At 40.1% G+C, this 283,353-nt stretch overlaps 10 protein-coding genes, 2 long non-coding RNA genes and 1 pseudogene across 26 annotated transcripts in view; 8 read left to right on the top strand and 5 right to left on the bottom strand.

Moving 5' to 3' along the window:
- Positions 1-10,332: 10,332 nt before the first annotated feature.
- sox21b (SRY-box transcription factor 21b) lies at positions 10,333-14,050 on the bottom strand. Its single transcript, XM_020634464.3, has 2 exons — positions 12,249-14,050; positions 10,333-12,112 (listed from the first exon to the last, which is right to left on the bottom strand). Exon 2 carries the CDS (start codon positions 12,095-12,097, stop codon positions 11,354-11,356), a length of 744 nt encoding a protein of 247 aa, XP_020490120.1. The 5' UTR covers positions 12,098-12,112; positions 12,249-14,050; the 3' UTR covers positions 10,333-11,353.
- On the bottom strand, positions 12,282-79,787 carry LOC109984357 (ATP-binding cassette sub-family C member 4-like). 5 transcript variants are annotated; one of them, XM_065962215.1, is made up of 32 exons: positions 79,513-79,787; positions 79,155-79,265; positions 76,871-76,991; positions 75,977-76,201; positions 75,796-75,885; positions 75,527-75,690; positions 75,318-75,443; positions 74,116-74,365; positions 73,922-74,026; positions 73,696-73,785; positions 71,309-71,500; positions 71,067-71,161; positions 70,900-70,986; positions 70,705-70,801; positions 69,676-69,870; positions 69,333-69,464; positions 69,081-69,118; positions 68,706-68,800; positions 68,130-68,276; positions 62,497-62,576; positions 55,078-55,228; positions 54,203-54,322; positions 53,994-54,104; positions 53,798-53,898; positions 52,604-52,795; positions 44,679-44,834; positions 41,870-41,959; positions 41,238-41,410; positions 40,464-40,569; positions 39,079-39,213; positions 14,613-14,685; positions 12,282-12,367 (listed from the first exon to the last, which is right to left on the bottom strand). In XM_065962215.1, exons 1-32 carry the CDS (start codon positions 79,584-79,586, stop codon positions 12,327-12,329), a joined length of 3,963 nt encoding a protein of 1,320 aa, XP_065818287.1. In that variant the 5' UTR covers positions 79,587-79,787; the 3' UTR covers positions 12,282-12,326. The 5 variants fall into 5 exon arrangements, with proteins under 5 accessions (XP_065818287.1, XP_065818289.1, XP_065818288.1 ...); XM_065962217.1 differs by lacking the exon at positions 14,613-14,685; XM_065962216.1 differs by lacking the exon at positions 73,696-73,785.
- A 1,218-nt stretch (positions 79,788-81,005) lies between these two features.
- Positions 81,006-87,921, top strand: LOC109984336 (claudin-10-like). The gene is made up of 3 exons (XM_065962601.1): positions 81,006-81,558; positions 87,480-87,641; positions 87,722-87,921. The coding sequence occupies exons 1-3, from the start codon at positions 81,345-81,347 to the stop codon at positions 87,805-87,807; spliced, it is 462 nt and encodes a 153-aa protein (XP_065818673.1). The 5' UTR covers positions 81,006-81,344; the 3' UTR covers positions 87,808-87,921.
- Positions 87,922-90,086: 2,165 nt separating this feature from the next.
- LOC136181331 (uncharacterized) lies at positions 90,087-97,316 on the bottom strand. The gene is made up of 5 exons (XR_010667681.1): positions 97,224-97,316; positions 95,894-95,968; positions 94,578-95,719; positions 91,771-92,053; positions 90,087-91,564 (listed from the first exon to the last, which is right to left on the bottom strand). It is a non-coding gene; the product is annotated as an uncharacterized lncRNA (long non-coding RNA).
- A 23,665-nt stretch (positions 97,317-120,981) lies between these two features.
- LOC109984386 (claudin-10-like) lies at positions 120,982-124,992 on the top strand. Of its 2 annotated transcripts, none has more exons than XM_065961965.1 (5): positions 120,982-121,315; positions 123,473-123,634; positions 123,715-123,796; positions 123,878-123,982; positions 124,077-124,988. In XM_065961965.1, exons 1-5 carry the CDS (start codon positions 121,102-121,104, stop codon positions 124,231-124,233), a joined length of 720 nt encoding a protein of 239 aa, XP_065818037.1. In that variant the 5' UTR covers positions 120,982-121,101; the 3' UTR covers positions 124,234-124,988. The 2 variants fall into 2 exon arrangements, with proteins under 2 accessions (XP_065818037.1, XP_020490171.1); XM_020634515.2 differs by lacking the exon at positions 120,982-121,315 and adding an exon at positions 121,604-122,797 and having other exon boundaries at positions 124,077-124,992.
- A 1,408-nt stretch (positions 124,993-126,400) lies between these two features.
- cldn10l2 (claudin 10-like 2) lies at positions 126,401-128,761 on the top strand. The gene is made up of 5 exons (XM_020634538.3): positions 126,401-126,740; positions 127,574-127,735; positions 127,823-127,910; positions 128,046-128,153; positions 128,246-128,761. Exons 1-5 carry the CDS (start codon positions 126,509-126,511, stop codon positions 128,439-128,441), a joined length of 786 nt encoding a protein of 261 aa, XP_020490194.1. The 5' UTR covers positions 126,401-126,508; the 3' UTR covers positions 128,442-128,761.
- A 1,919-nt stretch (positions 128,762-130,680) lies between these two features.
- LOC109984335 (claudin-10-like) lies at positions 130,681-131,890 on the top strand (annotated as a pseudogene).
- A 5,957-nt stretch (positions 131,891-137,847) lies between these two features.
- On the top strand, positions 137,848-139,295 carry LOC109984334 (claudin-10-like). 2 transcript variants are annotated; one of them, XM_065961964.1, is made up of 5 exons: positions 137,848-138,189; positions 138,292-138,393; positions 138,522-138,603; positions 138,712-138,819; positions 138,920-139,295. In XM_065961964.1, the coding sequence occupies exons 1-5, from the start codon at positions 137,958-137,960 to the stop codon at positions 139,104-139,106; spliced, it is 711 nt and encodes a 236-aa protein (XP_065818036.1). In that variant the 5' UTR covers positions 137,848-137,957; the 3' UTR covers positions 139,107-139,295. The 2 variants fall into 2 exon arrangements, with proteins under 2 accessions (XP_065818036.1, XP_065818035.1); XM_065961963.1 differs by having other exon boundaries at positions 138,292-138,453.
- Positions 139,296-143,262: 3,967 nt separating this feature from the next.
- Positions 143,263-155,881, top strand: dnajc3a (DnaJ (Hsp40) homolog, subfamily C, member 3a). 2 transcript variants are annotated; one of them, XM_065961962.1, is made up of 12 exons: positions 143,263-143,488; positions 143,971-144,081; positions 144,237-144,327; positions 144,583-144,657; positions 146,386-146,538; positions 146,674-146,855; positions 147,310-147,429; positions 147,835-147,940; positions 148,029-148,149; positions 154,186-154,318; positions 154,532-154,680; positions 155,370-155,881. In XM_065961962.1, exons 3-12 carry the CDS (start codon positions 144,259-144,261, stop codon positions 155,516-155,518), a joined length of 1,257 nt encoding a protein of 418 aa, XP_065818034.1. In that variant the 5' UTR covers positions 143,263-143,488; positions 143,971-144,081; positions 144,237-144,258; the 3' UTR covers positions 155,519-155,881. The 2 variants fall into 2 exon arrangements, with proteins under 2 accessions (XP_065818034.1, XP_020490082.1); XM_020634426.3 differs by having other exon boundaries at positions 144,203-144,327.
- A 136-nt stretch (positions 155,882-156,017) lies between these two features.
- uggt2 (UDP-glucose glycoprotein glucosyltransferase 2) lies at positions 156,018-198,004 on the bottom strand. 4 transcript variants are annotated; one of them, XM_065961959.1, is made up of 41 exons: positions 197,916-198,004; positions 197,328-197,478; positions 196,772-196,854; positions 196,493-196,623; positions 194,092-194,204; positions 193,719-193,896; positions 192,243-192,339; positions 192,093-192,165; positions 191,828-191,928; positions 191,130-191,229; positions 190,648-190,708; positions 190,264-190,355; positions 189,931-190,081; positions 187,540-187,659; positions 187,176-187,261; positions 186,908-187,043; positions 186,502-186,633; positions 186,239-186,403; positions 185,910-186,033; positions 185,727-185,825; positions 184,099-184,193; positions 182,088-182,297; positions 179,420-179,551; positions 178,747-178,877; positions 178,288-178,383; positions 177,963-178,065; positions 176,662-176,741; positions 174,565-174,754; positions 174,266-174,424; positions 174,049-174,134; positions 170,951-171,035; positions 170,739-170,821; positions 170,382-170,405; positions 163,249-163,353; positions 163,067-163,151; positions 161,501-161,683; positions 160,982-161,142; positions 159,428-159,542; positions 159,218-159,334; positions 158,497-158,662; positions 156,018-158,392 (listed from the first exon to the last, which is right to left on the bottom strand). In XM_065961959.1, the coding sequence occupies exons 2-41, from the start codon at positions 197,450-197,452 to the stop codon at positions 158,370-158,372; spliced, it is 4,596 nt and encodes a 1,531-aa protein (XP_065818031.1). In that variant the 5' UTR covers positions 197,453-197,478; positions 197,916-198,004; the 3' UTR covers positions 156,018-158,369. The 4 variants fall into 4 exon arrangements, with proteins under 4 accessions (XP_065818031.1, XP_065818032.1, XP_020490130.1 ...); XM_065961960.1 differs by having other exon boundaries at positions 182,088-182,294; XM_020634474.2 differs by lacking the exon at positions 170,382-170,405.
- Positions 198,005-199,954: 1,950 nt separating this feature from the next.
- On the top strand, positions 199,955-261,142 carry hs6st3b (heparan sulfate 6-O-sulfotransferase 3b). Its single transcript, XM_020634411.3, has 2 exons — positions 199,955-201,182; positions 258,962-261,142. The coding sequence occupies exons 1-2, from the start codon at positions 200,635-200,637 to the stop codon at positions 259,716-259,718; spliced, it is 1,305 nt and encodes a 434-aa protein (XP_020490067.1). The 5' UTR covers positions 199,955-200,634; the 3' UTR covers positions 259,719-261,142.
- A 4,834-nt stretch (positions 261,143-265,976) lies between these two features.
- On the bottom strand, positions 265,977-270,631 carry LOC109984331 (uncharacterized). Its single transcript, XR_002277993.3, has 4 exons — positions 267,704-270,631; positions 267,109-267,207; positions 266,749-266,811; positions 265,977-266,167 (listed from the first exon to the last, which is right to left on the bottom strand). It is a non-coding gene; the product is annotated as an uncharacterized lncRNA (long non-coding RNA).
- Positions 270,632-274,409: 3,778 nt separating this feature from the next.
- Positions 274,410-283,353, top strand: part of LOC109984344 (muscleblind-like protein 2a) — a 17,770-nt gene continuing 8,826 nt past the window's right edge. For 3 of the 5 annotated variants that reach the window (XM_020634450.3, XM_020634446.3, XM_065961836.1), the window contains exons 1-6: positions 274,410-274,652; positions 276,460-276,508; positions 278,168-278,787; positions 281,586-281,750; positions 282,742-282,942; positions 283,055-283,309. In XM_020634450.3, coding sequence (XP_020490106.1) covers positions 278,614-278,787; positions 281,586-281,750; positions 282,742-282,942; positions 283,055-283,309 — 795 coding nt within the window. In that variant the 5' untranslated portion in view covers positions 274,410-274,652; positions 276,460-276,508; positions 278,168-278,613. The remainder of the gene's footprint in view (positions 274,653-276,459; positions 276,509-278,167; positions 278,788-281,585; positions 281,751-282,741; positions 282,943-283,054; positions 283,310-283,353) is intronic. The other 2 variants (XM_020634451.3, XM_020634448.3) reach the window with 1 other exon arrangement.

The raw sequence follows: 283,353 nt of genomic DNA, 5'->3' as shown, positions 1-283,353 counted from the left end.
CTCTCTCTGCTTTTCATTCCCAAGCCAATTCACAGCCTTCTTCTTCTCTGCGTGTTTGGGGCGGGCTTTCCACCTCCAGCTCAAACTTCCTTGCCACCGCAGAACAACACAATCCACCTGATAGCACATATATGCTGTCACTTTGTCACCCAGAGAGACCAGTGTGTTGTCTGCATATCATTATCCACAGAAATCTTCATGCCACACTTTGAGGCTGTGTTGGGTTTTTCACCCACTTGTTTGACAAGGATGACGCCTCTCACTTGCGTCAGGCTTTTTTCCGGGCCTTTCCTCATAAGCCATGGCCAAGCACTGACCCGAGATCCCGCTCCCCGCTTGCTCAACCGAGGGGAGGAGTATCTGGGGGATCATGGGACACAAAGTGCTTGAAGCCTGCGCCTTTGTTGGGGCAAAGCGTGGGGAGAGAGAACACCCCCAACAGATATGCTGACAGTCTCAGGGGAGCAAGAAGAAGAAGTTCAAGCAAGAAAAGTGCACCCTTCAAACTTTCCAGTGCAGTGCTAGGAATTCTATTTTTCTCAACAAAGATTTATACATATTTATACAAGCCCAAATACTGATAGGAAGGTGGTAGAAAAAAATCTTGGAATTGCAGAGGTAAACTATATGTAAATGCCATAAAGTAATAGACTTGTAGTGCAAATCACACCATTTTATCTTTAATTTTGCTTTCGTACCCTCCCCACCCCCCACCCCCCCATCATCCTCTTTCCTCTGGCTTAAAGGTGCATCAGAGATATGCATTTAAGCATATTCAGAACACGGGGCGTGAAATTAAATGTGTGGCAGAGTGAGAAAAATATACAGACGCTGGAGATGCCTTAAAAATAGTCATTTATGCAGATGGAGAGGAGTGAAATCATTTGCAATGGGATGACCCTCTCTCCAAGCATTTCTCCCCTCACTGTTCTTCCCTAATCTTGCACTGTATCTTCATTTTTCATTGAACTCGCCAGTTTGCTGCTAAGCAGCCTTGTAGATAAGGCAAAGTGCTAAAAGGAGACGACAGAAGGAGCTCAGTGGGCCCGTTTCTATTGCACTTTCACCCAAGGCAATGGGCAGAATTTAACGGATTCCTTCCAACATATGTTTTTGCCAGATAAGTAAACAGTGTGTGTCGGAAATGAAAAAAAAGCATTTGCAATTTAATGACATTACAGCTCCCAGCTTAGCCCGCCGTGCTGCGAGGCGAGGAGCAGAGAAAGGGGAGAGCGGAAGAATGGAACCGGGTGTCATCAATGTTTTTTTTTCTTTTCCCTTGCAAGAAGCAGCACTGAATTCTTCTTATTCTTTTCAAACCCCTTCCCTTCTCCATCCCTTCCTACTATTTTGTTCTCTTGCCCATAGTTTCCTCGCCTTTGTCAGAATGAAATTATCTATTATTTTATTCAAAAAACGTGCCTTCCCTCTGCCATTCTACCCTCTCCAACAGCTGATTGACTCAGATTTTCTGAGCTAAAAACACATCAACCCTGGCCGTGGGTGCTCTCTCTCCTCCTCCCTCCCTCCCTCCCTCTCTCCACCCTCACCCTTCTTTGTCTGGCTTCATCAAAGTGCAATAGATGCTTGGCACAATAAAGAGGAGCAAGCCTCCATGTTGTCATAACTTTGAGACCAGCAGTAGGTGATGAGTTGGAGAGAGAATCACCTCAGAGAGTCCATATATCAGTGGCAGTGAACGACCCATCCGTCCTCTGTGAAACTCACTGATTTTCCTCTTTTCTCCCTGCCGGCTGTCAGGCAGTGCCTTATTATAGAAGGCTAATTGTGCAGGAAAGCAGATTATGAGAGAGGTAGGATGTACTCCTTGACCATGTGCTAATGTGATGACAAGTTTGGGGACCCTTTAAGCAAAAGGCGTCGCACGCCAGGGCACTTTTGGCACCGGCTATAATCTGCCTTTGGTATTAACTCAGCAAACCGGCTTGTTTGAGTATGGATCAATCGCTCGCTCATTATTTTTACAAGAAAGCTTTATATTCAAGGCGCTTTCCTGGTGTTGATCTCTCATTAACCATGCTATGTAAATGCACTGGCAATCCCTGTGTAAGGGATACGTCACCCCAGGGCGCAGGCTTGCAGAAGCATGTTAAGAAGAAGAAGAAGGGGCAGGAAATTTGGGTCAGTCTCCTAGCCAAAACTTGAATTTCAGGTTTTTTTAGCTTAAAGCCCCCCTGCTCAGCTTTTCTCTTTTAATGTGTTTTTGTTTGGTGATGTTATGTTTTAAATGTCAGCCCTGAAGCCGTCCAGCAATTTAGGCGGCACAAAAAGCCCTGTCTCAGTGTCTCTTCCAAGTGTTCATGTTACCTCTGTAATCGCTGCTGGCTGCAACATTACACACACTCCATTCACCGCTGGTCTTTTATCACCTCGGAGTGTATTCACTGTACAGGTAGAAGGTTAGATAGGGTCAGAATAAGGCGATAATATTACAGCACAAACACAATCGATGATTAGCCACAAAGAGTTATTAGCCGCCTGCTATTAAGCTAACTTGTGTTTCCAAGCTAAAAGGCCCCGACATGTGACACTGGATCCTGAATCTGCAGGAATTGAATTGGCTGTCAAGATACATTGTGCATCAAATTAGGGAGGAAATATTTCAACTTGTTTACTCATTTCTTACACACACATAGAAACACGCTGCTCAGACATCTGTTCGTCTGACAAGAGATCATGTCACACGTGGTACAAGAAATCCAGGATTCTGCCATATTTGGCTCCACTGAGTACTGGCATGGTGAATGACGCAACAGGAAAGTGAACCTGACAGCACCAGGCAGCGGCTCGGTGTTTCTTTAGCGCCCTACATACATAAATCTCTTATTATTGCTGTGTGTTAGCGATGTATATTTTTACACCTGTCTGCACTAATATCAAAGTGTAGAGGTTTGCTTTTAGACATTCAAGTTCATTTGTGTCTCCTGTAAGAGTTTGTATGGGTGCCATCTCTTTGAGAAGTAGAAAAATATCGCTGCTATTCCCAGGTTTCATTTTGAGTTTGAAAAGGCCTGTCAAAGGGCACTGTTCCACTTGACCCATTTTTTATTTTTTTTTGCACAAACATGATTAAAAATGCTGAAAGTTCCAGACTCGTCCGTGGCTCTGTCATACACAGTAGCAGTTCAATGCTACAGGCTCCATCTAAACCATCGTTTTAATCGAAGTGGTTGCAAACACAGATAGTTTTGTTGCAGAAGCTGAATGAAAGCATGTATCGTTCATGTGAAATAATAAAGAAGAACATTTTGAAGAGTAGGACCTTTGAGTGGCTCAAAAGCAATAGAGACAGATGTCTCTCTGTCTGCAGGTACTTCAGCATCTCCTAGCCTTGCCACATTTTTGTTAGCAGTACAGTGCGAGTGAAGGCCAGACTTTTGATTGCGTTCCCCTGTTTCACATCCTTTTATAGAAGCCTTTTCTTCCTGCACACACAAGCAAACAAAGCAGGCATAAATACAATGTTCAAAAGCCATTTACCTTCAAAGTAACCCTTTCTGCAATAACAAAGAACATGGAGAAATGTTCCACAACACAATGAGACTTGGCACAGCGTGATGATGCGGCTGAAGAGTATGCAGGGTGTCTGAAGGACCCCTGTGTGTGATGTGTGGTAGGACCATTCATAATAGATTTGTTCTGAGGGCCTTCACATTGCCTCCCAATTAAGGTATGAAGTCATGCTCCTTCATCAGTATAACTAATGGTATGTTTCACGAGGCGGCCATGTTTTAGAGATTAAAGATGTGTTTTTGCACGTGTTGGATTTTCTGCTGAATATGATAAGGTGTCCATACGGATTATTGCTTTGCTGTCATCAAAGTACGAACACTCACATTCTTTATGTCGTCATCACTGTGGCATCTTTATGCTTGTTCCAGTGCGTTATGGCATGGCTGCAAAGGTGTGTGGGAAAAAAAATCTGACAGCTGCAAACACAAGATCAGTGTCAACCCTAGAATTCAACAGGAGCTATAAAAAAAATAAAATAAATCATCTCTTGCAATTTGGACCAGTGATTCTGCACTGATAAAGACAAATCTCATCACACATTTTCCATTAGCTGCCGAGAGACGTATCATTTTACAAAGATCTATTTTGCAACTGTTAATTACAACAAGACTGCAAAATTTGACTGCTAAACCACAACATCACAATACAGCATGTGAATCCTGAATCAAGCTTTGCAACCCATAATCCTGTTTAAATGTAATAAATAATCCCTGTGAATTAATGTTGGCAATATTTCATTTTAATAAGTTCTTGTAAAAAACGAGTGAGAGAGAGAGAGAGAAAATTGATGGCATTACAGCTCACTCACTTCAAGTGTGGCTGTGAGTGTGCAGGCAGCAGGAAATCATTCCTTCTCATTAAAGGTGCAATCTTCGCACCCTGCAGATCTTTGTTGTAATAACTGGGGAAAAAAATAATCTCTTTTATTGATAGGCACATGTAGCAGAAAGTATGCCAAGTGACAGGTACTTATCTTTTTTTTTTTTTTGCCTGTGTCCTGTGTTAAAGGAAGATATAATTCTTTGTGACTGCTCCTCGGGGCATCAGCTCTTCAACTTCATTATTTCGACTCATGATAGATATATTTTTCTCCTTAAAAACCTGAGAATTAATAGGAGAGCCGGCAATCTCTGCCAGCGGTCATTTGGAAATGGAACAAAAATGTCACATCATTTTAAAGAGCATTTTTTTATAGGCTGCTCGCTAACATTATTCTAATTTAGTGATGGATTCACAGAGTAATCTTATGCCTCATGTTTTAGGATATTAATGTAATGATTTCTGAGACTATACCTGGCAGCTATAGGATCTTTTAGTCTAATCTTGTCAAAAAATTCAATTGTGTCACGTCGCAACATCTGAACTTCCTTTTTTTCCTTCAGTTAAATGTGCTTGTATGTAGTGTTTTTATATTAAGCTGCCTCTATAGTGTTTAAACATGCCTGTTAAATAATGCTCCTGCCCGTGATGCTCAACATGAATATGGAGCCATTAGTGCAGTGAGTTCCTTCAGACAGCAGTGGGAGCTTTAGAGTCAGACAGCCTGATGACAGTCTGTGTCTCACTTTGTACATCTCACATTGTTAAAACACAACAGCCTCTTGTTCATCTTTATTTGACAACAGAATAAAGATGTTCAAATCTATTTCAGAAACTCTTCAAATGGCTGGTTCTTGATTGTTTTATCATATTTTAAATATATATTTTAAAGTTATATCACTTACAATTTGACATTTTAACATCCAAATTCGACTGTTTATTTTCTTTATTTGCTTGTTTTCACAGGGACAGTGTATCATTAGCTGTACCAGAGTTAGCTATAAGCTCATTTGCATCTGTAGTCCCTAGGAGACAAAACAAACACTAACAACATCTACACAACAATACACAACCACTGAGCAATGGCATTACATTAATCCACAGTGAAATTCACAAATTATATTCAAACCTGAATAGGCTAAGAGCACTGCACAAAAGCTATACCACAACATACAGTATATCTTTAAAACAACACATCAATACACAACAACATTATCAAACAGAGTTCATGAAACGTCATGTGTTTCTGTGTGATGATGAGGACATGATTGGGTTGATTTGAGCAATGATTTCATCTTAGAATTAAATTCAGCAAATCTACAGCACTCTCTGATTTCACTTGGTATGGAGTTCCAAAGAATGAGAAGCTCTGATAGAGACGGCTGATTTACCAAACTCAGAGGATCTCTGCTGTATTACACAATCCCCTCTGATGGCGGTCCTAGTTGTTCTTCTTCTATCTTTTATCTGTGTGTATGAAAATCAGAATTTGTTTTCCTTTAAATATGTTTCTTTTCTTTTCTTCATATGTAGCAGAGTATCAAAGTGATATCCGGGTTATGGATACATGGTTTATGTAAGAAATGCTTTTCTCTTTGTTCACTGAAATTGTCATCAACAGAGAAAGATGTGTACAAAATGTTAACTATAATTATTAGATGACACTGATCTCACTGTTAAGTGTGTGAATGTTTAAGACTTTACAAGAGGGGATATACTGTAGAATGTAATTTATATAACTCATTTACATCTGCCCTATCTGTAATATTACTCCAATTCTAGAAACCCTAACAGGTGATGGACAAATCTGTTTATGAACACACACCAATTATGATATGTGAGGGTGAGAGCTACACAAAAAGAACATAAACACAACATACACAAGCATTATAATACAACAATGTTTAACAGTTAGGAGAACGACTTATTGCCTGTAAGTGTAAGTTTACTCTCTGAAGCCCAAATCTAAAACATGTTATCAGAGTATTTCTTATAAATCGAGTGGAAAGATTTGAATATTAAGGAAATGAATTTTACCAATGAAAGGGCCCGAGACAATCAAGGGTTAATCATCTGAAATGAATGCAAAAGATTAAGAGTATGAACTGTACTATTGGATTCCAAATTATTTTGGATACATGGCTGTATCGAAGTATGGAACTGTTTTTGAAGAGGGCTCAGTTCTGTATGATCTAATGCATCCTGTTTCACTGGGTTGTGTTGTATAGTTCTGTCTGTGATGTTGTTGAGTTTGTTTTCAACCATCTCTTTTTTTATGTAATTTAAAGGCCAGGGACAAATAAGCTTTGTTGCGTGGCATCGTTTTACAAAATTTTGCGTGTGTAAAAAATGTAAAATCAATGATTACATCAGCTACCATCAGGTTTAAAAAAAAATCAAATAAATATTCTACTGGTGCTGGAAGTGTTCAGAAGTAAGGCTAGGTCTGTGATTTTGTTGCTAGTTTTCTTGAATGCAGAACCTTTTTAAAAGCCAGTTCACTCGTCCCACCTGCAAAACTCACGATTAACTCACCTACCCCCCCAACACAACCCATCACCCCTCCGTCCCTCCACCCATCTGCCCCCAACCTAATCCAAGCGTTCCCCCCAGAACTCCGGCGGGGGTCCATCGACTTATTGCATTATGTACTATTAGACAAACTTGGACTTCTTAAAGGTATGTTCAGACTTCAGAGGCTGTGTGCCATGTTTGTAGGGATGGACTGTACAGTACACACACACATTTCTCATTTCTCCTGGTGACCTTGGGCACAGTGACACGTCAGGCTTTGATTTGCCACGTCGGGTGTGTTGCGGAGAAGGTGCAATGCAAGATAATTTTGGGCATTTTTTCCCTCCTGGGAGCATAGAGAAGTGAGAAATAGAGCGGGAGATTACAGGTAATATGGCACACAGCCTTCATAGACATTCTTGACCCGACCTGATGATGGGGAGATTGCTCGAGGAGAGACTTTTCACACTTTGATTTGCCTAAAATGAGATGGAGAAGTCAGTGATCAGACTCTTTGAGGTTCTGGCTGTGTATCTCTCAGAGTTGCACACAAACGCTACGACATCCCAGGTGAGCGAGAAGCAGACTCCTGCAAACAAATAGAGGAAAAATATCCTCAAAGAGTTGATATTGATGTATTATTCATGTCAGAAAAAAATACTGAAATGATCCATCTCCAGCCATTGAAGCTATCTGATAATCCACATGCTGGTGGGGCAGCCCGGGGCGAATTAGGGATGAGGAAACCATTGTACATCCCTCTGAGGTCAACATGGTTGAACTGGTGATACATATGTATGTTAATTTGCCTAATCTCACTTCTACAAATGTCTTAAAGGCACATAAAGGGTTTAACACTAAGACATAATGATATCAGGGCATCAGGCGGGCGGCTTATGAAAACATGAGGAAGACACAGCTTTAAATCTGCTGTTGAGACCTTTTGTATCCGCTGTCACTTTAGCTACAGTAAATACTCAGACTAGTTTACTTTGGATTTCAAATTTCTTACAAAAGCAAATTGATACTTTTTATTATTTATCTATAAAAGCATATATAGGCACATGAAGAAATCACTCGAGTCGTTGCACTCAGTTAAAAACATTTCAACGCATATTTAAGGCCTGCTCTGTATTCTGTAACTTGTTAAATATTTTAAAGGTTTAAATACTTCATTTTAAAGCATCAGTGCCAGTTTGTTCTGAATTTAACACAAAGAGAAATTTAGAGAAAGATTGCTTTTGTCGATGGACCTCTTAATCTGAAGTAAACACTACATTTAGATTCATCTGAAACACTCGGAGTATGGGGCATAATGATCAAAATACTCCATTTTTTTTACAGTAATCTACCGTAAGTAAAAACTAACATGTTAAATTATATTTGATCTTTATTAAATTCTAATTGAATTGAATTTAAAAATGATGTAATTGTCGACATTTTTTTTGCCTTTTGATGCTTTTTACATCAGGATCAGATCCTTCATAAGACTTGTTCTTATTTACCATTAAGAAGATTCTGAACATTTCTTTGAATAAAAAGAGTTGCTGTTGATATGAACTACACATTTGGCCTTTGGATGCAAAAGCCAAACACCTTTTTTTAAGGACTGGGTGAAGGTATTCATGCTGTTTGATCAATTATTTTCCAAGATAATAAAAAATGTGTCTTGTAATCTATGAATCTGAATTTATTGGCCCAGGGTTTAATGAAACTCTTTGAACCAAGAGTTGAGGAAAAAGAAAACACATTTCATGAAGAAAAACTTTCTCCCACTTATTTCCATCCATGTATGTCCACCTTTCACATGCAGTTCCCGTCTTGGAAAGAAAAAAAAACATAGGCCATCTATTCAAAAGGCATTTAGTCCATTTCTTTCTTGGCCGGTAAATCCATTCATCAATTGTTCTGGCTTGTAGATTGCATTCTAATGCTAATCTAGCGTGTTAAATATCTTTTTGTTCCCCTTTCACCGTTTTGTCATTCAGTTTATCCAGTTTTGGCCACCCATTTTATTTATTTATGCGCCTGCTTCTATTCATGCGCTCATGTATTTTTTATTATGTTGTTTCACTGTCATGCAGTGTCAACTCACTCCATTCACTGTGGGCTACTTGAAGGGCTTGCAGGGACAAAGCGTGTACACATTGCACTGCTATTCACTCCGGCCAGCTGGATCGGCTGAAAAAAAAAGCTTGTGAAAAGAAATCCTCCACAACGGACACAGAAGAAGTGCACAATGCTAACAGTTTTCCAAATACCACTGATTGCTTTCATCACAATGAGGGAGAGCAGCCGCTTTTGCTGAGCTCCACTTCAACAAACAACACCCTCACAAAACCTCCCAACCCACGTTTTGTTCCCACACAAAACCTCCTCGACCGTCTAAACGCTCCCAGGGCTGAAAAAAAGTTCATTCAGCTTTCTTCCCCCATTTTCTTTAAGAGAAAATTTAATAAAAAGACTAAAGAAAAAGGAAGAAATGGCCACTGAACTCGTCATGCAGGTCTTCTTTAACTGACTCGACGACCGTGTGTTGTGATCTTTACCAATATTATATCAATATTAACCTGAACTTTTAGATTTTTTTTTCATTTACCGTGAGTTGTTGAAGTTTATCCCATTGAAAAAAAAAAAAAATCATTTATAATAATAACAATGAAACAAAAATGTGGCCTTAAACGGAAGCAATAATTCCAGGTGCCTTCATTTTCGTTTTCAATTTGCTGAGAATGAAGTGTTAACGCCACCCGTTTTTGACAGCTTTTTATTCAGACTGTAAATGCAACACAAGGTCACTCTGCGCGTTATTTTTGGGGCCAAGAAGGAAGTTCCGTGGAGAGGAGTGATCGGGGTGTCACAATGGAGAACAGAATGCTGAAAGGGTTTAATTAACCGTGACGGAGATAATTATCCCTGGACTGTCCAAATTAGTTTTGCATAATCGCTCTGATCCTTATGAATTAATCTCTCAGTGCAAGTTAACAGGGCCGGTTTACTTAAAAAAACGGAGGTCTGCATTACACGTTAAATGTGAAATGTTATGTGCACGCGCACCGAGGTGCACGTGAGAATCTGGCCTTTTTAGGACAGGTGCTGCTTTTGGCTAAATGAATACCTCAGCGTAAAAACTCAGTTTAGGATGTTTTAAAGTCTCAAAGACGAGCTTGTTCTTGACCTTTTTTCTTTTTCTTCATGGGAACATAAAAGCTCCTAGTAGCCTACCTCACAGTTTTATCTTCCTCCCTATTCACGATTAGAATTGTGATAAATAAGGTTTTGGCTCTTGATTACAATGGCTTGATTTAGATTCCCCCCACATACACACCCCCACCAAAGTAATGCCTTTCAAAGCGCGGACAAAAGCGGCCTTTAGAGGATACCTTACACTTCACCTGGACTGCAGGAGAAAAAGAAAAGATAGCAATCTTGTTCATCTCATCAAGAACTACAGCCGCGATTCCCTTCCGTTTCATCCGAATACGCTTTATTGTAGTCCTTTTGGCTCAACAAGTGAACAGTAGCAATAGGCTGAAGTACAGAACGGAGGTTAAAGAAAACACAAAACATACAAATTCCATAAGAGTTAGTTAAAAATGTTTTTTTTTCTGCTGCACATGGTACGAGTGGGAGGGTGAGGCAACAAGAGAAGATCTTTGAATAAACTTCAATGTGCAATTGAAATTGAAACTTTTTTTTTTTTTTTACTATTTGCAGGAAGGGAGAGAAGACCCGAGAAGTTGCAATGCACATGAAATGAAAATCACCTTGAAAATAAATTACATCCTCTATGTTTCAAGTGCAAATATCACAGAACTAGTCTTGTCCTTTTTAAAATTGTCCGGGTCACCATAGATTTCACTAAACAATAAATATTACAGACATCTATAAAACGGTTTAAAAACTCAAAATATACACCGGATTTCTAGGGAAATAGGCCTAAGTCTGCTGGCCCTATCTCAAACACTAAGCCTATAACGGCAAATAAACTAGAGTCATTTTTATCTGTACACATTTAAAGTCATTGAAGAGGGCAGAAATGTTGTGACAATCCTCCTTGATCCGTGGATTATAACCCATTGAGGAGATGTGGCGATCCTGTGATTGTTGTGTTTGCCCCCCCTCTCTCAGTCCAACAGGTTAGTCGAGCAGGTGCAACTTGCAAAAAGATCAAAATGAAATGGTGTACCTTTGAAAAAGAGGGTCGTCACATAGTGCAAGCTGCACTGGTAACGTTTCCTCCTTTTTAGTCCTTTTCCTCTGAGAGCTGATGGTTGAGGAATATTAGATTAGAGAGTTCTCTAAATAAGCATTACCTTAGATAAAGGCAGTAATCAATATACATACACATGTGATATCTGAGACGACGAGCACTTCATCACATGTACAAGTTTGTGCATGCATAATAAATCTCTTGCATGAATAGCTTTTTTTTGTTTGTTTCTTTTCACATTGGGTTTTCTTAAAGAAGTCCAGAGCGGGCCTATCATAACGCTGCAGCATACGCAGGGTACGGTTCAAGCTGAGGTTTGCCCATCCCGGGCAGCAGGATGTATGCTAAGGGCGGCTGGAGTCCCGCAGAGGGCCAGCCCGTACAGTTACAAGGAATCATGTAGCCTGGATTTCCCGGGGAAGGGTGCGTGTGAGTGTGGGTGTGCGTCCCGCCACCTACACTGCCAGTCCCGGTGGTGAAAGCCGTGGCGCCAGGGTAACCCAACGGAGACGCGTACGAAAACGAAGGCGGGGAAAGCTCGGTCATCTTGGATCCCAGATCAAAAAACGAGTATGGGTTCGTGGACATTGACGGGTTGAAGAAAACCCGCGCTGCTGCCGCTGCTGCAGCCGCCGCAGCCTTGTCCGGGTGCCCAAGCATGGACTCGGAAAGAACTCCAGAGGAAAGGCCGCTCACTTTGAGCGCGTCGTGCTCCCCCAGGTTATAGGGCACCGGGAAGGAAAACTTATCTTTCTTCATGAGAGTCTTGGGCTTCCGCCTCGGTCTGTATTTATAGTCTGGGTGTTCCTTCATGTGCATTGCGCGAAGTCGTTTAGCTTCGTCGATGAATGGCCTCTTCTCAGACTCTGTGAGAAGTTTCCACTCCGCTCCTAGTCTCTTGCTGATCTCGGAGTTGTGCATTTTGGGGTTCTCCTGAGCCATTTTTCTGCGCTGGGCTCTGGACCAGACCATGAAGGCGTTCATCGGGCGTTTAACGTGATCCATTGGTTTAGACATGTCGGCACAAACTCTCTATGGAAAATAATAAATACGGAAAAAAACAACCTTAAATCAGAACAAAATCCACACAATGCTCATTTAAACTCTCAAATAACAGTTACATAAATAACAGATTCACATGCACTGAAGCCCTGCTTTCGTTACTCACTTGAGACTTTAATTCTTCATCCCACCGTTGATATCTTCTGTAAAGTACAAGTGGCAGCGTCCTTACGAGTGCTCAACTTTATGTTTTCTGCTCCATGGTGGCATCCATCAGTGATACGCCTTTAGCAAAGAAGAGGAGGAGGAGGAAGAGGGAAGAAAAAACGCTGTCTTGTTTTCCTCTTGTCGCCTGAGACTGTCAACCACCACTCAGCAGTAGCATTCACGCAAGTGGATGATAACTCCCGCTTGCCCCATGTGAAATACAGGCTTGTGTGGCAGGTAGTGAAAGTGCCGCGTGCGCATGCGCGGTTGCAACCACCACAGAGCGCAGACTACTGCTGAGCGATGTTTGAAAAAAAAAATCCCACCCTGTTTGAAGAGGAAACGCAGCTTGTATTATAAGTCTTTATTTATACTGTGATGTTTTTTTTCCCCTTATATATCAAAGCGGTGACCTCGGTGTTGTTAGGCCTCATTAGCTTCATATTCTGATTTAAAGCTTATTTATTCTAATAAGCAGCGTGTCACCCCCCTGATTGTTTAGCTCAATTGAATAAATTATCTCTTTACTCTTTCAAAGGATACACCTGAAATACCTGCGAGTGGAGCCTCTTACTAACACGCAGTAAGGCTTGGTGAAAGCTGCAGCAGACAGGAGCACACTGTAGAAGTTCATTCTCAACTTGTGTCAATCGAAAGCAGCACACTCCCTCATTCAAACGATGTATCATTACACGGCTAATCGTCTCTTCCTCTATTCTTCATTTGCTTCATTTACAATCAAACCAGCTTGAATATGCCGTGTCACCCACTCCCTTTAAACCCTTGGTGTCTATCCAGCCTGCCCCCTCTCCCTATGGGTGTCACTGCTATTGAAAAGTAATGTGTAACAGACGACAAGAAAGGCAAAAGAGCGTCTTCTTTAATTTTCTGATATTGTTGCATTTGTCCGTAAATACACAGACTACCGAGGAGGTCTCAAGTGTTTCTAATCGTGCGCGGTGAAATTAATTACTTTCCTGAAATCCCCCCAACTCACTTTCACTTCAAAGGACTTTCCCAAGGGCAGCGAGTCGACAACTGAAATTAGGTTGTCGAATATTCAACTAAGCAATTACACTTATCTGCGGGACTTGTTGAGTAAATTGTAGGTTTAAGTGGTTTGTTCTCTCACCTTCTACCGTTGTACGTAATTATATGTGTACATAAAAAAAGAAATAGAAAAGGGAGGAATCGAACAATATTATAAATGACGAATTAGGGTGAAGGTCGAGCGTTTAAATTAGGATATAAAAGGGTGTCAAATTCAATTCATTCTGCTGTTGTTGTGTTTTTAACGGTTTAGCCTTATCCAAGACAGTTTTCACAGTAAATAATGTTTTTTTATTACATCTGTTTTTATTATTCAAAAAATAAGTGGAAAATGATCCCTCCTCAATAAATAATTTGTCTGTTAATTGAACACTGGATGAAAGTTGAGTGATGACGTAAACATATCCCAAAGTCATGCGGATTGTTTTTTTAAAGTCCTTTTCATACCTGCACGTGAGCCTGAGGATGTTGAAATATTTCTATTAACAGGGATTAAACTTGTGTTTTTAAAGCACCTCACTGAGGGTTCACTCCTTTTTGTCTCAAGTAAAGACACCTGACAAGGTGACGATGATCCGCGCACCAGGACGACCAGCTGAGAGACAAAGCTGCAGCCTCAAACCGAGCTGAGGAGCAGCATCTCTCAACAGCGGCACGTCACCTCGATAACGTTATTCAGTCCCTCCGCACGACAAACGATTCAAGAAATGGGGTTAATTATTCGAACAAGCCATGGTGAAAAAGTTCTTATCTTATTATTGACAGTTGCAGATGTAAAAAAAACACCTTCAGACATGCTTCCCCCCCCCCACTGCTTCCCTGGAATACTTATAAAGGCCTATTTTTTTTCACTTGATTATTAATCTCTCATTTTTTATGCAAATTATTTATTGTTTTAGATTTCTTGACATTGAAAATAAATACCCCCACTTACTGTTTTGCTCCTAAATCATGGCCAACTTTTTTGATAATTACATGTGTTGCAGGATTTCCAAGGCCTGTAGCGGAGCCTGCATTAATGTGAGCAGCATGTTTTACTAATCAAAACCTGAAGATTTGTTGTATCTATTTCACTAAACACCTCATTTTTATGCAAAGTGAGAAAACGTTTTTTTTATTTTTTTATTTTATTTAGTAATTAAATAAAGATCTGATAAAATAAAAATACACAAAAACAATCTACACTGTGTTCCCCCTCTCTTTTACCTCAGCCAGGCTGCTGGAAATAACACTTAAATAATTCAAGATGAGTTAGTGAGAGTGGGAGAATTACCTGCCGATAAAGCCCGGGTCCAGCCTCTGAGACGGAGCCAGCACTCCCACCTCACAGCACACTGATGATAAGACTGAATAGAAAAATATCATGCAAATATAGAAGGCAGACAGCAGCAGTAGCAACAACAAGCCCATGGGGACATTTTTCCTTACCAGGAGAGATCGCACACAGTTCACTCTAAAGTGCTAAAGCCATCACTCTGAAATATAGGAGCCCCCAGAGGTGCAGGGATCTTCATGATAGCAGCAAACACTTTATTCTGCTCACACTCCACTAACTCTGGGAGAAAAGCACAACAAATTATAGAGAGGCTTGATGAGGATAATCCCAGTTTGCATAAAAAGCCCTCATGTGTAAAGAATACTGTAGGATGTGTACTTTACCTCCCAAAATATTTACTGTTATTCTCCAAAAGTGGCTCCATAGGAGGCGGAGGGAGGGAAATCAAGTCTTTAAATAAATCTAGTTCAAGTTGACCTCTTGCTATCAGATCTTTTAACTTAAGCTGGATAAACAAAACATATCTTCTGTTTGCCACTTCAAACACAACAGAGTTTACAGCCACATGAAAAGTTTCCTCATTATCAGGGAGGTTTGAAGAAACGCAAGAGGGAGGGGTCCTGATTGTGTACCTGATGTGGTTTCCTTTCTGCCTGTCTGATCACAGTTCAGCCCGGATCTTCCCCCTTTATTCCGTTTCAGCTTTATATATTTATATAAATCTGCTCCCATGCAGGCCGAGCCAACGCTCACAAAAAAATCAAACTGGTAAATGGACGTTAAATGAAAAGCTTTCATTTTCATTAATCCTTATATGAAGACGCCAATTGCTCCACTTTTTACAGCTGATTTTCAGATTAAGGGTTTACGCTGCTGATAAACAGCACAAATCTGGAGCAAAATATTTCATTAGTTTTGCTAAAAACCCAATTAAAGGCATGACGGATATGAAAACACTAAAGCTTTCAGGAAGGGAAATGTATTATTGTTCCAAACATAATTACTGTTTATTTTCAGTTCACTCTTTTCATCATTTAGGCCTTTTCTAAAAGGCTGCAATAAATTCCACTAGCAGAAAGGTGTGCATAGAAAATAAATGACTGATTATGGCCACAAAAAAAAAAAAAAAAATTGTAAACACATTTTGTAGCAAAGCAAACATGCTCCACACATCAAAGGACAAGAGTTTCCTGCATGATTTGGCGAGTATTGAAAGTCAATTTGTCACCATCAAAAGCCATTAGCTGCAGAATCTTATCTTAAGTGGGCCTTTGATAAAGTGCAAATGACAAACAGTTTAGGGATCCAATTGATTACTATTTAAAGATGATTGCATTTAGATTAGAAGTCATTTTGTCTAATGAGGTTTCTTTACAGCGCCTACAATATGTAGAAAACATGCTTAAGTGCAGGGAAACATAATGATTGGATTGGTTTGGAGACAATGGCCACTTCAGCCTCCATCCCAATGAGTCTCACAGAACATTTGAATACACATAATTAATGTGAATAAAGTTAATATTTTTTTTGTGGTTTAAATATGTGACCTATTTTGCACGTTGTGTTCTCTAAATATATTCAATAAGTGCCAAATTAGTTGTGCAGTTCTTTAATCATTCTAATTATACAGTCTTTATTGCTCCTTAGGGCAGACTTTCGTGTCTTTGTCTCAGTGGGAATTATACTGGTGGAGAACCAAAATATTTACTCAACCACAACCTAAATATTACGCATATCAAGAGGAATTGAGAAATAATCCTCTCATAGAGCACAGTATTAACTTAATCACATTAGTGGAAATACTATTGATAGTGGTCATGATCCGCGGCAAGGGAATCTGTAATTCACAATAAAACAGCCATACAAGACAGAAAGCACACTACAGTGTGTTAAAGACTGGGGAGAGGAAACAGGCAAATGGCCCTGAGGATAGAGTGTGTGTGTGTGTGTGTGTGTGTGTGTGTGTGTGTGTGTGTGTGTGTGTATGATGGTAAAGAGGTAGGAAGAAGAGGAGTGATTGTCAGTTCAATCTTCGAGGACCTGAACTGACAGATACAACAAAGTTTGAAAGCACATTATAGAGGGAGAAAAGGCTTCCACAGAAGGACGCAGAGTCCGCCAGGGTGATAAGACCTTCATCTTTTAAACCGCTGCTTGTCAAAGTATTATGTGTAATCTCACACTGCAGAATATCTCCCGACAGCCTGAGGGGCAAACAAAATAGCAGCCGCAATCAAACGACTTACTGGATCATTAAAAAAATCCCACCTTTTCTGAGAAAAAAAAAAAAAGTCAGATTTTTGAACTCTGATTTCTGTAACCTCCCGCAGGGCGTGTGTGTTTTGAGCTTACACACACTTTTGTCACATCGCCCTGTGTTCCCCCTCCAGGCTCTGTAGATGACTTTTCCCATGATAGACTATTTTGAACCATTTAGAGGATACATTATCGCAGGCCTTTCTTCCTCATTATACTCCCCTTATCGCCGCAGCATCACTGCAAAGCCCCCAAATAGAGAGTTGTAATTACCCAGACTGCCACCTGATAGCGGCCCCTTCTATCAGCTTTATCACTGCAGGTCCTGCTAACTCATCATAGGGACAGAGGGAAGAAAAGGCCCTGCTTGTGGCACAGATAGCTCATCTCTCGGATACATTTATGTCTCCAGTTGGGATCAGAGAAAACTGATGCACCGAGGAAATTTTTCATCCACCCCTTTCCTTCAACCCCACAAAGACTGCTCTCTCTCAGTCCCTCTCTGAGTCTCCCACTCTTTATGTGGAAGCTGAATTGAGGCTGCTCCACAAACAAAAAAGTGATCCAATCTCCTTGAACCCGTGGCAGAGCAGTAACACGCTATTTGGGCTTTCATAGTGTGCCGTCGCCCTTCAGAGTGAAGCAGAAAGAAGAAGAAAAATGCAGAGGGTGACTTCATTTCTAACATCACACACAACGACAAAACACTCCTGTATAACAAATTTGACAGTGTAGTGCTTCCAGCTTATTAACCATCTTTGACCTGTGTTGCAAGTTTCAAGGTGTTGTGAATAGAAAATGTCGAAGAAAGCTGAAGATTTGTCGAGTGAACAGAAGGTGGAAACACAACATGAAGTTACGGTTAAGAGGTCAAGATGTATTCATATTCAGAAAGTTAAATGTGATCAAATCAAATTGCAAAACTGTTCAAAATTGAATTGGCAGGTCTGCAATTAATTGAGAACTTTTTTGACTGTCTATTGTCTGCTAGATCTCAAGGCAATTCATGAAAACAGGTAAAACGACACCTTAGAAAGTACAAAAACAGATGATTTAATTACGCTCGCACAAGAACACTGACCTTGACACTCGGACCAAACGATGCTCTGAATAAATATTTCTTTTAGTGTAAAAGTCACTTTGAAGTGTTGTGGAAAATACTTGAGTATTAAGGAGGGTCTGAGTGAATTCAGTGGATAAATGTTAAAATTACATCTGCATGAAAACTATTTTCATGCAGTTATGAGTTATGTTTAAAAAAAAAAACGACTTTACATTCATGTACATTCATCCATGTTCCTTATTATAGTCTTTGTCTTTCTGAATTACATCTTAATTATTAGATAAAGAAAAAGACAGAAAAGTATGATCCCACCATTCACTCCATTTTTTTCAAACCCTTTACAGTCTGTAATTATCTTCCCATTCAGGGTGTGTATCAGCATGTCTTTGACACATTCACACCTCCTGCATCTCTTCCTGTCGTGTATTGTGCGTGAAGCCGTGCTCTTCTCTATTACTTGTAACAATGAAAGAGCCTTTGTGCGTCTACTCATCAGTATGTCAAAGAAGCAGTCGGAGTGACTGTGACCTCCATCAAATGGGGAAATTGTGAGGATGCATAGGACCTCTATGGTTCCCATGGCCTGAACCTGAAAGGACAAATCAATCTTATTTGAGGAGATTAAGTGACCAAGATAATAACCGTGTCATTGAGAGAAAAAGTCCCACTTTTCAACAGGAGGGAAATAGACGAGCTCCTGCAGATGGCTTTTTGTTGCAGCTGAGTGTCACGTCTCTCTAGGTGTATATAGCGCTGTGGTGTCTGACAAACTTCAAGGTCAGAACACGAGGAAGATACAACAACTGGAGCTGTAGTCACATGTTGAAGGAGTTCATTATATCTGACACGCAGCACAAATGATTTTTGATCTTTAGACTGCTCACATGCTCCTTGGATGGTCCAAGCTGAGAAGTCATTCTTCCTAATCCTAATATGGAAACAACAGAATGAAACAATTTACATCATATTGTTCAGAAATAAAGCAGCTCACTCCACATGAGCATTAACTAATGACTACAAACTTATAACAAATTCCATTGTAAAATGAGCCAAAAATTCACAACAATAAATGACTTACTGAAAAGTTTCAAGCAATAAAGACAATGTTTAGTTTGGTCTGCAATGTTTCTCGCTATTATGACATCAGTTATATTAGATTGGATTACATTTGATATATTCTATTTTCACAGAGGCAATATTTCCTTAATCAGTAATGCCAAAGACAAAACAGCTTAGAGCCGCTTCAGGTAACACAACAACAAAACGAGTAACCACACAAACTGAACCATAGGCATGGACAATAAAAGATACAAATAAATAAGATTGATACTATTATTGATATGATGTAAAAAGATCAGAATTAGACTTGACCTAACCTGACAACTTGGCAAATCAGGTACCAAAAGTTTCCTTGGACTTTTTAAGCTCTTCTCAGGACTAGGGGAAAAAATACATTTCCCCTATTTTGGAAAACTTCATGAATGCAGGGATCATGCAAGGTCTGTCAATTTGTAGTTTCTAAGACTATTTCTGCCAGAATGACAGAGGGTGCATGTATTGGGCACAATGCAAAAGGAACTACAGAAATGCAGTCATTGGCTGTTTTGTTTTTTAGGCTAAATGTTTACAATAAGTTCAGCTGGACAAATAAGACTATAGATCAAGTTTCCTCAAAGAGACTGAGAGATGGACAAGAGGTAACACATGAGCCATGATGGGTTTTCAAATATCAAGTACTTTTAACTCTAACAGCAGGACTGGTACCTGTTCCAGAATCAGGCCAAGTGAGTGTGTGTGTGTGTGTGTGTGTGACTGTGTTTCCTATAAGCATTTGCTTGAATGACAATATGATCAATGGGAGGGCAAGTGTCCTGTCAGCACGTCCTGTTTGGGGGGGGGGGGGGTCTGGTTGTGGGGGTTGACAGTGGCTGTCTAAGGTGATCTCATTATTTGATGGACACAGCAGTGGAGAGGCCGCGCTCATACTGGCCTCTCTCGTGTTGCTCGCTCAATCACGCCATTACTCATGCAGAGCAGTCGAGGCACTTATGGGAAATATTGATCATATTTTGACAGAGTATTCTCCCACCTCTACATAATCAGCAACACATTACTGCCACACGGCACACACAGTTACAGAGTCATTAGATGCCGATGCAGAGGGGTTGCACTTATCAGCATTCTAAAGCAGGCAGCCTGTGTTTGTGAAGTCTGCCTAATGATTTGAACTAATCTGTTTATTTGCAATGTTTATCTAAACACTCGAAAAGGGGATGGATAGTAAAGCAAAGAGCACGGCTTTTGGAAATCAAAGACTTCAAAGCGCTAATCGCTGGCGTGAAGATTAATGAATTACTCTTGCAATTGCTCCTCACAGTTTCACTTGTGCTGTTATTTTTTTTACGTCTGGCTGAAGTCAATCCCTGTGCAAAGCTGCGTTCTGAAAAGATAGCTAAACCCCAAAAGGGCAAGACCCCTGTGCGAGTCACATCACTGTCCCATGGGATGCTTTCTGCTAAAGACGCTGTGACACGTCTAAAGAGCAGAGCTCCACTGGGAGGCCCTGAGGGATGTTTGGCATTTGGCAGCACAAGCCAAAAGTCTCCTCTCAGTCCAAATTAAGCCCTGCCGAGGGTCAAGTGAAATCAATATGTTAATCCATAAATTGTCCAGTGTGATAATTACTAAGAGGAACAGTAATTACAAAAGACATTAATTTACCTCTTAGATTTTGTGCCAGGGGAGAGTTTCACACTACATTGATTCATCTTGGAGGCAAACAATTCACAGAGGAAGCGTCCCCCCTTTTTTTTTTTTTTTTTTACTGCAGTGGTCGATTCTTTCAAGAAACAGTCGGCGCACACAAGCTCTCAAGTCAAAGCACTTTTGGATATGCTGAGGGTTTGTTTGAAGGTTTTTTGAACCCCTGTGTTGTCAGCTCCAGGGTGTCTGTATTGGTCAGTCAGTGATGACAAAGGTTTCCCAAAATACACGACAATGTCCCTTTGGACATTAGCATAATAATAATATGAAAATCTATACAGACTGTTATGGGATAAAACCTTGATATCCTCAGCTCAAGACACACGCAGCGTTACACAAAAGCCACCCTGCTTTAATAGGGCGACAACCTGTACACATTTTGATCTTCTTCTTCCCGGCCACTTTGAGGCACGGCACAAACATCTTTTCTTAAAACCCCAGGTTGCAGCTGGTCTGCCACTTGCTGTGCACTGCCAAGTGCAAGAAATGGGACTCTTTTATCGGGACGGAGCAAATCTGGGCTAATGTGTCTGCTAGAGAGTGTCCCAGGGAGCCCCGCTCTCCCATTCTTCGGCCATTCTTTTCACTTTTCTCCTCTCCTGCTCTTGGGATAATTGCAGTTTAATTGGGTGACAAGAAATGAAAACTGTGTCCACATTATCTAGGATTATCTATTTTTCCTCCAGCCTGCCATCAATTCAAAGAAGCCCATTTATCAGTGCAGGAAAGCTGATGCTTGGTCAGCGGAGGAGAAGCTTTGAGCACCAGTTAGCGAAATGAAGAGAGAAAGGGGGCTGAGAGCGAAAAGGAGGGGGGCTTGACAGCTTAGAAAAATATGCGTGGTATCTTAGTGTTGCTTTACATTCATCTCAGAGATGTATATCTTCTGCACACTCTAAATCAATACACTTCCGAAAAGTATATATGGAAATAAAACCGTTTCAGATCTGCCAGTGTTGGACAACAATAGTTTGCAGATTGAATATTTGAGTCTCACGAAATCTACAACACATCACATCAATTAAACAGCCCAGACAAAACGTGTCAATGAATTCCAAGAAGTCTTGCAGCATTGTGAGCTTAGATGTGCTTTATAGCCCGCTTCATTTGTTTCATCAGCATTCTTGAATTCTGCACCGCAAGGTTATAAACATTGAGTCATACTCAGGCCAGCCTCGGCTCACATTCTTCTTTGTTTGAGCTGTTCTCAACCTTAAAAGCCTCTTTCAGGGAGCATGAATGCATTTCATTTTGTCTCTGAAAACTTTGCTCTGATAGCCAAAAAAAGGGAAGGTTGTTTAGACAAGGAGAGACAATGAGGGAAAAATGAAAGCTTTCAGATTCCATTATGAGCATTGCCCTCAATTCTTTTCAGCTACACTGTACCTCTTTCCTTTACAATAAGTTCTCTCTGCCTAAATATGCCTCGCGGTCGCTCGAGCACCATTCTTAATGGGCTCTGCATCAAGGTTATGGTAATACAGTAAATACTAGAAAATGATGGAGAGGCATTCTGAGGGAGGATCAGGGTGAAGAGAGCAGATTAAAAAATGGCTTTATTAATACTTTGCTAGCCTCTGCATACAAGGATATGAAAGGAGGAGACCTTGCCGATGCACCACATACAGTATGATGTCTTCAGTCTCAGGTGCAACTTTTAAGATGGTCTGATCATTTGGTTGGAAAAAGAGCAGGCTTTGTGTGGCACTAAAGCATGGAAATCTGCTGTACAATGGCCGAGCTGGAGTGCCTTCCACTCTGAATGCAACAGGGGAACTAAAGACAACACAATGCGTTTGAAGGTTGCAGGATGTATTGTGAGTAAGTGAGTGTGCATATCCATTGATTGCACATAGGGAATGATAAAGAACATACAAAACACAGCAACAATTGACATATATATATAAGAAGAATACAATACAAACTTTGCTTTTATGATGATTTTATAGACTGTAGTTGAAGCTGTTTTGACCAGTTTATATTTGGTCAGAGGATGAGGTCTGTGAAAGACTTGGTCAGTTGTGTACAGGTAGCTTTGAAAACCCAAAGTGCTATCATTAGCTAAACGCCCTTATAGGAAATACATTTGACCCTCTGAAGTCTAAGCAGGTGTTCAGATTTGTGGAAGTCGTTCTTTTGCACTCAGTGTGATATCAAGCTTCCAGTTTGAATTTAGAAAACAACATAGAATAAAAAGAATATGTTATATTTCATTTATCAGATAGGCACCTCTTAATTAACCATTAACAAAAAAGGAAAAGAGATGATTGGCAATACATGAATCTAAAAATAAAAATAAAAATAAAGCATCAAGCCAATATAACTCAGCAGGTTAGTTGTTTGTTATATTTTCAACACCATGTGAATGCAACATCATATCTTACACATTATATTTTGTATTGTATTGAAGCTAATTCCACAAATCTTACAGGCCAAATAACAGACCAAAAACTATATACAGTATATATATTAATTGTCTGTCAGGCTGAACCTTCATGTCAGTTTTATGCACAAAACTAAAGATCGGCTTAAGTTGAACTTAATATGTTACGAGGTGAAAAACTTTTTCAAAGCAGGTAGCTATTTAAAAAAAAAGGGAGTACATTTTGACACACCCTTTTATGACCCAGCATGTTTTGATAAATATGAAGCTCTTTTGGTAATAACAGCAGGACTGATACCTGCTTTAGAGACAGGGCTGAGCTGAAATATGTCTGTGCTGAATGTCTGCCACATTCATCCAGTCAGTGTTAATCATTTTTCCACAGGGCTGCAGTATCAAATTGCTAAAGGAGAATTGCTTCAGCCTGGTCAGTGAGGGGAGCAGTTTGTCTAATCAGAGTGCAAATAAGGTTTGATCAGTGTCCAGCGTAATCTGGCCCACAAGCGGCATTTACGGCACTAAATCAAGCGCTGGGGAAGCTGCAGGTGCTGCCTCACAGACAGGCCTCCCCCTCGGGGGCCCTGTGCTGGGGAATAAACAGCAAATAAATGGCAGCGCTGGGAGAGCGATGAGCTGATTAACTCACTGCAGGGCAGTTTCTCATTATCCCCTTAACCCAGACGGAGACCTGTCCAATCTTACACCCTGTCTCAGTTACAGTAGGGCGCTGTCCTGCGTCAGCCCGCATGACATTGTCTGGGTTATACTTTCAGTGAGATAGGGGCTGTGTGGATGATGTATAAAAAGTGAGAATATGTGTGTATTTGTGTGTGTGTGTGTGTGTGTGTGTGTGTGTGTGTGTGTGTGTGTGTGTGTGTGCGTGTGCGTGTGTGTGTGTGTGTGCGTGTGTGTGAGCTGTGTGGTCCATCTCTGGGGAGACTGCTAATGTGTCAGTTCCATGGCTCATTTCTTTCAATTACAGCAGCTGGACCAGCAGAGCCCACCAGCGGTCCACTGACAGCTCCATATGGGTCCCATCAGCGCTTATCACGGGCCACTCGTGGATAATTCATTTACCCTTCATTGGATGTGACATATTAGCAACAACAAAAGCAGTTCTATATCACACAATTCACACATTGTTAATTAAGAGCAGGTTATCCAGACACTTATTTCAGAGGCTAAATTATTCTATTCAGAGGGGAGATCGCACTGGGCCATAGAAAAGGCTTTTATTTTGTAGCCAAAAAAAAAGTGAAAAGAGGATTATTGTATTTTCAAATAAAGTTATTTTAGTATTAGAAAAGGTACTAAATTAAAGGATCTATATTCATATTCTGACTGTGTATCTGGCATTCTCAATTAAAAAAAAAAAGATTTTTGTTGTTGTTGTTGTTGTAATATATTGATTTGCATGTCACCTGAATATTAAGCATCCTCAGTCATACTGAAATAAGCTGCTCTGTTTTCCATTGTACCCTCCCCTCATGGTTTCAAAGCAAATTAATTAACATGATACAGAAATAGGTAGAATGCAAATGTTGCAGCCCTCACTTTATGCCTGGGTTTCCTTTTGTTCCCCTTTATTGTACCAAATTATTTAATTGGGTCTCTCTGATTGTGCGCAGACACAGGAAGGAACACAGGCCATTGTTAGCCTCCATACAAGCCACAATATGGTATCAAATTCAATTCCCATCAAAACGGCGGGCTGCTGTAGAGCCCACAGCGGCCCCGGAGATTAATGAAGATCTGCATCAAGGCAAAGCGCTGGTCTGAGATGGGAGATTTCTCCCAAATAAAAGACCCCTTCACCAAGAACAAAGGGGGCCCTGAAAAGCAACGGGATGTTCTGAGAGGATGAAATAAATCAAAACAAAGACGAGAGTTTAGGCTGGGGGGGGGGGGGGGGACTCTAAACAGATTTTTTTTTCTTACTTAATTCAATCAACAAGTTGAAATATTCAATACATCATGAGCTTAAACAAAAACTAATATTAATATTTGAATGCTAACTTATCTAACTGGAGTTTGCAGAATGATGTATCGCCTTGAAATCTGAAATAAAGCGGACAAAAGGGAAAGATTTCACAAATTTAGACCACATCTTTCAAAAATCATACCTCACTTTTAAACGCCATTGTGCAGGTATGAATAGGTTGTGGAGAAAAACATGTCACTCACTGCCTTAAAGAATCACACAAGTCACGGTTCACCTTGATTGCCATGTGTTCATCAAAGCGTGAGGGAGAAAACAGCAGAGTGAAAAGGAATAACTGACGGCGTCTGAGCCAAATTAATACACGGCCCCTCTTTTGCTTTTGTTCTTTCAATTAACAGTCATCTGAGGAGAGACACACTCCAACTGTATTCAGAGTGTGTGAATGGATTTTTTCTCTTCACCCGCTTTGTATGAACTGCAACAACTGGCTGACTTGTTCTCTGAATGCGCAGTGTCGACAGGTGGGCTCTTTCAACTCTACTCAGCACAACACTTGTTTTGTTTTTGCCTGAGAGATTCCAGACTCTACGTTGGACTCTCGACAGCGTCTAAGCTGTCTGATAAGAACAAAAACAAGTTGATATTTGATTTTCCATTTCCTAACACATCAGATTTTTATCTCCAGTATATGCACGCAAATCACTTTGAAGACTTGGAAAACAGCTTTTTTGAAAAAACCTACATTCAGACATGTCTTACTGTTTTAATCGTTGACCCTGCATTAGAGGGCTACATATGGCACGGTGATCACAAAAGGCAATAAAATGGCCACAAAGAAAATGTTTGAAGTTTTTTGGTGGTTGCCATCTGAACACAGCACTCCACTCTTTCACATTCTGCACATGGCAGCTCCCAGCCCGCCATATTTACTTCATTTCCCCCGATTCATAGATGCTGCTCACTGGACCAGAACATTCCAGCTGCCACCTCAACATCTCATTATTTTTTCCAAATATCAAGCTTGTATCTTCTTGATAAATAATTTGCAGTAGTATAATGTATCGGACTAAAACATATTTTCAGGGGGGCATAGAGGTTAAAGTGCCAATCTCACCTTTTTAATTTTTTTCCGCCCTGAAGACAGAGATTTCCATATATAGAGTGACCACGGTTTGTGTTGTACAGGAGCAATCGGGATGAAGCGCACGGCGACACATATTGCTGTCAGAGATTGGAAATGAGGCCTGCTAACCTGTAGGCAGCCTCCCCAGACCAATCAGCTTTACACATTGCCAATGCATTTGCCGGCTGGAAAAAGAATTGTGACTGTGAAGTTTTTATCGGAGTAGTTGACAAACATTACTCTTTAATGCAGTTTTGTAGAAATGCATTCTTATCCCTCTTGGAAGGCATTTATCTACTTGAAACCTGCAAAACGGTTGCCACAGGGAAGGATTTCTTTTAATAGACTACAATGGGCTCAGTATGGGACACATTCGGATTTTTGTGATAGATAGGGGGCCCAGCCATATATTCATGGGAAATTGTTTATCTTCAAGCGGGGAGTGTGAAAGGGCCATTTTACAATAGCATTTCAACTTTCATCTGAAATGATTCTTTTGACTCGTATAAATTGTTGGGTGGAATTTCAGACAGGTGCTTTTCATGGAAAATATCAATCTGCAGAAAGGAGATGTCACAAAACATGAATACAAACCACCCTGAAGAGGGAAAAAAGGAGAAAAATGTGTTTGTGTAAAAATAAATAGCAGAATAAAATGTTGTTTTGGATGAATCCATTTTTAATTTGCATATTAATATATTACATAAATATATACTGTGTAATAAAGGTTCTGATTAAATGGATGCCTCATTTTGTTAAGAATAACGCTAAAGAAAACCAGCCCTCTGTGGGAGGCAAAGGTCCCACAAGGTCTGCTATTCACATGGTTCCACATTGTGTTACCGTCTCTCAGGCCTACGAGCAGCTCAGGCGCTTTTTTTTTCTTGTGGGGTCCTTGTGCTGCTTGAGCAGGGCCTGTCCCTGGCCCGTCTCTGAAACAGAAGGCTAGCAACCGGGCAACAACAATATAGAAGCAGGGCCTGAAGACGGGGGGGCCTTGTGCGCTCTTAACGCCACTCTCAGGAAGCGGGGGGGGGGCAATAAATCAATAGACTGTCCCTCTCCAGTAGGGGCCAAATGTAAACAAATTGAAAAGGATGGAGAACAAAACAGATTGGTGAGTGAAACAGACATAGTCAATGGGGGCACAGTTACAAATGAAATGCCTTTGTGGTCGTTTCCTTCCAGCCTGTAGCGTGATGTATGCCGCTCTCTGCAACATGACGCGTGATAGAAACTTCAAATACTCCCGGAAAAAAAAAAAAACAGGTGCAAAGGATCTTGCAGAATCCTTTAAATTATTCTTAAGTACATGCATAAAAATGAACATCTGCAAATGCAAGGAGATGTATTCAGAGGCGTTGCTCTAATTTGTCAGCGCACTTCCTCTCAGAGACCTATGTCAACGAGCCAAAGCAACATCTTGCACCGTATAACACAAGGCGCTCAAGGGCACACGCACAGAACTCATGTGCATGTCAGAGCTGCATGCCACAAGTTTAAATTAATGGATCTTTAAAAGGTTTAGGTTTTTTTTTTTTAATGAGAGAATCTGTTGTAGCTTTTTATCAAACCTCTTCATATTTCACTGAGGTGGAATGGTGCACCACATTTGCGAAGCAGAACTAATGCTATATAAATCTGAAGTAATAAGCAGGCCCCGGGGACATCATCTAAATGAAGATTTTACACCAATTTAAACCTGCCTGCAATTTGAGTCCTGCCTTAAGTGCATTTGTTTAACAGGTGCTGGAGATGCGAGCGCTTCTCTCCGAAGTGTCGCTATGTCTCCTTTATTAATTTCTGGATTGGGAGTGGGCGGGGGAGTATGAAGAGAAAGGGGAGTTGACAAACACTAATCAAAGGTTCAGAGTGGGATGATTCTACCATAGAACCAATGTACTTTTGCTTCATTTGCAAACTAATGATTTAAACCCCCACAATCTGTTTGAGGTCAGCTCCTGTGTATTTTGGATACGCTTGACTATTAGCATCCCTGAAAGCTTCAGATGTGTCAAGCCTGCTCCCCCTCCAGTGATAGTCACCTACTTTAATTTCCCTGCAGGCCTCAGAGGGGGATGAATTCAACTAAAATCACAAGCTGTTTTGTTGGCAATCCTTTGTGGCCTATAATGAATCTAATGAATATAAAGAGAGAAGGGAGGGAGGGAGGGAGAGCGGGGGGGGGGGGGGGGGAGAGAAAGGGATGGAGGCGAATACATTTCAACCACGCTGTGTTGCTTTTACTTGACGATTTGTGACCCTCAACAATGGGACAATGGTGAGTGTTTTTGTACCCTTAATTTGCCTTTGTGTTTCAGCTTCATCTCTTTCAGCGCTGTGCATTGAAAGTCGTCAGTTGAAGAATAACTGCTGACTCCACGGTCCGGCAGACAAAGGGGAGGTTTTAAGATGAATCCCTAACTATCAGCACAGCCACAGGAGCAGAAAGGGAAAGGGGCTCAGAGACAACAACAGACAAGTCAAAGGTAGAATTAGCCAATCGGGGGGGGGGGGGGGGGTGCCCTGAAGCACTTCCTCTCTCGTCTAACACTCCACAAACAGCATTTCCACCTTCTTTTAAAGCTGCTGAACATTTACTACTCGCCCTCGGAGAGGTGTTTGGCACATACATTAGAGTTGCTCATCTGATAAGAGGGAAGGCTAGTGAAGGTGGAGGCCTGGTAGAGCTGCGGCGCTGCTGCTAAATCCAGCTGGCATGTTTCTGATTTCACAGGGCCCTCAGGTGGCAAGATCACATTAACAGCCTTGTTGTTCTCACATCCAACCCACATTTAGGTCAGGAGTTAAAGTTAGGAGGACTTGTATTTCTTAACACTTGGATCTATTCATGTAGCACAAAAGAGACTCTTCTAAAAAGCACAAAATGACCTCCCAGTTAAACTAAAACATTTCAGCACATGAACTTTAAAGAGCTGTAGTGCACGCCGGGAAGATGATAAAAAAGTTCTGTGTCACTGGTCCATGCCGGTATGCTCCCCAGTCCCTGTAATGATTTCTATTCATAAACATGCAGTGTGCTATCCTCCACCTGGCAGCTGCCTCTGTGCATATGAGATTACTATTATGCATCTTCCAATCCCAGGGATAAACATCTCTCCACTTTTGAAGTTTGCAAGCACGAGGCATATTTTAGCGCCATACTTCTTAAGCATCCCTTCAGGTATCACTAGCAATCTTTTCTCATTCTATATACATTGTTCAACTTTAATGGGTATCTAATTTGTGTTATCAGCTTACAGGGGCAGTAAGTAATAATTTGCATGGCTGCCCTAAGCAAATATGCTTCCATAAGCATCCCATAGTATAGACACAAGAATGGATTAACCTCCATATTGGCTATGCCCCGACGGTCAATGTTTTTTTTTTTTTTTTTAAGAAACAAGTTGAACAGATTGTTTAGTTTGGTGGCAAAAAAAAAAATCAGGGTTTACCACAACATGCTTCTGCCTTCAGATGCTATGTTGGATAAACTCCATCAACCTGAAGCAACAAGGACATAACATCAGTGGATCTATATTTCCAGCAATGTTGATACAAGCTAAGACTCCTCACTGGAACAAACACATAATAGAGCTTTTTACTTTTATTTATTCCTCTGATGACATACAGAAGGTTCTGTCATAAGAGGCCTCTTATAAATCCAGTTGTCCCCTAACCTGGCTCACAAAAAGAATGACTACGTCTTAGAGCATGTTCTTTCTTTCTGTCTTTGCAAGTAATTCATGTATTTTTTCGAGTTTTATTCCAGCCACATATTTGAAAAAGAAGGGATGAGAAGCGTAAGTGGTGTGAAGGTCAGGTGTTTTCAATATGTCAGATGTACACACAGAGGCTATCGGTGCTGATTATTTCAGAAGATTCTCGACTAAGACTCCTCGAGAAAAGGCGGAGAAAAGCCTTTTGAAGTCGTCTGAGAGCCCTTTACTCTCCGACAAGGTCCCAGCAGTCTGTCACACGGACGACAGGTTCTTTCTGTTTCTATTGGATTTCAAAAGGCAGTTACACTTCAGCGTAAACCCCGTATCAATACAGGTGGGTGTAAACATCCTCAGTCCACAGCCGCGGCTCAATCAACATTTGAAATGAGCCTGCACATATGTGCGGCGTGCTCACAGTGGCACTACAGGGTAAAACGGGGATACAGGAGAGTAGCTTGATATTCTACTGGCTTGCGTCAGGCATGTGTGTTCCGCTTGTTAGCTTAGTAGACAGTTAATTGCCATGGTGGGTGGTTAGAGTGCTAGGAGCCTGATCTTAGGAATATGTCATATTTGTTAATCGGACATGCAGATGCAAATAATGTGTGACAGACTGTGACCAACGCTACCGGAACATAAATGCTGTTAACTTCAGAAATGTTCTTGGCTGGGGAATATTACTGTATAAAGGCTATAAAGACAACCCACTGTTTATCTATTTATTTATTTTGTTTAGCTATTTCTGTGCTCGGGCCAATATGACAAAAGATGTGTGATAACGAGAAAAAAAAAAATCCTGCTGGAGTAGTAGCGTGCCAGATTAGGCTTTGTTGTGGGCTCTGTTTACTACAATCCCACGCTAGTTGGGAATTGTTGGCCTGATTACATTATCTGGGGCTGAGAATTCATGTAAACCAAGTGAAATCTGAACCCTGCACACCATGAAGGGAAGGAACACTCAGCCTAATTCATATTCCTAGAAGGATTTGTAATTTGCAAAACACATCAGATATCTGACAGGAGGGCACAGCCTCTTTAAAACTATGCTATTCAAAGTTGCGCACAGTCTGAAAAGCTCGTCCATAAAGATTGATTAAAGACGTAAAGATTTTGTATCAAAAGGAGGGGGTTCTGATTAAAGCTGCTACTTTTTTGCATCCCTCCTGTAATCTCTCTCACTTGGTGAAATTGTTGTTAATGCGGAAATAATATCAATGCAAACTATATTAATAACCATGGTGAGAGAAGTTGGAGCAATGTCACTAAATCAATGAAAACAAATCATGCACACCTTGCTATGATTATCCGGACGAGTGTGAATATTAATGTCTGGCGCTGAATCAATGTTAGGGGTTGCATATATTGCCTCCTGTGTTTACTCACGGTGAAGACATTTCTTTCTTTTATTTTTCTTCTGCAGCCCCCAAGAGGGATCGATGCAATACTAAATAGAGATATGATACCACCCATTGTAGTACTTCAACAACAGCAAAAAAAACACCAGCGATTGTGTTCTTGTAAACTGCAAATATGGGATGTTCAAATTTCAATTAACTTAGGTTTGTGTTTGCTGATATTAATTAAGAGGGCTTGCAGAGGGACACAAAAGAGACAGGTTTATTGTCTCGGATTATTCTCATGAAAGTAGCATTAGTATGTAGCACGGCGTTTACTAATTAACCGGCATGGGAGGCGAGACATTACACTGGGAACCTTTTGATTTGTGGGAGGTAATAGCATTGGGCAAGAAACAGATTCTTCATTTCATTATTTGATAAGAGGTCCTTTAATGAAAATATCAGCCCAGGAGCAACGCAAGTCAAAAATCACTACTTTGGTGTGAAAACATAAGTGCTTCAAGGAGTAAAGTTACAGGCATTGAATTACCTCATGACTACAGTTCATTAAATCAAATGTGAAACACACCTGGTGGGCTAATAGAGGTCAAACGTACAAGCAGCAGCATGAGAGTGAGGGGATGTGGCAGTCAAAGACAAAGCAGCATCTCGCCTCTCGCTGCAGGTTAATGAAATGCCTGCTGCTAAGTGTTACAGAGGATGAGACCGGCGCAGCCATGTGACAGCGTTGTATCACTGTCACAGAGAGAGCAATCATAACATTCCTCTCCTCCCACTCCAAAAGGTTCTTTTAAATTCCCTCGGCAGCAGAATGCTTCAGGGGGTCAAACACACCGAATCTCCAGACGATAATGGGCCAACTATCAGTTACAACACTCACCTGTAATCATTGGCCGGCATTAAAAGCATCTTTTTTTTCTTCCCCCCCTTCTGCATGCTTGACTGTGAATGCTTTTGAAATGGGTATAATGTCATCTGTGCCGCAGATATCTTCTGCTTTTGTGCATCTATCAGAGAAGTGAATGGTGGAGCCTATCGGTTACTCTCTGGAGGTGATGTTCGCTCTCTACAACTATGCTACAAACACATGAAGGCTATAATGTGCTGCCCGTTCCTGCATTATCTCCATTTTCAGGGTTATTTTGATTTCTTTTAGAAAAACATTTAAGTTTGTGCCAACTTTCTTTTTTTTTTTTTCCTTGAGCTTAATTTATAATCAAGCTGTAGTCGTGGTAAGAAATTAACATTTCCAAGTGTTCTAGGAAGCAACATTAAGACTATGTTGGGAAATTTAAACCAGAATAAGAGTAAAGCTTCAAATGAACTTCTCTTTATTATAACTGACTTATTCAATAAAGTTGAGATACAAACAGAGAAATCACGTCAAAGTAACTGATCGAAGTCATGAGACATAAAATTTCCATTACAGATGTATCACTTTGACGTTATCTTCTAAGATTTTAAAGTTTGTATTATTTGACTGTGATGTGTGTCAGATTATCCGCCCGGCTGTCCGTCTGTATTACCCTGTTCATTTTCACACTGACAGTTTGAAGAATAAAGACACAGGCTTTAAATACATCGCCCCACTGAAAAAAGGAATTCTTCCCCAGATGTGCAACTGATAATGTCAGCCTAATCTTTTAAAGCAACAGTATCAACTTTACTATGTATGTATTAGAAGAAGAAAAAAGGAATGACAGTCGCGGATTAGGTTTTAAAAAAATCAGCTTTAAGGTTGAGGTTAAATCTCATTTCTAAACCTTATTTTATTTTATGAGAAAATGACATGAGAAGAAATGCCTTGGTCCTGAAAATCAAATTATGAAGGTGCGACTTTTTCAGGTTGAAACAGAAATTATATATAAACATGGAAGTACAAATATTGGTCACAGATATGAAGAAGCCATTTGAGTAATTATAGAGGAAGATGAAATGGGCCAGTTAGTGTACTCTGTCCCACTTTATCAGGCATCGCCAGCATTGTCCACAGGGAGTTAACTTTTAGACTGTTTACTGGCTCAAAGGCCAGGCATGCATCTGAAGCCACATAGGCAAGATAATGCATCCCGGGCTACAAAAGCGGCCAAATCACTGTGCATTAAGACTGGACACACAATAGACAACAATGGCTTGCATAAACACTATTTAGAACTATTCACATGGCATTGAAGAGATGGGCGTCGACTCACTATTGCGGCAAAGCCGGCACATTGTGCCGAGGTGAAAAGAAGTCTAATGAACAGGAAGCCTTATTTGAGCGAGCTGACAGTAACCATACAACAGCCGCTTTGTGTGCTTGCCACCAACCCTGTGGGTCTCTACATTAGGAGAAATGATGAGAAAGTAACCCGAAAAGACACAGTGGGCCCTTGGACCCACGTAAATGCAGGCAGACAATAATGGGGGGACACAAGCTGTCCCCACCTTTACCCAAAAGCTGCACGTTTACATGCACAGAACATCAACCGCTCTCATGGCCGAGCATAAAAGCCCCCTGGCCAGATGGAACTTTGAAGTGCATCTGGGTTAGTTTACCACCAAAGAGTGCAATTTTAGTGCAGCTGCAGTAAAAATATATGTCATACATTTTAAATTATATCATACTCTGCAGGGGAAGTTTGAAATTCTCAAGTTTGATGAAGTAGACCCGCCCCCCTCCACACACACACACATATTCGCACTCACATTGCCCCCTGCCTCAAGCTTCATCAATCTTCCACAAAGGGATGACATCACCAATAAGCACGGCCTTTTGTATCTTTAAGCAATAAGCCTTATTTACTGATGAGATAAGCCCCGTGCCATTGTCTCAGCCTGCACTTTTCTTCTTTCTCTCGCAGTTGAGGAATCAAACAGCACTTTTGGAAGGTGACAGAGCATGCCCGGGATTTAAGGCTAAAGCATTCAAAGAGGTTTCCTGTTCGGTGGCTTTTCAAAGGAACATTTTAGCTAATTTAGTTCAAAGTATCAGGCGCAGGTAAAAAAAAAAAAAATCTACTGAAGTTTTGTTTTTAACACAATGTTCTGAAATCAATACATGCTCTTTTTTAAAATAACAAATGGATGTTATTGTGAATGAGTGAAATGATCGGGTGGTTTTTAAATACCACACTGCACTACAGCTTGAAACAAACCACAGCATGGAGAGTTTATGAAGCATGCATTACACATGTGACCCATAATTACTGTTTGTAGCAGTGTTAGTGGGTCGGTCTAAGTCCAGTCGGAGTTGGTCACTAAACTGCTGAGGCACCATGATGAAGTGTGGCTTATTAGAGCTAACATGCTCATGCTGGGAAGTTGGTTGAACTTCTCACAGCTGTTTCTGTCGGGTTTCTGGAAGTTGTAAAAATCTCTAATCAGTTGGAAATTTGCTAGTTTTTCTACTTTGCAAAGTGTGACAGGAAAAAGTCGTTCTAACTAGGTTGTTGCAACAATTTAAGATACATAGTGTCAACATATTTCAAAATTGAGGACCTATTTTTAACAAGATAAAAAGCCATTTTCTAACACACTACATCCACTGTCAGCACATGCATCTTAAAAAAACAACATGCCATTTGTTGTTTGTTTATCTGAGCTCCACATAGAGTCATGTCAGGCCTTGGGAACTTGTCAGATATTCAGTTTGTAGTCACTTTAGAAAAGGCTGAGCGCAGAGTCTCTGGGGAATTGCTCCAACCCCCCCACCCCTCCAACCCACCCCATGTCAGCAGCAAGGAACAAAGCCGCCATAGTCAATTCTCCTAATTTCACTGCAGCCTGTCGAAATCCTGTTCTCCCTTTTCTCCTTCTCTTCAACAAGTACTTTATGCCGGGATCAGTCAGGTCTGAGTCGCCCACAAAAACCTGAGGCTCCTGCTTCATCGTCTTTCAGCGCCGAGTTTGACACTCCCCAACTCCCTGCCATTCAGGCGCCTGCACCGTGCAATTTGTTTCCATTTGTCAAACAGCGGTATCCGTCACTAAAGAAAATGCTGGCACAACAGAAAGTTTGCGGAAAACATTGTCTCCTCCAACCCAAAAATGGGCCTTCAGACTACTTATTTATGGGCTTGTAACAAAACCACCTTAAACAATTTACACCTCTTTCACTTGTTATGGATACTTGTTACATTATTCTTCCCTAAACTGACAATAAAACATCTGAATACAACATGTATCACATCCTCCAATCAGCACCATCACTTCTTAAAGTGCGGATGCATCATCTCATTCTCTGTCTCCACATTGTGCTGACTCTTTTTTTTTTTTTTTTTTTTCTTTGGGATTAAACTTCATTGTGTGGACAGCCAGGTTTCTCACACATTTATTTATTCAAGCTATATCAGCACTATGTTGACAGCCTTTCTATTTGCACACCTATTCAGATATGTCTTAAAATGGCGCTATTATCCGGCGACGCAGGAAGGAACCCGCTTAATAATACTTATTGTGCAAACTTTGTTGTCACCATTCTTGTGCTGGCTGTTATCGACGGGAGAGGAGAGAGGATATATGCTGACTCTGATGTAGATAGTGCCATGAGTATTGCTATTGTGGCAGTTGCCGTGTGGTGCAGTCCCTGATAGGGTTTGGGATGCTGTCAATGCTGTGTCAGGTGCATTAGCACCTCAGAGACTCATGATGCTCCAGCTGCTATGAGCCCGTGTCTCCCTGGGCCCCTGGCCGCCAGCCTGACACCCGACACAAAGTAATCACAGATCACAGCCTTTAATCACTGAAACAAGCACTCCAGAGGACCCCACTGTCAATATCCCACTCTCTCATTATCTGTTTGGATTGCACATCCACACTGTCAGATAAACAGAGTGGAAAATTAAGATTAAAAATATGGTAATTTCATTTCAGGCAGCAGGCTCCTCTCACTGGCCCATTATGCTATTGATTACCTCTGAATTCAATTTCTCTTTTCAATGTAAACTTTAATCTATTCGCGAGCCAACAATTCAACTCCCCTGGGGCTATTTGAGAGTAAGTAACCATTTAATATGACGCTGGCTGCAGATTCACTGGCTTTAATGAATTGTGTAAATCACTCAGCTTTTAAAGGAACTGGTGTCCTGCAGTTCACGACCTAAATCTGGCCATGGTTAAATACCGTCTTTTATGCCGAGCTAAGTGTTTTCACTGACAGCCATCTATGAATGTGTAATCTGCTCTCGTCTCCATAAAGGCAAATTAAACAGCTCTTTCTAATTGAGCTGGTGATGACAAAATTACATTTTAATTGGGACTTAATCGCTATATTGCATTCCCAACATGCAGAAATAATAGAGTGTAGAGCTGCATTCATTTAACCAGCATGAAACTGAATGTAAAAATCACTTGACTCAACATAATAAACACGGGGTTGTTTTCCTTAACCACGTACCAATTTGTAGAATCGAGTGGTTGTAACCGCTGACCTGAAGCAAACACACCATTCGGACAGTTGAACATAGGATGAGCAGCAGCAGGAGGAAATGGTTAGTGAGTCAGTTTCATGAGACAGGACAATGTTTAGAACACATAATGACGACAGTAATGAAAGATTTTACAAATGCTGGTTTGTTTTATTTAAATTAAAGTGTTCGTTCTAATTCTAGGTAACTAGTCTACAAAGTGCAAACATCATGAAAACATCGCTTTCAGTTCAAGTCTATACATATAAAGCCCATTGACAAATGATAAATACATGCTTATAGATATTCAAACTAAACTTTTCATCGCATGATGTAAAATGTGCTTTTTGTTTTTAAAGCATTTACAGACTACACTTTAAAAAGAGTAAAGAGAGATAGATCATGTTACACTCAAGAGTGATTTGAAAGGCAACACACTCTTCTGTTTCTCATTACCATTACCAAGTTACATTCAAACTCTACTACTCCCTCCTGATAAGAGCTGAGGTAGACATAAAACCACTGTCATCAAAGTGCTGGAAAATGACTCAATTAAAACAGTGCAATCATGAAAAATCCATCAATCCATAGTCTAATTCAGGCACAATAATTAATGAAAACATTGTTGTCTATTCTCAGCTTCTTCTCGTCTATTTTTGAGCTTTTTCCAAATAATAAAAAGACCACCAGTCCTTCTTTGGAACAATGCTGGCTGTGAAAAAACATAATTCACACCAACAGTAATTTATCGCAGCTTGCTAAACAGGTCTAATATGTGCACTCTTCTGAGTAACAATGGGAGATTGAAGCTACCCAAGAGGCCTGAGCACTCATACATAAACATAGCATGGTGTAATCAATAAACAGCCAATGCAGTAATATGCTGTCAATAAAGGCACATCCTGCCTCCGATCATTCTGCTGCACACCGTAGGACTATGCCAGTCGTATTGAGCACACACTGCACTCGGCCTGCTGGGAGTTTAAAGACATTTTAATACACAGAGAGGAGTCTAAGTACATGTGGTAAAAAGCTTTGGTCAGCAAGGGGCCGCAGCGACTCTCCAAAGTGTCAAAGAGACGTCTCAAAGATGACACGGATGTCCTTGGCACAGCTTACGTCTGTCACCCGCTTTTTGTTCATGTAAACCTGGAAGTGTATCAGGGAGGCAGTGTCACAGAACACAAGCACACAGTCTGAGCTAATCTAAGCTAGAATCTGCTAAGGTGTGATTTATGACAGGTGCAGTCAGTGCTGGCGGATGGGGATTTGTCGCTCGCTGAAGCATGCAAAAGTGGCTTATTTAAGCCTCAGAAACAACTGTGAAATTCAAGGGATGTTATCGGAGATAATCTGAAATATTATTGGTGTTATTTTAACAAATGTTTCTTTTTTTTTCAACACAAAGAGAGACTGACAGAAGCACGATTTCAATAAGAGAAAGTTGGTGAAAAACGGGTGAAAGCAGGTCGGCCCTCGACGCGGCCCTTCACTGTCCGCTCTGAGATTCTCTTACAACACGTACAAAGGTGCTAGTGGTTGATATCAGATTATTGAATGTATTTAAACCTTGACTGACAACTATAGAAACTTGACACACAACATGTGGACCATCTCAGTTTAATTTAATAAGTGGTGCTAGACAGTTATGGATGCTGAAGTAATCTGATCTAAGGAGAGCACCCTACAATAAAGAAAGGGTGGGGGGGGGGGGACGTAAGGGCTTGAACAATGTCACTAGCAATCCTCCAGTGTGCAGGGTAAGACGATACCAAATAATACCACAGTGTGCTGAGTCTTTGAAATCAGTATTTTACTCATTTCACTCTTCTGGCTGAGGAGATACAGTCCTGCTGATAAATTTGTGCGAGGGACAGAGAGAAAATGAAATGATGCCTACTTTTTTCTTATTTCACAAAGACCTGTTTGAAGTTGCAATGTGGTATCTGTAGTCCCAGACAGATGCACATAAAATGGAATTGAACAATGAATAGCCAGCTCTTATCTGCTCAGTGTCTGAAGGGGAAATACATCACAAATGAATTTCACAGGGAAAAAATATGGACATTCTCTATTACTGTAATCCCCATAGAAAGTTTATCCGAAATCGCGATGAAGTTAAACCCAATATTTCCAAATAGATATTGCGCAAAGAAAGCTGCTTTTCTAGAATCATCTCGAAAATGATCTGAAAATTACATTATGAGTAAAAACCATTATATAGAGAGTTTCTCTGATAAAATCAGAGGATGTTAATCTACAAAGGGACAATTTCTCTCTTTTGAAATCAATGCTATGGTGTTGCAACACTCCGAGTAGGCACTGGAAATTAAAATGGTAATCAAGTGTCTTTGCATTGTCAGGGCTATGCACATCTTTTCTCTCTCCACTGTGTTATTTTGGAAGTGAGCAATGAAGTCTGGATTAGTTTAGGATCTATTTAGTGACAAAGGTGGGTGTGGTTACCTGTTTGGCTGTGTGCAGCAGCGAGGCAGCCTCAGCCCTGCCTGTCTGTTGGACCATCTGGTAAAAGAGCCCATCCTGGTTCTGCAGCAGTACATACGGCTGGTCATACTCTTGGATTCTTCCAGCTGCTAGAACCTGCAATCAGACACACAATGCAGGGTGTGTATGTATCTGTTTGTTTGTACCACCTGTACTTTTCTTTGGGGAAAAATGACATTTCAGCTGTTTCTCTGCTGAGTGATGCATGCAGACTGTGTAAGAAGAATGGGGGAAACAGTAGTTCTGTGCAAATAGGAACCATCCATTTCATGTGACTCATGCAACAGCAAACACAGGTGTCTGTTTTCTGCTCAACAGTTCCATGGACAATAAGCGCAGCCTGTTCGTAGCGTGAAAGTCAAGCCCGCTGACTCTGACAGACTGGAGATCAGTGAATGATCCGTGTATTTATCCTGGCATTTCAGCGGCTCAGGGGTGGTCCTCAGTCAAATCCAACAATCACACCTTTAAAACACTCGAGAAAATTACCATCATTTCTGTGCTATCACGTGCACTATAAACCACACAAAGAATAGTACCAATTTAAGCAGTTTGGAAGAGACTGCAATTATATCACATACAAATTTTAACAAGCTCCATCCCCTTACAGGCGTAATGAGTAGTTTGTCAATGCTTAAGCCCAGTTTCAGGGCGTGTTGAGTGTGAAAGGGAGACTACTGCAGCTGCTGTCATAATCTACAGTTAAGGAGCAAAATATGATGAGAAATACTGTGTCTAAACATTGCACATCTTATGATTTGAAAAGGCAATTCAGGTGGGCCTCGGTTTAGTTCTCATGGAGTGCATAACAATCTGGGGCCGTTTAACAAGAGTGCAGGTGTGAAACAGCCCTGCTGTGTGATTTTTGGCTTCTCCCTGCAGCCCCCTCAGTGACCGGGCAGCCACCAGGTCGTGCCCTGCCCTCCATAGACGCTTAACAAATGCTGCCACAAATGGCACTAATTGGCACCTCTGCAGGCAGTTGCAGGAAGGGGCCAAAGATCAAGTGGCACAAGCGCTCGCTCCATAACAGGGAACGCTGTGCAGGAAAAATCAGGCCAGCTGTTGCAAAATAGGGCAAGTGAATTAAAAGTCTGCTAAGATTGTCAAGGAGGCTCCTTGAAAAAAAGGGAGAGGGGTACTACAAATCTTACTGGGGTTCAACGTTCAAGGTAAGACTTAACTTTTTATAAAGTTTTTGAAGGTGTATCTGAAAATGTAAGGAATTGTAGCCCCTTTTCTGGCTCTTTTTTCATATTGCTTTCATGTTTCCTGAAGAATAAAGGTCTCATTTAATATACTGACTAAAATGTTGGCTGATGGAAATGTACTGTGCTCATACTTACCAGTATTCTGTCACAGTCAATGATAGTGTTAAGCCTGTGAGCGATGGTGAGGACGGTACAGTCTTGAAACTTGTCCCGGATTGTCTGCTGAATGAGGATGTCAGTTCTAAAGAAGCAGGGAACACAACACCTCAGCACAAAAAAAACTCTCTTCATATAGACCCTTGGGCAGGGATTTTACTAAACACAGGACAATGGCTCATCAGCACAGAGGTATGTGCAGCAGCAGGAATAAAACACAGAAGAACCGTGGAGCTGGTTTTCTTTACCTTTTACTTCTGTTATCTAAAAGTTCATTATAGGGATATGTGAGTTTTCTCTACTTTTGCAGTGTCACAAGAAAACAAAATTATAGTTCTTTCAGATTTGATTCCATACAATCGTTTTTTTTTTTGAAAGTCATACTTTTAATGTAATTCCTTAACTGTAGTGAATACTTGGATGTTTTCTGCACTTATTCTCTGATCAATTCATCACTCTGTTCAGAAGATTACTGACTGCAAGTGACATGCTCTTATGATCGAGTCATCAATGATGTACGCATCCTTTAACATAAAATGTGTTATAGTGTTATAGTTGATAAATGGTGCTTCTTCATGGGGGTTCAGATTATAGTTTTTATTGTACAACTCAGTAATGGTGCTAACGTTTAAATAAATTAATATAAAATCCTGATCTGAGTTGCACTAATTTACAGTTAATAAGCTACATGTGGAGAGGACAGCACAAATATTCCTATTTAGTGTTCTACTTGAAGACTCAAGTGTCCCTGACCTTGGGTCCACATTGGCCGTGGCCTCATCTATGATGAGGATGCGGTTTTTCTGGAGGATGCTCCTGGCCAGACACACCAGTTGCCTCTGGCCCATGCTGAAGTTGGACCCCGACTCGGTCAGCACTGTCTCCAGCTTATTGGGCAGGTCCTCCACCACGGCCTTCATCTGCACCTGCAGAGAGAGAGAGCAGAGCCCCAACCCTTCATTACTCCTGCATAAAGGCTTCCTGTGGGGATGTCTTTAAAGAGCTATCCAAACACACCCATTAACCGCCTGGCACAATGCAGGGCCAGGTCCACTGATGACCTTGGCCAGTGCTCTCTTGTGGCCAGCCTCTAGCTTTAATCCAGGCCACCAAACCCATTCAGAGGCAGGACCAGGAGCTGAAGCCCTTCACTGTGGGGGGAGCCTTCATCCTGGTTGGCCTGACTGCCCAAACATATCTCCCCCAGCACTTTCAATGGTTCCCAGTTACAAGCCGCACATTGAGCTGGGCCCCATGGCCCTAATGGGATTTCCCCCCATGACTTGTGGCGAGCAGGGAGCCTGAATGGTAGCATTGTACAGGGGGACAGAGGGATCCCCCCCTGGGCCGGCGAGGGGGAATCATTCAGAGCCACGCTGGAGTACCTCTTGGAGTGCATTCCACAGGTCCTCATCTGTGTGCTGTCTGAAAGGGTCCAGATTCTTCCTCACAGAGCCCGTGAAGAGAACTGGGTCCTGTGGATAGATGGATATAGAAAGAGAAGGCCGTGGCCAGTTAAGATAATGACGAGGGGGAAGATGTATGAAAGGGTTAAGACAAGCTTTACAGAGTGCCGCTATGCAGAAGACGTTCACAAAAGGCTTTCTCCACTCAGGAGCTCTATACAATGTTCAATAAGTTGATAATTTTACTTAAAAAACCCAAGCTTGCTGCTTGGTTGTCTCGAGTTCATACTATGACACAATAAAAAGCGCAATCTAGTCACCGTTATCATAAAAGAATTTCATACAAGAGCTGCAACTCTAACTGCTAATCTCTAGAGTCTGCCAAAAGTAACAGCTTTGCTCTGAAAGTTGAACTATCACATCAGTTCACTGCCCTTTTGAATTGACAGTCTCAGGTCGCAGACAGCTCGGACATCCAAGATATGTATTTATGGTGAGCCACACTCCTGTGTCAAGGTTCAGCTGGAGAGTAAATAAAGCTCTTTATTACAGTGCAGCGGAACAAGCCTGCAAGCCCACACTCCTCCAACATGCCACTCTGTCTGTGGTTCACCTGATAAACAGGAGGAAGGCGGCATTGTCTCTTGTCAGATCAGATATTTACTCATAAATCCAGCTCTAATGTTGAAGTGATTCACCCAACACTTACTAAGACTCTCCCAGAACATCGTGCTTCTTGTGGCACACAGCTGCTGTAGATGAGGTTTTCATATTGCATCATTGTCTGCATTGTTGTAAAGGTCCAATAATACAGATGCACTCTCATTTTGAATTATAACGGAGGATGATACCTTAATGTTTGAAGTAGCCATTTGAAACCATCTTTAACAAGATGTGGTAAGCTATAGCAGCAAGTGTTCGTCTGTAACAAAAACGTAGAGGCTTCCATTGAATCCATATCAGTCAAAGCAATGACATAGGTAATATACCTAATATAATATAGGTAACATTATATGATTGTCTTACAATAATATTTATTGCAGAATCACAGTGTCACAATATTATCGTTATCGTCGTATCACATCATATTGTGCGTTACCCTGTCATTCCCACCCCTACTCATGTGTGTTTTAGTGCATAGATCGTGACAGTGAGAGTATACAACCCTCACACACAGAAATCATGTCTGAACAAACCTTCTGCAGGTCAGGAGACTTAGAACCAACTGCTCAACTTTCATCCATGAAAATAAAGCTTCCAGGACTTCATCCCTGCTACGTCTACCTCGCAAAAATGTTCCACCTCTCTACTTCCAATGAACTTTTTTTTTCCTTCCGTCACAAAAAAAATACAGTCTTGTCATTAAGCCAGCTGAAGTCCCAATTCAAACTAGTTTTGTGACACACTTTAATTGAGGATTCAATGTTAGGTTGCAAAAAATGCTTTCAAGCACAGCCTTTCCATACAGTGATTACGTGCTTCACCAATTCTAAGCCCTCTGTTTGCCACAGAATTCATTTCTTACTAAGTCATTCCTGAGAATTCAATAGAAACGGAAATGGATCCTTTTTTTAATGCCATATGCTAATAAAAAAAGCTTATCATAATCAAATCTGTGGGTTGCAAATAATGGAACTACTCACTGGCAATGTATAGCACACTCTCAAATTCCACATGAAAATGTAAGGCAACAAGCAATGTATATCAAGTTTTTCTCTTTCCATGTGAAAGGCTGACAGAATATCACTTCATCTCTGATGTGTGGAAGGAGAATAAAAAGGCTTTCAGATGAATTTGTGTGAATCCAAGAGGCTTCTCACTATAAGCTTGTAAAACTAAGAGCTCCTTACAAAGAAACTCTTCCATCTGAACATGGTAAGACTTCATATCATGAAAATGGCATCCAGTGTAGGATACTGATGGGCGTGCATTTGAGGTTCCGACTCTAAACCTGCCACTTTGTGCAAGTCTCTCCCTTAAGGAGAGTCAGACTGAGTAAACAAAATCACATCAAACACACATCACATCCATCTCAAACTACTTTGGACTCCGAAGTAAAACTTTATCTGAAGTTGTTGTGATGCCAGAAACCTATCAAATCCATGGAGAAGCATTAATGAAACTGTTTTTGGGCATCTTGGCTGCACCCCTAGAAATGTTTGCGACTTGGGCGAAGTGACGGTGTGTGAGGGGACTCTGACTGTAAGGATGGGGGAGACTTCTTCTAAGCAGCTTTCCCATGTTTGGGGGGTAGAGGGCTAATCCTCTGTCAGGGATGGGGAACTGCTCTCTTCACAGTACAGGCCGTGGGAGTCTTCTCCCCTCCCTCCACTCCGCTGACACTCACCCGCAGGCTGGCATTTTCTTAATGCCGTATCAGTTTCAACAAGCGGAAATAAAGTTAAACTGTCTCAAGGCATCCGTTTGTCTCACTTTCAGAAATCCCCGGAGAGACGACTGTAATTCTCCTCACTTGTTTTGGCTTTTTAAAAGCCAGGCATATTAAAAACAAGGGCCAAAGCATGAAGGTGTCTGTTAGCAATGTTCATCTGACATTTCTGCCATTTCTCAAATCATTAGGATCAACGTGTCTCACAGAAAGTGTCAAAACATGTCCAACAGTTTTAGAAAATACCAAGAGAGCAACATTTAACAAATAAGTTGAATTCATCGAGTTACATTCTCATAAATGGTAGCTAAATTTAAGAATTTGGTACTTTTTTCTTTCGAATGTATCCGATGGTTCAAGACACAAAAGCTTAGATTGTGAGACATTTCAAAAGGGCACCTGTGGGATGATGGACATTTTTTGGCGCAGTGTGTGCAGACCGATCTCAGAAGTCAGGAAGCCATCGATCATTATTCTTCCTTCAGGTTCTGCCAGCCGGAACAACGCAGAGATCAGGGAGCTTTTACCGGCACCAGTGCGTCCGACGATGCCAACCTGGAGTGGAGAGAAGAGATGGTTAGATATTATTATGGTCATTAAGGCCATCCATCATACAAGTGCTTATTGTGTCCCTGAGGGTACAATCATATGGCTAACTATAAAGGAGACACTTATATGGTGTAGAGTTTTAAAAAGGATTGTTTGGAAAATCTGACAAATAATATTACTGTATGTGTGGTATGTAACGAACTGTAGAAGTAGTCTGGGATCAAGCTTTTCAAGGGAGTTAAAATCTAGTATAATTGTATTGATATTATTGCATTAAGTAGCAGGTAATGCATTTGTCATACCTGGAGTGTTAGCTCGTTTAGTGTTATATTGGGATTTTTTTTGTCAGCCAGTGGGAAGAGTCTAGAATTTTGACTTTTTCATTGAGAAATCACTGCGGAGGGTACTGACAAGAAGACTGGTTATTATACAGTACATAGCAGACACTCGGGCAAGCACGCACTCCACTTGAGAATTCCTCAAGTTTTCTAACTTCTTTAATCTGATAAATAATCTGCTGTGGTCAAAAACCATAAAAAATCTCACTCTGTTGTAAACTAGCTAATAAACTAGCTAATGAGTTAGCCATGAATGTTAGCTTCTTAAGATGATAACTTGGCCTTCACCAAACCCTCGCTACGCTCTAAAACAACACTTGAGGCTTTAGTAACATAGTCGGGAAACCAATGTGTGACATCGCGGTGGACCTGTTCATTGTTTATTCATTCTATGGTTAAACAGAATTATTACAAAATGTTAGCATGCTAACATTTTTAAACTAAAACTACATCTGAGGCTGATGGGATTGTCATTGGTTTCACAAGTCTTGGGCCATGAATGGTGTGTTCAATTCCACGCACTGCTATGTGTACAACACATCTTAATCGCATAGAAATAAAGAGTACCCATACAGAAAATAACTTGTCCCGGTTAAACTGATCACAGAATATTTTTTACATTTGGTCAAAGCAGAGTATTTTCCACGATCAAGATCCGAATTCAACCTTGGATATGATGACAACGATGGCACCACAAGGCAATTTTTTTTCTTAAGGAACTGGGCTGCTGATGCCACACGCTGCTGCCTGCCAACACATAGGTTTGTAAATTAATATGGCATTACATAGCCAAGTGGCAACCTTTTGTTTAGTCTTGGATTTACCAACAATACTGCTGCCATAACAAAGAAGGGCTGTGTGTGCCTCACAACATACCAACACACAGAGAGGTTGTAATACTACCATTATTCCCCCTCTTTGCCTATTTAGGTGGAGGGTTGAAAGGATCAAGCTCAATGATCCGGGAACTAAATTAACTCTAAATGTAATTAAATGCAAAGGGTGGGGTATTTCTGAATATGAATATAGAGCTCTCCGTTTATACCATAGACTGTATAAACCATAGACTGTAAATATTACTGGACGAACCCTGACCCGTCTGTTACATAGGCAGAAAATGAGTCCAATTGACGGCCGCATCCATATTGGATTTGCCGTCTCAACCTAACTTCGGATCAACCTAGCTACAGCAGTAAGGCGGGACCGGCGGGACTTAACTCCGCCCATTCAGCTCGACGTTAGCAGTCCACTTCACAGCATAGCTAACAGCTAGGCCGCTATCATCAACTATTCCTGCTCGTCCTGAGAAACCTCTATAAACAATAAGTTAACATTTAACTTTTCTACAACACAGTTAAAACTAATTATATTCAACCCAAATATTTAATTAAAGTTTTAAAACTACACTTTGTTAAATATACAATCATGGCTATTAGTTATTTGTCAGAGAAGTTAGACTTTGTCAGTGTTAGCAGAGAAATACATTAACAAAGTTTAATCCATAAACTGTAAATAAATATGAGACATCCAGAAGAAATCAATATTACAAAGCATACAGTTCATGTTACTGTTCTGACAATAAGAGGAATGTCTGCGTCTTATATTTACTGATGTCAACAGCGAGGTGGGTGAACATGACGATTGAAAAATAATTATTTAGTATTTATGATAAGATATTTGTTTTCTATTGAACCCTATGAAGTCATGGAGTCTGTGGACAGTGTCAGCTTCACACCAAAAACTAAGTATTAGAAAAAATAGTTTTTAAGACTGGCATCTATTATGAGTTGCAGCTACCTTGTTCAATATTATTCCTGCAGATGTGGCTCATAACAAAAAAACAGCCTGAGCTGTCACATGTAGTTAACTGTACATTTTGTCTTGTCTGAGGCATTAATTGAACATCTTTGTATTTCTCCTATAGACACAGTGTGGATTATTGGTGACTTGTCCGTCGAGGTGCCCAGAGAGCTGCAGAGACAGAGGAAGAAACCTGAGCCTCAACAACATCTGCATTTGTTGGTTCTTCTGGGGTGGACTTCGGTTGCTTCTCTTCAACAGCTCGCTGCGAGGGAGGTCTCCCCCGGATGGCCTGAGTGATGACACCCACAGGCTGAGAGCTGGAGCTGAGGCGGGTTTTAAGCCTCTTGACAAACCGTTACACCGCGCCCACCTGTCAATCAGGTCAGCTACACGCCTTATTGTGAATAACTCTTATCCTTCATCAAATCAAAACTGATGAGTCATCAAAACATTCCCCCCCGTACAGTGTGTGTCCATCGAGACATGAGCTAATCACACCTATTTGTTTGTTTTGTACCAAGCTGTAAACATGTTCATCTCTGCTGTAAAAACAGACTTTTTTTAATGTTGTTTTTCAGATTAAATAAATATTTCTATATAAATAGACTCCTTTATGTCTACTTATGTGTATACATTTCAGATTTTAAATGACAAGACTAAAATGTGCATTAATGCTCAACTCAATAGCTTAGGGAAGGAAGTCTACTTTTACAACTTTTTATTCTTTTGATAAATACTAATGTAGTTCATTTCTTAAAATGGGATGGAACAGAGTCATTGCAAAATGATGACCTTAAACACAGCCCCATTCTTAAATCAAGATACATCGAGAGTAAATAAGATCAATAACTTGTGAATAAAAACAGTTAAAAATGATTTAGAAATGTAGTCTTCCCAGATTAATATCAAATAATATCAACTTCTCCCATCTAAACTGGACAAAGGGTTTTAAAATGGGAAGAAAATGGTTTGATTGCAAGTTGTTTGGAGGAGATCTAGTTTTATTTGAACAGCATGAATAAAGTCTTCCAAGGTGCAAACCCTCCTCCTCCTCCTGAAGCCTGTGGAGCTCCTTCATGTACTGCTGTCTTATCTGCTGGCCATCTTCTCTCAGCAGAACTTCGACTGTTGAAAAGTCATTCAGAAGAAGCTCGAGCATGTGACATGGATCCAGGAGAACATGGACTTTTAGTGAGGGGTCTTCAGGATGGAAAAGAAAGAGAGAAAATATCAGTTATTCATTAAATCATTTTTTTGTTCTCATCTATTTTTCTGTATTCATCTGTGTGTAAGAGCACATTTATAAATTCAACAGTGTACTACCCAGACAACAAAGGTACAGTATTCAGGTAATCAACATCTATTCAAAGTTAAGAAGATAAACATTATTGTAATCATGCTGTTTCCAGCTCTCTCACTCACACAATGATATTCCACATCAAATTGTCTCAGATTTTGAGGAAAAATTAAGCAGTTTATAGTGGATAGTACTTCATCTTAACATGAAACAAATATAATCTGAATTATTTAAATCAGTAACAGGTCCCAACTCTCTGTGCTTTAGTATAGAACATACAGTAACTCATTTATTATTAACATGAGCTCAGTACATGGCTGTATTCTTCAAACTATTTCTTATACTTTATATCTATGTGCTTTATAGCTTATTTTCATTCCATATGTTATTTATATTTCTACTGCTATAGTCTGTGTATGAGTTCAGTGAAAATTAATATGGTTATTAATATAGTTCTTACTGGTTACAGATACTCTTACAAAGTGATTTTTTTTAATTTGGTAACAGTTTGCTCAAATCTAAAGACACTACATCAACCATGTAACTTTAATGTCATCCTCTATAACCTACATAGCACCTTAGGTTCAGTTCAGTTTATGTTACTGATGGATAATTACTACACAAAGTTTGTTTTTTAATGTCCACATTTACGTATCATCATAACGTCAGATAACCACCGAGGTGAACCTTTAGCTTCTAACATCACACAAACTCATTATTTTCAACAACAACATCTTAACAACAAACATTTCTAAACCACTGACCGTAAATAATGTAAATAATGTAAATAATGTAAATAATGAGCTACACTGAGTACAGTTAGCCGACTGGTTTACAAGCTAACGCTAAACAAGCTAGGTCCGTAAATATAAATACCGACACATGAGTAAGCAGTAAATATAACACTACTATATCACTTACCGAAAAAAACTGAAGTATCAACTTGTTGGATGGTCTGTTAACCGCACAGCAAGCCATGTATGTTGTCAGATATGTGTTAAACAAACTCTCCAAACGAAGTAAAAAAGAGGAGAAATCAGACGGATCAAGCTGTTAGCCTCCTGACCTGCTGACCGCGCAGAGCTGTCAATCAAATCTGCCACAACCCTTATATGGGCATAGTCATTTTCCTTAATACAATAAAATCCGATGAGTTATAAAAAAAATTCACCCCCCCCACAGTGTGAGGAGAAGGGGCCGTCAACTTCTCAGATATATCTCGTTTTTTGAACCAGGCTGTAAACATGTTGATTCCTGTGCTAAAAACGGGCTTTTTTGGCTGTGGGCTTATGGCACTTCCGGCGCTTCTGCAGCCAGCCTCAAGCGGAACCTTGAGGAACTGCAGTTTTTTGTACTTCCGCATAGGCTTCATTTTTCGAGACCGGAGGTTGCCCCTTGGTTTATACACATCACCTTGTTGTACTGAAATCTAAATTCTTTTAGCCAAAGTATAGGCAAACAGTTATCTTAATTGACACAAACTGAGAAAGAGTTGTTGAGTGTCCTGACACATTCCACACAAATGCGCCCCAGAATACACAAGATTAGCACATGGCAAACACGTCAACACAAACTGATGCCTTCACCTGGCCCTTGTAGGAAACATTTCCGAAAAGCTAACAATTTCCCCCCAAACCCCCTGTGACCTGAAACCATGGGATGCCACTGACTCTTTTATTGTGACAGTAGAATATGACAGACCCCTCTTCCAATGAGTGTCCACATATGATTGAACTGATAATAGAACCAGCAACCTCCCTGTTAAACAGAAATGAGGTAGTTTGGATTGATAGATAGAGGGGGCTACAGTTCAGAACCAAAAAGTCCTAGTTATGCAGACCTGGGCTCCTCAGGATACCTAAATAAGCATTCTACCCAGGTGGTAGCAGGGGTTACCGACCTTAGATGTTTATCATGAAGATATTTTTCATTGAGGAATTTCAAAACATTATTCCAACCCTTGACTCAGTTAAACAGAAGCCACACAACATTTAAAGGGAGAATTCACTCCACTTCTTTCTAGTCCACCGCTGGTTTTATTATCCTTTGTATTACTTGTATTTTATTTCCATGTCTTTTTTTGGCCAAAATGCTCTACAAAGCTTTATCCACTTTTCTAACAATAATTGAATGCCGTGTGTTTGAGGAGGAAAGGAACTTGCATCATACCAGGAATATCTTCTAGACGTCCTTCTGTTTCTCTCTTACACAGGTACAGAACACAGAAAGAGACACCTGCCGCAGCCTAGACAAAACGCCAGCTTGTGCCACTCAAGTCAAATGAAGGAGTGATCATGGGACCATTTGTTAGTCAGAGAAACAGAGTTCCTATCCTTCGGGCTAATGTGGGACCAAGGGAGGGTGAGGGTTAGTGGTGACGTTATCAGTTACTCAAAGAGTTGAAGGAAGACAAAGGTAACTTCCAACAGCCATGCAGAATCAGAAAGAAAGCTTGTACAGCTAAATGGAAGTCAGCCATCATTAATTCCACCTATCCCTGCTTTGACATGTTAAAACATTAGCTAATTGAAGGAACTATTTTGAGGGCTCAAATTCCCTCTATTGGTTTATAGCGCAAGTAAAGAGAAAAGAAAATTCTTTCCTCTAAACAAATAAGAAAGTCCTTGGTTGACCTTTCAAAACCATCGATGAGGGTATGTTACAAAGAGCTACGTTTTCTTGATCTGCCATCCAACAGCTATGTCAAATAAAGCTACAGTAACAGCCACTGTATGGTAGGGAGTTAGGAACAGATGGTTTGACGTTTAAGAGAAAAAAAATAATTAAAACGTGTTTCAAGTAGACAATCCCAAAATCCATTGACTTCCTTCTTGTGATGATTAACCTTTGAAGGTAATGGCATATATTTAGGAATTTGGTACCAAGACTTTTCTGTTTACTGATTGTTGTAAAGTCAGACAAGAGTTGAAACATGAAAAAAAGGACCAGATAGTCAATGGCAACTATAAGCGGATATCTTTTTTAAAATAATAAAATGTTAAATACTTTAGATATAGTAGCGAACAGGTCCAAGAATTGCTTTTTGACCAATGTGTCGAGCCTCTTTTTCCTTCCACACAGTCTGTATTCCTGTATGCAACAAAGCATGCTTAAAACGTCATCGGTCTATACTCCAACAACGACGGACAACAAATAGAAACCAGAACGCTTGCCCAAAATGGTGTCCCTCGCCTACAGATTCTGCATTCATATGCAGATATCTGTTTATAGACTGGCTAAAAGGAGACAAAATGTGAACCCAAAGGCTTTGTGTACCTGTCCATCCATCTCAAGCTGCCCTCAAAGAACACCACACTTCTTTCAGATTAGCAAAGAAGGTAAACAAACGTCATTTGGAGCTTTTTGAAGAATTTGATGGTTGCAGGGGTTTTTTTTCGTAAGAGAAACAGTTTCGTAATGCATTTCAAAACAGTGTTTGGCATGGATCAGTCTCAATTTGTCTGGCTGTCATCAATCAAAATATATGAAAAACCGTAGCATCACACATATCATGCTACCGTTGCTATTTCAAACAACACTTAAAAAAGTCAAAGTTCATGTACGAAGCCATATTGCACAATTTAAAGTTGATTTATATTAACATTTATTTATATCAAAATTAATCTTAAAGGCATAGACTGTGTATAACTGGTCTTTGAGTCCTATGCCCACATCAGATATCTCCCATGACAATGAAGGGTCAACTGTTGTGTTGTTAGTTGTTATATGTGTGTGTACAGTATATGAGTGTAGCGAGAGCGAGAGGGAATGGATGTTATATTGTAGTTGGTAGGGTTCCTTGTGGAGGAGTGTCAGGGGAACTGTCAGGATACACAAAGCCTTTCACCCTCATGGCATGTGGCAGAGATCCCTCCCATGAGCCAGGGCCTCAACACTTATCAACCCATCCATTGTGAAATCAGCCGCCCTGGCCAACCATAGCCATGCAAAATACACCCCCTGCATTAAACACAATTTCAATCATCCTCAACCATCTCTCTCTCTCTCTCTCTCTCTCTCTCTCTCTCTCTCTCTCTCTCTCTCTCTCTCTCAGTGAATAAACAGTTGTCACCGTCAGGTAGCTCAAAATGCAAATAGGGAACAAATGGATCCACTTGAACAGTCTTAATTACATGATATGTATTCCATGAATCACAAATGGTATAGTAGTGAAGATTCAGCAGCACAATATGCTGTCCCTTTAATAATTGATTTGAAAATAAAGCCACAGAAGAAAAAAAAAAATCACACCACACCTTCTACACTAGCTGCATATCGACCTACGTCACAGGCGGTGCACACCAGTGAGCATGCACAGGAGGGAATAAGACAAGAACCTTTTCTCGTGGTGTGAAGACAACAGTCAGGTTCTTCAAGACCAAAGGCTCACTGGCACTGTAAGAGAAGTTGACTCTGTCGAAAGTGATGGAGCCTGTCTTTGGCCAGTCAGGCGGAGGCTGTTTGTCCGTCTCCCAGGGTGCTTCACTCTCAAGCTCTGCATACTCAACTATTCTTTCCACTGATGTCATCTAAAGAAAAAAAGAACAGTCATTTATATATTTGTATGCATTCATATGTTCTAAATAAATAATTCTAATATATGCTCCAACACTCTGTAACTCCCTTGTCCCTGCTATTAGATTCTGATTCTGTTCACTGTTTTAATTTCTATTTTTTTTATTGGCTGTTAGATTATCTTATTCTGTTGCTCACTGTGCATTTTTAGGTGATTTTTAATGTGTTCCTAGCAATTCTGTAAATTTTATGATATTTTGCTGTTTTTTATTTCACTTATTTCTTGTCTATCTGTTTTGTTTTTAACTTGATGTAAAGCACTTTGTAACCTTGGTTTTGATATAATATTATTATATTATAAAAATTGGCTCTTTTGATCTCTGGACATACAACTAAAAAAAGCCAATACTTAATTTTCAATAAACTTCAGAATATCAATAAAGAACAATAACAATATAACGACTTCTACAATTCTTTTCTTATTTTACAATCTCAAGGTGGTTGAAATGTAATCACAGGATTCATATTTAAATGAAAACACTAGCAGTTTACAAACACTTCTATAGGATTAGGGGACCAAATATTAAAGCAGCAGAGTCTTAAAAAAGAATCCAAACATTCTGGTTTCTTTACTCCCAATGATGCAGCTTATAGTGTATAATACAAGGCCCTCATATGACCCTCCAAGCCTCATAGATGCCTACTTCTATTACACACTGACTTCTTGATTTTAACCCTGGCATTATGATCAAATTTTCAAACTAACCTGACATCCTGATTTAAAAAAAAAAAAGATGATTTAATACACCTTTGTTCAGAGGTTTGGTAGTATTTCATATGGCAGGTAAATGGATCTTCTAAAGTCTAAAATCTTTGGTAAGCCCCTTTAATCAGCCACATTAACCCTGTTTAAAGCAAACAATGGAGTTGCCTTACATTGTCAAATGATTTTCCCTATTTCCCTGATTTCAAGAGAAAAATCATGAATAGGTTTGACGTGCTGGAAGTGTTCTCACCATGTTCTCTATTTCTGCACTCTGTCTGACGCCCCACTGGAACATGCCTGTAAGTGTCACAGCATAAGACAGAGCCAAACCTACTGCACCTGGATCCAGTCCTGTAACATCACAACAGCAAATCCCTTCATGAGTTTGTAATCATGACTTCACAAATGACATCTCACATGTCTATAATGTGAAAGGCATACAGTACCATCTCTGAGGTAAAGACAACCAAAAGCAGTGATGGTGACAAAAACTGAGCAAATTCCATCAAGGCGCACGGCAAACCAGCGAGAAGTGGTCAGGAACAAGAACCAGGCCTCTGTGAACAAACACATGTTAGATGAGAGGTGTAACCTGGCATGAGTCTGAGAATGTTAATGATGAAAGTCAATATCCTGTAGATTTTCTTTTCCTTACCTGAGTGCAGATCTTGATAGTCATCAAACATTTGCTGAAACCTCTGCTGAACTTTAAAGGCACGGATGGTGCTCAGGCCTTGCAGGGAGGAGGAAAGGTGGGAGAACACAGGACTCCGAGCTGGATGAGAAAGTGAGAAAAACATACACGCCAAATGAGCAACAAACATGCATCTGTAAATTCAGCTTTTTGTGCATTCAAAACTCCAATCATTATCTTAACCCAAATGTATCCCAACATCTGATACATATAAGAGGTATAAATATAATTACTAACATGGTTTAAAAACAAAGCAGTCATACACCATATTTCAATACATGACTGCTTTCTTTTTCCATAAATCACATTATGAGGTTTCTACTTCATGTATTGACTATCAGGAGGAGTAGAAAAAAACAAATGTTATATGAACTTCATTCAAAATGGTTTATTTCCTGAATATAAATCAGTTTGGCTTTTGAAGGTTGCCATTGAGTGCTCTTTTGTTTCAGTTTTTGTTAGGCCTACAAAACCAAAGACAAAACCTAAATGTTTCCTCTGAGCTTTTTAATAGAACTTTTGTTCTTTAAGATGATGGAACCTGTTGGCCAATGTGCATTTGGTCTCTCAGTCCAGAATAAAACCAATGAACTAAAGCCTGCGATGGCCTAGTCATGCCCACTTGGCATTTTTCCCATTGTATGTGATGTCATGAACTCCCGTCTCTTGAGGAAACTGCGTGTGGCCGAGCCATAGGCCACCGCCACCTTTAGCCTTTATGCTAATGACCATGGCTTTTCTCAATGGTCTATTAGCATTCCTGTGGTCTGCTTTTGTCTCTTTCCACAAATGGACATGCCCACCCCACAATCCCCCCCACAAAAAAAAAAAATTACTGGTAGACTCTAGGCGCTTGATGTCCCTGGATGTCTTCAGGAAGTAGCACCGCAGGATTAGGAAGACAGCGAGGAGAGGAACAACAGGAATAAGGATCCAGGGAATGATGACGGCCGCTACTGCGATCACTCCGATGACTTGGAGAAACACCTAAAGAGAAGTGGAAAAGTGAGCACAATATTTATCTTAACAGCCACAGGGTAAAAAGCTCCACTGCTGCTGTTAGGGCTACCACAGGAGCAGAGAGGCCTATTTCTTCAGGCTGAACAAGAGGAAGTCTTTTAGTTGTATTTCTGTGTGACCATCATGGACACACAGCAAGGTAACAGCAGGTTGTGGGACTGAGGTTATGTGACTCACAGTGTGAAAGGAAAACGATCACAGTGCTAATTCTCACTTAGTAGCAGGTGAGAATTTACCACTTGGCCACTGTGGCTCATATCCCCAGCTCTCCTGGGCTTTCCCTTCAACACTTCTGGCCTGTAAGCCTCCCTGGCACAGCAGCCAGCCAACAGGCAGGGCCACAGTGACTGGCAGAGGGCTCTGGGAACCACACTGTGGGTGTCTGATACATCACACTGAAGCCGCAAAGCTCTCAACAACACAGTGACTCATCACCCGTGTTAATGGCTCTGTGACACATCGAGACCAGGATATCAGAGCTGCCTAAACAGGATTGGAGGAGATGAGTCCAATGACAACAGAGTACACACACCTCCACTTTGTTTAGAAACTGAAGAGAGAATCTAATTAATTAAAATATTATTCATATTAAATTTAAAAAAGTGTTTTTAACTGAAAGTACTGTGGAGGACACTTCTTCTGTACATGTTTTATTGTTGATTGTACCAAACATATTTCCATTTCATGCAACATGTTCCTCTACTTCAATTTATATCAGAGGCTAATTTTGCACATTTTACAAAACTAAGTTTATTTGACAGCTTAAAGATAAGACACTTGTTACTATCCAGAATCCCATTTTGATTTACAACATTTAGAATAAGCCAATAGAACATAGATGTAAGCTCACAGTTTAAAGCTCCTCAGGAACTTTGGGATTGTGTCAGTTTCGGTCCCCCTGTGGACAAAGCAGTACATTCTCTTTTCTGATCCTATGCTCCTTTCTCATTTGAGAAACCATCCTATCCCTGCTTTCTCAAATGTATCACTCATTTTGAAATTTTGCTGTGGAAAATGTAAAAAAAAAAAAAAAAAAAAAAGGGCTGACACCTACCCCACTTCAGCAGTGATAGGCATCCGAATGTACAATATAGAAATAATCAAGCTTGTTGCGCATTGTCTCATTTGTTTTTGAAGGTCATAAAGAAGCATCACTTTTAATTTCAGTCTGTTTCAATACCAGTTAGAAACACCTCACAGGATCTTTAAACTGACACCATCTACATTAATGCTGCTTGTCATTCATTCATCCCTATCCAATATTCATAATTAATCCAATATTATAATGCATAATGTTGAATTACTTTTACTTTGGTTCAAGACTATAGGATATTTACCTAGAACAGACTAAAATTACACTTCAACTTCATTCAATAAATCTGAGGACTTCTATTATAACAAGTATTTACATCAACTGAGGAATAGAAAGGTACAGCAGTTATGTTGCGTGCCCCATGTTCAGAGGCTTAAGTGCTTGTGCCACTTGCTCTGGGCCCTTTGCTGCATGACATCCCCCCACCTCTCTCCTCCCAACAATCCTGTCCCTCCAACTGTCCTGTCCAATAAAAGCAATCATGCCCCCCCCCAAACAATAACCTTTGACGTTTAGAAATTGTACACACGTTTAATTTTGAGGAATAATTTAGAAGGTTTTCCCATTTTTTTTCCCCACTTTGTTCTTGTACTTCACAATGAATCAATCACCAAACTTTATTTGTAAAGCGCCAATTCATAACAAATGTTCTCAAGACAGTTTATAAAAAGCAGGTAGAAGACTTTAGACCTCAAGGGGAAACATTGTTTGTTTTTTTAAATACACAATTTATTTTAAAATAGCTACTGAACAATATTTTCAATAAAAATATGGAAATAAGGCATTCATTTAAAATTAAATTTGACCTCAAACACATGCTGCATGAGTTACTAGTTTCATGTTCAGTGTCTGTTTACAACAAATCAAGACATTTCTCTTTGAAACTCCTGTTGAAAGTATAAATCTGTGATATAAAATCTGCATGCTGTAATAATAAATCAGTCATTGAGGCTGTCGTTGTGCATTACTATTAATTTTGATATTCTCAGTAGATTGTTCTCATTCTACTTTCAGACTTTGACCTGATGACATTTTAAATGCAGGACCTTTACTTGTGATATTTGTTCTTTTACTGTTTGATGTAGATACTTTCACCTAAGTTCATAATGAAAAATCATCATCCAACACCGAGTTTGTGAGAAACTATTTCATCCTCACTAAAAGGTTTACTGTTACATATTTTATATTCGATTAAAAGGTGATAAAACTGAAACCTCACACCCTGAAATTGGACCCGTCTTAAGAGATGAATCCTCCAACGAGGAGATTAGGATCATACGGTTACCTTCAGTGGTCTCAGACTGGCCCAGAGAGATGAACATTTAATTTAGCACCTTAATTACGGATGTTATCTGCCACTTAGGCACAGGTTTAAGCATGATCACTTTCAGTGTAGTTTTGAGGATGAAAAGCTACTTGATTCCATTTGCACTTCTGATAAGAGGGTATTACCAGTCTCCCCATTGCTGTAGTGATGCCCACACAATCAAACAGTGATTGGAAGCTACTGAGCACAACTGATCCCAAGAATTTCACAGTACATAAGTTTTAATCTTAGCCTTGATGGAAGGCTAACCAGCATGTGAGATGGTGGTACATGAGCCATCACTGCGTGTCCAGCCTTCCCCTCATGGAGATCAAATATTAACTGAACAAACGTCTTATCCTATATTCTGTTTGTCTACATGATAAAGTGACGCTGCTCGCTCATGTTTGCCAATTGGCTCCTTTAAATTCTAATTTTGGGCCCATTTTGGTCTTTTGGCTTCTCCCAGGCAGGTTTATCTGACAGTGGGGTCATCTGAGGGGACGGAGGAGGAAAAAGAAGCATTAGATGGGAGTCTTTCCTCCTCATGCGCCCCAGGGTCTGCCGTCGCCAAGGCCATGTTTGATGTGATCCATTTGCGTTGTCTGCCACTTATCGTGTCAGCATCAGGAACACCGTGGCCCCCCACCCACACTGCACACATGATGCCTCAGATAAGTAAAGCAAGAACACACCTCACCCCCCCTCAGACCACTTCCATATCTCCTATGAAACCACACAGGAACAGAAAACTCCCAGAGCCACATCCCGCTGCACATAAAAGTGGATAATAGGATGAAAGGTTTTGTATACAAACAGTTTAAATAAAGAATTACCACTAATTGCTCTTTAGCAAGAAAAGAAAGCTACCGCACGCATGTGATTTAGTCATTCAAGCAAACTGGGCACACTGCTGCGCCCAAAGACCATTCAGATCTCTGCTGACCCTAATTGCTTTATTTTCTCAATGATCCCATCAGCTCTTTGATGTCCAAATAAATGTAGAAAATTGAAGTTAATTACTATATTTGTGTTTGGCGATGATAGCGACTGTTGTTCCGCAGCAGAAAATAAACACTGTTCTTTAATCAAACATCCCTGCGGACACAAGGAATCAGTACGCTTTTTACAACCCCCTTTTCATCCTTCCTTTATTTACTGACAGTGTGCAATATTTGCCACTGGAAAAAATAAAAAATAAAAAATAAAAATAAGGAGAACACATGGTCACAAAGAAAATTCCTCTGAAAAAAAAGTCCTGTCTTCACTGGAATTTTTTTTTTGTACCCCACACTTTTTCCTGACAGAGTGGCACAATAAGTTGTAAGGGTCAGTGGCACTGAAACAAAACAGGGCTGTTCCACTCTGGCTCTGGAACAATGGAAGTGACCCAATCCATTGGACTCTGTCTCTGGGCTTTATTTTAGAATTAAATACTAGATGCTGTGGCCTTTTCTTTGAGAGAAATGACTGTGGACACCTCCTTCACATTTTCCCTTTCTGGGCCATTTTCACTTCATAAAGCTGCAGTCAATGTGTTTTTGTGTGTGGTGAGGAGGGTCTGACACATACTGTGGTGGTCTCAGTCGCTGTCTACATTGGTGGCTCAAGTAGTCCTAGGATTAGGCCTTTGTGTGCTGTGAAAAGGTAAAAGAAGTCACTTATTTGGGCTCAGTCAAGCTGCTGATTTCCAACCCCATTTTGGAAATAAGAGAAAGGCTTTGAAATGCTCTCTCACTCTCTCTCTCTCTCTCTCCCTCTCTTTCTCTCTCTCTCTCTCACTCTACTATAAATCACTTGTGTCCAGAAAATTCATTCACCCAGCCACTGCTCTTTTTCTTCTTCTTCTTCAAAACAACACAAAAACTGTTTCACATGTGTAAGAAAACAGCAATTCACAAAGTCAAAAGTCACTTTCAGAAAGCACAGAATTCATTCTCTTTATCATATTGACACGAGGGGAGATTCTAGATTAGATTAGGACTTTGTTATGCAAGTTCCCAGGCCTGTTTGACTGAGTCAGAGCGGCTGAGGTGCTGGACCGCAGCATCATGGGAGACCACACATACACAAACACACACTGGACGCTATTGCTGGCTGATGCTCGCCATCAAATGACCATGTGTGGTATTGCTGAGTGGCCAGTTGAGCACAACCACAAGCACACAAACACAAAGTACTGCCTTGTTGTGTTTTGGTTTATTTATTAGATGTTATCTAATTAAAAAAGTCAAAAAAATATCAAGTATCAAGTGTAGTTAATCTTGAGGTTTCTCACCTTTCAGTGTCACTGCACCTTGTGCAGAAAGACAATAGCACTGTCATAAAACAATGCTGGAAGGGGATTTATGGCACAGCCTATATAGTTGCACACAGGCCCATCTCCTGTGTTTCTCAGGATAACCTGCGTAACGCCTCGAGCCAGTGCATTCTTAACTCCTTCTGTCACCAGTGTGGTAGAGAAGCCGAGAAAGCTGCTGAAATCCCATCCTACAGCACTCACGGTTACGTCAGCAGTTCACATATCCCACAAAGCCACTGAAAGGGCCTGACACACAATGTGCCACAATGTACAGACTCACACAACCATCCACCCGCCACTGTTTTTAGACAAAAGCCATTTTGCTGCTTGTTTGTGCGCATCTTGGGTGCTTCTGTTCTGTGTTTGTGTCTGTGTAAATGCTCTCGTTTTCTCTGTGTACAGTTTATTTTCTCTCTCTTCAGGTGACTTTGGTGTTAACTGCGGTGAAAAAGGATTTGCGAGCCAATGTTTATCCATGTTTATATGCCATTATTGTCATGGGTAAGACCAGGACAAGTGCAATAAAAGTAAAATCAGCTGATCTCTTAACATACACATGCTGACATAAAGCATTTTAGAAGACCTATGAATGCAGATACAGACCCCACAGTTAGTGGTGTGACTTGGTCAAGAGCCTTCACACAAAATCCTCCACTGAAAGACCCCTGAACTCACCCCTCATTGTCTTGGTCTCCTCCTCTGCCCCCTTTGTGAAAATAGAGGCAACCCAGGATTTAAAGGTCAAGGCTACACAAAAGCCGAGAGACCCAAAAGCCTGAGGTGTTTTTAATTGACATTTCTGTCATTGTCCCCTGACCATAAAGAGAGAAGAGAAAGAGCCCATTTTACAATACACTAAATTACTACTAAATGAGACCTGTGAAAAAAATAGGGCTGTGGAGTGTAACCAGGTTCCCCCAGCTGGAGGGAATCCCCTTGTTAGGCGGGTTTGAGGGGCAGTGCTGAGGGGCTGTGAAGTGCTTACTCCACCACAAAGGGGGGAGGCTCTGGTGCAAATCCTCGCACAGAAGCGGCCTCTCCCCATAGAGAGAGATAAACCAGTTAGGCCATTGTTTATGGAGTTTTACTTTATTCCCCCCTGACAACCATTTAAACAATGACTATGGGGGAAATGTCCCTCCACGAAAGAGCAACAATAGTCGGGATCAGCAGCTTTTCTGCACGGCTAATACATTGATAAAAAGAGTGAAAATCGTCCTTCCTGAAAGCGTTAAAAAAGTGCTCCATGAAAGACACCTGCATAAAAGAGCAGAAAGCAGCACAAACAAAAGTGTTTTATTCAAAGGATGCCACCTTTGTCCACTATCACCATCACTTCCCACTTTGTGCTGCAGCAAGAACCAGCAGAAATAAAGTGCTCGATATATCCAGCTTTGACAGGATACTCTTCAGATTCTCCATCGATCACAAAAGCAAAGTGGAAATGGTTTTGTTTCCATCACTTAAGTGTAATGCAGGTAATAGCTCATCTAATGAAATGCATAAGTCATAAATGAAATACAGTATGTGCAAAACAAGTCATGACCTGGTCTACTTTCACTGTTTTTTAGTTGCACTTATGGGCCTACTACAAAGTTATTATTTTACTCCGGCCATTCTTCACCTTATTATCAAAATGGGGAAACTATAGCAGACAAAAAGCTTTTGTGCATATGATCTTTTGTGCTTTCAGCGTTTAAGATGGCTTTTGTCTCCTGTGAGATGGGTATCTGCCACAAACATCACTCAGGCATTGTGGAGGGGGGATTCATTTTCAGCGCGCCTTTGTTCTATTCTCTGGCCCAAACCAAAGAGCCACGCCTGCTCCTCTACCTCGAATTGTGCAGCGAACATTCCCTCCTTTGTGGCGCTAGGTGCATGAGCTGGCTCATCTCCGCGGGCTTTCGTGGGAGATGGCTGTCACGGTGGCAGGGTGGCATTCGGTAACCCAACCTGGCCATGCACCAGGGTGGCCCTTGGCTACCTTGGCTAAGACTGTAGAGCATTAGGTGAATTGCACTGAGAGGGGCAGGTCCCGCTCTGGATGTGTTCCAACTGACCTGTCCCCCTTCCCCCTCCACGAGCTCCCGTGTCTCTCCTGCACACACATCATACGCCTGCTGCTCACACTTCTTCTCTTTGCCACTCAACACATCACCCTCGTCCGTCCGTCCGTGTGTCCCCCCCCACCCCCCCACTCCATCCACACTGTTCCCCCTCCCCATTGCGCCCATCATCCACTCGCCTTTTATTTCCTCTTTGGTACCTTTTTTACTCTCCCAATAACTCGCTTAGTCTCCCTACACATTCTCTGAAGATGCTGCTTCTGTTGTGTCACAGTGAGGGAGCCACGCCCTCAGCCTATGTGCACACTTTTATTAAATCTGTGCAGGCGCTGGGCTGCGCTGGCGGGTAATCCTACAGTAATTGTTTCCAGATTAGGGGACCTGGACCACAAAGCAGGTTTAGCCAGGCATGAAATGGCCTTCCCATGCTGCAGTGCCAGCGACCAAACCTGCCGAGGTGAGACTCACCTGGGTGAAGTCCACAAACGTCCATGGGAGCAGAGAGTCCAGGTAACCGATGTCCTTGGAGAACCTGTTGAGGATCCTTCCTGGGAAACAACGACATGAAAAAAGATGAGATAACATCAGAGTAGATATATTCCTGAAAGAATAACTTGACAAACAGCTAAATATTGTTAATGTTATTAAGATTTCACGTTTGATTTGTGCAATAAATACAGTAAAATTATGAAAAAGGTAATGTGTGTATTCATATCGAGACGCTCGAGAAGACAGAGAGAAAACAATTATCCCTTTGAATATTAGCTTCTCTGCACTTTGAAAAGCAATATTTGAATAGTTTTTTTTCTTTATTCTCACAAGACTGTAAAGAAACTATTACCAAAGTCACCCTCCAATTGAATTGAGAAGAAGGGCTTATTTATTGAGTGTGATATCAGAGGAACAACACAGGCCTATCCAGAGTAAACAATGAGTCATTATTGGTCTTGGGTTTCATAAAGACTACCCTACTCTTGGCTGAATACGTGAGGGAACCCTTTGTTCAGAGACAAAAGAAGCAACAGAAGCTGCGTACCTGCCTTTATGTTCTGACTGGCAGTGTCGCTGACGTTAATTGAGTTGCATCCATTCTGCTCAGGTGTTCATTATTTTGGCTGGTGCTCCGCAGGTGCTGTGGCAGCCCCCCTTTTATTGAGACTCTTTTAGTATCTTTGCCTCCCCCCCACCACCACCTATCCATACTGATCCTACAGCACCTAAGATTACACCCCAGCTGCTTTCACACACTGTTTACTGCAGGGTCAGTGATAGCAAATCCCCACTCTACACTAGCTAAAGGCAGGCAAGAGAGAAAGGCTTTCTCTATCTCTGTCCCTGAAGGAAGCCCTCAGACTCTCAGAGGCAGACAAAAAGTACCAGAGTGGTGCCAGAACTGCTGCAACAAGAGCTGGGCTCAAGTTAAAAGCCACCAAAAAACAGTTGTGTGTAGTATTTTCCCACTCAAGTGCTTTAAAGATTGTGTTATAATGCCCTATTCTGTACTGTGGCATGTCCTCAAGGTGAACCATTACTTTACAAACAGACACTGTACATCTGTTTTCAAAGTATGTCAATGAAGAACACACATCTTAAAGGTTTAAGTGAAACAAACAACTGAAGCATGTAGATTAGTTTAGGCCTGGAGAGGACCCACGCCTTATCAGGGTGTGACTTGGTAATGGACCAAAAGAGAGGACGGCTGAGGTGCACACATTGGCACTCTGTGATGGTATGGTGCTCTGGAGGCGTGGCAGAGCTATGGCACCACTGACCTAAAAGTTGCCTCCCAGCTCCCCAGTCAGTCCTATACGGAGGAGGGCCCTGTAATCACCTCTCTCCACGGCCGTAAGCAGCTTACAGCTTTATCCAAAATGCCGCTCCTGCCTAAAAAACATGCATGCAGACGAGGCCGGGCTCCCTATAACAACCATTGCATAAAAACCCAGCCAGGGCATTATTCCCCGCAACAACCCAGCAATGCTCTAAATCAGCAACTGATTCAAAGTCAAGTGGCGTAAGCATGTTGTACACTTGGAGGCAGACTAATCTTATTCACAGTGTGAGTGCCCCTTTAGCATACAGACATCCCGAGGGGAGGGTTCATGCAAGGGGGTAGAGCTGCTACTATACTAGTGGAGAATATAGCAGCTCTAGTCTGGCAACAGGGGGGGGGGGGGGGGGGGGGGGAGTACTTGTCAAAGTGTGTTTGCTGAAGATCCAATAATATTTTTATGTAATTTTACTGTCTAAGCCATAGATGACCCAAATTCATGCATATCTGACAAACAATGGCAATGAGAAAAGGCTAGGTTTCTCTGGGTTACATCATACCATGGTTAGAGGGTGTTAAAGCACAGAACATCAGTCAGCTATCAGCTGTTTGACAAGCGGCTCAGTTAACACAGAGTTTCAGAGGGGGTGAAGTAAAAGACCCTTCTCCATCCCGCGCACACTATAGAGGGGATACATTACAGTGATGCAGTTACACAAAGACAGCCACTGCATGGAAATGCCTATGAGGTAAGATCGGCATGGGACAATGGCTTCAATCACTACGGGTGGTTGTCAACAATATCACCTATTGTGTCCAGATGTTTCAGAATACCAGCAGTATTAGTATCAAATCATTTCTCATGGTTAAAGACTCCAGGGGTGATTTGCACCACTTTTTCAAGCTCGGGAAATGTCAAGTCCTCCCCAACTAAGGTGACCCCTTAAGGAGGAGATATTAGATGAGCAGGGCCCCCAATCACACTTAAAGAAACAGAACAGTGGGGTCCGGCTGGAGCAGGGCGTGTGGCAAATCGCTGTTCCCTGTAAACATCAAGATAAGGAGACAACTCAGAGCTGCTCCATGTGTGGGCCCCAGTGCAGACGGAAGGGGCCTTTCAGTGAGGCAAGTGTGATAATGAAGGAATACTGGGGAGGGGGCTGCCAAGGCTGGAGGTGGCACAGCTCACCTGCACTTCCATGAAGGGGGGCCCACGGGCCTGGGGCAGCCTCCCACCGCTGGCGCCTTGCTGCCAATACTAATACATTCTAAATCCATTCTCTTCGCTCACACCGCCAGGCTCCTGCAATCTCCTCTGCTTCCCTTTCATGCAATTAAATAGTGGAAGTGCCGAGCGAGGGGGAGCCCTATCAGCTGCTCTGCACACACACACACGGCTCCATCTCCACATTCAATTTACACACCTCGATATCATCACCCTCTCTGCAGTACTTCCTCCACTTCGCTCTTAACACTCTTGCATCCCACACCTGAAATACAGACATAAAAACATTGCTTCTGTAGACACAATTAGAATCTCACATCACTGACTACAAACGATCTAATGTTCACTGCATCAACAGCACACTGAGTGACACCCAGCACAGAGATGGCCCACTAGAAGTGAATGTGTGTGTGTGTGTGTGTGTGTGTGTGTGTGTGTGTGTGTGTGTGTGTGTGTGTGTTGACTGAAACTCCACTCCTTGACTGTGCTGATGAGCTGAAGCCCTGGCCTGCAGTCTCTGAGGGGATTAGCCCACTCAATGACACTAAATTACAGGGATCAACATCAGCTCAATACATCCACCGCTGTCTGTTCTAACTGGATCATATTTGGGTGAACAGCTCTAATGAAAACTGTATATATTGCAAAAATGTAGCAACATGAATATATTAAGCTATATAAATTACTAAAAAAAAGAGGAGTCTGCGTTTTATCATCGTCATCTAGATATCTTGAACGCATCAAATAGCATTGTTACAAAATATAAAAGTTTTAATCAGCAAAAGCCGCAAACTGTTTCTACACAGCGCAGAAGAGAATAATACAGGATTGTGATTGAAATACCACAGAGGCATTCAATAGCTGATACAGAAGAGCTACAAAGCCTCTCCATCAATCATAATTCACCCCTGCCTTGCTCTATTGTTACAAACCACATTCACAGAATAACAAATAAGACCTTTGTGCAACGACGCTTGAAATGGTAACCTTTAACTCCGTCGACAGCTTCCAGACAGCAGGCCTGTTCAGCAGCAAGCGCACCTATCACTTACACTTGTAAACTGCTGTCAAATCCTTTCCTACACATAGACATACAGTCGCTTATAATCACTGCAAGACGGAAGAGACGCAGAGAGAAGCAGCTTCGGTGGTGTTGGCAGTTAAACATAAAAAGGTAAAAAAAAATCTTTGGAGATGAGCAAAAAAAAAAAAGAATAAAGAAATAAACAAAGTGTGAGAGACAATACACAGAGTTGATGCAGTCTGCCTTTGTCCTGATCTTTCTGCTAGGTTACACTCCAAGTGAATCAATCAGATGAAAAAATACAGAGCTGAAGAAGAAAAAAGAAAATAAGTCTTGTAACTCTTTATAACTCTTATATTTTAAAGATTAAAAAAAAGGTCATGGTAATGCTTATTCTATTGGTGCCTGGATGAGGACGAAACAAATACAGTCTGTGGGATATTTTTCTATAAATCTAGTGAGACACACTCTGTTGTTTGTTCGCCTCGGGGCCACGCTCTAATGACTGGACTGGTCATACAATGGTTACTGATAGCAGTACAACAGCAATCAGATAGCAGTGTCTGTTAAGCCTCTCCTTTGCTGCACTATTAAACAGATTATTACATTATTCAAAGTGTTTGTCCTCTTCTCGTGCGATTACCAGGTAAGGCACACCCAGATAAGCTGTCAGCTAGTCCAGTACATGACACAGCGGCAGCAGGAAAAACAAAAAGCCTAAGATTATAAGACCTGTGGTGTTTGCTTCAAACACAGCTTTGCAAAGGAAAGCTTTGTCGCTACACCCACTTCTAATGCCAGGAGAAACCGCGAGCTCCTGAACACCCTCAAATCATATTTAGACTTGTGTTAACAGCTTATTATGACTCATTATACAGATACAAGTTCCCCTTCTTGTTGAGAATTCCCAGCCGAGCTGATTGTGTTGTACATGCATGTCACTTTGAAGAGATTAGGCTGAGTAATTATCTGCTGACAGGTGAACAATGCCCTAGAAAAATTAAAGTTATCAAAGTGGGCCACTTGACAGTTGACTTTAGATGTGAATGACAGATAGTAGTGATATTACTAATTAAAAGAGGTCTTTAATTAAAACCACAAAACCACAGGGACATTACAAAAAAAATCTAAAAGAGAATAACAATTTGCAAAGGATTTGAACAAAGCACTCCACGATTGGATTCTAGTAGAAAAAGTGGCGCAAAACACAACTGAAGAAAAAAAACCTGACCTGTACAGTATCCTGTATGTGGAGTCAAAAATGTTTGAAGTGTTTGCTCACTTTTAAAATCATGTCTGCACGCTCTATTGACCCATCAGCTAAAGCCTACAAAGATAATAAAATGAGCCAAGATTTTTGAGGCAGCACAACTATATTAGCTAAGGTCTATATTTACACAGCTCTAAACTCCAAATAAAACACTGTCCAAGATGTAGTGCAAACAGTATTCATTCAGTGAGACCGAAAAGAAAGATAGCACTCTCTTTACTCATTTGTGCATACAAAAGGGTTATATATTAAGTTATAACACAAGGGTTTTTTAGATGGTATTGGCCTCTCGGTCAGACATGCTTTCCTTTGGAACAGCAACTTTGATTACGCCAGTTAATTTACCATTACATTTTAAATCCCACAAACAGAAAACAATATTTTACGTTGTTTAACTCAATGTTTGATTTATAGTTTATATTGTGCCAAATAACTGAAAATTTCCATTTTTCAAATGACATTTGAAAAAAAATGTCCATGACAATTTTTTAAAATATGTAAATAATGTAAAATCTCATATTTCTAACCACATTTTGGATTATTTTCTTTAAATTGAAAAACACTAGATATTCCATAGAACATGACAGTAAAAACAGACTGGGAAGGTGTTTTTGAAGTGGATGGAAACATGATCAAGTCAGCAACAGTCTGCTCTCTAGTGGTCAAGTGAAAAATCACTTTCACGGCAGATCCTTCTTCGTGTTAACTTCTTAAAACCTTTGCGTAAATCTTTCTGTATCTGTTATAATGTATGAATGAGTTATTTATCAGTCATTCAAATGAGTACTTGAGGAGTAGGTGAGCAACTCACCGATTGGATTGACGTCGAAAAAGTGTACCGGGGTCCGGAGGATGGCATGGAACATGCTGTTGTGTAAGGTTTGAGCCGAGCTCACCAGAACATTAAAGAAGACCAAGCAGCGGAGGAAGCCAAACAGTACTGAAGTGGCTGTTAAACCTGACAAAAGCACAGAAAAAAAAAATCCATCAGCACACTACAAAGCTATCTTTGTGCCTGTTCCAAGGTCAGCTATGCATTTAAGGCCAAGGGATGCTGAATGACACAAAAAAAAGCAGATATATTCCACTTAAGTTTTTCATTCAATAATGTTTTTTTTTTGTTTTCAATGGGGATCTTTCACTGTGAATACAAGGTGTGAAAGAGTGCAGAGGTTGGGAGTCACGGGGAGACAATCAGAACAATCCAACAGTAGACAACAAGAAAGGCACTGCTATCTCCCTGTACAGCTGAGGCCCATGTACACATACACTGGGCCTTGAAGGCCTTGGGCAACAGCCAAAGAACTGTGGATCTGTTCATTGAATGCCTGGCGTATTCAGAGACTCCACAGTACACAAAGAGCAATGTGCGCTCACTGAGCTTCACCTGCGTAAACACCTAGGTACAGGTCAAGGTCCAACTGCAGAGGGAAGCTGCCATTGAGGTGCTCTGTCACATTGACGCGCTTCTGCTCAGAGGCCCTGCAAGTCAGCCACAAAAAAACCAAAGTCTACAAGGACAAATAAACACAACAAAGAAATAAAACTGCAACATGAGGAGGCTGTACAAAACACACTTCTTTGGAGCTAAGGCACAAGGTCAATTGCAACAAGTAAAATAAAATGCCAGAAAACAGTTTGATTCAGTGTTCTTCTATTAAATCATTATTTTAGAAAAAAAACAATGTTCCTTCAGCTTACAAAACCTGCTATTATCTTACACCAGTGTTGCCAAGTTTGTGTGAAAGAAATAAAATCTCACCAGCAAGCGAGCCACCAGTCCTGTAGAACAAATGTAATCTAAAAAAACATACAAACGAGCAAACACACAAACACACTGATGGAGATTAAAATAATGACAGAAATAAACAAGCATCAAAACTGTTGAGTTTGACGACAAATGTAAACATTATTCAACTAAACAGAAAATACAAACAACTTAAATAATGTCAGAATTCTTTACAAAACTGATTGAAAAACAAATGCAATAAATATTCTGAAAAAATGGACTCACATGTGCTAAGGCATTAAGTAAAATGAGGACCAAGAGGAGCAGGAAGTTGGCGCCTGCCCTGAAAAACTTCACATACATACGCAGGCCGATGTTTCCGTCTGAGCGGCTTTCCTCCCCCGCAGGTTGCACTACCTACAGACAGACACTAGTGTAAATATCACCCAGAAACACGACTGATCAGGCTGTGATGAGCTGCAGGGGAAAAGTGAGTACCTCCTGCCCTCTAGTGGCTGGTAGGTAGCAGTTTTTTTTTTTTAATTTAGAAAGCTCGACATATACTTGTTAAACTTTATGGGGGAAAAAATTTTCCTTTACATATTACTGTAAAGTCAGATATACCTACCGCTGGCAGTGGCTCTGCTCCCTCAATCAAAGAGTACTGAGAGGAGGAGAGGGAGGACATAGAGGACTTTGAGTTGTCAGAGAGCGACATGGCACATGTCTCCTCTTCCTCCTTGTCCTCCTCTTCCTTAAGGGTGGTAAAGTCCAGTCCAGAACCCTGCAACTCATTGTAGGTCCCACGTGCCACCATCTGACCCTGATCATGGCATAAATAAGATAGAGATACATAAAAATAAACGTACAGACACAGTAATCTGCCAGGGACACAAAACACTTTATCAAGTAATTATCTCTGTGACTCATTGATGTTTTTGTTGTTGTTGATACATGCGACTCAAACCCAAAAAAAGAAAATCATTCCTGACACATTCATTTCTTGAATGTTTGATGCTGTTCATATTATGAGGTTCTTCATTTCTTTCATCCTCTTGCAAAATGACTACAGTATTTGGGAACTGATAGAGGTGATAACAGGGTTATGTGTACATACTTGGAAAACAAGTAAGAGAATAATTTAGATAAAATCAATAGAATCATAAATATAGATGTTAGAACAGAAAGTTAAGCTATTTCTCCTTTAACGTTTTAACTACAAAACCCCTCTTCAGACAGAAGTATAGTTTAGTGATTATTTTTCTGTTGACAAAAGCTGTGGTAAAGCTATCAAGGTTATATTTTTATTTTGAATCAACTATTTCCACGCAAACTTGAGAAATTTATCTAAAAGAATTTATAAATTGTATAGGCTACAGAGAATGTATATTTGACACTCATAAGATAGAGTTTATGGTGGAATATCTATAAAGTTATTAAGCTGAGAGATCCAATGTAATAAGACATCAGTGATAGTTCAGAACACTGATTGTAAACTGGAATTATACCCTGTGTATGTAATCATCAAGTATTCAGAGCACATGCAGAATCATGACTAATACCTTCACTTGTAGTCACTTATTTAATCATTTAAAAATGTGTAGTTCAAACCCCTACAGGACTCACTCTTATTCACATACACATATGTATCACTCACCTCCTTTAGGACGACAATCTGATCTGCAGCTTTCAGATACTGTAGTTGATGAGTAACCAAGATACGAGGCTTCTTCCTCAAAAGTCCACAAATGCACCTGATGAAAACATGTAGTTTTGATGACATGAATAAAACAAAGAACAATCAGATTATGTGGACTTTGCATTGGATTTTTTAATGATAGATAATACCTACTCTTCAAAGAGGTGTCTTCCCACCTCAGCGTCCACAGCACTGAGCGGGTCATCTAGCAGGTAGATGTCTGCATCCTGATACACTGCTCTAAAAACACACATATGGAGGTTATCTCTGGCATAAAGTCCATATTAAAAAGAGCATCAATAAGTAGTAATGCAGCACACCTTGCAAGGCTGACCCTTGCCTTCTGTCCTCCGCTGAGGTTGGCTCCTCTGTCCCCGACCATCGCCAGGTCACCACCTGGCAACAGCTCCATGTCCTGAACAGGATCCAATCACAACCCTTAACACACATTCACATTGGATTCAGCTGCTACAAACTATGCTCCCTAAGACTCTCCTAATACCTATGTAAGACTAACATAAGGTTATGTGACTTATAACACTTTGTTTTGAGTGATTTTTACTCTCTTGAGGGCGCAGGCTCCCAGAACTCTGTCATACTTCTGGGGGTTGAGCTCTTTGCCAAAAAGGATGTTGCTTCGGATCGTACCGGGTAAAATCCAGGGCTGCTGAGACGTGTACGTCAGCTCTCCTTTGACCTTTACCACACCACTTTCCTGACTCAGTTCTCCCAGGATGGCACTGAGGAGAGATGACTGACGTAACAAACACAAAACACACACACACACACAAATTTAATTTTCACATCTAAACTTAAAGTCAGATGAGAAGATTGATACCACTGGAACTCAGTATGGAACTGGAGCCAGGAGTCAATCAGCATGATCTGATGACTGTTAAAAGTAATAGTAACAGTATTTAACTCCTAACCACAAAATGTATTTCTGTTTGTGGATAAAAATAAAAAATAAATTATTACTACACATCAATTAGTAGGCACAAAATGTTTCTTAACTTGAGAGAACCAGGCTAACTGTCTCCATGTGCCTCTCCTCTCTAAGCTTCTTTTTTATTGTATCTTTATTTATATTTATTTGTATTTATTTAGCAAAAAACAGATGAAGACGGCAATCTGCAACTACCTCCTAGCAGCTGGAAGCACACAAAATGCTAGCACTATTACAATCCAACTTCTGAGTAAAGGATCAATTTGTAAAATAAGTGGAATCTTTGCATTTCCTTGACATTTAAATATTGAAAGTCTTTATTCTATCAGTCAGATCTTAAACACAGGTGCATTTCATTTGGCATTAAACTGCTAGTGATGAAGTTGACCTAGCTAAATCAGCGCTATGTTGCTGCTGACTAATGCTATTGAAAACATTACATCGATAACTATTTTAGGTTATTCACCATTTCTAAGGTTTACAATGTCTGCGTTAGAGTAAACCTGATCTTAAGAACAGACCAGGGGTCTCGTTTATAACCGTTGCGTACGCACAAAACGGGGTCTGAAACTGGCGTACGTCTTTTCCCACGCAAAGTCTGTGATCTATAAAAACAAACCTGATGGTAAAATGTGCGCACCGGTAAGCAAACTGTGACCCAGGCGTACGTTCATTTTGGAGGCATGGGAAATTGGCGACACAGACGGTGAAGTGGTGAACTGAAGCCTGCAGATACATATTGATGTCTCTTCCACATTTTATTTCACTAAATATCAAACTTTACTGACAGATCCACGTCATCATAATCATTCAAACCAATGGTTTTATTTATGCTATAAACGCGCATGGAGTGAGCCGTTTCCGATAAGTAACTTTCATTGTGAAAATATATAAACATAAAATAAAAAATAAAAATAAAAGTCCGCCTCACACATATTGCATCAGCGCCGTCTCGCCTTCATTATCCCGGACGGACCTCAGAGGACCGGACTTGTACACTAATGTAATCACTGATGTAGAGTTAAACATTAGACTAACACAGAGACCATAGAGCCTCCAGTTTTCATGAATATCTTTCAAAATCGTGCATTTATTATCAAGTGTGGTTTTTAGTTTTAATAAAGATGCCTGCGTCAAGACGCACAGAGCGCACAGAGATACAGCGATGGCTTCACACATTTCACCTCCTCCATACTCAGCACATCTTCATCAGCTGCACGTATTTATTCTGTAAATAATTCAAGTGTGGACATTAAGTTCGGGCATCTCTGACAGGATCATTAGGCCTATATATCCTCATAATGAGTCACAGAGCAGCCGGAGTTTCTCACGAAAAAATGTGACCAACAATCAAATGTTTTTGTTCGTTGGTCAAACTTTTGATTAATAATATCAAACAGTGAGGCAGACTGCTGACTGACGTGAGCACTCTGACAATATGAAGAAGTCAGTGTGGGTCCCGTAAACAGGTAAACATTGCAGATGTACTCGTGTGTAATGGTGAACGGCGGATGTTTGGGCACATAGGACAGGGTGAATGCAGCAGTGACGTGGTGTCATTCTCTGATTTATCTTCAGTTTGTGATCCACCTGCTGCAGTAAACTATCCATATGTTCATTTTATCCTTCACTTCATTCACAAACTCCTTTGTTTCTGGGTCAAAAAGTTTCGTTTGTTTGTCTGAACTTCCGGGTTTCGCCGTGATCCAGTGCTGGAAACCTTAGCTCCGCCCCCTCGTTTGTATGCTTCTTCATTCACGAGCTGCTTTGCATTGACTGTTTATGGTTGATTGTGGGCGTGTAGAGGGCAGAACATGGGACTAATCTACGTGCGCACATTTCCAGGTGGATCGTGATTTATAAAGGGAACATTATGTGCAGGTGTGCGTACGAACGGTTTTATAAATCTGAATCATTTTGTGCGCACGCCATTTCCAGGTTTTTGGTGCACATATATTTTTAGAATGGATTCTACGCACTCTTTTATAAATGAGACCCCTAACCTTTCCAGCACCAACAGGTCCGATTACTGCCAGGAGCTGCTCTGTCTTCACCGTAAACGACACGCTCTGTAAAGTTGGAGCCTCTAGCATCTGTGAAATAAAGTCAATAAAATGATATGCAGAAACTAAACTGTAATATATTTCATATGTTTCCAAGTGGATCTTGTTACACCCTTATTGTAAGAGAGCAAGAATACACAGACATGTAGCCCACACTACTCCTCACCTTATCCCAGTAGCATTTTAAATCCTCAATCTTCACCATATACTCCTTCTCTGCCACAGGAAGCCCCAGATAATGTGGAACGACTTCATCAAGCAGGAGAAAAGTCTTAAAAGAAGAATATTCAGGGATTCAGTTTTCATAGAAAGAAACCAACATATACATGTAACTTTGTCTTCTGTCTATGATACACTTACTTTAATCCTTCTTATGCTGATGAGAGACTCAGAGACCTTCTCTATGGCAAAGGGAAAGAAGAGGGTGATGGTGAGCCTCACTGCCCCATAGAGAGCAACAGCCATAAACACAATGCTAGCAGACAACATGTTGCCTGTGAGCACAAAGACACACACGGTGATGAAGATGATGATCTTGCTGCTCACAAAGAAAGACGCCATGTTCAGGCCACGCAGGTATGAGCTTTTCATGATCTTTAAGATCTCCAGTCTGTGCAGGAACAGGACAAGAAGTCAGTGAATGCTATTACTACATAATGCAGGAGCATGCAACAAAACATTTGAAAATCTAAATTTGTAAAATTTAAAGCACGATACAAAACGTTTTGAACAGATTGCAAAAAAAAGGTTAAAAAGAAGGTATGAAAAATAATCCTGGTGCAAAAGGATGCCACTGTATTGTTGTACAAGTTAATAATAAAAAAACTGAGAATAACAGAATAAAACAGTTCTATTGCTCCAAGTCCCACGGGTTTACTCTGAACTTGGAAAATCTGCTTATAGCTTCTTAGCTCCAAAAATGTGGAACAATTTACAACACTGTCTCAAGATTGACACTCTTGTTTCTTTTGGGCAGATTAAGACAAAGATCTCAAACCACTTTCCCACAGTGTGTAATTGTTTGTAATGAGAATTTATCCTAACCTGTCTTTGTTGTTTAATTTGTGCCCTTCTTGTTTGTTCTTTTGATTTGTATCTCGACATCATTGTAAATGAGGGAAACCTCAATGATTTTCGAGGCTTAAATAAAGGTTTGAAATGAAATAATGTCAGAAAACTGTCGCTCTGATGCTTTTTGGATTATACTCCACTCTCTCGGGAAGCTGCAAGCTAATCTGTCACTCAGCTTGTTTCAGGGAATTCATGTTGTTTTAGGTCAGGATTCCTTTAAGTGCCTTCACTCACAACATTTTAAACAAGGCCAACCACATTCTTCAACAGCTGTTCAAAGAATGCTCCACATAGGGGAAGTGTTGATACTCTGATGACTACTTCAGTGCTACTAAAAAACTTCACACTGACAGGCTGACGATGTTGTTTTTTTTTGCAATAGGATGTTTAACAAAACAATAAAAAATGTAATGAAGTTTTCAAAGTTTTACTCAAATCGTCTTGTTGCCAAGCCCAATTCTGAGGAGAAACACGAGGAGCACTCGACCAACCTTCTGACCTCATCCACTAATGCAGCGAAAGGCTTCTCCCACCCGTACATCTTTATAACACGGATCCCAGTGATGACTTCATTCATTGTGCGTATTCTGTCATCTGTTAAGACTGCAGTTTCAGCCCTAAAAAAGAACATGTACAATTGCAGCAAAAATATTAAGTGTGACACATCATGAACTCATAAATCTGGGAAATAACAACAAACCTGAGAGTGGAGAACAAACGTCCAAAAATAGCCTGCACTGGCATCAAGATAAACAAGACAGCCATTCCTGCAAGGCCTGATGGTCCGATTATATAAAACAGCAGTAAAGTTACAGTTGCTGCTTGTAGAGGACCAATCCACAAAAAGTGCAAATACAAGGTTATCTGTAAGAAGACAATATGGAGGGGAAAGTGAGGTGAAGTTTGTGTAACTTAACGACTTCCTCCATGTAAAATATACATTTAAATTAAAAACTCTCAGGTAATTACCTCATCAAATTTGTTGACGTCATTGGATAACAGGTTTACAATTTGTCCAGTGGTGGTTTTGGCCAACGCTTTGCTGTTGAGACAAAGAGCCTATGAAGAGAAATAAGGTGTTACATCAAGTCCTTCAAAATCACAAGGATATGAAAGAGGATATGATGCACATTGATGTAGTGTGACTAACCTTCCTATAGATCATATGACACATGGCTACTCTGATCTTCATGCCCGCTCGCTGGACGTGGTAGAAGTAGAGATGATGAAGAACGGTGATGGCGATGGTGGACAGGGAGATGCCTGTAGCGTAGCTGTAGGCCTCGTAGATGGCAGCATCGTCGGTGGGGTCATGACTCTCAAAATACTCAATCATTTTCCCGAGGAGCACTGGCTGAATGACTTTGAGAACTTCCTGATAGAACATTAGATCCAAAGACAATATAAGGATGTGCTGCTTTAAACCAACTTCTTTCTAACATGGGAATTTTGCTTTTTTTCAACCTGGGTTGATGCATTTAGGTTTTCCATGACTTGCAGGTTCAAACTGTTTTGGTATCGCCTCAAAATGATTACACTGCAGTCAGCAGCCCTGACACAGCTGGAGTGGCTGCAATGTAATCCTTTGGGGGTAATTACAGGTGAGCAAATGTTCTGAAAGTGTTTTATTTCTTTTGCATCTTCCAGGGTCAGATTGTAATTCTTAGTGTCATGAAAACTGAAAGGAACTTTGCAGTAAACTCTCCGTCAAGGGGAAGTATCTCTGTGAGAACTCATGGTCGGGAGAATTCTTGCAGGAAGAGGGTGGTAAAAAGAGGAGTCAGAGTAGGATCCATTTCATCATGATTTCAGACTCTTACAATAATTATCTGAACCTTTCAACGGAAAAAACAAGCACTTTTAGTGGACTTAACTTGCTTGTCTGTAATTGCCCCAAATGATTGTTGTGAAGCCATCAAAGCTGTACATTGCTGTGTCAAAATACATTAAACCACCTTAACATGTAAAATGAGACCTAGTATGGAAAATACAGCAATTCCCTTTTAATGCAATATATCTTTGCAGATGTGTGATTGTACTTTACCTCTATAAAAATGTATATTCCAATGAGTGAGTATGACCTCCAGTAGCACGTTACTAGAGCTTTAGTTAGACTAGGTGGGCGCAGGTCTTTAGCCGCCTGTTGAACCTCTGCGTTCCAGTACCTTTGACAAGAGAAAAGAAAAAGGCAGAGGTAATTAAGCTGTGTTACTCACAACATAATAAACCGTTTCAACACTTCAGGCTTCTTCAAAGAAAAAAAAAAGGTGAAATAATCCATTATTGTAATATCTTGCTTGTATGGTAATTAACTGACTAAGAATGCATCTTACACTGCTACAGACCCAAGTGTGAGGCAGTCTCTACAAGATGGAGCATTCAGTGAGAGGCTGTAGTCAATTATTTGTAGCACTACATCATTATGGAAAAATAATTAATGAGATTTTCCCATTTGGACTTCAGCATTGGGCTGAATTCTAATTGGAAACAATTAACAAGGTAACAGCTTTGCTTTGCTGCTCACTTTAATAAAGACTATGTCACTGTCCATCATTTGCCTTACTAGTACTTACTTAGTAGAACTTACTCCATACTCCTTTTTAGCAATGAATGACCCAATTATAGATTGTACAGTCCACTTTTTCTGGGAGATAATCCTCCCTTTGAACATAGGTGGTATTAACAAAGGGTCTACATGAAGGGTATCCCCTCAATAGAAGCCTGATTTAATAAATATATACATGTGTAAAAACATCGCTTACTGAAATTTACTAACTTTGACTAAAAATCTTTGCTTGCAAGGTGTTCAATTTTTTGAGAGCTTATTAGTAGGGCCCACCGATATAAGATTTTTGAGGCCAATACAGGGAAAATAAATAAATAAAGATATATCAGCCGATATCTTTCTCAGATGATCGATCTGTAGAGATATATATAGATATAGACATTTATTGAGTTGATCCCTCAAACGCAGTCATCAAACACTTGTGGAAGAGATCCACAATGATATGTGAAGATATCATGAAGACAAGATGATCAACTGGAAAGTTACTGTGCATGTACTTGCATCTCATCTCGACACTCTGGAGAGTGATAGTGCTTGTTGTAATCTATATAGTGCCCTCTGCTGGTGAAAGGGAACTGCTGGTATAATCTAATGAAACTCCACTTTTTGACTGATGAATAAATCTAGTTACATCAGCACATATCTGCGATACTTATTGGTTATGATATCAAGATTGCCTTGACTGGCATCAAGTGCTCATCCATACTCAGCTCCATATTAAGAAAGTATCAAGGCCATTACAGATACTAGAATCAGAATCGTTATAACTGTTTTAGAAAGTTGAAGACTGTTGAAGGGATGCCAATGGTGTCACTAAACTGGAAACCTCTGCTTTTACTTAAGATCTTGTCAGTAAAAAAGAAATGAACAGGAGTGGAACTAAGGTGTGTAACTGTTGTAGTCCAGTTAAGAGTTACAGTATAAGATAGGAAACCAAGCTTTCAAGTTCTGTAAATGGCCTCTGAGAGTGGCAGCCCCTTCGCTATAGATGTGGTTGGATTAGCGTCTCATCATGTGAAAGGGCTTTCTATATTTAGATGCCCTTTCCTTAATGTCAGCTCTGACACCAAACCCTGTAAAAAATAGTGGGTGGGTGGTCTGCCCCCATATAGAAAGTGTCCAAGCTGAGAGGTGACAGGCAGTGTGGTGGACATTCATGCGTCAGACGTTGGCGACAGCACAATTGGATTTTCTCCCCGTGATGAAGGGGGTCATCAGATAAGCTTGTGTACAGGTGGGTGAGGTTACACTGTCCTGGACACTCAGCAAGACAAACTTAGGTGTAAACTTACTCAGTTACTATATAATGAGGAATTTAGATTTCTTTTTTTCTATTGGACCTGATAAAAAAAAAACTGAAAGACTGATATTCAAAACTGCTATCATTAAATCAAAACCTGAAGGTGGTCAGTGTTTTTACTGTTAAGACAGCAAGAAGTTGGAAAAGATGAATAGAAAGGGGAGTAAATAAAGCCAAAGAGCTCTTTTTTCATGGTCCTTAGTCAACATTTCTTCATATAAATTTGAGTCAGGTTCGCGGTCAACAGTTTTCATGAAAAATGTTGTTTGGTCCAAGATGAAATTTGGTGTCAGGTCCAGTTTTTCATGAAAACTTTTGGTTAGGTCCATGATCAACATTTTTTCCTACAAATCTGAGACGTTTTTCCTGAGATTTTCAGCCTTTTTCCTGACTAGAGATGACGATTGGTCTGATTAATTTGAATTTAATGTAAATTGAAATGTTGTGAATTAAATGACCTACCATTGAAGCTCGTTGCCCAGTCTCTCTGAAGCATCCTCTGGGAGAACTTTATACATGTCATCTTCATCCAACTTTTTCTTGTAGCCAACTTTGAACAAGGGATTCAGCCAGCTGGTGATAAAGCAAATAAAAGTGCTTTGTGTCAAAGAAATCTCCCCTAGCCCATAGGTGTGCTTCACTTTGCCTGATGTAAATAAACAAACAGAAACAAACATTAACCAAAGTGTTTGAGCTTGTTGCTAGACGACCTGCTATCACATGCTGTCCAGTCAGTCCACAAAGGTTCAAATGTCACACATGAGAGCTTTAAGTTCAATACATGTCAAACACGGCTGTCACTTCTAGCCGGTTTCCTTACCAGAAGAAAATCTTGGAGAGAAGATTAGCTGAAGCCAACGGATTATCCTTCCCCTCCCTCCGCAGAGTCTCCATGCCCCCCTAAAACCGTTAAAGAAACCTGGAGACTTTCTTTGCAGGCTTGTGGCAAAGGAAGGTCGATAAAAGCTCAGAGAAAGAAGGAGAGAATAGAGAAGCAACTGTTAATTCCAACGTCAGTAAATATTACACCTACCAGACATGCTGGAGAGGATTACTACGCATAGCCGGTGTCGCTGTCAGGTGAACTCGCCGCTGTGTAGCCCCGCCCACCAAGCGATGATTGGCTTACAGGAGTCTCCATCACTTCCTAAACTACTTCGGTCATAAGGTCATGAACTGTAGCCTTTTCCACTCAAATCAATCGGTACTTAAACAAAAACGTATATCTTTTTCTTATCAATGAATCAATTATTTTCTTTGTGACACTTTGAAATGTTTCAGATAGTGTTTCACAAGTATCCTATCACATACATAGAATGCAGAATTATACTGTATGGAAGGATATAACATTTTATAAAATTCAATTTTTTTTTAAAACATTTACCTGTAAGAATCACTTGAATGTATAATCAATTGTGTCTCTTTTTAAATGTAAAAAAGGTTATAAAAGTTTGACTGCTGGGTTTTACTTGACCATTTTCCCTCTTTTTCTGTCCTTCCTATTTGTAAAGATAAATATGAATACATCTTAATTTAAAACAATTTTCTTTATTTTTTATTTTTTTATTTTTTTGTTGGTGCCATACTTTGTCTTTTATTGTTTATTTTCCATTTGTGTATTGGGTGCTGTTGCATGTGCATGTTAAACAGTTTTCACAATTTTCTTTATTTAACTGCAGCAAAGCCTACAATCTAATGATGCAGGTTTGACTAAATATGCATACACCTTGTTCTCTGACTTTTTTCACTTCTGGAAACTCCAAACTGTATTTAATCTTGTAGATAATTTATGAATAATCAGTGTTTTCAGAATTTAACTTTTAGAGACTAAATTAACTATTTTGGTTATCACATGAGTAACTGTTAATTATCTTTTTATTGTTTTACTTTTAAATTAAAATCAGTGATATTTAGTACACAGCTCCTCTTCTTTTTTTTACTTCCTACCTTATGTCTTGCCTTTATTGTATCACAAAAGAGGGGGTGTTCTCAAATAAAAGGAATAAAAGCTTCATTACAGTCCTGTATGCAAGTTATTTGTACACATTTTATATATCTATTTGTTATGAACTTTACGCATCTTTCCACCAGTTTTTCAACGAGACCCTCAAGCTAATCTTTACACCTGATTCAGCTCAGATTATATCCTGTCTTTTAATAAATCGTCTTGATTTCTGTCAAAGTTACCTGTTTTCCTTTACCTACCTTAAATAAAATATATTTTCATAATTTCTGAGATCAGTAAAAAAAAAAGGATTAGAAACCACAACATACATTTTCACATATGAGCTGGCAATGATTAGTCATTTGCTAAATATTTTGCACAGCAATAGATGAACCAGTAGCTGGACCTTGCCACATTGCCTCTTGTTTTTAGGATTATTTATTATTCTTTTTTATGTTAATATGAAACTCGGCCTTATTATGTGACCAAAACATAGAGCAATTCCTACTCTTCTTCCCAAATTTAATGACTAAATGCCAACTCATGCTTCCTCCTGACACATGTGTCCATCCCTCACCACTGGAGACCAGGAGAGATATCTGTAAATCATCTCATTGAAACACATGTTCACAGAGTAATTTACCTGCCTGGAGCGAATGTCTTCTTGAATCTTCTAGATAAACTAGATACATATCCTAAATCTCCAAATGTCAGTCCGTCAGATACTGGCTTTTCTTAGCAGCTTGGCTGGTCTGGGTGCAACAATTACTGCCACAGTGTCCAATGAATGGAGGGCCACGAGCCAGGCATCCTCAGTCATCACAGCCACCTGGGTGCTCCAGGGTCTGTGGAACAACTGTGCGGGAAATGCAATCGGAGCGCTTCACTGCAGACCTCATCACACTATACTTCAGCTGGAAGGTAAGCACAGAGAGCCAGAGTTCAAAGCAACCGTATTCAGGATGTGGATGTCACATTTTTATCTTACACCTTTCGTGGCAGCCTTTGCACTAACATTTAGCAAGGTAAAGTATTATTCAGTGTAGGTGCCAGAGTGTAACATGAATATTCTTCACAACAAAAACAAAGGCATCACATGTGATGTATAAGAGCTACACTGCAGCCAGTTGTCTGAATTGGCAGATACATTTGGTTCATACATTATGGAAGAAGGTAGCAACATTTGAACATTGATTCTCATTATGTAACTTGTCACTTTTGTGAAGTGTCTTATTAATAAAGTCGTTTTTGATGATAATCTTGAAATATATAATTGAAATGAAATAGAATATTTTGGTTGATAACTTTCACAAAGATATCCTTATATGTTGTTCACCATTGATTATCTATAGAGGTTAGTGTTTCAGTCTTTCGTTAAAACATCTGATTATCCTTTAAATTGACTCAGACTTCAAATCTATAATCTTTGTTTTCTTCCAATGTTTTCTTTTTTATCAAACTGGTTTAAGTTATACCTGTTCTGTAGATCACATTAAATCATTATCTTTGACTATTATTGCCACTTAGATATGACAAAAAATGTTTTTTTTGTTTTTGTTTTTTAATTCAAATGTTCCTTTAAGGCTGACAAAAGGGAAAGAAATCATTTATCCTGAAGATTATGGCTCACGTGTTAACTTGAACTGGCAAATGTTTAATCCTTTGCTGGAAATGTCAAACTGAGTGTTTGAAGGACAGAAAATGTAACAAAAAAGACGAAAAGGGCCATAAAGGAAGAAAATAATAGTCAACCTTCACTCAATTCATAGCCTTTAAAATGGTATACTAGTTGGTATTTACACCATTTAATGTATTTGTTCATGTGTTGGCTAGATACATCTCTTGGGTTGTCTTGATTTTTCTAATTGTCTGACATGAGAAAAATAAGTTCTTTTTCAATCCACTTTATTCAGAAACTAGTTGTAATGTGTCACATCTGAAGAGTACTTAAAGCTCTTCAATTCCATCTGGTGGTGACAGCAGTGTGATGGCATCATCCGTACATGTAACCACTAGATAATAATAATAATAATAATAATGCATTTTATTTATAAGCGCTTTTAAAAACTCAAAGACACTTTACAATGGTTAAAACATAGATGGAGCTCTAACTCACATTACCAGAGTCTGATGGATTTGGTGCTTGGGTGTGATTCACCTTTTTGTTGGTTTCTGTTTGTCACTTATTCCAAATGATCTTTTTGATGCATCACTTTCGTAATTATAAACCTATTTTCTCTGCAACATAACAGCAATGTTTTTTTCAAGCAGATGCTTCACAGTTAATGCTGTGCTGTTAATGAGTTATCTAAATCCTGGTATTTGTGGTCTATGAGGAAGTTCAAGCACTCTTGTTGTTCATTCATCATGTGTGGGAGTGCAAGGTGAGAGGTAGAATGTGACACATTCACTCCACCTTATAATTTCTCAAAATTCATCTCTGTTTATTCTTGGGAACATTTTCTTTACTCAGTTATTTGTTTATCAGTTTATTTGTCAGGGACAATACATGAAGGCATTGTAAAATATAATTAAAGTGCAACTGATGCAATGTATATATGACTTCTAGCCACGGCATAATTTACAGTCCTTGTCCCTGATTAAGCTTTTATAACATGTTCCACTCTGGACATTTTAAGGCAAGAAATTGACAAAATAATGAAATCACCTTACTATTATTATTATTATTATTATTATTAATAATAATAATAATAATAATAATAACTTTATTTATATAGCACCTTTTAAAAACACAGGTTTAAAAAGTGCTTTGACAAACAGCAAAAACAAGGAGAACAAAGCAAACTAAAGCAAACACAGAAGAACATAAACAACAGCAAGAACATAACAGATGCAAAATACTAAAAATAATTCAACACAATTCAACAGAAAAGAACCCATAGTGCACGATACCCAACAGACATATATAACCCGACCATCACAAGAACCATCATAAGAACCCAGGAAAAACAAGAACCCAACAACACGAGCTGAGACCAAGAGGACCAAAGATTTAAAAAGAAACTAAAAGAGCTAAAAGCAAATAAAAAGATAACAGCAATAAGAAGGTAAGAGCAGTAAAAGAAATATAAACAAGTGGTTAAAGGATCAAAAAAACAACAACTATAATATTAATAAAAATGAAAAGTAAATATAAATATAAAACATAAATAGACAAAGTAAGTAAGATAAAAAATGACCAAGTTAAAACATAAGAGGAGTTAAGATAAGAGCATAAATAAAGAGCATAAATAAAAGGACAGTAAGAAGTAAAATAAGATAAAAATAGTAAAACCAGTAAGAAAAGACATAACATAAAAGCAAGTCTGTAAAAGTATGTTTTAAGAAGAGATTTCAAATAATTGAGGGAATCTGCGAGTCCAGAAAAGAGGGAGTTACAGTCGTCAAGTCGGGAGAAAATGAGGGCGTGGATGATCTTTTCAAGGTCTGGTTGGGTTAGTATTGTTTTAAATTTGGAGTTGGTGCGTAGATGGAAGAAGCATGATCGGACAACTGTTTTGATATGGGATTCAAAGGTGAGATTGCAATCAAATGTTATTCCTAGATTTCTGGCGGTGGGTTGGACATTGGCGAATAATGGACAGAGGCTGCTCTTTGAAATATGAGTGGAGTTTGGCGGGTTGAATACGCCACAGGAAATGTTAGAGGTAGAGGAGGAGTAGTTACTGATGGTGACCGCAAAGGTTCTTTCTAAAAGATAAAAGTAAAACCAGTTAAGTGCAGTATCCTTTAAACCAACCATTTTCTGAGACGATTAATTAAAATTGTGTGATCAACAGTATCAAAAGCTGAGCTAAAATCTAAAAGAATTAAAATTGTGCCCTCCCCTCTATCTGCTGCTAAAAGAATGTCATTGGTTACCTTGAGGAGTGCCGTCTCTGTGCTGTGACAAGCTCTAAAACCGGATTGGAATTTCTCAAAGAGGTTATTTTCAGTCATAAAAGATAAAAGTTGTGTTGAAACCACCTTTCTAAAACTTTTGATAAAAATGGAAGTTTTGAGATTGGTCTAAAATTGTTAAAATCAGTGGGTCGGGTTTCTTTAAAAGTGGTTGGACCACAGCATGTTTAAAAGCAGAGGGGACTACACCTTCCGCCAAGGAACTATTAATAATGGATAAAAAAATAATAATTTCAGATAAAAAGGTCAAGGACATCGGCTCAAAACCGCTAAAATAACTGTTAAGTTCCCTGCTGGTGTCTAAAATACGGTCTGGGGGGGTGATTTGTTGCCTAATGTCCTTGACTTTATTCATAAAATAAGTTAAAAGCTTCTCACACAGATCCTGAGAAGGATCAGTAAAATAAGAAGGGGAGGGGGTGGTGATTCATTCTAAAACTTTAAATACAATTCTGGGGTTAGACTGATTGGATAAAATCAGATTAGAATAAAATGCTGCTCTTGCGTCTTTAACTGCCTTTTGGTATTGTTTCATTGTATCTCTCCATATTTCATAAAATACATGCAAGCCTGTTTTTTTCCATTTTCGTTCTTTCCTTCTGCAGTCTCTTTTTAGATCTGGGCTTTATCCGAATTGCCAAGTACCTACTCAATCTGTCAGTAGGCAGTAGGCAGTACCTACTTTCCATGCTGTATACTGTTTAGTACCTACTATTCAGTAGGCGCGCACAGTAGGCAGATATTTGTTCCTACTTTGTCTGATTCATTCAGTATGGAAGTGGCGTCATTTATGTGACCTGAACCTGCCACATCCACCCGTTTTTTTTTAGCTTTATTTAAGAGGAGTAATGTGCATACAGTCAGGTAAAAAAAACAATATCACAATGTCAATCAAGAAAAAGACAGATTAAATAACTAAATAACATACAGTACATAAAGGAAAGTACAAATGAAAGACAGTAATAAACAGAATATAAAGTAAAATAAACCAATAAAGACGGATTTAAATAGTGAAATCATTATTTAAATAGAGGGGAAAAGGTTTTATAATAATGCAGATATTTGTTATATTTTCTGTTGTTAATTAAAAGTAGCGATTTCAGTCGGGACTTTAATTCTAGATCAAAAATTGATTCAATTAATCCATGCTCGTTTGTTTTGATTTGGAGGCAGACGTGAAGTGACGATTTACGTTTAATTCCGCACAGAATTGTGGGCGGTAAAATACAATTAATTTCCTGAAAGCACACATCCAATCCATATTGCATGAAACCAGGAAGTGATTATCCATACTGAAATGTTCAGTATACTGAGGTGGCTCCCAAAAAATGCATACTGAATGACCACGAAAGTTCAGCATACTGAAACTCCCTACTGAAAAGTACGTACTGCCTACTGAACTGTGGCTATTCGGAAAGGGCCCCCGAGTCAGTTCGTTTAGCCATGGCTGTGGAGTCTGATGACGGCCTCCTGCAGCATTTTCTGGCGGTTCTTCCCAGTGGCCGAGTGGCGGACCTCTCGACCAGAAGAACATGCTGCAGGTGGAGGTGAGGTGGCAAATCCATGTGGAGCCGGGGCGGAGTGGCGAGTAGTTCCATTTACGTTCGGTGCGGGAGTGCGTGCAGCGGCAGCAGAAGCCTCCTCCAGTCCCAGGCCGACTGGAGCCTCGTCCTTCAGCAGCGTGAAGCAGTTGTGGAGGGCCATCCGGGGTTGCGGAGGGGCCAGATGGTCCATCTTCCGCCTGCAGCGCACCACGTCGGTCCAGGACTGCTCGGGCAGCTTTTGAGTGGAGCTGTGTACTGGGGCCAGCAGCCTCTTTGCGGAAGACTCTTTAATAGTACACTGGCCATCTGTTGATGTTTAAGGCCAAACTCCTCCCTGCAGTATATAAGAATCCACAAAACATTAACAATCAATCACAGCCTATCCATTGAACTTACTAGTGCAGAGCCTAAGCTTCACTAACCAGCGTCCATTCATCAGTTTTAGGTCAGCTCTCACCAACTGGTCATCACCTCTCTGGAGTATGAGCAGCATGATTCAGGAGATTTTTGCCTTTATAGTAACAACCTCCAGTTGGGTGCTCGTTTGCTCCACCTTTCCGACAGACTACTGGAAGGTGTCTTCTGTTGATGGAAACGTCATCACAACAGCTTCCTATTGCTCCGATCTTTGGAAGACCTGAGTCACTGATTCAACAGGAGTTTCCAACTGCAAAGACTTTCCCTCCATGCTGGCACTGGATGGTCAGCTTTTTTCCTCCCTCATAAATGGATCCTTGGCTTTTCTGCCTTTCCCTGTTTTTATTTTTTTTAACAGTTTGGTCAACATATTTTGTGTTGTTTGCTTTTCATTTACTGCTCAATGTGAAGACCAGTGCTGATTCATCCACAGTTTTTAAATCTTTACCTCGGGTCCTTTTCTCTCTGAAATGTGCTCAGAATATATTGAGAGTATATAAGAGAATCTCATTGTTTTCTGATGAGAAATAGATATCCTAGAATGGCAATTCTTCGAGCAAGAACTCACTTACATCCAAATACTGTCAATGGTTAGCCTTTGTTCTCAGACCTTGAAAGCACCATAACGGTGATTTACTGGGACCCTTGGGCTGTTTCCTCAACAGCTGACTCGTTTCATTGCTTGACTTTGTCAGTTAATATTTCTTTTCAAATCACCTTTAATTGTTAAGTTATATACCAATATGGTCTCCACATGACCACTAAGTCCCTGAAAACAATTAGCGTAACACCTGACAAATTGTGTTGCTTGCCTTTATGTGTTAAATTTGGTCACAAGGTCAATAACTCATTGACCTTGTGGTATGCGGAGGAGTTAATTTACAGGGTAAGCACAGAATGGAGCCTTTAAAACTGAGTCTTTTAAGTGCCCACAAGTTGAATTAAATTTTATGTTTGCAGGCTACATCCAAGCATGCAAGGGGTTGATGATTGCAGCCATCTGTCTTGGTTTTTTTGGTTCCATATTCGCCCTTGTCGGAATGAAATGCACCAAAATCGGCGGAACAGATAACAGCAAAGCCAGAGTTGCCTGCTTCGCTGGAGTGAATTTTATTCTTAGTGGTCAGTACAGTTGATTGTTCATCTAATTATTCATGATGTGCTTTTATTGGATTTAATCATTTTGCTCTTGTTCTGCTTAGGCCTGTGCTCACTGTCAGCGTACTCCCTCTATGCACACAGGATTTCATCAGAATCTTTCGACCCGATGTTTGTGGCTCAAAAGTAAGAACCATGTGGCTGTTGGGCAGGACTCCTTTAATCTAACTCAACCACTGAATCCACTTTGTCTGGTATGGTATGAGCTCGGAACTGCTCTGTTTATCGGTTGGGGAGGTTCTGTCCTCTGTATCCTCGGAGGCGTCATACTTGTGTGTAGCCGTTATCAGCAGTCACGTTTACAACTCTCTTCCTGCAGGACTCAGGACTGTGGATTAACATTACTTTTACCAAGGAACAAAGGAACTGATCCATGATTTAAGTCTCCCTCTCAGACAGGATGTTATGAACTTTTACAACACCTGGAATAAACAATCGAGCGGAAACAGAACACTCTGCTATCTTCGAATTGACCCCAAAGACATGAACTGTGACCAAAACCAGTCTCTGCAAAGTTGTAAAATTGACCATCTGTTGAAGGACTGCTGAAGAACTGATTTAAACCACAGCTTTTAATTCTGCATCAAATGAACATTTATGTCTTTCTTCATCTAGATATTTGTAATTGTCACATTGAATGTATTATAATCATCTTTTTAAACTCAAAATCTGATCTTCAGAATAGGAATCAGAGTTATATTATGTTTAATAGGAATTTGACATGGAGCGCGATTGCCATCTAGTGTTAGAATATCCATGAATACGTAACCTTCATAATTATACATTTAGAAGTGTTATAAAGCATACTCTTCGATATTAGCTATAGAAGGTGTTATTTAAAGACACCAATTTATTTTCCTACTTTATTAATATGTCTTATGTTGACCGTATAACATGTTTTTGTTCACCTACAGGCTGGGATTAACTGAGGATGTTCCCAGATGGTTTGATTTTCATCTCAACATGAATCTGATAGAAATGTTTGTCTAAATATATGATGTGAACCTACATCAACGTGGGTCTGATAGAAATAATATCGCAATGAATGTATGGTGACGTATATATGTTTAGATTCTTATTCTTAATCTTATTGAGTAAACTCGGTTTAGTTTAAACAATTGTCCTCCAGTCAGAATGGGAGTCACCCGTGGGCGGGACCCCTCTTTGCCTGCAGACCACCCTCCTCTCAGCCAGCAGATAAGAGTTCACACTGAGCTCAGATCTTTGGGTTTTCTTCTTAGTTTTGGTTGAAGTTTAGATCTTCAGCTCTTGCTCGCTTCTCTTCGGACTTCGGTCCAAATCACTTCTTTTAAGTTTGTGCCGTAGAGACGAGTCTCTGCCGAACTTTCTTTTTCACGCACAATTTTTGGAACATCAATTCTTGCTCAAGCAAGGTTTTTGAACTTTCTTCTCCAAAGTTTTTGCTCTTCAATTTTGAATGCCAATTCCTTAGTTTGGATTCGTCAAGATGGCCATCCGGTTAATCTGAATTGGAAATCGACGTATCAAAAGACTCTTTAATATTTTCTTCCTGTTGGATCCTCTTGGAGCTTCTGAGACGACGGCTGAGACGACGTGCAATCTCCATCCCAGCTGCACACTCCAACGAAGTGTCCAAGGCATCTAATCTGACCTCTCTGGGCCTGAAAAGAACCGCTTGCCAGAGACTGAAACGCGGGACCAGTCGGCGAAGTTCAATTGAACACATCTCACAGTAAGACTGCTGGTGGCAAGGGGTGTTGGAAGATTAAGTCATGAGTTGTGTCTATTCAGAGCCCTCCTTTAAATCCAAATAGAATCCCAAAATACCTTTATCAACTTTTTCTTCTTGACCATTTTCTGATCAAGTCATTCAAACAATACCGCATCTTATCTCATTACTAAATATGTAATGTCAACATACATTATAATTGCATTATCCTGATCACAATAATCATATTCTTTATCTGTTTCATCTATACATTATTGTTTACCCCTTTTATATTACATTTTACACATAAAATTCAGGACTTTGTCTGTGTGTTTTCTTGTTTAACATTTCCAGAACTTCTTTCAAGAAATGAAACTGACTGATTAATTAATTAACTTAGACCATTAAAGTTATTTTCTTCCTTTAACAGGAAGTGGTGCCCCTTCTTTTAATCCGAGGTTAAATAAAGATATAACATCGTAATAATTTAATTATGCTACATTTGCTTCTCCATCGCAGATTCTTTCTCAAAAAGGTTTCATATGAGTAACATATAAGTTGAGAAAATGTCAATCTGACATATGAATCAATGATATTTGAGGATGAATCTATTTTCTGTCTTTTTACAGGCACAGTCAGGCCGAAAATATCTGCAAAGGGGCTGCCCCCCCCCACCCCACAGGTCCCTCAGGTTCAATAAAGTATCTCTACAATTCACTTGGCAGATGCTTTTATCCAAAACGACGTACATCAGATGGTAAGTACAACACAAGCAAGGATCTAGAAAAAAGGGAACAATGTCAGTAAGAGCAAACGATCAGCTTTGAGTCCGATTGGACACAGGTGCTGACAGGCATTGCACAGAGGCAAAGCACAACATTGACGGCAGTTCTTGAGAGCTCTAATCAGTATAGAAACCATCTTATAAGTCATCATTATCAAACAAAAACAATCGTCACAACCATCATCATCATCAATGATATCGAGACAATCATCATTAAGTTAGTAGGTATTCATGAAAGAGCTGGGTCTTTAGCTTTTTCTTAAAGGTGCAGAAGGACTCTGCAGATCGAATGAATGGAATGAATTTGGAAGTTCATTCCACCACAGGGGGGCGACAGAGGAGAAGAGTCTAGTCAGAGACTTAGGACCTTGTTGTGAAGGTTGGATCAGACGCCTTTCATTGGCAGAGCGTAGTGGCTTTAATTGAGAGATGTGGAAGGTTGGATGAATCCTGAGAGATTGAGGGAGCCTGAGGTGAACAGTCTTCACTTCAAAAGACCCAATAAACCGGGGAGCGAGTTTCTTGGAAGCCACACTGAGAAAAATGTCCTTTGAATTCAGCCAAACCTTTTGACCCGGTCTATACACAGGAGCAGGTATCAGTTGCCAGTCAGCCAACCTCTGATTCTGTTCACGGGTGCACAGGAGCGCAGCTCTGGTCTCCCTCCAGACTCTGCGGATCCTGCGCAGGTTGTGCTGAACCGACGGTACAGCGATCTCGACTTCCTGGACTGGGAAGAGAGATGGTAAATAACCCAATGATGCTTCAAATGGTGTCATACCTGTAGCCGGAGAGGTCAAAGAGTTGTGGGAATATTCCACCCAGGTGAGCTGTGTGCACCAAGAGGCTGGATTACGGGCACAGACACACCTCAGCGCCGCCTACAAATCCTCATTAGCCCTCTCAGTTTGGCCATTGGTCTGGGGGTGGTGACCCGACAACAGGCTTACAGTAGCTCCCAGTGCCCGACAAAACTCCCTCCAGACGTGAGAGGTGAACTGGGGACCCCTGTCCGACACGATATCCAAGGGAATGCCATGGATGCGGAAAACATGGTTCACCAACAGATCCGCAGTTTCAGCAGCAGAGGGCAGTTTAGGAAGGGTCATGAAGTGCACTGCTTTGGAAAAGCGATCCACAATAGTTAATATCGTGTCTTTACCTTGGGAAGGTGGTAGACCCGTCACAAAATCCAAAGCTATGTGGGCGTCCTCTCCCAGGCACTGGGAGAGGACGGAGGAGGCCAGCTGGCGGGCGATGAGAAGCCTTTCTTCTTGCACAGACCGTACAGGCCTTGACATACTCACGGGTGTCTGCCGTCATGGTGGGCCACCAGAAGTGATGTTGGAGCAGGGTCAGGGTGCGAGATGTTCCCGGATGGCAGGCAACACCACTGAAGTACCACTGAAGTACCTGAGGACAGAAACAGGTACAAACAAACGATCCGGGGCCCCCCCACCGGGATCAGGGTTAGTGGTGAGGGATTCAATACATTCTTACTTCCGGCCGGTACGTGAGGGTAAACTTAAACTGGCCAAAAAACTGGCCCACCGGGCTTGGCAAGAGTTGAGACGTTTTGCACTTTGAATGTAAGCAAGAGTTCTGTGGTCAGTCCATACCATGAAAGGCGTTGCAGCTCCCTCCAGCCAATGTCTCCATTCCTCCAGGGCCAGTTTGACGGCCAGCAACTCCCTGTGGCTGACACCGTAATTCCTTTCTGCCGGTGATAGTTTCTTGGAAAAGAAAGCACAGGGGTGTAACCTGCAGCTCTTTGTGACAGGACAGCTCCCACACCGATATCTGATGCGTCCACCTCCACAACGAACTGGCAAGAGGGATCAGGCTGTACCAGGATGGGGGCTGTGGAGAACCGCCTCTTGAGTTCCCCAAATGCCTCTTCTGCTGCAGGTGACCAGACAAAAGGAACAGACAGTGAAGTAAGCTTAGTCAACGGGGCTACTACCTGACTATAATTCTTCACAAAACAACGGTAGAAATTTGAAGGAAATTTGCCTGTTCTGGCAGGCTGTCAACCAACAATCTTGAGGAGCCTAAGAGAGCTCAAGAGCTCCCAGGAAAGTAGGTGGTTAGTGACTGAGATTTACAGATAGATGCAGTAATATGATGTACTGTATGTGCACAGAGAGAGAGAGAGAGAGAGAGAGAGAGGAGCTCAAGGTGCCAGTTCCCCTGGTAGTCTAAGCCTATAGCAGCATAACTAAGAGCTGGTCTACACCAGCACCAGCCCTAACTATAAGATTTATCAAATCTAGAAGGCTGTGAGATGTGTTCAATTGAACCGGCTAGAAGATGATTCCAGAGGAGAGGAGCCCGATAACTGAAGGCTTTACCTCCCATAGTACATTTAGAGACTGTAGGTACCACTAGTAGGCCTCCATTCTGGGACCGTAATGTTCTCGAGGGGCAGTACGGCACTAGTAGCTACTTAAGATAAGATGGTGCCTGGCCATTTAGAGCTTTGTAAGTGAGACGAAGGATCTTGAATTCTATTCTAGACTGTATAGGGAGCCATTGCAGAGAAGCCAACACAGGAGTAATGTGGTCCCTTTTCCTAGTACTAGTCAGTACATGAGCTGCAGTGTTCTGGACTAGTTGAAGAGTCTTTAGAGACTTACCAGAGCACCCTGACAAAAGAGAGTTACAATAATCCAATCTGGAGGTAACAAATGCATGAACTAGTTTTTCTGCATCATTTTGCGACAGGATATTCCTGATCTTGGATATATTACGAAGGTGAAAATAGGCTGTTCTTGAAATTTGCCTGATGTGAGAGCTAAAGGACATATCTTGATCAAATAGAACTCCTAGATTCCTAACAGTGGTGCTAGATGCCAGGCTGATGTCATTAAGGACAGTCAAATCACTAGAAAAAGTCTCTCTGAGGTTTTTAGGGCCGAGCACAATAACTTCAGTCTTGTCTGAGTTAAGTAGAAAAATATTTCTGGTCATCCAGGTCCTAACGTCCTTAAGGCACGTTTCTAGCTGACATAACTGACTGGTGCCATCGGGCTTCATTGATACATAAAGCTGAGTATCATCTGCATAACAATGAAAGTGTATGGAGTGTTTCCTCATAATATTTCCCAGAGGAAGCATATATAATGTAAAGAGAATTGGTCCAAGCACTGAACCTTGTGGGACTCCATGGCAAACTTTGGTGTGCATAGAGGACTCATCATTAACATGTACAAACTGAGATCGGTCTGATAAGTAGGATTCAAACCAACTTAAAGCAGTCCCTGTAATTCCAAGTAAATGTTCTAGTCTGTATAATAGGATCTGATGGTCAATGGTGTCAAAAGCAATGCTAAGATCTAACAAGACGAGCACAGAGAGAAGTCCCCTGTCTGAAGCTAGAAGTAGATTGTTTGTAACTCTAACTAGTGCAGTCTCAGTGCTATGGTGGACTCTAAATCCTGACTGAAACTCCTCAAATAAACTGTTGTCATGGAGAAAGTCACACAACTGATTAGCTACCACTTTCTCCAGGCTCTTCGAGATAAAAGGAAGGTTGGATATAGGCCGATAGTTAGCCAGTTCCTGAATCTAGAGTAGGCTTTTTAAGTAGAGGTTTGATTACCGCTACTTTAAATGCCTGTGGTACATAGCCTGCCAGTAAAGACAAATTGATCATATCTAATATAGAGTTGCTAACTAAGGGAAAGACTTCCTTAAACAGCTTGGTGGGGATTGGGTCTAAAAGACAGATTGACGGTTTCGATGCAGAAAAAATGGAATATAGCTCTGAAAGGTCGATTGGAGAAAAACAGTCTAGACTAATATCTGGTCCTGGAACTGTCTCTGCCGTATCTGCACCAGGTAAGGGCAGGAGGTTACTAATTTTGTCTCTGATGTCTAGAATTGTGTTGTTGAAAAAGCTCAGGAAATCATTACTGCTGAGGGCTAAAGGAATACAAGGCTCAATGGAGCCATGACTCTCTGTCAGCCTGGCTACAGTGCTGAAAAGGTATCTAGGATTGCTTTTGTTTTCCTCGATTAGAGAGGAGTAGTAGGCAGCTCGAGTGTGACGTAGAGCCTTCATATATTTTCTATGACTATCCTGCCAGAATAAACAGGATTCTACCGTTTTGGTCGAGCGCCATATTCTTTCAAAATTCTGCGACGATAGTTTGTGTTGTCACCCGATCACAAATGAAAATCCTTACAGATATGGCTGCTAGGGTTGAGGAGGACACGGTAGCCAAAGCATCTAACCCAGAGAAAGCTTTCCCCGTTGACTTAGCAGATATAGTCTTTGCCAAATGGTGTGGCGTGGATCAGCTGCCTGTGTTCAGCAGAGAGACGTTGGTTACAGAGCAGAAACAGGACCCCACTCTGCGCTCTCTCAGGGAGACAGCTGTATCTTTGGAGGAGAGTGCAAACATGGTGGAGGGGTTTTATTTACCAGATGATGTGCTGGTTGCTGAAGATGTCAGTGAGGAAGCGGAAACTGTTGGGTTCCGGCTGAGAAACTCTGAGGCTCTTAGGTCACTTGATGACCAACTTGGGCATCTACCTGCAGAGTGTCAGAGTCAGATATCAGCTCTGTTGGCCGAGTCCTCCCCCCGTTCCAGGATATCCCAGGGTGCACGTCTCTAGCGGTGCACGATGTGGATGTGGGCAGTGCGTTGAGATCTTGTGTTGACTACAGGAAAGTGAACCAGCAGACTGCTGTGGCTCAGTTGGAAGAGTCGTTGCCTCTCAACCGGAAAGTCGAGGGTTTGATCCCCAGCTGGGCAACATGTCTGAAGTGTCCTTGGGCAAGACACTTAACCCCAAATTGCTCCCACTGCTTTGGTGGTGGTGTATGAATGGGATTAGTTACTTCTGATGGATGATACTACATAGCGACCACTACCATCAGTGTGTGAATGGGTGGGTGTGACATGCAGTGTAAAAGTGCTTCGAGTAGTCTGAAGAATAGAAAAGTGCTATATAAGCTCTAGTCCATTTATCATTTACTAAGGCTGATGCCTTCCCAATTCCCAGACTTGAAGACTGCGCATAGACAGGATCGGAGGAGCAGAGGTTGTTTCTAAGTTAGATCTACTGAAAGGCTATTAGCAGGTGCCTCTGACTCCACGGGCTAGGGACATTTCAGCCTTTGTGACACTGGAAGGTCTGTATATTTGCAATGTTCTTCCGTTTGGCATGAAAAATGCTCCCGCTACTTTTCAGCGGATGATGAATACCATTACTCAGAGGAAGATGAGATAAACTGATAGTTTCGTTATAATAGCAGAGGTATGTGCCTTTTAAAGTAAAGGAAGTGCATGAATGTGTGTGAGAGCTTTACCTCTTGAAAGTTAAAGGAACAGTTGAGAAAAAAAAATGGGAGAAAATATGAAGGAAAAAAATGGTTGGTGTCACAATTTAGTAGTGTTTTTTTAAATTATTTTATGGGGGGAGGGATGTTATGATAATGTGTTATGAGGATTCACTTGAGGGTCTTTAGCGGTAGGCGTGGTTAGTAAGAGGAGAAGCAGGGTCAGTACTGATGACACACCTGAGGGGGTGTGGTGGCTCTGTAATCTTCATTAGCAGCACCTGCGGAGGAGCCGGAGGGAAATTGGTTTCGAGTCGAAGAGACGCCACGAGGACGCAGACACCTGAGACTGAATCTACAGTAATGTTTGTTTTTGTTTCAACACTTCATGGGTGCTTTTTGCAAATGAACTAAACTGATATGAAAGAGAGGAGAGCTGGTGGAGGAGATCATACCCCAAGTGGCTTCGTGGATCGGGCTGTCCAAGTGAGCTGGTCGCGGCACGTACGAGGATCTTTGGGGTGAGTCACCTACACGCACCCTCAAACAGACAGGACAGTTGCACACACACATTCAGATAAGGCAGGATACACATTCACGTTTATGCAACACGTAAGGAGAGGCATTTAGGTTACGGGCTAACTGGCCTTAGCTGGGATAGCATTTAGCTGTGGGGTTGTGTGTAGCTGTAACAACTGGCATACAGTACTCATCAATACTCAGCTCCATATTTAGAAAGTATCAAGGCCATTACAGATACTAGAATCAGAATCGTTATAACTGTTTTAGAAAGTTGAAGACTGTTGAAGGGATGCCAATGGTGTCACTAAACTGGAAACCTCTGCTTTTACTTGAGATCTTGTCAGTAAAAAATATATGAACAGGAGTGGAACTAAGGTGTGTAACTGTTGTAGTCCAGTTAAGAGTTACAGTATAAGATAGGAAACCAAGTTTTCAAGTTCTGTAAATGGCCTCTGAGAGTGGCAGCCCCTTCGCTATAGATGTGGTTGGATAAGCGTCTCATCATGGGAAAGGGCTTTCTATATTTAGATGCCCTTTCCTTAATGTCAGCTCTGACACCAAACCCTGTAAAAAATAATGGGTGGGTGGTCTGCCCCCATATAGAAAGTGTCCAAGCTGAGAGGTGACAGGCAGTGTGGTGGACATTCATGGGTCAGACGTTGGTGACAGCACAATTGGATTTTCTCCCCGTGATGAAGGGGGTCATCAGATAAGCTTGTGTACAGGTGGGTGAGGTTACACTGTCCTGGACACTCAGCAAGACAAACTTAGGTGTAAACTTACTCAGTTACTATATAATGAGGAATTTAGTTTTCTTTTTTTCTATTGGACCTGATAAAAAAAAAAAACTGAAAGACTGATATTCAAAACTGCTATCATTAAATCAAAACCTAAAGGTGGTCAGTGTTTTTACTGTTAAGACAGCAAGAAGTTGGAAAAGATGAATAGAAAGGGGAGTAAATAAAGCCAAAGAGCTCTTTTTTCATGGTCCTTAGTCAACATTTCTTCATATAAATTTGAGTCAGGTCTGCGGTCAACAGTTTTCATGAAAAATGTTGTTTGGTCCAAGATGAAATTTGGTGTCAGGTCCACGGTCAAAGTTTTTCATGAAAACTTTTGGTTAGGTCCATGATCAACATTTTTTCCTACAAATTTGAGACGTTTTTCATGAGATTTTCAGCCTTTTTCCTGACAAGAGATGACGATTGGTCTGATTAATTTGAATTTAATGTAAATTGAAATGTTGTGAATTAAATGACCTACCATTGAAGCTCGTTGCCCAGTCTCTCTGAAGCATCCTCTGGGAGATGTCCAACTTTTTCTTTTAGCCAACTTTGAACTAGGGATTCAGCCAGCTGGTGATAAAGCAAATAAAAGTGCTTTGTGTCAAAGAAATCTCCCCTAGCCCATAGGTGTGCTTCACTTTGCCTGATGTAAATAAAAAAACAGAAACAAACTTTAACCAAAGTGTTTGAGCTTGTTGCTAGACGACCTGCTATCACATGCTGTCCAGTCAGTCCACAAAGGTTCAAAATGTCACACATGTTGGGCCTCAGCCATGTGTGCTATGTGTGCCTGTTGAAAGATCAGAAAGAGTTATGCAATTGTTGAATTTGTTTTTGTTTTTTTGTTTTATTATCATTTAATTCTTTCATCATTTAATACATAGGTCATAAAGTCATAACCTTTTTCTGCTTTCAACATTTCCTGTTAAACTTGCACACACTCGTAGTGCCTACGCTCCTGTGAGGTCAAGATAGGTGTGCCATACATTGAAGCAAAACCACATAGGAGCTCATAGGCGTATAGCGTTTCTGAGTATCAGCTCTTCTGTGTATCTGCTCGGTTCACGGTCTTCGAGCTGAAACCACATATGAAGTTGGTATTACCTATGTCATGAACTTGGCATGACCTGTGGATGCATCACGTTTCTGCGAACGTGCATTGTTGAGGTGTTACAGGATCTTGAAAAAAGAGAGACTTTTTGGCTATAAAACCCCTGTAGAAAATCTGATCCGGGTTCTTTTTTGGCTTTGCTAAACGAATCCACGTCACTCTGACTTCTGAAATCCCATCTTGGGACTTAGTCTCTGAGACCAAGATCTTTTAAAACCTCAAGTGTCTACACTCACAGGTTTAGGTTTGGTCTTTGAGTTTTGTTTTCCTTTTGAATTTTTTTATATTTTTACTTTTACTCTTTTGTATTTGCATTCATACTATCATTTGAAGTTTTTTAAATACATTTTCGGAAGCTTTTTGAAATCATTTTCTGACTGAAATCATTTACACCACAAAAGACCGGAGTCTCCCTTAAGGACCCCGTGTACCTCGGAAGGTAAGTTTTGAGCAGTCACACCACAGCACACTTGTCTTACTGATTTATATTACACACTTCATCCTTGAATCTAATTATTCTAGAAATTAATGTTAGGCAGATAATCCTGGGGCTGTGATTATAATTTGTTCATCTGTCCTCCAAAAGGTGTTAAAGGAGTAATTTTACATAGCTCCTTCCACTAGGAAAGAGTAGACTAGCAGGTTGGTAGGGAGTGAGCTCTCATTTAGTTCAATAATTAGTTAACTAATGTGTGGTGAGCTTCCGTTAGCTATAGTAAAGTTATTCACCCCTTTTTGCATGTCCAGGACATGCTACATGGCGCCCATACGCAGGGCACGAATTGAATACTAGGGACCAGGACCTTTAGGTGATTATTGTATTGAGACAAAATCCCTGAACGAGATTGGTGACGTGATTCTTTCGTGTTAAACTACCAAGGACCCACCTTGGGAGTAGGAGTTAGGAGTTTCAACCAGTGAAATCAAACTGAGGTGATTTATTGAAATCAGCCAGAATTGTGTAGTTGGTGCCCTCATGATGAGCATTCAATTGATTGCTAGAACCGGCAGTCATTGAGGGAAACAACATATATAGATATATAGTCTACACTTTCTGCCCTGTTTTTAAGACTAGCCCCTCTGTCCGAGGCTGTCAACCTCCCATAAAAAACTCTGCCACCTCCCTCACTGGAGAGAGATCTGTCTGAGACGAAGGGGGCAAGACAGGCCAGGGGATTAGCATAGGATTAGAATAATGGGAAACCATCCAGATTAAGCGTACTCCACAAGAGGGCTACTGGGTGATGTAGTTGAGAGTAGATATTTCGCTGCGCATAGGTCAAAAGGGTACCTAGCTTGTTGAAAGAAAGAGCTTGGCGAGTAGGAATATTGTCCGAGAGAGGACATATTGACATAAAATACTCCCCCGTCAACACCAGTTGTATCGGCAGAGTAACCTGGAACACAGAGACGGTCAAGTTGAGTTGGCCACTCAGCGCTAGAAAGACGAAGAAAGGCATAAACCCTTCCCTGACTTATTGACATTGTTGTTATTATTGCTGTTGTTATTATTGTTGCTATTTTGATTGTTATTGCTGCTATCTTTATACAATTTTATTATATATCCATGGTCCATTGTTACGGTCATTATTGTTATCATTGTTTAGGAAAGTGAACTGCCATTAAGATGGCAGATGACCGTACAGAGTTTGGATCAGATACGGGCAAGGAGGCTCCTCATGGCTATCCCTCGGCTCCTCTGATCAGTGGTCCTGGATTACTTTACCCAGATCCACATTCTTATCATAATTTAGGGGGATATTTGCAAGACTATAATTCTGTTAGGGAGCGTAGTCAGGAGGAAACCCCGTACCTGGGTGTGGCACATCAGAGTGGAGCAGTTGGATTTAACACACCCCTGCTTCATGATAAACCCAGCAAACAAAGATTTAAAACATGGTGGAGGAGTGGCTGTGGGGCTAAGGACCCTTGCAGGAGAGGTAATGCAAACAGAATCAACACAGCTAAGAGAACAAAACGGTCAACCTTTTCCTGTTAATCAAGTAACAGTTACTAGGCAGAGCGAAAACCCCAAAATTAAAGGCATTCTGCATTTGGTGTTAAAACCACTATCACAGACAGCCACACAAAGCCAAGTGCAGCTGCTGAGAGCTGCATATGATGCGGCCATGTGGGAAGCAAGAAACAGAGTGTTACAATCAGAACCTAACTATTTTTTCTTTACTCCTTTTGGATGTGGCCTATTTGGGTATTCACCAGCTGCATCGCTTGAGGCTTTCTGCCAGGCTTGGCTTGAACATGGCCATCACCGTAATATAGTTCTTTGTGTGATGTCAGGCTCAGATTATGCACTATGGCTGAACAGATTTAGGGAGCTAAACCAACAAGTAGGGTCACTCGAATCAGTGCTGATAAACAGACCAACACAGCCGATCGGACAGGTCGTACCTGATCTCACCGATCCTAATTTTGCCCCACAAAACCATCCTCAAAATTCTAGCGAAACTCAACAACCCCCTAACAGTGAAAATGAAATGCTCCTCTACATAGGGGATGATTTGAGGGTGTTGATTGAAGCAAAGTCACCCGACCAGGTTGATCCAAAATATGGAAAAAGTCCTCTGTTAATTTTTCACGAACCAAATCTTACTGACAGTCCGGGTTACGACGCTGAGGTTAGGAGAATTCTCGGTTCCGCTCACGCAAGAGCGGTCAGGGCACAGGTGATGGCAGGGAGAGTAAGAGAAGCAGAAAGAAGGTCGGGAACTGGGTTATTACAGAAGGGAGACATTGTTGAGGTGCCTCCAGGAAATGGAGCTGGTTTGTGGTATACCACGTGCGCTCATGTAATTCTGGCGGACAGAGAGCACTTGAGAGCTGAACAGCCTTCTCTGAAGCATTTAACAGATTATTGGAATGAGGCTCGAAATCAGGTCATTGACTGGGCAAGGGAGGGATCTGATAGGGTAATAACCATACGATGCAGAGTGCAAGCAAAACCTTACAAGGGTATTAATGTAAAACAGCTGTTGGAAAGCTTAGCGTCGGCTCTGCCTTTCCAAGGAACCTTCCCTTTGTTTAGGATTTTAGTCGATTCCCCTAATCTCAAGACATATTTGAAAGACAGAATAATAGAGGCTCATGATGAGTGGTTGACATCCCTTTCAGACCCAGATGGGGAATATGATGAGGAGGAAGAGCAAGCTCCTCCACCACGAAGGAGAACCGGACATTGCTCTCGTCCGGCTACCCCCCATAATAGCCTCCATAGGGGCCTCAGAGAGCAGTTAGTTGAGTGTGCATTAAGGAGCCAGCCACTCGCCACCTCTACCCCAAGAGATCAGAATCAGACCCCCTTTAGCCAGAGAAGTCGAGAAGAGGAGCACTCTCCTACTCGATCCCGGGGCCGCCAGAATGTAACTTTTCTGCTGGGACTAGCCCCGATTGCAAGAGGGAAGCATAAAACCTCAAAACCACAGATTAGGAGACAGTACGATCCCCGTCTGATCCCTGTCAATAAACCAACCTGGTATACCTCAGAAGGTTACCCCTATAATCCTCAAACCGCATTTAATGATGTGGATATTGAGTGGGGTGACACTAATCCTGAAGAACTGTTAGCCTCCTGGTACCCAGTTACGCATGAAGAAGCTGGTTATACGGCAGCAGCACCGACTGCGTCCGAGGTTCTAGACAAACCCCGAGTCCCTAAAACCTGGAAGGGTGTGTACTTGGCCTCAGGATATGATTGGTACAGAGAGGGAAGTGTTAGGAGAGATCAGGCAGTCCGTGAGCATTTAGGCAAAATTTTGCCCCAGGGCCTGCACGAAGATTCTGGCGCTGTGATCCAGTCAACATCTCAGACAAGATCTGGTTGCCCTACCTTAGCACACCCTCTTGGCAAATCTCGGCGTGATAATCCATCTAATATTTAACGCGAGAGTCCCTCAATCCTACTACCCAGTACCCCTCGAACTCCTACAGCCATAACAATGACAGCTCTAAATCAATCCCTTAAGGAACTAAAACATTGTGTCCCTGCAAGGGAGCCCAGAGATGATTTGGGACGTTAACCAGAGATTAATTGCGGAAAGAAGGCAAAAATAAGCTGAAAGAAAGCAGCATACTCCACCCATAATTAAAATCGCCCCAAATACACACCCAGTCAGCCACAACAGAGACCTCAGAATCAAAATCCCCACCACCTTCAGAATCAGTATCAGAGAGATATGACACATCAGCCACAGACTTCACGGGGGTCAGGACCTCCAGGAGGACAGGCCCCCAAACAGGGACCATGGCAGAAAGATGCGTTTGTTCCGTCAAGACCTCGAGTAGACAACGAAACATACAAGAGTCTGTCTCCCACAGAGAAAGCAGCTCTGAAGGAGTAACAAGAGAAATGGGACGGGCAGTACAGGAGGCCTCAGAACGCCCAGCACTAGAACTCCTCAGAAAATATACTTTCGAATTGGCAGGGAAATTTTTTGCAAATTTTAACGGGAAAACTTATAGGGTTGATACCGGAGCGGATGTATCCGTCCACTCTGAAGGGGTTCGGGCGATATAATGTCTGTATCCTTGGGTGATGGCTCTATTGCACATCTTAGGGAAGTTGTACGTGATGGCATGAAGGGTTTATTAGGTCCTGATAAATTAGTAGCGGTAGCCGATTTGCCTTACTGCACCCAGTTAGCATATTTAAAAGAAGTTGACGTTGAAAGCCAAATTGCTGAACAATTAGACAAAGCTGATTTGCCCGATAAACAAAAGCTGGAAGCTGTTCTCAGAAAAGGTGTGTACGCACGGTTTAAAAATGATGTTGGCTGTGTGCCTCAACATACTTATTCAATTAAAGGGGGTATGCCTCCACGTCAAGCACAATATCCTATCAGGCCCAAAATCAAAAGAGAGTTAGATGTGACAATAAATGAGTTGGAGGAATTAGATGTTATTGAAACGGTTGATAACCCACCCACTAATTTACCCGTCATGGGTGTCCCAAAACCAGATGGCACACATAGATTGGTGCACAATTTAATTGAGCTGAATAAGAGAACAAGTTCAGATGCGAGACAGTTAATAAATCCGTCCAGGACTATGAGAGTCCTCCCTCAAGAAAAGTTTAAAACTGGACTTGATCTCAGCAATGGGTTTTGGTCCATACCTATTGATCCCCAGTCTCAGTTAAAAATGTGTTTTACTTGGGGTACAGAGGCCTATTGTTGGAAACGTCTCCCACAGGGCCTCAAGGGGGCGCCAAATGCCTTTCAAGTCGCAGTGCTGAAGACCTTAGAGGGCCTCCCAGTTTAAGTATACATAGATGATGTGTACTTCACTCATGATGACCCTGATGAACATTTGCGATGTTTAGATGAAGTCATAACAAGGTTGGCAGATGCAGGATTCAAAATAGGACTCAAAAAGTGTGAGATAGGCAGAACTGAATTGACTTATCTCGGATTTAATATCTCCCCCCATGGTAAGGAAATTACCATGACATACAAACAAAAGATAGAAGATTTCCCCGATCCAAAATCTGTGACAGATTCCTCGGAACCTGCGAGTATGTAAGTAATCATGTGCCTTGTATGAGTGAAAAAGCTGCACCTCTGCATAGATTGAAAGGAAAATTAAGAAGGAAAGATGCTCCAAAAGACATTGTCCTGACACAAGAGGATTTGGAACATTATCATGGGCTCAAGTCTCACATAATTGAATGCGCACAATTTTTGGAGAAACGTAGGATGGAGGTCTCCCTCACAGCGCACTTAACAGTGGGTGAGATGGGAGGCGGTGTTGAGGTCAGGAACCTGGGTTCTAAACAGCCAACTCTTTTCTTGTCCTGCACGTGGACAATGACTGAATTAAAATACTCGATTGAGGAAAAATTTCTATGTCTCACTTATAGATTTTGGCCAGTGTTAAAAGAGGTCGCGGGAGATAAGAAGTTAATATTTTTCACTCCTCTGCCCTCCATAAAAGAAGCCACCAAACAAACCACAGCAGGGTCCAAAGCGATGATGAGTAGGTGGGGGAAATGGCAAATGATGTATATAGATCCTCAAGTTGACTTTCAAATTGAGCGGCAGATTCTGCGGCGTGAAAAGGATGTCAAAAGATCAGAGAAAGCAAAGGGAACGCCTACTATCACCCTGTTCACTGATGGTAGTTTTCAGGGGGAAGATGAAAAAGCTTTCTGGGCATTTTTGATGAAAAAAGATGATGGTGTTCTGATAGCGAAGAGGTCAGGGACTTGTACAAGTACAGTGCAGACAGCTGAAGTCACTGCTATTTTGGAGGGTCTTTTGTACGCAAAGAAAAGAGATATTACTAGGCTCAGATTAGTGACCGACAGTGATTATTGTTTTAAGGCAGGCACTCAAGAGCTTGAATACTGGAAGCAAAGAGACTTTACAAATGTAAGAGGTGATCCCCTCAGTCATGCGCATCAATGGGGTCTGATATCAGAAATAACCTGAAACATGTATATAAAATGGGTTCATGTAAATACACACACACACTGATACCAGAGATTTTGATCATGATGGGAATAGAGAGGTGGACTGTTTGGCCCAAACCAGGCCAAAAGTTGCTAAGCTATTATTAATATTCCCGTCAGAGTGGAAAGGAGAAGATGCACATACCGCTGTGCCACCTGACCAAGCCTCTCAGGTTGTCACAGAGGTACACAAGGGGTTAGGGCATGTAGGTCAGGAGAAGATCCGTAGATTTCTCAAGGATAACCACATTAAAGTTCCTAACCTCAAAACACACACAACACAAGTAAGATCACGATGTCAACAGTGCGCTTTGGTTGATGGTTTTAAAAAGGCTACTTCGGAGGAGCTCAGACTTGTGTGCAATGACCCCGGAGTACACTTTAGTGCTGATGTAGCAGGCCCATTTCCCCATGCAACTAAGCTAGGCAACAAATACTTTTTGGTGATAGCCGACAATGGGTCAGAATACAAGCATATGTATCCATTGAGAGCCGCAACGGGTAAATCAATATTAAAATGTATGGGGGACCATTTAGTTAGATGGCCTAGTATGGAATCTATGAGAATGGATAATGCCACTCATTTTAAAAATAGATGGATGGCCAAGCTGTTTGCTGATCATGCTGTGGCCCAAGTTTGGTCCACCCCCTATGCTTCACATACGGACGGTGTTGCGGAGCGCGCAGTGAGGGCGGCTAAAGAGTGGATTATTAAAAATGCCCCTAGAGACTGGGATGACACTTCAAATCTGACCGAGCTTAACCTCTTTCTTAAAGAACCTAAATTGAGGAAACCTGAGTTGAAAGCCCCTAGTGAACATGTGCTCCTTTTCTCCCCAGGAGATCGTGTTTGGGTGACCAGGAGAAAAGTTAGTCCAGACGCAAGGAACGTGAAGAACAAACTTTAGGGACAGGACAGAGTACTTTACCAAGAAGGTAACGTTGTCCATCTAGAGCAGTTCGGTCCAGTTCACCCTAGCCAAATTAGGAAAATAAATTAGTGAACATGTCTGACGCAGATGTTGACCCCCTTGATCTTTACCTATACATTTCACAAGCCGTGTGGCTGCTCAGCTCTTCCGAGGGTAAACTTTGGGTGGGCGGTAACACTCATCACTTCAATTTGGCTTTAAAAGGCACAATCCCGACTAAATGGGAAAGGTCTCAGAAGTTGGAGTGGCGCAGATATGAGCCTGGGTCCTGTGCTGCCTGTGGCTATTGTTGCTCGCTGTTGCTGGTCAGGGCGGGCAGCGGATAAACCCTGTGTAATTGTTATGGGACCTGCTCTCCCCACATTTCAGGACGAGAAATCGCCTAGAGAGGGATTTCCTCCGTGTAGATTAATTTTCTGCAGAGACTGTTTTTTTAAATATGCCCTGAGAATGATTATCGGCCGTTATGATCATCCTGCTGACTTTAAAGGAAACTGTGCATGCTCTGTGACAGAGGAGGGTGTGATTCCATGTGCGGAGACTGTGAAACTCAGTCTGTCGGTCTGGCCTTGTTGAGAGGGGAGGGTGAGTTACATCCCTCAGATTCAGTGAGATTGGGATTTCGAAAAAATCCAACAAAACCAAAAGAGTGGGGAATGTAAACATCAACCCCTAACCTTTTACCTACACTCTCGCCCCTTCAACAAATGATTGTAAATCAGTTCCCCGTCCTCGAGCTGAACAGACCCAGTATAACTGGGGGATTAAAACGCGATGGACGAGTGACCTTATACCCCAGTGCACAGCGAGTTTCACTTTTTCCGCCTATGGAGAAGAATTTGCCTCAGGTCGTCTGGTTGCAAACAATTGTGCTCCAGTTAATCGAAGGCAAATTTGAGCAACATGCTTTCCCTGGTATTGGGAGACGACCCAGAGATAAGGCGTTAGATTGGATTACTCAGGTTTCTGACCAGCGGTCAGGATTTTACTCTCTGGGTGAATGAGGTAGTTCTGCCCTGCTCTCTCCTCTCGGAGGAGGTCAAGAACTCGACACTTGAGCTGAATGTCCGTTTGACCCTTGCTAAGTATGACCGAGGTAAAATTAAAACTGCTCAGGTGACAGTATCTGGGAAAGCATTAGACAAAAGAACTGAACCCGCTCGTGAAGTTCTTGGGAAAAAGAAGAAGGGGTTGTGGATGTGGTTCAAGAGAGGGAAACCTGAGGTTGTCAAGTAACCTTGACAACTGGGTTCACGCATGTGTACATAGCTGCTGCTAAAATGTTGCGCTTTTGTCGCTCAAACTATACAACATTATCTACCTCAACATGTATATAGTTATTTTTTTATTTTATTTTATTATATATATATATATATATATATATATATATATATATATATATATATATATATATATATATATATATATATATATATTGTTTTGGCCGTCGTGGCTGATCCTCTGCTTCTCTATGACTCCACAGGGTCTGAGGGGGAGGGGGTCAGGATGCGCGACCCTGAGGAGGCAAACCAACCGTTAGTTGACCAACCTGACATTGAACAAATAGAGCAGAAAGTGGAGGAGGTCAGGAAAGGAAAGAAAGGACGTTATAGAGTTAAAAAATCGTGCGTTCTTTCTTTGTTTTACTTATTTACTGCTGCAGTCGTTTTGTATATGGCCTTAATGGCTTATGCGCAAAAGGAAACTTACTCACTGAGAAGGTGGGACTTATGGTTCAAAACCTTAGAAACCAAACAAGCCTCAAAAATTCATGTGTTACGAGACGTTCAACCAATACCCTGCACAAGCACTTCATCTCTTTGCAGAAACCTAACCGACTGTTCAGAGAAAAACAAGACTAAATATAGACAGCTGCTGCTGCAGGAAATGGAGCTGCGAGGCTTAAACGTGACTAGGTTCAGCACCCCTCAGTTTCTGAGGGGAGGGAAACTCCCCAATGGAAGTAAGGATTCCACCTGGAGGGTTCTTGATTACATCAATTCCCAATTAGAATTGCTATTAAACACGACAAACTGCAGTACGTCTTGGTATACTGTGACACACAGCGACCTGATGACCGATGCAGTTTACAATGTAACAATTTTTAACCCTCGGGTGGCCATCAACAACACACATATTGTGACTACTTACGACTGGATTCATAATGCTGCAAAAAATTACTCATGTGCGAAAACAGTGGCAAACTAGACAACCTATCATTGCGTTAGTGGCCTCGCTTATGCTCATTCGATTCATGAGCTAGAAAATTGCTCATTTATTAACCACGGGAACCAGATTCTGGTTCTTATGCAAGATTTACTTCAACCCATCCGCATGACAAATAACACTTATCTGTCTGCTCTTCCAAATTCATCTAGGTCTGCAGAGAGAGTCCTTAGTCTAGCCATTCGCCCCTCTGCTGGAGTTCATGTTCAGGCTCTGTGGGATGTATTGTTCCCCAAAAATCGGGACTTCTGGGAGAAGGAGGACAAAGTAGGAGGGGAGTCCCTATCCACCTTCTTCCCCAGGGATGTGTCCAAGCTAAGACGAAAGGCTAGAGTAAAGAGATCTGCTACACAGAGTACACTGAAAGTCCATAAAAAGGGGTTAAGTGTGCAGGACCTGTTCGAGCCTAATGGCCTAGACCAATTTTACACCCATTTTAGAGTCGCATTTGAGCAACAAGGGTTTAAAATAGACCGTAGAGGGTACTTCACATGGGGTTTGCAAGTCCTGACTGACAGTTATAAGCTACAGAGCACCCGGAAGGTCTTGATTGGCTTCATAATCGCTCATACAAGGGGATGACTATGTATTACATGAATGTGCCTGACTTTAAGAACAAAACAAGCCAGAAATGGCTTGAGAAAAATGGCACGTTAGTAATGAAAGATTTTCTCCGGTGCGTAAATCAAACCTTGTTCAGGAGTATGCCAAAACCAGCACAAGAAGAGAATTACGACAATTGGACTTGGGAACACAGGCTAAAACCACACTGCACCATAAGAGGGGAGTATGTTAATCGGTACCGGGAAATATACAAGGAAACACAGTGTGGAACAAATCACATGAAGTTCCTGTGGAGAGAGATAACTTATCCACATCGAATAGGTTTGGACCGCTTTTGGGCTTTGGGGTTGTTACCGAATGAGACAGCTTTACTTAAGCCCTGTTTCCAAAGCTACACTTTCAAAACAGGAGCTCCTCATGTTTTTGAAAAATTTTTGAAACAACATTTGGCCTCTGTTCACATTGGGCATCAGTATGAGTTAATTAGCCGTAATTTAGCAGGTGAATTACCAAGACAGCTGTCACTAGAAATTAAGGGATGTAATGGATGCCTAGCCCCACCTACAGTTTTAGCCCAGGAATCAGAAGAATTAACAGGAAAAGGGGTGGTAAAATATATCAATTATACTTTGGGCCTACATAGCACTTTGACCCACTCAGAAGTAGGGAGCCATGAAGTAAAATTTGGCTATTACAGACAAAGTTATTGCTCTGAAGAAGACAAGTTCTTCTTTTGTCAAGATATAGATGCATATCCATATGACACTTTAACAAGGGCCCGAAGGTTAAACCATGAGATGAATTGGTCTAGAACTCAGGTGAAATCTACTGGCCGTGTCCTAGGGAATGCGCTGAGAGACTACGTTAAACAGTGGCCAAGGTCACCTCCGAGAAATGCTACTAACCATTTTTGGATTACTGCCCACACTTACTTTGGTGTAGTGCGCACGGAGCCTAAAGGTCACATTCCCACAACAGGCCATTTTCCTAGCAGATTTAATAGATGGATTGACCAAAAAACATCTGGGGGCTTTCTTTTTAAAGGCTCTGGTGACTCCTTGCATACAGCTTTCCCTGAATCCTGGCCTGAGTTTCAACAGGTCTCCCCCTCAGAACTCAGAATATTGAGAACAAGCTGGGTGAATGAGGTAATATGTAAAGTGAAACCTGTGTGTACAGAGGGCCCTTTTGAAATGTTGCGTGATACGCCACATACTGTAGACGGGCTGGATGTAGGTTTACCATGGGGAGTCCCCAACTCAAAAGGAGTTTTTGATTAAAAAAATTACTCGATGACATTATTCTGGCCAAAATTTTTAGCAAGAGAAATAGACTTTAGTCAGTTGCAAAACTGCAAGAGAGGGTTTGATGCAGGTCCCGCAGATGAAGGGTCAGATGGTTATCCAGAAGAGCGAGGGGAAGAGCAACAGAATGGTCTCCACGTGAGCATTCCCTCATCTGGAGGCACAGTTATTGCTAGGGGCGCTGCAACATCTATGTGGCAAAAAGCTAATAATTTCTTTACCAATACAAAAGGGGGAGGTCGAGGGTCAGTAGGGACGAAAATATGGAGTGGGATATTTGGTTCTTTCTGGTGGATGAAATATGTTCTTGTGGCCCTGGCTTTAGTAGTGTTATCAGTTGCTGTGGGACTCCTACATAGGTTAGGTTTGCTGCCAATGATACGCTATGCCATAGTTTTTACGCTAAAGGGCTTCTTTGAGATGATCAAGCTTATTATTCTTATTCTGCTTAAAGTGTTAAAATACTCGCTCAGGATCTTATGTGCGAAGGTGCTTTTCACTTGCAATCGCAAAAGGCACCAAAAAAGGGTGCATTTCGCAAAACACACTAAACATAACACTCAGCTGCTTCCTCTCATAAACAGATAGGTGACCTCCTTGGGAGGCAGGGAGGGGAAGTTAGTTCATATTGTCGTGTGTGTTATCTATGCTTCAAATCAGGTCATACCTTGGCACATGCGTGACTGATATACTTAGCGTGTTAATTCTTTCAGATCATCTGAAATCTTTGTAGAGTGGGAATGGAGCAGCACGGGCCCAGTAACACCTCCAACTCCTCTCTGGCTGGCATGAATAATGAAGAGTTTCTGGAATTTTTGAATAACATACAGAACGTGGTAAGCCAGCTTTTATTCTCGATCACTTTAATGCTTTGGCTTACTCAGAGAGGAGGGTGGCCTCTAGTTCGAGGCTTGTGCTTAGGCTCATTCTACACTTTGGTTAGTTTATATAAAGGGTACAGAGGGATACATGATGCCTCTGGATAGGTTCTTCCAATTTATTTGGTTTAAATTCCCTGACAGTTTAAATTCGGTAAATTATACCTTTATCGCATTACATACAATATTTTAGGCTCAGTCCTATCTCTGTTTGATGTGTTCCATAGTTATAGGATAGCTGTCATTCTGACAGAATGTATCTCAACAACTGCTGTGTTACTTATAATGTGGAAAGTTATTTTGGAACAATTAACAGGCCATCCTAGACGGAGAATGAGAACATTGTTGACTTCTCTAAATATATTGGTAGTAGGCGTTGTGGTACTTAGAGTGATTGAGGGTCTTCTTGGGCTTCAAAGGTCTAGCATATTACTAATCACTGCTTTCATATGGTACACAGAAGGTAGAGCCGGACGTGACAGAAGAAACGTCTTCCTCCCACGACTTTAATTGTAATAGCTGCCAAGAAAATGGAATCTTAATTGAGATGGAGGAGACAGAGCCGGTCTGCACATACTGCAGTTTATATATTTTAACCGGTCTTGAGGATGACATGATGTTTTGGCCACAAGGTAATTGGCCAACTAGATGCCCTGTCGAACTTTTAAAACATGGAGTAATTATGTCAGATGGCATCAACGGTGAAGAGATAAACATTTTAGTCTCAAAAAAAAGTTATTTAGTATATCAGGTGGACGAGGCAATCAGAATCAGAACCCAGCAGGGAATTTCTTATGATCTCACTCATCTTTTTAGATTGAATTACTTGAATCCCAGGGGCAGTCCTCGGGCCAAGCTGCCCGTGCGGAGGGCTCCGGACAGATACGAGAGCACCGGTGGTCAGAGGGGGAAACTTCGATGGCCTCGGCTACCCAGGGGATTCAGAAGCGAGCCTTCCAAGAGGAGGCTGACTTGACGGTGCCTGAAACGAGCTCCGAGGGGGGTGCTACAAAATTCCCCCGGGTTGCCTTGGACGAACTGGACCTGTTCCTATCCGGCCCAGCATCGCATGACGAACAGTCCTACTCTCCGACAACCCCACCCTCAGTCGAGCAGTCCTACTCTCCAACAACTCCACCCTCAGTTGAGCAGTCCTACTCTCCGACAACCCTACTCTCTGGTGACCAGTCGCCTTCATCCATGTACGAGGACGGGAGCTGGCCAGTTGGAGTTTTCTACCCCAGCTCCGATGCCACTCATGAGGGAATGCCGAGTGTGGGTGGAGAGATTGCCTGTGGCCCTTTTCCCCCTGCTGTAGAACTGGTAGGGCTCCCTGACTTATTCCCTCCTAACCCGAATCCCGTGCCTGGAGTTTCTCGCCCAATTGCCCCAATACGACCCATGAGAAGAGTATCACTTCCCCCTGAACTTTTCCCCGGGACTGGAGTTCTACAACCAGGAGGGACAATTCATCAGCTATGTTGACCTGAGGCTTCAGCCTGAACTCTGGCCCCAAATTTTCTATGCGAGACTGAGGAAACCTAATGGACCTCCAGTCTATCTTTATTCTTTGGCTGGTGTGGATCAGAAACTTTCTGAAAGTACTATGATTCAATTCCGGGCTGCCCCCCCCCCCCCCCCCCCCGCTGGTTTGGATTGGATATGCTCGCTGTATGGTTTGGATCTACCAGCATGCTCAGGGTCCTTGGGCTGTGGTCTCGTGCATCGATTCTACGTGCTCGAACCTCTCGGACCTTGTGATCGTGCCATGAGAATTTGAACTGTGATTTTTGGGGTAATGTGGACTTTTCTCGCTTTTACGAAAAATTTAAAAATTGATGTAAGATGATGATTTGATATGTGAAAATTTAATGGTGTTTTACATGATAAATCTTTGTGAGGGATATGATGTTAATGGTTCTGATTTTGATTTCCTGACTCCACTCTGATTCACATTTATGTTTGTAATAACAGACACTGATTATTAAAACCTTTTAAAATTGACATTTAAAACTGTTGATGCCAAAATGTAGGTATGTTGTAATCTTTAGACATAGGAGAATAAAATGTTGTTCTTCCCCGATACACGGGAAGAATTGTTTTCATTATGGATGTATAAACTTTGTTTATTTTTCACTTTTTTATGAATATTGTTCTTCTCCGATACACGGGAGAATTGTTTTCATTGTGGATATATAATCTTTTCTATTTTTACTTTGTGTTGGAAACAAACAAAACAAAAAATTAATAATTAGAAAAAAAAACTATATATATATATATATATATATATATATATATATACATTTATTTTTTAAATATTAATTGTTTTGCATAACCCACATTTATGAGTGATTTTGGGTAACGTTGTTTTATGTTTTGCCTTTTGTTTTTTACTGCCTTTTATTTTCTTGTTTTATTTGACCTGATAAGTTTGCCCTGCGGTAGTCAGTCATTTTGGCATTATTGACTTACATTCTGCCTTTTTGATTTGTTATTTTGATTTGTTACTGCTTTTCATTTTTTTGTTTTGATTAACCGGATTTGATGAGTAATTTTTGGTTTTAAAGTTTTCCGGTTTGATTTTTGATTTGTTTATGACTTTTTGATTTATAGTTTAGTGTTTTATGTGTTTTGACAAAAATATAAATTCAAGAATATGCAAGAGAGGGTGTTGAAAGATCAGAAAGAGTTATGCAATTGTTGAATTTGTTTTTGTTTTTTGTTTTATTATCATTTAATTCTTTCATCATTTAATATATAGGTCATGAAGTCATAACCTTTTTCTGCTTTCAACATTTCCTGTTAAACTTACACACACTCGTAGTGCCTACGCTCCTGTGAGGTCAAGATAGGTGTGCCATACATTGAAGCAAAACCACATAGGAGCTCATAGGCGTATAGCGTTTTTGAGTATCAGCTCTTCTGTGTATCTGCTCGGTTCACGGTCTTCGAGCTGAAACCACATATGAAGTTGGTATTACCTATGTCATAAACTTGGCATGATCTGTGGATGCATCATGTTTCTAAAAACGTGCATTGTTGAGGTGTTACAGGATCTTGAAAAAATAGAGACTTTTTGGCTATAAAAACCCTGTAGAAAATCTGATCCGGGTTCTTTTTTGGCTTTGCTAAACGAATCCACGTCACTCTGACTTCTGAACTCCCATCTTGGGACTTGAAAAAAAGACCAAGATCTTTTAAAACCTCAAGTGTCTACTCTCACAGGTTTAGGTTTGGTCTTTCAGTTTTGTTTTCCTTTTCCATTTTTTTTATATTTTTACTTTTACTCTTTTGTATTTGCATTCATAATATCATTTGAAGTTTTTTAAATACATTTTCGGAAACTTTTTGAAATCATTTTCCGACTGAAATCATTTACACCACAAAAGACCGGAGTCTCCCTTAAGGACCCTGTGTACCTCGGAAGGTAAGTTTTGAGCAGTCACACCACGGCACACTTGTCTAACTGATTTATATTACACACTTCATCCTTGAATCTAATTATTCTAGAAATTAATGTTAGGCAGATAATCCTGGGGCTGTGATTATAATTTGTTCATCTGTCCTCCAAAAGGTGTTAAAGGAGTAATTTTACATAGCTCCTTCCACTAGGAAAGAGTAGACTAGCAGGTTGGTAGGGAGTGAGCTCTCATTTAGTTCAATAATTAGTTAACTAATGTGTGGTGAGCTTCCGTTAGCTATAGTAAAGTTATTCACCCCTTTTTGCATGTCCAGGACATGCTACAGTGCCTAAATCCGCCTTGAAGAAAACCTGCCTGAATCTGTTGATTTAATATTCAACAGAGTGACGATCTAACCAAGTTTGTAATGATCACCAGGAGTTACCACAAGTAAGAGCTTTGGTCTAGGCAGAAATAGTTTCAGAAATAGTTATGTTTCTTTTATAACCACTGGTAATTATGCATCATTGTTGACGAGACGTCACATTCTGTTTATTATCTGTTGTAAGCTGCTGCATTGTTTTAATTTGATGAACCGCTGTGTTCGACTATGTGTGTAATGCTATGCTAGTTTACCTTCAGTCAATGGCTTTCACAAACAGAAAGACCAGTGTACCCGCAGTTGAATCTAAGTCCGGCCACTGGCTTTTTGTTGTTTAAGTAACAGTTACTGAACTCAGCTCAGAGAGTTCAAACTATTTCAAAAAGGCAGCCACATGGTTTCCTTTGTTGTCCACCATTTTGTCACCATGTGACGAAGCCACATGGTGCACTGTCTCTCTCCACCATCTTGTTTTCTCTCTCTCTCTCTCTCTCTCTCTCTCTCTATCTCTCATCCACACACACACACACACACACACACACACACACACACACACACAACTGAACTTTTACACCTTATTCACAAGTTTTGCTTGATAAAGTTTGTTTGCTTAGATTAGTTTGTAATAGTTATTTGTTTGATTAAGTTCATTGATTTTGGACTGATGTTGCTTTGTTTAAATAAATTCTGTTATAAAGAGAGCAGTTGTTTGTGATTACTGGTGTATTTGCATTGTGATATGAGCTGGGTGCGAGTGCTTTGTGTACGGATTTCACACCTTCAATTTATCAAATATAATCATTAATAATTATTATTTATGTAACTAATTTGAGACTGATTTTAGTGATATTTTGGTTATATTTCCCTGATTCCAGGGTGGTGCCCCAAGAGTTGATTAAACATATTTTAATGATATTGTTATTTATATTGTTAATAATTAAATATAATTATTAAAGAACGTAACCGAAGTTGACTTGATAAAACCCCAACAAATGGTGCCCCATGTGAGGCCTTCAATAAACCAGCTTTATTGCCCTGTAAATGTACAGTAATCCGAATTTTTAATCTTAAATCTTGAGGAAAAATTATCTTTTCTTTTGGAGATTTACTTTTCTTGCTTGTTGTTTATTCAAAGCAGACAGCAAGCTGTGGCTTAGTTTCTGTCACATGTTGTTGAACCTAATGATGCAGCCAGGGCGACTTTCTTAATGAACTAGTTGTTGCTTTAATCCAGAGTTTTATCCTGAAGTAATTCTTCTAAAGAAATGTATTTGTTTTGATATATTCTCATTTCAAGCAAAGCAGACTTCAAGTTGTGTTTTAGTTGTGTTGCTGTGTTTTGGTGAGTTGAGTAGTTTTAATTTTTGTGTGCTCTTTGTTGTTTGAGACAACAATATAGCCATTTTTCCAGTTGAGAGTGTAACCTCATAATTGATGCTTAGCCAGCTGTCTGAGAGGTGTGAGTTCCTCCCTTCCTTTGAGGATTTGAGGTGTGAATCCCCTCTTCTAGCTTTCAGGATAGACTGTAGTGATCAGTTGGGAAACCTAGATAAGATTTGCTCTTGTGTTGATCTAGCTTTGTTTAGCTTAGCAGCTTTGTTAACAGCAATCCACTGTTGTTCAATTTTATCATGTAAAATGTCTACCAAGACCCTAGGTGAGCCAGAAGCTGAGACTTCTTTTGGATCAGACGATGCATCACTGCAAGAAACTGTTGCCGATCTGACGCACCTCTCCTTAGAGGAGATAGCCAACCTAAATAGCTATTAAATTAGCGTTTGTGATAAGAAGTTAAAGGAGCTCGTTGATCAGGTCAACCACCAAGCCAGAAATCCCCAAAGCATAATCCTGAATGTTCTTAGGCAACTTCTCCTTCTTTCCCAACGCAAGTCCTTCCTGCAACAAACCCAGCTGCAAGTAGAAAAAGAAGCCCTGCAGAACCACATCCAATCCCTGTTGGCAGGAAATACATTTATTCGTCAGCAACTCAAAACTGCTGAGCAGGAAGTGCTGGATGTGTTTGACGTTATTCAGAAATTTGCACAGGTAAGCATGGAGCAAGACATATTGTCAGAATATGGCTCTGATCTTGAACCAAGCCCCTCAAGAGATCAAACAACCCTGCTGAAAAATCTCAGTAAAGAACCGAGCAGCCAGGATAACCGAAGGACTAAGAAAAGGAGTCTTGTTTTCCCTGCCATTCCTGACAACAAAGACTTTGACTGTGGCGCCCCTCCCTTTGGGGAAATGCCCCAGTCCCCAGACAGCTGTGACACCTTTTCACACCTTTTCACACCTTTTCACACCTTCACAGGTTTGAATCACCAAATAGGAAGGGGGAGACTTCTCAGCCCCCAGAGGCAGAGATAACACCAACCCCCCTCCTGCTACCTGTAAGTCCACACCGCATGGTCCACAGCTGAGAAGTTCCGAAACATCAGATGAATCGGATGGCTCCTGTCCACCCAGAGATCAAAGAATGCGCATAAGGCTCATTGAATCCCTGGCGAAGGATGTAGACCGGTTTGACCCAGGTAACCCAAATTTCAGCATTGATGATTACCTCAGAGAAATCAACCTGCACCTCTGTGATCTACCTGATGCATCCACTCGAGAAAAACTCAAGCTGATCTGGAAGACAACTTCCAGGAGTGTCCATGACTTCATGACTACCCTCCTGCCTGAAATCAGACACCAGTACTCAACACTCTGCAACGCTTTGTGCGAGGAATTCTCCACCTACGCTGACTCTGTATCTGTCCCTCTTAGAGCCTTAAGTGTCTGGCACCAGAAGCATGAGGCCCTCAAAGATCATTACCGGCGCCTGAAATCTGCATATTTCCAGGGACGTAATGCTCCAGGTTTGGAAGAGGACCAAACTTTCAAGTCCATCTTCCTGCACAATCTGCATGGCTGTGTGCGGTATGATGTCACCATGCATTGCCGAACCCATCAGCTTAGTATGCCAGAGATCAAGAAATTTGCACAGGTGACTTGGGAGACACGTATACGTCCTGGGTTTTGGAGACACAATAGTGACCTAGCACTAAAAGGCAACAAATTGCCTTATGTTATGAATAAATCTAAGAAACCGCATCACTGGCAGAATAGACAACAGAACCAGGCGGGTGAAGGAAGGAGCCAGCCACAGGGAAGTTCCCAACCTGAAGTACTGATCACAACCAGACCCGAACGGAACTCTCGGGATGGCCGAAGCCCCAAACAGAGGGGTAGGCATAACCAGAGTTCCCATGAACTTCCTAAGGAAGCAGGTTCTGACAGGGGAATGGAGAACATGATCCGGAGGTGTGTGAGAGAGGTGGTAAGACAGTTGGAGGCCTCCAGCCCTTACAAAGAACTAGGTGCTCACGCCACATCGGGGAGGGGGGAGTAGCCTCCACTGTAAAACCCACCAAAGTCACTCTACCAACGTTAATGCTTACCAGTCTCTGTTTTATGACCTGACATTGGTAGTGAGACACATAAAATACATGTACATTTACACACCTACATGCCACATGCACCATCCCACAGGCTTACTCCTGCCCAGGCTAGGAGTTAGCACACAAATCTACACCTGATACTCTTCTCTTTCTCGCCTCCTCTTGTTTGTTTGTTTCGTTTGTTTTGTTAAAGAATGCACCTTGAGCTTTGCTAATGCCTGTTTATGTTTTATGCCTAGCGTTAGACATAGTTAGACATTCTGCCCAGACTTTGCCTCAGTGTCTGCCCAGACCAAAATGCCTCTAATATCTCTGAACTGTTAACCCTATAGACTGCTTCCCTAAGGAACTGCAAAAAAAAAAGATTTCCTTCTCCATCCCAGACACATGGACTGTTTGGTCCGTGAGCTGCCCTAAAGATCGTAACCTGCATTTCGCTCTTCATGACAAGGGGGAATGTTGGGCCTCAGCCAAGTGTGCTGGACAAATGACTCAGGCCTGTATCACAGTTCTCAAGCCTGACTAGAGTTATTTTGGAGGAAACCACACAAAGGAGTCTTTGCCCAACAGCAACTAACAAATAGGTTTGAAAAGTGGGTGGTGTGTGACTTCTTTATCCTCATAGGTGGAGGCCTGAGGTAAAACCCACAGGCAGCTCCAGTCTTTATAAGCAATCGCCAGGCATTGCTTCCTGCTCTTCAAATGTTGTCTGCTGATACCCGAGGATAAACTCTCCAACAAGATGGACTCCAGCATTCGAGACAGACCCTTTCCTCCTCTTGACTTACATAGGTTAAACTCCAGAGCTAAGGTTGCTCAGTCTAGGTAGCTCTTCACATGCTGAATTCAAGCATCAGAGGATTCAGCTGACTACTTCCACGGCATGTTTTTAGGAGTTTTGGGCACAATCAGATGCTATCAGGTTCAAGAAAAAAGAAGAGTTTCTTTCCTTTGATTTTTCGTAAGACATCAATGAACGCAACTGGACAGGAGCGCTGAAGAAAGCCTACTGATCCCTGAATCCACAAGAACACATAAAGAACTTGGCTCCTGCAACCAGAAGACCACAGAGCAGCGCTCTGGATCGAAGATCTGAATCCTGCTACCCTCCTCCTAAATCCACCTTGAAGGAAACCTGCCTGAATCTATTGATTTAATATTCAACAGAGTGACAATCTAACCAACTTTGCAATGATCACCAGGAGTTACCCCAAGTAAGAGCTTTGGTAGAAATAGTTTCAGAAATAGTTATGTTTCTTTTATAACCACTGGTAATTATGCATCATTGTTGACGAGACGTCACATTCTGTTTATTATCTGTTGTAAGCTGCTGCATTGTTTTATTGTGATGAACCGCTGTGTTCGACTATGTGTGTAATGCTATGCTAGTTTACCGTCAATCAATGGCTTTCACAAACAGAAAGACCAGTGTACCCGTCGTTGAATCAAAGTCCGGCCACTGGCTTTCTGTTGTTTAAGTAACAGTTACTGAACTCAGCTCAGAGAGCTCAAACTATTTAAAAAATGCAGCCACATGGCTTCCTTTGTTGTCCACCATTTTGTCATTTGCATTTGCATTGTCTCCCTCCACCATCTTGTTTTCTCTCTCTCTCTCTCTCTCTCTCTCTCTCATCCACACACACACACACACGCACACACACACACACACACACACACACACACACACACACACACACACACACACACACACACACACACACTAAACTAAACTTTTACACCTCATTCACAAGTTTTGCTTAATAAAGTTTGTTTGCTTAGATGAGTTTGTAATAGTTATTTGTTTGATTAAGTTTATTGATTTTGGACTGATGTTGCTTTGTTTAAATAAATTCTGTTATAATTTAAGAGAGCAGTTGTTTGTGATTACTGGTGTATTTGCATTGCGATATAAGTTGGGTGCGAGGGCTTTGTGTACGGATTTCACGCCTTCAATTTATTAAATATAGTTATTAATTATTAAAAATATTATTAATTAAGTAACTAATTTGAGACTGATTTTAATGATATTTTGGTTATATTTCCCTGATTCCAGGGTGGTGCCCCAAGAGTTGATTAAACATAGTTTAATGATATTGTTATTTATATTGTTAATAATTAAATATAATTATTAAAGAATATAACCAAAGTTGACTTGATAAAACCCCAACACACGAGAGCTTTAAGTTCAATACATGTCAAACACAGCTGTCACTTCTAGCCGGTTCCCTTACCAGAAGAAAATCTTGGAGAGAAGATTAGCTGAAGCCAACGGATTATCCTTCCCCTCCCTCCGCAGAGTCTCCATGCCCCCCTAAAACCGTTAAAGAAACCTGGAGACTTTCTTTGCAGGCTTGTGGCAAAGGAAGGTCGATAAAAGCTCAGAGAAGGAAGGAGAGAATAGAGAAGCAACAGTTAATTCCAACGTCAGTAAATATTACACCTACCAGACATGCTGGAGAGGATTACTACGCATAGCCGGTGTGGCTGTCAGGTGAACTCGCCGCTGTGTAGCCCCGCCCACCAAGTAATGATTGGCTTACAGGAGTCTCCATCACTTCCTAAACTACTTTGTGTCATAAGGTCATGAACTGTAGCCTTTTCCACTCAAATCAATCGGTTCTTAAACAAAAACGTATATCTTTTTCTTATCAATGAATCAATTATTTTCTTTGTGACACTTTGAAATGTTTCAGATAGTGTTTCACAAGTAGCCTATCACATACATAGAATGCAGAATTATACTGTATGGAAGGATATAACATTTTACAAGATTCTAATGACTAATTATGCATACACCTTGCTCTCTGATTTTTTCAACTTTTATAGAGAGATTTTGATTATCACATGAGTAACTGTTAATTATCTTTTTATTGTTTTACTTTTAAATTAAAATCAGCGATATTTAGTACACAGCTCCTCTTCTTTTTTTTTTACTTCCTACCTTATGTCTTGCCTTTATTGTATCACAAAAGAGGGGGTGTTCTCAAATAAAAGGAATAAAAGCTTCATTACAGTCCTGTATGCAAGTTATTTGTACACATTTTATATATCTATTTGTTATGAACTTTACGCATCTTTCCACCAGTTTTTCAACGAGACCCTCAAGCTAATCTTTACACCTGATTCAGCTCAGATTATATCCTGTTTTAATAAATCGTCTTGATTTCTGTCAAAGTTACCTGTTTTCCTTTACCTACCTTAAATAAAATATATTTTCATAATTTCTGAGATCAGTAAAAAAAAAGGATTAGAAACCACAACATACATTTTCACATATGAGCTGGCAATGATTAGTCATTTGCTAAATATCTTGCACAGCAATAGATGAACCAGTAGCTGGACCTTGCCACATTGCCTCTTGTTTTTAGGATTATTTATTATTCTTTTGTTAATATGAAACTCGGCCTTATTATGTGACCAAAACGTAGAGCAATTCCTACTCTTCTTCCCCAAATTTAATGACTAACTGCCAACTCATGCTTCCTCCTGACACATGTGTCCATCCCTCACCACTGGAGACCAGGAGAGATATCTGTAAATCATCTCATTGAAACACATGTTCACAGTGTAATTTACCTGCCTGGAGCGAATGTCTTTCTTCTTGTTTTCTTGAATCTTCTAGATAAACTAGATACATATCCTAAATCTCCAAATGTCAGTCCGTCAGATACTGGCTTTTCTCAGTGGCCTCGCTGGTCTGGGTGCAACAATTGCTGCCACAGTGTCCAATGAATGGAGGGCCACGAGCCGGGCATCCTCAGTCATCACAGCCACCTGGGTGCTCCAGGGTCTGTGGAACAACTGTGCGGGAAATGCAATCGGAGCGCTTCACTGCAGACCTCATCACACTATACTTCAGCTGGAAGGTAAGCACAGAGAGCCAGAGTTCAAAGCAACCGTATTCAGGATCTGGACGTTTTTATCTTACACCTTTCATGGCAGCCTTTGCACTAACATTTAGCAAGGTAAAGTATTATTCAGTGTAGGTGCAAGAGTGTAACATGAATATTCTTCACAACAAAAACAAAGGCATCACATGTGATGTATAAGAGCTACACTGCAGCCAATTGTCTGAATTGGCAGATACATTTGGTTCATACATTATGGAAGAAAGTAGCAAGTAGCTTCACTTTTGTGAAGTGTCTTATTAATAAAGTCGTTTTTGATGATAATCTTGAAATATATAATTGAAATGAAATAGAATATTTTGGTTGATAACTTTCACAAAGATATCCTTATATGTTGTTCATCATTGATTATCTATAGAGGTTAGTGTTTCATTATTTCGTTAAAACATCTGATTATCCTTTAAATTGACTCAGAATTCAAACCTATAATCTTTGTTTTCTTCCAATGTTTTTTTTTTTTTTTATCAAACTGGTTTAAGTTATACCTGTTCTGTAGATCACATTAAATCATTATCTTTGACTATTATTGCCACTTAGATATGACAAATAATGTTTTTTTGTTTTTGTTTTTTAATTTAAATGTTCCTTTAAGGCTGACAAAAGGGAAAGAAATCATTTATCCTGAAGATTATGGCTCACGTGTTAACTTGAACTGGCAAATGTTTAATCCTTTGCTGGAAATGTCAACCTGGGTGTTTGAAGGACAGAAAATGTAACAAAAAAGACAAAAGGGGCCATAAAGGAACAAAATAATAGTCAACTTTCACTCAATTCATAGCCTTTAAAATGGTATACTAGTTGGTATTTACACCATTTAATGTATTTGTCCATGTGTTGGCTAGATACATCTCTTGGGTTGTCTTGATTTTTCTAATTGTCTGACATGAGAAAATTGTACAGGGCAAAATGTCCACCCTTGCTTTAATCTTTAATGTCATAACTTATGTCACCGCTGGTCCTTCAGTTTCCATCTCAGTCATTTTGAGTCATAGTGACGTGTACTGTGTGAGTGGGTGGAAGACTCTTTGATAGTACACTGACCACCTGTTGATGTTTCAGGCCAAACTCCTCCCTGCAGTATATAAGAATCCACAAAACATTAACAATCAATCACAGCCTATCCATTGCACTTACTAGTGCAGAGCCTAAGCTTCACTAACCAGCGTCCATTCATCAGTTTTAGGTCAGCTCTCACCAACTGGTCATCACCTCTCTGGAGTATGAGCAGCATGATTCAGGAGATTTTTGCCTTTATATTAACAATCTGCGGTTGGGTGCTCGTTTGCTCCACCTTGCCGACAGACTACTGGAAGGTGTCTTCCAATGATGGAAGCGTCATCACAACAGCTTCCTTCTGGTCCAATCTTTGGAAGACCTGTGTCACTGATTCAACAGGAGTCTCCAACTGCAAAGACTTTCCCTCCATGCTGGCACTGGATGGTCAGCTTTTTTCCTCCCTCATAAATGGATCCTTGGCTTTTCTGCCTTTCCCTGTTTTTTGTTTTTATTTTTTTTAACAGTTTGGTCAACATATTTTGTGTTGTTTGCTTTTCATTTACTGCTCAATGTGAAGACCAGTGCTGATTCATCCACAGTTTTTAAATCTTTACATCGGGTCCTTTTCTCTCTGAAATGTGCTCGGACTATTTAAAGAGAATCTCATTGTTTTCTGATGAGAAATAGATATCCTAGAATGGCAATTCTTCGAGCAAGAACTCACTTACATCCAAATACTGTCAATGGTTAGCCTTTGTTCTCAGACCTTGAAAGCACCATAACGGTGATTTACTGGGACCCTCAGGCTGTTTCCTCAACAGCTGACTCGTTTCATTGCTTGACTTTGTCAGTTAATATTTCTCTCCAAATCACCTTTAATTGTTAAGTTATATACCAATATGGTCTCCACATGACCACTAAGTCCCTGAAAACAATTAGCGTAACACCTGACAAATTGTGTTGCTTGCCTTTATGTGTTAAATTTGGTCACAAGGTCAATAACTCATTGACCTTGTGGTATGCGGAGGGGTTAACGTACAGGGTAAGCACAGAATGGAGCCTTTTAAACATAAGAGTCTTTTAAGTGCCCACAAGTTGAATTAAATTTTATGTTTGCAGGCTACATCCAAGCATGCAGGGGGTTGACGATTGCAGCCATTTGTCTTGGTTTTTTTGGTTCCATATTCGCCCTCGTCGGGATGAAATGCACCAAAATCGGCGGAACAGATAACAGCAAAGCCAGAGTTGCTTGCTTCGCTGGAGTGAATTTTATTCTTAGTGGTCAGTACAGTTGATTGTTCATCTAATTATTCATGATGTGCTTTTATTGGATTTAATCATTTTGCTCTTGTTCTTCTTAGGCCTGTGCTCACTGTCAGCGTACTCCCTCTATGCACACAGGATTACATCAGAATTTTTCGACCCGATGTTTGTGGCTCAAAAGTAAGAACCATGTGGCTGTTGGGCAGGACTCCTTTAATCTAACTCAACCACTGAATCCACATTTGTTGTCTTTGTCTGAAGGTATGAGCTAGGAACTGCTCTGTTTATCGGTTGGGGAGGTTCTGTCCTCTGTATCCTCGGAGGCGTCATACTTTGCTTCTCCATCGCAGATTCTTTCTCAAAAAGGTTTCATATGAGTAACATATAAGTTGAGAAAATGTCAACCTGTCATATGAATCAATGATATTTGAGGATGAATCTATTTTCTGTCTTTTTACAGGAACAGTCAGGCCAAAAATATCTACAAAGGGGCTGCCTCTCACTCTCATATCTCCTCCTACCCAAGAGGGCAGGCAAGGTCTATAAACCAGAGGCCACCTCCAGACTACAGCAACTCCTCCAGGATCCAGCACTTTGATAAGAATGCATATGTTTGAGGGATGTGAATACAAATACTTTCAGAAGCAGCCACTTTTTAGTCTTTTGAGATATAGCCTTAAACATACAAGAGACACTATGTAGAAAATGTATTTCAGCATCAGAATCTTTGGGAATTCATAATATTTGCACAGAAGGAAAGATTCCGGTATCGGGCAGTTTGAATATTTCCTGAACATTGGATGTTATCACTTATATGTGTTTCATAGTCAGCAAGTTTGAGAAGTCGGGTTCTAAATGGGCCTCTTCTCCATTTTTGCACCATTTTCTATCTATTCTTAAATGTCAGAATCTAATGTTTTCCACATTTTTTTCTTATTTTGGTTGAATTTTAGTAACCTGCACATGCTGTAAATCGGTAATGACAATGTTTAAATATGTGCCAAACAGGTTTTCTTGTTGTCTATGACATAACCATTAACTATAATTTCTAACAAGCAAACTTGAAGGAGATTGAAACAGAACTTTATTTGTCACTGTCTTTGTACATAGTCCAATTTGTTATACAGTAAATGGTCTTTTTATAAAAAAAAAAAAAAAAACATGTGAATAAAACATATTAGAATAAACAAAATGAAGATTCAGCTTACTTTTTGTGTCTTTTGGTTGTTGAACAAGAAGTTTATATCGTATATGCTCTTTAGATCAAAGCAGGACCGACGTGGGCAGCAGCTTTACTTTTTGTGTTATCCTCTCTTAAGACAGAAAGACATTTCACTGAATTGGTATACTTTATCCTCATATGTTAGTGAGAAGAAGGAAACACATTATAAGACCTCTCACAAGTCTATATTGCTGCTACACAGTAGTGGACACAAAAGGGATGAAATTGTTGCTCCCTCAACCTGGCCTAGGGGTGCCAGGGAGGAGTGTATCTTTACCCTGCAGTGGTCTGTCTGTATGTAAATAAATAAGTTTAGCTGTGTTCTGCTCGGCTACAGGATTTATTCTGCAGATTTTGCCTCTTTGGGGTATTATGCTCCTCACAAGCGCTATGCGCCCTCTAGCGACCTGGTTTGGTATTGCAATAACATTGTAACTAGCTCAGTGCACTGGAATCTGGCTTTAAATAGCTATTTGAGATACATAAACATAAAAAAATATATTGGGGTCTCTTTTTAACTCATTTAACTTGTTCTTTTAGCAATGAACTGTATTTTCACTATACTTAACTTTTGCAATGTCCCAATGGCTTTGAACCTATATTTATGCAATTATTTAAATATTGTAATCCATTTTTAACCTTTTAATAACCTTTGTTTTTTAGCTTAAGACAAAACACATTTTTCAACCCTTTACCTAACCCCCAAAAAGCTAACAAGAGGTCGATCAATGGAAAAGTTTACAGTAAACATTTCACACAAATACCCAATAACATCTACACTTGTGGTGCATGGTAAAGGCTCACTGTTATGAATTGTGTAATGGCCCAAGCACTGTTGGGCATTTGACCCATTTGACCTGAACAATGTTTGGTGATAAGAAGAGTTAAGCGACCCTGACAGTGAGGCAATCCAATCGAAAATCTGATGTTAAGCCATATTCTTCATGGCACTGTTGAGTCTTGCTTTTCTTTTTGGTCATAAACCTGTATCAGATCCAGGAACCTTTACCAGGGGGGGAACAGGACTGGGTAGATAATTATCAGATGAAATAAAGCTTATCTTGTCTTTGAATGGTTGATTGCTGCAGCCAGTAGTGCTAGTCAGCAGCAGAAGGACAAATCATGTCAAGCAGGTCCACAAAGCACCTAAGCAGGTTAGCCAGTTGGATTACCCCACACTGTAGGGGTCACCAAAAGATTCAGAAAACATGGAGTTATGTAGTCTACCATGTGCTTGGAGCCCCTCTTGATTAAGTGAAGGTTAGATAGTTAAGATGTGATAGATACAGTTGCACAATGTGATTTTGCATCACAACTTGTTGAAGGTTAAAGTCAGACCAGAGTCTAGAAGCACTTATTATGGCTCTCCCACTGATGGCTACTTATTTTCTGATTCAGGAAACCTCTTTCCTACCAACTCACCTAAGAAACTTCTTGGGACCATCTGGTGAAAGGGTAGCTAGAGGAGAGCTCAAGTCATCAGCACACTCCAGAAAGTTTACAGTAAACATTTCAGACAATTGCACAGAGCCCTCATCAACACCAAAGGCACATGGCACAGACACACCATCATCCTGTCTTGAAATGACTCAGTCGGCTACTTGCCACTGATTTTTGCCCTTCAACACTGCTAAGTGGATACCTCCTATATTCATTTAGTGAGTTAAGAAATGAGGAAACGATTGATCCAAATATTTGGATTTCTGGTTTCATCTCTGGGATGGCTGTTTGTGCTGTGCACCATGGCCATGGATTTTTGGAGGATCACACAAAGAGGAGGACAAGGAGGCTCCTTCATCATTAAAGTGGCCTGGTACTGGTCCAACCTGTGGAAAGACTGTTTCACTGATTCCACAGCTGTGACAAACTGTAGAGACTTCCCTGTTCTCTGGAGCGTCACCGGTAAGTGCTTTTCATGTTGTTTACCGTATCGGTAACAATGTTTCCAATAGCGTATGTCTTTTACTCAGGATGAATAAGAAATGAAGTCCTGTAACTCAAGAGGTTATCTTGTACAATGTGTCCACTAAGAGAAGAAATAATCTTGGTGAAATAAATCAAATGTTAGATTTTGAAGCTTTCAAATCACTTTTAATGATTCAACTTATAGCAAAATGATAAGATGAGAGTAACATCTGGTTTGATAATTATTTTAATGCTTGACAATCTTACGTAATTATGACAATGTGACTTGGTCTATACAAAGAGAACCTTTACAGATCCTGAACACAAGTGTTAGATACTGACCCTGAACATGAACACCCTGGCTGAACATAAAGGCTACTTCAAATCACATTAACCAGGAAATATAAGCTTTATCTTCAGTATAATGGGTATGGGTAAAATACATGTTCAGGTTTTTGAGCTCTGAATGAACAAAAAAAAAGAAGGTACAGTATGTGGATCAAAGCAAAGATATGATGAATGCTCTAAGTGACATTGAGTTCACATACAGTAAGCTTCACCTCTTTACAAAAAAAGCCATGGTTGACGCAATAATAATAAGCATCTTTTTAAAGGAGAATTTGTTGCAACGTTGTCTGAAGATCATTATTTCAACTTACAGTTGTATTTTGTATTTTTGGGTTTCTTCCCATAATTTTAAAGCAAACTAAATGTTTGTCACCTCTGCCTCAGGATTCACATTATTTGTTTGTCTGTCTCAAATAACTTTTTTTCTAGAGTATACTTTCTTATTATTTTTAACCTGAAGTCTTTCTTTCTGATTCTCACAGCTTATGTACAAGGAGTGCGAGGATTGCTAATGTGCGGGTTAACTCTTGGATTCTTTGGTGTGGTCCTTTGCTTCATTGGGATGGACTGTACTTACATTGGTGGAGCTGATCAAACCAAGGACAAGCTGCTTTTTGCAGGAGCAGTGTTTCATGTTGCTGGAGGTCCGTTGCAAAAACAAGTTTGTGTCCATAAACGACAGAAATGTTTTGCCCTCAGTGTTTAATATTATCAACATTACCTGTGTGCAGGTGTGTCAGATATTTCTGCCTACTGCTTATACATCAACAGGATCGCCAGAACAACCTTTGCTGCCAATGTAGGGCCAGGAATCTTACGGTACATTTGTTTGCACTTATGTACACATCTATAATTTAAATAAATGTGCTAATACCAAATGTAACACAACCTCAATTGTATTAATTTAACATGTTGAATGTATGTACTTTATAATCTACATTTTATTCATTATAGGTATGACCTAGGAACTCCAATATTTCTAGGATTGGTGGGTTGTTTTCTTATCATTTTAGGTGCAGTGTTTTATGCTGTGACAGTCTTCAGAGTAATCTGCCCTAAAAGGTATTTGAATTCACCCAGCTTTCCCATTTTTTCCTTGCTGAGTTCTTACCCAAGTACTGAATTAATTTTGACACTGTTTCGGTCTTATACAGTCAAGTGGTATATGCCTACGGAGGGGGCACATACATGGACCCTCGCTCCAGAGGAAGAACCCTCTATAGTGGATACTACAAACCCTCAGGGCAGTATGCAGCTTACATGGGCTCAGGAAGAAGCAGCAGCTCCAAGATCTCGAGGCTCTCTCAGACAACACCAACACGGGTCTCAGAGAGAGATGCATTTGTGTAGTAACTTCAATTTATTTCCATTTCATAAAGTTATTTTTTATTCAGATTCTTAAATCAGGTGTTAGTGACAAATGTATGTCAACAAATCTCATACTGTAGATACAGAGGAACATTCATCTTTCACATTTTGTATTTTTTTAATGCTCTTGTCACATGTAATGTTGATTAAAAAAATGAATCATCTGTGATATATATAAATGTCTTTTGTTTACTCATAATTTTGCTAAATGCTGGGATTTAATCCAAAGGATTAATTACAGTGAATGTCAATGGGATATCTATGAACTCTTATTTTAATAAAGCCTTTGTACCTATAATGGATTTGATTGTCACTCCAATATTTTCTTTAACAAATAAAGTTTATAGCCTATTCTTCAACAGCCCTTTTCTGTTTTGGCGCCCCCTGTGGACAAAACAGTTCCTTTCAACTCTTTGCAGGTTTTGATTTGTACATGTTTAGTGTTCTTTAACAAAAAATCTAATCCTATTTTCTTTAATCGGTCAAATGGATCTCTTAACAAGAATCTAGCCTGTGAAAAAAGGTTAAAGGTCCCATATTATGCTTTTTCTGGTTTTATATGCTCTTTAGTGTGTTTTCCAAGTGTCCTGTGCATGTTTAGGCACATCTATGTGCAAAAATTCAAAGTCCGCGGAAACGCAGCTTCTCCTACATCCTCCTGTTAGCTGTAGCATTAGCTGCATGTAACGCTTGGTTCTAGCCCCTCTCGATAAAAATTTGTCAGTCCGACGTCATTGTCAATGTGAGATCACTAATCTAAGCCCATTGGCTCGTTGTGCAAGCCCAGCAGCTCATGTTGAAATTTTTCGAGAAGTGTGCTGAGCAACTGACCAATAACGACAGAGCAGACCAATCAGAGCAGACTTGACTCACGTGGGGTCTAACAGTGTGGGCTCAGCAGAGCGTAGCTGACAGACTCAGAGCGTAGATGGAGCAAGGAGGAGTAGTACATGAAAACAGACACTTTTTTAGAACTTTAGCTATTGTGAACGTACAAAAGTAGATACATAGATTAATTATATGAACCTCAAAAAGGGCATAATAACTGCGGCAGCAGTTTCAGGCATTACAAATCACTGTATGGAAACAATGAATCTTTCACCTGATGGCCTTGTCTGCTGTCAGTATCTTAACTAAAACAGCTCTCCCTGATATTCAACATTTTCATGGCAAATTGGGTAAGAGTCTATTTTTTTACAAGTCTATATAAAGGCAATAATAATTTAATCCCCTAAAGCCATAAAGTAACATCAGGTTCTTTAAATACCAGTGACTATCTGTCTTATTTGCCACTATTTAAAAGTTTTATAGAAAAATGAATTAATTAACTTTTTACCATCCCGTTGTGTTTTCAAAGTTAAAAAAATCAGGATTTGTTTTTTTTCAATATGACACTTCTGCTGTCCTTAATTAGTCTTATCAGCGAACAAATAAAAGATGGTTAATTGTATGTATTTGCAACCTTTGCATGTTTATATCACAGAGATATAGTTCGGGTGAATTTGACCCAGCAATGAAAGTGGAAGCTAAAAGAGGTCAGAAGTGTGAAATTTACTATGTCTTTCTTTGCAAATGTCATAACATAAGTTATTCCTCACTCCCTCCCAACATATTTTAACACACAAACACATACACACACACACACGCACAGACACACAAGTTCTCATTTTTTCTCCCATCCCCTCTATCTCCTTATTCTCTTCACCTGTAAAGTGCGAGAAAGTGCTGATGTTATTATGACTTTGACGGGAATCTTTTATTTGATGTTTACGGCTCCAACAATTCAATATTTGTGTGTGTTTGGAAGTGTTATGTGTATTTTAGTTGAGTTGTTCTGTCCCTGCCAAGAGGCTGCAATTGACTCTCCTTATGTGCTGTGTAAACGTGAAGGTATATCCTGCCTTACCTGAATGTGTGATCCTGGCACCATCATTTATGAAAAACTGGCACATCGACCACTCAGTTATCTTGTCCAGAAAAAGTCACAATACTGTTCACCACTGACTCATAGTGTGATTTTTCTTTTGACTAAGCCAGGTGGATGCTTCCCTTTTTTCGTCTTATTCAGAAAAGAGAAAACTTCTTTTGCAGCTGACTTTGCTTTTAATGATATTTTTTAACAGGAAGTTCCAGCCAGAAATTTTTATTTCATAAATGCGTTAAATTCAAGATTTCACTCACACAGCTGTTTGTAAGGTTCCTCTCTCTACAGCATGAGGCCATGATTCAGGAGATTTGTGCCTTTATTTTAACCACTGTGGGCGCTTGTCTGTTCCACCATGCCAACAGAAATCTGGAAGATTGCTACTTTGGATGGGATAGTCCTCGGTACAACTCTCATCACTTCCAATCTATGGAAGAACTGTGTTGGTGATTCAACTGGACGTCACGACTACAAAATCTTTCCCTCAATGCTGGCACTGGATGGTCAGGTTTTTTTTCCTTTGTGCTTTTCTGTTTATTATTTTTATTTAGATTAATAGCACATGTAAATGCCAGAACTAATTGTTGAATTTGGATTTAGTAATACTGATTCATCCTCAGTTTTAACATCAACTTTATTTGTTCAGTCGTTGCCCCTTGTCTCTTTCAATGCAGAACCAAAGTTCACTTAAAGCTCATTGGGACTAATATACATCTAAGAGCGAAATGCTTCTTCTTCTTGAGGAAAAGTCTCCCTTGTCTTAAGAAAATGTTGATTTTAAGCCACTTTATTGGCCGTGGGTCAGTGTTAGAGGTGGTCGTCTCTCAATCAGTAGGTTTTGTTTTTTAATTTTAATTATTTGCAGGTCACATCCAAGCTTACAGAGGACTGATGATCACAGCTATCTGTCTGGGTTTTTTTGGGTCTATATTGGCCCTTTTTGGAATGAAATGCACCAAAATTGGAGGAACTGTAGCAAACAAATCCATCATTGCCTTCGTTGCTGGTTTAACTTTTATTTTGAGTGGTAAGTATAGTGAAAGTCTCTTCATTATCCATTTCATTATTTGTGTGATTCTAAAGTCTTTTTTCTCATTCAGGCCTGTGCTCACTCTCAGGATGTTCCCTCACAACAGAGTTTTTCAACCCAAAGTTTGTGGGGCTAAAGTAAGAACATTTTAACTGTTGATCCAGAGTGTTCAAGGTGCTTTTAAAACAGACCATTAAGTCATGTTTTTTTTTCTCAATAGATATGAATTTGGAGTTGCTCTCTTCATTGGCTGGGGAAGTTCTGTCCTCTGTATCTATAGTATATTCTGTAAATAGACTGAGCTGTGTTGAGTCATATTGGGGTGTGATGTGTGAAATTGAATCTGTCTGTCTCTTTACAGCTACAGTGGGGCTGACTCTATCTACCAAAGTGCTGCCTCACATTCCCGTGTTTCATTAAACACCAGAGGATTGCAGAGTGACAAGAATTAATTTATTTAAGGGTTGTGAAAAGTACTCTATGTCATAGCAATGGCTGATAACACTTTCAATCCAACAGCAGCAATACATTGGATAAATTAACACCAGTTACATATAGTAGGGGGCAATGATTTAACTTGTTTGATTTGTTCCCTGTTTATTCCAGGGGAATTTAAACTTTCTGTATTTGACTGTAATTAATGAAATGAATGTTCTGATAATATTTATGATATATCCAATAGCATAATCAAAGACAGTTTAGTTTGTTTTCTAATACATAACCATGAACGGTAAAAATCTCTATAAGAGGTCAATGAAAAGTGTGTGGCAAACTAAGAAAAGGCTAAAAAACAGAAACAATCTTATGACCAGAAATATACAGCATGAATAAAAAAGACTGTTTTATTTTAGGTTTTCTTATCAGCAGATCATTTCAACCGCTCAGTGATCACAGTGGGACAGTTTATGAGGTGTGCTCCCTATTCAGTGTCAGCCTCACTTGTTGTGCTTTACCCTAACAATTTTGTTAATGTTACAGTCCTGAGGATTTTTATGATTCCAATTTGAACGTCTTGTTTTTATACGAAGTGGATTCAAAAAAGGATTCAAATGGGTTTTCTTTGGGTGGCACGTGAAACCACCCAGACCTTATCCAAACAGAGTCTCACACGGTTGAATGGAGCTCTTATCAACTAAAAGCACACGGCACACTCATATCCTGTCCTGAAAAGAACTCATGATACTGCTGGTCACTGAACTGAACACTCAATGTGATTTGTGTTTACCCCAAGCTAAGAGGATGCTCAGTTGGCTATTTGTTTGAATCATAGAAGGCAGTTATGAGGATTACCTTGAAGGACGAGGAGAGTTGGCCCCCTCATACACTGTAAATTACACAAAACTGGCAATGTATAAGGTATAATTCATGATAGATCCTCTCACCTGTGTCATTAGTCTCACTGTGTCATTAGTCTCACCTGTGTCAATAGTCTCATTAGTCTCACCTGTGTCATTAGTCTCACTATGTCATTAGTCTCACCTGAGTCATTAGTCTCACCTGTGTCAATAGTCTCAATGTGTCATTATTCTCACCTGTGTCATTAGTCTCACCTGTGTCATTAGTCTCACCTGTGTCATTAGTCTCACTGTGTCATTAGTCCGACCTGTGTCATTAGTCTCACTGTGTCATTAGTCTCACCTGTGTCATTAGGCTCACTGTGTCATTAGTCTCAACTGTGTCATTAGTCTCATTAGTCTCACTGTGTCATTAGTCTCACTATGTCATTAGTCTCACCTGTGACATTAGTCTCACCTGTGTTATTAGTCTCACTGTCTCATTAGTCTCACTGTGTCATTAAACTCACTGTGTCATTAGTCCCACCTGTGTCATTAGTCTCACCTGTGTCATTAGTCTCACCTGTGTCATTAGTCTCACCTGTGTCATTAGTCTCACTGTGTCATTAGGCTCACTTGTGTCATTAGTCTCACCTGTGTCATCTGTCTCAGCTGTCTCATTAGTTTCACTGTGTCATTAGTCTCATTAGTCTCACTGTGTCATTAGGCTCACTGTGTCATTAGTCCCAGCTGTGTCATTAGTCTCATTAGTCTCACTGTGTCATTAGTCTCACCTGTGTCATTAGTCTCACCTGTGTCATTAGTCTCACTGTGTCATTAGTCTCACCTATGTCATTAGTCTCACCTGTGTCATTAGTCTCACATGTGTCAATAATCTCATTGTCTCAATAGTGTCACTGTGTCATTAGTCTCACTAGTCTCACTGTGTCGTTCATCTCACTGTGTCATTAGTCTCACTTTCTCATTAGTCTCACCTAAGTCATTAGTCTCACTGTGTCATTAGTCCCACCTGTGTCATTAGTCTCATTAGTCTCATTGTGTCATTCGTCTCACTGTGTCATTAGTCTCACCTGTGTCATTAGTCTCACTGTGTCATTAGTCTCATTGTGTCATTAATCTCACCTTTGTCATTAGTCTCACCTGTGTCATTAGTCTCACCTATGTCATTAGTCTCACTGTGTCATTAGTCTCACCTGTGTCATTAGTCTCACCTAAGTCATTAGTCTCACTGTGTCATTAGTCTCACCTGTGTAATTAGTCGCATTGTGTCATTAGTCTCACCTGTGTCATTAGTCTCACCTGTGTCTTTAGTCTCACTGTGTCATTAGTCTCACTGTGTCATTAGACTCATTAATCTCACTGTGTCATTAGTCTCACCTGTGTCATTAGGCTCACTGTGTCATTAGTCCCAGCTGTGTCATTAGTCTCATTAGTCTCACTGTGTCATTAGTCTCACTGTGTCATTAGTCTCACCTGTGTCATTAGTCTCACTGTGTCATTAGTCTCACTGTGTCATTAGTCTCACCTATGTCATTAGTCTCACTGTGTCATTAGTCTCACCTGTGTCATTAGCCTCACTGTGTCATTAGTCTCACCTGTGTCATTAGTCTCACTGTGTCATTAGTCTCACCTATGTCATTAGTCTCACCTGTGTCATTAGTCTCACATGTGTCAATAATCTCACTGTCTCCTTAGTGTCACTGTGTCATTAGTCTCACTGTGTCATTAGTCTCACTAGTCTCACTGTGTTGTTCATCTCACTGTGTCATTAGTCTCACCTGTGTCATTAGTCTCACCTGTGTCATTAGTCTCACTGTGTCATTAGTCTCACTAGTCTCACTGTGTCGTTCATCTCACTGTGTCATTAGTCTCATCTGTGTAATTAGTCGCATTGTGTCATTAGGCTCACTTGTGTCATTAGTCTCACCTGTGTCTTTAGTCTCACTGTCTCATTAGTCTCACCTGTGTCATTAGGCTCACTGTGTCATTAGTCCCAGCTGTGTCATTAATCTCACCTCTGTCATTAGTCTCACCTGTGTCATTAGTCTCACATGTGTCAATAATCTCACTGTCTCATTAGTGTCACTGTGTCATTAGTCTCACTGTGTCATTAGTCTCAATAGTCTCACTGTGTCGTTCATCTCACTGTGTCATTAGTCTCACTGTCTCATTAGTCTCACCTAAGTCATTAGTCTCACTGTGTCATTAGTCCCACCTGTGTCATTAGTCTCATTAGTCTCATTGTGTCATTCGTCTCACTGTGTCATTAGTCTCACCTGTGTCATTAGTCTCACCTGTGTCATTAGTCTCACTGTGTCATTAGTCTCATTGTGTCATTAGTCTCACCTTTGTCATTAGTCTCACCTGTGTCATTAGTCTCACCTGTGTCATTAGTCTCACCTATGTCATTAGTCTCACTGTGTCATTAGTCTCACCTGTGTCATTAGTCTCACCTAAGTCATTAGTCTCACCTAAGTCATTAGTCTCACTGTGTCATTAGTCCCACCTGTGTCATTAGTCTCATTAGTCTCATTGTGTCATTAGTTTCACTGTGTCATTAGTCTCAATGTGTCATTAGTCTCAACTGTGTCATTAGTCTCATTAGTCTCACTATGTCATAAGTCTCACTGTGTCATTAGTCTCACTGTGTCATTAGTCTCACCTGTGTCATTAGTCTCACCTAAGTCATTAGTCTCACCTAAGTCATTAGTCTCACTGTGTCATTAGTCCCACCTGTGTCATTAGTCTCATTAGTCTCATTGTGTCATTAGTTTCACTGTGTCATTAGTCTCAATGTGTCATTAGTCTCAACTGTGTCATTAGTCTCATTAGTCTCATTAGTCTCACTATGTCATAAGTCTCACTGTGTCATTAGTCTCATTGTGTCATTAGTCTCATTAGTCTCATTGTGTCATTAGTCTCACCTGTGTCATTAGTCTCACTGTCTCATTAGTCTCACCTGTGTCATTAGTCTCACCTGTGTCATTAGTCTCACCTGTGTTTGATTGCCACTGTGTCTATTTAGTCTCTGTGTTTCTTCCCTTGTGTTGTCAGTTCATTGTTGTTTCTCATGTCCTATGCCAGACCTCTGCGTACCTGTGTTTCAAGTACTTTTCCTGTCCTTTTTGACTTCTAGTTTTTGGCTTTAGAGTTTTTGTTTGCCTTTGGCCTTTTTGTTTATTAAATAGCTTTAGTTAATTCTGCAATTCGAATTCTCTAAAAGCTAAGGAAGGGTGGGTCAATGCTTCCTATATAACCTCCTTTAGCTTAGGATACACTGGACCATCCTTTACCAAAGGAGATGAGACATGACACCCCACAATTCCTTTCGGCCGCAACTTTTAAAGCGAGTCGCGCATCCGACCATTCAAAAACATTAACGATGATCGTAAAGTGACAGAGATCATGTAAGGGATAAAAGATAAGAGACATTTATATCCAGATGATGTTTTATTCAACATATTTAATTCACTTAAGAATGCTTTGTGCAGTTGTACATTTGTATGCTTAAAATATTAGGCTATGTGTAGGTTATATCATAAATGTAACAATTAATTTCATACAATCATATTTATTTTGATGTTGATTTCTGAGTGGACAGGAAGCTGATGGTTTCACTTTTGTTACTTGTAGCCTGGTAGTCTATATTGCTTTTATTTCAATTCTAACCATGTGGTAATCAGGATTATTTTACTGGTAAGAAGGCACAGGGGAAGGTTTTTTAGATGCGCTTTTTGTAGTCCATTATCTGAACATTGTAGTTTCACCACGGCAGACCCACGTCATTAACCTCCGCCAGCCCATCGCATTTAATTACGTCGCCTAGTGGAAATGTGGTCGGATTGTCAGAGCAACGAGATCACCTTTCCCTAAGTCCTTAATGAATTCTCCTAACATCTTTCCTTAACCTCATGACGTTTTCCCCAGGGTTAAGGTAAAGTGGATAGTGAAAGGAGATAGGAGGGACAATTCGAACGTACCCCAAGCCTTCCATCATTGCTGTTCAGCTTCTGCCCCTAAACCTGCATATCTCAGCTTTCTCCTTTCATGTGCTTCCTCCACAGAGTCTTTCCAAGAAACTGTTATTTCTATAAATCAAACTATCGGCTGACTTGCAGAACAGAACACTATGTAAAGCCTCAGGTTAGTGTAAACAATGTCCTGTGGCACAACAAGCTTTCCTCCCAAATCTACCTGCATCTCCCAATCATTGGTGCACTTTAAAATGCTGTTGTCTCTCCCTCACGTACAAACTGAATTTGTACGTGAAGTTCTGAATTCACCTCTCGTCTTTTACTTTCAATTCCTGCTGCTAATCTTTTCATCATCTAATTATATCGCAATGTACCCCTCATCCCATTTTCATATCAGTACATCGGGGTACTTCAAAATCATCTCCAGTGGTTTTGTGACCATTTGTCTGGAATTAAAAGGAATGTTCTCTGAAAGTTAAAGCCATCTTTTTGGGGGAAATTCCTGTGTCTATATCTTTAAATGCAGGTGAGCTGTGTTCGACCACACCCCTCTGCAAGAGGATGTGGCTCCGGTTTTCTTGCACCACGCACGATTGTTTATGGAGAGAAGGCAGACTCAGAGGGCAGAACAAACACCTAGCTGTGGGTGTGTCACCCACCTGGGGGAGGAGTTACTGCCCTTTGTGACGTCATGAAGGGAACATCTCCAAATGGCCTGTTTGAGCACATGTTTTATGAAAATTGGAGCAGACAAAAGTCAGAGAGGATGGACTTTTCTAATAATTGAGGGGTTTTAAGACAGGCTAGGGACACGTATTACAAAACATGGTAAATTGTATTTTGCAAAATATGTGATGTTTAAAACCTGAAGTAAGGTAAATGCCTATGATTAACGTGGTTAAAACCCTGATGCCCCTTTAACCTTGAACATTTTTAATTTAAGTGATGTAGTGTGCAAAAGTTTTTTTCAGATTTTGGGACTTTCACCTGTTAGAAGAGAGTCAAATATTAGCCTCATGTTGGTAGACTCAAGTGTCTCAAAAGTACTAACAACAAACACAAGTGACCTTCAGGAAAAAGCAGAATCTGTGTTCAGGGCAAAACATGTGATGATGTACACAAACCACCTTCAACCAGTTGTGTGTGTTTTAGATTTGTGAATCAGTATGCATGCAACAACTGAAGAGGGACTTTCCTGGTGGATAGTGTCCTGAAGTGTCGAGCCATTTCTTTGATTGGCTTTTCTCTGTCTAGACACTCAAATTTTAAGCAAGCATGAGTTACAGGACCGTGGTAATGTACATGGAAATCGGCTGCTTTGTAGTTTGTGTATCAGGATGGATTCTGGTTTGTTCTACCATGCCTATAGAGATTTGGACCTGGTCTGAGGTAGACAGCATCGTCTTGACCACTTCAAACTACTTCTCCAACCTGTGGAAGGATTGTGTTTCAGATTCAACTGGAGTATCTGACTGCAAAGGAATCCCGTCAATGCTTGCATTGCACTGTAAGTCAAATGTATTTCAGCCCATGAGACAAGGATAGTAAAAGGCAAGACAGCATTTTTTAACAACACCTTTTAATGCTCAATGTTATTACTCTCTGACAGGGGAAATTCACTTCTGCCGTGCTCTCATTATCATCTCCATAATCCTGTCTTTCTTCGGATCAGTTCTGGTGTTGGTCGGGATGAAGTGCACTAAGATTGGGGGTACAGAAGTAATTAATGCAAGAGTTACCTTTGCTGGGGGGATGAACTACCTTATCGGTGGTAAGAATTACTCAAAAAAGCACGTATTACACTTAACTTTTTGATGAATTAATATATGTCTTTTTCAGGGATGTGTTCTATGGTTGCTTTCTCATACTATGGAAATAAAATAAGAGCAGAATTTCAAGACCCTTTGTTCAAAGCTCAGAAGTACGTAAATTAAAAATGTATAATTATGTTGTGAATCAACCATTTTTGAATGACTTTTGTATTTTTGCACATTTTGTATTATTTTGATTTTGTTTTATTCATGGCCAGGTTTGAAATAGGGGTTGGCGTCTTTATTGGCTGGGCAGGCTCTACCTTACTTGTTGTTGGAGGCCTTATTTACAGTATCTTTGCAGGCAGGGAAGGATGCCAATCAAGGTACAGTGCAGATACTGTGTCATTGATGTCTCCTATATTATTTGAAATAATGAAATAGATAAATGAATAACCATCCATTTCGTCTATCTAAATCTAACAGCCCTGAAAGATACCCGGCCTACCAGTACCCTGACGCCTACAAAGTTGTTCCAACAAAAAAGAGCATTACTTCGTCCGTTCCTTCAGAGACAAGTGGGAGCAGGAAGTCCAAGACCACCAGTGGCAGCAGAGGCAGCAGCATCTCTGGGATCACTGATACCATCAGGACTAGTACTGCATATGTGTGACGCCTTTTCAAAGCAGCAAAAGATGATGTGCCTCTGTCGCTCAAATCTAAAAGGCTTGTTTTAAGGGGAGCAACTGTTGTTCAACAATGTGCATGTATGCATCATTTTCATGAGACACTTTAGTGGATTTCTAATTATTTATTTAGCTTTATTGTTGTAGTAAGAACGAATAAATTGACTGTTTTGTAATTGATGTATTTCAATGTCTCATTGACAAAAACTACTGAAATTCAGAAATACTGATGTAACATAAAGATAAACCTTAAAATGCATTGTATTAATCTTGTTTTCTAAAGTAAGCTATGCATCTCCATTAATTAACCTAAAGCCTTACTACAGTTTCATTACATTCTCAAATGTTTTTTTATTTAAAATTAAACCAAAATGTTTAAAATGTATTGCATTAATTCCAGAAAAATAATAATTATTGGAAATTAGAGAGAGATGATCATACCACAGTTAGGAGATTAATGGATACAATTATGTTCATTCAAACTCTATTTCCCCCTATTTGTAGCTTATTCTAAACACACATTCTTGAATTTAATTCTTACTGGGGATCTCTTGCAATACATCCCAAATGTTATAATTTTGTTACAATGTCACACCAAATCACACCCTGTTTGTCCTAAGAAAACACAAATATTCAGAGGTCATACAACTGATAGATGTTGACATAAAGTCACCAGACAGCAGCATATGTTAGAAAATTATATCATAAGCTCCATCTAAAAGGAAGATGGTACAGTTGCTTTAAATGCATCACAAAAATAATGAAATAATTTAATTGAACTCATAAGAACAATTTTGTTTCATTCTGTGCTCCTCAATGAACCTTCACCATATTAAAACGTGGGACCCTGTATCAGGTTTGATGGTAATATTCAAGGTGTGGTTAGGGTCAGAGAAAATGCTGTTTTTTGTAGGTTCATCGATAGAGTCTCTGGAGAGGTTGGCCTATAATCTTTCAGCAGATTTTAATTGATGGCACAGTTCACATTTTTAAAATAGTGGACAGGTCACATGTACACTGTAATAATAAAGTAGTTGTTATAACTTAAAGAAGTTAATGTCCAGGCTGCCTTCAAATTTTAGGGTAACTGACCTTAGAAAGATAAGTTGAGATAAATTTGCGATTATTCCAAAGAAATACAATTTTCTCATCAAATAAACTTGACATCAAGTCAGTTGTACTTAAGGCAAAATAGTCTTTTAATTTCTTTTGACTTGAAATCAAAAACTAAAAATACTTTATCAAAAAGAATCCACCTAAAATATTGAGTTAATTGAATATATATTTCTATTTTAGTCAACTAAAATCAGTTTAGTTTATACATTTTTTGTGATTCTCTTTGCTTTTGTGGAAACTTTCAACTTCCTTTCAAATAACAATTATAAAATGTATCATCTCTACAGGTTATTGGTTTTATCATAGAAACCAACACGACTTTATAACATGTAGGGGGGAAAACACACAACTTTGAGAAATGAGGTCTTGACCGGTAGCTTTGTTGGCTGCCCAGCTATCGGCACCGTTGCCCGGCTTGAGTACGGGACTTCAGTCCGCCAGGATTTTGAACTTGTCAGGCCCGGGGCAGAGGGCTCTCTGTGGGTGAAGTGTCAATGTTTTATGACAGGGAGAATGTAAAACTGTAGCAAAGAGATGAGTAGCAAGTTCAACCGTTCAACCCAGACACCGGGGATGGCAAAAGCACAAAGTGTCAGGCTGGTAAAGCGGGTGCAGAGGGATGAGTTGGAGCTGGAGCTCATAGCCCCAGAGCTAACACTAGCTCCAGGAATCCCGGGGCTGCAGCCACAGACCCACACTCGTCTCTCGTCCCTGATGTCAAAATCCCGGTCGGACTCGCTTTACCTCCGCGTTTCAGTAACATTGAAGTTATCCTGTGTCTTTCAATGATACAACTTCCTTATCTAAACATAACTTTCTGTTCCTAGCTAGTGATGTGTCGGTCATGAACGATTCGTTCAAAACTAACGAATCATCTGGGTGAACGAACTGAACTGAATCACTTACTGAAAAGAGTCGTTCATTTCTCAACTTCAGTTGCGCTCTCCTCTCTCCCGTCTCGTATCTCTCTCTAGACCGTAAGTGTCTCTCAAAGCCCGCCCTCCCTCTCTCTTTCATGTCCGTGATACATACTGACTGAACCAACAGAACGGAGTCGGTCGGGAGCTCTGTGTCGCTAAAGCCCGCCCCTACTTCTCCCTCTCATGTCTCCAAAATTGAGGAAGTAGAAAATATATTATTTAACATTTAGGTGTCGCGAAAATGTATGTGCTTTTTATATCTGCTGTCAGTTTACAAACGGCTTTTATATCCAACTTAATTTCACTCAGCTGACTTTTTTAACATCTACTAACGATCGTGTTTCAGTCAGTACATTGTGTGTGTGTGTGTGTGTGTGTGTGTGACTGAGGCTGGTGACTCGCAGTCTTGCTCGTTCACGTTCACTGAACGAACTGAAGGAGAGCTCCGACGTGAATCACTGAACGAACTGAGAGGAGGAGCGGAGCTCTCGTTCATTGAACGAACTGAACGAGAGCTCCGCCTCCGAGTCACTCTCTTCCTCTCAGTCAGACAGTCAGTGAGTGATTTGTGTACTGAACGTACTGAACAGAACGGTCGGGGAAAATAAATGTGATTGTTTTAGCAGCTTTCAGTTTGCAAACTGTAGCTTTAACCAACTAAATTCTCAGCTCATTAGTTTATTATTCACCACCAGCTGTTCTCAGTACAATTGCGAGCAGAACTAAACGTTTTGCTGTGTTTCATCTTATTAAATTCTGATTCGCAGACAGAGCTGCAGAGAAGTACTGAATGATTCGGTGAACGAATCTTTTGAACGAATCACTTTACTGAACTGATTCTACTGATTCAGTACACTGAAAAGAACTGCTTTTCACATCACTATTCCTAGCTGTCTCTCTTACTCTCTCCCGTAGCCAAAATAAACAGATCCACAGCGCCCCTTACAGGCCTGGAGCACTTCCGCTTAAGGATTAACTTGCAGCGTTTCTGTGTTTGCAGTTGTTTTCTGGTTGTGTGTTTTGACTTAAGTTTCGTTTCTGTACTTGCAGCGCGTTTGATGCTTATGCAGTTGTTTTGCCTATTTGCAGCACGTTTGTTTCTTTTGCAGCGCGTTTGTGTCTTTGCATTTGTTGTGGTAGTTTGCATTTGCTTTTCTATATATGCTGCGCATTTTTCTAAATGTATGTTGTTTCATCAGTTGCTGAGCGTTTGACCCCCACCGTACAAATAAGCACAAATAACAGCTGCGCCCTCTGTTGCACTTATCTCCCCCTATCCAATTCCAAGCCCGGTGCAGTCTAGGCCTGTGAAGGCTGTTTTGTCATGAGCCGAGGATCCGGCCGAAGATTTCTGCCTTTTAATAAGGCAGTTTTTTCTTACCACTGTAACTTTTGCTGCTTTGCTAAAGTGCTCATGATGGATAGGCCGGGTCTTTGTAATATAGCAATAAGTAAGGTCTTTTACCTGCTTTTTGTAACATAACAATAAGTAAGGTCTTTTACCTGCTTTTTGTAACATAACAATAAGTAAGGTCTTTTACCTGCTTTTTGTAAAGTGTCTCCAGATAACACTTGTTATGAGTTGACGCTATACAAATAAAATTGATTGATTGATTGATTGACTAACAACAGATGTCTCTGCAAGCAAGAAAGACTCGCCATTTTTAAGTTAATATGAATCACTTTTCAAAGTTGGAAAACTTTCAATTAGTTGAGGTGACATTTTAAGTGAGTTTTACTCACTTATGTTATTAAGACTTTCTGTTATTACAGTGTAGGCTACTGTACCATGTGGCTTTACAGTCTATGGGCTTTACAGTACTGTAGGTCACAAGAATCACAAAGGGAAAAAAATAAACAAACAAAAAAGCAGATAATTCTGTCGTTAATAAAGATATAGAAAAGAAAGAAGTGAATACAACAGTAAAGTAAAGCAAGAAGAACTTACGCAAAATGGCATGACCCCCCCCCCCACCCCCCAACACACACACTATCACGCCTGCTTATGCTGCCGTGGCTCCTCTCTGTTGAACAAGTAGGTGTGGGCGGGGTTTTCCAAACAAACCAGCCAATTACAGCCACCCACGACCGGTCGGCTAAGCTCGCTGCTCTGATGTGACTGACTGGGAAAACAGAAGCAATGTTGAATAGTCAACACAAGGGACGTTTGAGAATTACATAAAACGGTGTTAGAAATAAAAAGGTTGACGTTTGTGTGACTAAAGGAGGGAGGCACTGTCTGATGATGATCATGGTTTCTCTGGACCATGTGGCTCACAAAATATTGACTTACATCCCATATGTTCTCGTTTTAATTGATATGAGATTTGAAGGTAAGAAACTGACTCATTTACTTGACCAGTGAAGCTTGTGACAGATATTAGCTGCTTAACATTACCATTGACTACAACTTTGACAATTGTTCAGACAGCCTGCTTGTAGTGAGAGTATCGCTATGTCACTAATGTCAAAGATAACATTAGCTAGGAAATCGATAACTGCTGGCTAACGTTAAGCTAGCAAGCTTAAGCAATAGCAAAGCAACTGTTTATTAGCTGACTATGTATTTAAGTTAGTGAACAACCCGTATTATGTTGTCTGAATGTGATGAAAGACGCAACAAATTAATGAAGCCAAAGCTAAGCAAACGTAAAATTGAATAAGTTAGGTCTAACAGCTAACCAAAGTCCTAACACTGATTTCACTTACATGCTGTCGTTTGTCAGTGAATCATGTGAACAGTCACACAAATGTTAAGTGCTGTATTGACATGCTCAGTTTGGTGTTGGAAAGTCAGCGGTGTGATTGTTTTCAGGAGTGAAATGTGGCAGGGATGACAGTGTGGACAACCATATGGAGATGGGGAAGAAACTGCTCGCTGCTGGACAACTAGCAGACGCCCTCTCTCATTTCCACGCTGCTGTGGGTAAGTGAAAGAAACATGCAGATTATTTGAGGATTGTCTTGGGGTTTTTTTCTTCTGTTTTTTGTTGTTGTGAAGTTTAATTTGAAATGTGCATGTTTTGTTGTTCTTCCTCTATATTTAGACGGAGATTCAAATAACTATATGGCCTTCTACAGGAGAGCAACAGTGTTTCTAGCTATGGGGAAGTCAAGGTCTGCACTGCCAGATTTGAGCAAAGTCATTGAACTCAAACCAGATTTCACATCTGTAAGTAATGCATTTATACCAGTCTGCAGTAATTATTTGAAACCAGTTGGATCAGCCTTTATTTCACTCTGCAGACTTACAGCATCAGTATGACAGAATTGTGTGAGAAACACAAATACAATTACCTGAAATAAGCCGCTAAATGTTGTATCTACAAATTGTATAAATTTTATGGATAAGATCAACTCTAGGCAGGTCCTGTGAATCACTTATCTTGTGCCAGCTGTGTTGATAAGTCTCTGCCTCTTTTAACAGGCAAGACTGCAAAGAGGAAATCTCCTTCTGAAACAGGGCAGACTCGATGAAGCGGAGAGTGACTTCAAAAAAGTGGTAAGTATCATAACCCCCTGATTTAAACTGTATAGCAGCAGTGCTAAAAAGAAACGTTCTGCCTAAGAGCAGGAGTTCACCAGGAGGTGTCAGTGTAGATCCATAGCCTGGTAGTGAAATTCAACTCAAGCATTCAACTTTTGTCAGCATAGGTGTTTGGAACATTTGATTAACATACTTTATCTTGCAGTTATAAAATGAGCAGTTTAGGTCCTAGTTATGATCAGGAACAGGCTGTTACTGTGTCTATAGCCTTTAATGCAGGTGAGCTGTGTTCGACCATGCCCCTCTGGAAGGAATTGTTTATCTTGCGTTTTAAATAAAGTTGCTGTATCCTCAGGTGCGTTAGTCATGTCAGGAGAAACCAAGTTCTTCTTCCGTCTGGGGACAGGGTGTGAGTGTCAGAGTGTCCCATTGTGCAGAGGGCTTAATGCAGGCCTGCAGCCTAGTTTTGTGATAATTATCTCCTTGACTCTACACTAGACAATTCTTTTATTAACTGACATAAAACACTTCAGATGAGCTTTATTGCAGGTTGCCTCAGTGGTTATCCTGTATTTGTGTTTGTCAGGCTGTAATGCAACACACAAGGTGGCCAATAAAACAAGTGCTACAGGCTGCTTAACTGTTTTGTGTTTTTAAATAAAAGACAAGTTAGAAACTCACTTTTTGATTGTGTTCCAGGAATATAAGTTTTATAATTGCATCTAGCTTGATGCCATCATTTTTTTAGTGATTCATTGAACTGCAATTTCAGGCAGAAGCCAGTGAGCATCAAGGCAGGTTTCTTTCAAAGGCAACTGGTGTAATGTCAGGGGATCTGGCCAGTGGTGCATGCTGTCCTGCTGCTTTAGCAGTCCTCAATGTTGGCCCAGCATAATGCATCACATTTAATGCATTACGCCCTTTCCTAAACTGAGCTCCCAGGAAACACTTAAAGGTAACCCAAATCTGTTTGTAATGGATGTGTAGCTCGATGAGAATGCTCATGTGAATATGATGACCTCTGTGATGAGCATGATTCAAATGTAATGGGTTTAGGGAATGGTATGTACTGCCGCCGTTAGAATAGGCAATGCTTTCAAGAGGGCAAAATTACCAGAAGAACCTCTTCAGTGAAGTAGGAATTCATATTGAAATGTTTGAAATGAATCTAATAGTTTTCAGCACACTTCTTTACTACCCTCCTTATTTCCTGACTGTAGACCCATTTTTTTTACTGAAGCTTTTTTCCAGGGTTGCTACTTAAAGGCTTTATATGCGATTTTTTTGATCCAGCAGATGTCGCCCTTGAGCACCAGCATGAAACCAAAACAACTCGCGCTGCATTGTTGTGTTAGCATGTTAATGCTAGTGATCTTTATTATGCTCGTATCTTCACACTGCATGTAAATTTACCTGAAATGAGCGTGATCTAGAAACACAGTTAAGCAGTGAGTGCAGTATGTTATTCTTCTTTTCTCTAGTCCCTCAATTAAACAACTTTTATATGTGAGGGGAGGAGTCAGCCGGCCGTCCGGGCGATGTAAACAAACTAAAGATAGGACTCTGAAAACATCACAGACAGTGGGACTCGAGTGTTACACCCATTGTAGACAGTCATGACTCACAGAGTTATTTTCAGAGGATATACTTGATTTCTACATTTAAGTGTGAAAAATCACATAGAAAGACTTTAAATCATGACTTTAAGTATGTGACGTAACGCCTTCTCTTACAATGTTCCAGCTGAAGACCAACCCCAGCGACAAAGAGGAGAAGGAAGCCCAGAGTCAGCTGACAAAGTCGGATGAGATTCAGCGACTTGTGGCTCATGCACGCAGCAGCTTTGACAGGCATGATTATGTGACAGCTGCCGCTCAACTTGACACTATCATTGAGGTGAGATACCTACCTTGTCAGCTTTGCCTCATTTTACTGAAAGCATGACATTGTCCATGTGCTCACGGTCACAGGATGTACATAGCATTTTTATAGTTGCTACATTTTGTAAGAGTTCTTATCCAACTGTTACAGACTTGTGTTTGGGACGTGAGCTCCCGTGAGATGCGAGCAGAGTGCTTTATTCAAATGGAAGAGATGGGGAAGGCCATCAGTGACCTTAAAGCTACATCCAAGTTGAAGAATGACAACACCCAGGCTTTCTACAAACTCAGCACCATCTACTACAAACTGGGTGACCACGAGATGTCCCTCAAGTAAGAGCTGTTTTCACACTTTGTCAATATGAAGAGAACATAGCTCAATGGTATCCCAAAATCTTGTCCTGACCCTGCTCTCTGTCAGTCTGCTACTTTAATCATCTTCATTGTTTTATGGTCTCCCAAACAACATGAAACTTCTTTTAAAAAGTGGCACTCACAAATCCATTATCACAACAGCATTTAAAAAGTGAAGTAACAACGCATTCTGTTATCTCTCTCTTTGCATACAGAAGCTACACACAACGAGTACTAAGCAAGACCGCACATCACCTAATAGTTAATCAGTCTTATTTTTTAAAAGATATGAAAAATGCAAATACACACTTGGGCGGCTGTAAATATACCCGGACGGCTGGCCCGTACTCTGTGTGTGAAACACAGGCATGTACATCATAAATTCAGACAAATGTGCCTGTTTCTTCATTCCCTCCTCTCATTTTATCTGCAGCGAGGTGCGTGAATGCCTGAAGCTCGATCCCGACCACAAGCAGTGTTACAGTCATTACAAGCAGGTCAAGAAGCTCAACAAACAGATCCAGTCTGCAGAGGAACTCATCCAAGAACATAGGTGTGTGTGTGTGTGTGTGGTGTGTGTGTGTGTGTGTGTGTGTGTGTGTGTGTGTGTGTGTGTGTGTGTGTGTGTGTGTGTGTGTGTGTGTGTGTGTGTGTGTGTGTGTGTGTGTGTGTGTGTGTGTGTGTGTGTGTGTGTGTGTGTGTGTGTGTGTGTGTGTGTGTGTGTGTGTGTCTGCTTCCTTACCCTCCAGCGCTCCAGCATCTCTTACAAACATGCATGATAATCCAAATCTTTCTGTGAATGCATGTCACATCACATTTGCTACACTGAGATGTCACATTCACACGCCAAAACAAAGAAAATAAAAAAATTGCGTGGAAAAAAGGCTGTGGGTGCAGTGATCTAGGTTGCATTCTGTTTCATCGATAGTGTCTGTGTTGTTACTTTCTGTTCTTTTAGGTACGAAGACGCAGTGAGTAAATATGAAGCAGTGATGAAAACTGAGCCCAACGTGCAACCTTTCTCTCTCCTTGCCAAGCAGCGCATCTGCCATGCCCTGTCACAGGTAAGACGTAGTGCTGCTATTAAAGGTCTTCAGTCTTTGAGTTAAAACAATAGAAATAACCAGAATGTTTTCTGTGTTTCATGATCAGAGCCAACAGACGAGCAGAGCGATCTCCGTGTGTAGCGACGTCCTCCAGACCGACCCTGAGAATGTGAGCGCGCTGAAGGACAGAGCTGAGGCCTACCTACAGGACGAGCAGTATGACGAAGGTAAGCCACTCAGATAGAGCTCAAGCTAGTTGAAGTTCTTTTCCAGTCTTCATCTTAATCCCGTGTCTGCTTGTATTGACATGCTCGGAAACAGGATGACACTAAATGCGATTGAAGTCACTTTTCTTTACTTTAAATTGAATCACTTCATTGAAAAAGTCCTTGGTTGCTTTGAAGTGTTATAAAGTATTTTTCTTCTAAATTGCTCTTCTCTTTCAAAACATTTTACCAGTTTATATCATTAGTGACTTAAAGGCTTTATGTGATTTTTTGATCCAGCAGATGTCGCCCTTGAGCACCAGCATGAAACCAAAACAACTCACGGTGCATTGTTGTGTTAGCATGCTAATGCTAGCGATCTTTATTATGCTTGTATCTTCACACTGCATGTAAATTTATCTGAAATGAGCGCGATCTAGAAACACAGTTAAGCAGTGAGTACAGTGTGTTATTCTTCTTTTCTCTAGTCCCTCAATTAAACAACTTTTATACACGAGGGGAGGAGTCAGCCGGCCGTCCAGGCGATGTAAACAAACTGAAGATAGGACTCTGAAAACATCACAGACAGTGGGACTCGGGTGTTACACCCATTGTAGACAGTCATGACTCACAGAGTTATTTTCAGAGGAGATACTTGATTTATATTACATTTAAGTGTGAAAAATCACATATAAAGCCTTTAAACAAATAATAAATGAATGATGATTACTAAACGGGTATATTTACTAACAAAAATGTGTTTCTTCGGTGGATACGATACTTCACTGCATTGTCCCTCTGCTATGGTAAAGCTAATGTAGCGTAGCTTGATGAGGACTGCACGTTTAGTTGGTGCACAACAGCTAGTGTCACTCTGTTTTTGATCCGTGCAGGTTGAAACTAAAGTTCCGGTGAGAACAGAAACACACCGTGTAGTGGAGCCTTTAGGATATCAACCGTGATGTTAAACAATGGATAACCATAAACCTGGTACACCGCTTCATCTCTTATTTGGTGTAACCTACTTCTATTTGAAAACACTTTATCAAATTCTTCGAGATTAAAATAGACATCTATTTGAAACACTGCTGACGTATTTTGCACTTTGGGACATACATTACTCTGCTGGAAAATAATTTCAAATTGGATGGCAGAGTGTGGCTAAAGTTAGCAGTGCTAGCACTATTAGCCTTTGTCCTCCTTTGTTACCCATGCTACTACAGTAGATGTATCTGTCTACTGTGCCAGTTTACATCTTGGCAGTAGAGCGGGGAGAGTAACTGCTGCTACAGCACTGGCTAGTGGTGGGTGGCTACGTTACATCTCAGACACATGCAACAGTTATTGTTAGACTAATAATCACACTCACTAATTTCCTTGAGATAACATTTGTTATGAATTGCCACTATAGAAATAAAAGTTTATTTATTAATCCCTAATCTACAGTCAGTATCTGAGGAACAGTTAGCTTAAAAAACTGCAGTATTATTCAGCAGTCCTGCAAAAACATCCAAAAGTATTTTTAATGATGAATTTAATGATGTTTTAGAGACTATGTTTCAGAGAGCTGTTGATTCAACTATTTGAGGTTAAAGGTTTTTGGTGTTATTAAACTATATTGTATGTTAGAGAGGTGTTTATTTTTTATCAGGCCGTACAAATCGACACAAATCAAGTGGACCAAATAATAGAAACACTAGTCAATGTGACAAAATTCATTTCAACAAACTTCAACCCCCCAATGATCCTACAGCTGAGTCAACACAGACATAATTTAAAGGCAGGTCTAATAAGCTGCATGTTGTCATCACTGTACTAGTAGAGAGGGACAAGATGTTATTGTTATAGCAGGAGTCTGACACAAGGGGCCCTTGTAACACTACAAACACGTGATGTCATTTCAAGTTTCAGTGACACATCATGTAAGCTCTGTAGCGTTCCATCGTTTGACTTGAAGGAATTTGTCGTCAACTGAAAAATCAATGTTATTGTAAAGGCCAGTCCTGTCAGGCAGCACAACGTGAGGGGGGACACTCACATCCAATAACATTTACCTCATTTAACACAATCTCTCTGCTCATCACTAAATCTATTTTCACTTTGAATTTGAATACACACAATAAAGACTAAGCATTGATACATTTAGCGAGGGCTTCCATATCTAATCTAGTTAAAGCATATGACTACTATGTCTAAAGCTTGAAACAGAAAATGTGATTTGTCAGAGCAAGTCAATTCAAAATGTGGTGTGGAGCACAGTGTGTAAGAAGAAAGTGCCAGATGTAGAGCTGTCCTGCATTTCTGGCTGATATTATGCAGAATTGTTTTTGTTTATCAAACCTAAAGCAATTCCTCGGTGGCAGTGCCAAAAAACACACACACACACACGCGTATAGAACTAACCAGCTCCATAAAGCCTTTTGCTAATCCCGTGGAGGGATTAGGCTGAAACAACGGTCTACCCTATCCGTTGTCCAATCTCAGGAAGTCCAGAGATGGCAGATGGTGAAATCCCCAGGAATAGTCCACGTTCCAGCGATCCTTTCACCTGGCACCCGATGTTCTGCTTTCATCCTTCAAACAACCAATGGAGATTTTGTTGTCAAAACCTCTGCCACACATCATGTTTATACGTCAATTAAGTTTGAAATTCAGTGTAAACACTCCCACCAACAATCCTAGTGTCTTAGTGTACAGGTTGACAATGCAAAATCCAGACCCTGGTTCCTACAGGATCCTCTTAGACCCAGCTGCTCAGTACAGAACCAATTTAAACACTCAGTTTCCAAGCTAATACTAGACGAAAACACTGGAATCAAATCTGACAAATGAAGTCACATTGGTAATCCTGCACAAACTAATTACAAAAATACCCTGAAGCATCAAGTAAGACATCGTGTAGAAGGTAAATGAAATGTGGGTAATACCAACATATTAATGGTGATGATATTGAGTCTGCTGTTGATGTGCAAACCCTGAGCATAGCCTGTCAGCACCTGTGACCGATCAGACTTAAAGCTGTTTGTCAGCACTTACTGACGTTTCCTCCTTTCTAAATCCTTGCTTGTGTTGTTCTTACTCTCAGATTTGCGTCGCTTTGGAAAAAGCGTCTTAAAAAAAGGAAATAGTCAAACTGCTTAACCTGTTAAGGTATACTTGGATAAGAAGCATGCAATAGAAGGGTTTCAAGTTGATAAAGTATAAAGAAGTAAACCTACCAATAGAATCTTTGTGTGTTGATAGTTTAAGTTGTAAATTAAATACAGAATGACTAAAAACATTTTTTTTTTTTAAAAGAAGTAAAGAATTTATTTTCATTGAACAATCACACTGTTGGAGTTAAGAGGACACAGAGTGCTGCTGAGCTGAAGCACACAAACACCGTTTTCATTTCCCTTCCTCATGCTTTTTTATGAATCTGTTCAAGGTATGTCAGGCTCCAACACTCCTTTTGATTTACATTTAATGAATAAAAAAACGTCTTGATCTTCTGACTCATAACCAAATCACTGTGACGCAAACAGGTTGTTTTGTGGAGTATTCTTCCATGGCCTGCTGCTTGTTGAAGCTCCAATCTAGGCCCTCTACATGGAATGGGAGATAGGAGGTTTTCATCCTATCTGTTCGGACCGCAGATGGCTGTAGAGTTGGTTAATAAACTAAAAAGCAGGAAATCATGTAGTTCTACAGGCTAGCAAGTAGCCACTGAAGATGGGACATGACAGGATTAGACATTTTTGTGCATTATTGTTAAGAAGACAAAAGTATTTATAAAACAATGCTTGGACAGTACTTATTGCCTTTGGAAGTGAGCGTTTTGTCCCTCCATGTCACATGTGAAATGGTTACTCTGACCGGGCATTAAAGACTTGGAACATTTTTAATTTTGGTAAAACATTTTAGAACCATGACACCAACAAGTCCTTTAAAAATCCTCCAAAATATTCTTCAGCTTCTCCTAACTTCTCTAATATGACACAACTTAACTTAGTGAAAATGAAAGAGGTACAGTAGGCAAAATAGAGAAAAAGAAGGTTGTGAGATTTTGATAAAGATAGTGGGCATGTACCCTCAACATGGAACAGCTGCTGACCTGTCCAATAGTGTAATGTACACTCACTCACCCTGCGTCCCTACTGCATCACCAAAACAGCAAACTGACACAGGACAGGGGGGAAAAAAAACCACCACTTTTCCAGAGCCGCAGAATAAAACCAGCACACTTATCTGAAGAGGTCCTTGAAAAATCAAACTAGTATCTGTTTTGATTAAATTTTGAGAGAAATAACGAGACATTAATCTACAAAATCATCTCAAGTTAACACGTAGTGCTTTACTAAAGGGCAGTGTGATTCTGATGTTTGTATCAGTTTACAGCTTAGAGAAGTCAAGTCATACTTAAACAACACTACAGCTTTAAGAACTATAATGAAGAGGGATGGAAGTACAAGTTTTATTTTGAAAGAGTGTCATCTGAAAAACGGCTTCAATTTATCCATAATGTTGTTTATATGAGAGGATACACGAAGTATTTATTATGGGGTTTTTTTGTTCAAAGACGAACAACACGGACAAAAAGGTCCAATTAAACCAACTATTATCATCCCCATCTGCAGGCAGCCCGGCTCAGGCTGTGTAACTGTATGTTGTCAGAACATGGCATGGACACATCAGCGAGAGGGAAGGTCAGACCACATGTGGACTGTTAAATGGTCAGAACCACCCGTGGGTGTTAAATCCCCTTAGTGCACCTCAGAGGGTAAACAAGCTTCAAAGCACTCAAACATACACAAACAACCTGGAGCCTCTGCTCGAGGATCTGATGGTGCTGTGATGGTGTTAATGACAAGGTTTATGCATTTAATAAAGACGAGGTAGACCTGAACACTAGTCACACATTGTAGTGTTTGTCATTAGGTTGTATTTAAATCAACTAACCAGAGTTCATGGCAACAAGATTTTGTTGGATAGGAGTCGGTGCATGTCTTTAATCATCTTCTGTGTAATGCTCCATTTTAGTTTGTCTTTATTTTAACCTAATGCAGGCAACTTTATGAAAACCACGAGTACATTTAAAGTCAATTTATAGAAAAGTCAATTAAACTCAAAATCACAAAAAGATTCCCTGAATAATGTGGATATCTTACCTTTCAAAGGTGACAAAGTTCAGACATGGTAGCTTTGTTTTTTTAACCCATAATAATTCAAAATGCCAGCGGCAGCAGATGTTGTTGTTTCTTCTGATGAGTTAGTCATGTTGTTGATCCTCTCCTTCTTATTTAGAGCTTCTAACAGTTGTAATGTTTAATTTGCTAAAAGCTACATGACTAAATACCTGCTAAATGACATCCTATCAAACGATTTACATTACCCTAAGCTGTGCTAGCATGTTAGCATGCACAACAGATTAACTTAATCACTTGTTATACATCAGCATGATTGTTTTGTAATTATAAGTATGTAATGTGTGCTGCTGTAAGAATCCCATCAAACAGCTGCTGTTGGGGAATTTAACTTTTTTCATTGTTGTGCTTAAATTCATAAATGAAATGTCAACATGCCACAAACATTAAGATGTCCATTTGGTCACTCATTGGAGAATTAAAACATTGGATATAAACTTGTACAACTAAGGGCATTTTCACATTAGGCATAATTGTTTCGCTCCTTGCCCGAGCACGATTTCCGCCCCCCCAATATAATGGTAGGGGAAACACTGTAATCTGATTACACTTGGGTATGAACACAGTTGGTTTGCCAAACAGCAGAAAGAGGAAGAAGTAACCATGGCAGTGAGTCCATCCTGCTAACTGTGGATGTTTTTGTTATTTTCTGAGACGTCAACGACCCTCTCTTTGTGCAGCTCAGAGGACGAAACAGGGCCCGTGATGGTTGAACATCTTATTGAAAGCTTAGATAACATACGATGCACAACAAGGCCTTGAAGACACAGTTATTTCCATTGAAGGACTTTCTTTAAGCACTGTACTTCACTTTCCATTAGCTGCTGCAGACGGAGAAGCAATACTGATTCTATCCTGCTTTTTCCTTCTCCAGCTATTAAGGACTACGAGACTGCAGGAAAACACAGCGAGAACGACCGTCAGGTATCAGAAGGCCTGGAGAGAGCTCAGCGACTTCTCAAACAGTCTCAGAAGAGGGATTATTACAAGATCCTCGGAGTGAAGAGGTGGGATTTGTTTTTTAATGTGTTTTGGGAAAAAACTCTAGAAGAATTGGGTTACTTTAGATGACACTTGAATTAATATAATATAAGCCTAATATATAAGCCTACTGTATGTATTTATATGGACACTTAGCCAAGTCTTACTAGGTTCAATTAAAGAAAGGGAAGCTGCTTTAATCTTTAATTAATGTGCTGAAATTTTCTCCATTGTTGCAGGACTGCCCAGAAAAAGGAGATTATCAAAGCTTACAGAAAACTAGCACAGCAGTGGCATCCCGACAACTTCCAGGATCCAGAGGAAAAGAAGAAGGCGGAGAAGAAGTTCATCGACATCGTTCAGGCCAAAGAGGTCCTCACTGACCCAGGTGAGAAGTTATTATCCTAACAATGGCAGCCACACCAGTCCTTACTAGGCTAGTGTCAAAATCATTAATATACCATAATCAGTGACAATCGAGTATTTGATGTATGTTCTATACACACACATTGTGACATGTTTCCAAATCTAACTGGTGTAGCCATTTTTTCGGCTTCTAATGTCACAGTGACCCTGCTCAGTATTTAGCATACATGCTGCCATTTGATGTATTGTAGCAGAGTTAGCTTACATTTTGGTTCTGTCAATAATGTTTTATTACTCGTCCACCAATTTTCCATAAATCCATTTTCTTCCGCTTATTGGAGTCGGGTCACACTTTTTTTTGCAGGCCCTTCCGAGCAAAGTTTTTAAAACTCCTCCAATATGTTCTCAGGCCAGATGGTATATGTAGTCCCCCTAGTTAGCTCTGGGTCTACCCAAGGGTCTCCTCCCAGTATAGCGTGCCCAGGCAACCTTCAAAGGCCTCCAGGAGGCAGCCGAACCCCCTCAACTGGCAACTTTCAATACAAAGGAGTCGCACCTTCTTTTGGGGGAGAAATTACGGCTCTTCTTTCCTGGCATTAACAAAGACATGGATTTATTTTGTGGTATTTTTGATTATCTTTTCCATTATGGATATAAATGTAATATGTTGAAATGGCCTGTTCTGACATAATCTTTGATCTGTTCCTTTAGAGATGAGAACAAAGTTTGATCACGGGGAGGACCCCATGGATCCACAGAGCCAACAGGGTCACCATCATCATCAGCACTTCCATCAAGGCTTCCAGGGATTCAACCCGTTCGGATCTGGACCCTTCAACTTTAAATTTAATTTCAACTGAGGAATCCCGCACAGCTGGAGTTTTGGTATTTGCCTCCCTATTTAAGGGGAGATCACTGGTACGATGTCAGTGCATACCAATCATTCTCTCACAAACTGTGACTTTAATTCAGTGACCTTAATTCAAAATGAATCCGTTGTTAAATGATACAACTTTGAATTCTGTTTGTGGAAGATCTGTTGCTATGCTAACAATTATCCGCAGTGTGTGAAGCAGCTTTTATCCTTCTCCTGTCATTTCTAATTCACATCCATTCGTTTCAATTTGTTCATAGGTACAGTACTATTTTTATATGAATGGAATTTTTCTGAACTGTAAATAAAGATGTATTTATGTACATGAAATTAAAGTGAGGAGGAGTTGCTGCTGTGTGGATGAGTTTGTCTTTAACACCATATTTCATCTGACACGTTCCCTAGTTGTACACACCTTTGCAGATTTTTCCTGTTCATTGGAAGAATCTCACATTCCTGAACACACCAGGAGACGACAGCCTCTGTAAAGGTTTAATAGCAAAGATTTATTTTTCTACCAGACAGTGATATAAATATGTCTTTAACACATCACAGTGAACGACAGGTGATCTGAGAGCAGACCCCCTTCACTCGTTTGTTGACTTAAGACAAAAAAATGACAGTTGGCTTCAGTTAAGCAGCATCGTCCATATTATTCCTGAGACAAACATACTGGTACGTTATCAAATTGAAATGTTGAAAAATAATCCTTAAATTAAATTCATGGTGGCTGAATATGCACAAGTAATGTAAACATGGAGTCATAATTTAAAATCAAATACTTTACCCTTAAACTATGACCTTTGTGTGCAAATGGGATGGACAACTAATTCACTTACGCCAACTGCCCCAAATACTACCATGCGTGTCAAGATTTTTAGCAATGAAAATTGTAACATTAAGTCAGATTTATCGCTCAAATTCTCAGTTAAAAAAACAAACAACCAAACTGGATTCTCGATTTTGTCAGTCAGAAATCAATTTAGTCTATTTACTCTGTAAAATGATCTTATGTACCTTCATCCATACTATAACACTATAATACTCATACTAAAGCTCGATAGCTACACGTCCAAGCAGAAGGTCAGTCCTGCTGATGATTCATGCTGCACTTTGACAGACAGCAGCAGTGTTGATGTAACACTGCTCCCCCTGTTGACCACTCAGTGCCCTTTAAAGCTTTGCTGATTTAGTCCATGTGTAAGAGGTGTTTTTTTAACAAGTGAATCTTTGAAGTAGAAAATGTAAAGAATAAAAAAACAAGCCGGTTTGTGCTGCATGCTGCGACTCTGCCTGACACCTACCCAGCAGGGGTTTCAGACATTCCAAATAACTCTATAGAAATAATCAATTGTCTATCTGATGGTCGGGATTGCTTTTGCAGTCCATAAAGAGGTATCAACATTAATTTCAGTCTGTTTCACAACCACCAACGAAGTCCTAACAAGAGCTTTAAATAGTTCAAGATGACAACTACAGAGAAGGCACAGTAAGCATGCAAAGTGAGTTAAGGTACTATTAGACTGCTGCTTTGGGGCAGGAGGATGAAGCAAACAGTAAATTACATTTTCAAAATCTTGTTCCAAGGACACTCCTGTTTAAAGGGGCAAGTAGGGAAGTTATTGGTTTGTGGTAGCAGGCTGAATTTATCTATGTTTTTTTTTAAATGACAGGACCCTCAGTATGCGTAACTTTTTGTGTCATTGGACATTCCTCATCAACAGGGAAAACATGCAAGACCTCAAACAAACACTTTGGGGGAAAAAAGAAGAAGGAAAACACAACTACTACGGCTTCCTTATCCTGATTCAAAAGCTGAGAGATAAGAACTGGAGCTGTTGATAGGCATTGGGTCACTGAAAGGCTTTACCACTACAAAATCTTCATCTCATATACAGTATATTACAAAAAGATCTAACTCCTTTCTGATGGTGTTGTGTGTTCAAATATGTCCAACTGTATTTCATAATTCAAATCAAATAAGCAATATGAATCCAATAAAGAAACAAACCAGCTGTGTTCTGGGGCAGCAGATGGAGACGTAAGAGATATTTTTCCCTGCTGCAAAAAAGGGTATGTTCAGATGAGGTTTTAGTCTAAATATTAGAACCCCTCCAAACTGAGACAAAAATGATGGAAAATAAAAATGAAAACCTTCTCTTCCTAATGTCAGACTGACTCCCCTGTAGATGAGGAAAAAATGCAAATCATGTGACGACTTCACAGCTAGTCTGAACATTAAAAACATTAATTTTAAAGTCAGTAATTACTTTGGTTTGGGGTTTTTTCAGTCAATGCATAGTCTAAGTCTTCATATCAGCCATATCAAATTAAAAAATACCAAAAATGATTTGCTTTTGAAATATTTTTACACTAAAAAACAAAAAAAACCATCACAATGTGAGATTGGACTCTTAGAGATGTGCCTTCTCTAACTGATTCTTTGCAGACATTATCAGTGCAAAATATGGCAGGCTACTTCTTCCAAAACACACACACACATACACCTAACAAACTGCTTTAAATTATGTTTTCCCTCCTTTGACTCTCTCTGTTTGCTTCATTCTCTGGGTAACTGGGAGCAGCCTGTAGTGTGGAAAGCCAGTTCACAGTTGGCAGGTAACACTTAGATCACGTGTTAATTTGTAAGACGTGTTGACTGCAGAAGCAGGTATGGCATCTCTGAAAATATCTCCTCCTTCTGTGGCTGGGGAGATGCACAACAACAACAACACTGTGTGGCTATGTTTAGATGGAATTGTCTGTCTTGGAGCTTCGCAGGTGGCCTGCATGCAGAAGGAGCTGCCTCGTCTGTGTTCAGCGAGTGCTGGCAGACGTTAAAGTTCATCTCGCTGGTTTTCTAGAGGGGGCAGTTGGGGTTGTTGGAAAGAGAAAAATGAAAATGAGCTTGGTGGTCAAAAAAGGTGATCATACAGGAGGAGAATAAAAACGGCATGGACACACCTTTTTGAGTTTGTGAAGGAGAGCGAGTCTGTTGGTGCGTTTCTGCGTCTTCCTGCTCCTGGACTCGTCTCAGCAGCTGTTTTATCTCATTGTCATATTCAACCCATTCAGGCACTATCCTCGCTGCAGCTGTTAGCTTGGGCTCCTTGGTCTTTGGGTTATTGCACTGCAGCAGAAAAAAAAGCAGACAAAACACATCAGTCACGCCACCAGCGCCACTTTCTCCCAACAAGTCTTAATGCCATTCCCAGCACTGTCTGTGGCAGCCATTTGAACCTAATTTGATTTCCAATTCTGTTAAAAGGACATTACCCCGTGTCTTGTATCTGAATTACCAAGTGGGTGTCCTAAACCGCAATGAGACAATGCTTCCTATCCCAGTCTGCTGGAGCCACGCCAGTAATTCTCTAAATTAGTTTAGGAGACTACACGATAGCTCCTCAGTCGTCTCCTAAATGCCAAGCAGCTTATAGACATTAGTGTCCTGGAATATTCAGCTTTTCTGTGCTGCAGCAGCTACAGCTCACTGTTAGAACAAAAACATCTGAAAACATGATGTTGTCATCATCCGTGTCTTCCACACATGAAAAAAGTGTTATTGTTGTTAAGACTGAAGGGACTTACTGACAGGAATAATTCATGATTCAATATTAAGCAATTCCCACTATGCTAGTTAGCTTTTCCTCACATTCCTGATCAGTATCATTGCTCTAGAACTTACAAGGTCTATAGTCTTAGCTGTGACTTTGGAAGTGTCATCACACCATGTCTCACACCAAAGCCACTCCTGTGGGAGGGACTTGATGGCCACCTGGTGGATCATATTGTTTGGAAGGTCCTAGAAGAATAAAACAAAACATGAATTTATTTGGAATTTAAATACATGAAAAATGAAACTTTAAGAACAAACTCTTTTCCTAAAGTCTCACACCTGGTCCAGGTTGGACAGACTGTTGGGGTCTTGGCTCAAGGCTTGGTACTGGCCTCTTAATCGGTCCCCGGCTGCAATCTTCCGAAACTTCTTCAAGTCTACGACGTACAGTGCACTGAAGAGAGGGAAGGAAGAGAAAGCAGGTGTGAGTAAACCATTCCCTGCACTGGAGAGCCCATAGGAATGACTTAATATAACTAAAATAACGACACAATAAAAGATAATTACCCTCCAGGCCCGTTCAGATAATTGCACCTAACATGCCATATTACTAAACAAAACACTGTAGACTTTGTAGTTCCACTTATTAGATTTTGTTCTGCCAGAGGATATTCACCACATAATGTTTATCTGGACTCCCTGATGACGATCATTCACCCTCACTGCCTTTGTCCTGCCACAGCTAAGCAGCACACTGGCATCCATTCAAATCACTGTGGTTTCAGACTTTTTCTTTTTTTTTTCAGTTTTCATCAGCCAGAAGTAAAGTGGAAAGTTTCTGCCCGCGCTATTCAGCCACTGGCCGGCCGATTAGCTCTGACACTGACTGAGGGGGAACTCGGTGTCAGAGGCCTGGCACAGAGCGGAACTTTTTATTTCTAATCTAGTGATTTATGTAAGACACACACCGTGGCTGCATCCGAGAATCAGACGCTCAAATATCCACAGAATGTTTTACTATAATTGGTGGGGTATGGTCACCATGGAAACTAGATGAACACAATACCTTTGGGTAGTGATGCCACAATTGTCTTTAATTTTTAAATTCCTTTTCCTTCCGTTTTTTTTGATTCAAAATAGTCTGAAAAGATGCGGCAGAATTTAATGCGATTTGATTTTAGCTTGCACAGAGGGATCTTATTTTACTTTGCTGACAAATCAAAATATATGAAGTGTTCTTTACAGAGCCAACAACTGGCATGTGACTTCATCTGTACTGGCTGATTAAAGTGAGATTTTACAACTCCTTGAAAGTACAACTTTGTCTGGTTCCTGAAGTTTTTTAAGTTTCAAAAAGATGGAGGAACAAAACAAATCCAGCACTTCAACTCTCTAAAAACACAAAAACAAAAAAACAGTTCCTCTTCTTTTGTTATTTTTAGTTCTTCTCCCAAATATGACACACTCTTGCAGGATAATGAATAATTCCTCAAGATGATTCACTGAATCCAAGCCACAATGAAGTGAAAGATGGATTTTCATGATTGTGATACGCGAGGCGTTGCAGAATATTCTGGCTTTTTTTTGGGAGAGGGCGAGGGGGGTTTGTTTTTATCTTTATTAGACAGGACAGCTGAGGAGAAACAGGAAATGTGGGGAGAGAGAGCGGGGGGTGACATGCACCAAGCTGTCAGGTTGGGGAGTCAAACCTGTGACCAGTGCTATGAGGACTGTAGCCTCTGTACATAGAGCGCCTGCTATACCAAGTGAGCTAAGCCAGCACCTTGTGGATGGTAATATCTAAATTCTTTGATTTATTATGCTGCCTTCCCATAATGTATTATATCAGAGATCGTTTAAAGCATTCAATGCAGTTTTCTAAAAGAAGCAGACCTGATATGGTATTTCCTGTGTCCCAGATGTGAGGCCCAGTAGCCAGATTTCCAGAAGCGATAGCCTTCCATCTCCCTGCGGCTATCACAAAACGGTGTGTAGCCATACGGAGCCCCCTCCAGGTCTAAATCCCTCAACTCCTTCAGATCAGCCCGAACGATCTGTGAGGAAGATACATTTGTAAGTATGAAGACCAACGACACATTTTCACACCAGTACGGGGCAGTGGTAGTAGTAGTCGTCGTCAAGACACTTAACCCAAAGTTGTTCCTGCTGCTTCATCAACACCATGTCAATGTGTATAAATGGGATTAGCTAATACTGATGGACATTTTACATAACAGCCTTTACCATCAGTGTGTGAATGTGTAGGTGTGACCTGCGGTGTAAAAGCACTTGACTAGAGAAAAGACTAGAAAAGTGCTACATACAAGCTCGAGTCCATTTACCATCTACAGACAACACTCTCACGAACAGTTGCAAACTTACACAAAGCTCTCGGTTCAATTTGATCCTCACCTGGTCAGCGTCGACAAAGATGATCTTGTCCACAGCCAAAGGGAATAGAACATCGAGGAAGAGGATCTTGTATCCCCAGATAATCCGCTGCTTCTCAGTCTGCTGGTGGAGCCAGCGAGGCCACTTGTATTGAACCAACTCGTACTGAAAGCTGTACTTCTCCGCCATGTCAGAGATGGTCTCCTAAACACAACAAACACAAACACCAGCATTTTAATAAACAAAGTAAAAGAGCCCATTTTGGAAAACATTTTAGATATGTGCTCAATTATGTTTACAATATAAATATATATATATATAATATATAAATATAATTCAAATCAATGGATACAGATTGTGAACATTACACTTGGATATGTACACTGGTGCTAAGTAGTCATGCACAAGTTTCCATTATAGACAATCATAATTAGAATATAAAAGAACAAAAGCAATAACAATTCAAAATGTTCAGAGGGTATATCAGGAAGACATTGAACATAGAGCAACACTTTACATGTGACTTTATCAATCATAGAAGAAAACAGATAATGTTGATAAGTTTGTGAGGCCTAGCTAAAGGCCAAATATGATAATGGATGTGTTACAAGCATAAAAGGCAGAGAAGATAGATAGATAGATAGATAGACACGCAGACAGACAGACAGTCAGGCAGGCAGACAGACAGACACACACACACACACAGACACAGACACAGACACAGACACAGACACAGACACAGACACACAGACAGACAGACAGACATAGACACAGACACAGACACACAGACAGACAGACATAGACACAGACACAGACACAGACAGACACAGACAGACACACAGACACACAGACAGACAGACACAGACACAGACACAGACACAGACACAGACACACAGACAGACAGACACAGACACAGACACAGACACACAGACAGACAGACACAGACACAGACACAGACACAGACACACAGACAGACACAGACACAGACACACAGACAGACAGACAGACAGACAGACACAGACACAGACACAGACACACAGACAGACACAGACACAGACAGACAGTCAGACAGACAGACACACACAGACAGACACACACACACACACACACACACACACACACACACACACACACACACAGACACACAGACACACAGACAGACACACAGACAGACACAGACAGACACAGACAGACACACAGACAGACACAGACAGACAGACAGACACACAGACAGACACACAGACAGACAGATACCTTATTGATCCTGCAGGAAGAGTTGTTGTGAATAGCGATGCATTAGGATAACTGAAAAGCTTGTAAGCCAATATTGATGCAAGAGTGAAGGGAAAGTGGTATTATATAAAGTGCAAGACAGCTGGACATACTAAATAAACAACATTTCAGATTTCAGCTCGCTTCCAGGCATGTCAGCTATTTTTCAACTAGACTTATAGAAAATCAAGGAGAGGAAAAACCCAAAAACTTAGAATAAAAAAACCTCAGAAGAGCTTGGATGAAGTTATTCTGAACAAGTCGAAAAACAAAGCTGTTATATTCATGGAGGGAGTGGTGAGGTGAGGGGGGTACCTTGAAGGATGGGGAGAGGTAATTCTTGAGGAACCAGAACTTTACAGGTGTCTTGGTGTGCCGAAGGACCGACAGCATCATTATTCTGACAAAAGACAGAAAGTGTGAAGGAGCAGTTTGAGGACCAGGGCTGAAAGAAATGTGATGTGAAGAGGTGAGCTGGTGAACTGAAAGTGACCCACCTCAGAAAACGCTCATACAGATGGCCCGAGGCCACAGAAAATATGTTGAGAATATCCTCTTTCTTCTTCTCTCCGTCATTTTTCTTTGAGCTTCCACCCGTAATGCTGTAAATGACACACACATACATGAGCCTTGTCTGTTTTGATTTGTGTATGGTAACAGTCTACAGGACACATTTTGGATGATTTTTTGTAGAAGAACATGAAACAGTCAAATCAGCCAGCAGAAAATCGTTTCAAACAAACCATGCATACTGTGTTTTTAAATGACATTTAAGATATGGAAGTGGCAGAGCTCTGGTAAGCTTGTTTGATGTGATCTCTAGAGATCTTAAAGAATAACTTTGCCAGAACGGATGCAGCTGAAATATTGAAGCAGCCCTTTATTTTAATACACCCTGGTAAGTCGAGAGTCCATAAAATGAAGAATTGGAAATGATTCATTTGAATTAAATAGGTAACAGCTAACCAGAGAGTTAAGATTTAAATGTGCCACTCGAGGACAGAGTGGGATTCTGGTAAAAAAAAAAAAAACATACCCTTCCCTCCCCTGGTATCTCCACCCATGGACTCCACCTCCAGCCTAGAACAACACTTTTGAGCAAGTCGGCCATTTTTATTCTCGCTAGCGAAGGAAGTGATGTCTAGCGGGAAAACTGAGGGGGGGCTCATTGCATTTGAAGAGACACACACACCAAAACGGAGCGTTCTGAGAAAGCTGGTTTATACAGGGTCACAAATATCCTCTGGTGCTTGATTCATGTTATTTTTTGACCACAGCACAGCACAGATGTTTCATTTAGACCACATGGGACTGTTTGAAAAGGTGGAAAAGGGGGAAAAATATGTCTTCTTTAAAGAAGAAATTAAAGCTGAGAAAGGAGCAACTTGTTGGAGTTAAGGGATAAAGTTTAAATTTGTACTTCTTGTGAATGAACTGTGTGTGCTCAGAGAACCCTTTGCACTGCTTTATCTAGTGTTCCAACAAGAATTCAATCAATTATTTAATTGATTGCCTGAAATAATGAACCTTGATTTTGCTCGTTATGCAGAAAAGTGAGAATAGACAAAAGTATATTTTCATAAAACAAAATCTAATTCCTAATCATGTGTCTATGACGCTAGAGTTAGGCACGAGGTGTGACGTATATTTAATATTGGGATCAGGGAAAATAATGTCTGAAAGAAAAACTTAAGGTTAAAGTTTCACTAGCTATCCAAAAAGTGACAACCCAAAGGGTAAGAAAAAAATCACTTTATGCACAAAACAATCTGGTCATCACCATGTGACACAGCATATAAGGCACATCCCCCAGGTGAAATTATGTGTTATCAGGGACTCTCTTGAGATACCAGCACAGACGCCACTCTCCACACTTCTGAACTATCAGCAGCATCAAACCCCAACAGCCACTGGAAAGCAATGGCTCATGATGCAAGGCACATTTAGCAGACAGAAATCAGGACTTATGCTGGAGGGTGGATGTGTCTGCAGTCAAACTGTGTGTCCTTGTCTGTAATAGACTGCTGATGAGGGAAGGAGTGTCTCTCCCACACTCCATCACAACCCCAGCCTCTGCCTTCTGGGCTTCTCGGAGACACAACTGAGTGAGAGCAGGGGTACTGTGTCTCTCTGTATGTCCTCTAAAACCAACTACACATGAACAAGAGACTGACTAGCAAGCAAGTAACATCCATAAAACAAACTCTATGTGTCCCAGGATGCTGCGTTTTCTCTTTCCACCAAAGTCAGTCTTTCTTAAAACAATTATTGCATTTTTCTCCGGCATTCCTCCTCAAATCTCATCACTGCTCTCTCTACTCGAGCAGTTTGCTTCTGGGGAGTCACCACACATCTGTAGAGTCCGGGGATACCAACTGAATGCCATGACTAAGCCGGACATTACAAAGGGCCTCCAGCACCTCAGTGGGCCTCCCAAGATAAGCAGCTTTAGAGGGTCAGGTGAGAGCCCGTTTGGCTGCCTCACTTGAGATAATCTGGACCGCTAGAATGATCAACAAAGCTCTGGATAAATCCTGATTAGTGGATGGCTCTATCTGGACGATACTCTACTTTTATTTTTCCCTCTAACTCCTCACGTTGAGCAGAATTATTGTCTTACATCTTTGTGGAGAAGTAAACATCCAGATGAGTTGAATGTGTGTACAGTAAAGCATTATGCTAGGTCATTGGTTCCCAACCTGGGGTTCTGGCCCCTACAGGAGGGACGGGGTTGGGGGCTGGGGGCTGGGGGGGTTGTCTGCTCTGAGGTTGTCAAAATTAGATATGTACATATTGACTAAAATCATAATAAAACACTTACTGGATAGTGTATCCGGTCTGGTAACAACAAGTGTGTAGACATATTCTGTTGGGATTTTATCAATGAAAACTATTCAGCCACGCATGTTTTTTTTTCTGATAGAAAATAATAGTGGCAGAGGCCTCTTCTAAAACTCTCCAAGGCCCAAGGTCACTTGGGTAGAGAAGTGTCCTTCACCTAAAACCTGAATTACACCTCAGAGAACACAGTCCCGGATGCCCCCTCTCAACCTGTGTGGCTCTTATGTTTCTGAGTTCAAAGGTCAGCATTAAGGACATGAAACCCTCAAAGTTTCTCAGGCTGAGAGTAACAGAAGAAAGGCCTTCGATTCATCCTTCTCCCCCAGCCAGGAATAAAGAAAAAAAATAGAGGACACACACAATGAAGGAATCTCAAAGCTCTGAAGGAGAGCATGTCAGAATGAAAGAAAATAAAATAAATCTATTTTCCCTCACTATTGCTTCATAGAGAAAACGCTACCTATAAAGATGCCACAGTTTGTAACAGCTCTGTCACTTAGACCGACTGATGCTTGCTGATGCATGGATTCACCTCACTAATTCTTCAGAGGAGTGAGATCAATATACAAGCTTCAGACTGGCACTTTAGAACAAAATCCCTCACAGCACTCTGTGGTTACAAATAAAGCAATGTGTTTAAAACACATCTTAACTTTCAAATATACAGTGGGTACGGAAAGTATTCAGACCCCTATTTTTCACTCATTTTTTCATTGCAGCCATTTGCTAAAATCAATTTTATTTCTCATTAATGTACACTCAGCACCCCATTTTGACAGAAAAAAAACAGAAATGTAGACATTTTTGCAAATTTATTAAAAAAGAAAAACTGAAATATCACATGGTCATAAGTATTCAGACCCTTTGCTGTGACACTCATATTTAACTCACATGCTGTCCATTTCTTCTGATCCTCCTTGAGATGGTTCTGCTCCTTCATTGGAGTCCAGCTGTGTTTAATTAAACTGATTGGACTTGATTAGGAAAGGCACACACCTGTCTATATAAGACCTTACAGCTCACAGTGCATGTCAGAGCAAATGAGAATCATGAGGTCGAAGGAACTGCCCAAGGAGCTCAAGGTTACAAAAGAATTTCTGCAGCACTCAAGGTTCCTAAGAGCACAGTGGCCTCTATAATCCTTAAATGGAAGAAGTTTGGGACGACCAGAACTCTTCCTAGACCTGGCCGTCCAGCCAAACTGAGCAATCGTGGGAGAAGAGCCTTGGTGAGAGAGGTAAAGAAGAACCCAAAGATCACTGTGGCTGAGCTCCAGAGATGCAGTAGGGAGATGGGAGAAAGTTCCACAAAGTCAACTATCACTGCAGCCCTCCACCAGTCGGGGCTTTATGGCAGAGTGGCCCGACGGAAGCCTCTCATCAGTGCAAGACATAAGAAAGCCCGCATAGAGTTTGCCAAAAAACACATGAAGGACTCCCAGACTATGAGAGAAGATTCTCTGCTCTGATGAGACCAAGATTGAACTTTTTGGCTTTCATTCTAAGCGGTATGTGTGGAGAAAACCAGGCACTGCTCATCACCTGCCCAATACAATCCCAACAGTGAAACATGGTGGTGGCAGCATCATGCTATGGGGGTGTGTTTCAGCTGCAGGGACAGGACGACTGGTTACAATTGAAGGAAAGATGAATGTGGCCAAGTACAGAGATATCCTGGAAGAAAACCTCTTCCGGAGTGCTCAGGACCTCAGACTGGGCCGAAGGTTCACCTTCCAACAAGACAATGACCCTAAGCACACAGCTAAAATAACAAAGGAGTGGCTTCGGAACAACTCTGTGACCATTCTTGACTGGCCCAGCCAGAGCCCTGACCTAAACCCAATTGAGCATCTCTGGAGAGACCTGAAAATGGCTGTCCACCAACGTTCATCATCCAACCTGACAGAACTGGAGAGGATCTGCAAGGAAGAATGGCAGAGGATCCCCAAATCCAGGTGTGAAAAACATTCCCAAGAAGACTCATGACTGTACTAGCTCAAAAGGGTGCTTCTACTCAATACTGAGCAAAGGGTCTGAATACTTATGACCATGTGATATTTCAGTTTTTCTTTTTTAATAAATTTGCAAAAATTTCTACATTTGTTTCTTTTCTGTCAAGATGGGGTGCTGAGCGTACATTAATGAGAAATAAAATGAACTTTTTTGATTTTAGCAAATGGCTGCAATGAAATAAAGACTGAAAAATGTAAAGGGGTCTGAATACTTTCCGTACCCACTGTAGCTGTCAAACCATTACAATTGTAATCACGTTTAAGCGCAAAATTTCAATAGTTCATTGCAATCTATCACATTTTTAATCGCATGTTTGAAATTCAATTAATATTTCACAATTTGAAAAAAAATTGTTAGGCTTTTATTTTTAAATTTTGTACTGTCTTAAGCTGAGCGTACTTTACTTGCTGTTTGAATTAAACCTATTTGAATTATGGATCTAAAACAAAATGAAAACAGCTCAAAGGAACTGTAACAAAGTGAATGTTTGATGTCATGAGGTTTTTTAATGAAATTAGATATTCAAAGATGAAGCAGTAACATCATTTTCCATCACTGTGACTACAGAGAAACAGAGGCTGGTCCACAGTGCGCCTTCATCATGGCATGTTGTTATTATTCACCGTAAAAAAATGAATGCATTAACTTCAGCCTTAATTACTCACAATTAACTAGTTAATGCGGAAAGCCTACTTTCAAACTGACAATAGTTCACTGGTCAAGGTCTACATAATGTCTGTGATGAAATATTCAAACATTTCTCCAGACAGTCTGTATTTCTGAGTTCTACAGTCATTGTAAGATCTATTTTCATCAGGACTCTTGTTTAATATAAATGCCTTTATCTTAATTAAACATAATGTCCCAACTTAGGCTAACAGCTGTCATGACTGAAGACAAATAAAACAGATGAAATTATTTGGTTCAACTCTCCAGATCTAATTATTCACACAGAAAAGAACAAGAATATGATTATATGTGATTAGACCTTTTGCTTACATCTTGAAATGTATTCACCCTTGTTTTGAAAAGGTGGAAACACCTGATTCATTAAAAAAAAAGGGGGGGGGGGGACTATCTTATCAGTCAAGTTTGAGTACAGTCACTTAAGGTTGAATAAGCTGGATTCTAGAGACATAATTGATCCTTATCTATATTCAAATACAATCACAACATGGATAATGGTTTTAATATGACATTTAGAGATGCACTGATTGTGAAAATCAGGGCCAACCAATACCGATGTTTAATATAACAATTTGGCCGATTGCTGATTCCAATGTTTTTTCCATTACTTTTTGTTGTAAGACTCCCACACTGCTAACGTATTTTTTCTCGTTTGACCATGAAAACAGATCAGTTTGTCCAAGAGATGACTTCCTCTGCCCAATAAAAAAACATCTTCTCTGAAACAGCAGTCAGTGGTACTAGCCTACCAGCATTTATTGGATGCAACACAACAGATAGACATCAGCAACTGACCCATGCCACATTAGATGCAGATGAGCCGATGTCTGTCAACAGGGACTATACCAGCTCATATCAAAGTTAAACCGATGCATCAGTGCATCCCTAATGACATTCAATTATTAATCCATTCTTCCATCTTTCCCTTTTAGTTTTTGTACTTGGGTCTGCTGATCCAAACGATAGCCTAGGTCTTATAATAACAGAGGAAAAAGCCAGGAGCTTGTTTTACCTCTGCTTCTCTCCTCTTTCTTGTGTCTTGGACAAATTGTTGCAGCTGCATTTTACAAACAAAGCTGATTGTCTTTTGACTTTTGGTTAAGGCCTTCTTAAGTTGGTTAGACCTATACTTGAGCATTGCACCTTCATGCAGGATCAACATATGCACTGAATCCTGATGTGCCGCTCCTCTTCAGGGCCTCAACCAGAGACTATATAATCAATCAATCAATTGTTATTTGTATAGCGTCAACTCATAAAAAATGTTATCTCGAGAAACTTTACAAAAAGCAGGTAAAAGACCTTACTCATTGTTATGTTACAAAAAGCAGGTAAAAGACCTTACTTATTGCTATATTACAAAGACCTGGCCTATCCATCTATATAAGCCAAGTGCTTCTAACTCCTGTTGACCCCAAAAGGACAAACCTGACAAAAAAGGTCTTCCTGTTCTCCATCAAATGCTCAAACACAACGTTTCTTAACTGAGGTACCGAAGCACATCAAGCTGCCACATCTTCAACTTCTATAAGGAAGCAGTCCAGCCAAAGAACATGGTTCTCTTAAATAATTGTACATTGACACAAGCATAAGTAAAGCTTATTAGTACCGCTCTACCCTCTTCCCTTTTCTAACTGCTTCAGCAACAAACAGGTGACTATCTATTTTCCATGAACCAGTTTTGGTAGCCACAGGAACACTAGAGGCAGTATTATCTGCAATCTTATTAAACAACATATGGCTGATGATAACACAGAGGACAGTTCCTAAGCTTCAGAGACAATATTTAAATTGAAATGACAGTTTATGCATGGCTGGATGCATACAGGATTCAACACTACCTGAAGTGTTGCTGTTGTTCTTAAAAAAGACCACATGAATAAATGCAACATGAAACGGTAATATATAGCTTGTTAAAACATAGCTGTAACACCAAATACTGTAAGAAACTACAATTACAAGTCATTATCATTCATTATAAAACTTACTAGAGTGCTGCTGCAAATTGAAAACGACCAATAAACACTGCATGCTAATGAGTATGATGAAGACGTTTCAGGTGTTAAATAGGTTGCAGCAACACTGCCTACCTTTTCTGAAAAGTGCTCCAAACACTTCACACAGCAAGCATTAAGTGAGAAGACAGGATCACACAGTTAGGAAGTGTCGGGGGGAAAAAACACACAAATGCACACACACACACACACATACCTACAGAAGCACATATTTTTTGCAAGACTAGATCTTACAGCATAATATTGCAGTCTGGATCGAGGGGAGGAATTCGATCTCCTAAAAACCACAGTGGATAATCGACAAACAGGAGGAGGATGAGACAACTGACCAATCAATGAGCTAACAGTTGTTACTATCAATCATCTGGGGAAGGATTTAAAAACAGCTAGTATCAACCAAATTGTATCTGTACTTTATTTAACAGTACACACCTTGCTATGGAGTCCCATATTCCTTTGCTTTCACCACCTTCACTTAAAAGATCTTCATTGATCTTATCTGCCTTTTTCTGCACCTTTAGAGATAAAGAAGACAACAAACAATAATCTTATTTCAGTGATTTCATTAAGGATTGTGTTAAACTCCTCTTTTTTTAGAAAAATCAGTTGAATGATTATCTAATGTGATTAACAAATATACTCACTCTGACTTTGATGATCTTACTGTGGAAACTGTTAAGCACAACTTTGACATCTCCAGCGTCTGCAGGGGAATCAGTTCCATCGTGCCTGATAAAGAGAGAGAGAGAGAGAAAGTGGTCACTGTCACTGAGATTACAAACCAGTGTTCATCATCACTTCTGGGTCATGGATGTGCAGCTAGTTGGTCTAACACACATGGAGAAAACTCCAAAAACATGTTATTGAAACTGATCTTTTGTTTCCCTCATTGTTGGCCATGACTATTTGCAGCAGTCCACACATTTTAGTATTGCCAATAACATTCAGTTCTATTATTATTATGGGAGGTTCTTTGTATGTATAGGACAAAATGTATTTTGGGGCAACTGTGGATCAGTGGTAGAGTCCGTCTCCCAGCTGGAAGGTCGGGGGTTCGATCCCCTGCTAGTACCACATATCCAACGTGTCCTTGGGCAAGACACCTAACCCAAAGTTGCTCCTGCTTCTTCATCTGCGTTGTATGTGTATTAATGTTAGCTATTACTGATGTCCACTTTACATAGCAGCCTCTGCCTTCAGTGTGTGAATGGGTAGGTGCGGCCCGCAGCGTAAAAGCACTTGGAGTAGTCAGAAGACTAGAGAAGCTACAGTTTACAAGCTAAATTTAGTATTTAAATTATTTCACCTTGTTCAAGCTGGTCACCAAGATCAACAAACCAGAAAAAAAATTCCTCACAGGAGCATTAACTGGCAATCAGATAGCTGGACACTTTTTTGTTTTGTTTGTTTTAACAGTCAAAAAAAATCTTTATTTTACTGAACTAACAGACATTACAGAACTTTGAATCCTACAGGTTAGTATTGAACTTTTTTGTAAGAACATCTTTCAATCAAACTTAAACCATAAAGAACTAAACCCTTAGCAATCATTAACTATCATGAACTTGATTTTGATATTTATTGGTAAGATTCTGTTAAGCATAACACACAGAAAACATCTATGGAGATCAATCAGAAATGCATCCAAGTGTCTCAGTAGGCACGACTATGTATGTGTTTGATTGACAAGTGTGAGCTGGCCGGGGCAGATTGATATATAGAAAACAAACAGACAGCTGGGAAACTAAAGAATATGGAGCAGACCATTTACCATCTAAACACAACCAAGCTGTTATTTGAAGGGATTTATTTTTGACTATTCAATGTGACACAGTCGAATAGCTACATTAAAGCAAATCAACACAGCATGAACATTCATTATTGATCGAGGCAGCGGAGAGCTATGACTACTTTCTAAAGTGCTCTCAGAGACTATGTAGCTCTCATGCAACCTCTGAACCAATTAGTCTGATGTCTGTTTTAATCATGTGCTTGAGTCCACCATCTAAGAGACAGTGACTGAAATTGGTTCACATTGGTTCAGATGTTTAAGACAATGCAACAGTGAAAGAAAAATCTACAGTATGGACTCTAATGGAAGAGACAGCAGCCAATGGACCAACCACTGACTCAAGAGAAAAGCAGAGTCTGGGACAGCTGCCAGGGTCACACCGACCATATTCATTACCCTCAATCATCATTAAGAATCACCTTTCCTTTATTTTTCCCATCACTACTTCCCAGCCATGCTGTATAAACTGTCAAATTCAAATGAGAAAGTCTGTACAGTATCGATTGTGTAACGCCGGCCTTTCACTGTAATTGATTTAGGACTGATTTGCCCAATGAAGTATGTGTTTTGGCAGGCAGGATCTGCAGGGTCTGATGGTGAAGCACCAGAGAGCAAACTTCAGGAACAGATGAGCAATAGGCTAAGATGCACAGAAAGCCATTACGACCCCAGTGCTTACTAAAGGCAAAAAACCCTAACCGTATCACCATGATAAATGCCTCCTCCTTAGTGGACCGAAGGTGCAATTCCCCCCCCTCAAATTCTGCTTGTGTTTCCCCCACTCTGCTGTCACTGATGCAACTCAGCCTTTAGGACTTGTGTTAGAAAGCACCAGAGATCAATCTGTATCCTTGCTCTGAGGAGAGAGGAGAGCTGGCTGTCTCATTCATCGCTGTCAGGGTGAGGCACAGTGGCAGCACAGGCTGCAAGAGGAAAAGGCAGGCTGTTGGACCGGAGAGCGCGGACACTCCCACTAGCCTCTGATCGGCCACCTAACCAGAGCAGAGTGCCGCTAACCACAAGAATAATGACACTGCCAAGGTGAAAAATGACATCACCTCTTTGCTTCACCTGGAGGATTGGGGAATAAATCTTAGTTGTCTGATATGATTCCAGAAGAACCGAGGGCTGTATGTGTCCTAAATGTTATGTGGGAATAGCCAGAGAGGACAATATCTGTGATTGTAGGGACAACTAGTATAAGGCCCTACAGCTGCACATACAAACACAAAATGTATGGCTGGGATTTAAGTATCACAAATTGACAGTGAGAGATTATCAATCTTTTTCTTTTTTTAAATTTGTATAGCTCTTGTAGGAAGAGCAATGAGTTCCTTTAAAAAAAATAATTGTTGATTTGTTTCTAGATCTAAGAAGAAGCACTACAGCACATTTTAATTAAAGTAAAACAGCAGAATTAAAAGAATAAAAAGCATGAAATATTGCATTTTGCTCAAAATGAATCACCCAAACTGAATCACAACACAGTTTCCATTTGTCCTGGGAAATTAGACAACGCCAACGCACTCTGTCTCGTTTATGAAGCCTTTGACTCCTACGCCGTCCAAATGAAAACACGTTCTGCTGCAGATATTTTGCTGTCTGAGGTGGATGCCGTGGCAGGTGACCAGCTGAATCATCCCTCCACTCCGTCTTCTCTTTAATAGCACCCCTCTCCTCCCACTTGTCTCTCTTCCCCTCTGTAGTGAACACAACTCCCTGCACTCATCAAAACCTTGAGCTGCTACAGTGTCAGCAGCTCTCACTGTTACCATAGTGATGGGTTTCTCAGCCACCGGTATGTAATGGAGAGGTAGCTGAAAACAGCCTTGATGCTGAGCAACTGATGAAGCCACCTAATTAGCGTCATTACTTTAGAGGGTTTTTCTTTTTCTCAAATTAAGTTCATATCTGCAAGAAATGACAACAATGGAACTGGTGAGCACTCACGTGAGAATCTGATAGATGTCCTCTGATCTCCCTTTTCGTAATCTCAGGATCCAGGCACCAGGATTGGCTTTCAGCTGGAAATATCCCTGTTGTGGAAGAAACGCTAAACTGTTTAACTTCTAAACTTGATATAGAAGTTGATTATTATGATAGCCATGCTGTGTATCAACAAAAACTGCCTTAGCAACTCTAGTAGTAACTGTGGAAAGCTGCTGACCAGGTTAGCCATGACGATAGTATCGTACATAAGAAGGTCCTGACTCATGCCCAGGGTAAACTGCAGTCCTCGGGGAGGCTGCCCAGTCGACAGGTCAAAGCAGTGACCCTCCAGCAAGAGGTGCTCCAGCTCATACTCCGCTGTCACAACCCCGCTTACCTGGAGAGAACCGCAAATTAGCGAGGACAAAAACAACAACAACAACAACAGGAGAAGTGATTAATAGAGAGCAACTCCCCTCTCCTTAAAGAGGTGATAATGCCAAGAATGCTGCTTGTAATGATTAAGGAGCAGGATACCTCCTGCAGGTGGATGTTATCTAAGTCATGGGGGCTGCGGACAGCCTGCACCATCCAGCTCTCTGGTGTGATCATATTGAGGGTGAGGAGGGGAGACTCTTGGAGCTCTGTGAAGCGGGCAACTGGTCCTGGAGAAACGGTGTCGTTGGCCAAGAAATTTACATCAGACTCCAAGACAAAGCGGTAAAAGCTGTGAAATGACAAACGGAGGCTTACTTGTTGAACATACTTGTTGATTGCCCATTTAGATAGAATTTAACAGAGTAGAGGATTGGAATCCTGAATTGGTGAATATCCTACTTACACTATACCAAGTCGACAATTCAGACCGACAAAGGCAAAAGTCCTCTTCTGCAAGCATTGAAATCATGACATGTTGTGCAGCAGTCTTATTTTCTAGGGCAGGAGAGATGTGCTCTGTTGTGACAGCTCGGTATATACAATCTCTTCAAAGTGAGGGATCTAATACTATTACTGACTGTGTTCCTGCTCAGTTAATACCAGAAACATATGCAGCATTCTGTGCACCGAAATGTTCCCTTTCTCCATCATTACTCAGAGTTGTTTCAAATGTTAGCTAAGGGCTAATCTTTATGCTAATTGCTATTTTTCAATGTGACCTCTGACACTAAGATGTCATGATGAATTCTGATAATAATAACATAGGATATAATATTAACAGATGATACACAACCAATGCCAATACTTTTTATTCTGAATGTTTTTTCTTGTATTCAAAGTTGGATTATCACATTTCTTATTCTCATGCAAAGTTCTCTAAAGTTAATCCACACCACAGCAGCTGTGTTTGGGTAAACCAGAACACACAAGAGGGGCTGCTAGCAGTGTGAGATGGGAGCTGCTATCACAGCCCGGGAATGTTAGAAGGAAAAGGTTGCAGTTTGAGAAAGAGAATATCAGTACACAAGGGGGGTCTTCACCCGATCTGTTTGTTTGTGAGATGAGAAATTCACCACAAGAATAAAAGTGAGCGAAAGAAGAATAGCAGGCCTGTGGTCTCTGCTGCACTGAGAAGTATCAGATGAATTAAATAAACCACTTGCACTGGATGGGATTCATTATTTCCACTGACAGCAGTATCTCAAGGGTTGATATTACTAAGTTTATGGCTCTGCAATAGACATTCAGCAGTTTTTTTAACTAGATGTCATCCTAAAAGAGAACAAAGATCCTTTGTACACTTTTTTAATTAAGTTTCTTTTCTCATTTAAAAGCAAATTTATTCCTCAAGATGAAATGTTCCATTGGTTCTTGATCAACACCAGTGTTTAAAAGTTTTACTTCTGGGACCTCTGCCCAGTTTGTTGTATTTTCAACAGTTAAACGTGAGGGATGGTCTCAAGGAAAGCAACACAGAACTTCTCTATCACAAAAGCTGATTCGATCAAATGGTTCTGCATTGGGATACCCCTGACAATTTGACCAGCTTTGATTGCAAACTTCCATTTATCTTGAATGTGAAAATATTGTTTCCATTTTGTCAAAAGACAAGCAATTGCAACTTAAGGAAACAGGAAAGTGTAAAGGGTTGAGGAGGGGCTACTTTGAATTGATTTGTGTTATTTCAATTCAAGCTAGTTTCTGACAGAGGTCAATCAAGGTCATACTGTTAATCATCTCCTCAAACTGAAGCTAAACTCTGTCAGTGATTTCTGTCATTAGGCATTGGAAAAGAAAACGTTGAAGCCCTTTCAGGAAAGCTAAACTACAAACGACTCAACCCATTACAGAACAAATTAAAAAAAAAAAACACTTCAAATCACATAATGACTAACATTCACTCACTACTGCAAATGTTAATGAACAATTTCAACCTTTCATTTGTTGTTGTTTTTTTTTTATACTGTTGTTTTTACAGCGTGGCGTGAACCACAACGGTGCAAGCTGTAAGCAATTTGCCCGGAGATGTGAGGGGAGGCCCAAAGCAATAAGGTGGTGTTATTAAGCAGATTGAATCTGTGCAGTATAATCTTACAAAGGGAAGGAGCGAGGCAGAGATGCTAAGTCTGCAGTGGTCACAGGATACACAAACAAGCCAAACAGGGAAATTTAATTACTGTTGGAGCTGCAGCTTACCTCTTGAGGGGCATCTCGGACAACTTGGCCCTGCAATTCATAAACACCTGCAGTCTCACATTGACCACTTGACTGAGCACCTGCAGCGGTCACAGAAGATGAGATCCAATTAGGGATTCAGGAGTAACATGGAGCCCAGCCCAGCAGAAAGGTAGAAGACATGCATGCACCTTTTTTTATGGAAAATAAAAGGATTTGATGGATGAAGCATTTTTACATGATGTCTCTGATGATTGGTGATATAAAAAGTAATTACAAGTGTGTTGAACTGCCTTCTTTATACCATCCATGATGCTGATATGCTGGATTGATGTTTCCTGTATCACTGTTCGGTTTTCATACATTTTGCCAAAGAAATACACAGCAGACATCTAATGAGATTCAATCAAACTAAGTTCACTGAGGAAATAGTTTCTTAAAGGAAGAATGTGAGACTTTTTGATCCAGTAGATCCCTTGAGCACCAGCACTAAACCAAAACAAACTGCTGTTTGCAGACACCTCCGCTCTGCTCCTGCAGCACACCTCCAACCTCTCTCCACTCGCGTTCGCATGAAAGAGTTATCAATTAGAATGCACCATAATTAAGCACCATTGAGCACAACACTGTCCTAGGCTTGAGCTGCAATTGCCTGTGTCCTGCATTGTTATGTTAGCATGCTAATGTTAGCACACTTTGGTTAACTCATAGCTTCACATTGCACATAAATTGACACAGAATGACCGATATCTATAGACACCTACGTGACATCCAAAGAAACAGTGAGTAGGCTTTGTTATTCTTCTTTTCTCTCGTCCTTAACTGAAACAGATTTACACGCAAGGTCCATGTAAACACGGTCCCAACAATAACACAGCCAGCGGGACTCGAGCTTCTCACTCATTGTAAAGTCATGTACAAGAGACATTTACAGAGGATATACTTGATTACTGCAGTATTTATGTGTAAAGTGTTGCACATTCTTCCTTTAATGACCTAATCCGTTTAAGCAATAAATAGCATGCTTGTTTTTAGCTCACATAGGATGCATCCTCATACAGTAAAATAATCTAGATAGATAGATACTTAATGATCCCGAGGGAAATTCAATGGACTTTTTCTACTTTCTGATCAATTTTAACAACTTGAAGAATACTTTTAAGGTGTTGGCAGGACAACTATTTTCTAAACATATGCTTTGTACAGAACCTAACCATGAATCATCAGAGGCTTTGTGTTTCTGTACCCTTCCTTTCAGTGAAGAGATTTCAATGTGTCTCTGCTGTATTGAGAATCAATGGGAAGAAAAGAAAACAGCTTACAATCAGCAGAGATGACATCTTCTGTGCCTCCCGAGTGAGCGGGTCAACGATGGCCACAACATCATAGAGCACCTCATCTTCTCGTGGGGACAGTCGGAGCACGCTGTGAAAGAGGACGTCTCATAAAGTGGATTCAGCATCACAAGGTTATACAAAGTTTATTCAGCAAAACTGCAAATCAAAAGATTCGCCTTTCTAGACTGCTTGAAATGATGGCGTAGCAATTTTTTGGAACCATTCTAACAAAAGGAGAATTATAAATACTTCCCTGAGAGACTGCAGAGTCAACAGGACAGTAAACAGAGAAAAAATAAGTGTTGCCCACCTGTGGCTGTCTTTGATAAAGGCGACATCTCTCCTGACCTCTCCTTTGGGGGCTGCAGTGAGGAGGGCATCGACTTTCATGATTAAGTCACTGGCACTAAGGGAAGAGAGGTGTAGCGGGGTCAGTCCATCATTTATTAACACTACATGTTAGGAGAGAAGTCAAACAGAGCTCGCATAATGTTAAGTCCACCTGCTAACAAGGTGGACTCATTCATCCTTAATGGTGACATGCTCTAAATAATAGAACACTTGACATCGCACACATTTAGATTTCTTCTTCTCAAGAGAGCAATAGGAGGATTTTTTCCTTAGAAAAGCTTTAAGTCAAACTTAAGAATGAATAATATTTAAACTCCTCACAATTAAGCTCTAATGAAGGGATATTCACATGTTCCTCACAGACAGGTTAAGAGAGATTCAGGAGACTTTTTTGCATAAAAAGGCAGAAAAAACATACTGCTTTGGCTTCATCCCCATCTGCTTCACTTTGGCTTTGACTTTCTCTGCAGCACCACTCAGTGTTATCTTCTCCAGCAAGTGGAAATCCTCCAGGCTGAATTCGTCCTGCTCTTCAAACGGACCAAGGATCTAACATGGAGGAAAATCATGTGGTCAGGTCACAACTTTCTTACCAATTACATTTACAACTACTTTAGTAATTGTTACATGTCATGTGATTGAAAAGGTTATTTTTGCACTGTATTTAGTGTAGTGATTTTGTTTTCCCTTTCTCTATATTGGGAGGATAGTCCTGCCACTGCAGCACAGGAATGTGAAATGCTATCAAATGTTACTGCCATCTGAAAAGGCTGGCCTCTTTACGCATGCCTGTCAGCATCACTGTTGCTGTGACATCAGTCATCAGCTCCGTGCACACAGACTGACACTCACACAAACAAACTCAAGTGCAGATAGTGCCCGCTGTGACCTTAAAAGGAACATGCATGCTGATTTGACAGTACAAAGAAAGCTGGAAACATAGCAGCTTAAAGGATTCTACTCTACTGCATCAAAGAATGACAGCAGATTTTTATGAATGGGATATTGAAGGTTTATGTGGGAAGCTGTCGATCAGTACTCTAAAGAAACAAACAACATGTTCAGCTGTATTTGAGTTGAAGTCCACTTACCCTGCCGTTGCTAATCACTGCCTGCTGTCCAGGCCTCAGTTTCAGGACTTCTCGACAAAACAGCTGCTGACTGCGGATGAAATCCACTTCCAGTGTGTTGAACTTTTTCTCAAAGGCATCTTTGTCCATGCCCTGGAGCAGAAAAAAAAAAGTTTGTTTTGGATGTTAGATAAATGTGTTGCTATGTTTGCTCACAGTACATCAAGCACTTCGCTTTGTAAGATCCAAAAGACCAGCTGAAGGACCTTTCTCCCTTCACAACAGCCTGTCCAAAAAAAAAAAAAAAATGATGCATCGACAGGAATAATTATGAATGTGAGGCAAACAGAAAATTATTCACAATATTATTGATGCCTAGCATCAGCAAAAATCACTGCAGCTCTCAAACATAAAATATATTTCAGCCTGAGGACCAAGCTATAAAAAATGTGCCTGTGTGAGAATGAGATTAATCAATTTGTAATTAATTTAACAAACTCTTAATTAAGCCTCTGCCATTTTTTGTCTATAACAAATTAGGTGTGGGAGTGTGGAGGGTTTGTGGAGTCAGGTTATTAGTTTCTCCAACATCTCTCCTCAGGAGAACAGGTGAAATACCAATAATGTCAGCACAATCCAGTCAGCAAGTCTGTCTGGCAGCCAATAATAAACTCATATCCCTCGACTCTGTGTCTCAGCTCACACAGCCACCCCTACCTATCTTCCCGTTGCTATTTCCAGCCTATTCTCTCCCCATTGTTAAAGGCTGGTATAATTGAAGGGCAGTTTGTTATGGTTGGTCCCAAATGTAACCTGTGCTCTATGACATATTCCTGAGGGGGGAGGTAGGAGCTCTCCTGTCAGCTGATTTGTTGATGAGTGCCTGTGGATTTTTTTTTTATTCTGTGTAATGCTGTGTGGGTGGATAGCAGCACACTATGGCGTGGAGAACACAAGAACACCCTGCTTACTGCAGCAGAGTGACGGTCAGGCCTGGCTGAACACAGGAGGCTCACGCTACCATGAACGTTGAGCAGGAGCTCGGCCATTCATCAGGTCTTGGAGACCAGGTATCCAGCAGCACCTTTTAGTTACAGATTCAGCATGTGGAGCCCGCTTTGTGCTGCATGGCCCCCCTGTGACAGATCATGTGGAACTGACAGTGAGTAGGCCGCTTGCCTTGGCATCCACGGGCTGTGCAACATCACGCGTGCTCTAAATGTATTCTGTTAGCTGGTCTTCAGGGTAGGAAAGAGAAGATCGGCTCATCAATCACCATTTTCTTCAACTGTGCACTTAAACCAAGAAAGCAGTGGCAGACAGATCTCTGCAAGTGGTAACATCCAACCTTTGTTTTCCTTTGCCCTACTGTAAAACATTTTTGTTTTTTTCTAATTTCTATCCGTTTTGAAAAACATATTCCCCTTTAACAGATACTTCACCGACATATCTTATTACAAATATACGTATATATTAAATAATCAAAAAAATACTTTAATGTCCAAACAGTTACACTCAAACTGTTGCTTCACATATTGTTTAACATTGGACAATAAAAGGCTATAAAACCATAGGACGACATAAAACAGCTTACTATTCATATTGAGGGAGCTGTCCCTTAAATATCTCTGGTTGTGTGAGCCCATGCCAAGCAGTGTTGCAAATCAGTGAGGACTGTTTTATGGCAGTATTAGATTTAAAGTATTTTGCATCAATGTGATAAAGTACCTCAAGTACTTCACCTCTGTCATTCCTCTGGCCTGAAACAGCTTTTTCCATCTGGTTATTTTGTGTCTGTATGTTTTTTTCCCCAGTTGAATCGAACTTGTTTATATCGAAATGTAAAACGAGCATAACCATGACCAAATAAACCAACTTCTAAGTTGTTAATCTAGCACCTTCTGTTGTACACAAACAACGGGTTTTGTTTTGCTGCCATGCTTTCTTGGAGATTACATCCCCTCCCCCCTGAGACATTCATGTGTTTAACCCAACAGAGAGTCATTTTCAGTTTTCTAATCAGCCCATACTGCTGGCATCAAAACATATTTGTCAGCTGCTTTAGGCATTGTTACCATTCAGCAAATTGTGGTGGCTGCTGCAACAAATCAAAATTCCCCATATCTAGTTGAAACGATGATCATGGAAATGGTTCCTGTCAGCCAGGATGCAGATCGTTCCTGCTATAAACCCCATATGACATGAATTTTCCATCAACATTATGCTACTCACTAATCGGTTTACACATGTTAAAAGAATTGATATACTTACAACAACATGAGCTTTTGTTTCAGGGCATAAATAACTGTAAATGAGGGGTGAGGAAGGAACTCTATTTCATTGTGATTGTTGATGTGAATAGTTTTAAGACTGTCTGTCAAAGAATTACAGAGTTCTTTAAGGTCTGTGGGATTTTTATTGGGGATTAGTTGCCATAAAGGGGCTGGGGAAGATCCTGTGCAAAGATAAAAGTATGTTGATATTTTGTTTTAATTTCAGATGATATTTTAACACAAGGCCATTGTCAGAACAGGATTTATGACTTATATTATTATTGATAAGATGACCATGAGTTTTATATGAGAAGCTTTTGGTGCCAAACAGAGGGAGTACATTCTTTAATATTTAACTTACAGCAAACTAATACATTTTTAAGATTTTCAGAAATTATATAATTATTTAAATTTACCTGCATCAGTAAATCCTTCATCTTGGTCCCTTGTTGGAGGAGCTGGCTGCTCTCCTCTTTAAGGAGTTTTTGCACAAACTCTGCTGCAGCCTTATTCTTCTGGGTGATGAGAGAAGCCCAGAGAGCCCTGTACAGCACAGTGTTATCGTCGCTGGGCTTTCCGCTGGGGTTATCTATCACCCCCACACGCACTCCAGGGCTGGCCTTCTGCTTGCAGGCACACACACACACAGCAGTGATATAGTTCACACAAATATCATACATTCTCATATTTCCAGAGACTGTAGCTATTACTGAGGGAGAGAACTGGGAGGAGAGTATGTTGATCGCTAAAAGAGGTAACAGTAAAAGCGTCTCCTTTTCTGATAATACTATTAGCAAGCAATCTTTTTTTCATGACAAACACTAAATGCCTGCTTGTTCCTCTTAAGTTATCAACAGTGATTTATTTAAGAGGCATCTCTTTTCAGGAATTTTGTTAGTGAATGTGTTCAGAATTTATTAAGTACCGTATTTTCCGCACTATAAGGCGCACCGGAGTATAAGCCGCAGCAGCTAAATTGAATGATGTGTACATATATAAGCCGCACTGGACTATAAGCCGCAGGTGTTTTAATGTTTAATTACCATATGTAAGGGTTCGTGCACAGAGGGGATTGTCGGGAAAGAGATGGCTGCTTGAGGAAGCTCCCATTTAGCTGCATCATATGCATTTCTACGTTTGTTTTCCATAATGAGGGTTTGTGCATGAAAACTTCCTTTGCACAAACTGTCTTGCTCTCGTTCTGTCTCTCGTTCTGTCTCTCGTACCACTCTCGGTTCCACTTTTACTTTTGCGCGCTACCTGTCTCACTCTTTTCCGGCCTCCAGCTTTTCCTGCTGGAGCCCGCCGCTTAAAGGTGGGGGGGGCGCGGACCGGTCATAGAGCCCATAGAGTTGAAGTTGGTGGACTGTAACCTGTAAAATCCATAGATTTAGGAGGTCCCCTAGTGGCCGTTAGCTGTAAAAATCCATAGATTAGCCGCAGGGTCGAAAAATGGGAAAAAAGGCGCGGCTTATAGTCCGAAAATTACGGTACTTAGTTTTAGGTTGAATGGACTTTTGCCGTTTAAAAGCATCTCAATGGACTTCAATTTTTCCTCCAGACCCAGTTGTCATTTTAACGCCGGGCACTCAGGTTATTTAAATAGGAAAACAAGTTGTGCTCCCATTGGCGCCCAGGAGTTTGTTTGTCTTAAAATAAGGTGTGGTCAGGCGAATAGCTGGAGCGTTCCCATCTTGGGGACTCAGAAAACGACTGCGTCTTTGATCACCAAAAACCTGGTCTAACTGTCAACCTGTATTTAATGTTGAGCTCACAGAACATTAGTCAACCTATATCCTGTCCGAGCGTATCGGCATGTCGGGTGATTGTAAGAGTTAATAAGGAAATTCAGGGAAATGTAAATTCAATCTGCCATCAACACATTTCATACAGCATCCTGTGTGCGTTCAGGTTGTGATTAGCAAGGAAATGAGAGCTGACACTCTGGCTGGTTTGAACCATGTTACGACCAAAACACACATATTTATAATCAAGTGATTTAATCCAACCTCTTTGCACTCTGCGCCTGGCTCTGCATCCAAATTCAGCGCCATGTGAGAAGCAAGATATGTGTCGAAGAAGGGCTATTACAAAAAACTTTATTGACTGAATCGACATTCTTAGGATTTCAGGCCTCTATCATTTTGTCAAGATCTCAAAAAAATGTCTCCGTCTGCTTTTTGGATTCCCTAAGAATTTCACTGCAATGAGTTCAGTATTCGTGTTTTAACATTTAATAATAATAATAATAATAATAATACTAATAAAAATAATAAATGTCATTTTTAATGCACTTTACATTTTTGGAAAACATCTCAAAGTGCTACAAAGATAAAACTGTAGTACAGTTATCTAAAATAAACAAATAACAAAAGAAATGTCACAGCATTTTTTCCATTGATTGAAAAAAGAGTAGATGATACTCACCACATGTTTCAGAGCATTGAGCAAAAGCTTCCTTCCTGATACCTTCTCAAGATCACCAACTATCCACATGGTCACAGCACTCATCCCGTCCTCGCCTAAAGGAAAAGAGCAATAGGGTGGCAGCATTAACTAATTAATCACGATTAATTAAGGTCTGAAATTAAAGCATTAATTCATTTTATTCTCGATTAATTGCATGCTATTTTGTCCCTTCAGGCACACCGAGGGTATGCCTCTGCAGTGTCTAGACAGTTAAGTTGACGAGTCAAAAGTAATATCCATTTCACTTTTTTAATGTTCCTTTGAGCTGTTTTCATTTAGAGTTCCTTTTTCGGCTGGTAAAGTTAATGCCGTAACCTTTGCTCTACCTGAAGGTCCTTCTTTATTTCAAAATTTTAATATGGAATTGAATCTCAGATCAAAGCACACTGGAGGCCTCTGAATATGAGTTTGATGTTTGAACATTGAGTCAAATGTTTGTATCTTTTGGGGCGCCAGATGGCCTACTGGTTATGTCACATGCTCAATATACAGAGGCTATATGCAGCTGCCATGGGTTCGAATCTGACCTCGGCCCTTTGCTGCATGTCACCCCACACTCTCTCCTCCTAACATTTCCTGTCTCGCTTCAGCTGTGCTTTCTAATAAATGCAAAAAGGTTTGTATCTTTGTATCTTGTTTTTTGATTTTTGTCTTGTAATCAGAGACAAATTTCCGACTTTGAATGACAAAGTCTCATCAATGAATCTATCCATCAAAGCAGGGTTTAATTCAAACAGCAAGTAAAGTACTCTCAGCTTTAGACAGAACAAAAATTCAAAATAAAAGTATAACAACTTTTATTTTTAAAAGAGAAATAATTTGAGTTTGACAGCTATCTCCTGCAGTTCCCCGGCACTGGTACAATAAAGCAATATATAATAAAATAACCTCTGGAGGGCAAAATTATTTTGAGCATTTCTTTATGTCAATGTCAACCTTTGTGCTTAATGTGGCATTTAGCAAAAGCTGCTAATAAATCAAAAGGGTTACCACATGCTGATACATGGACAACTAAGATGAGAGAGAGAGGGGGGGGGTGGTGAGGTACAGTTTGTGTGGGAGAGGTGAGAGAGACATCTGGCAGAGAGCTCAGTATATTAGCGGAGAAATGCACCACCTGTCATAGTTATACTTCACCTAGTCGGTCAGTCAATCAGTCAGTCAGTCAGTCAGTCAATCAGTCAGTTGGAAAAGCAGGCAGTCAACCAGTCAGCTAGTCCACATAGGGAGGATGGCAATCAGCCTCCTCAGCCTCAAGGAGACAGCTACACTCCAGGCCTGTGCAGTAAAATGCAGCACTGACCATACAGACAGTTGGCCTGAAGCCAGTCAGCAGACCTAGCAATTATGTTTCTGAAGGTGCAGCCTGTCTGCTTTAACAATCGTCGATTTCACACTTTCACAGATCAGTAAAGCAGTATAGAATTCATTTGTGTTTGGATATCGTTCATCTTAAAAAATGTTCAACAAGTAAACTAAGAAAGGCTGTTCTGCTTAGGACAACAATACGCAGAAGCTATTTTAAGTGTTGCATATCACTTTGTTCCTGAAAAACAAAAGGCAAAAAATAACAAGTTACTTCTTACCGCTATTTGTGAAATACTTCATTCTCTTAGCCATCACAGCTGTTTTGTCTCTGGAGTCCAAGTATGAAAACATAGTTGTGTCTTCCCAGTCATCAACAGCTGCAAGGTAAGAAATACAAAGTGAGAAGGAGTAGGGACAAGGAATCAGTAGTTAAAAGGTTTGAGATGAGTAGCAGTGGTCACCTGGGGTGGAGGTAAAGTCAAGGTACTTTCGCTCTGTGCTTAGAATAAGAGGGTTCATCCTGGGGACCACGTTGGCCTGCTCCATTAGGTAGTCCACAACATCTGATCCCTCAGTCAACTGACCCTGTAGGAACAGGATAAAACAGAGAGGTGCTACATCACTGAGGACATTCATGCATAAGGAAACACTGGATCTTGTGCGTATTCTGAATGTATATGCAAACAAAAAAACCAGAAGGACCAGGGAGGAATGCAGACGGATAGATGAACTGCCATTGGTACTAGAAAGAGGCTCAAAAATCAGTCCTTTCCATTCAGACAAGTCGTACCATAAAGACAGCTCTCTGAAAAGAAGTGGTTGTGTCCATTATGCGCTGCAGGATGATAGTTTCCAGCTCGTCTGGTTCCATCTCATCAGGGCTCAGAGGAACTCCATTAAATAAAGCCAGAGGCAGAGCACCCAGGCCACTCTTTTTGTAGAACAGGGCGCCATCCTGGAGCACACACAAAAAAAACATGAGGCTTTACATGCTCTTAGTTTACAAATGTTGGAATATTTTTAATGAACAGAAAAAAACAATAGAGCCCTTACCTTTCTTTTGTCATCATACTCGGATTCTACTCCTAGAATCCTTTCAGCACTGGCTTTAGGGAATTTGTTTATCAGGTAAGAAGAGATTGTTTCAACAGACAGCGACTCCCCGATGTCTACTCTGTTGTACAACTGCGGGAGGCAGGCAAGTCAGATCAGATTTGACCATCACTGTCTTCAAATCCCTGCTACTGTCAATAAATTCTCACTCTATGTGAAACTGTTGCTAGCAGAGGCAAAATCCCACTGAGTCATCTTTTCCAATAATTTCTTAAACCATGGCATAACATGAGGCCCAATGAAACAACGGACTTCTGAGGCACAAAGAACTGGCAAGGAGTGTGCTTTAGTTATTTATCAAGAAGTGCTCAAAACAATAGATCATATATGTATGTGACATACTTACTGAGAACATAGAAATTAGGGCCTGGGATAAATCGTACTCGTCCCCAATGTAATTTAGAAGTCGGTAAAATCCAACCCCTGAATCTGAGAAGCCATCAATCTCATCTCTGATGTTGACAACAAACACAAATCCAATTCTATAGAAAGAGGGAGCAAAAACAAGTATTCAATTTGCTGGTGAAATGAAAATCACTACCAGGTAAAGATTATAAATGCCAAGAGTTGTCTGTATAAACAGCATAGGAGGTGTGAGAAATAACGGCACCGACCTCAGGGGGATCTTGTGCTTGTAGAAAAGCTCTGCTAGTTTCACCAACTCAACACTCTCTTCTCGTGCTGGATCCAGGAACAGAACCTAACATCAAAGTTATCATCATCAAATCTAGATCAAAATAAATCTGCAAATACTTATTTTTCTAATTTAGATCACAGATTATTTACTTTACAAACTTTAAAAATACAACCACTTCCATCCAGTTCTGATAATCAGAGACATGAGAGTGTGGCAGAAAAGGGTCAGGAGCATCAAAGTATTTCATAGTTTTCAGTTTAGAAGAAGAAGAAGGCAACAATTGAGCTACAATTTAACTCTTCTCAGTTAAAAGCTGCATTTCTAGCCTTCAGGAGACTCACCAGGTTGAAGAAATTGCGCCTGATCTGCCGGATGACTCCAGGAAAGGTGGCCCTGAGGAGCTCTTGTACACCGGTTGGCCAGCTGCGGTATGTTGGGTCATTCTCTATGTCATTAACCCACTGAAAAGTGCAGAACAAACAGAAGGCCGGTTTAAAAACGGTGTTCATGAGCTAATCAAAAGCAACTAAACAGTGAGGGCCTCCTTTAAGTACAAGTCAGAGTGTAGTCTGATGAGTGGAATTTTCAATATTTTTCTCAACATCTTTAGCTTTCTGGACATGACTGATTTTCCAACAGCAGCTCCACCCTGTCTTTAACTCAAAGGATTCAGTGTTGTGATAAGCCAATCCGGTTATTTGCAAAGAGCAGAAACACATTGCGGAGGGTTACATTAGGAGGATATTGGAAGTAAAACTCCTTCAGTATTAACATCTTCAGACTTTAGATATTTGATCTGGAGTAAAAGGTGTACAGAATCAACACATCAAGCGGTGATGAAGGGCCCTCGCACCCCTGTGCATGTCGGGGTGTGTCGCGACCGTGGTTAGCGCAGCAGCAGAGGGATGTGGCTAAGCAGTGTGTTGAGTAGATCGATTTGAGTAAAAGTCGTAGTACTGGCAAGTTCAAACAGGCAACACTCACAGGATCACAGAATATTTAAAAGCAGAGCAGCTCAGGCCGGTACTATCATGATGTACAGCTACAAAGTGTGCTGCTGCAGTGGCGTCTTTAGGCGTTTTCACATATGCACTCCTGAAAATATGTAGATAATTTCAGGAGGAGTGCTCCAGATGTTCTCCTGACCTGGCTGTTCACACATGCATTGCACGGCTGGAAACTACCCCTGTCAGACAGGATTGGGGGCAGGGGGTCTCCTGAGGTAAGAACTTTGATGTGAACTGCAGCAGAGTTTTTATATTTTAATTTAAACTTCTGTGAACTTTGACAGCTCTAATAAAATCAAAATTCTTTACATTCAGGTTTTGAAAAGCGGTCAGACCATAAGATCAACAAGCACAATTTAGAAAGTAGCATTCACTTAGCGTTCCGTCAAAACCCATCCCCTTTCCCTCTGTGCTCCCTCAAAAGCCACACCCCTCACTTGCATGCACAAACAATGCATTGTGTAGAAACGCAAGTCATGTCTTATTCAGCGATAAGTAAACTCTCAGTATAAACTCCATCATCTATGACACGCTTTGAATGTGGGATCAGGTAATTACATGCATGTAAATTGAGCTGTTTACAAGCATACAACAGTTCTGTAAATAGAAATATGTTGTATCAGATTTATCTTCCTGTGTGTGAATGTGTGAGTATGTATCTCCCTCAGTCACACACTGCACATACTACCGTATTTTCCGCACTATAAGGCGCACCGGATTATAAGGCGCACCTTCAATGAATGGCCTATTTTAGAACTGTTTTCATATATAGGGCGCACCGGATTATAAGGCACATAGAATAGAAGATACTGCAGTCAAACGTTTGACTGGGGTTGCGTTATGCATCCACTCCTCTTCTCCCAAACGTGGAGGGGAACTTTTCCCTGATTCAGTAAACACGTAGTAAAAGAAACAGTCTGATACCACTAAATCAAACGTTAGTGCATTCACAATATAGTAACTCTCGAAATTGTTCATTCATTAGTGCATTCACAATAACTCAACGTTGTTCAAACGTTAATGTGCATATTCACAATATCTCCCAGCCTTGTTCAGTTGTAAACACGTAAAAGAAACACAGTCTGATACCGCTAATTCAAACGTTAGTGCGTAACTCAACATTGTTCAGTTACGTATAACACGTAAAGCTCACTTTTTCAGTTCATTCCCCGTCCACGAATCCCTCGAATTCTTCTTCTTCAGTGTCCGAATTGAACAGTTGGGCGAGTACGGCATCCAACATGCCCGGCTCCCTCTCGTCATTATCCGAGTCAGTGTCGCTGAGCGCCGTGTACAACCAGTATGGATCAACCAATTAACCAATTGATCCATATATAAGGCGCTCCGGATTATAAGGCGCACTGTCGTTTTTTGAGAAAATTAAAGGCTTTTAAGTGCGCCTTATAGTGCAGAAAATATGGTATATGTCTTAGAAGGGGAGATACAAGCTGAAAAAACAGACGTCATGGTTGATGGAGGAAAGGCATTCTTTGGCATTTTTATAAAAACAAGATTTTTTTAAACGACCAGAGGGGCAAAAATTAAAATTGAGAGGTTTAATTTGATTGCTTTTTCTTGGCATATCTCCCTACTAATACCGGAAGCTCCTGGCAGGCTTGAGACTGGAGCTGGATAACTGTTTCACCAATTCACAGCCTGGTGAGGGTACACAAAGACCCTGAACACCTGCAGAGTTGGAAAATAGTGCTTTTTGACCTTGCTCACCATTATAGCTGGATGTCTGATATCTAAGGCATAGCTCTCATCCACAGCATTTACAGGTAGCCTCAGCAGCTTTCCCTGATGCTCTCCTTTGATGCCTAGGTTATGAAACCCCTCCAGCACCCTTGCTTCTCCTCTGAGGATGTCCAATATACTGTAAAAACAAAATCCATTTCACAGGTTATTAATTTATACATACAAGTTGTGTGTAAGTGGTCCTGCTGTGCAACAAACTGTGGTACATTTTCAACAGATTTTCTGAACATATAAGCAGTTCTGTGCCGTCCTGGGGAGCACAGAGAGGCAGACCAATGCACCCTCCTGCTGGGTTCCTACCTGAAAGGGTTGTGAGCGTCCAGATCAATGTGCAGCCCGTTGATGAAGAGCTCCCCGTCTCCAGAGTGAACACCAGCGGTCTCACTGAGACGCTGAAAGAACAAGCCTGAAGTGTTAGTTTATAATCAAAACCTATCACTGATTGATTCACTTTTAAGATCTGAAATTCAAAAAAGGAAAAGACGTGCATAGGGAGCACAGTAGTAAGTAGAAGTGAGAAAGTGTGAGAAGTAAGAATTATACCTCATATTTGATCTTGTGATTTATTTTGAACACAGATTAGAAACTCAGCCTCTCTAAAATATAACTTGCGCATGGTTTGAGGATTTTATCAGAGAAAACTTCCTGCACTATCATGTGAAAAAGCGGCTTATGATATCACACCTTTTGGTTCTCCTCAATTTCTTTTCTCATTTCCTGCTTTACGGCCACTCTTGTCAGTGATCTGTGGGAACAGTAAAACATGTACAGTCACCATCAGCTTTTACCACATCCCCAGCCAGCAGTAAAATGCCAGTTTTAATCTCTGAAAAACCTGTGGGCTCTCAAGATGGTGCTTTTTCAGTCAATTCCCTGTCAACATCAGACTCTTACTCAGCACTTTTTGATGTTATTACAAACTGCCTGAGCCGAGCACACATCAAAAAGGCGATTAGATCTCTGTTTTTGAGGATGTACTTATTGTGGATAATGCTCAAACAAATGGGTTTACAAAAGGCATATTTCATGTGAACTGAGATAACAGCATTTTTTGTGGAATCACATATTGTAACACAGAGTAGGGCTCCTAACAATATGGATTTTGGAAAGGGACCAAATGTGTGAGCCAGTCAGTCAGAAAGAGAAAATGAGATACATTTTATTACCTGGCTTTGCTTGGGAAGTTCTGACTGAGATCCCGCATGAGCTTCAAGGCATCAAATTTTGGCACGGACATGATTCTGGCAGCTGCCTGGAAACTAAGATCTATCAAGATGAAGCACAAAGAAAAAAACAACATTTATACATCTAAGAATTCCTGTTAAGTGGGTACGATTGATATCCATGCAATGTTTTAAAAATGGTAAATGGACTTCAGCTTGTATAGCACTTTTCTATTGTTCTGACTACTCAAAGTGCATTAACATCGCAGGTCACACCTACCCATTCACACCCATACACTGATGGCAGAGACTGCTGTTTCAGTGTCCATCAAATTAACTCATCCATTCATACACATTCACACGGTGCTGATGAAGCAGCAGGAGTGACTCGGGTTTAAGTGTCTTTCCCAATGACACATCTGACATGTAGCTGCAGAAGCTGGGGATCGTACAGTTTAGAGACGACTGACTGTACCACTTAGGCACAGCTGCCTCAAACTGGAAGAACCAAGTAATCAATGTGCTATAGCACATCGACTGAAATCAAATTGTACTTCAAACTATAATTATTATTAGACCTTCATATACAAATGTTAATATTTAAAGTCATCAAATAGCTTGAACAAAACAATTTCTTATTTCTCTACTCATACAGTCTTTACGTGGTTTGTTTATACTCATTTTAACTACTGAATAGATACCTTGCATTTCCCACACTTTGAGAGGGATCATGTCATTGGTGCTCTCCAGGAGATGTTTGCGAAGCTCTAGGAGTTGTTCCTGGAGTTCAGGGTGAGATTTCCTGAGATGAGGTAAAAGAAGAGAGAAGAAAAAAGCTCATGCATCACTTTGAGTCTCTTTTATTTCCTTTATCAAGTCCCGCTGAGCACAGGATGCCCAGCAGCAATTTTAGATTTAAAAAAACAACCTTTATTGTAATTAACATGCTACAGCTAACCTACTTACTTCAGCGTTCCGAAAACAAATCCTTGGACTTCATCGTTGTTATCCTCCTCAGCATTCGTGACGGTCTTTGAATCTACAAAGTGAAAAGATGTGTTTTGATTTATTGACACGAGGAACCAGCTGGTAATGTTTGATAGGGAACCAACTGACCTTTTACTTTGGTGTCATCCACGGCTTTGTATTCTGTGCTTTTGATAGCCAACTCCACACCATACCCAGATAAAAGCATCTTTTGAGGCTTTGGATTCTACAAACAGATCGAGGCAGAGTAATTGCTTCAATTTAAAACAGTGTGGAGGTGTTCAGTTTACGTATGTGACTGCAGGGGAACTTTTCGGCCTTTTCCTAGAAACACTGCACAGCCAGAATGTAAAGGTCCACCTGCCTTAGCCACAGCCGTAATTAGCAGGCATATAAATTAAGCATACAGTCAGTGGCATCAATGGAAATATAATGGGAGCTCAGAGTTTCAGTAGCAAACACGTACAACTGTCATAGGATGGGTTCATAGGTTCATCAGGTATCTGTTCTGCTAGATGTCCCCCCCCCCCCCCCCCCCCGTTGTTAAACAACACTGGCTAGGAGCAGAAATAAACTCAGCTGCAAAAACAGGAGGCTGAATGCGTGAACTCCTTTCTACCGTGTTCCACACTGCCTCTGGACATTTTTGGGGAGCTTGAAGGCATGGGTTTCAGTGGGCTGAGTGAGCAGCAACCTGACATGTGCAACAAACCGCCGGTCTGGACGATTGGTGAATAAAAATATAGAGTAACAAACCATGACCTCTTGGTTGAATCAGAATGCTGTGTGCAAGTCAGACATTTTCCACTAAAATCACTGCCCAAAAATCTTATGCGGGGCTATGATATCAAGGTGTCCACATTGTTTTGGCCATGTGTTGCATGTCTTGATGTCTTGATTTTTCATTAACATACAGTAACTGCAAGTTATTATCTGTAACACACTTGGCCTTTGGGAAAACAAAGCACATAGACCAGCAGGCACACACAGCAGCAGACTCACTGACATTCAACCTTGACACTAATGTCACTCAGATTCAAAGCACCGCCTCAGTCTTCCACAGGCACAACCAGAAGTCTTTTACACCCACACTCAGCTATTCTCCAGCTGACAAAAGGAACCATGTCTTAAGGAATAAAAGAACCTTTTAGTCCATAAAAGCACCGCCGTATGGGTCAGTTTGAGTTTCGGATATCTGCTGATTCTTTTTGAACATTTTTAAGCCATGCAATCTGGACTTGATGATCCCTGCTTTTGTACGAGTTTCACTTTAGGGAATAAAGTAGCACTGTTATATCACTACAATTGCACCATCGTATAGGTAAAGATGAAACAAGGGATGTCTACGGCACAGAGGAATAACCAAAGGCTTTGCTACAGGAGCAATAGTTGTCAGTAGGAAAAATGAACTTTAGGTTAAAAACATATAGATTCTCACGAGCTGCAGAACTGAGCTGCTCTGTGTAAACAGCAACACATATAAGCACCGGATATATTACTAGAAGATATATTCTTAGAGAGGTACAGCATACCACAGTATTTATTAAAGTTTTTAATAAGTGGAACATCACTTCAAAAAAGAGATGTGATATCATGTCTACTCACCGCCACAAAATGCCGCAGCACATATAAAAGAGAGCCCTCTTCAGCTTTCTCTGACAGCACCTTATGAAAGGAGGTGAACTTCTTTGTTCCAATCTCAGCATAGAGGATCACGACTGGCACATCTGTTTTATTGGCCCCTGGATATGTATGATCATGCTTGTACAAATGTGGTTTGGGCCTGCAAGCATATGGAAATTTTAAAGACAATGCAGAAAAAAATGAAAGCGTCAAAAAACACTCATTCACAGGCAAAAAGTTATCAATAAAGGCTTTTTAAGAAAAACATCTTGATCCAGAGAAACTGTTTAAACTTGTTATTTCTTTCCAGATGGAGTTCATCCACAGAGGGGTTAATGATGCAATTCTGTGTTACCTGCCTGCTGCTGCCTTCAGGAGCTTTTTGACGTCCTTGGTGCTGCAGCTTTGTTGACCGTGGATGGAGACAAAGGCAGGGCAAGCCTCAGGTGGAGGCTCATCCCTGGCTATCTGTTTGAAGCAGAACAGGGAGAATGAACGACAACATGCCGGCTTCAACATACTACACAACATGAAACAACGTGATATACTTCTATTGGCTAGATGGGGAGTTTATCTTGCACTCAAATGCTGCACACATTTAGCTGTTTCTTCACTATAGTCACAGTAATGATGCTACTATTGACAGGTTCTCAGGACTTGTCCCCATCGAGGTTACTCACATTGGGAATCAAGTGTTTCAGGCTAAAAGAAAAAATACAAATGGTAAGTCTATTGTTACAGAGTCAGGATTTAACCCTAAAACTTGAACATAGGTCAAAGATAATCAGAGTAAAATCAGTTAAGTGATTAATATATTCTCTATATTTCAAAGTAATCACCAAAACAGTTTACACTGTGCAGCCAAACACTCCATTTCCCATATTCAAGGCCATTACTCACTCAAATGTTAAACACAATGAACATTTGGGAAATTCCTCAACTAGTGCATCACTGTCACATCATGACAGCAGTAGAACCAAGGAGCCAAATGAGTATAGTCTACCTAATACTGCTGTCATATCGTATAAACAACAGGTAGGACAGAAATGTCTTACCTAACCTTTCATGTATTCAAGCTACTTAAAGTAGACAATTAGTATATGGTGCTAAATACAAAAACTTGAATTGTTATTTCATCTTCTCAACCTGTCACATTCTATTGAAAATAAAACTGCTTTAGATGAAGACATTAGCACATACACACATAACTACAAATGACTACAGTCGTAGAATAATGATCTAACATCAATCACTGATGAGGAAACCAGTCAACCACGGGAGAAGGATCGTACATGTACAACAAAGTTATATATTTAATGTAACTGCTTCATCAGGCTGATCAAAGGTTATATTTTCACTGTCAGTGCAATAACTTTGTCAGAGCCACCACGCTGGACACGTTTACAATAACATGTTCAAATTTTCAGTTTAAAATATAAGAATGATAATGTTAGCAAATGTTTACTTTGCACAAAGTTAAACAAATACCTGCATTTATTTGCAGGTATTTTGTAATAAACTTTATTATTAGACAATGAAATGTAGCCTTGTTGATGGCTAGATGGAAAGTCAAAGAAACACAAAAGTGACAAGCAGCAATGAGGTATTTAAATGGGTTTGTGAAAACTTTAACCTGCTGGTAGCGCTAAAGGAATTCAGAGGATCAACTAACTTAGGGAGTCATGTGTCACTAATACCTGTATGAAATGGATGCCAATCTATTGTTTTAGTATCATACTCAAAGCTTGAAATGTCAGCTTTGTGATGGTGATCTGAGAAAAATTAGAGAATCATCAAAGTTAGTAAGTTTCGGCCTCTGAGGACACTAAACATCTGAAGCAAATACACATCAACTGATTAAAAAAGTTGATCAGATATTTCAATTGAGATAAAAGTCTCCCATCAACCCTATCATAGCTGCAGCTGCAAGCTCTGTCGTTAGTCATGGTGGCTTACTTTCTTGCAAACAGTCCTCCCAACTTCAAGACTGTATGTTCACAGCCAGTCCATGTAATATATCTTAAAGCCTTGTCTGGGTGCAGTACCGTTATCCAGAAATCACATTTTAAATTGATTTAATACCTTTGTACACAGTATCAATTTGCTTGCACTTAAGTAAGATGGATATTAAACTAGAGATCATTGAGCTTTGACGATCTTCTTATAGGGCTTCTGGTAGCTGGGCATACTTTACAGCACTAGTAGCCAAATGTGCTTGTTAATAATACTGTCATTTTGATTTTACAGGACATTCTTGCACTAAAGCTAACCAGGCTGAAAAAAAATCAGAAACTAACTCACTGGAGTTTAGACAGACTGTGGAATGCTTTTCATATATGTGGCATTGACAGCATAATGATAAATACATCTGACAGTTAAAGCAGTTTTACAAGTTATGATCACTCATTCAAACTTGTTTTTGACACTGGATCAATTTAAGGTAATAAAACTTACATACTTAAATTCTGTGAGAAACCACAGAGATAGACGAGCACTGTTCTGAGAAAATGAGTTATCGATCTGGAGAAATTCACACAGTGGTTTGAAAACAATGACAGTCATTTTAAGATTGAGTCAAAACAATTGAGAAAAAAAACTTAAAGTGAGGCTTACAAGACCACCCTGGATCAATATGAGGGTCAACAAACAATATGACTGCTTTTAACAACAAGTGAACATGGCACTCTTGTAATATTCCCATGCTGCTTATGAGGCAGGTCGTATATTAGTGTCATACTATTTTGATCACAACATACCTGCTGGGATGCATGAACAGCTGGTGAGTATGATCGTAGGGCCAAAGCAAATTTGAGGAGGTTAATCTGAAGATCTGTGAGGAACTGGCCTGCCTTCTTAATGATCAGGTTGTAGTAGGAGCGCACAGACTCTGTAGGACACATCAGGATTAGTAATAATGTGGCGTCTTTTAAAATAGAAGCATACCTGTCATGGCACAAATCATTCAATGTCTATGGGCAATAACATAGACAATATACAGCAATAACATCTCTGAAGTCACAGATGATTCAACATACCTCCTTGCTTGTATACAGTGAGCTCTTTCACAGTGTCAACAAAATGCCAGAATTTCTCATTCCCATCTTCTCCAATAAACTCGCTGCATTATACAAAATGAATTAAAAAAAGGTACAATTAGTAACAAACAACAAATTCTGACAGTCAAACAGTTACAGCTGGACACCACAGATTTATTTTATGTCTTTGGGGAAAATAATTGAAGCCAAACTGTCTACACTCTGACACAACTATGACACTACGTTTTATAAAAATTAAATACCATGCAATTGGTTTTAAGAACATAGAGAATGTATGCAAACACACAAGAACAAAAAAAAAACATCCTGTGGACAAAAATGTATGCAGACAAGCGAAAAGTATTTATTACATTTAAATGTATTTACTAAGCACATTTGTCTGTTATTGGTTTATAAAGTTTGTCTATTTAGAGAGAATTTGCTAAGTTAATTTCCAGTGGAGAATGTGGTGCTTAGATTCCTAGTTTATCAAAAACCTTTTATTGCAAATCAGTGACATGGATATGGATGTCCAAAGACCAGTAGGCTGAATTACCTCGTCTCCAAGAGGAAAGGCGTCATTGTCCACTTTGCTTTGAGACTGGCAGTGACGCCTTTGGGGGCTGATATGGCATGTTGTATGTTCAGGAACAGTAGTAACAGCACAATAAGGTTCTTCATTATCTCCGGCTAGGTGTAACATGAACCTACGGTGACAGAAAACATAATCCGACGTCGTCAGTCAGTGGCAGCTCCTTTGGTTCATATAAGGGCTTCCTTTCAGTGCCACGTAGTTGCTCTAAAACAATTATCTAAACCGCAACACCGGTACACATGTATCCTACGAGTTAGAACACACCTCAGAAACAGAGTACAACACTGTTAAATTAAATGACATGACATAAACACTTGTATCACCTTGTTAGCTAGTCCTACTTAGAGAATAACGGTCACTCAGAGGGGTCATAAAACTAAAGTTCACTTAGTTGTAGCAAAGAAGTGACTGTAGGTACGAAAACGATGCACTATCAATATGTATCTAACCCGCACAGTCTACAAAGACCAGTTTCTACAAACATGTAATGTTGTATGTTAACACTAAGAACCCTGTTTGTTATTATGTTGTCAAAAGTAAGTCCCTCACCCCGTCACTGTTCCTGACCGCTTCCATACAAAGCAAAGGGCTTCAGGCTGGTATTTTAGGAAGCTAGCAGCACAGCTAGCAAGTTGCCGTGGTTGCCGCATACTGTGGTGTCTGGCGCTGCCTGTCACTAGTGTCTGGCATAATCTTTGATTAAAAAATACACCATGATGATTATTTTTTGAAGCACAACAGTACAGATTTTTCAAAGCACTAAAATTAGAGATGGGCGTTTCACAGTCTTATAAAACTTTAATGTTAAGTGGTAATTTATTCCGGCAGAGCGGTAGACAGCTAAAGGGACAGACGCTGAAGCTTAAACACTTTCCCACCAAATGCTTGAGCATGTTGTTGCTATGAGTATGTGTCAGTATGACAATGTGTGAAACAGTTGAGTTAAACGTTTGTTTTTACACAGATTGTATGTGAAGATACAGTACATAATACGTTAGTGTTTTCATGTAGGTTAACAAATAACCATAGCAATAAATAAAGTATATAATCCAGCAATTCACTATCAGATGCCCAGTAGGCTACTCTTTTTTATTTTACTTATGTAAAGATGTAGGGAAAAAAGGATTGTCTTGACCAAAGTTTCTGTATTGATCAGAAAGTTAAGCAGCATCATGACATCTTCCACTAGACCTTCCACTTCCTTACTCTCTTCTGGCATTTTAACAAAGCACACTTAAAGTTTTAATTAGGACACGTCAACACTGTGGTGAGATCACATGGGGATTTTGCAGACATTAAAAAGCTGTCTGAGAGTAAATTAGCTAAAGAATTTTATTTGCAGACGCTTCCCTTTCCCCCTGATTCTGTATGGTGAGTAAAGTTGACCAAGTACCCAATATGGATATCACACAAATCTGTATCATAAAGAAGTTTCAGACAAGTGGTCTTTTGCTGCTCTTTATTAACATTGAACAACAGTAGAACTCACTAAAAACTACCATAAGAAATCACCATTTTGTTTTGATTTTGATAACCCCCAAAAGTTGTCTTATCTCTTTCCTGATACTGTCCTATAATGCTTTTTGATGAAAAATATTTTTTTGCATTCTGGATCTTTGCAGTAGGTATAAATTGTAAAGAAAGGCTGTGACAAACCTAGCCTGACACCTGTCCAGTAGCAGTAGTAATAAGCATTAAAATGTCCATCTACAAATATTAAATTGATATGCTGATGGTCTTCTTTGCTTGTGTAGCTCATGGAGAGGCATCAGTATTCATTTCAGTCGGTTTCATAACCCGCCAAAAACTCCTCACAGGAGCTTTAAAAAACATTAGCCTATTAGGAATTTCCCTGATTAAATGAGCTGCTAGAGATGAACATGTAAGATAGATAGATAACCTATTTAATTTATTCATTCATTTTATTAATGTAAACAAAAATGCATAAGAAGAACTGACATTTTCTTATTTTACTAGTATAATATTTTATGTTAATTAGTGCTAATTTTACCCACACTCACACAACTCAATAACAAACACTGGCTGCAAAAAGTAGCCTATAGAATAGCAGATAAGTGTATGACAACAAACTGTAAAAAAAACAATACTAGTTGGAGAACAAGTAAAAGTGAAGCTGCAACATGACGCTTTACAGTGTGTGATGGTAAATGGTAAATGGACTTGAGCTTATATAGCGCTTTTCAGCCTTTCTGATGGCAGATTCATCGACAGTCATACCTTCAGGAAGTCCTAACAAAATTTGCCATGCTTTGCTAGCAGTGGAAATAGCCTACTGTGTGCATTGTTTTTATTAAGCTACCCACTTTGGGAAACACTTTTCAATGGTTCACTTGTAACTTTAATCATTAGGCTATATTGCTGCAGAGAAAGCAGCTATTTCACTTAATTGGCTCCCTATATAATGGACTGTGAGTTAGGCATATTAAAGTGGTCTAGGCTATTTGAAGGCAATATCCACTTGTGGTCTATAAGCGGAGGGATAGTACTGTAGGCTATCTTAAATCGTGAAAGGTCACACTCTGATAAATGCGCTTTTAAAAAAAAAGTTACAGCGGATTTGGTATTCATACGTGCTTAAATCTCCATGTTGTCTACGGTTCAGAGTCCGGGTGGGCTTCTGGCTTTGCACTGCGTTAAACAAGATTATGGGGCAGACGGGATGGGATGTAGGAGCGCTCATAGATCAACCACCACGACGAGAGCATAACGCACATCCTCGCACTCGGATGCAGCAGCAGCAGCAGCATCAGCAGCAGCATCCTCTCCTCTGTGGAAAGCTCTGCTTCAGCACACTCACACAGACCGCCAGCGAGGATGCCGCCGGGAGGATGCAGCGGAACAGTCCGAGCTGCGAGACATTTCTGCTGAGATAAGTCTGCCACCGAAATGACAGCACATTGCAATTTAGACCAGAATCAGCACTAAAGAAGAGGGGGACAAAAACTTATCAGTTGCCTAATTTCAACTTGATAGAGGAGCATGTGAGCTGCACGGATCTGTAGAAGTTGGATTGTCTCAAATGTTAATGCCATGACTCTTGACTTCGGAAAAGATTACAAGCGCATTGCTGCCCAGCAAGCAACAAAAAAAGGACTTTTCTTTAGTCAAGATTGTGTGTCTTATTTGATCAACATGTGGCATTTAAAGATTAGGAATCCATCCGAGGCTATGGAGGAGTATTGAGCCCATAAGAACCCATGGGTGCTGTTTATTATTTACAGTAATGGAATGAAGACACTATCCAGATATGATGGATGATAGACCCAGTAAGCTCATCTTGGTTCCTATTTTAGCCGTGCTTTTTGTTATGATAGGTTACCAGTACATATGCCCCGCTGGCAGCCACTCGTGCCACTTTAAGGCTGGGGAAAAATTGAGGGGGGTGAGCCTACTTTCCACCCCGTACATGGACAGCGATGATTTCTACAGAGATCAAGACCTGGAGGATGACAGCCCGCCTAAGGTGCCGTCAAAATTCAACTTCAGCGAGAGAGACCTTGGCAGACACGTGGAGTTCAACATCAGAGGGGACGACGTGATAGTGTTTCTGCACATCCAGAAGACCGGAGGAACCACTTTCGGGAGACATTTGGTGAGGAATATTCGCTTGGAGCAACCGTGCGACTGCAAGCCAGGACAGAAGAAATGCACATGCCACCGGCCAGGGAAAGAAGAGTCCTGGCTCTTCTCCCGGTTCTCTACCGGCTGGAGCTGCGGACTGCATGCAGACTGGACCGAGCTTACGAACTGTGTACCTGTCCTTATGGATAAGAAGGAGGCCCAGACGAATAAAAGGTAAAATGTGTGTGTGGGTGTGTTACATGTGCAAGTGAAAGGAAATCAAGGACACGCTTTTGAAACCACCAGACCCACAGAGCAAGTGTATCCAAGAAAATAGACATGCAATACAGATGCTCAGTGGCCCCCAAACCACTGGAGCCCCATAATAATTTAAAACTCAAGTTTAATTTTGTCGTGGTTCAATTCTGCCTACTGACTGAAATAGTAAAGTGAGCAGTGATAGATGGGATAGATGGAGCTCAGAAAGGAGTGAAGAAGTCTAAAACAATAGAGCTTTGTTGTCAACAGTACAAAGTCACAATTCAGACATGTCCCACTTTTTAAAAGGGATGCAGGCCTACATAAAAAGAAAGTGGTGGCTGCATTTAAAAAACGACTTGAACATTACTTTTCTTGACCTTCAGACATATGTCACTGTTTTCCCTTTGTGTTCACATCAGCCCCTCACAATAACCTTGTTCTTATCCAGCTGTGCAGGTGGAATGAATCTCCATATCTGGTAACCAGCTTTATTACTGCAGCTGTTTGACTCTCTTTCCCTCGATCAGAATGTTTTTGTAGCCTGAAGTCCAAATGTTTTGGCACCCTGTTCTGATTTCATTGGCCAAATGATGAAAGATTCAAGATTAAAAACTAACTTCAACAATTCATGAGGATAGCTAACAATGTTGAATGGTCAATGACAGATTTTATTTTATGAATTAAATTCCTGTCTATTAAGTTGTACAAAGTTGGTCTATTGCACTAAAACCTGTTCCCTACATGCGTGACCTTTGTGTCCTGTGTGATGTGTCTAAAGAACCCAAAGGTGTTCATGAAAACCAACAAGAACGTATACAGATCCAGTACACTTCTGTTGTTGTGTTGTAAGTGTTTCAACATTTATTGCCTTCCTGTTTCAGGGAAGACTTCATTTTATACCAAGATGTTTTATTTTGTAGTTGCAACTTGTTTGAAGAGCATTATCACTCTAAGCATTGTCTGTTGTAACTGCAGTAGAGAACATAATCTAAATAGCTTTGTAATGAATGTGAGAGAGATGCAGTGCAATAACTAAAGGGGGCAGATTTTAATGAAGTAGTCACTGCACAAACAATTTGTGTGTTTTCACTCAGCAGAGAGGAGTTTTTGTATTTCTTTTTGCAGTAAGTGTTTCTGTTGCTGCTCATTCTTAAATTTGAACAGCTTTAGTCTATTCATTAAAATAACACATGTCTATTAGTGAGCTACTTATCCTCACAGATAACTGCATTTCCACATGAAAAAGCACAGACCAAAGCCTGATTTTTTCTAAAATGCAGAGTATATCCCTCTGCGTTTTTGGAAAAATACAATCTTACACTGAGGTACACGAGCACATGATTTATTTCTGCTGTGCCAAGTGTTTCCTTTACTCAGGGAAGTGCTCAGTTGATGCGACAGCTCTTCATTTCACAGCTGCAGCATCTATTCTGCACTTACAGTCCTCGCTGCTCTTGTTCTTTAGTGGGCTCCCGCAGCAGCTATTCTGAGATAATTCTGCCTCGACCAGGACTGTTGGCAGACACACCATGTTAGACCCGCTCACTAACCAGCCACTGCACATGACACATTTGCTAAATGCAATGACTAATGGTATTATGCAGATTTTGGTCTTCATTTGATATTCTGTGTGAGAAATGCCTTAATTAAAATGTCTTAAGATGGTACAAGGGCTAGGTAAATGAAGGGAATTTGCAGAGCAAAATAGATTATTTTTAGCCTAATAAGATGCACTTATTACAAAAACTTCAACCACTTAAGGGTGCTGTGGGGAATACCAATCATACATCACAGCCAAATTCAGATGGCATTCTCTTGTCTTGCGGTTGACAGCCTCTCAGATTGAGTGCCTGTCTTTCCACAGTCTCAGACATTCACCTTGCCAGCTCTGGAGATGGCAGGGAACGGGGCAAGGTAGGCGGCGATGGCACTGCCTGCACGGGACTGTATGGCCTTTTCAGCCGGACAGGAGCGCTGTGCGTCGAGCCAGCCGTGCAGCCCAGGAAAGGTCAGGCGTGTCAGGCTGGATCAGAGTGCGTGTCCTGCGGCGTTTCTCCCCCTGGAGTGTGCTGTCAGTCATGGGAGAAGTGGAGCAGGCAGGCCCTGTGCGTCCTCTTGGGGCTTTTTTGGAGAAACATACCTCTAAGTGCAGTCCTTTTAAGTTGCTTTGCGGAGTGCGTCATGGCATTACCTTGTCTGCTGACTGAATACGGCTTGTTGAGCAGGTTGTTTTCCTCTCATGCTTTTTCAGAGGCCTGCAACAAGGACACTGTCTCTGTTTGATACGTTTGCATAGGCACACTGTCTGGGAAATAAACTCAATGCAACACTGGCTCACAATTCAAGGAGCGGATTATTGAATATGCTTTTCATAAAGCATGGACTGAGTGGATCCTGTCATGTTTTTTTCTTTTAATGAGAACGAGAGTATTCTCACTGCAGTGTCTTTCTGTCACTTCCCATAAGGGTGCAGACAGAACACCTGTCTCTGAGATTAGAATAACAATAACAAAGCTTTATTTGTATGGCGACAGGTCCGAGGTGAGGAAATTTGATTATCATACATACAGCCTGAAGTTCTCATTGTACAGTGAAATATAAAATAATGCACCTCATACAAAGCAGAGTCAGACCCAGAGTAGCCCATGTATAAATGGAAGTATTATCATTTTAGTTCCATCATGACTGAATATTTGCTATTGAGCATACATCAGGCAACATTTCTCACACATCAGAGAAACTGAGAAAAAAGCCCCTTCAATGGAAGCACAAGTTCACCCAACCAGCGCGCAAACACGTTCATGCATGCACATTACCATTCATGCAACAGAGCAGAGAGACTGTTTCTTCTCCCGGTGAGGTGACGCGGACTTTCACAAAGCATCCTCTCAGAGTGCCGAGTGTGTTCGTGTTTTAGAGTTAAAAGCAGGCGGGGCGGGGGACAAAGACAAACAAATTACCACTGATTCTATCTGAGTTTCTCTGCTATTCCACATTCTTCTTCTGAACTTTTAGTGTTTACAGCTCCACTGAAAGTGTCATAAAATCAAAGCCTTAACACACGGTTGACATGCAATGAAACACTTTGGTGGAAGATGGATGTTTTGTTGATAAACCAATGAATAGATTCATTTATCATGCCTCTCTCGAGGATAAAACAAGATTTGTCAGCTGAATAAGAAGTTTGTTCGGTCTACAAAAACTCTTCATGTAGTGCTTTGAGTCACATTTGAATTTTTGTTGGACTTTCATTTTTCTTCAGTTCCTTCAAAGAGGAATGCAGCAAAGCAATGTATGCACTTTGGTGCACCGTCTATTATGCAGATTTTTTTAGTTCAAATTCGGTTCAAAGCCAACCCATTACTCATGAATCACACTGAATCTACACAAACGAAGATCCTATTGAATTCTGTAAATAAATGTCAATCGTGGAGGTGGTTTCTTTCGCTCCCTCTCTGTTAGTTATGATTCATCTCAAACATCGAGAAAAAAGATTTGGGATTTGAAAAGTTAGGTTATTGGCCAAGAAAAATGACAAGGTTCTGGTGTGGATGGGGCCACTTCAACTCCTGAATTGTCAAACATAGATCAGAAAAGTTTTTTGGTAATTTTATTTTCAGTTTGATTTAATACAATTTGATATATCCATATAAGTGAAATCGCAGGGCACGATCCTTTACTTCTCTATGGGTTCCTCCCTGAGCCCCCTCCCAAAAACCAATCCCACTGCCAGACCTACGACCCACAGGGATCATCAATGTACGAGGTAATTGAGCAGAAAACAGGAGTTAAATTCTTGTTATAGACACATTTCTAAGTATGCCACTTCCATTTCCCCTCATGGTATCTGTGTGTACTTCTAGTTTCCTAATAAGTCATTGCAAACAAACATATCATCCTTGTTCGTGTGCCTTCAGCCCAGTTCGACGACACATCTTGTGATGAAGTGCTGTTGGAAATTCAAGTTGGGTTCGGAAGAATTGACTTCATTATTGCCGCCGAGTAAACACTTAATTTTCTCACATGCTTATTAGTGTCCCTAGGAGCCCCAGTCTTGTTTCTTGCCTCATTCATTTGCAACACATTAAGCAGGTACATTAATTCATTTTATTTGGTTAAAGGCCATTAAAATTCACATGGAGATGTAAACTATACTCAGACAAATGAACTGAATATAGTCGTGTTAGTGCTTTTTGGAAGAGATGGTACATCTCCACTGTCCCCCTTTTTCACTGTGGCCTCTCGATAATTTATGCACATGCTGATGTTGCAGTTTTTTTTATCAATTATAAAATCTTCATTAGCAGCTTTCTTGTTGCTTATGCATAATGAATGTTCAGTTCAGAAATACAGAGAGACCAAAGCTAATGCATGGGTAAAGTATAGAGTTGCTCTTGGATACACTCTTTGATGAAAAACAGAGAGAGTGAGATGTGTGCTTTAACGACAGAGGATGTCCTCTGCTGTGATTTTGAATAAAGACATTGAGATTACAGGGTCCTCTGGGTTTTTAAGTCATCAGGACTGAAAAGCTGTTTTTTTAATAAGAAAAGATAAACGATAAAAAATAGCAACAACTGTAATTCGTTCAAAAAGGGGAATCTTATTGAAGAATATTCTCTTTTCCTATAGCCTAATTGCTTTACATTTGATCACATACCTTTAAAAACCTTAATGCTGCACCATTTAAAAGTGAAAGTAGAAATCTGTGTGCATTATGACCTGATATGGTTCTGTTCCTGTTTGGGTAAGGTCACCAGTTTTATCATCATTAGTTACTATGTTGTTTGGCACTGTATCCAATGAAAGTCTAGTGATACTTAATGAGAATTATCTGCTTGGCTCGGTTTATTTTTTATTCATGAAGTTTTCTGTTTGTAACACCTCTTTATTCTGTAGCACGGCAAAGCTAATATACACATTCCCTTTATATCTACAACAATCATACAGGAGTAGAAACAGACCTACATACCTGGCACACTGATGATGTGACCCAGTCCTTGGTTTAATAACACCCCACATCATATTTTATTCATAATAAGTGATGCAGAGAAGGCTGCAATTACTGCGTTTACCACTTTCTGTTCTGATCACTGAACCGTGCTAGTCTGACTGTCCGCTACCTGTCATTACCAACCTCACCAAAATGAACATGAATATGTGGAGATCATAGTTAAATACAGAGCTGAGGGTGAAAAATTATTTCATTTAGAAATAGTAGCAAAACAAAAAGAAACCATCACCAAGTGCATCACTTCTCAAGTCTCTACTGTAGCCTAATAAAGGATCTTAATCAGATACAGGGTCACCCAGTTCCCATCTAATGGTAGATATGAGTACTTTTGAGATAAGTTTAAAGCAGACATACCAATATTAATTCCTCACAACATTATGGAATGTAAAATCAGAACCAAAGAGCTGACAGATGCTGTAACCAGATGTTGAAGACAAAAATAACAAGTAAATAGTGTAAGATGGAGATGAGATTCATTTTTGTGAAGTTTTATTTTATAGATCTTTATTTTTCTTAGATTGAGATAATATACATTATTTGATTTAATGCTCATTTCATTTATATTTACAATTTGTACTGTACAAGAGTATCTGTTTGATATGATGCACTATGCCTTTAAGGTTACCCATGGTTACGGTTTGAGGAGTGATATTGCTTTAAGACAAGTGAGGTGTCGCTGTTGTTGTTGGGCAGTCTTGGTATGTTATGCTTTGTTACGGACGGACATTAAAAAGTATGAGACGCACAGCAGAAGTTGTTCCCGTGCTTTTACTTACCCACACCCGAATATATATATTCAATTAAGTATGTTTAGTATTATAGTTAACGGCAAGACAACCGAGGATAATCAACATCATCCAAGAAGCGCCGTTACAATAGTAAACAGAAGGTTTGATCAGCAGCTGTAGTGTAGGAAGTAGAGAAGGGTGTGTCAGTGTTTTGAAATATCATCTGTTTGATAACTGGCTGCTCTATTTCCATGTGTCAAACTGTCCTTTGCATTATACCAGACCCCCAATATCTACTGAGAAAACATTTACAAATCATAAACCAAATACAAACACTGCTGCAAAATGTTTTTTAGCACTAAATGTATTGATTTTCAGTCCATCAAACAAAAGACATACTTGAAGAAAAAGATAGAGCAAATCATTAGTCTCTTTTTGTTCATACATATTTTTGGGAAAACAGTTTCTGATGTAGAGGTAGTTTTGCTTGTGTAACCCCTACTGTTAAATGTAGCAACGATTAGCTAGCCATCTCAGTTAGCTGTCCAGCTAGCTGTAACATTAGCTAACTCTGCCAACACTGGGAGTTATCATACAGCATGTTTCCGTTTTTTAATTAGCTTTGGACTTCAGTATTTGTTTTGAATTTGTATTGTTTCTGAATTTGCAGCTAGTTTCTCCTTCTTTTGTCTGTGAATATTAAAATAAATGGAGAAGCTAACATTCAACAAAAATCTCTTGTTGCCGTTTATAGACTTTCCTTCTGTGGACTCTGAAGCCTTAATGAAACAGTGAAAGCGCAGGACCCCAATGATACACAGTGACACACACAGCAGGGTAATGGATGGCCTCCGGACACACATGAACCTGCAGGAGGAAAGTTGAGCAGATTTACAGTTCTGGCGGTATCTTTAGATGTAGGAGGTAAAGTGCTCATCACAGTAATGGGATGTTTATTATGTGTGGAGCTGTGGGTGCCCTTACAGGCCTTGGACTTCCAGGGCACAGAGATTGCTTTTCATGTGCCATTAATTCCAGCAGTCGTCAATGCTGGCAGGTCTGAGCAGCAATCCAGTTGGTTTCATAATTAAGTGTTACCTCTGCGGAGAGAGAAGCAGCATATGTCAGACACTTGTTCACTGTCATGAAACGGTCAAGGAAGTCATTAAAAAGGATTCAAAGGAGACTATGCAACAGAAAATGTGCTTTTCTTTGTTGGAAACTGTTAACTGGCACCTTGCAGAAAATCTTACTTAGCAAGGGAAATTTTTGTTCTGCTTTGTAACAAGGGATCATTTTCTTCTAAAGCTATCAACCTGACTGACCTTTTTCTGTTATAATCATTACATTTTGACATGTTTTGTTGTATAACAATTTAAAAATCTATTATGTTTTTTGGTAGTTGCCTGCTGTAATTTTTTTACAATACTATCTGAATTATAGAATTTCCCCACTGGTAAGAAAAATGAAGTATATTAAATCCAGAAATTGCGGAAAAAGAATTCCTTGATGCTCAGATCCGGCTCTTTTCTGTGCTTGTAGAAACCCTGGTTTAATTGGGTGCCATTTTTTGGTCCATGGTGGTTAGTTCATTCTACTTTAACTATTTCATTTCAAGAAGCGAAAGACTGCTGTGTAAAATGTTGAGGTAGTGTATAGTGTGTTCTTTTCACTGCTCACCTAATTGAAGTCCTCTTCATTTTTGTCAAGTTCTCTGTCTTCCAGCACTTTTTTCTCTCTGTCTTTTCAGCATTTTGTTTTTCCTTTTGTGAAATTCCTCCCTTTCATTGCCAAAGTTTCAGCGGACTGACAAAAATATACCAGAAACTCTGAAAATCACTGAAAATGTATCAAAACCCTCCATGGCCCACTATGTGAACAGCATTTGTAGCAGATATCTATTTCTCACAGCAGTTGTCAGCTTTTCAGTAATATGAGGTCATAAAATTTAGTAATTGACCAATTAGAATCAAGTGTTTAAAGAAATCTGTGTACCAAAGTAGAGTAAGCAAGTTGCTGGTGAAAACAGTAGATCATTCAACATGCAAGAGAGCCAAAAAATTCCCCTCAGGAATAATTGGTTGTGACCAAAAACACAGCTGAAAATGTGTAAATATTGGTCCCATATTTGCTGAGTTGCCAGTAACACAATCAAAATGAATGGCAATGTTTCCCCCTATCTGCTGGATATGTAAGTAGGAAATTGCCAATGAGTTCACCACTGTCAACTAAAATGATAATACATTAAAGTGGTTACAGAAGTTTAAAATCGCTTAAAGGCTGATTCTTTTCTTCTTCCATGTGATGGTTTTGCCTCTTCCATTTGAAATGGGATTAGAATCCCAGTTCTACGCGGTAATCTTCTGCTTGATACACGATGCACCAAACAGGGAGGGAAAAAAAAACTGCAACCATTACTGCCATTGCATTATCAGCATTGGTGGTTAAGTTACTGCAGATGTTTTGCTATTGTCCATTTGGCTTGGAGCTGTTGGAGATGGAGCTTACCATCTTCCTCTAAAAGCCACTCTAGGTAATGAAAGCCGTGAAGCTTGCCAGGGACGGCTTGTGGCTCCTCTGATGCTGCTGTCAAATACTTGCTGGTCTGGCAAATATGATCCTCCAATCGTCTGATTCAGCTCTAATAGTGTGATTAAAGGATGGCAATTGGTGGAGTGGTGGGCAGGGACCCTCATACCCCAGTCTTTTTTTTGTAGGACTTGTGTAGACTTGGATCAGAAATGTTGGATCCAGCAAAGCAATGTCATTCTTTCACTTTGTTTTAATGGCATCATTTCTTAAAGTTTTAAGTTTGTAGTGTCGAAATGTTTTGGCATTAAAAGTTGTGTTTCTTAATTTGATCCACTCCGTCATATTCTGACTTCTGTTCCAAATCTGAGCTGCTACCACAATGAACTCTCAGATCCCAGGCGTGCTGTCATGGAGCTGTCCTCCTCACTTGCCTGTCAGCTTTTGATCAGCGTGAGATCACTCCCTTGACTGAAGTAAAAAAAAAAGAGTAGAAGCAAAGCACCTCACACTGATCTAGTTAAATGTAGTCATCAGTGTGATGAGAATGAGTCAGCTGGTGCAGTGATTCAGAAATTCTGTGTTTAATGTCCCTGAGAGGCCTGCTCGGTGGCTGAGGCGCCTCATGTGCTCCTATTATCAGAGGGGCAATTAACTTTGGCTCTGTCTTCCCTCTAATTGAGAAAAGAACATTCGAGTTCTATAAACAGGCCGTAAAAAAAGTAATTGTGCAAAAACTTGAAGATTTTTTACTAAATTCCTGCTGATCAAAAGCTGGCAGATCAGCAAGTTCATGCATTTGGCTTTGTACGGCTCCTACAGCGTTTTGTGCTGGGCTTCAGAAATATTTGGCTTAACACTGACTCCTTTAACTAGTTTAGCTTGTTTAAGTGTCACAGTTTTTAAATGCTCATTATATAACAAGATCAAATGTTGACTTTTTATTTTTGGCTCATGGCATAATTTCCAAGAATCATTGCGAGGCAGCCCCGGGTAACCTTCTTTGTTATGTAATTCATGGGGGAATTTCCTTCCTTTTCTTTGTGTGCACAGGTTATGTTTGTACTTGCGTCTTTGCTTGACACATTGACATATCAAACAGTGACATGGAAAATGCCAGCACAGGTACCAAGCTGTGTTATTTCTCAATTGATACCTGCAAGGCTAGTGCCAGGTGTAACTGCCTCCAGAGTTGATTTATGATAACAAACCTGGAGAAAGGTCATCCGTCCTTATCTGGGGCAAACCAGTGACAGCTAAGCTATACTGTGGGGAGGCGAGCGAAGGGTGCCTGACGCACACCTCTCCACAATTTGGATTCAGTGGTTGACTGAGCACCTGGCACACTTTAACTGTAAGCACAGGTAGAGTCACCTTCACACGGACTAATCTCTGCATGCAAGCGGGCGCCACCCTGTCCTCTTCTGCAGGGATAAGGAAGGAAATGTTTTGATGTTTTTGTGGCCTGTGCTGGCTGGAGATGTGGTTACATTTTTAAAAAACTCACAGTACTGCAGGTATTTCATGCAGGGAGGAGGCGCATGGAGGTTTGCAGATAGTAAAATCAGTCATAACATGTATGAACTATAAAGTCAATCCATTTAAAATGTAAATTCTTTACTTCTGGTTTGGACTGCATCTTTGCAGCAGCCTCAGTCAGACCATGGAGTGAGAGAGATTTGAATAATCTCATTGAACAGATTGCAGTCCAGATTGCCTCTTAAATTCCTGCATTTATAAATAGATGTTTGGTCCTGTTTTATTTTGCCAGATAATTATAGGTATCTGATCAGCATTGCACATCATTAGGGACGATACTTGCTGCCATTAATGATTTTTTTTACAAGATAATATAACAATCTGTGAAACAAAAGATTGACATAAAAATGACATTTAAGAATTATCTTCTTCCTATATATGCAAAACCTTCCCCTAGAATATAACTGTTGTATATTTTCCCCCAGTAGAAAGAGAAGACAACATCAGATAGTATTAGTTTGCTGTACGTTATGCTGCCTGAACAATATTTTATTTCCCACTGGAAAAGGATTTCCCTCTATAGATCAATTTATCTCACAGCTACCTACAGTATTGCAGTATAAATTGGGTCCCAGGCCACAGTATAATAAGTATGGATTGAAAATCTGTCCTAACAACACTCAGGCACTAGAGAATAGAGTAACATCTTGCGGCGTTGCAGCGTGCTGGTGTGGAACAAATAGCATTATGTCTCAGCACGTGTCGTGTGATACAGCACATCAACCTCATCATAGGAATCGGTGTCTCTCAACGAGAATCACTCCTCTTGAGGTGTTAGATGAAGGACTGGAGACAGACCCAACAAATCCAGGCATCACTTAAGTCCTCATCAGTCCCTCTTCTGAAATGCACAGTGGACTCTGCTCCATTCATCATTCTGTTTAAGCCTCCTCTCTCTGACTCTGTTTACCTTCTCATTGAGGGTGTTGAGAGGAAACTGTCCTAACACTGAAGGCTTCACTTTGCTTCATTTGTAATGCCAGGCCTGTCTGAATCATAATAAATTACATGGGGGGGGGGGGGGGGTAATATTAAGTGTCTTTGAGTGCTTCCTTTTCAACAGTACATTTGAATTACCAGCAAATGGCTTTTCCTTCTCTTTGTCATCAAGAAGCAGATTATGCCTTTGTTTAATATTTCAAGATGCAGAATAAAGCCGTGCATATTAATCTCCTACCAAAGAAAATTAGCATTGATTCAAGACTTTTTGAAAACCTATGAAAGCAAGTGCAGTGCAAAAGCCAATTTCAGAGCTTTTAGCAGCAACGTGCAGCAAAGTCGCTGGGTCTTTTCAGGCCCGCAGGGTGCCAACATGACTAATGGGTCTTACCTGGATCCTCTATTATCGACTTGCACAGAAATACTCAGGGATTGATTTGACTGCTTATGCCACCGTCATAATCTCCCCTCCAATGATACAGCTCCACGGCGATTTGTAAAAGTGCTGCTGCAGCCCTTTTTTTAAATGTCGGCTGTAATATCAAATCTGATCATGTAGGCTGCTCTGTGTGAGAGAAGAGTCGAGTTACTCCATTAAATTCAGTCTATTGTCACCTCTGTGTAACTGGAACAGACAGTTATATTCATTATGTCGCTTGGAAGAAGGCGTAGCAGAGGTTTATTCAGGTATTTTAGTGTTTTTACTGAAATGAAAAACTACTAAGTCTGCATGTAACATTGTGCTTACTAACTATGCAGCATTGTTTGATTGCTAAAGGTCTTATTGAATTGTTTTGTCCACAGTTGAAACGGCATTAAGAAGACAAAAAATATCAAGGCCAAGAAAAAACAAATATTCCAAATCGTCAGAGTTCCACTGGGATGCTTTGTAGAGATTTCTGATTCCTTTTTCTTTTTGCATCAAACATCTGTGTGCCTTAGGATAAAATGAACTCTATAAGGATTGTTGAGGGGATAGCTACTGTTAAGGCAACCTTGCTATCTTCTGACAATGATATAGCCTCAGGGAGCAATAGCCAACTTTTCAAGGCTTCTGGCGTAGCCATCTTTAGGCATAAAGGACTTCCTGTCAAGACTTAATTTTCCATGCATTGCCATTTTTTTTACAGCCTGGCTAGCAACTTAAGAAGTGAGATGGAGTTCAAGTTGGTAAACGATGTCAAAGAAGGCATTGTTATAGATGAGCTTGCGTGCAGATATCGGTTTAGAGACTTTTAACAGAGCTAAATCTTTCTCTTAAGTATGTGAATGAGTTTCAGGGTTGCATTACGGCTGATGCTTTCTGCCTCCTTTGCTCTTAACAGGACTGATTTCCTGCATACAAATAATTCCCACTGAAATACTAGTGAGCAAAACTCAAAGCACTAGTGACAAACCAGAACGCTTCCAAATCTGGTCCCAATAGTCTACAGATTCTGCATCTTTATGCAGAATATGTAAATAGAGATTATTGAAATCTATGCACTCAAAATATGCAACAAGACACCACCAACACCATCAGTCAACACAGCAAAGCGTTTTGTGTGCTCGATCTGTTTGTATTTACCATGTTCAGAGTGAGTCCTACAGCCATCTCCACTCCTCCAAAGTGAGAGAGGAGCGAGCCGGGCTCTAAGCAGCTGTTCCAGCAGCAGCCTGTGGCCTTTCCATGTAGATGATTGATTCAGGTGCGGCGAGAAGGCAGAGGAGGGATCAGGCTTTGGGCTATGTCCGTTAATCACACTGTATTACCACACAGGAGGCATTTATCACCAAACACCAAAGGCTTCAGTCCACGGGGAACACTGAAACCAATCTCCCTGCTTACATGCAATCCATCCAGGTCCAGGAAAAAGCAGCATTGTTGAGTGCGACCACATCCATTTTCTCTGTAAGAGGGGGATGTTCCAGAGAAAAAGTAAGAGGCAAGGAACAGAGAAGAAAGAATAGACTTAAAGAGAAGTCCTTGGAAAACCCTTTGTGATGTTTTTTTTTTAAAACCATATCCAAAGTCACAGCCTTGTGTTGTGTTGATGCCTCAGCATGGAGTTCAAGCACAGCTTTGCCCCAGGCAGTCAGACCTAAAACAGCCCCGCATGAAAACACTGTAAGACTTTGTAGCTCCACCACCAGGGTGGCTTCTTCTAGGGATGACGATAGAATACATTTCATTTTATCTTTCATTGCAAGGGGCATAAACAATAGAATCAATGTTCTTTGAGCCTTTTTTTTTTTACTTATGCAGTGCTGGATGACATTGCTTTGGGTACAGAAAAAGTTCAGCCAGCGTCAAGTTTCTTCTTTCTTTAATTTATCTTATTCCAGAGCCCTCAGCCTTTCTGTGTTGACACATCTGGGGCACCAGCACACATCCCATTGAAATTAATAAGGAGGGCGAGTTTTTGACAAGGTGCTGTTTTCTGTCTGAACACAGCCTGGACTCATGGGTGTCAGATGCAAACCCTTTCCCCTCATTGGGAGGCACAGCACCTTATCCTGCTAGCTGTGGGCTACAATTATTGGATCAATAAGAGTTTCGTAAAAGTTGCTCATATTGTCTGAGGCCCATTTGGAGGAAGAGCATGTTGGCTGGAAACGTCACTTAATAAATCATTCAAACGGGAGCTTTTTGGTGTGCGGATCTTGTTTTGCTATTTGTGTTTTTGGATCCAGCACTCACTGAGGGATGTGCGTGTCTTTTTTTGATTTGTCATTAAGGCCCATTCACAGACAAACTTAAAGTTTAAAATATACTAAGTCTTCTTTCTTCCAAAAGTGGGTGTTGTAAAACATTTAAAAAATGAGTGATATAATTTTTTCCATTTTCAGATAAGTTCTGCCACAAAAGAAGATCAATTGTTATATGACATGATGACACATAACGTTCCCATAGTGGTAAAAGACAGAGAGGATTTATTTCCTCGAATAACTTCAGATTTTTTAATTATTTTCCAGTCAACAAAAAGGGTCCAGTAACCCCAGACGATCAGTAAACCTCAACCTTTTTATTTCTTTAAGGCCATTTGCAGTCAACTCAGTTACACTAAATCATGATTTTTCTGTTTTATGGATTGTTTAGTTGATATTCTGTTGATATTAGGTTTAACTCTATTTGATGTTTAGAGAAGAGTTTTAATAAAGAAACATGTTTGCTAATACCAGCTTATTCTTGGCTTATTGTACATTGATTATGAAATATGCACCTGTTCGCATTTAAGCTGACAATGACCTTAGTGAGATCTTAAGGGTGCACTCACACTGGGCAAAGTTGTCCCGTGTGTGCTTAAGCATGATTGTTCCCCCTCCCCATTCCCCCTCTGGTCTGCACTCACACTGCTCCAGGACTAGCCGGGCCTGAGCACGGTTACCTCTTGATGATGGAGTAGAATAACTGTATGAGTGACTTTTTTCCTCTGAAAAATGTTAATGAATCACAGTAAAACTAAATATCAGCACTGGACTGATCAGTTAAAGACGTCTCTTCTGTCGTTATCCAGCATCTAACTGTTTTAGATGAAACCTTTTGATCATTTCTACTTACTTTAAAGTAAAAAAAAAAAAACCAGTTATTAAAAATGAGGAATCGTTATAGGCTACAATGGTTCAACTTGGTGCTACATGTGTAACCTAGGTTACTTCGTTTTCCTTACTTTCATAGGTGTCTTGTTCCTTCTTGGTCATTATCATCAAAATTAGTTAGCTAGAGCAATTTCTAAGATTTCTTTGTTTTTACCTTTTTCACTCAATGCCACATTCTACTACATTATACATAACATACCCTTATTATGGCCTCCAGGATCCTCACGCACAAGCTGCACCCAAACGTTCTAACATCTGACATTAGCGGTGATAATAGTTCTCCCAGTGCGGGGTTGTGTTTAAGGGCTTTAGAATAGTATGCTTCAGTACAGCAGGGGTCTGCCTTTGATTGAAGGTAAAAGCATATAATATAATGAAAGCTGCAATTATTGAACATATTCTAAGCCCCTGAATTGGGGTGTGTTATCCAGGTTTTTTTTCACAGCAGCATATGCATGTTTGCAAGTGTCTTTGACAACGCAGTTTGACTGCTCTTATGTATATTTTTTAGTACGTACAGCTTTGTGTTAATTAACATCTTTATCTTGAACAAAGTTGGAGCTGCTGCTTCCTGTTGTTTGGACCTATATGAAGGTTATTTTATATTCTCTGGAGTGTTCATTAACATTCACTTCATGCCTGTTATTTCGTGCCGTATGACTGGAACATGAAAAGCTGCATGAGAGACAAACACATGAATCCATCAGGGGTCTTTGCACATGCTGGGTTTGACATTAACATTGAAATGGAAAGTGTGACCAACGTGAGGTTGCATGTGTGACACCAGATGTAATTGTTCAAACGTAAAGGCCCAAATCCTCTCTCCCACAGGACCTTCACACTGATGCATTAAGTTACATCAAATAGACCTCTGTTTATACAAGGCTTTAATGAGCTGCTGTGTTTTGTTTAAAAGAGGCTAACCACAACCTCACTTGTAATAAATTTGTCTGCTGTTTTTTCCGGAGAAAGTAAAGAGAAGTGAAAGCTGTGCGTGAATTAAGAGTTTTCTGCTTTATTATCTGTTTTTTTCATGCAAGATCTACAAAGAAATGCACATCTTTTTAATGTCATCCACTTTTTGGAGCCCTCAGCTCAGTGGAACAGTAGCAGAATGAATTCCCATGTGTTGACAAGAGTGGCAGAATGTTCAGGAATTTATATTCATGGCTGAAAATGGAAATGGAACAACCAAGACGGGCGTCTTGCTGTGCCAGCAACACTTATTGATGTGCAGCGGAGGGGAGAGTGACATTTAACAGGGTGAGGATGAGCAGTCTTTGACCATCTTGAATACTTTGCAGCAGATGCCCTTGCACATATAAAAACCTGCTTGGAGTTTAGTTTGTCTTTATAGGGGACTGATAGAGGGGCCTCTGATTTCAGGGAGTCATTCCAGCTAGCCTCCACCTCGCCACAGTCGGGGGAGACAAACAGGAAAATCAATACCCCCACTCAGGACAGTTCACAAGAAGGGCCTCCCTCAGCGCTGCTATCTGTCAGAGTCAGTCCCTTGAGCGCGGTGGGACTAGAACTGCTGACAAGGTAGGTGTCAGAGCACACTGATCACACTGTTAGGGAGCGACTCAAGTCTTGTTCAGCACCGCGGACATCTTCGAACTGACAGAGACAGAGGACGAGATCAAAATGTTGCACTCAGGATATCTGCCCTTTACTTCCCACCTATTTCAATATGATCTTATCATTCTGAAAGAGGGAAATAAGATAAGATAAGATGCTCCAGATTGTTGGAGCAAGCCTGTAGATGCCTAATATCAGAAATATACAAATATACAAATATACAAATACTAAAACCAAATATTCAAATAAGAAATACAATTAAATAATACGATATAGTATACAATATACAATTAATTTGCAGGTGACAGGTATAGAATAAATATATTGCACTTAGTTATGCACGAGTAAAATAGGGGCTTTGTCAGTTAAACATCATGTCTGTGTGATTGGCAATAAAAATCTTCTGAAAAAGAGCCTTTAAGCATTAGCACTACATCATCTTTTATTGCCTAAGGTTGTTATATGTTAATTTATATTTTACTGCTGCTTCTTGTCTCCTGTGGAAATGGTCAATTCCCTAAAATACACTCTACAATGATAAAGAACAAGGTTGCTGCTACATTCTGCAAAATAAAAAGCATTCCAGAATTTTCAAAAAGCAGAACTAGTGCAAAAATTACTCCAGAACTGCACAAAAATTTAACATTCAGTAGCAAAGAAAAGCGACAAAAAAAAGAAGAAAAAAAAGTTAGGATCAGCACCTTGGAGAGCAACCTACCGACATGGTACACACACCTAACGGTGCACAAAAAGTCTTATGAATACACAAACAACACTTAACTTTAGCTGAAAAGACGAGGGGATAGTTGATGAGCTATAATCCATAGTCATGATTAAAGTTTTGGTTAAGATGAAATCAGTCAATTAACCTGTTGTTTACTTGTTATATGTTCACCACATATTAGCATTTCACCATGACAGTCTCTGTGGTGTAGACTGTCTACTCTATGTTTGAAAAGGCTTTGTAGTGATTTAGACTGTTGTGTCCGTTATATATTTTGCTGTCCATTAGCTGTGGTGCTGAACTACTTCTGACAAACATCTGTTTGTGACGTGTGCTGTCCTTGGTGCTGAACATTTTGAATTGATTGGCATTTCCTTTATTGTTTTTCAATACACGTTTGACACAGTCTCTTAAGTGTTTGTTCCTTTTATACATATGCTTTATTGGCCTAATAAGTGGCAATTTGTTTTAATGAAAGGATAAAGATATACAATATTTTGACACTTGTGAATTAGTCTTTATCAGCAGGGCCCTTCAAGAATGCACCACCCCCACTCCAGCCCTGCCCAGCTTCTATAAACCAATCACTGAGGCCTGACCCTGCCTCACTTAAGCTGGCAAACTCAAGAACGGCTTCTAAGTTAGCAAGTTAGCATCTGTTTGCTAGCTAGTGCAACAAAGCTGCCCATGTTGGTCAAGATACGTTGATTTCATCTTTCTCTTCCATCTATTCTGTTTTCATTCTAGCTTGAAGATCAGAGACAAATCCTGACGGAACAAAGAACATCAACAATAAGCACATAACATGTTGTTTTTAGTCCTCTATTTATATTTTGGTTTTAGTTCTGTAAATGGTCTGAATGTAGGAGACAGTCAAAAAGTCAGGTATATTTTCAGTATTTGTGATGGGGGCATTGGTTTGTGCTGCCATTGGTAATGAAGCCACCACTATAAATGGCCTAGTCATTCATGATTAACTGGCGTGTCATGCCTGAAGTAATTGCCTTAATTAGCTATTGAACAGGTTTCAGGGTTAATGGGACAACAGGTTGGCAGTGGACCTGATTTACTGTTGGGAGTTAATGATTTTACTCTCATCTTCCCCTCATTCCTCGAAATGATTTGATTAACAGTATGGCAGAAACAGACCCCCGTGTTTGTTAATACAAAATCAATTTCATGCCTGGCTGAGCTATCTCTCACAGTGTTTTTGTTGGGCGAGCGAGGTCTTCAGTCAGCCACTGGAGACGGGACGAACACAGAGCAGCCTGTAGAAGAGCGCAGACGGTAAATCTGTGAGTGCACTGCCTGTTTGAAAGCTGGCAGCTCTCCCACCCTGCCCACAAATTTACCTCCACTGAGCTTTTCTGTCATGACTGGCGGCCAATCTGCTGTGTTTCCCCAAGACTGTGTCAGAGGAATAAGCCTATTCGAGTAATTGGGAAGCAGGTACCGGAAAGTCTCCCCTGAGGTAGCAAGATCAATGTGTTTGGAAGTGTGTTTTGTGTGAAAGGCAAAAGATACAGTAAAGATATCATTCCTTAAATAGGTATATGCCATGACCACTTAATTGGCAAAATCCTGTTCCTTCATTGAATAAAGGGCAAATGCTGTTAACCTCCATCTCACTGAGAACAGTTTATACAAACAATTTGGCGGTGCTTCTCTGTGGCATATTGTGCCTGCAGCATGGCTCGGGTGTTTTGGCAGAGCGCTGGTGTCAGGGCAGCTTCAGAAATATTAAAAGCCTTTGGTTTCCTTTTCGTTCTTTGTCACAGAATGCTTTAGCGTATGAATACCCTTGAACAGGTTGTTCTTTGCAGCCAGCTGTGGTTCCACAGTGATGTTGGAAATCAGTTCACTTATGTATGAAAATGATACACTTAACATTGACATAATACAGGACTGAAACCACTGCTTTTTTTTTTTTTTTTTTGCCAATTGTAAGGAGTGTGTAAACCTTTTTTTACCACTCTAAACTGTGAGATTGTCATAACATGGATGTGAACAACAAGACATGGTTGGTTTTGCAGAATCTGACTTTCAGCATAAAACTAACTGCTTTAAGTTTGTAGCAGCACAGCTAAATTTGATTTATCTCAAACACAGGCATATCACCAATAACACCTACTATCAAGCAAGAAACAAGTGTTGCAAGGACCAGCAATTTCAGCTCTGTCATGTTTTCAATGTTACACTAGGGCCAGGCAATTTCATGATTTTACTATCAAGTATTTGCAATAGTAAAATTGCGATGGCAGTTTGGAGTATTCTAGTTAGATTGCGTGAATTCAGTGAGGAAACCTTGCTGTGGGGAATAAAGCGCATTGACATTTGCTGATCCAGTCCTGTTGCAGACAGATTAAGGGCATACAGGGGCAGCAGTTAAACGCAGGGAAGTTTCTGCTGAGCTGCAAAAAACAACAACTTTGCACCAGCCCACGAGAGTCATAAAGGTGCAGCCGGAGTGGAGTGAATGGAGTGTGAGTGTATGCAGTGTATATAGGTTTACACTGGGTGGAGGTTAGATCGATCTAAAAAAAAGTGTGCTTCATAGTGTAGATAAACAAGGGACTGAGTAAGGAGGGCAAGGATTCTGAGTTATGCTGTGGCCTCAGAGGAACTCAACCACTTGTATTTCTTCATGTGCCGTGTCATGACATCAGAACTCACAGCATTACATCTATCAGCCTTGCTGTTTGTTCGGCACTGTTGAATTGTTACGACTCCGCACACATCAGAGCACTTTTCGCTTCAAAAAAGGCAAGCCACGACGCGCTCCTCCTCATCGGGAGCTGATATAACCAGTGTCACAGTTCTCCTGTTGCTCTGAAAGTGGACAAGTCATGCATCACTTGTGATGAGGACACTGATGAAGTTTGATCATCTGTGGAGAAACAGCGAGAGGATCAGAAGCAAGTGAGAAACAAAGATGTCAGCACCCTTCTTTTGGCTCTTTGGGTCCCTCTTTGTTTCTTCCTCTGTGTCTCTTTCCGTCTTCTTCGTCTCCCCGCAGCCTCTTGATCAGCTTGTCAGCGTTTGCGATGCCTTTGTTCATTGAGCAAGTCGTTCTGCTCCGGTTGTCAATGAAACTTTGTGTCTGTGAGCCAGCTAAGCACTCAAAATCCCACTCATCTGTCAGACACAGCAGTTACTCTCTGCCTTCTGATAAGAGCTGGGCTCACGGGGGGGTGCAGCAGCAGCAACTGTCTCATACAGGAGTGAAATATTTTATGTGAAATGCTCAGGTGGAGCTGTATTCATATTTGGGCAGACATTTTGACCTAAACATTAATTGAACCAGCCATGTTGTTTCCTGCCAGAGAATAAAACCTGTAACCACTTTGTTTAATGGTGGGATTGTTGAGCTCAAATGGCGGCTCAGGTTTGGTTAACACCTGATTTTGATATAACTGACAAGGTGTGCTGCATCACTGAGGTACAGTAGATATTAAATTACAGTCGTTGGCCTGTGTGTACATGCAATACTAGAATAAAAAGGTATGTGTGAGCCTCTGTGTGACATTCTACTGAATGTCTCTGTGAATTTGTTTATCCATCATTTTAGTCAATGCTTAAATTTCCTAAGTATATCCATCATCAATGGATTTACAAGAAATTTGGTTCAGATATTCATAATCCCAAAAGGAAGAACCAAGCAGAACTTTTCATCCAGCAACATCATGTGGGTTGACTTTAAGTGCTAATTTGCAAATGCAAAGACACGACCAGGCTCATTTAAAATGGTGAACATGGTAAATATTGAACTTGCTACACACCGATGTTAACATTGTCATAATGCTGTGAAGTTGGAGGGGCATTTTTGCTCAATGATCTTAAAATCATGTAGTAGATCTTTTTTTTTTTAAATACAAAAATAAGGTTGTCCGACACATCCCAACTCAGTTCTAAGTATGTCGGCGTGCTTTGGACGGAGCCCCATTGTGCCTGTATATAGCACAATGGAACTGTGGCATATTTTATTTTCCGTCCGGTATCTGGATCAAAATGTTTTACCTTAATCATAATATTATCAATCTGTCTACCGGCCTACCCATTCATCCATCCACTTGTGTCATGTTGACTTACTGAACGTCTTTAACCACCACTAAGAAATGTTTCTACTTTTCCTTTTGGTACATTCTGTGTCTTTAAATTGAAAAAGAGAGAGATAGATTTAAACATAACTGCCCCTGCTCATGGTCCATGTTGTTCTCTTTTTGTCAGTTCAGTAGTTCAGTAGTTTAGGTTACATGTCTGGTCTGCTCTTTGAAGCTCATGCTGTAATGGGAGCTGATCAGGCAGCAACAAAAGCTCTGCAGGTCTGTCAGCCTGGGACCCTGCTGCTGTCTCCCACTGGACTGTATCATAGCAGCATGACATGAGGAAGATAAATCATTGACGTTATCAGGTTAAGAACCCGGGGGCCAGACTGGTTCTCCTTTGCTCTGCAGGCGATCAGGGAAGCTGAACCACTTGGCTCCTCAGAGATGGTCACAGTTGATAGCTTTTAAATGCTACAGAGCACCGAGCAAAGGTAGTTATCGCATGCCGCAGCACAAGTCTGAGCCCTGGCTAAATGTGTCTGATAATGACGGTCAGAATCTTCAATCTCTCTGGTTGATGCAAGCTGTTCACAGAAGAGCAGCAGACAGGAGGGGGATCTGACACCGGCATCACTCCAAACAGTAGAGCTGTGACCCCTGTTCATGAACTGCACTAACAAGCATCCGAAGCAAAGTCCTGAAACCCAAAAATCAGATCGCTTTTGTGGTTGTTTTGTTCCTTGCAGACGGTGTCAGACATCTGCTGAGCATGACAGCACACTTTTCCCCCCCCTTCATTTTTATTGTTTGTCATATGTGAGATGCCGCGGGATCTGTGATTTACAGGCAAATAAAAATCCAATTCAGGGGTTTGGACTGAGAGACGTGATAGACTGCAGCATGACGTGCTGGCTGCTGACTGAGCCGATAGACGGATAGAAGGAATGCTGTGTCCATCTGTGGGTCCATCTGGTGCGACGGGGAAGAGAAAGCAGAGCTAAGAATGTCCATCTAATCGAGGACGCCGAAAACCCCAAATCAAGATTATGCACAGGACATGACCTAACATGGGATTGCATGGAAATCATACAATAGAGAATACGAAGCTGGAAGTGTGACAGAGATGATTTCAGGGCGGTTTAGGGCTGGTTATCTCTGGTTCCTCAGGCTGTCTTGCAGGAAAATGAACATAAAAGTAGGAAAGTTCAGATCTATATTTGTGATTACGTGTGCTTTGAATCTGGTGGTAGTCTTTGGACATTTATGTAGAACGCCTTTTCATACGTCCATCAGCTGAAGGTTATAGTCTCAGCCGACGCGCTACACTCCCAACTCTATTTCTGTGGATAAAATGTTAGTATTGATCGAACAGTTGAGCAGAAGCCTCCCTGTTTGTGAGGTATGACCTTTCCTATAGTGTTGCATGATGAGATCGATTATAGCTATACACATTATATCCACGAAGCACACCGCTTATTTCCCTCCTCGCGTATTGATCTTGTATCATTTCAAGGCAAAGCAGTGGAAAAAAAAAACCCAGTATGAGGTTTTTTATCTGTGAGACATTACATGGATCAATGAAAAACAGCTTATGTTATTAGATTTCATCTTTAACCAGACATTTCAGAGTACCTGCTTTTTTTTTTTTCTTTTTGTATTTGTGTATGACAGGGCGACACAGCACGGCACAGGAGAATGTTCTTGTTTTCTCAGTTGAAAACAACAAAAAGTGCCAATTAGAAGAGTCCCTGTGTGTCGTCCGGAAAGGTCATTTTGACAGTCTCATATTTCCACTGAATGCCCCTCATACTGCGAGGAACACACGCCAACTACTCTCACAGCCAGAGCGGCATAATGAATTTTTATTTTAGTCTAAGGGTATTAAATGATGGTTGTCAGTACAAACTTGTGCATTGGTAGCAACATGAGGTGGTATGCAGCAAAATACATTTGTGAGATTTCTGTGGCTTCACAACATTAATGATGTAATTTAAGAGGTTTTTTTCATCCGTCTAACAGCAGGTGTCCAACAATGTTTTATGCAAAGAAATGAATAGTCTTTGCTATATCTGCGTTTTCATAAACTGTATTTCAATTAATTAATTTCCATATTTTACACTTAATAGCAAAGCCTATTTATGTCTGAAGTACATACAAGCCAAAGATGTGCTTGTGGAACAATGAAGCCATTACATAAGTCATATATGCTCTTTTAATCAATTAGAAAATACTGTGAAAAATAAATACTGTGGTTGCAATTCTTTCACCTAATTAAACAGATCATTATCATATATGTTCATGACTTTTTGATTTAGGGATGAAAATGAATACTGATGTTTCAGATGTCTGAGAATCTTCACAGACATTTTAAGTAATCCACTTTCGCCTTAAAAAGCCAATAACAAGCAAGCTTTTTTTCCTCCTATGAGAGATTGTATATGTTGTGATGTATTTGTGTACATGCAGCACAGCGGGTTGTGTGTGATTTAGTTGCTGCATTGTTTGTGAGGAGGAATCATAAAGCTGTGTAACACCATGCAAACTCCAACCCTGCTCCATTTCACGTGAAGTAGAACATGAAGATTTAGCTTTTTGTTGAACTCATATTTAAATGATTACCCTTTAAATATGTTCAGACATGTATACCTATACAATCATAAAAACATACAAAGTACTATACAGACAACAAACACACTGGATTGTAAAGAATTCTAGAAAAGGTTGCGTAACATTTATTTATTTATTCATTAATTTATCATTTTTAATAGTTGCATTGTTTACATAAATGTACAGCTATGCTAACAGCTCGGTGAGGATCGTTGAGGCACAATTGTGCTTCCACAAAATGCTGGTCAGCAGGCAATTTCAGCATGCTCACACAGTTGCTTATTAGTTTGAGAATAAAATACACTTCATGGTGGCACTGAGATTCAGGAGAAAACCAAAGTCATTGGGATTCATCCTCTTGGAAACATGAATCCTTGTGCCAACATGTATGCCTAACAATCAACTACCTGTAGACAGAATGAATAGACCATGCACCAGACAGACATTACCACTATTCTAGTTTAAAAGAATATACCAATAACAGAGGGACATTTTATGTTTCTCAAAATATCATCATCAAAGTTTCTGTTTCTATTAGAATGATGTACCTGTGCTGGAAAGATAATTCCCTTAACAAATAAGATTATTTTTATTGTAATCTAAAAAGACCTGATAACATGCTTATCATGAGGTGTGACTGTAGCTTGACTGAAGCAGCTGCCTTTGACCGGTGTACCTGCCTGATAAGAAATGAATCAGTCCCATTGTCCAGAATTTGCTGATAATTGTAGACTGTTTTTAGTTTTTTTTTGTTTTTCTGTCTTTACCACCCTATGCTCCAAGAAAAAACAAAGTATTTCCATTTGTCAGTGTTTTTCATTTTCCTTTCCTCTATTACATTTCCTTATGTCTCCTTTGTATTTCTTTTTTTTAATTCAAGTCATGACAAAAGATGAAATAGATTATAGATGTGAAAAAAGAAAAAAAAGCAGGTTAACAAAATCAGCAGCTCAAAGTTATTCAAGCTGAATTACAAACTGAAAGGAGCTCAGTATCTGACAATGTTTTCCCCATTCCTACAGCTTTTATTTCAAATATTCCTTTAAGCCTACATTTAAGAGCAAGAATCTATTAAGGGGTCTTGAAGCATCTGGCGCACAGAGTATGATTGATTTAAAAAATATATATTATTTATCAGCTTCTAAAGAATGAAAGTAACACTTACTGTTAAGTATGTATCAGTGTTGTAGCTTAATGGCTGTTTTATGATCTCTTCTCCCAAAAGCCATGAAGCACAATCATACTTTACATAGTTAAGTACCACTGTCGCCCATCACTCTACCCGTTTAGCATTAAAGGTCGTAAGGTTTTATATCAGTAATGGTGCCTTCTGTTGCTGTAATGAGGGGGAAATGTGCTCGTCAAAACACATCGATGACAGATCATTGACTGCTCCATGTGATGTGAGGGCTCGATTGATACACAGTAAACGAGCTCAGACATACCACCTGTACTAGTTTGTTTATCCTGACACCAGTTCACACCTTTACAGTCCCTCACTGAGCAGAGATTCATATTGGAACTGTGGAAGCACGGAGCAAAGAAGAAACAACAGCTCTAATTAATTAAGTGGGGAAAACATCTCAGCAGGAGCCAGACACAACATTTTATATCTTTAATAACTGCTGTCAGAAAATAGGCTCCTCCATTCATTCTCTATTAACGTTTATACAGATGAGTGGAATGGATTTCCATGACAAAGTGTTGTCATTATGCATCTCTAATTCTGTAGAGAACAGTTCTGAAAAACAGAAGAAATGTAGTTAGAATGGAAGCTTTGCTTTCAGACATTACTCAGATCAAATGTTTTTCATAATACCATCGATAATGTTTGTATTAGCTCTGCAACTCCTGATTCTTTTTCATGTTGAAGGTAAAAAAAGGGCAAACAGTTTCATCTTGATTGCCAAAAGAACAAATTAAACTCAAATTTCTGTCACGTGAAGAAAAATCACAAATTTTATAAACTGTGAAGCTGGAAAATAATGAGTTTAAGCTTTTTGTCTAAAATATGACACAAACTTACTTAATAATCAAATTACATCTTTGCTAATATTTATGTATTGAATGACTTAATGTTTCAGCTCCATAGACTGAATTGTTAATAACAGTGGAAAGAGCCTGAGTGACGTCACCCATTGGTTACTGCTAATCTCTCGCTCTGTCTCAACCTAACTTTCAGTCGACCAGAAGACAGGTATAGAGCTTGAGCTGAGGCGGGTCTTGAACCTACACAGCTACACTCCGCCTGCCTGTCAGTCAGGTCAGCCACACGCCTTATTATGAGTAATCCTTTCCATCCAATCCAATCCATTCATAAAATCAAAACGGAAGAGTTATAGGAAAATGTTTGTAGATTAAGACAAGAGACCTATTTCGTTTTTTTAACCGCAAACATGTTTATTTCTGCTATAAAAACGTACATTCTTGAATGGGTGTGTATGTGACATCAGGGCTTCTACAGCCAGCTTCTAGTGGACACTCAATGAACTGCAGGATTTTGCACTTCCACATTGGCTTCATTTTTCAACATCAGACATTTCTGCTTTTTCATCTCTTGATAAGATTACAAACACTAAGCAAAAAACTTTTTTTTTTTTTTTTTAAATCTATAACTACTTCAAAGTAGGCCATTTTTTAATAAAAAGTAGAGATCACTTTAAGGCTGTCCCAAAGCTAGTGGTTGTTGAAGTGTTAGAAAACAATCTTTAACACCCATGCCCCAGCATGTCAACATAATAACAGTGTCAGCTTGTTTTTAGTGGTTATAACTGATGATTTTTACAATGTGGTCGACTTTGTTTTCAGCCGCAGCTGTTCAAGGAGAAGAAGCCATTTTACACTCTCTGCAGACATAAAAGATGGACACATGTAGAGACCAGATCCTGAACTAAATCATCTGTTAAAGAAACAAAACAATCATCTCAGAAGTTGGTGCAGATGAAAACAGAGATAAAAGACTCATTTACACATTAGTCATTAAAACGTACAAGGTAGTGGTTATACTATATTTTCCTTTTTTACTGCACCCTAGTGGCAAGATAAAAACACATTATTGCAAGTTATTTGAATGCGAAAATGTTAACATTACTATCTTAATGAAATGTTATGTGTACACAAATGTACATATATTAGCAGTATGTGTTAGCTTCTTAGCATTCAGAAAGGAATACCTGTGTAAAAGATGCACCAAGCACCCAGTGTTGTATTTTTGATGTATATAAATAGTGTCCTTTATTTTCTCATAGAAAACCATCCAACAGTTTTCTACTGGTGAAATTCTATTGAATCTCATTTTGTAGCTCAGCGGTGATTTAGTGACGATGTGAATAGTTGCAGCTGCGTCACATATTGAGGACATAAGGACAGCGAGGACAAACTGTAGCCAAGCTGCTGTGTGAGGCTTTCAGAAAAGTTCCATACTGAGGAGAAATTGTTGAGTCAGAAAATACAAACACAAACAGGGACAAATCTCTGGGTTGCGATTATCCTGGCCATTAATCTGCCTTTTGTTTGTATTGTATTTTGCTGCTTTGCTCTGTGGCTTATTCTGTTTCCATGCAGAGTGTATTGAGCTCTTGCAGAGGGACTAGTGGACCACATCTAGTCTGTTGAACACAGGCGGGGGTTATTTTTCCTGCAAAAGTTCAGCTATTTCTCAGCAAGCTGTGATTGTGTCCCTGGGGGTCAAAAGAAACCCAAAGCTTTTTTAATTTTTTTTTCATACATCTTAAACTGGGGGCCAAAACAACTGGACATTTTGGCTTAGTTCAGTCAATGAACAATAAGGAGGAATGATTATTGAACTCAACAAACAGACAAACTGCAACATCAGTGAATTTTCCACAACAATACATAATGACCCCCTTTGTATAGCGTTGGTAAATGTGTTTATTTTGCCAAGATCCCCGGCTTAAAAGCCCACTTTTTACTGTACAAAGCGGGTGAAATCCTCTACACTGAGTTCTCCCCAGACCCAATCTGCTCTGCTCTCGTCCGCAGTGGTGGGGGTTCATGGCAGAAGCACATAAGCGATGGGCATTTGATATCGCCTCTGCAGAACAGAGTCACATAATCCAGTTTGTGGCCAAAAAAAGAATAAAAATGTTAATTCAACTGCGGCCGAATAATCCCCTGAAATAACAAGCTTAAAAGCTAAAACCCTCCATAATTTTATCTGCAATCTTCCATACACTGACACCACAATGACATCAAAGCAGGACAGGAAATGCATGGCTAACAAATCAATAGACAGAAGAGTCGCATTAAGGCTTAATTCATGGCAAAGTGGAGCTTTAGGAAAGCTGTAGGGTTCAGCTCTGCGCCGGGAGGATTCAGACGGAGACTGAATCAGAGATATCCGGCCTGCTGTGTCACTCATCCCTTTGTGGTCTGGGGGTTTAAGTTGTACGTGAGGGCAAAGCAGTTTGTCTTTAGATGTTCCTTTTTTATTTTTTATTTCTAAATGAAGAATATCTAATGGAAAATAGAAAATAATGGAAATGAGTCTGCCTCAACACATTTAAGTTTCACCTGTCAGAAAGTAAAATGTAATTGATCTTGCAGTGACATGTTTTTTTACAGAGCCCCTGAAGTCCCAAAAAGTAAAAAAATATATATATCTTTTGCACACAAGTACCTTGACGTCTTTCCTCAGCCAAGTACTACTGTACATATAATATCATCAAATGTCTCAAGCGGCTGAACAAGATGACTTTTCTTTTTACAACATCCTCACATTAATAAACTATGTTCAGGAGCACACCAGTCTCTTTACTTTTCATGCTCACGACATGATGTATCGTTCTAACATTGAAACATTTACATTATTTACAACATGTACATAATAATAATCATTTAAAAAAGTTTACAAAAGTATACAACAAACATTATATCTGTTGTAAGAGTACAGTAGGTGCCAACCTCGCTGTAAAAGCTTTGTCCTGTTTGCAAGATGTGTGCAGTTCTGTAGCATAATACAAATGATGTAGAGGTAGGTCTTTAACAGTGGAGATCAGAGGTCCCATGTGTGGGGAGCTTTAGGAAACCATAGCACTGCAAATTAGTTAATTTTCCAATTTTCCATTTTTTTCCCTCCTACAGTAAGAGCAGCAGCGTGGCAAGGAGGTAGCTGTTCTACATTTTAATGCTAAACTAGGCTAATCTGTTGCAATAGCTGCTATTGCTTTATATGCAAGGCAGAGGCCTTACAAGCGGGATTCACAGGTTCGAATCCGATCTGTGGCTCCTTTTCGCGAATGTTGCTCTCCTCTTTCTCTCTTCCTGATTTCCGACTCTATCCACTGTCCCATCTCTAACATAAAGGCATGAAAGTCCAAAGATAAAGCTTAAAAACTACTTTTGAAATGATTTAGTTGGTGTCAGCAGAAATGCTGGGTAAAGTTAAATACACTATCAGTGAACATAAGGGGAGACATGTTTTTCTTACATTTTGTGATTTCTCTCTGTGAGAATTTAAATGAATAATATCGAGGACACACAGCTAGCAAAGCACATCCTGCTGTTGTAATGCTTATAAATGGGTATGACTTGATTCCTTGTTTATTTGCACCACGTTTGTTTATTCTGATGTAAGAGGTGTGTGTGTGTGTGTGTGTGTGTGTGTGTGTGTGTGTGTGTGTGTGTGTGTGTGTGTGTGTGTGTGTGTCAGTGGTGATATCTCAGCATTCTGCAGCATGTTCTCAGTGTGGTAATTAGCAATGGAGGGCAATGACCCTGCCTAACTCAAGGACACTGCACTCAAAGTGCTTCCAGCTTTCCTCTCGTTCTTTGCAAAAACCTCCAATGCTCACTGCCTGGGGGACATTATTGTGAAATGGAGCTCCAGTCTTTGATTCTTATCTAGATCCTACATCAGTCCATATGTGATATGTCTCTGTGTAGGCACTGCAGCATAGGAGGAAATAAGTGATACATTACAGCAGGTCATTTCATCCTGTGTTTCTTTACATACATATTCAAAGCACATCCTGACTCAGCCTCTGAGACTGAAAACAGAAAAGCAGAGGGAGATAGTATAAGATTAATGTGAGGAAATTCATGCCTTCTCATGAATCCAGTGACATCTGCTGTCCTGAGGAAAGATGTGGTAAGTATTACAGTGTGCGGCACATACATCATCTGAAGGATCTCTCTGAATTTGTCTCGTTTTACATCTGGTCCTTGGAGGACTGCTCTAATAAGACTGAGCACTGGCTCCTTTAGCTCCATGTAGTGTGAGAAGAAGGTGAGGCATGAGGAGATGGGTTAGCTTGATGTTCACACCTGTCATGCAGTCAGACTCTGGGCTTGGATGACTTAGATTGGCTGGCCAGAGGCAATATGGCTGACTGGGCAGACAGAGGTGAAAAAAGAGGCAAACATGGAAAGCTATTCCAGTTGATCTAACTTTTAAAAAATGTGCATCCTTTTGAACTTAATCAAACAAAAATATTTAGGTTATTCTCCAAGAGGTTCAGGAAATTAAGTTTCAGAGCAAGTACAGAGCCCCTTTAGAGAACAATTTCCATAAACATCAAAGCAGATTTTCATCTTACAAAACAACAAATACATGCTCCACTTTGTGATGTGTTCACAAAACTTTCTATTCAATCAGCAAATATCGACAGAGATTATTTTTCAAGCTACCCCTTCTAATGTCACGGAAAAAGGGTTGAGGTCAGAGTAAATAAACAAACAAACATGATAGTTCTTCAGGAGCCATTGTGTCAGCTTCTCTCTTTAACCCCTTTTTGGGGTTTGTATATATATAATCTATGTACCTACTGTTGTACGTTCACAATAGCTAAAGTTCTAAAAAAGTGTCTGTTTTCATGTACTGCTCCTCCTTGCTCCCTCTACACTCTGAGTCTGTCAGCTACGCTCTGCTGAGCCCACACTGTTAGACCCCACGTGGGCCAAGTCTGCTCTGATTGGTCGGCTGATCCGCTCTGTCGTTATTGGTGAGTTGCTCAGCACGGTTCTCGGAAATGTCAACATGAGCTGCAGGGCTTGCCACAACGAGCCAATGGGCTTAGATCAGTGATCTCACACTGGCAATGATGTCGGACTGACAAATTTTTATCGAGGGGGGCTAGAACCGAGCGTTACATGCCGCTAATGCTACAGCTAACAGGAGGACGTAGGAGAAGCTGCGTTTCCGCAGACTTTGAATTTTTGCACATAGATGTGCCTAAACATGCACAGGACACTTGGAAAACACACTAAAGGGCATATAAAACCAGAAAAAGCATAATATGGGACCTTTAACTACAGGAGAAAAGGAAACTTTAAATACTTTCAGTCAAATTTTTCACATTTGTTTTCTTTCCTTCAGACTAAAAGTCTTCGGCTCATCATGTTGGCACGTTTGTTCCCTGTGAAGAGAAATGTGATCTGACTGCTCCTATTGGCTGTTTCAATGTGTAAATTAAGCACAGATACAAAGCATAAATTACAAAAGATAATTGCTGCCAGAGATTTCCTCCATTACATTCACACACCTCGACATTACAGCTGCTTTCCTCACATTTTTCCAGCAGGTAGCCCACATAAAGTATGTCTCTTCACACGTGACTTCATACTGTGGAGTCAAGTGTTTTGTACCGCTGCATATTTTCATACAGAAAACAAGCTCCAACAGTAGGAGCAGATTTCTCATCACAAAAACTTTTGAATATTGTCTCCAGAAGACTCAATTTAAAGCCTGCTCTGGGTTTCTGCACTTGTGTTAAATGCTTTGTGGACTTTGTAAAAGTTCAGAGACAAGAAAAAACAGTGTTGAGAAAATAATGGTATAATAATTTCTTCTATTAAAAACTAAATTGGCATTTGAACAATTACGAAAATGTGAAAATATACAAATAAGTGGTTAAACAACAAGATCCAATTGTAGTTTGCTGCATTATGCCTTGCTCAATGGTTCTTTTGCATCCATGATGGCTCTATACTTCAAACCACTACCAAGAAAACAAGTTTACAGAAGGATTAGTGCCTCCGGTTGAGTTTGAGGATTAAGCCAACAGCTCAGCCAGCCACGCTACTTCCACACCAAACCAGAGGGAAATAATTTGGCAAGACTCTTTTGAAACAGGAAGTGATAAATGCGTGCCCGGACATAACCCAAAAAGCATTTTCTCAGAAAACTGTTTTATGTACTTAAAAGCACTGCACACAGGAGAAAATAGCCCTGAACACATCTTCAGATGTACAACTGGAACAAAACGCATTTCCATTAAATATGTATTCTGTCATTCATTCTACCTTATTAGTCTCACTAATAGTGCTGTGGAGACAGAACAATCTTCATCATCGCATGAACCTAAATAATTGAAACAGGTAGTTATTGGAATCAATCTGGTGTCGACTTTCTGCATGGAACTCTGGGAAATGTGTTGTGACACACCAGCTCACATCTCTTGTTAACTGATAGCGCAGCAGAGCTATATTTGTTACATCAATAACACAGCTAGGGAAACTGGTCCTCAAATGCACTCATTAACTCTCATATCAGGTGTAATGGAAAATCTTGTACCAAGGTTGTGCTCTCATTTGTATTTTTCATATCCAGGTGTCAGACATGAAAGTGTGTGAAGTCAAGATATTTCTCAGTTTGAATTATAATTTTGATGATGACTATTATGATTGCTTTGGTTTTATTAGTTACTTTTTGTTGCCTTCAACAGAAGTTTCGGATCAATAACCCCCCACAACCAGGTATGTGAAGAAGTGGTCTAAGGAGGCCACTGAGGCGCTGCAGGACTGCTTTGACACCACTGACTGGGAGGTGCTGTGCAGCCCACATGGAGAGGACATCGACGGTTTAACTCACTGCATCACAGATTACATAAACTTCTGTGTTGAGAACACTGTACCCACCAAAAAAATACAGTGTTTCTCCAACAACAAACCCTGGGTGACCCCTGAGCCGAAAACCCTGCACAATGAAAAGAGAAGGGTTTTTAGATCTGGAGACAGAGAGGAGCTGAGGAGGGTGCAGAAGGAGCTCAAGAGTAAAATCAAGGAGGGGAAAGCCAGCTACCGGGAAAAGATGGAGGAGCATTTACAACATAAAAATGCAAGAGAAGTCTGGAGGGGCCTGAATAACATCTCAGGGCACAGCAGAAGGCATGGGAGGGGCCCTGAAGCAGGAGACAGGGAGTGGGCAATAGATTTGATTCTGCTCCCAACCCCACCCCCACCCCCACCCACCAGAGCGCAGACCAGCCCGCTTCTCAGACACTCCATCTGAGTACCCTGAGTACCCTGCCACCCCCCTCAACAGCCCTCTCCTTCTCCTCTTCCTCCTCCTCAGACGACCCCCCAACAACCCCCTCCTCTTCTTCCTCTCCATAACAGCTGATCAGGTGAGAAGCCAGCTGAGGAAAATCAAGGCGAGGAAGGCCACAAGTTCCGACGGCATCAGCTCCAGACTCCTGAAGGACTGTGCAGACCAGCTCTGTGAGGTTCTTCTGCACATCTTCAATCTGAGCCTGAGACTGGAGAGGGTACCGACTCTGTGGAAGACTTCCTGCGTGGTGCCAGTCCCAAAGACATCTCACCCCAGGGAGCCTAACCACGTCAGAGCTGTGGCCCTCACCTCTCACCTGATGAAGACCATGGAGAGGATCGTCCTCAACAACCTCCGCCCCCTGGTGACTTCAAATCTGGATCCTCTGCAGTTCGCCTACCAGCCGAACATCGGGGTGGATGACGCCGTCATCTACCTGCTGCAGAGATCCTGGACTCACCTGGAGAACACCGGCAGCACTGTGAGGGTCATGTTCTTTGACTTCTCCAGTGCCTTCAACACCATCCAGCCTGCACTGCTCAGGGGGAAGCTAGAGAGGGCGGGAGTGGACTGCCACCTGGCTGCACGGACAACGGACTACCTCACCAACAGACCACAGTACGTGAGGCTTCAGGACTGTGAGTCTGACATGGTGGTCTGCAGTACAGGGGCCTCGCAGGGGACAGTTCTCTTCCCTTTTCTCTTCACCCTGTACACATTGGACTTCTGCTTCAACTCTGGGAGCTGCCACCTGCAGAAGTTCTCAAATGACACAGCCATCGTGGGGTGTGTGTCTAAGGGGAGCGAACAGGAGTACAGGCAGGTCATCATGGACTTTGTCGACTGGAGTGAGCTCAACCACCTTCAGCTCAATGCCAGCAAGACAAAGGAGATGGTGATTGACTTCCGCAGGAAGTCACCCCAGACTGCACCGGTGAACATCCAGGGCTTGGACATCGAGAGGGTGGAGACGTACAAATACCTGGGTGTTCACCTCAACAATAAACTGGACTGGTCACACAACACCGACGTCCTGTACAAGAAGGGTCAATGTCGACTTCACCTGCTGCAGGACCTGTGTGCAGGACTCTGCTACGGACTTTTTATGACACTGTGGTGGCGTCTGCACTTTTCTATGCAGTGGTCTGCTGGGGAGGAGGGAGCACAGAGAGAGACAGGAAGAGACTGAACAGACTGGTCAGGAGGGCCAGTTCTGTCTTGGACTGTCCTCTGGACTCTGTAGAGGAGGTGGGTGAGAGGAGGATGTTAGTGAAGCTGACATCCATCATGGACAACCCCTCTCACCCCCTGCATGACACTGTGGGGGCCCTGAGCAGCTCCTTCAGCAGCAGACTGAGACACCCACCCTGCAAGACAGAGCGCTACCGCAGGTCGTTCATCCCATCTGCCGTCAGACTGTTTAATCGGACTCTTTAACAACATCACCACCTACACACTTTTTTTTTAAGAAGTTACTGTGTAATTTTACATTTACATTATTGTATTTTTTTACATTATTGTATTTTTTTTACATTGTTGTATTTTTTATTTTATTTAAATGATGTAAATATGTTTGATCTGTTTTTAACTTCTATTTTTATTTTTTATGAGTATATTTCCATCCCCTGTTTTCTGGAGCTGCTGTAATGCACAAATTTCCCTCACGGGGATCAATAAAGTTTATCTTTATCTTTATCTTTATCTTAATCAAACATCTGTGGCTTTATAATACTGGAAACAAAGGGAAAGGACCAAACAGGAGTAAGTGACTGTGTCAATGGTTTTTGGTTAAATATTGAACATGAGTGGGCCCAAAATAGAGCCTTGTGAAACCCTGTATAGGATCAAAGAGGAAGCTCATCAGATGTATGGCAATAAAGCTTAATTCAGAAGAATTTTAGTTATGCTGTGACAGATTTGTAACTTTTTTGTATCATCAATAATACATTTAGAAACACTCTGATGTGAAAAACTTGTAATAAGTTCCTCTATCATCAATACATCTGCTGGGAAATATTTAGGTGACAGGCATGAAAGATTTGAAAGCTTTAAGTTATGTTAAGACATGCGACACACTTTTCTCAGTTTGAATCTCATTTTGATGATTTTGTGCAGAATTTTGTCTTTTTATCTGTAAAACTGAGGTTTAGATGGTATTCTTCTTTGGTAGTTTTTTCAGTTAAGCTGAAACACTTTTGTAGTCCAGTCATGAACCAACTCTTACTTCTATAAGGGCTGCAGCTAGAACGTCTAATAGCTTTTTTAAGTGCTTCCAGTCCAACATTAACTACTGTACAGTTTGTCCGAGAGAAGTGTGTGTGGATGTGCTGTTGAAACTCTCACAGATAGCACACTTTGATTGAGTTTGTTCACTCTTTTGGCAGCTGTCAGTGTTGTGGCCATGTCCCCCTGCACCCTGACCTGAGCTGACAGACCTGAAACAGAAAAGAAAAACAGCAGGACCAGGGGGTCAGAACTTTGACTTTGTTTGTTGTTTTGACAGCAGAGTCCACCCAAAGAGCAGGTGATGGCAGAGGCTTTATAGAGACTGAAACAAACATCAAAGCAGGACTTTCAGTACACTTAACTGTTAGTATTAACTAAACCATGGGAATGGCCTAATAATTGATTCATTTCATAAAATAGTTCCTGAGGGACTTTAAATGCAGGACATTTTGCATAATAATTGGATTAAAAACGTATTGCCAGTAACCTAAAATTAGTTACTTAAAGTGACATAAAGTGGTTTCTCACACAATGTGTACGGCCAAATGTATTTCATGATTATATTACCATTATTTACCCTTTCTGTGTAGAAATGTTATGTTTTACTGAAATAACGCACCACCCTAAAGAACAAACATTTAGCTCCTCAGTGTTTACAGGATAATTTCTTCCTTATTTACTAAGAGACAGCAGCTCTTTTTAAGTTACTGAGGAACTTTCAGTTTGTGCCAATTTTGGAAACTCCTGTGGACAAAGTGGTTTGTCTTTTTTCTTGACTGATCTTGTCCTGAACATGCAAGTGATTTCTGAAAAAAAAACAACCGTCCTGCTCCCTTTTAACAGTGAAAATATCACTCATTGTGAATATCTTCCTTGGAAATTGTAAACAAAGGCACTCTGGTCCACGTGATACAAATTTCCTCAACTGGAATCTACCTGGTGGCAGCGGAATGAGTCAATCGTTTTCAAAATGGTCTTGTTTGCTTTTGTTTGTATTTATAAGTATTAATCTCAGTCTGTTTCATCAGTTAAACACTCCATATAGTAGCGTTATATCGTAATATTTATCACATACACAAGCTGCACATAGGCTGCAACTGCTAAGCATGTAATGGTTTGTTGTAACAAGTTTAATCCTAATTCATGTTTTTTTTAAACAATCATCTAGGTCTATGTTTAATGTTTAAAACTTAACTAAAATGTATTAAATACAAATGATCAACCTTCAGGTGAAATTGGAGATTTGATTTCCCATAGAAAGTTCTGTATAGCATTATAATCAGTGGTGATGTTTTAACATCTGATAGACTTCTCTTTAGACGATTTCTCCATGTTTCAAACATCTTGCTCATTTGGGGCTCAGATGGCCTGGCAGTTGGGCCGTGCCCCATGTAGTTCAGGCGGGTGGCACGGGTTCAGGTCCGACCTGTGGCTCCTTTCCGGGATGTTTCTCTCCCAGGTTTCTGACAATCCACTGTCCGGTCAAATAAAGGCAAAACGCTGCACAGTAAATAGAACTCTAAAATACCAAGAAAATATAAGTGGTGTATTTCTATATATATATTCATACACAAAGAAGAATGAAGTGTTTAGCTTAATTATGTGGTTCTCACATAAGTAAAGAAAATAAATGATGTTGTTTACTCAAAGTGTTTTATATGAACTGCTTTCTAGAAAAGAGAATATTACAAAGTCAACATGTCCGCAGTATGTCATTATGAGTATTGGAGGCAGTGTGTTTTGAATTTTCTGGGTCTTTAGTTCATTTCATAAATACTCTGAGAATTTAAAATAACTCCACTAACATCTTCATTACTATAATGCATTTATTGGAGTAGAAATTCAGTATTAGCTTATCTAACTAAAATCTTTGAGTGCTGATGACAATTCTGCAGCATTGTGTCTTGAGCAACATTTCGATGACAGTAAGATTAATTCCTCTCATTTGACCACAGGCACTCATATTCCAAGAGATGTGTGTGTTAATTATGCTGTTTAGTTGAACACAGCTGCAATGTTCTCCTGTATTTGTCGACGAAGGCATTTTCCTGCAATTGACTCCTAATAATGCCGGGGATCTCGATGATAATGAGTAAAAATTGACTTTGGCACATATTGATTTCAGAGGCTTCATTTCACAATTGCAGTGTCTTGAAAAAGCTGCGAAGCTGAGGATTGGATAGAGAAGCCATTTAAAGCCCTGATAACACTTTTCTTACAATCAATACAATTCCATTTAGAAAACAAGAGGTAGGTGGCACATTTCATTTCATCGTGAAAATACTATCTTTAGTCGTCAGTCAACGCGACGAATCATGTGGTTATCATCCCCTGAAAAGAACGCCTGAAATCTAGTTTTTCTGTCACATTCCTGCATGAATATAGTGTGCAAGTTGAGCTTAGTTTAAGACAAAACCAAAAGGAATACAGTTCCAGCATCCAAGAGCAGAAACATGAGCCTGAGTTAAAAAGTCACACATTACTTTGAGAAGAGAACTAATGCTGTAATTTCTTTAAAGAGAAGTTTAACTGTCTGAAAGTGTTCTTTTCATTTCTAATGGTATGCTCTTCCCACCATAAATGAAACAAGCAACACTGCAGGGGACGAGACTCATTAAAGATGTAGAAATGTCTGCAGGCCAAACTATTTTTCTCGTTTACAAAGAGACAACACACTGCAGCATTGGTTACACAAGAGTCCATGAGAATACTTTGTTCCAAGTAAATTATTTGAATGTTGATACACTTTTCTCTCTGACCTTAAAACCTCACTTTTTTTGTAAGTGAGACCATTAGAGGGATGATCCAAATTGCTTCTCAAAGATGGCTCTGGAGTAACTATCAAAATGTCAGATTTAGGTTAAATTGATACTAAGCAAATGTCCCAGTTGTAAATATTTAAACAAAGGAAAATGAGAATTGCAATTGCAAAACTCAAAAAAGGTTTAATGAAGCAAAATGCAAAACAAAACTGACTTGTTCAGTTCAAATTAATCCATTAATGGCCATCAAAACTCCAACTTAAAACCAGGAAAACTCACAAAGACAAGCCACAGAGGAAAAAATTAAATGTATAAGTAAGTATTTAACACGAGGTAAGTTTGACATAATATGAGCTGACAAGGAAGAGAACACACACATTTACTTAATATGATTGGAGTGATTGGACACAGGTGTGACAAACAAGACACAGGTTGAATTATTGAGAGCAGTCAAAATGGAGGGAAACCGTGCAGACGAAGGGAGGAAGTGAGAAAAGAAACACTTGGGACAAGAACTACAAAGTTAAACAGGAAACACAAAAGACAAGACGAGGGAAATGCACACAGGGAAAAGAGAAACACGAGAATAAAAAATGACAAATTTAAACAGGAAACACTAAAAGCTTAATCCAGGAATATGAAGAGAAAAACACACAGAGGGATTAAAGCAACATAAGTGAAGAACACAAGGATGAATGTCAAAATAAAACACTAAAAATAAACAAAAACAAGAACAAATCATGACAATGGTTGCACAATGTTGTGATGTTTTCTTTTCTTGCATTTAAACACTAGAGTAGCATTTATATCTTGTTGTGTTAGCATGCACTAAACACAAACGTTAAAGGTGAATGGTGTGTGCGCTGTAACCACTAGGCCACCAGCGCCCCTTTAGCACAGTTACACTTCTGTCCTGTCATACATGCAGGTCATTCATGAATCAGAGTCTTCAAACTCTAATATGTAATTCGAGGCAAGATATTTTTGACAAGTTAAAGTTACCTTCATAGGTATTGTACCTGTTAGCTGTACAGGATTGGCAAAGCGAGCTGTGGAGCTGTATGGTCCACTGAAGCCTGGTGGTTCTTTGTCTGATGGAGTCAGTGGAGCAGAGAGCGCCCCGGCCGTCAGTCTGACTCTGCACATCAAAGCCCGTGTGAGTAATTGCTTAATGTGGTAGAACTGCTCTACTGACAAACACGCTGTCTCCCTGACAAGATCAGTGTAGTCTGTACTTCACCAGCATCACTTAATAATGAACAAATCAGAGAAATATCCACCTTTTACTGCTCTTTGCCAATGTTTTTCCTCTGTGAATAATGTTGCTTATTTCACTCAAAAGCCAAGCACATTGAAAAACCTTTATTCCACTTGGACCTCAATGAAATAATCCTGTTGAATAATTCATTAGATAACTGACAGTTTTTCCACTTGAAATTGTTTATACTCAACTTTAAATATTGAACTTATTATGTTGTCTTACCACTATTCTCAGCACCCTGTGGATATTCTGCACTGCGTTAGTTTGCTGTTCTTGGAGTTTCTTGTGTGTTCTTTTGCTCTCTAAGAATAGGCGGATCTATATGCCTTGAGGTGTTTTAGGCTTTTAATTAGAGGGTCTGAGTTGAGATAAAAAGGAAAGAAGTCATCACAGAAAGATTTCTTTTATACCTCTTCTTGAGATGATACAAGAATGTCTGATTCTCAGCCTGAGCACCCAAAAGGCCTTGCAAAACAAGCTTGTCATATTAACTTAAGCCAATCACATTTTAAATTACTGAAATATATTTTGCTGATTCCATCAGTGCAGTGAGTATAATGATTCAAATGACAGCTTCAAAAACTGATCAAACCGGCCCAATTCTCATCAGAGTTTGGATTCACTTTCAATGAAAAGATAAACAGTAACTTACAAACAAGCACTCACACACGCACCATGCCTCGCCGCCAACCCTGCCAGCCCTCTTCAGAAGGTCTGTCACTGTAGTGAATAATTTATTCTTCTCTATCTCGATCCAAATAGCTGTTGTTTGATCAACCTGCTGATCTGAGGGGCTGAAGAGGAGTTTGGTATGTGTAAATACAGACCTCAGCTCACTGCTGTGCACAGCATGAGAGTCTCATCCTGCTCGCTCAGTGCCAGAAAGAAACGCAGCGGTCAGCCTCATGAAGCCACAAATAAGCTTTTTGTAGATTTATGGGATTTTGTGTTGTGTTTGATTTGGTTGGGAAGTAATTTTGGTTAAGTCATTTGGTACTAAAACAACAAAGTTTTATTAATTCTGGTGCTAAATTCTGAAAATAGAGGTTTTAATCTTCAGAGTGAAGTAAAAATGTGATTTCATGGAAGAGTTTGAAAATCCTAATTTCAATTAGAAATGAGTCAGGATTGATTGGTCAACAAAAATGTAGATACTTTCTAGTTGTGTTTCTTGTAGGCTGCAGCTAGAACTGCATTAACACATTACAGTTATGTGCTATTGTTTTCAGCAACAGCGGCCTCCTGGTCACACTGAAGTGATCTCACATCAGAGGAACACATGTATTGTTTGCTGGTTATCTTGTTGCCACATTCAGGTGTCGACTGGTTTTGTTGCTACATGTATGCACTCGCCTCGCTAGCAAAAGAATAATTCTTCTCATAAGTATTTTGTTATGCAATCTATTTGTTCCTTTAATGAGTGAGGTTTACAGAGTAAAGGTTTCATATTTTTAAAGTACATTTCTGGACAAAGTTACAGACACATTTTTTATTTCTTTTGCTGCAATATACCCACCTGCATATGGAAGTATCAGTATGCATTTATAAATAGCTGCTCTCTTACATGAATTATTATTCAATGTTTGCCATAATTGCGCGGTTTCAGAAGTATGTATATATTTTTTTATATTTAGTGGGGATGTAAACTCATCTATCAAAGACTTGTGTTCAGCTGAGATTGTACCTTCTTATGAAGTGATGCATGTAACCTTCAAACCGCTCTCATTATTATTTCAAGTGTCATGCAGCTAAAAGACCTGCCTTTGAGATGACGGCTTGCTGTATGGAACAAGTGTGTTTACATGAGTGTCCTTGGATCATTCGTCATGAGAAGGCTCTAACAGAGGTGTCTGACAGAAATCATCAGTCTTTCATCACAGCTAATTCTACAATTCTACAATTCACTTAGCAGACGCTTTTATCCAAAGCTACGTACATCAGAGAGTAAGTACAACAAAAGCAAGGATCTAGAAAAAAGGGAACAATGTCAGTAAGAGCAAACGATCAGCTTTGAGTCTGATTGGACACACAGGTGCTTTTAACCTTTAATTTAAAGGTGTTTGTAATAGTTTCACTTTATCATCATTGAAGACAGTGGACTAATAAGATTCATTGATTTTGCTGGAGAGAACAGGAAGGACTCATGTTTTACTAAATTGAACTCTATCCATTTATATGTCTTTCTATCTATCCATCAGTCCATCCAATAACAGAATTTTTCAGAAAACATTTCAGAAATTTTACATTTTATTTTTAAAAACATCAACTGTTCTAAAAATAGTTGCTGTTGAATCTTTCTTAACCAACAGAACCAGTGTTGAACAGAGTACATTTTAACGTTATCTTTTAATTATGTATTTCTTATTTATTTTTTTATTTCCTTCACAACATCATGTCCTCCTGTGTAATACAGTAACACACAGATACACAAACACTCACACTTTCCCTCCAAATCCAGTCTCTCAGCGGGGCAGGGATTATAGCCGCGGTTAAAACCTTTCCAGTGCTGCTGGCTTGATCGTCTGTGCCAAGCGGAGACAGAAATGTGCTTCAGAAAGTTAGATAATCCGCCCCATCTACACAACTCTCTCAGCCACATTCATATTCAAGAGCCACAAACAGCCACCCTCTGTTCAACTGTGAGCCCCACCTTGAGAAAAAATCTGGACGGCAATATTGAATTTAAACATGAAACAGCAGCATTTTATTAGTCCAGTGTTCAACATTATAGCTTGAGGGATATGCAGTTATCCATTGTTAGACAACGTGCAACATTCAAGAAAAAGTTGATCCAGTTCAAGTGTATCCATATCAATGTTGCTTCAATTTCACAAACATGGCCAAGAGCCAAATTGTCAGATGACTCTATCCATTACACATGTGCAATAAATGAAATTAAAACCTTTTTGTATAATAATTACAGCCATAAAAAATGTTTTGAAGGACTACATAAAAGTAATTTCTGAGAGTCTTACAGACCGTAACATTATGGTTACATAACATAAAAGTATTTAGGCCTTTTAGTCGTTATTTAGTCTACTTCTCACAGAGGACATTTTAAGCTCTTGTATAGAGCCGTATGCAAATAGTAAAATTAAATGGTCGTAAAAGTAATATTGTTGTTGATTTAATGTATTCATTAAAACTTAGTCCGGCTCAATAAGCAGGGACATTAAAATGATTTGGTATGGTGGAAGTTAATGTGTGAATAATAAGGGGAGACCTTCCCTATACACTACAGCCTTAGAAATGGTCATTACTGAAGATGTGCCGGTCTATTTTACTCTTCAAAACACGAGTTGCTTTGTGATAATGCAGTGTATTACTAAACATAACCTTAAAACTATTATCTGGCATTATCTCATGATGTTATCTTCAGTTCATAAGCAGAATACATAACGTGAGATAGAGTGAAACCAAGATATAACGCATTACTTACTGTATTAAGAGCTCTAGTGACTTTTTTTTTACATTTCTGCAAGGCTAAATGTTTGCCTTGTTGCCACTGTTTGTGCTAAGCTAACTTTAAAGACCTTATTAGCATATTTCAGCTAAGTGTTTTGGTTTAACAGCTGGGAAACTTTTATCTAATGGTTCATTCCAATCTGTTTTTATCAACCGTGTTTCGACTTGTTCCAACTTTATGCTGCCTGCCAAAAGTTAGCAACTAGCTTGTTGATATACTGAAGCATTTTCCTGCTAAAGAGCAAAATATATCCCCTTAAGGGGGCTGAAAAAGAGAGTTACTTTAAGATTCTCATTTGTCAAGTAGCTAGATTTCGTCAAAAAGTAATGCTTATGCTGCGCTGCGTCCTGCTGTTAAGTATGCTAATAAGCAACTGTAAAGGAATTATAAGTATCCTTCAACTCTATTACTGATGGCCATTATAGTGACCACAAAATCTGATAATGTAGGTGAAGAGTTAATGAAATGAAAAGCAAAGGATAAACCAGTAGCCAGCTAAAACCATGCTAACTGCACTTTGAAGCTGAATAGAGAAAAAAGCAATGCTTTGAGCTGCCACCTGGTAAACCTGTTCAAACTAACAATGGTAACTTATTCAAATTTGTTGAGTATAATGTTCACCATGTTCATTTTTATCGTAGTTTAGCATGTTAGCATGGCATTTTTTGCAACTCAGTGATAGCCATAAAGCTATCTGTTAAGGCTTTACTTTTCAGATGGCTCAGCAGGTCCTATATAAAATCATTAAGGTATACATGACTTTAGTCATTTTTATGGATATCATGAAATTATTCAATCAATCAATCATTTATATAAAAATACTATTTAGCTATAGCACAAAAAAGGGATCTCAGGACACTAAACAAAAATAGTAGGTCTAGATTGTCTAAATCAGAGAGTGCTTAGCACAGCCATGAATAATTATATTAGCAAATTTATGTTAGCCTTATGTACTATTTAGAGTTAGGGTTAAGTGGCTCAATGTATCTGGCTCCAACACACTTAAATATGGTCGTGCACGACTATTACTTTCTAGCTTTGGAGCCAATAATAACCAGAGCTGGTTTGTCAGTGGGTGTGTGGGGAAAATCAGAGGTGCAAAGAGTACTAATATATTCTACTCAAGTAAAAGTACTGTTACTTTAATGAAATTTTACTTAAGTATGAGTAAAAGTACCAGTTTAAAAATCTACTCAAGTAAAAGTAAAAAGTAACTTGTTTAAAATGTACTTTGATTAAAAGTTACTTAGTTACTTTTTTTAACAACGCGCCTCTCGTGTGTCGTGAAAAAGGACGGAAGGATATTAATCTCAAAGTTAATCTTAATATTAAGGCAAAGTTTATCTTTTCAGACAAACATTTTCTTTTCTACCCCATTGACAAAAACAAAATATAAATAATGGATACATATTCAAGGCTTATATGTTCAAGTAATCAGCTGTTTTATGAAGGGAAATGTTTAAACTATTTAAGAAAATACTAAAGGGGTCTTTGTCTCAATCATAAACAGTGTAGAGTATTTAAGTGTTTTTAGTTTTGTTATTCTTAGTCTCAAATGCAGCCTCAAAGGCTGATGTAGCTGCAACTAAACCTGAGATGAAAGATAATCCATTTATTGTTCTAAAAGGAGCCTGTATGAGATTATATTAAATGTTTTAGTCTGTTTGTTTACCTATTAGCTACTGAAGCTTCTAACTGAATGTGTTTGGTTTGAAGTATTTATTTTCACACATCTGAGATGTGTTAAGTTGCAGCAGCTTACAACAGCTTACAACACCCAACTTCCTCATATGTCTGCTTCAAAATAAAAGAACATCACAGAGATGATAATTAGGGACTTTTATTGTGAAAAACTTTCCATGTTTATCGCAAACACATTCGGCGATTGTAGTCGCGGAGGCTGTAGTGAGAAAGAGCACTCAGCCACTTCTTTGCCCAAGAGTAAGAACCACAGCCAACTTATTTTAATCATCTTGGACTTTAGACAATGAGACATCAGTTTATAAACACCTTCAGCAGGTAGACCCGCTGTAGTGGAGGAGCTTATTCATGCTGTACTAGCTGAAGTGGCACCGAGCCAAGAAAAGAGTCTCTGTGTCTGTCTCTCTCTCTCTCTCTCTCTATCTCTATCTCTCTCTCTCTATCTCTCTCTCTCTATCTCTGTCTGTCTCTATCTCTGTCTCTCTCTGTCTCTCTCTGTCTCTCTCTCTCTCTCTCTCTCTCTCTCTCTCTCTGTCTCTCTCTCTCTGTCTGTCTCTATCTCTGTCTCTCTCTATCTCTCTGTCTCTCTGTCTCTCTCTCTCTCTCTGTCTCTCTGTCTGTCTCTATCTCTGTCTCTCTGTCTCTATCTCTCTGTCTCTCTCTCTCTCTCTCTCTCTCTCTCTCTCTCTCTCTCTCTGTCTCTCTCTCTCTCTCTCTCTCTCTCTCTCTCTCTCTTTCTCTTTCTCTGTCTCTCGTCGCTCCGGTGCGATGAAGGAAAATCATTCATAGCAGGTCTATTTGTTTTACTCAGGATGTGATTTAAAATGTAGCGAATTACAATACTTAACAGAAAACCTACTGAAGTAAAAGTAAAAGTACAGATTTTAAAAGCGACTTAAAAAGTAGTAAGTACACCAAAAAACTACTCAATTACAGTAACGTGAGTAAATGTAATTCGTTACTTTACACCTCTGGGGAAAATGTATTCAGAACTTGTAGTGGTTGGTGTTCCAGAGCAGCTGGGGGAGAAGCTTAGCTAGGTTGTCCTGCTAACTACAGCAGCTAATAATTTGTTAGTTTCCACGGTGCTGAGCCATGTCTCCTATTCCATGAGCCTCGCCCCCAATACAACAATTCACTCCTCTGCAGGCTTGTAGTCAATTTTCAATCTGGTCTCACAGTGGTGGATTGAAGCACTGAAATTTATATCCTTCACAAAAAAAAAGTGGATTATTTGTAACTTGGTGCCTGTGGATAGTTGCTGATATCATTAATAAATTCCCACCCCTCCCTACGTTCACTGAGCACCCAGAGGGAGCTAGCTAACTCAGCATTTATTGTATTGCTCCAAAATTGATGATGACAGTGATGGTCATGATTGGACGATGATGCAATTCCATAATGAGGTTTAAAAACTACTCCTGCAGAATTTAAATGATATTTTTGGGACATTAACAGGCAGGTTGAAGGACTTAGAGCATGACGTTGTGTGTGTGTGTGTGTGTGTGTGTGTGTGTGTGTGTGTGTGTGTGTGTGTGTGTGTGTGTGTGTGTGTGTGTGTGTGTGTGTGTGTGTGTGTGTGTGTGGAGACGTGAGGCTCTCATGGCAGCATATAAAGCTCTCAGTGTCTTCGGCTCTGTGTTATGTGATGTGACATGTACCATGGTTCCCCCTGCCAGCCTGTGTATTTGCGTCTCTCCTCTGGCTGTATTATTAATTCAGGGACCATGTGAGTACACGCCTTGACTCCTCCTCCGCTGTCTCTCAGAGAGATATTTAAAAAAGAAAGATTAAAGGGAGAGCGTAATTAGACAGGAGGATTTTCACTATCATGGTAATTGAAGCTGTGCTGTCATTTTACAATGTCTAATTGGCCTCAAATTACAGCGAAGCAATTATGACAACAGGGAGTTTCTTGGCGTTGTAAAGAGACATTCGGATTCTCTGTTCAACTTATACGTTTCATCTCAGTATAGCTTGTCCAGTCATTGTCCCTGCAGAGCCACTTTTGTCACACTTTTGTACACTTCGAAGTTCCAGTGCTGAGACAGGGAGACCCCTCTGTGCATCTCAACTATACCCTGTCATTAGGAAGAAGAATATGAGCTCTGTTGTGGTTGCTACATCGTAAACCTTAAACCTTTGTTCCCTGCTGCTTTACAAGCACAGCAGGTCAAGCAGTTGCCGCCCCAGCAGCCAAACTTAGATGACAGATCTCATTAAAGATACACAGCCATTCAGATTTGAGTAAAGATGTTCCCATCCCTGAGCTGCATCCTCAGCTGATTCCTCCAGAGGTGCATTTATCCTTTCCAAAGCACACAGTTTGTAATTAAGGTCCTCCCCCTCATGATGATTTTTCCTCCCCACTCTCCTTAGATGCTGCTGCTGAACATTGTGGCATGGGTACATTTTGTGTTTGTGAATCACGCACCTTTGTGAGGGACTGCATGGTGCATGAACATCACAGAGAGTATAAGAGCAGGTTGGCCTTTGATGACCAACCTTGCAGTGTTTTTACTTATGAACACAGTGTGTTGATTTTCCTCAAAATACATTTTGATGTTGTTAAAACAGTCAGCTACCTCAGAATTTACTCTATGCGCTGAGTTTAGGCGTTACACGGGTCTGCTTACTTTCACTACCATCTATGAAGTGGTTTCGTGTGTCCAAGCTAAAACATATTTTCTGTCAGTATGTGTCTTGTTATACTGGCTTCAGGATGTCCAAAATAAACAGTTGTTTAGTATACCGCAAACTGTACTTCACTGTCTTTTTTAATTCCTTAATTCTTATTCCTCCAAAACAAAAATATTATCAAGCACCAACAGTTTGTGTGTGTTATTTTCTAGTAGAGCTAACATAGCCTTGCAAGCAATTACAGTAGTATCAAGCAGGGACGGCACCAGAGAGCTGTCCATGGAAACTGCAGCATGTCATAAGTGTGTAGAAAAACACCCAATGGAGGGAGAAACTACATGTCACATTTTGCAGCCAAGGGCTGAATTGCTAATCAAATTCCTGGAGAGACTTACGATTTCAGCATGTGAAATAAAACATTTATGTTTTTTTTTAGATATTTATTATTATCATGCCTTTTTTTCAGAAAGGGCGGTGGATAGAGTTGAAAACTGGGGAGAGAAAGAGTGGGGAATGAACTCTTTTTTTAATGCATTGCCATTGTCTGCAGACTGACTAGCAACTAGTGAAGCGACAAGGAAGTAGGTATTTAGAACTGATGAGTATAAAACAAATTGTGAGCGTTTTGCATGCTGAGATCTGTTTATTGCGTATTTATATATGTAAATGAATGCTGAATGATTGTTGTTTCATTATGATGAAAGTTGATTGCACTAATGGTTCCCCCCACAGAGTCAGAGGGTTAGAGGTAGTTGGGTGGGTTGTTAGTATCTTAGATGGAGGGATCACTGACAAGACATCTTGGCTAAAGGCCCAGGAACCCACGACCAGAAACTCAGTACAAAGTTACTTTTAAGCTCTCATCACACCTGGATGGAAATGTAAAATAACAATGAAGTGACTGCATCTCCATGAGCCTGGGAGCCTGGGTGTCTGACAAGTTTCCTGACATTGCAGTTGTACCTCTTGGACCGGCAAACAATGTTTTCCTCACATGTGGAAAAGGACTCCTGTTTAAGAGTATTTGATTATTGATGTGAGCAGTTACACACATGAGCCATTAATACTTTGTTTAGATCTTTCATCATATATCCGTAGGTATAAACAAAGACAGACATGTTTCCCTTTGAAGGCAAATGTCTGCCCTTGTAATCTGCCGTTCTCAGTACAAGCACTCTGTGTATGCACTCCATGTCAAGTGCTAGCTATGCCAGCTTCCTGACAACTAAATGAAATGTCCCATCGTTCTTCTAGCTCCATCCCAGGTGACACCCACTGTCCCCATTCCGTCACCATCAAAAAGCTGAACAAGATGCAAGAGAAACTCAAAAACGGTCCATTATGGGCTGCCGGGGGGAGCACAGACACCATTAAGGAACCGTATCAGTTACAAATAATGCATGTCTCCGGTCTCATTCTCATCTCGTCTTGAGAGGAACAGGACAGCGCAGAGATGTACAGATGCACCACAGAGACCCTGCATGCTGAATGATGTCCTCCCTTGTACAAACCAAGGACATCTCTTCACCAGAGAGATGTGGAAGAGTTCCAGACGGGAGCTCTCCATAAAAATCCCCCTCAAAGATCACTCATCACAGCATATTGGGATTATCTAGGATACGCAATGTTACAGATCATAAAGTGGACTGATAAAGGAGAGCCCTCATTGGTCTCTATCACGTTACTGCTCGTGATACCAATGTCACTTTTCATGACTGCTAGAATTAAAGTCTGCAGGGAAGAAGGAAGTCATTACCAAGAGAAGTCATTTTTCTTTAAACATCTCTGCACGTGGTGCATGCTGCAGCACTCAGCAGCCTTTTTTTTTCTCACAAGGTTAAGCACAAAGCACTTACTGAAACATCTCCAAAGTGATGAAAGATGCACTGATCAAAATGAATTACAATCAAATGCATCCGTTAAAGCTTCTTGTACCCTGTCTGTTCACAAAGCTTCGACTACACTGCATTATCTCCCTGTAGTAGATTTTATAATGAAACGTGCTGATAACAAAATGTAACATGGTGGTTTGCGGTTGATTAAAATCACAGTGATACAGGTCCTCCTCCTTTTGCTCTAACTTATATCTCTGTGGGAATAATGATTGGAGAAGGTATTTGGGAAGCTCAGTCACAACATTGATCCTTTGGCAGGCGCAGCTAGAAATGGATGTAATGTAAATGTCTTTTTAATGAGAGAGCCAAATTGCCTTCATACGCAGTGAGTTTTGTGCAAATGAAAAGCCTCGCAGACTATGAATGTCAAGCAGACAACTAAATGTTGCTCTGTACATCGCGGGGGCCACGGGCTGCGTCGTAAGGGATCGCTCTGACGAGCGTGCGACAAAAGAAGAGTCGCACTCTCCACCGGAGATGTAATGAACAAAAGTCTTCCAGTCGTTACAGTATGTGTCACAAAAGTTAAACAAGATGTGCTTCAGTTCAGAAGTCAAGAGAGTCTGCCCCCAATATTGTACTGCTGTTTCTTTTTGATCAAGAGAAGCCAGACACACAAATCCTGCAGAGACACTCTGATTGTGCAGGTAATGTCTTAAACATCCTCAGACACAGCCAGGACTGTGACAGGTACAGCAGAGGGTGTCATCAGTGATTTCACACTGGCAATATATTTAAGAGAACTTTGACAGCTACAGCAAGCTGCAGCTATTTGTCTGATTGCAACAAAATGTCCCCCGGTTTGCTTGAAGTGGCTTATTTTGTCTGGGATAACTGTTCTCAATTTGATCAAGTAATCTTCACTCAAGGGGCACTTACAAGCCAATCTCAGAACCCGTCGGCCATCATCGGAGGATAACATAGCCTCTGGAAGCGATGGGCAACCTTTTAGTACCTAAAGTCTAGCCAGCAGCCAACTTCCTCTTCCATGCGTTGCCATCGTAAACAGTCCGTCTAGCAACTTGACAATCGAGAATGGAGCTGGTGTAAAGAATCGACGTCAAAGAGCAGATTGTTCGCTTCACTTGTAGGCAATATTGGCAATATCTCTTGATAGAAATGAATCACTAATTCATCTTTGAAAAAAATAAAGATACCAGGATGAAATATAAAATATATTTAATAGAATGTCTACAGTATTACTTTTTGGTCGTTGTTGGGACAATGGAGTATTGTGACAATCTGGGCAAGAAACGTGTCTTTTCATGGGACCTTTTAAAAAAGTTTAGGGAGTTTTTTCGTCATCTTTTAACTTACAGCCCTTTAAGTGCAGCCACACTTACACGCTGTAGCAGTGTTTTTCCTCATCATTAAGCCTGTATATAAGTCTTGAATAATGGTCTTTCCCACCTCCCTTTGCGTGTGAAGTCTCTGCTTAAAGTCAAGCTTTTAAAACTCCTCACTGCACTGATACCATATCAAACTCATCCATGTTGAATGAGTGGTGCTTACGGTGTACATCCATACCCCTCTGTATATCAGTGATTGGACTCTACAGTTGTGTATTGGATGTTAAGAAACACTAACGCCTGGTTCACTGAGTGCCAAGGTTGTTTAGCTGAGGGCAGTGCCACTGGCATACTGTTCATGTATTCATATTGTGTCCTGCACTTGACTGCACACAACTGGCTGAACTTCAGGTGTCATGTGGCACAACACATACAGATTTGAATTGTGGAGCCTTTTCAGCCATTTATGAATATATATCACTGTAAGGTGGTGTATCACCTACTTGAGAGTACTTGAGCAAGATACTTGAGATCTTGCTCCTTCTGTTGTTGTAAGACAACCCCTCTTGTTCCACTCCACTCCAGTTGGTGGACGTATGGCCCCTTCAATCTATTTTTGCAGACAACAGATTAACACTAGAAGAAGAAAAAATTATCTCATTCCCCTATTTTTTGCATCCTAATTTCCTTTCTCCTTTGTCCTTCTGTTACACTTTATGTGCACTGTGTGCATGTCTGTGTTACACTGAATATTACGAACTACACTTTTGTCAAATAGCTGAGCTATTGTTTTATTTTTTAAAATCTTTTTATTAGTATCTATTTTTTTTGTACATTCTTAATTTTTCTTTTTATATTAAAATTGTTCTGTGTTCACTTTTTGTTTGCAATCTTTGCTCTTTGCTGCTGTAACACTGTAGATTTGTAAATTTCCCCGTTGTGGGATAAATAAAGGATTATCTTATCTTATCTTGTGCCTTGAAATAAATCTAATTTCCTCATCTTGAACTATTTCTCAATACTTGAACTGGGTAATGTGAGAGAATAGATACATCTGAACAACTTTTAGACACCTGTAGCAGAGGCTGACATGTGAAAAGTATACAAACTATTTAAAGATATATATTCACAAAAATATTGTCATATTACAAATCATAGAATGCAATAGTACAGGACAGATGATGCAGCGGTGACACACATTGATATCTGTTTAAAATGATGGTTTCCTCTTTTCTTCTTCTCTCACCTCCTCGTCTTGCACCCCAATTGGGAGGGCCCAAGCTGCATAGAGGGGAGAACAATTAAATCAAGAATGTACACACTAATATGTTGCTTATCAATACATTTAAACATGTAATGACATTAGTATAATGGCTAGGGTTTTTTATGTCCAAATCTTTGCCTTTACCATCAGATGATTCGATTCTCTTCTGACTTGTTCTGCTCAAAATCAATCCCAGTCGTTCAATATCCTCAACCCAGCGCTCTGTAGTAAAGTTCATAAAGTTGTTTGTCAGTAAGAATTGATCAAATTTCTCAAGATTGTATATTTAAGCAGAAATAGTTAATACTAAACATGGATATTTTTCTAACTTGCAACATGTTAATTTCCTTTATTTTCTCATTAAGTTAATATAACTCTTAATTAAAACCTTTAAAACATTTTGCTGTTGCTAACTTGTTGTATATGAAAGCTTTTTTGAAGAAGCCAGAGTTGATAATGTTATAAAAACATCTCTGTGTCTGTGTACTCAGTAACCCTGCACTGCGTAATACACCCCATGGTCTCTGGTCAACATATTGTTTGATAAAAAATTTCATTTCTTCTTATGTTCCACTCTCTGATGTCTGATCTTAAAATACAAAGCCCCACCAGTCTGAAAATTGTTTGCTGAGATTAAATCAGACATCACATCATGTCGCCTTCCGCTCTCATAAACTTTGATCATTACCACAGTTTACCTGAATGAGGAGAAGGAAGAAGACATAAATAACTAAGAGAGAGGAAGGGGGAAATGGTGGTTGTTTATATGCAGAGCCTAAAGTGGAGCGCGGTGAAGAGAGCGAGCGATAAACACGGGAGATAGAGAGGGGGGATTGACGAGTGGAATCAGCAGTGTGATTAATGTGACAACCTTTAAGAAAAGGTTATGGATCCGGAGGGAACACTAATGTCTAACACTAATGTCGGACATGGAGGAGAAGCAGAGGGGAGAAAAGGGCAGGAGTCAAGTGAGGTGCGAAATGACAGAAATAACCCTCATGGGGTACTGTACTCTGTACTCTCTGCGTCCTACATTCACCTCAATTTAAGGTCAGCTCCGTCTCGTTAGGGATTATTCCAGATTCAATAACTGAGGGGCTTTTCAATCACAATTTTATTATCATTCATTTAATTTAAAGCCAGTTAGAATAACATGTTGGGACTAATGTGAAACAATGTACCTCCAATCTCTCAGAACTTCTCTATGAATTTATAACTTTTAAATATCAAATAGTCAAAAAAGTCCTGTTTTGGGGGTAATAGATATATTTGCCTGATGCATCGGTCTAACATCTGTATCACTTGATTGCAGTCCTGCCGACAAACAAGAATGCTACAATAATGTAGCGTGCACTGATGTCATTAGCCAATGTGTATGTGTTGTATTGCATCCATTTAATGCGATAGCAAGCTAGGAAATCTAACTGCTGATTCAGAAAATAGTTTTTTAGACACCTGATTGGACAAACCAATTTGTTTTCGTGGTCAAACCTGAAAGAAAGTGTCAGCAGTGTGGGAATCTTACACCATCTCTGTGAAAGATCAGCAGTTTTTAAGACATGTTCTGGTGACATTTCGAATTCCTATTTGAGTACACTGGGAAAGCATTTAGAGCTTTTACGATAAAAATTAAAAGATGTTATCAAAAAAACAGAACCTAATTTAATAGAGGTGAAACATGATAATTTACAGCTCTCTCTGAAATGATGCACATGAATATAGGTAGATGATTCTAGTTGTTTGGCATCATTTCGTGTCACCCACAGTCATGCCTCTCTCTCCTGTCTGTGTTCTTCTGTGTTTAAAAACGGTTGTATGGATGCTTTAGCATTGCAGAGGCGTGATAGAGAGAGATCAGAGCTGCTACATTGTGTGGAGAAGTCAGCAGACAGGTGGAGGTTTTACACACACACACACACACACACACACACACACACAAACACACACACACACACACACACACACACACACACACACACACACACACACACACACACACACACACACACACACACACACACACACACACCAAGTCTACGACACTACATCATAACATCAGTCATTCCCACAGTTGTACTGCGAGGTGGTCTGTCTTCACTTATTTCCCACTCACTGTGTTAGCCTTTGCTCTGAACAACTTTCCGCTCACAGAGATATTGCTGTGTGTTTTCCCTGTCGTCTCTCCTACCTGCAGCAATATTCAACTCTTACACGTGGACGCCTCAATGGGAAAACTCATTCGTTCATTCACTTCAGGCTAATTACGTCCAATTCAAGCTGCTAGCCTGTTTCACAGACGCTTGCTCGTCATTTATGTTACATGGGTTTATGGGATGTTTGAGTGATGATATTTATATTATATGATAGAAAATGATTCTGGACTTATGGGCTCATTAAAAGCATCAAGCTGTTAATTAAAAAATTAAGAGCATTTTGAGTTTTAAAACAATATCAAACCTCTGCCTCTGCCACATCTCAAATTGCTGTTAGAAATGACCAATGTGTTAGTGAACATAGGTTTGATCTATCCTGTATTTTTGAAACTCTTTCCACATGCATTAACTTTAAATTACACTTGGCTCAGGATTCCAGTCTGCAGTGGCTCTGTCCTCTCTTATGCCCTTCATCATCCTTTGCTTTAGTTTCCATTTTTATTCATACTATGAATTCCTCCATCTCTGCTTAATGGGCCCTGTTTAGTTTGTGCTCCAGTGCTGCTGCTGCTGCTGCTGCTGCTTTAGAGATGAGTATTCTAGGGTAAAATAAGATGCGATATGCCTCCTTTCCATTATTGATCCACTGTTAACTAGAGTTTTAAAGGGCTCTTGACCATCACTCCCCAACCCTAAATTTAAATTTGGTTTGCAACCCTCATGTCTGAAGATTTTCTCCCAGGCTAATAGCGTCCTGGAAATCTTGGCACATGAATCTGGCTCTGTCACAGCTCTGCCATGCGAGACTGTATATTATTAAAGGTCTATTTATAACTGCTTCTTACAGCTTTGATACTTTAATAACAACTTTCTCCTGGAAAGCAGCAGCACAGTGTAAACTTACAATACTTTTGTGTGACTTTTTGAGTGTGAAATGACTGCAGGGGTGGTACTGATGATAACAGGCCAGAGGTAAGAGAAGCCTGTTAACCCCCCCCCCCCCCCCCCCCCTCCTGTATCACTCTCCTCCACCTCCTCCTCCTTCTGACAGCTCTGCAGACCCGCTGATCCTGATGCTTTTTGACACTGATGGTGCACAAAACTGACCTTTGGGCTGCTGAGTGCACTCAGACAACACTTGCTGCATGTGTTTATGTCCCTGAGACGCTCTAATGAGGATGTATCTGCAGCCAGCCGACTCCTGGAGCAAATGCCAGGATGCAGCTGCTGCCACCAAGGCTGTAATCACAGCTTCATGTCTGTGGCATTCCTTTGGCCTTTTTTATTCTCAAGATTAACCGAGGACATATTTTTGCAATCTTTCAGTCAATTATGTCCAATAATGTTACTATTTGCGTTCTTGAATAGTGCCATCATGTTATGAGAAAGCATTATCAGCGTTCAGGGTTTTTTAATATAATTCATAGAAACATGATGTTTGTGTTTAATTAACAATGTGTTCAGCCCTATAGAGAATACATTGATGCAGGAGCCTTTAAAAGCTCACACATCTGGATTGGACCTAGTTTTTCAGAACGTTTGTATAATCCCACCTCAACATCCACACTTTAATTTCACACCTCATTTTCAGAATTATCACTGGATTCACAGTTTTCAGTGTTGAAGAAATTTATTTTATGATTTTCATTTTACATTAAGGTCACACATTTAATGAAATATCCTTGTTGATAGTTCACAATATGTTGTCACCTGACATGGAAGCAATTAAATACAAGTTAGCTCCATTTGAAGTGAAATGGATGTGTTAGGGTTAGGGTTAGTTAAGCACCTATACTACCATCAACCAGACTGGAGTCACTTCAAACTGAAAGTGAAAGAGTTCTCAGTCCTGTAGTCATTTAGGATCTTATCTTCCTGTTTTACTTTTATTGTATGACAGTGTGTTTCCTGCACTGTTCTGTATGTTTATTGTTGTGCTTGTTTGGTACTGTTTTTTTGTGTATCTATTGTTGAGTCTTATGTATTTCAAAGGTCCATCTAGGGACGGGCATTGCGAATAAGTATAGGCTATAAATGCTGTAATAACCAGAGAATAACTGAAATACACTTCAGGTTGTAAAGATTTTCCGGGTTTCAATCACTTGCAGAAATTACACCATAATGAGCAAAAGTATCAAATTAGAGACTATTAGTATTTGTGCACATATAACCATCAAAACACATTTGCCCTCTTACAATAAAAAATAGAATTTTCTACAGAAAATACATGTATTCAGTAGTCTAACCTGTGGATTATTAAGACCCAATTTTTCATGGTTCCATATTCTATTTTCTAAATTTTTGACGAAAAAATATTCAAATCTTGCCAGTGCTGTTACGTATGAATAATTGTGCTTTATAGACATAATGTTTAGCTTAGATTGTACCAATTTTAGGTTATCGGGCTAAGAGCTGGAGCTGAGGCCAGTTTTAAGCCTCTTGACAAACAACTCTTCTCGCCTGCCCGTGTGTGTGTGTGTGTGTGTGTGTGTGTGTGTGTGTGTGTGTGTGTGTGTGTGTGTGTGTGTGTGTGTCCATGAAGACAATAATTATCAGACCAAAATCTTTTTTTGTACCAGGCTGGAAACATTGCTGTAAGAACTGACATTTTTGAATGGGATGTCTATGTGTCTTGCAGTCAGCCTCAAGTGGACAGTCCAGGAACTGCAGTTTTTTGCACTTCCAAATTGGCTTCATTTTTCAACAACTGAGGTTGCTGCTTGGTTATGAAGCATTTTAAATTAAAATTCTCATTACAATACTTAATACAGCACGTACAAATATCAATGTAGACACTATTGTAGAGTTCAGAGTTCTTGATTAACATGAAAATTCAAATGATAAATTCATTGACTTCTTTAAACTTCAGTAGAGTCTCTGTTTCAGCCCCTCCATCCTTGTAGTGATATTGGAGCAGACTCTGATAAAGCCTGTGATGTAATCGCAGTGTTAGTGTTAGCTGATGTAACAGGATTGTTAGGACATAAATGGAACAAGTTGTTGTTCAAAATCAAAAGCAAACCCAAACAAAAAATGTATTCTCCTGCAAAAAAAGAGAGAAAAAAAACACTTTCATGCTGCAAAATATTCCATTGCAAATACAATTTCTGAACCATTTTCATGGGCATTCAATCCAAACCTGAAGGACAAAAAAAATGTAGCAAGGAATGTGTTTTTGCAGCTCTTCTTCTTTCCGCTCCTGGGTGAGACTGTGTGAACATTTTCTTTTTGGTGCTGAAAGAACTGAAGCAGCACCAAGAGCTGCTTTGGAGCCAGTGTGAAATCTCAGCGCCGCACTCCACTTCTGCCATCCCGACTGTTGTCTCTTGAGATGAAAACACATCATCATTAAATATTCACATGAAAAACTCTCAGGACATCACCTTCAAAGAGGTTTACCTGACCAACACCTGTCCAATCTTTGTTTTCCATCAGAATGCTCTTTGACATATCTGCTGCTCAGCAGAGTGCTTCTCCTCAGAGGTCGACAACCTTTGCATGAAGGGCAGATTTAATCTCCTGTGTGTAGTCTGTCACTCTCAGAGAAAACATTTTAATTTTAGACTAGAATCTGTCTGGTTTGCTTTCATTACCAAAGGGCTTTATCAGACTCCACTGTTTCAGTGTTTAAACTGCCAAAAAACAGATTGATCTACATGAAGCTTCCCAGTTCTTTTTCCATCTAGGGGTGTCTCCAGGTTATTAGGTGGGCTGTCATGGGCCCCCTGAAAACCGATTGGCCACCCAAGTTGCTATCTACGTGTTTAGAGGCGGGACTTAAGTTCAAATTAATTTTTTGGGGCTGTGTTGAAAAAGGCTGGAGCAGGTTTTGTGACATTTTGATTTAGTCTCTTTTGTTAGTCTATTTAACTTATATGATGAAGACACATCTTTTTAAATCCTTTAACAATTAACCATTTATACATGATGCCACTCTATTGCTTATTTTTTTATTTAAAAAAGCTTCTGTATGTGATGTGGAAACAGAAATTGTTGGTGTAAAAGAAGAGTAACCCTCACCTCATCAAAATAACAGTTGAATTGTTTTCTGCCCTGCTGTGAATGAATGACAAATGATGGGTAAGATACCCACTTAAAAGTGCAACAGATTTGATATATTCCGAAACTGGAACCTCATTATTTTGTTAGAGTGACATATTTAGGATTTGGTTGGGTCAATTTGACTCACTTAATGTATGTCTGTAGGTTAGCATTATGACTTGACTCCCAATTATTCTCACTGTTGGCAGGTGGGAAGAAGCCTGTGGACTGTGGAAAACTTCCATGGCTCCATTTTGTAAAATGATTACTCACCCGCTAGGGTTTGATTGTCAAGGGCAAGTTAGTGAACGTTATAATAATATCATTAGTGAGACTCTGAGTTCTCCCATTAGCATTCAACCTTGAGGTTTCACACACAGACAGAAGTCACCATCTGTCAGCACAGCACAGTGAAGCCCTCTGTGATGATGATGATAGATGTGCTCACAGCTCTCTCACTGTGTTTGTTTTGGCTGCAGGAACTTTTACTACATCACCATGCTGCGTGACCCGGTCTCCCGCTACCTGAGCGAGTGGAAACACGTCCAGCGTGGAGCCACATGGAAGACCGCCCTCCATATGTGTGACGGACGATCGCCCACCCAGGACGAGCTGCCCAACTGCTACAACGGAGACGACTGGTCCGGTGTCACCCTGAACGACTTCATGAACTGCCCGTCCAACCTGGCCAACAACAGGCAGGTGCGCATGCTGGCCGACCTGAGTCTGGTCGGCTGCTACAACCTGTCCTCCATGAACGAGAGTCAACGTGATCACATCCTCCTGAGCAGCGCCATGAGCAACCTGAAGAACATGGCCTTCTACGGCCTCACCGAGTTCCAACGCAAGACGCAGTACCTGTTTGAGCGGACGTTCAGCCTGCGCTTCATCGCCGCCTTCACGCAGATCAACAGCACGCGAGCCGCCAACGTGGATTTAAGCGAACAGGTGCGCAGACGCATCGAGGAACTCAACTTCCTGGATGTGCAGCTGTACGAGTATGCCAAGGACCTGTTCCTCCAGCGATTCCAGTACAGCCGCCAGAGGGAGCACCAGGAGGTGCGCTTGAAGAGGCGGGAGGAGAGGCGCTGGCTGCGGGAGCAAAAAGAGCAAAACAGGTCTCCTAAACACAAAGGGGGAGGGAACAGAGGAGGGAGGAGGGAAGGAGGCTTTGAGAAGGAGGGGGACTTTCCCACCACCACTGAGGACTACACGAGCCAGGTGGCCCGCTGGTGAGGCTCAGAGAGAGCAGTTAGAGAGATTCCTCACCGACTGATTTGAACATTTCACTTGACTCTCTCTCTTTTAGTCTCACTGTAAATCCGTCTCCTGCATCTGTCCGTCTCTCAGCTTCAGTGTGATCCGAGTGCTCTGCTGTTTCCTCATGAAAACTGCCAAGTCTGTGGGTCTCACAGCAGCTCTGCCTTGGACTGCCTCTCGGTGTCTTAAATTTTTAAAAACTGAATTGTTTGTCATTTCATCTTTCTTTTTTTTACATTTCATGTTGAGCATACAGACAGTTACACTAAGATGAGGACTAAACAGTTCAACACAGCTGCCATAGACTGCATTGCTTGAATTTTGACATTCTCTGCAAGTTTTCTGAATGTCATTAAAGTCATTGTCTTTGTTTCAAAGATGTAGTTGTAAAAGAACTGAAGGTTGCATGTCGCACATCCACTATATACTGACATTTGGGCAGATTTCTAAAGCATATACAGTTCTGTAAGCCAAAGCTAATAATAAAAAAAAACACAATGTATTTATTGTAATTTATTTTCAAAAAGCTCTCTGTTAGATCATGTTGTATGCATGCAGTAAACATGTTTTAAATCAAGTTCTGAAAGATAATCTGATGCTCTTAATTTGGTAAAAGTCCAATAAACGTTATTTTCTCAAACGCAGTACAGTCCAGATTTTCCAAATATTGTATTATGTACACAAAATCAGTTCACATTCAAAAAGATAACTTGGATTCCGCGTGCTTCTTGTAGAACTGTGTGTTTTATTATTATACCAAAAACGGCAACAATTACTCTGTTGCAAGAATTCATTTTTTGGAGTGGTGTGTTGCAGAGATAAAAGGTTGCTTAATAGTTGGGGTGATGAAATGTGTCAGTGTGGCCTGACTGTGAATGAGGCGATCAGCATTCAGTCCTCATGCCCCCCCCTCCCCGTCACACTGGCTGCTTTTACATGTTTGTAGAGCTGACGGCAAAGTGCACTGTGGGGCAGTGAGAGCGCTCTAAAGCCAGCAGAGCGCCAGGCCTACAAAGACCAGCAGCCTCAAAGCAGAGAGACAAGGATATAAAAACATGTCATTGCTTTTGCCACATGGTTTCCAGTCCCTTCAAATCCAATCAGAGCGGCAATACATGGAGATGAAAGAGGGCTTGTTTTTATCTGGCTGAATAGGCTTCAGTGATGCTTTTTATGCCTCTTATCTCATTTTCACTCAAACTTCCCATCTTATCTAATTAAGTGTTCACTAAATGTCAACACTGAAGTGTTATGGCTGCTGCTATTTTAACTGTCAAAAAATACATCAGAAGTCAGACCTTTGAAACATTTGTTTAAGGATCACCTGTCTCGCCTTGTTTGAGTGGTTCATCAAGCTCATTTATTGGATTGGATTTAGCAGTGGATGCTCTAACAGACATTACATCTGTAGGGTATTAATAACACCTGATGTGTTTCACGCTCTTAATGTTCACTAATTATAGTAAAGTTTAGTTTAATACAGACCTGAGAGAGAGGGAGCACAGACCTTATTACTTTTATCAATGACCCAAATTGGAAAAAGGTGAAGTGCCAAAAGGCCAGCCATTGATTTTCCTAGATGGAACCTTTAATGGTAGGAATCGAAACGTGTTAACAAAGCACCTTTCTCATTTTAATAGAAAGGTTGGTTGTTGTTTATGCAGATATTATGTTCCATTTAACATATTTAATTCAGTTTACCTGAAATGTTGCTTCTGTTTAAAAAGCCTGTTAGGTTAGGTTAGACCTTTTTTTTAATTAAACAAATATTCTGTGTCATATAGTCAATAGTTAAAGGGTGGCTGCCATTTATAAGGTCTGGTGTAGAAGCTTAACAACAGCACAATCTCACTTTATTTCAGTAATGGATAAAAGGGCATTCTGGATACATTTTGTACCAAAATTGATTAAAGTCAGCATTACCTTTTTTTTAAGCTCATGCTTCTTTACACATTTTAAAGGCAATTTAAACTCCACCATGTTTATTTGACAGTTAAAGTTAGCCATTCTTGTTGATCATTTTGTTTTTGTTTTCTTTCTTTTTTTGCCTTAGGTTTGGTTATATAGGACATCTAAAGAGAGACAGGAAATGTGGGGAAGAACGAGTTGAAGATGACATGCACTAAATGGTCGCAGGTCGTAGTCAAGCCTTTGATCAGTGTGTCTCTGAATATTGGGCTCTATCAACTGCGTCTCTTTTGATTATTTGAGCAAATTTGACGTCCCAATTAAAATTGTTGGTGTCAATAACAAAAATTATGATAGTTGAATTCCATTTAGCAGCTTCGGTTTCAGATTTCTGGTAGTGTGACTATCACTGTAAATGGGGTTAGAAGCACCTGTCCGTATAGGTCTAAGTACACAAACTGAATATGTGAGTAGGCCCACTTTTTTAATCACAGAGTACAGAGCTATCAGACTGGCAATTGTTTAACGGATATTTATCTATTTATTTATGTATTACATACTTCTGTGCTGTGTGACAGGCTGCAGGAATGTGTTTCCTTGTGACAGATGGTATGAGCACTGCAAGAAGAAGATACAGCTTTATGAAACACTGTTTTCAATGGGATGTAATGTATACACATGTGTGCGTGTGCGTTACCTTTTGATGATTGTAAACCAGAGAATGCAATTTCTGGAAATGTTGTGATGGGTTTGTTTGCTGCTAAAGGCCACCTCTGAGCTGTAACGGTTGTGCAAAATAAAGCAATGAAGGGTGTTGGAAAGAGAGTTTTCTTGTAAGGATTTAGATGAGTTTTAGTGTGCAGGGACTGAGTCGGGGGTGTTATTCCAGTGTCTTAGTTGAAATACAGGTAAAAACAGCTGAAGACTAAGCCCTGTAAGCACTGGGATGAGCCGCTGTGTACCAGGACAAATCCAGTTGTTAGTGTGTGAGTGTCTGTGTGTTTATTGATCATATAGCTGTGTTATTACTTGCACCTGTTTCTGCTGCCTTAAAGCCTTCAGTGAGATGCAGACAGGTGAGGCGGGGAGCAGAGAATGAAGTTAAAATTGCAGTTACAGTTGACGGTTTTACACTGTTACATTGTAAATACCACCTTTGTTTACTGGGACTTAAAAGCAGTCTGATCATCAAAACTCAACCACCTGTGTGCCCCCATCTGCGATTAGAGGTTTCCATGGTGACAATAACTGCCAAGCAACTACTGGGTCAGACATTTAATTTAACAGAGATTAATCTGAGGGCACCACTTAAACTCTCTCTTATTGCATGAAGAGCAAATCTTCTCCAGCCAAGAATTTGACATCATGAGAGTGGATTGTGATGAACACACCGATGTAAAATTGTGTTTTTAAGGTAAAAAAAGGGTTGAGCATGTTAGAAAGAGTCCCTTTTTCTGTTTTGCTTTTGCTACTTTTGCTACCAATGACTGTATATAAAGATAGACAACACATCTACACCTCCTCCTGTTATACAAAAGTGAAGCCAAGAAAAGATTCTTGTGTCAGTTTGAAGCAGATACTCATGGTTATGGAAAGTTCAATCATTCTTGTGTTGGTCCTTGTTATGCTTCCTCCCACCATTCCTCCTCCGTATTTGTCACCAGAGCTGTTAATCATGGCATTTAATCCCTTTTTTTTTTGTAGCATTTAAGAACCAACTTCTTAGAAAAGTGAACACTCCGGCATGAATCAGCATGATAAGAACAACCTATAGGCTACTGACTGAATTTAATTCATGTCAATTTGATTTTATAGTTTGACCCATGACCCCTCTGTTAATATGGAGGAGGTGAAGCTGATGAGGGAGAGCTCCTTATGTTTTGGCTTAACTTTTAGGTAGAAGTCATGTTGTCCATCTTTTTTACTACAAAGTTGTTAACCCAGTCAATATTGGAGTGACTGAGACAATCGAGTGATTCATTTTAATGGAAAATGTTGAAGTTTTGCTTCTTTTTCAATTGAAAAGTACCCTTTTCCCTTTTCCCGTTTCCCTTTTTAAAGATTTTTTTGGGGGGATTTTTTTATGCCCCTACTATAGAGGCAGGACATTGGACAGAGCTGGAAGTCAGGTGAGAGAGAGTGGGGAACGGGATGCGGTGAAGGAGCCACGGGTTGGACCTGAACCAGGGCTGCCCGCCCCGAAGACTGCAACCACCAGGCCACCAAGATAGCAAACTTTAACAGCTTAACTGTGGGATGTCACACCACTCTAAACATTCTGTCCATTTGGTTTTTGAATGGGGGAAGATTCCCCAAAGTGTTAAATATTTTGCAAACTATGAAAGACATAAACAGTAAATTTTTCAAAAGCTAAACACTTCTTGAGTTTGAATGAAGCTGTGTTGCTTTGTAGCATTCCCATCAATGAAATCAATAATTTACTGTGCTGTCATTGCCTTCAAACAATGATTAAGCTGTAGAATGCACATTTATATCCAAGGTATGTTCATCAACAAAGCCCTTACAGAGGTCAGAGGTTTTTTATTTCTTGTGACAATGTCAGCCCCAAAGAAAATATGACAGTTCAACAATGATTATAAATAACACAAGTACATTATTATATTGTTTTATTTGTTTATCTTCAAATGATAATCTAAAGTCTTTTTCTCTCATCTTGATAATTGAAAAATGGTGGGCACAGAAGGAAAAATAAAGATTTCAGTCTTAAATTAGCTGCCATTCCCAGGAGAGGTGGACATGCTGTTTGTTTTTTAACAGGATAGTTTTAATTAACTGACAGGATATCAAACTGCATATCTTTAAGAAGTGGATTTATCTGTATTTGTTTCTTTATTAGAATATGTATGCTGGAGAATGTCTTTGCTTGATTGATCATACCAGTACAGACAGTTCAGTGAATGCAGAAGAAACCTTTCTAGTGTAATTATTTCTATGTTCATGTTCATGTATATGGCTTGTTGTATATAATCTGAATTTCTTGTCAGACTTGACTAATGAGTGGATTTGTAAAAAAATAACTGCATTGAATGGCTATAGCATTATCAGCGGTGTTGCTCTTATGTTATCAGTCGGGATCTTGTGAAGGCTGTTTTACTTGAAACTGAATGTACATAAATTATCATTTTGATTTGGTGTCCATTCAGTGATTGGTGCCCATTCATTCATCCATTCATTCATCCGTACATCCATATGCTCCAAGTAGACACTTTTCAGGATGTAGGAGGCTTTTTACAAAGTCCCATCATGCAATGGGAAAAGAGGAGGAGGAAGATGCCAGTCAATCGCAGAACCTGACATTACATACACACTTTACATACTGCAGCTCACACACACTGTAAAAACAAAAAGTCATGATAACAAGTACCCTGTCTCTCAGCAGCCTCCCTGAGACCGGGGGGATGGAGGAACTCACGTGAGACTTCCCTACTTCCCTCTTTCCCGCTTTCCCTCTTTTCTACCGTCAAAAGCCATAAAAAGAGCAGAAATTAACAGCAAAATACAAAAGCAAATATTGTTGATTTTATTGCAGTGTGTACATTTTGGCCATGAAGGTGTCCAGAGGATATACATAAAAAAGACTAATGCAATCAAATCAACTTTGTTGTTAGTCTTTCACATTTCAAAGACTCTAATCACCATTCAACTAATAACCTTGCATTTAAAGGGTTACAATCCTGAAAATTATTTAATGTTTGGTAGTTTTGAGCAAGTCGGAAGTTGTTTACCTTCACAGCAGAAAAATATATATACATTTGAGGAGGGCACAAGGGTTAATGTTCCAGCAGTGGTGTTGTTTTACCTTGATATACTGAAGAAGAAGCTCGTCACAAAGCAGGATACTGCTCTCCACTGTGGCAGCAATCAGCTTTGGAACCAGCTCTTTGTCCAGCATGAAAAACTCCACACTCCATACACTTCCCTGTCAAAGTCAGTTCAATTAGAATGATTACCTCCAAAACCAGTTTAAAATGCAGTCGGAAAAACATCAGTGATAAACGTATAAGACGGACGAGGCAGTAAAGATATCTTCCAATTCAGTTTAATTCATGGATACACCACCACAAAGCATTATCTTTCTTAAAATAAAACTTAATATAACAGTGGTACCAAATATGTTTCTTTTTATTTTATCAATATTTTAGCCCTTGTTTTCTTGCTGTGAATTTTCAGATATTTGTTTGAATCTTATACACTTGTACGACGGAGGATTAGGGCCAGGTTAAAAAAAAAGTTTCTCGTAAATGTACAACTTTATTCTCCTAAATTTACCTAAATTATTTTTTTTACATGGCCCTAATCCTCCGTCGTTCACTTGTATAATGGTAAAATGGGTATTTCATAAAAGACACACCTTTTCAAAGACTGAAAGTGAAAGTCTGCAGTCATATTTCTTGTGCAGCTCCAGCAGCTGACTGTGACTTTTCGCTCCATACCCAATTTTTTACTGTGAGAAGGCCGACTCGGAGGGCAGAACAAACACCTAGCTGCAGTTACCCCTGTGGAGCAGGCAAAAGAAGAGGACTTACTTTTCTAATAACTGGGGGTTTGTAGACAGACTAGGGACACATATTAGAGTAAGAAAATCATGGTAAAGTGTATTTTGCATAATATTTGACCTTTAAGTTATAGACACAGAGCCGGTCCTAACCATTTTGGTGCCCTAGGCATGATTTCAGCCGTTGCCCCTTATGTTTCAAACAGTTTGACCACCAAAGACAATAGTCATAGACTTAAAGAAAACTGGAAAAAATCTTTATAATTAAAATAATATCTTTATTTTAAAATAAAAAAATACTTCTGAACAAACATGAATAAAATGGTAATAACCCCTTATATTTCTTATAAATAAATAAAAATAACTATTGTTACAGAACAAACAATATCAAACAGTGCAGGGAGCAGAAGTGCTCACAGACGGCCCAGGGATGGATTTAAATGTTTTATGATTGCATCTGGAGAGAGATGAGCATTTGTGAAACAATGGAAATTTTATAATATAGTGTGAACACAAAATATTAATAACAATATTTTACAAAATGGAAGAAACAGAGAAATGCATCCAAATAAATGTAAGTACCTGTTCTCGGGTAGAGCCTCTGTGAAGCAACTGGCGATGACAGAAGAAATAGGCTCTCTTCAACTATTGTTGAGAAACAAAAAAAAAAACAAAGACCACTTAGATATGTTAAAACTTTTATCACATTCTTTAGTAGTTATTGAGCAGGTAAGGAAAGTAAAAACAAGATCTGCACAACAAGAAGCTCCTGTTCAAAGGATGTATTAAGTGATGTTTCGAGCCAACTGAGGAAGAGAATGTTGGCACTATGGCGTCTTGGTGTGCGAAATCTGAAGGACTAAAATATGTTACTGTGCAGAAATCTTTACATTTAATGCATGCAAGATCCATTTACCACTGTAATAAGTGTTGATTGTTTACCATGTTTATTTTTGTCTGGACGAGACAGGAGACTGAAGACACATCCACAGAGTAACAAACAGTCATCAAGGGCAGGAATCGTATTTGCAGTGAGTTGATCTGAAAAATCATAAAGCTTTATGTTGAGTTCAGAACAGCCTCGTGAAAATCACATAGCACAGTTCTTTAAAAGTGTTTGTAGAAATACCTGACAATCGTCTTGTTTGTGCATATGTGCAAATGGTTATAGAGAGTAAAATATAAAATAAAGCAAGTGCTGATGAAAGTGCTTTTATAACAAATAAAATAAAACATCACCATAAAATAACAAGAAGGCCTTTTGATAAAAATAAGTATTTCAAGGGGATTTAAAAGAAGATACTGATGTTGCAAGTCTGAGATCCTCAGGAAGGTCGTTCCATAGCTGTGGAGCCTGAACAGCAAATACTTGGCCTCCTTTGCTTTTAAGGTTTGATAACACAATACTGTGAGTTACTGTCCAAAAACATGAGCCCATGTTTCACTTTTTGTTTCTAAATGTAAATAAGATAATAAATGTTCAGGAGTTGAAAGGGCATTTTTCATGTATATACTGAACTTGTAAACAAGAGCGTACCTGGAATTAAGCCATCGCTGACAGAGTGAGCGAGCAGATCTTGGCCTGATGAGGGTCCACCATCCAGTGAGTCAGAACATTTTCTTTATCACCCTGTGAAGAGATTAGAATAGAATATATGTTTATTGCCATTTGCACAGGTACAGGACAGTACAGGTACATTGGAATTCTTGGTGTTATTAGATTAGTGTTATAAAAGTCTACATCGAGACATACAGGATGGTTTTCAGTCTCTCCAACATTTCCAAGAAAGATTTTACTTAAAAGCATACATTTAAATTCATTAATCATAATTTAAGGAAGAATGTGTGACTTTTAGATCCAGTAGATGTCACCCCCTTGAGCACCAGCATTAAACCAAAACAAACTGCTGTTTGGCCACACCTCCTCTATTCTGAACCCTCCTCTCTCCTCCAGCAGTACACCTCCAACCCCTCTCCACTCGCGTTTACACAAAGGAGTTATCAATTACAACGATCATAATCAAACACCATTTAGAGAAAGTGATGGACAAAATTGTCCTTTGCTGGAGCTGCAATAACCTGTGTCCTGCAATGTTGTTAGCATGCTAATGTTAGCACACTCGGTTAACACATAGCTTCACATTGAACATAAATTGACACAGAATGACCGTGAGTTAAACACACTTACGTGACATCCAAATAATCAGTGAGTATGTTATTCTTCTTTTCTCTCGTCCTTGACTAAAACTGTTTTATACGCAAGGCCGTCCCGTCCATGTAAACATGATGTAAACACGGCTCTGACAGCTTCTCACTCATTGTAGACAGTCATGACTCAGAGACACAATTACACAGGATAAACTTGATTTCTGTTGTATTTATGTGTAAAATGTTGCACATTCGTCCTTTATCAAAACGTGATGTTACTTATAGTTGCCATACACATTAATTTGGCTTACATGTGTTGATTTGAGGAATATGTTTATCATAGACAAACATTGTAAGAAGAAGAATCCTTTATTAATCCCACTGGGAGAAATTACTCTTTCACTCCATTATTGAGACATGCTACACACACATAGGCTGAAAAACACACACACACAACATGCACTAATGAAGAGATGTTAGAGTGAGGGCCTGCACATGAAAGAGTGCCCGAGCAGTTGGGGTTTCAGTGCCTTGCTCAAGCGCACTGCGGCAAGACTCAGGAAGTGAAACAGCACCTCTCCAGCTACCAGACCAATTTCCAGACTAGGTCCACACCGGTTTTGGTACCGACGACCCTCCGGTCCCCAGCCAAAGTCCCTACAGACTGAGCTACCATCGCCAAATTAGCAAATTCTACTTCTAAACATGACTAGTTAATGAAGAAGCGATATAGAAAATGTGTGATTTTTTTTCAAGCGCTGTAATAACACAGTAACTCACTTTTACCCAATGTATCATAATTACAGGCTGTAAAAGACACTGACCCCGAACACCAAGTGGATTTCATGGCCCAGACTGAACATCATTGCTGTACTGCAGCCCTCGTCGTGGTAATCCTTGACCTCCACTTGTAGTGTGCCTTATGAACACTCTTAACCTGGTGGCGGACTGTTAGGGACCGAGCAGTAAGGCACGAGACAGAGGAGTAAGTTTAAAGAAAAGGTGGGTTTTTATTTTACCCAAAAATAGAAAATGATAGCCAGTGCGTCTTTCTCCATCGTCGAATACCAAACCTCTCTGGGGAAAAGTTTCCAGCTGTTGTAGGTGTTTGGATGCCATCCTGAGGTCCCTGGAGCAGCACAGCTCCCAAAGCTCTGTCAGAAGCATCAGTTTGCAGAAGAAATGTTCATCAAAGTTTGGCCTATACAGAACAGGTTGCTTATTTAGTGATTGCTGGATATCATTGAAAGCTGCCACTGCCTCCTCTGTCCACTGGATCTGATTGGGACTCCTGGATCTAGTCAAATCTGTGAGTAGAGCTGCCCTGTTGGAGAAATGGGGTATGAAGCGGTGATAGAAGCTGGATAGTCCAAAAAGGAACAGAACTGCTTCTTTGTTTGTGGCAGGGGACAGGACTCTATGGCCTGGGTTTTGTTGACCTGAGGGCATACAACCCCATTGCAGATGACATGGACCAGGTACTCTGTCTCTGCAGCAGAAAAGACACACTTCGATGTGTTGACTGTCAGCCCGGTAGAATGAAGGCAATCCAACACAACTTGCAGGTGTTCCATGTGTTCCTGCCACGTGTTACTGTAAATGAAAATGTCATCCAGATATGTTGCAGCAAAACCAGAGAAATCACAAAGTACCTCCAAAGAGTCTTTCCTAGCCTTTCAATCAGAGGATCAGATCATTCAGCATGTCATGAAGGACTATTTGTATATGGTAGCTGTGCTCATGGGTCTGCTGTATGCATTTACATTGACTACCAAATAGAAGTGCAGTATACATTTAAAGTCATACAGAAGAACCTAATGAATATCATGGTGACCACTGCCCCTTCAAGGGTCCATGGACTGAGAAAAAGACTTCTTCATAAAGCTGTGTAGGAACTACACTGAGGTTGGGAGTTTTCTGAAAGCTGCCAAGAAATATTTGACATGGTCTCAGATCTTTTCTGAAGTGTTTGTTTTACCACAGTAAGATCACCTCATTAAATGTGTAAATTATTGATTTTATAAGTTTATTGCAACTGAACATGCTGAGAAAAGTGAGCAATAAATGGTAAACTGTTTTTGGCACATGGGTGGAAATGTTTGGACCAACAAGCCAGCACAGTATTTTAGGTAAAAACATTTGTAAATGTTTAGATGTGCTATTTGATCTGATCTGCTATTAAAGGTTGAAAAACTTAAGTTGGTTGGTTTCTATGATAAAACGAATAACCTGTAGAGATGATACCTTTTTTTCATTGTTATTTAAAAGTAAGTTGGAGGTTCCAAAAAAGCAAAGAGAATCACTAAAAATGTATAAACTAAACTGATTTAAGTTGACTAAAATAGAAATATATATTCATTTAACTCAATATTTTACGTGGATTGAAGTTTTGATTAAGTATTTTTGATTTCAAGTCAAAATAAATTGATAGACCATTTTGCCTTAACAAGATAATTTCACAGGAACTGAATTGTGGTCAAAAGTTTTGTGAACTTATATATTTAAGTACAACTGACTTGTTGTCAAGTTTATTTGACTAGAAAATTGTATTTTTTTGGATTAATCACAAATTTATCTCAACTTATCTTTTTAAGATCAGTTAACTTAAAATTTTAAGGCAGCCTGGACACTAACTTCTTTAAGTTATAACAACTACTTTTTTTTTTTTTTTTACAGTGCAGAAAGACTCTCTCAAAGATCTTTTGTAAACTTGGAACAAACCATCGACACAAGAACACTGATTAAACATGATTTTGCTGCTGTTTGAAATAACTTATATCTTCCAAAAAGGGATGTTCAAAAGTGCAAGTGATTGAGTGACATTTTCTTCATTATGTAAATGCTAAATTACTTAGCATCTCCCAACTAATTAAGAGAAGCATGCAGATAATCATATTACTGAAGTGATGGAAGGCTGCTGCATGGAAATGTTTTCAGCGAAAGGTCAAGTGGGAATTATGCAGAATGGATGTTCAGACCCAGAAATAGACTACACGGTTACAGATTGCACATTCATCCGAGCAATTTCATTTCATATGATGGTATAAAGATGTAACAAGGTAAGCAGGTGTCTGTAGGTGCTTTTATATCTCTTAGCGTTTTTCTTATGAAACTGGCATCCTGTTATCAATCATTTCAGCCAGTTTCCACTCAAATGATAAACTAGGAGACAATTGCACACACAAAAAAGGAAAAACAAAAGTTAAATGCTGTTATACGGCACATTTTTGAACAGCACCTGAAAAGCATTCTTAAATAATGAAAAGATGAATAATGTTATAATGTCAATTATTTGGTGTTAACAGGGGCAACAATACTGCAAGAAAAGTACCCTTACTGTAATTAAAACTCAGCTCACTCAACTTTTATTGAGGTAACTTGCCTGGCACACAACATTGCCACTGTGTATCTTCTGACACACAGAAGCTTCTGCCTCCCCTCAGGTTCAGTACGGATGGCTGCCTCAGCATTTCAGCCACAAGCTGCAGCAAGTCATCTCCACACAGATGCTATGACTGTGTTGTCTAGATGCTGAACTGTAATGACTTGAAAAAACACATGCAGCCTTGCTGAAGGACATGGCTCTGCTTTCTGAGATTTTTTTTATCGAAAGCTAAAAAGTTTGATGTGTAATGCCGGCATATGAACACAGAAAGAAAACAGGTCTTCAATCATTAGGAATAAATGTCATTATTAACTTCAACATTATTTAAATGCAAAATAGAGATAGTTGAGCTATTTTTAAGATGAAAAAAAAGGTTTGAAAAAAGTCACTTTTAGAAGTGTTTGATTTAAAAAAATGCTGAACACTTGATAAGATTAAGGTTTGAAAGCACTCAGAAGTTTAAGTGTTAAATTAAATAATTGAAAACAAAAACGTAATAGGCCTATCTGTTTTGCATGGAGTCATCACTTTACCCTCAGTGAGCAGTGAACTGTCAATTTTGAACTATTTTTAATAAAAGACTGACATCTAGAGGCCAGAACATGTAGCTTTTACTGTCCCCCTCAGATTTTTCTACAGGCTTTATAAAGAAATCCCTTTCAGCCAGACCCAGTATTTATAAATATATGTTTTACAATACAAATATATTATATATAAATATTGAATATAAATGGAATCAGTCAAAAAACAATCTGTCTCAACAAATCTGTCTCGTTCTCAAACACTTAGGTTAAATCTGCATTGTTGTTTTTACATTTCTTACCACTAGATGGGACTGTTGTCTTAAAATAAATGCTGCCTGTTCAGTATGTAGGCCTACAGTAATGCTTTCCATTTTCACTTTTTCATTTTCATTCATTTTTATTATTTTCTATTTTCAATTCTGTTCTTGGATTAACACATTACAATACAAGACAGTGGAAGGTTCATATCAATGATTGGTTTTTATCTTGATGGAGTTAAACCTTAAATGGACTAGCCTTAGGAAAATAAGTTTTACATGTTTTATTTGTAGTAAAGGAACACTTTTACAGGGTTTCTTTTTTAAAATCAGAGGACTCATGAAAGGCAGTAGATTTCTGGAAAAAGAAAATCACTGTGACATAAGGAACTAATACAATTTACACAAAAAAATGTGTTAAGATTGTAAAGGTAAAGAGAATATGGAGTATTTATTGTCTTAGTTCTTTTATCCCACTCATATTGACAGTGACATTTTCCTCAAAGGGAGCACTATGGTGACCTTTCCCAGTGACATCACAGCTCCTGTTGTTTGAAGAGAATTGTCACTCTGACAGCGGAGATATTTATCATCTGTTGTCTTAACAAGTCAACAGAAATATGATGGGGAAACAAATCAATTTGTTCAAACTGTTGGTGTCTGTCTGTTTATGGGTGTTTGTGTTTCAAAAGTATCAACAATGGCTAGATAATTAAATGAGAATCAATTGAATGGAAAATGGTACTTGTAGGGCTCAGGGTAATACACAATGTTAAAGATTTGACAGCTGCTGAACACAAAGGTCACAACATCCACTAATTAAATTGAACTAATGATTAATCTTTTTTTTCATAGAACACGTCTGTCGGCATTCAAATGTATGAAATTGTCTGTGATGGTCTTAACATTTCTAGGTAAACAACAACCCAATCTTTGGTACACAGAAATTGTTTTGTACTGTACATCACTAAAGCTGGAGCACCACACTAATTGCAGGTTGTGGCATTCAGATGAGTTAAGAATAATGGTAAATCACTTAGGCTAATAACAATTAACAACTACTGGAAATAAGAGTTTGTCCCTATATTTTTATTACAGTTTTGCAGTAATATTAATGATAAGATACAAAACTATCTATCCAATTTAAATGTGACATTATACTTTGCAAAGACTCTCATCAACCACAGAGGACCCAATGTCTTCATATGATTGTCCTAAAAAGAAGTTATTTATTTCCTTATTGCAGAAGCATACAAGCAAAATCGTATTGTTCTCCATCTTCCTCCCTCTCACCCTCCCTTACTGATGTTATCTGGGTTAGCATCCATCTTCCTTGACCTTGAGCAGACCTATCAGACTAGGCTACACTTTGCTTCTTGTTCTGATTGCACAAGCCAAAGGTTTTTTCAAAATAACTCTTACGAATGTGTGAGAATGCTATTTTTTCTGAGGCCCATACAAAACCCTTAGATACACATCACTGTAGGACAGAGACCATTTCAAATTCAGACTATTTTACATAATTTTGACCTGACACATTCCTAATCAAAATATATTTATATTTTTCGACGATTATGTTTATATTTGTGAGTGACAGTGTGTTCTTATTAAACTAATCCAAAAAGACCCACATGGTTTTATTGCCGTTCCCTTGGTAACAAGAAAACCCTTGCCCTTTTAGCCTACTGGCATTCGTGTGGATTGTACCACTTTGCGGTCATAGGGGGATGTTAGTAGGTACAAGTTACAAAATTACTTGTTTTGGCCAAAAATATATCGCTAAAATCCTTGTTATACATTTCATATTACCATATAAAAGTATATTGCCTTATTTGATTTATAATATTGTGAAATCCATTGTCTGTTGTCTATAAACCTCTCAGCGCACCCGTGGAAACCCCCATCACATTAAACTGACGACTGTACAGTAAGCTGTCAGAAGCTTGTTGCTTAAATCTGTGCAGTGCTTGAAAGTGATGAGGAAATGAGGACGGTAAAGAAGACGAAATAACAAGCTATAATTCCTCGAGCAGAGCGAGACTTGAACTGGTTTTTAGACAGACATATCGGTAACACTTTACATCTTGTTTTCGGTACTTACCGTGGACTGACGTGTCGTTTGCGCTAGCTTGTGCGTGATCTTCTGGGAAGCGGTTCATCCGTGATGATGAGGTAAGCAAGGTGCTCTCCTCAGCTAACACTGTGGCTAACGTTAAGCTAATACATGTTTACGTTAATGTCAGTGTTCCTCATTATGTTGGACACATGACAGCTGTGTCTTTAGCCTGCTAGCTGAGTGTTTGTGATTAGCTAGCTAGGATGATAATGCAAATCTGAGACTTATTCATGCTAAACTCGAAGAGCCAAACTGTATAATTAAAATAGTGCGATGCCAGATGTCAGAAACATGACGGTCGTGCTAGTGGTATGTTTGCTGTGCAACTGATTCGTTTAAAAGTTAAGAAAAATAGATGTACGTACTGTAACGCAATGATGGGCGGGACATGCAGTATCGCGACCATCAAAATTCTCATTTCCCCTTCCGTAAAAGGTATAACAACCCTTAACAAACAATCCTAACTTTTAAATATTGACTATAAACAGAGTAAAATTAGCACACGCTTTACATTTTGGTTTTGCAACCACTGTCTAGTAGCAGTGCAATATTTTTTGCATCTTCTCATTTTTCTTACTGTGCTGAGTAAGACAGCATGTGTCAGGTATGGACGTTTAGCTCCTGCTCTAACTGGGAAACGTGTTTCACCAGAACACTTTAAATGCCTTTGACCAGTAATATATATTACAATAGAAGCTGTGCAACACTAGGTGAAACCCTCTGCTTAACTTTAAAAGACAATTCTGAAAGTGTTTTGAACTTTAAACTTTTGTCAAAGTGGGAGAGTTGAAACTACTTCAAATACTCTGGCAAAAAGAAAGCCGAGTAATGACGTCATTGTTTACTGTAATGGCCATCTCAATTGCACTGCATTTCCTGATCTATTTTTAGTGTTCCTGCTGGATTTTATATCATAGGGAATTATGACCTTGCAGCAAAGTGAATTAGATATATATGCATTGTCAAAAAATTTATTATTCCGAATTACTACCACATTATCATACCAATCTGCTAAATTTTGGGCATTATGGTGTGACACATTACAAAACTGTATTACCAAATATTACACTTAACCATAGTTCATATGGTGGGTTGGTAACATGCCAAGCATCATCTCAAGTTATTAGTGAGTGCCACTGCAAATATGATCATCTTGTCTGACTTACTATACACTAGCCCTAATGTTATCAGATATCAGTATTCAAATTAATATCCAAAAAAGTAACCAATCTAAATTGAAAATCTGATATAATTAGGTGTTGAAGTTTTACACAATAATAGACCTATTATCAACTTTCATATAATGCAAAGGACGCTTCAGACATTCATACTTGATGTACTCACTTACCTGTAAGGCACTGTCATCAGCTTATTCTTGATATACTGTACTGTAACTTGAGGTGCTTCATGTTAAATATATGATCACATTGGGACAGAAGGTATATATATTCGTATATATATATATTTTAAGAAGTATATAATTTTGTAAAGACTTGCTAAATGTTGCAATAATTAAGAGAGGCAAGGTAAAGCGTTGAATTCAGTATTATGTTAGGAATAAAACAGTTTTTATAGCTTCAGGGTCAACTGCCAGCAGTGCTGTGCAGTAAGCTTTCACACAGTGCATCAGCTTCTGCTTTCCTATTGGCTCATTTCTGACTGGGAGGGTCTAAACAGAGACTGGCACCCAGGCAGGAAGGGGGTGGCTGGATTTGTGTCTGCCGGAGTTGGACACACAATCTGTTTTTACTGAGAGAAAACCTTTACTCACTCAATCCACGGACAGGAAAGGGGGGTTTGATCTTTCTGCTGTGATTGTTATCTTAACAAGTTAGCTGCCTAAAAGTTGTATCTCTTACCCAGATTCCTGGTCGTGGACAGAAGTTCTTGAGTGCTGCATGAAGTGAGAGAGGTAAGTTGTCTTGCTCTGTTTCCTGACTTGCGTGCAAAGGAATTTGCTGCAGTATGCTGTGGAATAGAGTGCAGTAAAGCTGTGAGGGTGTTATTGGAGAAAATCTGGTTCAATAACAATGATGTTTACTCTCAATCTCTGTTTTTCCACTCCCTGTATGTTTGTAGACCATGTTACTTTTGCTCTCGGTGGCAAAACTTTCTAGTACAAAATAATTCAGCTCATGAGAGGATCTCCTTTCCTGCCTGCTCAGCAACTTCCTGTGTGTTTAACCACTTCGTGTACTGGTTGGACTATCCCATCCTGTGTTTGCCTCTAAACACGATGTGTGTTTAAGCTCTGCTGTCTTTGCTTTCTTTGTATTCTGTATGTGCTCTGCTTGGGCAAGAGTCAGCATATCTGACTGTAGCCTTTGGGCACACAGTGCACCATGTGTCCTTTTACAGTATTAGCAAATATAGAGTATCAACGTCATGGAAAGTAGGTTATAGTGGGCAGAGACAAAGGACTGAATTTGTATTTGTGAAACATGTGATTTAAATGAAAGGTAGTTGTAACTTGCAGTGTATTATAGTGGATACTGATCAGGTTGAATATGTTACAAATTCAACATAACAAGCTTCTCACAGTTTTATAAATGTGAGTTCAGGAAATGTTCGAACACTGTTATTGATCCATTGATTACGTTGACACCCCCATGACAAATCCCAGGCTAGCACAACAACTGTGACAATCAAATGCTTACTTACTGCTATGGCCTAAATATATATTGTGAGATGTGCAGACATAGTATTCAAAAAACTTTGTTAATAATTATTTTTAAAACTCAGCTGTCACTATGATAACCTTAATGTAATGCTACCATGAGCAAAATAAGCCCTGAATTCATACAGCTGTTAATCTTTAAGACTAAATGACACAACAGCTAATGAGCATTCACAAAATGAGTAATTCATGTGGAATAAACAAAACAAAATCACTGATGAAATACAAATAATGTAAAGTGGGTTTGACCCAGATGGAGACATTACTCTGAATGAATTTTTATAAGGTGCTGGATGCTTTATCTGAAAAAAACGGATGAGAAGAAATCATCAGGATAATTACAAATTATATATTTTATGTTATACTATGCTTAACAGACTTTTATAAGCATGTGTTTTTACATTTAAGTAATTAACATCGGTGTTGAGAGTCCAGTGGAAGTCTTTTTTTTTCTAACCCATCGCCTGATTTGTGGATCGATGTAAGTGTTCGGTCGACAAAAAAATCACAAAGTAACGAATAATTTCCATCTCAAATTTACAGTCCAAGGTAACAACTTTATTTGTGCAACTAAAAACCTGAAATACATTTAGTTAAAAATACTCAGAGAATTACAGTACTTCAACTTTTGGTTTCTTGAGAGTCCAGCATGACCAACTATAACCTGCCTTATTACATGACATCACATTTATTTTTGTTTTTTTTCTTAATCTGCTTTCTGTTGTAAACTGCTGTCTCCAGAGAATTAACTATCTCCAGAGGATTATAGCAATAGAATGAGAAGCTGCCTATGGTTGCTCTAAATGTTCCAACTATAGACTCATAGTGACGTTGTTTATTTTAACACAGAGTACAGTATGTGTTATAATGATATACATTGCTTTTGTTTTTCAGATCATCAACAGGAAGTGCCTTTGAGGGGACATCACCATCTCGCAGTCTCTGCGTGTTCATTGGCGGCCTATGCTTTGTGTAAGGCTGGACTCAAGCTCCAACACCAGATACCTCTGCTGCGAGCCTTTTAACTCTTTGCACACCTTCAGGACCTAAAGAACTCTGAAATAAAGCCATAGTATGCAGACAGAGGAGAATTACCTAAGAATGTATGACTGAAGTGATTTGCAGTAAAGTCCTTCCAGCAGTCGTTGCTTTCTGATGGTTGATTTCTCAGTGATTGACCAGCTGTTTGATCTTTGTGCTTATGCTGATGGAGGACTCGCCTGCTTGTTTTAACAGCGGACTTTGTATATAGAGCCAACTTGCAGCATCGTGGTGTTGGAGGCATAAGAAGATTGAACTTACAAAACCTACGACCTAATTTATGATAACAACCTTTGGACATGGCGTTAAACCTTGCATCAGTAAGAGACACAAAATGGCTAACTCTGGAAGTGTGCCGACAGTTTCAGCGAGGAAACTGTTCACGTAGTGATGAGGAGTGCAAATTTGCTCATCCACCGAAGAGCTGCCAAGTTGAGAATGGGAGGGTCATAGCCTGCTTTGATTCACTGAAGGTAAGAAATATTGCCCACCCTGTATTATCTGTGACACCTTTATGTTACTTTACTAAATTTGAATTAAACTAGCCGTCCTAGGAGGAGGAAACTGAAACAAAAATGACATGAAAAAGTAATTTTCTATATTGTTTCCTGTGTGAATGGTTTCACTTTTTTTATGTCCTTGTTATAAAATATATTTGAACTGCTCAAAGTGCCCCTGGGACTGCGGGATCAATCCAATAAAATGGAAGTACAAGTGGCTGGCTTATCCCATAAATTTAAGTTGAATAAAGTTAAAGATCCACCAAGCTAACTAGCAAGCGGACCAGGAAGTGGGTTGGGGTGTGAGTTTGGAAATCATGAAAACTTATTACGCTCAAAGTTCATAAAATTACAACAACGAATAAAACGTGACTCTGTTTGATGTACAATGAAAACACTGTCATCTCAAACGCTGTCTTCCATGATGTAAAACTGCAGAGTTAATGAAGCCATAGGTGAAACCACACCGTACCAACCAAGTCGTCTTAATACCTGCCAGATGTTCCTCTCCTCCCTTATCTAATGTAGACTGTGACATTTCTAGCCACCGACTGGATCACAGCCAGTTTATTCTGCTGTTTGCTCAGTCGCCCAGAATGAGACCAGTGCTGCCTTAATCCACTCTCACACATCCACTATCACACCACAATGTAGCTCTGCCCTCTGAGATTATTCACATGTTGAATCATCGTCCTTTCTCCTTACTGTAGGCAGCTTATACGCTTCTTGTCCGGATGCAGGGGCCTTCTCTGTGCCCCAGTGGTCAAGGACTTTTACTCCTTATCTATAAAGAAACATCTCTTAAATGTTGTTTCAAAGATGATGATGAAGAGGAAGTAATGGGTTTAGGCTGAGGGGGTGCTTTGACATTCCAGATGTTCATTCTGGGAGGTGTCAGGTTTTTGATTTAAGTGTTCAAACTCTGAGGTGTTCAGTTTTCCCCCTTGGGGTCAGGATTAAAATGCACAAACAAATAAACCACCTACATATGCAGGAATACAATTATTATTGATGAAAATCAATATAATAAGAATTGAATATTGTTTAAACTGTAGATGTGAATTTATTACATTTGCACTTCAAGTCTGTAATTTGTTTTGTTTGTAATTTGATTGTTATCCTACAAAACTGTTCAACAATAGTTAGTGTTTAATTTTAATTAACCTCACCTAGTTTAATTTAGAGATTATTAATGGATCTCAAAATGCTTTACAATCAACTTAAACCATCTATACTGTAATTCTTCTAACCATCACCCAGTCTAACTAGAATTAAAGTCTGTAAGTCTGTTACACTTTGTAAACATTCTGTTGCAGGGACAAAATGAAATGAGAGGTCAGCTTGTAAAACATCAGGGTTTGCAGTCATGTGATGATGTCATAGCTCCTCTGTATGAATAGACTTTTGTCTGTAATGTAATGTCTTTTTCTGTCGTAGATACTGTTATAAAATCAACTTCTACTTCTAACTCAGCAGCTCTTTATCACCCTCTGCCTTTATTTATAAATGGACGGCTAAAGTTGCTTTCCCTTACGTGCTTTGCAAACCAAAGGTTGTTTTCCTCTGCTCAGCTGTTTTGTTCACTGATGAAATGTAACTGCCATGTGATTTGTCAATTTCCCTCAGGCAGTTCAGATCCAAACAAATAAGGTCTCTACCTTAGATTACTCCTTACAGAGTTAACTTTATTATACCAAAGAATGTGCACATGCTTGTAACTATGGCAGCTTATGACCTTCATTAGTGCATTCTGGCTGATACGCGAATAAAGCTAACATAAGTATTTCACAGTGGCTAGCTCTCACAACCGTCAGAATGGCAGATGGTTAACCTCAGCAGCACAGGGGGTTCAAATTCAGATACATGTTTTCCTGTAAGTCACACATATCACCTGGAATTCTGTCGAGTTAGGCAACCTTTCCAGTCCCAAAAACATATACTCTTTAAAGAACATTAAAGCAAAATAAAGTCAGGTCTTTCAAGAGTCAGTGAGAAAAAAACATAAGGCCTACTTTCATCTTCTGCTTTCAAGCAACTAGAAAGCAGAGCAAAGTTTGAAAACCATAAATCATGAGACATGAGACAAGAGTGAGAGGAAGATTTTTTATGGCACTACATTCCATAAGAGTGACAACACAGACTAATGAAACATTAATGACAGTTAAACAAGCGTGGATATTCCGAGAAAATAATTAAAGTGAATCTCTTGGGAGAAATGCAAATGAGGTGAATTAAGTTTACTTGAATCAGGGATTTGAATATGTAGGACAGAGAAAGCAAACCTCTCATTAGGCAAACATAGACGCTTGATTGATTGACACAAATCGTGTTGTTAGGCTCATTTAAAAGTCTAAAAGGAGATAGTAAGACTCAAGCTTAATAATCGGACTGAAATATAAAGCACATCAATACTCGATCCACTCAGCTGTCGAGCTCAGGGACGTCTTGTGTTGCCTTTAAGTCTTTCATCAAAGCTACAGTTAAGTTAAAGAGAGCGCTGTGAATGGATGTCTGACATGCTCCCTGCAGTTGGTTACATTTATATTAAATGATACCACAGCACAATGTCTTCATCCAAAGCTAACATGTATTACCTGCAGCATGAAGGAGATGGTATTTAGCCATGAGAGAAGTACAGTGATGCTGATTGAGGTGATGGAGAGCACAGCTGACTTCATCAGTCTCAATAATTAATTTAGAGGAATTTACTGGACTGCCACTTTAAAATCTTTGAGTGTTTTTAATGCCTTTTCTATTTGTTCTGAACACAGGGTCGATGCTCAAGAGAAAACTGCAAGTATCTGCATCCACCTTCACACTTGAAAACACAGTTAGAGATCAACGGGCGCAACAATCTCATCCAGCAGAAGACGGCAGCGGCCGTGCTCGCCCAACAGATGCAGCTCATGATCCCCGGACCCAGCCTGCAGCCTGTGGTGAGGTTTTAAAAGTCATTAGTAGACATGTTCCCATGACACTTTCCTTTCTGTCATGGATTCCTCACCTTAATTCGCAAATAAGATGATACATGTTATAGATATTTTTAACACTGCAATAGTGTAAAATATTTGAAGCTATACTGTTCACCATGTGTAACATTAAAAAAAATACTTACTGGGAAAGAATGCCATAAAGCTTCCTTTGAGTATTTAGTTTGTCAGTCCTTTTAAACCAAAAAGAAAATAAATATATATACATGAAGGAAAATCTGTAGTGGGATTAGGGCGAGTTTCGATTACGACTTTGGCTTCACACGATCAAGAAAACAAGATCATGGAGATTAAACAATTACTGTGCCACATGCTGTGTTACACACGTTTTGTCCATAGGTTTTGTTACGTGTGGTAAAGGTTTCCAAGTGTTTGAAGTTATATTTTGGCCACAAGAGTACATCACCACTACCTCAGAAACATAGGTCATTGATTTGTATTTATTTCTTATCATTATATATTATTATGTTTTATATATTTATATTTTTACCCTTTTTTAATCTATGAGTGTTTTATTTAAAGTGTTCAGAATGTTGGATGGATTTATGCATGTGATCCAGATGTTGTGAAATCAATGCGTAATCATTTCTAACACAGTGATCTAAATATCAAAACCAAAATCAATCAGTCCTGTTTGTTTTTTGTTTGTTTTTTCATATCTCACTCTCTTGTTGGGCTGAAGAAAAACTACTGTCACCTGATGAGATTTGTCCACTGAAACATCAAACAATAACTCATTTTTAAAATAAACTGCTTCATTTAGAGTAGATCTATCTCATGTATATTCTCTGCTAGGAACACACTGTGTCTGAAGTCATTTCTTCAGTAATGGAACATTTTCAATATCTCACTCTTAGTGGCTTCTTTTTGTGTCATGGTGCTTGCCATTTGTTAAATATGAAATCTTCTCTAATGGCCAACATTATCTGTTACACAGGCACTTGGCGCAAACTCAGCTCTTGGTTATGGCTCTTACATGACACCTCTGAGCCATGGAATGAGCCTCGTCCCCACAGACAGCATGCCCAGCACCCAGGTCCTCATGTCAGGGAGCCCACCCATCACGGTGCAGAGCTCCTCCTCTTCTTCCTCTTCCTCTTCTCCCTCACAGAAGCTGCAGCGCACAGACAAACTGGAGGTATTCATGGCACCACTAGCAGTGATTTAAACATGAAGAAATACATTTGCACCTCTGATGTTTGTATAATCTGCCTACATGCTCTCACTGTCTGTGTAATGGCTCCTCTCAGGTGTGCCGTGAGTTTCAGCGGGGAAACTGTGCACGAGGGGAGACAGATTGCCGCTTCGCTCACCCTAGTGACAGTCCCATGATTGACAGCACCGACAACACTGTCACCGTTTGCATGGACTACATCAAGAGCCGCTGCTCCAGGGAGAAGTGCAAGTATTTTCACCCGCCTGCACACTTGCAGGCCAAAATCAAATCCAGTCAACAGCAAGTCAGTCACACAGCCGTGGCAGCCCAGGCAGCAGCCGCAGCCATGGTAAGACACAGCCTCATCAGTTCAGTTTGACAACAAAAACACAC

The sequence above is a fragment of the Labrus bergylta genome, chromosome 13 (assembly GCF_963930695.1).
Source record: "Labrus bergylta chromosome 13, fLabBer1.1, whole genome shotgun sequence".
Taxonomy (NCBI): Eukaryota; Metazoa; Chordata; class Actinopteri; order Labriformes; family Labridae; genus Labrus; species Labrus bergylta.
Note: the sequence above shows the minus strand (reverse complement) of the source record. Positions and strands in the feature narration are given on the sequence as shown.

Coding starts and splice junctions, on each gene's coding strand:
- uggt2 (XM_065961959.1), bottom strand. CDS start 197,452: ATGAAGAACCTTATTGTGCTGTTACTACTGTTCCTGAACATACAACAT. Junction 187,660..189,930: donor TCAGACATCCAGCTATAATG/GTGAGCAAGGTC, acceptor TGCACTTTTCAG/TGGGTTAATGACATAGAGAA. Junction 161,143..161,500: donor TCTTTGTCGACGCTGACCAG/GTGAGGATCAAA, acceptor TCTTCCTCACAG/ATCGTTCGGGCTGATCTGAA.
- hs6st3b (XM_020634411.3), top strand. CDS start 200,635: ATGATGGATGATAGACCCAGTAAGCTCATCTTGGTTCCTATTTTAGCC. Junction 201,183..258,961: donor GAGGCCCAGACGAATAAAAG/GTAAAATGTGTG, acceptor TTTTGGCTGCAG/GAACTTTTACTACATCACCA.
- LOC109984334 (XM_065961963.1), top strand. CDS start 137,958: ATGAGTTACAGGACCGTGGTAATGTACATGGAAATCGGCTGCTTTGTA. Junction 138,454..138,521: donor GATGAACTACCTTATCGGTG/GTAAGAATTACT, acceptor TGTCTTTTTCAG/GGATGTGTTCTATGGTTGCT. Junction 138,604..138,711: donor CCTTTGTTCAAAGCTCAGAA/GTACGTAAATTA, acceptor ATTCATGGCCAG/GTTTGAAATAGGGGTTGGCG.
- sox21b (XM_020634464.3), bottom strand. CDS start 12,097: ATGTCTAAACCAATGGATCACGTTAAACGCCCGATGAACGCCTTCATG.
- cldn10l2 (XM_020634538.3), top strand. CDS start 126,509: ATGAGGAAACGATTGATCCAAATATTTGGATTTCTGGTTTCATCTCTG. Junction 126,741..127,573: donor TGTTCTCTGGAGCGTCACCG/GTAAGTGCTTTT, acceptor TGATTCTCACAG/CTTATGTACAAGGAGTGCGA. Junction 127,736..127,822: donor AGTGTTTCATGTTGCTGGAG/GTCCGTTGCAAA, acceptor ACCTGTGTGCAG/GTGTGTCAGATATTTCTGCC.
- dnajc3a (XM_020634426.3), top strand. CDS start 143,398: ATGATGATCATGGTTTCTCTGGACCATGTGGCTCACAAAATATTGACT. Junction 146,856..147,309: donor GACCACGAGATGTCCCTCAA/GTAAGAGCTGTT, acceptor TTTTATCTGCAG/CGAGGTGCGTGAATGCCTGA. Junction 154,681..155,369: donor AGAGGTCCTCACTGACCCAG/GTGAGAAGTTAT, acceptor CTGTTCCTTTAG/AGATGAGAACAAAGTTTGAT.
- LOC109984357 (XM_065962215.1), bottom strand. CDS start 79,586: ATGGAGACTCTGCGGAGGGAGGGGAAGGATAATCCGTTGGCTTCAGCT. Junction 76,992..79,154: donor CTGGGCAACGAGCTTCAATG/GTAGGTCATTTA, acceptor CTCTTGTCAAAG/GTACTGGAACGCAGAGGTTC. Junction 75,444..75,526: donor CGTTTGTTCTCCACTCTCAG/GTTTGTTGTTAT, acceptor GTTCTTTTTTAG/GGCTGAAACTGCAGTCTTAA.
- LOC109984336 (XM_065962601.1), top strand. CDS start 81,345: ATGTCAGTCCGTCAGATACTGGCTTTTCTTAGCAGCTTGGCTGGTCTG. Junction 81,559..87,479: donor CACTATACTTCAGCTGGAAG/GTAAGCACAGAG, acceptor TTATGTTTGCAG/GCTACATCCAAGCATGCAAG. Junction 87,642..87,721: donor AGTGAATTTTATTCTTAGTG/GTCAGTACAGTT, acceptor TGTTCTGCTTAG/GCCTGTGCTCACTGTCAGCG.
- LOC109984386 (XM_020634515.2), top strand. CDS start 122,578: ATGAGCAGCATGATTCAGGAGATTTTTGCCTTTATATTAACAATCTGC. Junction 122,798..123,472: donor CTCCATGCTGGCACTGGATG/GTCAGCTTTTTT, acceptor TTATGTTTGCAG/GCTACATCCAAGCATGCAGG. Junction 123,797..123,877: donor CCGATGTTTGTGGCTCAAAA/GTAAGAACCATG, acceptor CTTTGTCTGAAG/GTATGAGCTAGGAACTGCTC.